This window comes from Symphalangus syndactylus, chromosome 18 (assembly GCF_028878055.3).
Source record: "Symphalangus syndactylus isolate Jambi chromosome 18, NHGRI_mSymSyn1-v2.1_pri, whole genome shotgun sequence".
Taxonomy (NCBI): domain Eukaryota; kingdom Metazoa; phylum Chordata; class Mammalia; order Primates; family Hylobatidae; genus Symphalangus; species Symphalangus syndactylus.
In genome coordinates, this window is record NC_072440.2 from 47,099,809 (window position 1) to 47,388,166 (window position 288,358).

The 288,358-nt window shown below is 36.6% G+C and overlaps 1 protein-coding gene and 1 long non-coding RNA gene across 2 annotated transcripts; both read left to right on the forward strand.

Annotated features, from left to right (window-relative positions):
• Positions 1-11,795: 11,795 nt before the first annotated feature.
• On the forward strand, positions 11,796-140,759 carry LOC129467462 (uncharacterized). Its single transcript, XM_063622352.1, has 6 exons — positions 11,796-12,048; positions 12,189-12,371; positions 13,030-13,120; positions 76,033-76,130; positions 130,198-130,256; positions 140,733-140,759. Exons 1-6 carry the CDS (start codon positions 11,796-11,798, stop codon positions 140,757-140,759), a joined length of 711 nt encoding a protein of 236 aa, XP_063478422.1.
• LOC129467768 (uncharacterized) lies at positions 59,928-62,980 on the forward strand. The gene is made up of 3 exons (XR_008652464.2): positions 59,928-60,121; positions 60,627-60,724; positions 62,729-62,980. It is a non-coding gene; the product is annotated as an uncharacterized lncRNA (long non-coding RNA).
• Positions 140,760-288,358: the final 147,599 nt, after the last annotated feature.

Genomic DNA, 288,358 nt, shown 5'->3' on the forward strand with positions numbered 1-288,358 from the left:
GGATTATTTATCAAGCAATTGAAAGCAAACAAACAAACAAACAAAAAAGCAGGGGTTGCAATCCTAGTCTCTGACAAAACAGACTTTAAACCAACAAAGATAAAAAAAGACAAAGAAGGGCATTACATAATGATAAAGGGAACAATTAAACAAGAAGAGCTAAGTATTCTAAATATATATGTACCCAATACAGGAGCACCCAGATTCATAAAACAAGTTTTTGGAGACCTACAAAGAAACTTAGATTCCCACACAATAATAGTGGGAGACTTTAACACCCCACTGTCAGTATTAGACAGATCAGTGAGACAGAAAATTAACAGAGATATTCAGGACTTGAACTCAGCTCTGGATCAAGTGGACCTAGTAGAGGTCTACAGAACCCTCCACCCCAAATCAACAGAATGTACATTATTCTCAGTGCCTCATGGGACTTATTCTAAAATTCACCACATAATTGGAAGTAAAACACTCCTCAGCAAATGCAAAAGAATGGAAATCATAACAATCTCTCAGACAACAGTGCAATCGAATGAGAACTCAGGATTAAGAAACTCAGTCAAAACCACAGGATTTCATGGCAATTGAACAACCTGCTCCTGAATGACTCCTGTATAAATAATAAAATTAAGGCAGAAATCAAGAAGTTCTTCAAAACCAATGAGAACAAAGAGATAATGTACCATATTCTCTGGGACATGGCTAAAGTAGTGTTAAGAGGGAAATTTATAGCACTAAATGCCCATGTCATAAAGCTACAAAGATCTCAAATCAACACCCTAACATCACAATTAAAAGAACTAGAGAGGCAAGAGCAAAATAAGCCACAAGCTAGCAGAAGACAAGAAATAATTAAGATCAGAGAAGAATTGAAGGAGATAGAGACACGAAAAACCCTCCAAAACATCAATGAATACAAGAGCTGTTTTTTTGAAAAAACTAACAAAATAGATAGACCGCTAGCTAGACTAATAAAGAAGAGAGACAAGAATCAAATAGACAAAATAAAAAATCATGTCAGTGTATATCATCACTGACCCCACAGAAATACAAACTACCATCAGAGAATACTATAAACGCCACTACGCAAATAAACTAGAAAAATCTAAGAGAAATAGATAAATCCCCGGACGCATACACCCTACCAAGACTAAACCAGGAAGAAGTTGAATCTCTGAATAGACCAATAACAAACTCTGAAGTTGAGGCAGTAATTAATAGCCTACTAACCAAAAAAAACCAATGACCAGACAGATTCACAGGTGAATTCTATCAAAAATACAAAGAGGAGCTAGTAACATTCCTTCTGAAAGTATTCCAAAGAATTGAAAAGTAGGGATTCCTCCCTAACTGATTTTATGAAGCCAGCATCATCCTGATACCAAAAGTGGGAAGAAACACAACAACAAAAAAGAAAATTTCAGGCCAATATCCCTGATGAACATTGAAGCAAAAATCCTCAATAAAATACTGGCAAACTGAATCCAGCAGCACGTCAAAAAGCCTATCCACCAAGATTAAGTCAGCTTCATCCCTGACATGCAAGGCAGGTTCAACATACACAAATCAATAAACGTAATACATCACATAAACAGAACCAAAGACAAAAACCACATGATTATCTCAATAGATTCAGAGAAGGCCTTTGATAAAATTCAACATTGCTTCATGTTGAAAACTCTCATTAAACTAGGTATTGATGGAACATATCCCAAAATAATAAGAGCTATTTATGACAAACCCAAAGCCAACATCATACTGAATGGGCAAAAGCTGGAAGCATTCCCTTTGAAAACTGGTACAAGAAAAGGATGCCCTCTCTCACCACTCCTATTTAACATAGTATTATAAGTTTTGGCCAGGGCAATCAGGCAAGAGAAAGAAATAAAGGGTATTCAAATAGGAAGAGAGGAAGTCAAGTTGTCTCTGTTTGCAAACAACATGATTTTATATTTAGAAAATGCCATCATCTCAGCCACAAAACTTCTTGAACTGAAAAGCAACTTCAGTAAAGTCTCAGAATACAAAATCAATGTGCAAATATCACCAGCATTCCTTTATACCAACAATAGGCAAGCAGGGAGTCGAATCATGAATCAATAGGCAAGCAGAGAGTCAAATCATCCCATTCACAATGCTACAAAGAGAATAAAATACCTAGGAATACAGCTAACAAGGGATATGAAGGACCTCTTCAAGGAGAACTACAAACCACTGCTCAAGGACATAAGAGAGGACACAAAACAAAAATGGAAAAAAATTCCATATTCATGGATAGGAAGAATCAATATCATGAAAATGGCCATACTTCCCAAAGTAATTTATAGATTCAATGTTATTACCATCAAACTACCATTGACTTTCTTAGCAGAATTAGAAAAAACTACTTTAAATTTCATATGGAATCAAAGAAGATCTCATATAGGCAAGACAATCCTAAGCAAAAAGAACAAAGCTGGAGGCAGCATGCTACCTGATTTCAAACTATACTACGAGGCTACAATAACCAAAACAGCATAGTACTGGTACCAAAACAGACATATAGACCAATGGAGCAGAACAGAAACCTCGGACGTAACACCACACACCTACAATAATCTGATCTTCAACAAACCTGACAAAAAAAGCAATGGGGAGAGGATCTTTTATTCAGTCAATGGTGGTGGGAAAACTGGCTAGCCATATGCAGAAAACAGAAGCTGGACCCCTTCCTTATACCTTATACAAAAATTAATTCAAGATGGATAAAGACTTAAACATAAAGCCCAAAACCGTAAACACCCTAGAAGAAAACCTAGGCAATACCATTCAGGACATAGGCATGGGCAAAGACTTCATGACAAAAATGCCAAAAGTGATTGCAACAAAAGCCAAAATTGACAAATGGGATCTAATTAAACTAAAGAGCTTCTGCACAGCAAAAGAAACTATCATCAGAGTGGACGGGCAACCTACTGAATGTGAGAAAATTTTGCTATCTACCCATCTGACAAAGGTCTAATATCTAGAATTTATAAGGAAGTTAAACAAATTTACAAGAAAAAAACAACCCCATCAAAAAGTGAGCAAAGGATATGAACAGGCATGTCTCAAAAGAAAACATTTACATGGCCAACAAACATAAGAAAAAAAGCTCAACATCACTGATCGTCAGAGAAGTGCAAATCAAAACTCCAATGAGATACCATCTCACGCAGTCAGAATGGTGATTATTAAAAAGTAAGGAAATAATAGATGCTGGCAAGGCTATGGAGAAACAGGAATGCTTTTACGCTGTTGGTGGGAGTGTAAATTAGTTCAACCATTGTGGAAGACAGTATGGTGATTCCTCAAGAATCTAGAACCAGAAATACCATTTGACCCAGCAATCCCATCCATTGCTGGGTATATACCCGAAGGATTATAAATCATTCTACTGTGTCTATAAAGATACATGCACACATATGTTTACTGCAGCACTATTTACAATAGCAAAGACATGGAACCAACCCAAATGCCCATCAATGATAGACTGGATAAAGAAAACATGGTACATATACACCATAGAATACTATGCAGCCATAAAAAAGAATGAGATTATGTCCTTTGCAGGAACATGGATGAAGCTGGAAATCATCATCCTCAGCAAACTAACACAGGAACACAAAACAGAAAACCAAACACCACATGTTCTCGCTCATAAGTGGGAGTTGAAGATTGAGAACACATGGATACAGACAGAGGAACAACACATGCCAGGGCCTGTTGGTGGGTGGGGGTTGAGGGGAGAGAACTTAAGAGGATGGGTCAATAGGTGCAGCAAACCACCATGGCACACGTATACCTATGTAACAAACCTGCACGTTCTGCACATGTATCCCATTTTTGTTTTTTGTTTTGAAGAAATGAAAAAGCCCCTATAATCAATCTCTCTTGCTATCTTTCTCTCTATATATCTATTACCTTCTTTCATTGCCCTAAATCTTTCCCTCAATATTTTCCCCATATTGACCAACATCTGGATTTTGTTTCTATCTGTCCTGCCTTTTTCATATTAACAAATTTCCAAGTTCCTATCCTCTCTCATATTCTGCAGTTTACATGATTCCTTCATAAGACTCTTACCAGCTCCTAATTTATCTGTGTAGCTCCAGGCAGGAGCTTATTCTGTTCATATCTCCCTCTATTTATAGTACTGCAGACAATCTAGCTGAACTTTGACTTTTGTGCTTACTCACATACCCACACCCAGTAGCAGATTCTCTGATTTCTGTCATTTTCGTAAGGGTCCCTTCACCCGTGGCAGAAATTTCTTTGATATAAAATTGTGTTAAAAATAATAGAAGATATCTAAGTGGATCACATGAATCTACACGTGATAAAATTGCATTGAACTAAATACACACACAAATGAGTGCATGTAAAACTAAGGTGTATTGATTGTATCAGTGTAAAATTCCTGGTTGGAAATTTTACAGTGTTGGGGAGCCTGGGTAAATGTTCAGTGGAATTTCTGACTGTTTTTTCTTATAATTGTATATGAGTCTGCAATTATTTCAAAATAATTTTTTTTAAAAAGACGTGGTGGAAACACAATTGAGTGTTTTGGGCTTCACTTTGTGTCTTTTACTGAGTTAGCAATCTCAGACAAGATCACAAATAATCATCTAGCACTTTCCCCCGACCATCCCCTACCCCAACCAGTTTTCTAGGACAGCAAATTAAATGTTATAGGCATCAGGATCCTTCAATTAAGTCCATTTCTAAATCTAAATTATTTTTCTGTCAACAGTCATTCACTGCTAGTCAATAAATAGTTGTCGAGCACCTATTGTGAATTAGGCACTCTTATAGGCACTGGAGTTACGAACAATATATTTGTTCCTGGCTTTAATGAAGGTATTTTCTGAATAAAAAGCATTTGTGGTATGCTAAGATCAACTGGACTTATAATTTCAATTTGCTAATATTTGCAGGCTGCTTCATCGATACTTTCTTATTTTATGCTATGATGCATCAAAGTGAACTCTGATCCCTTCAAACAGAATCATTGCTTTCAGATAAAGAAACCTTAGATTAAATATAAGCATCAAAATCTACAAAGATTTGGCCGGGCGTGGGGGCTCATGCCTGTAATCCCAGCACTTTGGGAGGCCGAGGTGGGCGGATCATGAGGTCAGGAGATCGAGACCATTCTGGCTAACACGGTGAAACCCCATCTCCACTAAAAATACAAAAAATTCTCTGGGCGTGGTGGCGGGCTCCTGTAGTCCCAGCTACTCCAGAGGCTAAGGCAGGAGAATGGCGTGAGCCCGGGAGGCAGAGCTTGCGGTGAGCGGAGATTGCGCCACTGCACTCCAGCCTGGGAGACAGAGCGAGACTCCGTCTCAAAAAAAAAAAAAAAAAAAAATCTACGAAGATTTTAGAAGGTGAAGAAACATGGAAAGATCTCTGGTGATAGAGCCAGCATTGATGAACCAAGAAAAGTCTTACACGTGAAGAAGCCTGTGATAAACAAGGTGACTCACCTCATCAAATGGAGTGGGGATCTTCTGACAAAGCTGCCTGGGTAAACCGCAACTCACAAGGGATGGAATTTCACTAAATTCTTAAGAGGTTACAGACTCTATTTCTATCCTTAAATACACTCATTATTTTATCCCTGGATATACCCAATTATAGTTTAAACTTAAATTGAATAAAAGATGATGGGAATAATTCTATTTTTATTTCAGGACTGTGCCCAGGGGAATAACAAGGAAGAAAAATGTCAGAAGAATTAGTTTCCCTCTAATTGAACAAATTATTTATATTTCCTTGTTGATAGGCATAGATTCTCAATGAGAAACTGAAACTTAGGAAGTTACATTTAAGTCTCCAGTTGTGACAACGATGACCAATGCTCTTTGGTATTAAATTTTCCAACTCAATACAGGAAATGAGTTGGAATTTGTTTTGCAGTTTTTTTTTCAGCCTGTTTTGTAGAGTATTTTTTCCTGTGATCTGTAGAAACACAATGATAACATTACTAACTTTGCCAGTCATTAGCACATCAAAAATGTTTGTATGCTTGAATGGGCAAGAAATTACATCTGATGGAGTCCCATGTGCCTCATTAACTAAATTTTTCTTTTTGGTTACTATTAAAGGACTGTAGGTGGCCAGGCACGATGGCTCATGCCTGTAATCCCAGCACTTCAGGAGGCCAAGGTGGGCAGCTCATGAGGTCAGGAGATCGAGACCATCCTGGCCAACATGGTGAAATCCCGTCTCTACTAAAAATACAAAAATTAGCCGGGTGTGGTGGTGTGTGCCTGTAATCCCAGCTACTAGGAGGCTGAGGCAGGAGAATGGCTTGAACCAGGGATTCGGAGGTTGCAGTGAGCCGAGATTGCGCCACTACCCTCCAGCCAGGCAATAGAGCGAGACTCTGTCTCCAAAAAAAAAAAAAGACTGTAGGTATGAGATTAGAGGTGACTTTTAACTTTCATGTTCTTCATCTTCCATTCTTGCCACAGAAAGACTGCAGGTTCCTTCTTCACATTCAATGTGTCTCATGGGTCAGAGAATCTGTGTGGTTACATTCTTAACTAGCACAGCCACTGTTCTTCGACTACTTAAATGCTCTTATCCTTCCACTCAGTCATCCATTTGACCCCATTTCCTTTATATTCTATGCAGAATTACATGTGCAATTAGGGTTTGTTTTCATTATTACTGTTGTTATTATAATCACTATTTGCCAATTCTGTTGATTACCCTTTCCATTTGTTTTTCAACAAAACTCTCTCTATACACCAACAACACTGCCTCAATCTTTTAATCTACCAGAAAAAAAATTCAACTCCATAAGCAATTGGATGAATAATAGTAGGAATTCACAATTTTCAGTCTCAGTGGTTTCTTTCAACATTAAACTCCTTTTTATTTTGATTGTCCCTTACTTCATAACTTTGAAATCCTCTTTCAATTTCTCTAATGTAATTTGACCAAGATTGTGGCTCGCAAGACTGAACTTTTTTGAAATATGGACATGGGGAGTCCCCACATTTTGCTAGACTACATCTTGGAGGGTGCTTGGAAAGCAGAAATGGTGGGAAATAGTTTTATTTTCTGTTTGCAAAAGCCACTTGTGGTTATCCTATTCTATCACCAAGCTCCTGCCTGTATTTACAGTGGGCTTTGAAGAACCAGCTGCTGAAAGTGATAAATCAGCAGCTGAAAATGATGAATGCGAGACTGATTGGAACTCAAAGTGAAATATAGGTGCTTGTCAACAATGTTAGATTGGTAACTTGAGGTGGCAAAGAGTGGTGACTGCTGGCAAAATGTATGAATATATGTATTATAGTAGCAATTACACTTGCTTATTTGAATGTTTTTGAAGTCTTCTTATTTATAGAACATTCTGGTTTTTTATTTTGAGGAGCACTGCTAACAATAAATCAGAACCAACATTTATTGAGTGTCAATTATTATATCCCAAGTCCAGTACTAGACTGTGAAGCATTACCTATGAAATGCCTAGTTGTGATTTCTAAGCACCACTTATGGCAAATTATGATCTGCTTTTTATATTAGTGCACTATCTCTAGATGTAACAGGTATTCTGAATTTTAAAACCTATTTATAATGTTTGTTTCTAATGTGGTTTATGCTTACTCAGATGGAATATTTTTCAGCTTCTTCCTTTCCAAGTGGTACTTACACACCTGTTGTTCATGGATCTTTCCATTTTGATTTTGATATATTCAAGTTGCCAGTGTTCCCTGGTTACTAGTCCATGTAATGGTCTGTTCATTTGAACATAAACATTTATACAAGATGGAAAAGTTGAAGTAATTTAAATTTAGTCCATTATTTTATTCCAATGTGAATTGTGTGTCACTACACGATTTCAACGCAAGGTTATTCATTGGTTTACCTTCTGCCTTTTTATGGCTTCCAGGCATGTTTAATATCTGTGATTAACTGAATTTTTCAGGTTAACATCTGCATTTAATCACAAGTTATTACCCATTTCCTAGACTGGTCAGTGTAACATTTCAATCACCCCTTCCTTCTTTCTCCACCCATGTAGTAAAAGATTCAAAGTCAGTTATACTTTCTCTCTTTCACAGCCATCGAGCTGCACTTAAATAATATTCAAGAAAGTTATATTTCTTTTGAAGTGGTCACAGGAAGCATATGCTTAGTGTATATAAACAGAAAGAGAGTTGATGCACTGATTTGGTTGATTTACAGAGCTCTTGTATCTACATATAAACATTTTGCCTCAGAGAGAAATGAAAGGCTCTATTGGACTCCAAAAGCCACATAGCTCCTGTGAAACAGCACTGAGATTCAAAGAGCAAGGCTTCTTTGAATTTCACATTTCCCTGTTTTTTTTTTTAGTCTAGCTCAACAAACTTCTGAGAGGTCCCTGTTTTAGTTTAAATACTCCTGTCTCATTTTCCAAACTCTTTAATTTTTCAAAGTCATTTGATCATGGAGAATAAAACCTTAAGGATTAGCCTTACTCCTGTCTTTTTCCTACTGAACAGAATCATTGAAACCAATTCTTCAATTTTCTCTGAGTTCTCCATGAACCTATCATAAATGACTCCATTTAAGAAAGAAAAATAATATGAAAGCAGAACAGCTAAATGTGTGGTAATGTCTCGCCACCATATTTTTGTCGATACTTGACCTAATTCAGGTCGAAATTAGCATTTCTTCCCAAATTGAATATTTTGTTGGAGAGGGTGGGAAGGGGGTAGGAATAAGCAGCTATGCTGGGCTTTTAATTGATTGGGAACTACGATGTGAGCAATATTCTCTGTGTTTTCTTCAAGTATGGGGGATACCGGACTATGACTAAAAATTATGAAGAGAATCTAATACATTAAAGTGAATTAGATATTCTAATCAAATATATCTTATGACTAAGTTGTTTTGACACGTTTAGTGATCACTGATTATTGTTCTAGGAAGTTTTTAGGCACGATATACGTAAATGATCACATAATTATTGCAATTAATTTCCCCATATGTGTAGTCAAAACTCTCATTATTTTCCTTAAATCATTTAAAAGCAACAGAAATCATTGTGTGCCCACTAGATGCAAGGCCCTAATTGCCCTGAAGTCAGAAGTGGCATCTCGTTCATAATTTTATCACCAATGTCAAATGCATTGATTGATGATTAGTAGGTACTTAAAGTTCATACAAAAATGAATAATATATGGAGACTGCAATAAAGAATATTTAAAATTTCCTTTTCTAGGTTCTGAATTTCTAAAATCATGTTTAATGAGGCATTTCTTTATATCAGTTCAATGTTCATCATTTTCATTCCCATATGGAAATGCAAGAAAACAAAAAAGGGTCTAGACTAAATCCTTTGTATCACTACTCTGTTTTCACCCCAGCCTCCATCTTCCATGACTTAGGTGTTCTTAACTTGTTCAATGAACTATTCTCTGTCTTTCAAGGTTCAAGTGGCTATGAATGCTCTTTGGAAAGAATATCAGCATTGAGGCCATCTGAAGTCTTGAAGCAGAGGAAGGATGGGGAATTGGGGCTGGGAATTTACTATGATTTGGTGAAGGAATAGGATATGACCTGTGGGTTACATGGGTGTGAGACACCAGAGCACAGTTCTCCAGAGGCAGAATCTAAGTCCTTGAAGTCTGTGTGTCCCAGAAGCAAGAAACCTTCAGGGCAGAAAAAGCCAAGGATGGTTCTTTCTGGCTGTGATCATTTGGTCACTTGAAACCAGTTAAACCAGGTTCATATGCACTATTGACCTTAGGGCAAGATTTCTATGTCCATGAAATTGTTCTTTATTCATGTACTACTTCCCAATGAGTCCAAATACAGCCTCAGAATGATTGTTAACATAGGATTTCAGGAGGTGGCAAATACCCACAAAGTCAGGTTAAGGTTTTAGAAATAAAACCAATTATTGCCCTTGTCATAATGCAATTTCAGGGGGAATGGGGAACACTTCTTGCCCTACTTTGACTTCCTCCTTGCCCTTCCCCAGGAAAAATTCCCGTATCCAATCTCCCCACTGATGTGTGATACTATCTTTGTCAGACAACACAACCATCCCTTCAACAATCAGAAGACATAGATTGATGCTTACACATCCTTTCCAGCTTTCTTCCTATTTGTTCCCTCTTCCTGTACTTTCTCTGTTATCCCCTCATGCCCATACTTCCTCTAGGACAGTTACCAGAAAAGAACTCCTCCCTAGACTGTTACCCGCACAATCTGCCTTCCTAGCTTTCTGGATCTATTAAAGTGTGGTCTAGGCCTGCAGCATCCACATATTAACCTCCAACTTTCTTCTTAATCAATAGCAATAGGGCTTCTAACCCTTCTCTATTCCACTGCTGCAGCTGCTCTTTCGTTTTATTGAGGACTAACAGTGGTCCAGGAATAACAATAAAATACATACACATTACTATTTAATCACTTAAAAAACAACTCCAGGAGGTAAATGCTAATAATTTGGTCTAAAGAGATTAAGTAATTTGTGGAAGGACACACTTAGGGTAAGTGAAAGAGTGAAGAATTAATTCTGATCTAATCTTAACTCCTTAACTGCCTTGAGAGACCACCTTCATGTTGACTTTTATTTCAGTCTTTATATTCCTCAATCCAATATTATCTAAAAGAACTTTCTGCCAAAATAAATTTGTTCTATAGCTGCACTATTTTTATACACAACCCACTTGCCTCTTGTGGGTATTAAGCACTTACAGTGTGGCTAATGCAACTGAGGAAATACATTTTAAATTTAGTCTGATTTAAATTTAAACAGGCACTCATAGCTATTGGCTACTGTATTGGACGGCACAGCTTCAATACCTCAGCGTCCTTACATCTTGTCAACAGCACCTTCATGCTGACACTTTGCTTTTCCTTGGTTGAATGATCACAATCTCATGATTGTTTTCCTGTTTTCTCCTCCTTTTTTGGGGTTCCTTTCTTCCTCCAGTTGCTTACATGTAAGTTGTTCCCAGACTCCTTTTGTACATTTCCTACATTTTATTCCTGGGCATTGACACTCATTCCGATGTCTTTAAATATCTTTGTATGAATGGCCAAAATCTTTTCCTGACAAAAAACAGAGGTAATGTTCTTTCCAAAACTCTTCTTCATGTTTTCCATGTCTCTTCTCTTAATGGCATGGCGACTTTTTCAGTTCCTCAGATTCACAACTTCTAATTCGTCTTGGGTGCATATGCCTTTTGTTTGGATCTGTGAAATCTTTTGCCAAGTTTCAAGGATCCTGTCCTCCAAATGTCTCACGTGTGTTCCTATCTCTTTGCTTTCCCAGCTGCAACCCCATTTCTTTGTGTTTTCCCCCTGAGACAAACCAATTTGATGATTCTATTCTCAGCATTTCACAGCATGCAGGACTCAAATGTATACAACAGAAGAAAAAAACCCACAATTTTTTGAAGAGCCTTTGTCCAGTAATTAATATTTTGATATCTATTGACAATCCTTTAGAACTTTAAATCTCAACAACAAAAAAGTATTGCGGATTTCCATAATTTATACAGAATTATTTGAATTCTATAAACTTTTCTGAACAGAGCGATTAAATGTCAAGAATCCATGAAGCCTAGAAGATGCCTTAACAGTTTTGAGGTTTTATTAAAGCCACTTTTTTATTATATTAACCAAATGCTCTCTGAGAATCAAAGACTTTTGTTTGTTTGTTTGTTTTTTGTTTTGAGATGGAGTCTTGCTCTGTCGCCCAGCCTGGCAGCCTCTGCCTCCCTTTTGCAGATTCGGAAGCAGAGCCTGGAGAAGGTCACATGACTTGCCCGTCGCTTGATCAGCTTGGGGCCAGCTGGGGCCATACGGGGTCTCCAGGCTGCAAGTCCTTTCCAGGCCTGTCCCTGCTGCCCTCTGTGACAATTTCTGCCGATTCAGCATCAATGGTTTGTCCCGCAGCTGCCGTGCAGACAAACTTCAGCCATCAGATGTTCCCTGAAGCACAGAGTCCCGTTCTCAGAAGCCAACCAAGCTGCGCTTCTGGGCAGTGCTCTCTCACTTCGTGGCCAGGACGTCGGCTGTGACTCTCCTCTTTCCTGGGGAGCATCTTCAGCTGATCTACGTCCTGCATGGTGCTGCAGGCGGGGCAGCAAGATACGCTTGTGACGTAAGAGTCTTGGCACATGTGAGGTAGGTAGGGTCAACACGGTGAGGTCCACAACTCGACACCAGCCCTCCAAGCCTGGGAGGCACCCCTCCTCGACTAGGCAGACAAGTATTTGGGCTGTCTCACCAGTCCTGTGGGAGCAATCCGCTTCCGTCAGAGGATCTGTGGATTCTCTCGGCTTTCCTGGTATATTCCTGCAGTAGTTCTGGAGCAAAAGTTCATAATGCGAGTGAGTCTCTAATCTAGTCTTGCCTCCTATCCACCATTTTCCCCTCGAGAACTCTCCAACCCCGTTTCTGAGATTCAAATATCAAGTCCTTTAGAATAGTTTGAATAATTATAATCATCAAATAATTAAATATACAATAATTATTAACAATTAATAATAATGATTAATTATAATAATTATTTAAATGGCCTCTGTTCCCTGCCTTCACTGATTCTGTTTATCCTAACTACTGCTCTCAAATTAACCATGTTGAAGCTTAGCTCTGAACATTTATTCTCATGCTGTGAAACTTTGAGGGCTCATGATTAATTCCAGGTAATGCCCATGTACTTCAGTCCGGATTTGGGCTTCATAATTCTCAATTCCCATCTCTACCCTAATTCCTCTTTCTCCATGAAAACTTTCTGGACCTTTTGATTGAAAACAAAACAAAAACAAAACAGAACAAACAAAAAAACCCTCTCTCTAATTTCCCACAGCAGAGTCACTTTCTATTTTGTTACATATTTTTATTCATAAACATGTGCTATTAGCTCATGAAGAGTAGAACACTTTTTCATTTATATTCCACACAGTACTTAGAATAATGACATACAAATTGTAAAACTCATATAATCTTATTCAGTTCTTAACTATTTTTTAATTTAAATGGTTTTAGTGTTTCTTATATACCACCCATCTCTAAGTATTGGGAATACACAAGGGAAACAAAGACATTTCTCTGTTATACGGATTTCAAGGCCTATCAGGTAAGACATTCTGGAAATTATTTTAAAATACAATGTGTGCTTGGATATTAAATTGTGTTCTAGGTACAGTCTGGCATAAAGGAAAGAGTAATAAAATCTGAGTGGATGACTTAAGGACAATTTTGTAGAGTAAGAAATCCTGGGAAATCTGGATCTTAAAGTACTCGAAGGAAGTTTATCCAGGAGTATAAAAACGATGAAATCCTAAAAAGCCTGAAGAATTTGAGCAGAGGCCTCGAGGTGTGAAACAGCATGACACATGGAAAGCTACATGTAATTCTGAGTGTCTAGAACACAAGGTGAATAATGCGTAAAGAAGGAAGGGCAGTGGTAAGAGAATGGATTAGACCTGAAGCCTTAAATGTAAGCATGTGTGGAGGACTTTGTATACCATCTTAAGAAGTTTTGGTTTTCTCCTATACGGAAGCCATTAAAAGTTTTAAGTAGGAAGAGTAACTGTTCTAGATGTGCTTTTCTGAAAGTCCTCTTTGGTAGGAGAATGGAAGGATTCAAAATGGGAAGCAGCAGAGGTAACTTAAAATTTTGATGGAATGCAATTGGCAAAGATATATCATCTTAATGCAGGAGCAGAGAGGAAGAGGAGAAAGAACCCAAGGAATGAATGACTGGTAAGTGGGTGGAAATGGAGTTAATCAAGAAAACATACAATAAAGATAAAATGCTTTGGCAGGAAAATATGTACTCATTGATTCCTTAAAGCTTTGGACTGGCTGAACTTGTGGAGCCTCCAGCCCTTCCAGGTATCCACGAGGCAGCTAAACATGGAAATATGATTGCAGGAGAGCAGTCTGAGCTGGAGGTATAATTTGGGGTTCATCAGATTTTAGATTAAAATACAAACATGGCTGTGGGAAAAGGATGCAAGGAGAAGCTGGCCTAAAGTCTTTCTGTGACGTGATTTGTCATTGTGTGTGTGTGTGTGTGTTGAAAAGAAAAATATTTGTGCTTGAAGGAAACTAATTTCATCTCGTTTGCTCTAGGTAATATAGAAAAAAATTGTCTTCCTTCAAAACTCTTCCTTTTTTATATAGCTTAGAGCAAGAAAGATGAAATTAGTTTCCTTCAAGTATGAATACTGTTCTTTTCAGCACACACACACACACACACACACACACAGCATTTTAGAGAGACCATAATATCTGTTCTTATTTTCTAATTGCTAGTTGAAATGAAAGATAATTTGTGTTAGTGTCTGAAGAATAATGTATTTAAAATACAATGAGAGGAGACATTTTTGATAAAAGTAGAACACAATCTTTTGATTCCTTACTTCCATTTGTGATTCTGTAAAATAGGTCATAGCCTCAAACTTTTTTATTATATATTGTTTAGGAGATCAAGTCTTTCCGGAGACAGAAATAAAAGTAAAGATGGTTATAGTCTTTCCAGGACTTATTTACTGAGTATTTTTTTTTCTAATGTAGAGAAAAAAAAATATTGACTCATCCTTGCAAATGTTTTCGAAAATCCTTAAGCTGAGAAAATATTTTGCATAATATCCCATCATATTGTATACTTCATATACTTAAGCCCCCATCTGTGGTACTGACTATTCATTCTTACAAAGTTTAGTACCTTCACTTTTGTTGATATCAATCAAGCCTAATTTGCTTCATTTTATTCTTATTTTACTTCAGTTCATAATTGCAACATAATCTTATGAGGTATTTGGCTTCTCCTGAGAGTGACCGTATTACCTAAGTGTGTGTGCACTCTCCCAGCTTTGTCTATCTTTTCCTTTTATTATTTTATACTAAATCTGGGGGAACATTTAGTGATTTGTTGAGATACAGGATAACCAGCTCGATAAATTCGAGTTTCACTTTGAGTTCTGGGAAAAAGGAAGCAGAATATTTTGTTCAGAAGGGCCATTGGCCCTGGAATTCTTCCTCTTGATTAGTTGCCAGAGGCTGGGCTGCTGATCTCAGAGTCACAGAGGAAGACCCATCTGTTTTCTCAGGCTTCTCTTCTTAGGGAGAGATGTGAAGGAAGCTCTGTGAAATCTCCAGGGACTGGCTGAAATTCTTGAGACAAGTTTATAGTTTAGCTCTGTGAAGAATCATCCATGACTATTAAGATGAGACATTTTATTCTGCTCAAATATTCTTAGAGAACATTTTATCACTTCGAGTTAATTAAAAAAAAATACAATATTCTCTTCTTTTTAATGTCAGTTCTATAATTCAGCTACAAATTTTACAGCAACACTTATTCCCAATAATAAAGGCTAGAAATTATTAACAAACACATATTTACATATATTATTTTTATCTCTGACAACTTAAAAGGGATTTTTATATTAATGGCTATCATTGTATTAGTAATGTACTCACTTTGCTATGTAATTTATAAATTTCTATATATTAATATTTCTTTATCATTGACTATTAATAAAATAATACATTCAGGCATTATATTTTTAAAAACATTTTTTAAACAATGAAGTTTATCTAATTGTATTTCATCCTGTACCACATCCTAATCATGTTTCTATAATTTGCTCTCATCAGTTTTTTTTTTTTTTTAAGATGGAGTTTCACTCTTGTTGCCCAGGCTGGAGTGCAAATGGCACTATCTCAGCTCACTGCAACCTCCGCCTCCTGGGTTCAAGTGATTCTCCTGCCTCAGCCCCCCGAGTAGCTGGAATTACAGGCATGTGCCACCACGCCCGGCTAATTTTTGTATTTTTAGTAGAGATGGGGTTTTGCCATGTTGGCCAGGTGCTGGTCATGAACTCCTGACCTTAGGAGATCTATCTGCCAGGGCCTCCCATCTTATCAGGTTTTAGAATCCATTACCTCACCAGTTGAAACTCAAATTAAGTTATCCTGCTATCTTGTGGTTGCAACTGGAAATAGCAAATGTTGTATTTAGGAGTTAGAATTCAAGCTTAGCTGTTGAGATAGAACAACAACAAAAAAATCAGATCCCTGAGAGAGAGCTAAAGTACACTGAGAGAACACTTGCTCTTAATCAAGATTTCAATAGTGAGTGATCAAATCGCTTTCCTTCAGTGCCCATGGAGACACTGGGAAGAAGTCAGCCACACTGAAAGGCCACTGGAGATAGATTTGGAGCCAGAGAGCAGCTCAGCAGTAATGATTAAAATTATCCCTTAGTGGTCCTAAAGACTTAAAGCTCCTACTAATTTTTTTTCAAGAAAGCCAGACTCTGAGAAATTGGGCCAAATGATTTTCTAATAGAAAATTAATTCACTGCAGATTTACTACGTTTCCTTTTCTTTTTCTGACTCAATCCAGGGTTGGAGTCAAACTCTCAAGGAACTAGCCTCACAAGGATGACACAACTCCAGTCTGGGGTCTATTTTCCAATGCAGCTTTTTTATTTTGGGTTCCAGCAGTGATTCCTGTTAGAAAGAGAGAAATGTGCAAATTTCAGTGTTTCCAGAGGTCTGCACTTTTGCTGGTTCCCTTGTCCTCATTCCCAAGCACAGTGAGACCATTCTTGGGGTAGCTTCCATATTCAGTCTGAGAAGACGAAGAGGACTTATCTCCACACCTCTGCTCTCTTTCCCCAGTGACAGCGCCTTGTAAGAGCCTATGGGGCCACATCATGTTGCTAATATACATTCTTAAAGCAGTGAACTTCCCATTTTGTGGAGGAAAGATTGGCTCCTATTTATAGTCTTCATTTTCACCCTAAACCCCTAAATCCAAAAACTATGTATAGGAAATCTCATTTTCTAGAAACTCTGAAGAATGTCTCAGTAGTTAATAAATAACTTTTAATTACACAGTGTTAACTGCAGAGTGGGTACTAGAACAAAGTCTTTCTGAGTTAAACTGAACGTCGTTAATTTCTTAGATACCTTGTGTTTGATCTATGTCGTTTATGCCTCAGCTTTAATAATTAAACCTTTATTCACTAAATCCCACTATAATGTAATCAACGAATAGATGCACATCTGCTCAGTTCTACCACCACCGTTTAAAAACATTTTTTCCTTTACAAAGCCCTGTATTTCCTCTGGCTGATGCTGAAAGTATTAATGGTGGCCAAGAGGCTTCTGTCACTTAACGAGTAGCAGGTGTGGTCAGAATAACTTATTATTTATCACTTCCTCACCCAGGATATTGTTCTAGGCTTGTAAGACATTTATGCACTTCTCCATCAATGGCCTCTTTATTTCTAACCGAGTGTTTTCGTGTCTGAAATGAACATTACACTTCACACTAAACTGACGTTCGCTACCTCAGAGACTACCTTCACCTACTGGGGACAGTGATGGAGGTCAGCTGGAGCAACTCTACTAATGTTTCCCAGATTCGGTGATTATTTGAGGTCATGGGGTAAGGTAGTTGGTGGAAAGGACGGGGTATGGAGGAAGGAGATCACTGTATTTTGATATAGATTTTATTTATGGTCTTCACTGTGTGATTGGAAATCCTTCCCACAGTCTGACCACTCCAGATGGATTGGAGCTGATCCATTTGAATTGCTTTGTTTGATGTTCTGTTGTGAGATTAATTTAAAAAACACCTTTTTTTGGATGCATGATAGTTTTTCATCTTAAGGCTGAATCCAAATTACGGCCATCTTAAAGATTCATTACACTGGTGGAACATGAATTCTTTGAGAGTAGAGACATTTTAGATTTTGCTGTTCACCTTCCTGGAATTAATCTCACACAATCCTCAGAGCTTCTTGGATTCGTGTTTGATTGAGTTCTTTTCATTTCTTCAGATTTTCTCAGGCCTCTGTTCTTCTGTCAGGATTGATAGAAATATTTGCAACTGCCACAGACACAAATTTCCTGATTTAATTGTTAAAAGGATCTTGATATCAGTCTGAAGGAGGGAAATTTTACTGTATGAAGGAATGCTAAGTATTGTGGCAAGCATTTTCCTTAGTCTTGGTGGACTTATTGGTCCTTAACAGCGTCTAGATTCATTTGGTTTTCCTTTGCTATGCCACTTGTCCATGGATAGACAATCAGACCTACCTAGACATGTGTTGGATCTTAGGTTTTCTTTTCAGAAACTGTGTATAAGTTGCCAGATACTTAAAAAAATGAGTTAACTGAAGGATGGGAGATTAAAAGTTTAATATATTTTTAAAATAAAATTGTTATCAATCTTTATCGGGAACTATTATAGTATAATGCTATATGTATTTATAATTTTAATTTAAATATTTGTATGAATCTATACACATTTTTAACAACTAAAATCATTTTAGACTTTAAAAAGTCTCATTTGCATACTCTCTGGGTTTGAAGAATCCTTGAGAATGAAGTTCAGAGTTTACTCACTATGTATTCCTGGGATTGGTCCAGTAAACATCCTTTTCTGGAAGTAAGCTAAGTTTTTATAGCCAAGATGGTGTTATGTGAAGGAAGTGGGAATTCAGCTGCAGTTTTGATTTTGTGAACACCTCAAGAGAGCTTTCAAATATGTAAGAGTTGATTGGACTAATATCTCCTGTATTTTGTTCTGACCATTTAAATTCAACTTTCTAATTATTACATACATATCTAACTTATATTTAAGAAGGAAGATGTCTGTAGAAACCATTTGATGTCTAGGTAGTCATAAGTCCACTTAAGCCTTCTTTTCCTGAAAGCAGGAAGACACCATTTGCCAAATGTAAACAAAACTGAGCACCACAGACCTGTTGCTTCAGTAACTAGGAACCCACAACTTCAAACGTTGCAAATTTAGCATTACATAGCTAGGGTGAAAAGAATTTGATAAACACTTTACATTATTTGAAGAAACATGTATCAACTAAATCTAATATTCAGTATTTGTTACCTATCTTCTGGTTACCTTTCAGCAAGAATCTACAAAGCATTTTAAGCTTTGAAGTTTCTAGCATTTTTTCCCAAATTTGAACAGACAATAAATCTCCTATTAAAAAGTTTCAGAAATGTAACACATTGTACACTAATATTTGTGGTCTTCTTTCTTTAAGAATATAATCCAGGATTATCTGCAACCAAATGGGACAGCAATAAACTGATCCAGTCTGTTAGAAATAGAGTAGAAATCATTTAATCCAAGTAGAAGAGAGATAAATCCTACCCATATTTTGGGGGTTCTGACATTTTTTTCTTACTTGGATCAGATGAAAAAAGTTGAAATGTCAAAAATCTAATTGAAGAGTTTTATGAGGAGAGAAACTTGTTCAATGACTCCCTTCTTCACAAAGGGAACAGTAAGATAGCAAATATAATGTGTGTAGAGATGCTAATATCTTAAAGAAGTTTATACTCCAAGCAGATGAGAACAATCTCTCGTCCTTTAAGTATTTAATTCACCAATAGTTGTTCTCAAGTTAGGGCCCTAAGAGAGAATGATGGACCCTAGATAGGATGGCTAGATCACCTTCTTGAAATTGGCTCAGAAAATATCACGTTTTTTTCTAGGGGGTAAAATGTTAAGAATAGTGGAACTGGTTTGCCCCTGGAAGCGGGGACAAACCTACATGAGTTTGAGCTTTGTAGAGAGGAAGTCTGCAGCAATGTCTTAGCGTCTCCTTTTATAATAATCTTTCCCAGTTTGCAACCTTTCTGTTAATGATCTCTTCCCACAGTTATAGAACACAGAGAAGTTAGTCAGAATCCAGCCAAGTAGGCTATGTCCTATTAACCCAGACAATGAAGGTTTACCGATTAATGAAACTACAAATATTAAGAAATATTTCATAATAAAATGGAGGTGAAAAGCTTTACAGTAGGAATGAAAAGACTCACTAACTTCTTGCTTGCTTTTTGATGTGCTTCCCTTTTATAATGAATTATCTCAATGCTGTGATGCTCCTGAAAACCAGACTAGTAGAAATCTCCATGATAGATATCAGAATGCAGTTTATCCAAATGCAGAACATGTCCTGTTCCTGTCAATTAGGGAGAAGATAAGATATTTCCTAAAGCCTTTACATTTATTTTGAGAGGCACAAATCATAGTTTTGTAATCCCTGAGAAGTCACCGGTAACAGATATTTTGAATAAAAGCAGAGTATCAGCCCCAGCAAAAACTAGATGCTAGACAAATTGAATTTTTATAAAACTTAGGCTTTCTCCATTTGTTCTCAGTCTGCTGTTAGGTAATCCAGACACTATCTTCTCCTTCAAATTCTCTTCAGCAGAGGTCCAACTAATCTTCACTTATGTGTTAACTGTAGAGGGGTTTTACCTTGCACAAAAATAATCTGCTTTTCAATAAGGACCTCCTGACAGTCAAAGCATTCCAGCTTTGAAGTGAAATGAATGAATCTAGAATGCCAGCAATTCAGGGCCTTCAAAGAGAAAGAGTGATATTTCTGAGGACACTTTTGTGTTCCTTGAATGAGGATCCTGTGAATGGCCCCATATTCCATTGAGGCCATTCCGGTCCTATGTGTGCGGTGAAGTAACTTCCTGCCTTGCCTCCAATCTGCCCCAAGCACTGTCAGCATTACAGGGCTGGGCATATAGATTTTATATTTCTACTTGGAAGGGCCTTGAAAGATCCCTTAAGAGAGCTATTACAGTCTTTTGTACATCTCATTCTTCTTCCAGAGTCTAGAGGGAATTAGGAATTGGGGAGCATTCTGTTTCTCCCCTAAGGGTGATTAAGAATCCTTAAGTTTCTTGAGGATATAAAGCTATAACCTTCTTAATGGATAGAAACTTCATAAATCTAATCCTGACTGCTGTCGTGTATTACTTCCAAAGTTTTTTTGTTTTGTTTTGTTTTTGAGATGGAGTCTCACTCTGTTGCCCAGGCTGGAGTGTAGTGGTGCCATCTCGGCTCATTGCAACCTCCGCCTCCTGGGTTCAAGCAATTCTCCTGCCTCAGCCTCCTAAGTAGCTGGGATTACAGGCATGTGCCACAATGCTTGGCTTTTTAAAATTTTTTTTTTATTTTTATTTTTATTTTTAGTAGAATCGGGGTTTCCCCATGTTGGCCAAGCTAGTCTTGAACTCCTGACCTCAAGTGATCCACCAGCCTCAGCCTCCCACACTGCTGGGATTACAGGCATAAACCACTGTGCCAGGCCTATTTCCAAAGTTTTCTATGGGTATCCCATTATTTTAGAGAACTTGAATCCACATGGGACTTTTGGATTTGATTCCGTTTGCTTATCTGTTTTATTCAATTGCTATTGTTAGTGGAAGGAGTTAATAACATAATTCGTGAGGAAGAAAGCCTGGTGGAATTTTAACAATAGCAAGAAACAGTGGTGTGCTAATTTGGTCATTGTACATATCCCAGCTTGTTATCTCAATTTTAACAGTAGCTCCTGTGCTAAGTCATGCATACAGATGTTGAAGATACGACCTCAGGAGATCTTTCAGGCTGCCAAGACTATTATATCTAGTGTAGTTTGTTACTGAGATGCTCAACCCCTCTAGGAAGCAGCTAATTTGTGCAGCACACATGATCTTTTGCTTGTTGTCCAAGAGTAGTAGAATACACATGATTTCTAAGGCAAGCTTTCAACTCGCAGTGCTAGTCTCTAGATATAACTTAAGATATTTAAGAAGTCATAAGGCCGGGCGCGGTGGCTCACGCTTGTAATCCCAGCACTTTGGGAGGCCGAGGCGGGCGGATCACGAGGTCAGCAGATCGAGACCACGGTGAAACCCCGTCTCTACTAAAAATACAAAAAAATTAGCCGGGCGTGGTGGCGGGCGCCTGTAGTCCCAGCTACTCGGAGAGGCTGAGGCAGGAGAATGGCGTGAACCCGGGAGGCGGAGCTTGCAGTGAGCCGAGATCGCGCCACTGCACTCCAGCCTGGGCGACAGAGCGAGACTCTGTCTCAAAAAAAAAAGAAGTCATAAAATGACTTTTTTTTGCTATAAGATGAAAAATTTTTATCTCATATATAGTATGAAGAGTTGGACATTCAGTTATGCATTTGAAATATGCAAGAATGAAGGCCACTTTAATAAATTTGGTCTATTTTTAAAATATGAAAACAAACTAATAATCTGTCTTAGTATGGTATATAGTATTGCATACATCTGAAAATGGTATCATATTTTGCTGAGCTGGAAATTGCCCTGGTGTTCAAAGTGTTTTTCATATAAAAAGATTAAGCAATATTTACATTCATTTTTAAAAATAATTTTAAAACTCTCATTAGAGTATACTTTTCTAACACTAGATTGACTTAAAAACCAAATCTTAGCTTGTGACAATTAGGGTGTGACCGTATAATTCTTGCTCTTTTTCTTTCAGTAAGAACATACAGTCCTATTGATTCCTTTATTAACTTAAATATTTATTTTATGTTATTCAAACTAATTTAAATGTGAAAAGCATGGATTCCTAATAATGATACGAAAATAGGTCAGAAAGCTCCATCCTTCCTGCTTATATCAGCTTATAGAAGAATGTTCTCTTCAGTTTCTGTAGATCTGTTGTGTGTTAAGGCGGGGGCAAGGGCTAAGGTAGCAATTGTTTCCTACTCCTTGCACAAAATAGGATCTGCACATTGTCAACAGGCTGGAAATAACCAAATAGCAATGATTATGATGAATGGCTTTATCTGACCAATCTTATCTTTTCCAAGCTTAAGCAAGCTTTAAAAAATGGAAATCCTTATTCAGGCTTTGCTACTTGTCATGATCTAAGGCAGAGGCCTCCAAAACAGTAACCTATAATTGGGATCTATGAAATGGAGGACTTCCCACAGTAAAGTAATATCTTATTCTGCTTCCTGCATCTGCTGGGAAGTCTTTAGAGTAAATCTAACAAATGTTCACAAGGAACAGTTCCAGAAAATGTTACTTTCTCTTTAAAGGAGATGTGACTGTAATGAGTCTGTCTCTCTCTCTCTCTCTCTCATCTCTTACTGATTTGCTAGAATTAGATGATACAGTAAAATGAGCTCCATGGCATGGAGTTTGGATTACTTATTTTTATAAAATTAGCTTATTAACAATGTATATTTCTAGTCATGGAATTTCCTACTATGTTCTTTTTGGAACTTTTGTCATTAGTCCGAAGACCTGCTGTACCTGTTCTTTCTTCTGGATATTTTTCAGTGACCTTTGACTAATCAACAGTAGCATTTTGGCCTGTTCTAGCATTAGGTAATAAAAATGAAACCCTTCTCCCCCCAGTAAAATAGCAATTGTAACTCTATATCCAATTGCCAAAAATAAATAATACTATTTATTTCTATAGAAAGAACTTGAAAATAATAACATCTATAGTTTTAAATTCGAGGTCTACATATAACAGAGTAGTATAACACAAAATGGCATGGAATATTTTAGCACAATAGTAGAAACCAAGAGATCTGAGCTCTATGAGAGTAAATGACTAGTCAATGACTATAAGCCCTTCAACAACGAGGACTTCAGTTATTCTTATCTGTGAAGTTAAAAAATGGGATTGTAGATGTACTAAATTATTTTTATATTATAAAATTACATAATTTACTGTGAGGTTTAAGTGGCACATCCCTTTTTGTCCTGTTTTGGGTATTAAATAAGGTAGTATATGGCGAGTCCTAATGTGGTGCCTGGGACTCAGGAAAGAATCGATAAATGGCAGTGATGTTCCTTATGATTTTGTGAATTACGTTTGTCAGTTAAAACATGTTACTTTAAGAATAACCACAAGATGGCAGTATTCACCTTCATAGTTAAGTTTTTTTCTATGATTATGCTGCTGCGGAAGGAATTGGGTGTATTGTTTTAGCGACTTCCAAGTAGAACAAATGAAATAGTTTTCTCACTTGAAAGGAGAGCAGTTTTAAGATTTTATATATATATATATACGCACACACATCAGTTTCCAAGCTGCTAAGGATTACCTATCTTGATACATTTTTCACCTAACCACGTGTCTTCTGAAAAACTCTGAATACATTTTGGTCCCCTTCTATGTGGACTGATGCTCCTTGGATAGCGGATTCTCTTTCAGCTTCTTCATGTCTATCTATGAGGATAAAACAGAGAAATAAATTATAGTTCAAATTTTGCACTTTGGTTGGTGAATCCTGGGCATAATTTGAGTAGTATGTGACACAACCTCAAAAGTAAGGTTATTTTTTAAATAACAATTTTATTTTTTAATGAAATGAAGGCTAGCTAGCTAGAAAACATAATCTTAGTTTAAAGAGTCATGAAAGAGGAAATCTGTTTAAAAGATTAAAGCCATTTGAAATCTATAAACGAGTGTTGAGTAGGGGAAAATGTGTTTTCCTGTGATGGTATACATTGCACATACTTTATTCCAGTACTATTAGCATGGGAGTGTCAGTTCTTACTAAGAAGAGTTGGAACTCACACATTCATCATCACCGTGTTATTTAAATTGATTTTTTTTTCTATGGTAGATTTCTTTGTGTTTGAAGGGTCCAATTTGGCTCAGAAGGAAACATTCAACAATGAAATATGTAGGAGCCGCTTGGCTAGCACATGACATCAGTTAAGTTATACAGAAACTCAAAATTAAAATTGTAACTCTTTCAAATAAAAAATGATCTCAATTTTTGTTTCCTGTGAAAGGTTTTTTGTATAAATTGACCTGTGTAGCACCAAAATAGTAAGATGTCTTACAATTAAGTTTGCTCATAGAAAACATTAAAGAAAATGATTTTTATTAAAATAAAGATATACATTTATGCACATTTTTAAAAAGCACTGTAAAAAAATGAAGATCTGTAAATGAAGGGACTCTGGAGTGACACTTGCCTGTATTGAGAACATAGAAACACCATTGATACATTTCTTCATATTTATAAAATAACACAAAAGTTACATATGGCGAATGGAGAATAAAACCATACCTTTATTGTAGTATTCCAAGAGTATATAGGAGTACAGTGTATATTTTATCTATAGCTCCTGACTGCCTTTTTTTAATGAAGGTAAATGATAGACATTAATTATTCTAAGTTGGAAGATGAATTAACTTAGAAAAATAAAAATTGCTTCATAACTCTGTTAAATTGTTTTGATGCAACCAACTTACTCCCTTTCTTCCTCCCTCCCTCCTTTCCCTCCCTCCCTCCCTCCCTCCCTCCCTTCCTTCCTTCCTTCCTTCTTTCCTTTTCTCTCTCTCTTTCCGTTTCTTCCTTCTTTGTTTCTTTTCTTTCTTTCTTTCTTTCTTTCTTTCTTTCTTTCTTTCTTTCTTTCTTTCTTTCTTCTTTCTTTCTTTCTTTCTTTCTTTCTTTCTTTCTTCTTTCTTTCTTTCTTTCTTTCTTCTTTCTTTCTTTCTTTCTTTTTTTCTTTCTTTCTCTCTCTCTTTCTTTCTTTCTTCCTTCCTTCCTCTTCTTTCTTCCTTCCTTCCTTCCTTCCTTCCTTCCTTCCTTCCTCTTCTTTCTCTTTCTTTCTTTCTTTCTTTCTTTCTTTCTTTCTTTCTTTCTTCTTTCTTTCTTTCTCTCTTTCTTTCTTTCTCTTTCTTTCTTTCTCTCTTCCTTCCTTCCTCTTCTTTCTTTCTTTCTTTTTTCTTCCTTCCTTCCTTCCTTTCTTTCTTTTTCTTTCTCTTTCTTTTTAACTCATTTTTCCTTCCTTCCTTCCTTCCTTCCTTCCTTCCTTCCTTCCTTCCTTCTTTCCTTCTAAATCATCCAGCATCATAAGAATTCTGAGAGCTTTCAAAATCTTCAGCTTAGCTCTAATACTAACTCAACTATAATTATTGTAATTAAAAACAAAAAAAGAAAAAAAGAAAAAGGCAAAGCCACAGATTGAACTGTTGGTAAAAACAACAGCTTGGATGGGAACAGTTTAGATGGGAAGAGAGTGGTAGTGGTCACCATCCAAGTAGGTCAAGAAATCTTAACTGATTCTCTGGTACTATAAAAATGTAATTGGTGATATGCTTCAGTAATGCCTTATTTGATATGATAAAGTATTTTAATTTAATTTGATTAAAGTCACTTTAACTCAGCACCCACTATGTAGAGGGTTATTCCCTCCAAAAATATATTTTTTTCTTTTTGTACTTGGCTGAAGTATAGTGAATAGATTCCTGGATAAAGAGCCTGGCATTTTGAGTTACTGTTCTGGCATTTACAAAGCCACTCAAATTTTTTGCTAATGTCTTCAGCTTTTCATCTGTACAATAAACATCTTTTACTGGATAATCTCTGATGTCATGGTCAGGGCTCATGTTCTGGATCACGTAGACCAGTTTATTTTCAAGACTTAGTTCTATATAATTTTAAGATTTTCTCAGAAACCATATAGGGACTGCCTTTGCAGAAATGCGTGAATATACTCCTGGCCAAGTTTCAGCCAGAGCAACCTCACCTTTACCTTCACTCATGTTATACACTAGGATAAGAAGTAAGCTTTTATTTGAAGAAATTCTCTATCTTAAAATGGTTGAGAGCCACTGATCTGGTCTGGATTTTCCTCTCCCCTCATTTTATAGAGGAAAGACAAAGATCCAAAGAGGTTAAGTGGTAGGTTTAGGTCACATTATGTAAGTAAAACTCCATCCAGAACCCAGGTCCTGACCTCCAGGTTACAGCCCTGCACCTCCACTACCCTTCCCTGCACTTTGTTTCTGGTGGAGTTAGGCTGGTACCTCTGTGCATTTCAAGCATGAATCTCACACTTCTTCAAGGGATTGTTCAGCCTATTGAAGAATAATATCTTCTTTTCTCTCTTGGCACCAGTATTATGGAAAACAGAAACTTATTCATTCTTCTCCACTCTGTTTTAATGTACGTAGTAACAAATGGCTTCAACAAATTCTGTTAGGTAATTGTTGTTATAGAGAATGGTTCAAAATAATCTGTTTCAAAACCAAATTGCTATTTTCAGCAGATGTCACCCAAGATTTAATAGCTTGAGACCATCCAACCCCATTCAGCAGATCCAACATTATACATAGAGTGCATTTTTGCAAACTAGAATAGAGCACAGTGGGAAGTTACATGGCTCAAAGTTAAGACTTGAATGGATGCTTTATTATGACCATGCTCTAAAGCATAGAACTCCTAGGTCTTGATTGCATATTTGTCAGTGTGTTGGAGCAGACCCAATGATGAGGTCTGAGGAAATTCTTTGCCCTGCCAATATGGGTTTATTGACCCACCTCTGTGTGGAGGTGTGCTGACCATCTATTCAGCAACAAGCCTTGATTAGGCAATTTAGTTACTACAAGAAACCTACTCAGCTGATTGTCAAAGAATATGCATTTGCCCTTAATCAGCAGCTCAGAATATTTGCACTGCAAGTTCTAGCCAGAGAACACAGTTTGAATTCTTTGCTGTTCAATTCCTATCAAAATCTTGCTTTTGAGAAATTATAATGAAGGAGGATTGACTGAGGCTATAAAAGCCATTGAATGTATTTTATAATCTTTGTATTACAGCATCAGAATGTTGCATACTTACACTATGTAGCCTCTTCTAAAATTGATTTAAATCAATTGTATTGCACATGTGACATTAACCTGTATGGAATAAACAAAGCAACCCTACTTAAAGTTCTTAAAGGAGTATCACTAAGGAAGTGGGTTGTTACATCTCATAGTATGATTTTAATGAAAATGTATAGAAGAAGTTCTTTTCAGATCTCTAGTATCAAGAAAACTATCTGTACTTAAGTTTAAAAAGAATTCTTATGAATACCATGAATGTTTTCACTGGTTTTATTTCATTATTTGCTTTTATTGCTAGGAAGCACTGAGATGAATCTGCAGCCCACCTCTGTCATATATATTAATAGGTGCATTTATAAAATGCATTTTTTAAAAATGTGCTAAATATTTTTTCTTTTTCAGTGTTTCCCCTTCATATGTTTTACCTTATTATTTGTATTTTGAGAAGTCATAGATTTATTTCTTTTCCAGAATAATAAATACATATGAACATAAGTAATCAAATATTGAGGTTTAGGATAATAAGTATAGGCACCTGAGTATTAATCTGGGTGTCTGTCTGTGCTATCTCTTGTCCTAGTCATTGCCAAGACATACTACCTCTAAATCTCCATTTGTTTCTCTTTCTCCATATTTCTAGTTCTACTTCTACTGGCACTAGAGCTGCAATTAAAGAGAGAATTGACTGTGTTCTCTTGTGGTCGGTGAGAATAGATGTTAGCTGATCCCAAGAATCATGTCAAAGGTATATATGACAAAGAGAAAAATTGTTAAATCGATGCCTGGAAAGAAGGGAAAGGAAGAGGATAGGACCTGGAAAACTGTAACACTGGATACTTCCTAGGGGAGGAGGTAGGAAGGAAGCTTTGGAACTATTTCCCTTAAGAGGTAGATATGCAATTTAAAGGGCAAATTAGTTATCTGGGTGATGAGCGTTGCACACCTCTGCTCTGTTTCCACTTGTAGTCACTAATAAATAATCTCAATGTTAATTATAGGAGTGCATTTTTTTGTGTGGAATTTGAGGGGATGGGTTTCCTGTCTGGGGCCGTAGGGGCAGCACAGAGGGAGAATGCAAGGTCGTGGGAGCTCAGATGACGAGGTTAGTTTCTGATACTGAGAATTCATATCATTCTCAGGGAGTGGATTAAGCTTCCAAAAGTCAACAAATTGTGTAGGAAGGAAGAAGATTCTAGTCAAATTCACTTAAATCTCTGAGTGACAAAAGACCATACAGATATTTGTTAGAATAGCGTAATCAGACAATTTATTATCCATATCAGGATACTTTTGAGGGTGTAGAGGGTGTTATTAATAAATATGCTGTAACAACAGGTGTATATCTTCATTGTCTCAGGCAAAATGGGACAAATGGCTGCCCCACGTAGAACACTTAATAGTTTTTCATTATATTGCACAATGGCTTGAAATGCACTTTTAGGAAATACCTATTTGCAATGAGTATTTACAAATAATCTTGAATATACACACTTAAATATTCAACCTAAGCTCAAGCTCACCCATGGTGTATTTTCCAGTTTCCCCCTACTCTTTGCTCTCCATCTTTTTGACCATAGACCAAGCCATTCTAGATTGAATTCTCTTTCTCTGTGATCCCATGGACCCATTCCATGTCTGAATTCTCAATTACAGGTCTAGGCTATATCACACAGTAGTTTTGTCAGTATTCTTCACTAAACCTTATTACTCATGGTTTATATTCCTATAACATATCATAATACCTGGCACATAAAATATATTTAGTAATTGTTTATTAATTGAATGAATGAGTTGAAATATCCTTTGTAGTCAATGCCACACATCTTTTTAACTCATCATCTCTTACGCCAATATGCTCTGAGGCAGCAGACTTAGTTTTATACACTTGTACCACGACGAAACATACAGGTGCTTGGGTTAGACTGCCAGTTTGAAGGTAGGAGAGGAGCTGAGAGGTGTGATGGATAAGAATTGCTGTCAGTCAATTCCTGGGAGCATTGGAGACTGCGTGTTGATCTTCATGATGCCAACTTTCTCTCAATACCTGCAGTGAATGCATTTCAACTTTCAGAGAATGACTGACTTTTGTTGGATTTTCTGATCTTATTAAATATGTTTTCTTCTAATGCACTGCCAACAAACCACAGATTTCTAAACATTTTGAGGTCTATGATTTTTCATATTTTGAAAGGGTATGCACTGACAAAGCTGTGTTGTGGGAGGTGTGAGAGTTGACATAATAGACTGTAACAGCTCTCAGAAAGGAGCATTAAAATCTGTCTCGTACAATAAATTCGTATTCCATTTAGAGTGGGTCTGATTTTTTTTCCCCTGTGATACTAAAGATCGAGAATGTCTACATAATTTATTATTATCTGCTTTTTAGGAGGTGTGCTGCTAAATTAATGTATATTTGAAATGTGTTCTGTTTCTTCCAACTTTTGAAAGTTAATACTTGCTCTTTCAAAATTGATTAACATCAGCAATGGTGAGGAAAATGATATTAAATATTTATCAGGTAGATGCAACCCAGAAAAGTGAAAAGATACTTTTCCCGAGGTTATGTTTGCTGACATGCAAGGTAGTATGACTTAATTCTTTCTTGGTCCTGTTCCATTTTACAGACCTTAAATGACTTCTGGATTTGATGTGCTGCCATGTTATCATTACCTTTCATCTCTTCAACATCTTCCTTCTTCAAAACATTATATACAAGAACTATAAAAGGCATCTGTTGTTGCTCTTATTGCCTGGCATCTAATTCCTCTCTTATCCAAAATTGTTGTCCAATTTTGTTTTGGGGTACCAAATCTCTCCTGATGGCAGCTATGTGTTCTGAATAGTCTCTACCCTACTTTTAGTTACAGCCTTGAGTCATCATCAACTAAACGCAGTCAACAATCCTATTCTTCTAGCTATTCCAAACTTTAATCAGAGTCAATGAGACACAAGATGTTTACTGATGTTTCTAGAACATGCATGTTTTCTCTCTTCTCATGGTTGATATGGTGTGAACATGCAATATTTGGAACTGTAGTAACCATTGGTTATTACCAGGCCTATTACCAGCCCAGAGCTGTTGATAGGCCCCTTTGGAGAGCCTGAGGACACAGTAAATACCACTGATAGAAAAGCAAAGGGACAGAGAAGAATGGAGTTTTTGTGACCACTTTCAAGCCACTGGATCAAGCCTCTCCTGGATTCAGAGCTGCCTCTGGATTTGCAGTAACATGAGCCAAGTATGTATTTCCTTTAGAAGTTTCAAGCTAATTTGAGTGGAGATTTCTATTCCTTGCAACTGAAAAATTAACAAAAAACACTTGATATGTAGGGATTTCTGAATGAATCAGAAATGTTTTGATTCATCACAATTTTCAGATTAGAAAAGTGATGGTTAGGAAAGAGTGGAAATTGGGATAGGAAATTAGAATTGACTTGTAGCAGGTGGGACATTTGATAACAGAAGGAGAATGGACTGCATCACCATTTTGGGGAATGGGTAGGAGTTACCACTTCTAAACAGACACTCTTTCCTACCAAAGATCCTTAGAACTGAGTAAAGGTATCTTTCATGACTATAGTGGGTGGTGGAAACATTGGTTGTAAAATGTCTGTAAGATCTAATATTGATTATGACTTGTTGAAAGGATGTAATATACAGTTTATATTGAGTGAACTGCTTTATAATTTCCAACCCAAATGAAATTTTTTTTGAAATATTTTCTGAAAAACATAGGTAACATATAGTATTTGCTACATTAAATGTTAACTGTTGCAATTTTTTTGGCATTATCTCAATCATGTACAGTATCTACCTCTTTAATGTACCTCACTATTCATTCTTTTTTTCCATTTATTTTATATTCTTATACTACATTTTTCATTTTATTTTATTTTAATTTATTACACAATAGTGTCCTTTATTAGACAATAGGATTGCAACCTAGTATTACTACTAGTACCAATCATTAAGAAATTTCACTGTCTATATAGCTCACAATCTTTTTGCTTTCAAAGAAACATGTTTTCACTAGGTTCTATAGTTTATAGACCCTAGATATGAAAACGTAAACCACCAAAAACATAAATGGCCTCAGACTTATCTTTCAGAAATGATCCAAAGAGATTTAGAAACTATGGAGATCATTCACATTGGTATAAATTAGTTCTACTTTAAAAACTAAACTGATAATAAATAGGATCTCTAGAACACAGTTTTTCTAGGGAATCAACTCAAATGTAACAAGGAGTTACCAAGGAAGTATAAAATGAGAATAGCTAATCTTCTAACCACATAATACAGGGTTTTTTTTTTCATCCAATAGACACAAAGTAGTCATTTCATCATTTTCAGACAAATTCCTACGAAATAAAAATTAAGTGATAGTTCTGCTATATTTGACTCTTTTCCTAGCATAGAGTTTCACCTTAAATTTTCGTTTAATATCTGGACCACTTTTACTTATATAATAACATTTTCTTTTGAAAATAATTTCAACATTTTGACTTTATCTTCCTAATGCTTTTTGTAGGTAGTAAGGTAATTGAGGGAGAGAGGGTAATGTGTGAAACAAGTTCGTGTTATTTCTTCTTTTTCTCTATTTCATATACTTCCTCTATTTAACAAGCTACTTTGCCTTCCTGTGGCTCAGGGTCCCTATATATAAACTGTTCTTTATAATATTATCTACCTTATTGGTTTGTTGTGAGGATGAAATGAGTATGTATATTTGCAGCACTTAAAAATGCTTAGAATAGTATTCATGGTTTTTGTGTTTCTATACATTCTACAAGCAGAGTCACCGACTGCCTTTTCTTTAGACTCTCTTTTCACAAATATTTGGGTGGAGAATAGCCTTAAAATATAGAGACAGTGTCTCCCTCTGGAAGAGATGGCAGGTTTACATACCATCCAGTATAATGAAAATAATATGTTATTCAGAGCAAAAGTCAGACTGGTTTATTAACTTCCCATGATAAAAGATCATTATAAAAAATCATTCCCATATAAAAGGCTTTTGTTCTCCTGTAATACAACCCACTCTGTGTTCAGGCTGACTTGTCCCTCTTTGTGTCACCCTGTGGGAACTGAGGTTCAGGGAACTGGTGAAAATGCTGATGTTCTGGGTACTGTCGTTGCTGTGGGTAAGAAATACTTTTGTCTCTGATCCATGAAACTTGTGTTTTCTGCAGTTTTCTTGATACTGTAATAACAGGGTAACTTCTTAGCTTGAAGTAGAGTAAAAGCTCAAACTCTTCACAGTTCTTAACAAAGTGTCTGGCACATAGCAAGTGCTAAATATTTTTTTTGTTATTATCATCATCATTCTTTTTCACAAAATTGAATTATTTGACTAAGAGAGAACTATTAAAATATATTGCGAGTACTTCTGTTTATAATGGAGACTAGGCACCAATTCCAACTGCAAATCCAACTGCACACAGAAATACAAAGCTTACAATAACGCACATTGCTAACCAATTAGCAAAATCTATTATTTATACATTCAAAATCAATGTAAAAAATAAAAGCAAAAATCGGATTCCTCAGAAACAAGAAACAGTAGCAAGACAGACTATATGCATTACAGTTACAAGCATAAATTTTAACTAACTTATTAAAAGACAACCCAGATAGAGTTCAAAACAAAAAAATTTATAATGTGTACAGGAACATGTCCAAAAGAGAATAGCAAAACAAAAATAATGAGTATAAATTATAAAACAAAAAGAAAAATAATGTAGGGCAATCAGACAAATTTTAAACAATGTAGAAATCAATGTATAAACATTACATATTAAAATAGGCATATGTTTTATGAACACTGTTATGAATTGAATGTTTATGTCTCCCCTAAATGTATATGCTGGAGCTTTGATTCACAGTGGGAATAGCATTTGGAGGTGAGATCTTTGGGAGGTGATTAAGTCATGGGGGTAGAGCATTCATGAAGCAATTAGCGCCTATATAAGAAAAGTGAGAGAAATGACTTCTCCCTCTCTATCACTTAAAGGGATAGCAAGAAGGTGCCTACCGGTAAACCAGGAAGAAGGCCCTTACCAGACACCAAATATGCTGGCATCTTGATTTTGAATTTCACAGCATCCAGAACTGTGAGGAAAAAAATTGTTGTTTAAATCACCCAGGCTATAGTATTTTGTTATAGTATCCTGAGCAGACTCAGACAAACCCATTGTATAATAAAAAATATTTATTAATTTAGTCACTTACTCAACAAATAAAGAATATGGGGAAATCAGTTGAGAGGCCATTGCTCTCAGTCAGTTGGCAGATGTTGGCAGGTTAGTGATGCCAATTGAGAATGATGAATAGATTTGGCATATATTTATTTAACAAAGTGAAATCAATGTGTAAGTTGGTAGAAGGTTTATGGATGAGGGCCAAAAATGATTTCAAGGTTTTATAGTCAATTCATTGATACTGATGTCATTCCTTGAGTTAGGAAACACTGAGAGAATACGCCAGGTTAGAAAAATAACAAATTTTACAATAACAAAATATGTAATACAAAAATAAAAAAATACAAAATCAGAGACTAATTGACTGAAATGTGTCACTGGAGACTTTATAGCAGTCATCCATTTATCAAGATATTAACTGAATGTTTAAATAATTATAAATAAAATAATCATTATTTGTGATTAATACATAAACATGTAAGTATGTATGGTATATACACATAAATACCACAAAGAGATGATGAGTTATTTGTGTACGTTCATAGGGACATTTTCAAAATCTCATATTATTATTTCCAGTTATTGCCAGATGCAGTAATAACTAAATAAGGAGTTAGAGTAACATAATTTATAATATTGTGTGTTTGTGCATGTATAAACTGTGAAACAAGGACTGTATTATCTTTACATGTCATTAAAACATTTCCAAAAATTGTTATCATAATTGGCCACAATGAAATCTCAATAAATTTAAAAAGACAAAATTGTAGAAATCACACAAGGTAACAAAACTAAAAACTAGTGACAAATTTGAACAACAAATCAAAACCAAATAAAACTTTTAAAATAGAGTCTCACAGTTAACTATTGAGCTAAGAAAAATCTAAAAATACTATTTCAAAATATTTATATAGCAAATTCTGAACATTTCATGTCAAAACTTAGAGGAATCATTAAAGATATACTCAAGACAAATTTTAAAAAGGGGTAAAGAAATATATTGAAAAGAAGAATGGGAAAAAGAAAGAAAATGAATAAAGGAAAAAAGAAAGAAAGGAAGATAAATGGGAGGGATGGAACAAAGGGAGAAGAGAGAAAGAAGGAGAAAGGCAAAAAGAAGGGAGGATAAGACAAAAAAGGAAGGGAGGAAGGCAAACGACTCAACTCAAAACCAAATAATTAATTGGAGACAGCTTAAGCAGACAAGTAGTAAACATAAAAGCAGAACGTTATGTATTAGTGGCAGGAAGCACACACACACAAACACACACACACACACAAACACACACACACACACAGAACTGTAAGTACACCCAAGGTCTATTTTTTTAAATAAAACCACAAAACCACGTTTAATTTCTTGTTTTTCAAATCCAACTGGGAGGGGTATAAATCACAAAATTAAGAATGAGATAATGGAGATAACATGTGGAAGTCATAGAAACATTTTAAGAAAATAATATTTACAAACTTTTGCTAATAAATTTGAAAATGCCAATGAAGAAGTAATGTTTTTCTGACAAATATAAACTCTGAATCTTTATTCACAAAGAAAAGCCTGAAAATTAATTGTATCGGTCTGTTTTCACATAGCTATAAAGATACTATGTGAGACTGGGTAATTTATAAAGGAAGAAGTTTAACTGACTCAGTTCCACACAGCTGAGGAGACCTCAGGAAACTTACAATCATGGGGGAAAGTGAAGGGGAAACAAGGCACGTCTTACATGGAGGCAGGAGAAAGAAAGGGAGAAGGGGGATGTGCCAGACACTTATCAAACAGCCAGATCTTGTGCAAACTCACTCACTGTCATGATAACAGCATGGGGGAAACTGCTTCCATGATCCAATAATCTCCCACCAGGTCCCCCCCTTGACATGTGGGGACCACAATTTGAGATGAGATTTGGTTGGGGACACAGAGCCAAATTAATACCATTCTGCTCCAACCCCTCTCAAATCTCATGTCCCTTTCACATTTCAAAATGAATCGTGCCTTCCCAACAGTCCCCCAAAGTCTTAACTCTTTCCAGCATTAACCCCAAAGTCCGAGTCCAAAGGTCCATCTGAGACAAGTCAAGTTCCTTCTGCCTATCAGCCTGTAAAATCAAAAGCAAATTACTTACTTCCAACATACAATGGGGATACAGGCATTGGATAAATGTCTCCATTCCAAATGAGAGAAATTGGCCAAAATAAAGGGGTCACAGGCCCCATGCAAGTCTGAAACCTGGCCAGGCAATCATTAAATCTTAAAGCTCCAAAATCTCATTTGACTCCATGTCTCACATCCAGGGCACACTGATACAAGGGGTGGGCTCCCAGGGCCTTGGGCAGTTTTGCCCCTGTGGCTCTGCAGGGTATGGTCTCTCTGGCTTTCATGAGCTGGCATTGAGTTCCTGAGGTGCAAGCTGTTGGTGGATCTACCATTCTGGGGTCTGGAGGATGGTGGCCCTCTTCTCACAGCTCCACTAGCCAGTGCCTCAATGGGGACTCTGTGTGGGGGCTCCAACCCCGTATTTTCTTTCCACACTGCCCTAGCAGAGATTCTCCATGAGGGCTCTGTCCCTGTGCAGACTTCTGCTTGGACATCCAGGCTTTTTCATACATCCTCTAAAATCTAGGTGGAGGTTCCCAAAGTTCAACTCTTATCTTCCCCATAACTGCAGGCCCAACACCACATGGAAGCCACCAAGACTTGGGGCTTTCACCCTCTGAAGCAATGGCCCCAGCTGTACTTTGGCCCCCTTTAGCCGTGGCTGGAGCTGGAGTGGCTGGGAAGCAGGGTGCCATGTTGCAGAGCTGCACAGAGCAGCGGAGACCTGGGCCTGGCCTACGAAACCATTTTTTACCTCCTAGGCCTCCAGGCCTGTGAGGGGAGTGGCTACTGTGAAGATCTCTGACATGCCCTGTAGACTTTTTTCCCCATTATCTTTGCTATTAACATTTGGCTCCTCATTACTTATGCAAATTTCTGCAGCTGGTTTGAATTTCTTCTCAGAAAATGGACTTTTCTTTTCCATCACATGGTCAGGCTGCAAAATTTCCAAACCTTTATGCTCTGTTTCCTTTTTAAATGTAAGTTCTAATTTTAAACCATCTCTTTGTGAATGCATTTAACTGAGGACTTTCAGAATAAGCCTACCCCAAAATATCTCTGTCAAGTTCAAAGTCCCTAGATCTCTAGGGCAGGGCAAAATGCCACCAGTCTCTTTGTTAAAGCATAGCAAGAATGACCTCTGCTCCAATTCCCAACAATTTCCTCATCTCCATCTGAGACCACCTCAGCCTGGACTTTATTGTCCATATCACTATCAGCATTTTGGTCAAAACCATTCAACAAGTCTCTAGGAAGTTCTAAACTTTCCCACATTTTCCTGTCTTCTGAGTCTTCCAAACTGTTCCAACCTCTACCTGTTACCCAGTTCCAAAGTTGCTTCCACATTTTCAGATTATCTTTCTAGCAGTACTCCACTCTTGTTACCAATTCTATGTATCAGTCCATTTTCACACTGCTATAACGATACTGAGTCTGGTTAATTTATAAAGGAAAGAAGTTTAATTAACTCACAGTTCTGCATGGCTGGGGAGGCCTCAGGAAACTTACAGTCATGGCAGAAGGTGAAGGGGAAGCAAGGCACCTTCTTCACAAGGCGACAGAAAGGAGAAGTGCTGAATGAAAGGGAAAGGCCTCCTTATAAAACCATCAGATCTCATGAGAACTCACTCACTATCATGAGAATAACATGGGGGAAACTGCCCCCACGATCCAGACACCTCCCACCAGGTTCCTCCCATTGACATAAGAGGATTACAATTTGAGATGAGATTTGGGTGGGACACAGAGCCAAACTATGTTGTTAATTATAATAATACTAATGTGAAAACAAAGTTAAACTTTATATCATAACTCAAAAGAAATTCAATATTAATTAAAAAGTTAAGTACAATAATTAAAATCATCAATCAGAACAAACTTTTAAAAGGTGGATTGCAATACATATATATTTAGGATAGTTAGTTCTTCTTGTTGAATTGATCCCTTTACCATTATGTAATGGCCTTTGTCTCTTTTGATCTTTGTTGGTTTAAAGTCTGTTTTATCAAGAGACTAGGATTACAACCCCTGCCTTTTTTTTGTTTTCCATTTGCTTGGTAGATCTTCCTCCATCCCTTTATTTTGAGCCTATGTGTGTCTCTGCACGTGAGATGGGTTTCCTGAATACAGCACACTGATGGGTCTTGACTCTTTATCCAATTTGCCAGTCTGTGTATTTTAATTGGAACATTTAGCCTATTTACATTTAAGGTTAGTATTGTTATGTGTGAATTTGATCCTGTCATTATGATGTTAGCTGGTTGTTTTGCTCCTTAGTTGACGCAGTTTCTTCCTAGCCTTGATGGTCTTTATAATTTGGCATGTTTTTGCAGTGGGTGGTACTGGTTGTTCCTTTCCATGTTTAGTGCTTCCTTCAGGAGCTCTTTTAGGGCAGGCCTGGTGGTAACAAAATCTCTCAGCATTTGCTTGTCTGTGAAGTATTTTATTTCTCCTTCACTTATGAAGCTTAGTTTGGCTGGATATGAAATTCTGGGTTGAAAATTCTTTTCTTTAAGAATGTTGAATATTGGCACACACTCTCTTCTGGCTTGTAGAGTTTCCGCCAAGACATCAGCTGTTAGTCTGATGGGCTTCACTTTGTGGGTAACCCGACCTTTCTCTCTGGCTACTGTTAACATTTTTTCCTTCATTTGAACTTTGGTGAATCTGACAATTATGTGTCTTGGAGTTGCTCTTCTCAAGGAGTATCTTTGTGGCATTCTCTGTATTTCCTGAATCTGAATGTTTGCCTGCCTTGCTAGATTGGGGAAGTTCTCCTGGATAATATTTTGCAGAGTGTTTTCCAACTTGGTTCCATTCTCCCTGTCACTTTCAGGTACACCAGTCAGACGTAGATTTTGTCTTTTCACATAGTCCCATATTTCTTGGAGGCTTTGTTCATTTCTTTTTCTTTTTTCTCTAAACTTCTCTTCATGCTTCATTTCATTCATTTCGTCTTCCATCACTGATACCCTTTCTTCCAGTTGATCACATCGGTTACTGAGGCTTGTGCATTCGTCACGTAGTTCTTGTGCCATGGTTTTCAGCTCCGTCAGGTCCTTTAAGGACTTCTCTGCATTGGTTATTCTAGTTATCCATTTGTCTAATTTTTTTTCAAAGTTTTTAACTTCTTTGCTATTGGTTCGAACTTCCTTCTTTAGCTTGGAGTAGTTTGATCTTCTGAAGCCTTCCTCTCTCAACTCATGAAAGTCATTCTCCATCCAGCTTTGTTCCATTGCTAGTGAGGAGCTGCGTTCCTTTGAAGGAGGAGAGGCACTCTGATTTTTAGAGTTTCCAGTTTTTCTGCTCTGTTTTTTCCCCATCTTTGTGGTTTTATCTATCTTTGGTCTTTGATGATGGTGACGTACAGATGGGTTTTTGGTGTGGATGTCCTTTCTGTTTGTTAGTTTTCCTTCTAACAGTCAGGACCCTCAGCTGCAGGTCTGTTGGAGTTTGCTGGAGGTCCATTCCAGACACTGTTTGCCTGGGTATCAGCAGCAGTGGCTGCAGAACAGCGGATATTGGTGAACCGCAAATGCTGCTGCCTGATCGTTCCTCTGGAAGTTTTGTCTCTGAGGAGTCCCCAGGCATGTGGGGTGTCAGTCCTCCCCTACTGGGGGGTGCCTCCCAGTTAGGCTACTCAGGGGTCAGGGACCCACTTGAGGAGGCAGTCTGCCCGTTCTCAGATCTCAAGCTGCGTGCTGGGAGAACCACTACTCTCTTCAAAGCTGTCAGACAGGGACATTTCAGTCTGCAGAGGTTATTGCTGTCTTTTTGTTTGTCTGTGCCCTGTCCCCAGGAGTGGAGCATACAGAGGCATGCAGGCCTCCTTGAGCTGTGGTGGGCTCCACCAAGTTTGAGCTTCCAAAAAAAAACCTCTTTATGTTAAAAATAAAAACCACTAAACAACCCTTTATAAACTCTTGGGCACTATATTTGTGCTACTACTTGTGAGACTTACAACAATTCATAGAATTTGTATTATTATTACCATCATTTTACAGAGAGAAACTGATGATGAAATAAATAGCCCAAGTAACATCATGGTGGATTTGATGCAAAAAAAAGAAAAATTGAAAAAAATTATCGTAGCATTACTTCAAAACCATAGATGACAGAATCAGACTTTTGCTAACTTCTTGTAAACTCTGAAAAACTTAAAATCCATGTGCTAGGTAAGCCAAACATGTATGTAAAAAGAAAGGAAGACTTTACACTTCAACTTCTTTTCTTTTCTTGCTTTTTTTTTGAGAGAGTCTTGCTTTGTTGCTCAGGTTAGGGTGCAGTGATGTGATCTCGCCTCACCGAAACCTCCACCTCTTGGGTTTAAGGGATTCTTGTGACACAGCCTCCTGAGTAGTAGTTGGAATTACAGGGGTATGCCACCATGCCCACCTAACTTTTGTACTTTTAGTAGAGGTGGAGTTTCCTTATGTTGGACAGGCTGGTCTCAACCTCCTGGCCTTAAGAGATCCACCTGCCTCAGCCTCCCAAAGTGCTGGGATTACAGGCGTGAGCCAATATGCCTGGCCTATACTTCAATTGTTGAAGTTAGCAAATTCTGATAACAAAATCTAAAAATTAAAGCCCAGAAAACATAGCATTATATCAAATTGATATTAATGTGAAAATTCTAGAAAAATAATATCAACAATACAATTTAACAATTACAACAACAAAAAACACAGGCTCGCAAAATATATGGTAAAGTCCACAAGCCATTTATGTGGTTTATTAATACAGACCAGGAATAGAAAAATAGTCTTTAATACATGAGAGACAAAAATGTCAACCTTAAATTCAACTTAAAGTAATGCAATATAATCAGGAGAAAAAATAACAGTTTTTTTTTACCACTTTACAAAGTGATTTAAGAAAATAACTTAAGAATTGTTCAAAGATTTATTTACTATAATATTCATTTGTCCATTGTTTATAAGTGAAAATTTCAAAATGATGTAAGTGGCCAAGACAAAGGAATGGATAAACAAATTTTGTTATGTAAGTATGATGCAGTATGTGACCTTTAAAAGTCACGTTTTTAATAAATAATGGATTGGACAATGTTATGATATAATGTTAAGTGTAATGCAAAGCAGAATACATAATCAAAATATGGCATTTCACCAGATATATAAATGTAATATTTTATATCCTTAGAAAAAGGATTAAAAATAACAAAAAATATTCAAAATAAGTAAATATTTCAAGATAGTACAGAAATTATCTTTTTAAGGTGAGATTTCTGTCTTAACCAGTTTGGACTGCTATAATAACAATATTGTAGACTGGGTAGCTTAAATAACAGTAATTCGTCTTTCCCAGTCTAGAGCCTGGAAAGTCAGGATCAAAGTGTTTGTAGATTGGATTCCTGCTGAAGGCTCTATTCTGGTATGCAGATCTTCTTGCTGTAACCTCACATAGTGGGGACAGAGAGTGGGGACAGAAAAATAGCTCTAGCCTATTTTTTCTTGTAAGGCCACTAATCACATCATGGTAGCTCCAACCTCATGACCTCATTGAAACCTAATTATCTCCCAAAGGCCTTACCTCTGAACATCATTCTATTGGAGATTAGAGTTTCGACATATAAATTTCTTCATGGAGGGCACAAACATGCAGTCCATAACTGTTGCCTTTTTTTGGTATTTTTATACACATTTTGCACCTTTTTTTTCTGTAAGCTCCAGCTACCTTTTAAATATGGAAAAGGTAGTAGTATTTCTAATAGCAACAGAATTAGAAAGAGCCTAAATTTCCTTCATCCAATGGGAAATAGGTAATTAATAGTATGGAACAGCCATACTAGAGAATATCACTCAGTTGTTAAGAAGATAAAAAGATGCCCAAGACATGCTTGTTTAAAAATCAACAGGTATCATGTTACCTCTGAGGGAGGCCCATCCAGAAGGCTTGCTCTTAATGCTGAAATTGTGGACTCGTTCACTTAAAGTTACTCTGATAAGTGTATGAATCCACAATTACTAACCAAGCCACAACTAAGCAGCAGAGAGAATGCACCAGAGATTGAGCATATTAGTGAATGAGTCAGCTTTCAATTTCTTAATAAAGAAAAAGGTGATAAGGATGAAGGATAGGAGCCAGGGTCCCAGAGACTCCACAAGCAACCCTTGCTGATGGAAGTGTTATATACTTCCATCCTCTTTCTTATGTTGTTGTGGGATGTAACCTAGTTTCAGTGCACCAAGTCCAGCAACAATTTATACAATCTTATTTATCTGGGAACAAAGTTGTATATAAATATGAAGCAAAAATACATACTCAACTATTCACAGTCATTGTCTCTAGAAGGAAAATACACAATTGAGGGAATGTATGGGGAATTTAATCTTTTTCTTTGCATACTTTTATAATTGTAACTTTTTTCAAAACTCATCCCTCAATTGGGTAATAAAAAAAAGGTGATACTTGTTACTATCTCTAGACAATGATTATATAGGTCTTCTTTGCTTTAGTAAACAAGTGAATAAAATTATAGCTTGGTTAATAACTCAAATATAAAACAGAATAATAGTGAGTCAAAGAAACTTTGCCAAATGAGTTTGTCAGCTTGGCCTCCAACAGCTTCAAAAGGGCAACTATTCAATACCACAGCCAATTTAGGAAGTTTTATTGGCCACGTGGCCAAGGTACATTGGCCAGCTCCTTAACAGCTCTTTACTAGCTCCTTAATCTGTTTTTTTTTCTATGAGTGAGTCTTTGTTCATGACCCTCAAGAAAGGATATTTTAGCCAGAAGGGTCAGTGGAGTGTGTCAGGCATCAGAAATTCAGAGATATATAATAAGCAGCCTCTGCCCTTAGGGATCTTACTACCCAGCAGGGAAGGCATGTCATTATAGGCACTATCAGTACAGGATCCAGGGCTAGTCTCTGGAGTCAGACCTGGGTTAGTGCTACTGTGTGATCTAGGGAAAAAGACCCAACATTACCTCTGCTCAGCTCCTCACCTATAATGGAGGGCAATCATGGCATCTACTTCTTTAGATTACTGTATGGACCAAGAGAGCTAACATATGTAAGGTTTAACTTATCCCTATTACTATTTAAATACATTATTTTGATACATAGTGACAAAGGCTCTAATAGAGGTCAGCAAAAACGATGTTTACAGTAACCACATTAGGTAGCCCATTGGGACTTCTCATGTATAATAGATAACTTTTGTATCCTTGGTTCTTAGTATGGGCACAGGAACCCATTAGCGGGATTTCTGCCTCTCAGGAGAGGTCTGACCAACTGTCCTGGGTATTCAAAATTGTCCCTTTACTATAAGTCTCAATCTCCTGTGTTCATAGAAAAACAGACTCACAAGCAATGAAGAGATCCCAGTCTGGGTTCTGATGTTGACTGGATGGGTGGGGTGGGGAGATACGTATTCCTTTCTGCTGTAGACTTTTTTTTTTTTGATCAGCTGTAGACTTTTATGAAAGTGGCATGGTGCCCACCAAACAGAAGGCTAGATCCGGTTTGTAATGTGTCTAAAGTGCAGACCAGCGCACTGCACGAAGCTGTCCCCTCTGATTTTGCTCTTGCTCTGTGTTCAATGTTGCTTGTTTCAGAATGGCTGCCAGGTGTCTTCTCTCTTCTGCTGGACTGAGAGTTCCCAGCGAGTCAGGCTACTCCACACTGTAGGTGGAGACTGTCACAAAGGATGCTGGAGGTGGCCCAGCAAACTCGATTTCCCCATCATATAAGCAGGGGAAAAATACACTGAGGTGTCTCAAAACAATAAAGGTGGTCCTCTTGTTCCCTGCAGGCCCTTTAAGTGGTGGTAAAATTGTTTTTCTGATGTTAATTGTTATGACTCTAGCAGTTTTTAAAAACATCATTTGCTTTTAATGATGCAAGAAAGCACTAAATGATTTAAGGGTAGAGCTTATGCAAAACCACTTGTTCTGCTCAACTAACTCATGGGTTCTAAATGGCTCATGAGTATCCTTTTAAATCCCTATTATGATAAATGAGACCAAATGGCATGTTTTGCCGTACTGTCTAAATTGGTCACATTTTTCTACATATTGCCTGACTCTTCTAATATTATAAAATCAGCTAGGAGATAAATTATATAAACCAGCACTCGTGCTCTGGAGTTTAGTCTCCTGTGGTGGATGACATTTCTTATAGGAAATGCAGGAAGCAAACAGATTTGGGACAAACCCTTCTGTCTTCACTGTAATGACTCATTTTCCTTCTTTGTGTTGTTTGATCTTTATTCTCATCATAGACAGGGATCCTCTGGGTCCCAAAATACTTCAGAGCCACAAGTAAAGTGGGCATAGGAGAGGTCTGTACCTGTCATAGGCCCATATTGCTAAACTCACATGATCTTGTACCACAAGTGTTAAAAATAGATTCTCCACAATGTCATCAGAGCTGAAAGGATAGCTCCACATACTAACAGAGAAAATGTGAAAAAAAATAGTCTGTATGTTGTTTCTGTGATTCCTCACTCTACACTGTGGGTTTTCACAGGATGGAAGCAAGGCAATTAAATTCCATAGCCTCATTTTCCTCCGTGGTAATGCACATGAATGCGCCTTGCAGGTTAGAAACCCTCACACAGATGCAAGTCTTTTATCATTGAATGTATTTCATAGCATTTTGCCTTTTGGGTTTCTCTTTTTAACTCTTTTCCCCTCATTTTTTTATCTTCCATGTTAAAGGAATGGCAATTACAGCTTGGAGCTTTTACCTTCTTTCAAGAAAACTTTGGAGATTAAAAAATAGAACAGTGCCACAATAAACATACATGTGCGTGTGTCTTTATAGTAGAATGATTTATAATCCTTTGGGTATATACCAAGTAATGGGATGGCTGGGTCAAATGGTATTTTTGGTTCTAGATCCTTGAAGAATCGCCACACTGTCTTCCACATGGTTGAACTAATTTACACTCCCACCAACAGTGTAAGAGCATTCCTGTTTCTCCACATCCTCTCCAGCATCTGTTGTTTCCTAACTTTTTAGTGTTTGCCATTCTAAATGACATGAGATTGTATCTCATTGTGGTTTTGATTTGCATTTCTCTAATGACTAGTGATGATGAGCTTTTTTTTTATATGTTTGTTGGCTGCATAAATGTCTTCTTTTGAAAAGTGTCTGTTCATATCCTTCACCTACTTTTTGATGGGGTTGTTTTATTCTTGTAAATTTGTTAAAGTTCTTTGTACTTTCTGGATATTAGCCCTTTGTCAGATGGATAGATTGCAAAAATTTTCTCCCCTTTGTAGGTTGCCTGTTCATTCTTGTAACCAACCCAAATGCCCATCAATGATAGACTGGATAAAGAAAATGTGGCACATATGCACCATGGAATACTGTGCAGCCATTAAAAAGGATGAGCTCATGTCCTTTGTGGGAACATGGATGAAGCTAGAAACCATCATTCTCAGCAAACTAACACAAGAACAGAAGACCAAACACTGCATGTTCTCATTCATAAGTGGGAGTTGAACAATGAGGACACGTGGATATCACACACTGGGGCCTGCTGGGGGGTGGGGGGCTAGGAAAGGGATAGCATTAGGAGAAATCCCTAATGTAGATGACAGGTTGATAGGTGCAGCAAACCACCATGGTAGGCATATACCTATGTAACAAACCTGCGTGTTCTGCACACATATCCCAGAACTTGAAGTATAATTAAAAAAAGAAAGAAAATTGTCCTTTATAGATATAAGCTATCTCAAAGTGCCTTTGCTCATTCTCATTGAGATAGACAGAGCCTTAGGCCAGCAAAATTTGGAAGTAGCAAATTTTAAATTTTTACCTTAGGTAGGTACATCTATTAACTTACCTAAGAAAGAAGAATGAAAGGGTAGGGTAAGTTATGCTAAGCAAGAAAATAGCTAAAGGCTGAATATCCCTTATCTGAAATGCTTGGAGTCAGAAGTGTTTCAGATTTTGGATTCTCTTAAAATTTAGGGATATTTACCTATACATAATGAGTTATCTTAGGGATGAAAACTTAAGAAAAAAAAAGAGGGAACATTGGAGCTGGAAGGGTTCTTTAAAAGCAACTCTCTAAGTCTCATATTCTACAGTTGAGAACATTTGAATATGCTACAGATCAAGGGACTCAGGTAAATTTCTACAGCCAGCTTGCAAAAGCTGGAACTCAGATCTGGTCTCCTGAATTCCTGTCTGCTGCCCATTCCCTTACATCTGCCTCTTGATCTTTGGCATAAAACATGACTTCTTTCTTAAAATATGACCCGAGGAACTTGGAACTCTCTTTAGGAAGAGTCCTGGGACTTGTCCTACTTGATTTCCACATCTCTTTTCCTCCCTGCGCTAGTGGCTGCTTATACATACTTGTGGAATTGGTTAGGTCAGCAGCAGGAAAAGCATTTGTGAGTACAGTAGGTGGGGGAAGTGTGTCTGAGGTTAGACTGGGCAGCAGAATCTCGTAGACTCCAAGGTGCACTTGGGTTGCCAAAACTATTCATCCCAAAAGCCCAATCAGAATGCAATTAGTTGCCTTCCCTTTCTGCTCAATTTTTGCTCTAAAAACTCCTTTGTTACTTTTAATGTTGACATTGTTGCATGAAATCACTGCTACATTTACTGACCCCCTATTATGCGCCAGGCGCTGTTCTGGGTACTTTATGTGCTCAATCTCATTTCTCTCTCACTGCTGCACTCCATGGTAAATATAATAATGTCCTGTTATGGGTTAAATCGTGTCCCTTGAAAATTCATATGCTGAGGTCCTAATCCTTAGTACCTCAGAATTTGACCTTATTTTGAAATAGGATCATTGTAGATATTATTGGTTAGGATGAGGTCATTAGACATCCCTAATCCAATGTGATATGAATGGTGTCCTCATAAAATGGGAAAATTTAGAGACAGAATCATGCACACAGGGAGAAAGCCACGTGAAGACAAAGACAGGGATCTACATGCCAAGGAATGCCAAAGAGTCCCAGCAAGTCATCAGAAGCCAGGAGAAAAGCATGGAATCAACTTTCTTCTCATGGTTTTAGTTCTAAAGTAACCAAACTTCGGATATCTTGATTTTGGACTTCTGGCCTCCAGAACTGTGAGACAATAAAATTCTGCTGTTTAAGCCAGATAAATTTCTCTTTAAACTTGTAATACTCTGTTATGGAAGCCCTAGAAAACTGATACATCCCTTTTTGCAGATAACAAAACTGAGTCTCACCAACAGTGTAAAAGTGTTCCTGTTTCTCCACATCCTCTCCAGCACCTGTTGTTTCCTGACTTTTTAATTATCACCATTCCAACTGGTGTGAGATGGTATCTCATTGTGGTTTTCATTTGCATATCTCTGATGGCCAGTGATGATGAGCATTTTTTCATGTGTCCTTTGGCTGCATAAATGTCTTCTTTTGAGAAGTGTCTGTTCATATCCTTCACTCACTTGTTGATGGGGTTGTTTGTTTTTTTCTTGTAAATTTGTTTATTTGTAGATTCTGGATATTAGCCCTTTGTCAGATGAGTAGATTGCAAAAATTTTCTCCCATTCTGTAGGACACCTGTTCACTCTGATGGTAGTTTCTTTTGCTGTGCAGAAGCTCTTTAGTTTAATTAGATCCCATTTGTCAATTTTGGCTTTTGTTGCCATTGCTTTTGGTGTTTTAGACATGAAGTCCTTGCCCATTACGCTGTTGGTGGGACTGTAAACTAGTTTGACTGTTGTGGAAGTCAGTGTGGTGATTCCTCAGGGATCTAGAGCTAGAAATACCATTTGACCCAGCCATCCCATTACTGGGTATATACCCAAAGGATTATAAATCATGCTGCTATAAAGACACATGCACACGTATGTTTATTGAGGCACTATTCACAATAGCAAGGACTTAGAACCAACACATATGTCCAATAATGATAGACTGGATTAAGAAAATGTGGCACATATACACCATGGAATACTATGCAGCCTTAAAAATGATGAGTTAATGTCCTTTGTAGGGACATGGATGAAGCTGGAAACCATCATTCTCAGCAAACTATTGCAAGGACAAAAAACCAAACACTGCATGTTCTCACTCATAGGTGGGAATTGAACAATGAGAACACATGGACACAGGAAGGGGAACATCACACACTGGGGGCTGTTGTGGGGTGGGGGAGGAGGGAGGGATAGCATTAGGAGATATACCTAATGTAAACGACAAGTTAATGGGTGCAGCACACCAACATGGCACATGTATGCATATGTAACAAACCTGCGCGTTGTGCACATGTACCCTAAAACTTAAAGTATAATAAAAAATGAATAAAAACTTACAAATATATAAAAAAAACTGAGTCTCAGATTAAATAACCAGTCCTCCTAATGATAATTAATAAGAAGTAGGTCTAGCTTTAAAATCTTGGTCTGTTTAAATGTCACATTTTCACCTAGTGCCCTCATAAAAGACCTTCTTGCTTCTTAAGAGGGGTTAAGAGCATAAACTCAGGAGCCACAATGCCTAGTTTTGAATCCTAACTCTCAGCATTCATTGGCAGGTTTGACTTAAACTGTCTGTGATTCAGTTTCCTTTGTAAAATGAGCATGTTAATGTTATACATTTCATAGGCTTGTTGATAAGGTTAGATGTGTTAACATGCATACCATGCTTAAAGCTGGTTCTAGTATATAATGACTGCGTTTTAATTTCTGGCAATTATTACCTCATCACCTCATGTAGGTATAATGGAGATGCTATTTTTGCAAGTAAGCCTAAACTTTAACATTTTCTTTATATAACTGTTCTTCTGGAGTCTTCCATGTGAATAGACTTATCTTGCAAGGCAGAAGAGTGTTGCAAGACAAGTTTATTGTTTTTGCTTTAAATAACACATTTCTTGAGTTATAATTTATATACCACAAAATTCAGACATTAAAAGTATACAAATTAATTGGCTTTTAGTGTTTCCAAAATTTGTGCAGCCATCACCAAACTAAGACAAGTTTTGCTGAAGAGAGATTTTATAATTTTTTTTTTACTTCCGTGCACATCAATAGTAGGCTTAATTTATTAGATCAAAGTATTTTACCTAAGTGAAGTCCATACAGGATGAGGAAAGTTATTACTACCTCTGTAGTAGGCAGAATGCCTCCTTCTTTCAAATGCAAATATGTTATAGGCCTTAAAATAGAGAGATTGTCCTGGATTATGGAGGTGGGCCCATTGTATCACAGGAATCCTTAAAAGTAGAGAACTACTTCCAGCTAGAGGCAGAAGAGGAAGGCAGAGAAATACGGCAGAAGGGGAAGGGATTCAAAGTGTGAGAGGGACTCACATTCTGTTGTTGCTGGAGGGAGGCCTTATGGAAGGCCTGAGAAGGATTGCATGCAGTTTACATAAGCAAATACTCATTCCTGAATGACAGCCAGCAAGGAAACGGGGACCTTGGCTCCACCATGTCAAGAAATTGCATTTGTCCAGTGACCTGAAAGAGCTTGCAGGTAATTTTTCCCTACAGCCTCTGGAAAGAATGCAGTGTAGTGATATCTTGATTTAGGCCTTGTAAGACTAAGCAGATGGCCCAATTGCTTCAGACTTCTGACCTAGGGAATGGTGAGATGGGTGATGTTTTAAGCTGCTCTATTTGTGGTAATTGTTATAACAGCAATAGAAAACGAATATGCCCTGATTTCTGAAAGGAAAAAAATTGACAGTGGAAATAAAGCATGTGGCTCCAATATTTGCTCCTCTCACCCTTTCAAATCTTCAGAGGTTGAATATTGCAGAAAGGGCCATGTATTGGAAAATTGAGGGAACCACTGGGCAAAGGGAAGGTTTGTGGAAGGAGGTATTGCACAGATTATTCTTAAACTACCCGGGTGTCAGTGCATCACCTTTTGGTAAAGGCAACATTACAGAGCTGCTTGCTCAGGCAATAAGAGTCCTTGAAGTTGAGATTTCCTGGCCAAAGTTGGTTCCCATGTGGCACAGGTGAGATCAGTAGTCACAGTAGGCCCTGCAGCTAGGTTGAAGGAACTGCTGAAAACTAAGGTAGGGCACACAGGCATAGGGAAACCTTTGGAACTCTGATCAAGTACAGCAGAGATTATGAACTATCACACTTGTGGATGATATGGTTTGGATCTGTGTCCCCACCCAAATCTCATGTCAAATTGTAATCCTTGATGTTGGAGGTGGGCCCTGGTGGGAGGTGATTGGATCATGGGGGTTGATATGCTTTAGCTGTGTCCCCACCCAAATCTCATCGTGAATTGTAATAATCCCCATGTGTCAAGGGCAGAGCCAGGTGGAGATAATTGAATCATGGGGGCAGTTTCCCCCATACTGTTCTCATGTTAGTGAAGAAGTCTCATGAGATATGATGGTTTTGTAAATAAGAGTTCCCCTGCACAAGCTCTCTTGCCTGCCTTTATGTAAGACGTGACTTTGCTCCTCCTTTTTCTTCTGCCATGATTGTGAGCCCTCCCCAGCCATGTAGAACTGTGGGTCAATTAGGCCTCTTTCCTTTATAAATTACCCGGCCTCCAGTATGTGTTTATTAGCAATGTGAGAACAGACTAATACGGGGATGGCACTTCATGAATCATTTAGTAGCATCCCCTCAGTGCTTTTCTCATGATAGTGAGTGAGTTATTGTGAAATCTGGTTGTTTAAAAGTGTGTAGCATCTCCCTTCTCGCCTTCTTCCTCTTAAGCTGGCCATATGAAGTGCCTAACTTCCCCTTTGCCTTCCGCCATGATTGTAAGTTTTCTGAGGTCTTCCCAGAAGCAGAAGCTGCTGTGCTTGCTATACAGCCTGCAGAACCATGAGCAAATTAAACCTCGTTTCTTTCTAAATTATCCAGTCTCAGGTATTCATTCATTCACAGAAGAATGCCTGAATACTGTGGAATTCAGATGTAAATGTAAATAAGGTAGAAGAAGGGCATCATCTTGGCTATCAGAGGGTCAACGGACAGCACCTTAGATAGAGACTAGCTCATTCTCTGCACTGTGAGATTGTGGAAAACACATACCTCTTGCCCTGTGCTACAAATATTCAGATGATATTTTGGAGAGGAGCTAGGGAGATGGAGAGAAGTCTGAGAAGAAACATTATTTTTCTAAGAAAAATCATGATCATCCTAAAGGAACCATTGAAATGATCAAAGCACAATAAAGTTTAAAACATGATGAAGGATGTGGATCCAAGGTGGTGGTTGACTAGATGCATCCAGGAAGAGCTTCTGCCACTGAGAGACCAGACCATCAAGAAGACCAGCACACTATGAGCAGATCTTCGGAAGGAAGGTGTTGAGAATGGACAAGGAGATGACACAGACCTTAGGCTGAAGGAGGAGGAAGCTGGGAACCCTGCACGGGGTTACCAAACACCAGGACTCATTTCTGGCCCCAAACAGCTCCTAGTGAAGGGGCAAGTTAGATAAGCATGAACTGGTTCACTCTTATCACAAACCTCTGGAATCCTAGCTACAGGAGACCCTACAACCCCATGGATATTTGAGCTGGCAGAGAGTGCTGCTTGGAGAGTTGCCAGAGACAGGGCTCCAGCTTGTGTGGAGCTCAGAGGTTTTCACATGGCATTGGCTGCAAAGGAGCACAAGCAGGGATACCCAAGGCTCACCATACTCCTATAGGTGACTTTGGCTTTCGTTCATTCTCTAACCTGGACAGAACAGGGCTATCTTGCCCGTGGAATGGTGACAGTCTGTTCTGTGTGTCCCCTGTCTGGCAGCTTCTCCCAAGGTCCATGTCTGGCTGCATCTGGTTGCAGTACAGCCTTGGATGTCAAAATAGGGAGCATCCTAGTGGCTGTGGCTATAGCTCTTTCACTGACAGACCCCAGCTAACTGTCAGAGAGTTTTTGCAGATGGGTCCCTGCCAGCACACACTCACCTACAGCCTCCCCCAACCACTGTGCCAGTGCACACTTGCCCATAGCCGCATCCCACCGCTTTGCCAGTGTGTATACATGCATGGACCTCACCATGGCTCCACCCCAACCAGTGCACGTTTGCCCAGAGCCTTACCCCATCACTTTGCCAGTGTGTGTACATGCATGGACCTCACCATTGCCCTCTCCTCAAACATGGCATGCATACACATGTACCCTGCTACCAGCCATTGCTGACATGCAGGCATGGACTTAGCTGTACTATTGCTCCACTTTCCCTAGTGTGCACACGTAAGCATGAAACACACTACCATTACCCCCACAGAAAACTTTTGCTGGCACCCTGCATCAGAGTGTTGTTGCCAGTGGTCTGGGAATACCTTGGCCCCTACAGTGCAGCAGATGCTTGACATCAAGGGACCAGAGAAGAAAGCCATGGACCTGTTCCCAGCCCTCAGGGTAAGAGCACACAGCGTAGGAGTGATGAACTGAGTCTTAGCCACCTGAGATCATCCAGAAATGAAGCCAGTCAACCAAACCCAACTTATATCATGGTCAAATCCTCAAGGGCATCAGATAATTAAAAAACAAAAAGCTCCTTCCAGAGAACAGCAACTTAAAGATTAAAGAAACATCAGCCCACACAGATGAGAAAGAATATGTGCAATAACTGCAACTCTAAAAGTCAGAGTGTCTTTTTACCTCCAAAAGACCATACTAGGTCTCCAAAAATGGTCCTTTACTGATAAAATGGCTGAAATGAGGGACATAGAATTAAGAATCAGGATGGCAGTGAAGATCATCAAGATTTAGGAGAACACTGAAACCCAATCTGGGGAACCTTCACAATCCAGTAAAAGGATTCATGACCTGAAAGATGAAATAGCAATTTTCAGAAACAACTAAACTGATATGGTAGAGCCAAAAAGCTCACTACAAAATTTCATGTCAGGTGCAGTGGCTCACAGCTATAATCCTAGCACTTTGGGAAGCTGAGGTGGGAGGATGGGAAGATCGTGTGAGCCCAGGAGTTCAAAACCAGCCTGGAAAACATGGTGAAAATGAATCTCTATAAAATGTACAAAAATTAGCAGAGCATGGTGGCATGCACCTGTAGTCCAAGCTACTCAGGAGGCTGAGATGGGAAGATCACTTGAGCCTGGAAGGTCAAGGTTGCAATGAGCCGTGATGGCACCATGGTACTCCAGCCTGGGTGACAGGGCAAAACCCTGTCTCAAGGAAAAAAAAGAACCTTGTAATATAATCTGAAGTATTGACAACAGAATAGACCAAGCTGAGAAAAGAATCTCAGAGCTCTAAGAGACAAGTTCTTTGAACTAACTCAGTCAGAAAAAAAAAGAAAAAATACTTTTAAAAAATAAATGAAATCTCTGAACAACATGAGATTATGTAAAGAGACCAAACCTATGACTCATTGGATTCACTGGCATCCCTGAAGAAAAGGGAGAGAGAGAGGGCAGGCAACTTGGAAAACATATTTGAGGGTATTCTTCATAAAAATGTCCCCAACCTTGCTAGATAAGTCAACATGCAAATTCAGGAAACTCAGAGAATCCCTGTGAGATACAATACAAGGCAATCATCCCAAAAGCACATACTTATCAGATTCTCCACGGTCAACACACACAAAAAATATTAAAGGCAGCTAGGGAGAAGGAGCAGGTAACCTACAAAGGGAACCCCATCATGCTAATAGCAGACATTTCAGCACAAACACTACAGGCCAGGACAGACTGAGGACCTATATTCTGCACCAAAAAAAAGAGAAAGAAATTCCAATCAAGAATTTCACATCTAGCTAAACTAAGCTTCATAAGCAAAGGAGAAATAAAATTTTTTTTCAGAAAAGCAAATGCTAAGGGAATTTTTTTTACCACAAGATCTACCTTATACATGGTCCTTAAGGTTGTACTAAACATGGGAACAAAAGACCAGTACCAGCCACCACAAAAACACACTTAAGAACATAGACTATTGACACTATAAGACAACTATATAATTAAATCTACATAGCAACCAGCTAACACCACAATGACAGGATCAGATTCACACATATAAATATTAATCTTGAATGTACATGGGCTAAATGCCCCACTTTAAAAGGCATAGTGTTGCAAGTTGGATAAAGAAGCAAGACCAAAATGTATGGTATCTTTACGAGACCTATCTCATGTGCAGTGACACCAACAGGCTCAAAGTAAAGTGACGGAGAAAGACCTATTAAAAAAAAAAAAAGAAAACAAAAAATAAAGCAGGGGTTGCTATTCTTATTTCAGACAAAACAGACTTTAACCCTTTTCCTGTTTGCCCGGAGAACACATGCTGGTGGCACTTGCGGCTACAGTGTTCACCCTGAGACACTTTTGCCATGAAATAACTTAACTTGTATTATTATTTCACATCACTCTAGTATATCAACTTTGGAAACAAAAGACATCATTCTATTTATAGCATTCTGTTTTTAGCAGCGATATTTCCCATTTATAAAATATAGTAATTCTTGATCACTGAAAATGTCAAATCTTAGAAAATGTAGCATTTCTACGTGTGATATAAATATTGTTCTTGAACAGTGGTTGGCCCAAGATTCATTGCATGAATCTGACTTTTTTGAAAAAGACGATTCTGATGTTAGTTCTGTTTAGAAATAACTCCAATAACAGTTTTATATTTTATTTTCACATTGAAAATCAGTCAGATTTGCTTCAGCCTCAAAGAGCATGTTTACGTAAAATTAAATAAGCGCTGGCAGCCAGCTGCACCTTTTTTTTCTATAAACAACAATAAAAAAGGACGAGGGCATTATATCATATGTTCAATTCAATAAGAAGACTTAACTATTCTAAACATATTTGCATCCAATACTGTGGCACCCAGATTCATAAAACAAGCTCTTAGAGACCTATAAAGTGATTTAAATAACCATAAAATAATAGTGACAGACTTCAACACCCCGCTGATAGTATTAGATAGATTATCCAAGCAGAAAACTAACGAAGATATTTGGGACCTTAACTTGACACTTGACCAAAGGGACCTAACAGACATGTATGGGACACTCCACCCAACAATATCAGAATATACATTCTTCTCATGTGCATATGACACATACTCTAAAATCAACCACATGCTTGGCCATAAGGCAATTCTCAACAAATTGGAAAAAAAAACACCAAAATTATATCAACCACAGTCTCAGGTAACAGAACAATAAAAATAGAAATCAATACCAAGAAGATCTCTCAAAACCAACCATACAATTACATGGATATTAAACTATCTAGTCCTGAATGGCTTTGGGTAAACATTGAAATTAAGGAAGAAATCAAGAAACTTTTTGAGGCTAAGATATAAAATAACAACGTCTGGCACACAGCTAAAGCAATGTTATTAATAAAAGGAAAGATTATAGTGCTAAAGGTCCACATCAAAAAGTTAGAAAGATCTCAAAGTAACATCACACCTAGAGGAGCTAGAAAAACAAGAGCAAAGCAGCCCAAAGCTAGCAGAAGACAACAAATAACCAAAATCAGAGCTGAACAGAATGAAATAGAGATGTCAAAAACCATACAAAAGAGCGGCCAGGTGCGGTGGCTCACGCCTGTCATCCCAGAACTTTGGGAGGCCAAGGCAGGCGAATCACCTGAGGTCAGGAGTTCGAGACCAGTCTGACTAACATGGAGAAACCCTGTCTGTACTAAAAATACAAAAATTAGCCGGGCATCGTGGCACATGCCTGTAATCCCAGCTACTCAAGAGGCTGAGGCAGGATAATCGTTTGAACTCAGGAGGCAGAGGTTGTGTTGAGCTGAGATTATGCCATTGCACTCCGGCCCAGGCAAAAAGAGTGAAACTCCATCTCAAAAAAAAAAATATATATATATACAAAAGAGCAATGAAATAAAAGGTTAGATTTTTGAAAGGATTCATAGACCACTACTAGACTAATAAAAAAGAGAGAAGATCCAAATAAACACAGTGAGAAATGACACAGAGAATATTACCACCGACCTCAAAGAAATTAAAATAAAAGCAACCTTGTGAGATTATTACAGACACCGCTGTGCATGCAAACTAGATAACCTAGGAGAAATGGACAAATCCCTGGAAATGTACACCCTCTCAAGATTGAATCAAGAAGAAATAGAAACCTTGGTTCTAAAATTAATGAGTTCTGAAATTTAATCAGTAATAAAAAGCTTAGCAACCAGAAAAAGCCCTGGACCAGAAAGATTCACAGCTGAATTCTACCAGATATAAAGAACTGGTACCAATCCTTCTGAAACTATTCCAAAAAATTGAAGAGGGAGGACTCCTTCCTAATTTATTCTATGAAGCCAGCATCATTCTAATAACATAACTTGGCAGAGACACGACAAACAAAAAAACTCGAGGCCAATATACCTGATTAACATAGATGCAAAAATCCTCAAGAAAATACTAGCGAAACAAATCCGGCAGCACATCAAAATGCTAATCCATCATGATAACGTAGGCTTTATTTCTGGGATGCAAGGTTCGTTCAACATATGCAAATCAATAAATGTGATTCATTACGTAAACAGAACTAAGAACAAAAATTACATGATCATATAAACAGATGCAAAAAAGGCTTTCAATAAACTTCAACATCCTTTCATGTTGAAAATCCTCAGCAAACTGGGTATCAAAGGATCATATCTCCAAATAATAAGAGCTAGCTCTGACAAACCCACAGCCAGCATTATACTGAATGGACAAAAGCTGAAAGAACTCCCCTTGAGAACAAGAAAAAGATAAGGATACCCACTCTCAACCTTCCTATCCAACATAGTTCTAGAAGTCCTAGCCAGAGAAATCATGCAGGAAAGAGAAATAAAATACCAGGTACTCAAATGGGAAGACAGGAAAAGAGGAAGTCAAATGATCTCTGTTTGCAGATTATATGATCCTATACCTAGGAAGTCCTATAGTCCCTGCCCCAATGCTCTTAGATCTGATAACTATCTTAAGCAAAATTTCAGGATACAAAATCACTGTACAAAAATCAGTAACATTTTTATACACCAACAACATCTAAGCTGAGAGGCAAATCAAGAATACAATCCCATTCTCAATAGCCACAAAAAATAAAATAAAATAAAATAAGATAAAACACCCAGGAATACAGCTAACCAGGGAGGTGAAGAATATCTGCAATGGAAATCACAAAACACTGTTGAAAGAATCAGAGACTACACAAACAAATGGAAAAACATTCCATGTTCATGGATAGGAAGAAGGATAGTTTTCAAAATGGCCATACTGCCCAAAGTGATTTACAGATTCAATGCTATTTCTATCAAACTACCCATGACATTCTTCACAGAATTAGAAAAAACTATTCCACAATTCATATGGAACCAATAAAGAGCCTGAATAACTAAAGAATTCCTAAGCAAAAAGAACAAAGCTGGAGGCATTACACTACTCAACTTCAAAGTATACTACAAGGCTATAGGGACCAAAACAGTGTAGTACTGGTAAAAAACCAGACACATAGATGGAAGGAACAGGTTATGGAACCCAGACATAAAGCTGCACTCCTACAACCATCTGATCTGTGACAAAGTTGAAAATGACAAGCAATGGGGAAATGTGTCTTTATTTAATATATTGTGCTGTGATAACTGATTAGCAATATGCAGAAGATTAAAACTAGAGCCCTTCCTTTTACCATTTACAAAAATCAACTCAAGATGGGTTAAAGACTTAAATGTAAAATCTAAAACTATAAAAAACTCCAGAAGAAAATCTAAGAGATACCATTCTAGAAATAGGCCCTGGCAAAGATTTCCTGATGAACACTCCAAAAGCAATTGCAACAAAAACAAAAATTTATAAGTGAGACCTAATTAAACCCAAGAGCTTCTGCACATCAAAAGGAACTACCAACAGTATAAATAGACCACTTACAGAATGGGAAAAAATATTCACAAGCTGAGCATCAAAGGTCTAATATCCAGAATCTGTAAGGAATTTATACAAATGAACAAGCAAAAAACAAGCCACCCCATTAAAAAATGAGCAAAGGACGTGAACAAATACTTCTTAAAGACATACATTCCGCCAAGAAGCATATGAACAAGTGCTCAACATCACTAATCATTAGAGAAATGCAAATCAAAATCACAATGAGATACCATCTCATACCAGTAAGAATGGCTATTAAAAAAATAACAGAGGCTGGCAGGGTTTCTGAGAAAAGAGAATGCTTATAAATTGACTAGAATGTAAACTAGTTCATTAGTTCATTGTGGAAAGCCATTTGGAGATTTCTCAAAGAACTAAAAACAACTACCATCTGGCCCAGCAATCTCGTTATGGGGTATATACCTAAAGGAACAGAAATCATTCTACCAGAAAGACACATGCATGCGTATGTTCATCATGGCACTTCTCACAATAGCAAAGACAAGGAATCAACCTAGATGCCCACCAATAGTGGATCTGATAAAGAAAATATGGCACATGTACACCATGGGATACTATGCAGCCATTAAAAAGAACAAAACCATGTCCTTTGCAGCAGCATGGATGGAGGTGGATGCCATTTTCCTAAGCAAATTAACACAAGATCAGAAAATCAAATGTCACAGGTTGTCATTTACAAGTGGGAGCTAAACCTGGAGAACACATGGACACAAAGAAGGGAACAATAGACACCAGAGTCTACTTGAAGGTGGAGGGTGGAAGAGGGTGAGGATAAGAAAAAAACCTATATACTGAGTACTATGTTTAATACCTGGGTGATGAAATAATTTGTGAGCCCAAACCAGTGACATACAATTTACCCATGCAGCAAACCTGCACATGGACCCCCTGAACCTAAAATAGAAGTTGGAAGAAAAAAATTAAAAAGAAACAATTTGATGAAAAGTTAATTGTTTTACTTCTGCTGTGCAATTAATAAAGAAGTAATTAAAGTTAATTTTATTTTCTCAAGTTTTATGAATTACATTTTTTATCGTTTTTCAATGTAAATCTTTATATTTCACAAAAGAGGCAGTTTTTAGAGGTCAGGGCTCTTACCTCATAACTGTATTTCTTATGTCTTGAAAAGTTCCTAGATTTCAGAGTAAATAGCAAAGATGTTTCAATAGAGATAACTAGCGTATCTCTGCTAATTGTTTACTGAAAAGCTGAAAGAATTGTACAATGAAAATCCTTTTATCCACAACTTAGATTCTGCAATTAAGGTTTTGCTATATTTTCATATATATGTATGTGTGTGTATATATATGTGTATATATATATATACACATATATATACACACACACACATCATCCCTCTGGCCATCCATCAATCCATCTTATTTTTTGATGTTTTTAAAAATCGCAGATTTCATCTCCAAGGAGTTCCACACACTAGAGTTTGATCTATGTTTACTTGAAAAGAATACTAATGCTGAATATATATTTTGTATTTGGAGTTTGACACATGAAGTAACTAGAATTAGTATAGTAATTACTTGACTAATGGATGGCTATTGTAAACAGCTGATACTTGATTCAGGAATTTGCAGACCGAGATGAAATTTTTGATTAGCATGACAAATAGTGGTCATCTTTATAATCTCTCTCATCAGCAAAGTTTATTTAGAATTAATAGGAGAGAAAGTCAGATACTTTCTAGAAGTCTCAAGGCAAAGGCTGACTCTAATGGAAACTCTCTAGATTGTGATGAATCATATAGCTTTCCCAGCAAAGGTTAAAGGGATATTTATAAAGTCAGAGACCATTTCAGTGGTTTAAAAGCTCTCAATTTTTTGACCTAAGTTGCTATCAGGTTATAAAACTAATATTCTCTCCATCAGTTGAAGAACACACTACCCAATCAGTAAAGTAATATATTTAGACATCATACAAGTTGTCTTACTTCATCATACCAGTTGCCTGTGCAAGCAAATTTTCCAATTCTAACCATTGTTGCTGTCTGGAAAGCTACATAACATATACAATGTTTACACCATATTAAATATCTATTAATATTCACATAAGAGGAGAGGAAATATATTGCTTTGATGATATCTTGATAAGTTCTTAAAAACTGATTATAATAGCATCCAGTTATCCCAACATGTTGCATATTTATTGTTTCTCCCTCCTTCCCCTCCTTTATTTTTCTCATGTGGGAAAAGGGAATGAGCTTCATTTTGAGTTATGATTATAGGTTTGGTTTCATTTTTCTTCTGTCCTGGAATGGAAAAATCTCAAAAGCAGCTAAGGGAGTTGAAGAAGTATGAAAAGCCTGCTATTAGCAATATTTAGCTATGGAACAGATGAAAATTGATTTAATTTGCTTTTCTTCTATGAGATTTTATCCTTGGTCAGCTTGAGGTAGTGCATTGCAAAGAAATCAATCAATCCTGCCTGATCTTTCAAGTCTGCAAAAACCTAAATGGGCTTTTACATAGAAGATGCCCAAAAGACATGATCTTCATCTTCTGCAACATGGAAGAAGATAGCTAATCTCAAATTCATACAATGGTAAGTATATATCCCAAAATTTATTTCCAAAGCGGTTTAGAGATCTTTCAACAATTGTGACAGTCTTGCACAAAAAATGGGAGAAGCTCAGCTTAGAGAGGAAGCACTGTAAGAAAGGAGTGAGATTGAGGGGAAAAAAGGGCTTCTATGTTTATTTTGTAATTGTTTTATAAGCTTCTGTGTTATTAAAATGTGTTACAGCCTGCAGGTATTAAGTATCTAAATCCAACAAAGGTTTATAAATGTAAAAAAAAGGAAAAAGAAAGCAAGAGAAACTGAATGCTTACTATTCCCCACACCTGCATTGTCCTTTCAGAGCACTATTGAGGTCTTCATGGGTAGAATTTTTGTGTTACAAAAATTACGCAGTTCCCAGCACCTAGTAAATCCACAATTCAATAGCTACTGGATAGAGCAGAGGCTCACAATCAAGGTCTTTTCTGCCTCTAGAAGTCTATGTTCTGAAAGAACTGTTTTTTTTTTCTTTTTTTTTTTTTTTCCACAGAAAATGCCTGCCAACCAATACAAACATACTTTCGTTTAGAGGAAGTCTAAGGATATGTTGCACCATAAGTTGCAAATTACAATTCTTCTAGAGGACAGGTTTGTGTTGTAAATGGCTGAAACGGGCCTGGTATAGGAAAAACAGCACAGGCATAACCACTGATTTGCAACCTCAGCTCAGGGAAATAAGGGGGAATGGTGGGGACTGTGCAAAATGGAAACCCCATGCCCTATCTAAAGTGGGCACCAGCAACTTAACACCAGTTGTTTGATGCCTTGTGGGCACACGTGATTAGTGCTGGAGAGTTTCTGATTTTTCAAGAGAAGCTGGAAATTTAGATTTGATATGAAATTATTAATTTTAAAAGTCTGACAGACTATCAGCATTTGTGATCTCTGCTTTCACAGAGGCCCTTTTTTCAATTTGGTGACACAGTGTGTGTTACAGCATTAGGTATCAACATGCAGTCTCTAATGTCTGCTACTTTTTAGAGCTAGCAGATTTCCATTGCAATTCTATTTTCTTTTTGTAATATTAGGCTCTCTTTAACCATTATAACTGTACTTTTTTACAGTTCAGATGAATTTAAGACCTGTGCTGGTTTATTTGGATGGAGGAAGCTAAGTTCCCCATAGTTTGAGTTCACAAAGCCGGTTAGTGGCTTTCTTGGGATAGAAAGCCAGGTCTCTCTCTGGTTCAGTGTAATATCTGGAAAAACATGGTGCCTATAAAAAGAAAAACTATTTCTCACAAAACTCCAAGAACTGTATGTTAGAGCAAGCTTTTATTGTCCTAAAAGTTCTAGAGGGTCAGCAATATTATCTATATTAAACTTAAAATAATGCTAACTGCATTTTGGGGAAAATGTGATATTATCCCATGGCAATGTTCATGGGGAAAAAGCAGTAAAATTACTAGTGAGGATTACTGGACAGAAGGCAGGACAGTTCTAGGAAAACATTAGAAAAATTCAGATCCAGCCAGGTGTGGTGGCTTACACCTGTAATTCCAGCACTTTGGGAGGCCAAGGCAGGGAGATCATGAGGTCAGGAGTTCAAGACCAGCCTGGCAAACATGGTGAAACCCTGTTTCTACTAAAAATACAAACATTAGCTCGGTGTAGTGGCTGGCTATTGTAATCCCAGCTACTCAGGAGGCTGAGGCAGGAGAATCGCTTGAACCTGGGAGGTGGAGGCTGCAGTGAGCCGAGATTGCACCACTGCACTCCAGCCTGGGTGACAGAGCGAGACTCCATCTCAAAAAACAAACAAACAAAAAGCAAAGCAAAGCAAAGAAAAAGGAAAGAAAAGAAAAGAAAAGAAAAGGTCGGATCCTTTTCTGGAGCGCCCTGGTTGGCTCCCAGGTTTATGGGGTCCCCAGTTCCTCACGGCATGCCATAAGGGCTTCCTGGGCAGGATGTTGCTTTCTGGACAGATGAATATACAAGACAGGATGGTTTCCCCTGACAACGCAGGGCAAACAGGCTTTATATACTTGCTATGAAATGTGTGGTCCATGGTGAACCACAGGCTGAGGTGGTAGACAGAGTAGAAAGCCATAGGTGAGCGAAGCTCAGTGTCCAATCCTCTGCCATGATTTAGACAGGACAGTAAAGGAGGTGGTAGAATACCCAGAGTGAATAGGACCTGTTTAGCTGCAGGCAGAAAGCATCACTTGGGGGCTGAGAAGGCAGGGGGTCATTTTTCCAGATGACCACGTAACAGGAGTTCACAGACAGGAATTCAATTGAAAAGCAAGAGCCAAACAAGATTATTCTGGGATTGAAGTGCCCCTGAACCTGTATGTGGAGGGGTCAGAGCACTCCATTCGGAGACCAGTATGGGGAAATAAGGTGAACTCAAACTAAATGTGTAGTTCTGGAAAGTATTGGTATTGGCTTCCATTGGCCAGTACCTGAAAGTTACTGTCATAGGTTGAACTGTGTTTCTCAAAGAGATATGTCGTATTCCTAAGCCTGGTTTCAGTGAATATGACCTTATTTGGAAATAGTCTTTGTAGGTGTAATTAAGTTACGGATTTTGAGATAAGATCATTCTGGATTTAGAGTGGACACTAAATCTAACGACTGGTGTCTCTATAAGAGAGAAGGAAGAAGATTTGAGACACAGAGACGCAGAGGCACAGAGAAGAGGCCATATGAAGAAAGAGGCAGAGATTGAAATCACACATGAGGCTCCAAGCTGGGTAACACCAAGAGCTGTAGGCAGCCACCAGAAGCTAGGAGAGAAGCATGCAACATATTCTCCCTCAAATTTCCAGAGGAACTACCCTGCTGACACCTTGATTTTGAATTTCTAGCCTCCAGAACTATGACAGAATACCCTTCTCTAGTTGTGGGCCATGTAGTCTGTGGTACTTTGTTATGGTGGCCTGAGGAAATAAATACGGTTACCCATGCCACCTGATCTCTGACATGACCATTCTCTAGCTTTTACTTTTCAGCTAATGTGAAATGAGTATTTGTTTTAATCACTTTTAATTGTCTTTACTATTTTATTCATAGTAAGATCTCTCTTTTTTGCTCTGGGAATGAATTACAAATGAAAAAGTGTTATGATTATAATACTTTAAAAAAATCAGTCTCTGGAGTTGGTCATTAACTAGGAAGCACAAAAAGTTAAATGAACCTTGTGGGCATTACGCTAACTGATGTAAGCCAGGCACAGAAAGACAAACGGCACATGAGCTTACTCATCTGTGGATTCTAGAAGAGTTGATTTCACAGTTTACCAGAGGCTGGGGAGGTAGGGAGTAGGAGGGATGGAGAAAGTTTGTCATTGAGTACAAAGTTACTGTTAGACGGGAAGAATAAGTTCTGGTATTCTATTTCACAGTAGGGTAACTATAGCTAATACCAGTGCAGTGTATATTTCAAAATAGCTAAAAGAGAAGATTTTGACTGTTATCATCTGTGTTAGTTCATTCTCACACTGCAATAAAAACTACCCAAGACTGGGTAATTTGTGAAGAAAAGAGGTTTAATTGACTCACAGTTCTGCAGGCTGCACAAGAAGCATGTCTTGGAGGCCTCAGGAAACTTATGGTCATGGCCGAAGAGGAAGTAAGAACATTTTCGCCTGTCGGAACAGGACAAAGAGAGAGAAGGGGGAAATGCTTTCAAATCTCACGAGTGAGATCTTGTGAGAACTCACTCACTATCACAACAGCAAAGGGGAAATCCACCACTATGATCCAGTCACCTCCCACCAGGTCCCTCCCCCAACTCTGGGGTTAAAATTCAACATGAGATCTGGGTGGGGACATAGATCCAAACCACATCATACCCTGATATGATCATTATACAATGTATACATGCATTGAAACAGCACACTATCCCATAAACATGTACAATTATGTGTCAATTATAAATAAATTGAATTATTTATTAATTATAAATAAAATTAATAAAAAGCATATATCAATTATGCTTTAAAAATTAAATCTCCATTCTAGAATTGATTCCAGTATGCATTCAAACATTTGTTTCTATTAATTTATTCATTAATCCTTCAATCTCTTTTAATCCATCATATATTTACCAAATGCTTACCCTGTGCTAGACATTATTCTTCTAAATACTTACAAATATATGATGAATAGGAAAGACAAGATGTCTGCCCTCTTCACATATATATTTTGGTGATGCAGACAGGGAATAAAAATTAATCAAATAAATGCATAATTATGGAGTATAATAAATGTTATTGTTGACAACTCAATTTATTTTCCTGTAGTTCCTGGTGTTAGTACATTTAATTCTTAATTATAATGGTCACTACTTGCTATATAGAATGAAGGGAGAGTTCATGTTGAATACTCAGCTATTTAAACTAAATCCTGTTATTGGCAGGACCTCTGTTGGACTCCATCTTTATCATGTCTGTTTATATCCGTATTCAAGCCTTGAATTCACACTTAACAGAGAATCAAAGCTACTTAATTCACAGCACAGCATTGTTGCTGTCACTTGATACATAATTGAAAATAAATAACCTCAGTGGCAGCCCCAAAGCTTAGATGTCAGTAAGCTCAATATCTTTTAACCTCTAATGCTAGGGAAATAGCTGAAAAATTCTTGTTAAAGCTAGAGTATCACAAAAGCTCGGGAGTGAAAATGCGTGTTTGTATCTACACACACACACACACACACACAAAATCAGAGTTTATTATTTTCCTTGATTGTTTATCTATTTATTTATTGTTGCTTGCCATGTATGGAGTAGCTAAATGATTACCGTAACTCACAATGGAGACAAACTTCACTTTCAGTGGAGGTTGCAGTGTGACAGATACCATGATACCAAAGCGTTCTGAGACAAGACCTCCTTCCCACCCGATGTTCAAATATGCAGTTTGTAAAAGAGGATGGAGAGGAATCTGTTCCATAACTCTTGTACTCTTAGTGAAATCAAGGATTGTTTAAAAGGGGGACTAAACAGAGGATTTTGTGAGAAAGGATATTGGTAAATTATTTTCTAGAGATGCATTTTATTTGCAACTCCCCATCATTCTTATTTAACATACTTGTTACACTTCATTACTAAAATAATTCTTGTAGATAAAGTTCTTAGACTTAAATCATTGTTAATTAATTTTCATTAGTTTTTTTTGTTACCTTCAATTAGAAGAAAGTTCTCTGAGAAATATCGTAATCTCAAATGCAGTAAACCCATCCCAAACATAACTTTCAATAAAGCATTTTAATATTCTGGCAATATAAATTTCTTAATGAGTCACAAAATATATGCCAATGTGTAGAACATTTACAATCAATCTGTTTCTTTTTTCCCCAAATTTATGTATTTATTTTTTAAAATTTTACTTTAAGTTCTGGGTTACGTGTGAAAAACATACAGGTTTATTACATAGGTATACGTGTGCCACGGTGGTTTGCTGCACCCATCAACCCATCATCTAGGTTTTAAGCTCCGCATGCATTAGTTATTTGTCCTAATGCTCTCCCTTTCCTTGACCCCGACCTCCCCCAGGCCCCAGTGTGTGTTGTTCCCGTCGCTGTGTCCATGTGCTATCACCTATCACCGCTCAACTCCCATGTATGAGAACACGTGGTGTTTGATTTTCTGTTCCTGTGTTAGTTTGCTGAGGATGATGGCATCCACCTTCATCTATGTCCCTGCAAAGGACATAATCTCATTCCTTTTTATGGCTGCATAGTATTCCAAGGTGTATATGTACCACATTTTCTTTATCCAGTCTGTTTCTTTTGTAATGCTATTACAAACCCCTGTGAAAGAGAAATTTCCAGTTGATGAAGTAGTGTCTGTTATTTTGCCTACTTGGGGGCTATATTCCTTTTGTACATACCAGCCACATCAGTTTAAGAGGTGGTTCTCTTATTTAGGGCATGCCAGTTATTTTCATTTGCTGACACATTTGTAAATCTTTAATTTTTACTCATGTGAATTTTGCTCCTTGTGGGAGTCTACAGGAGTTGTCTTAACATGTTCTGTAAAAAGTGAATTATCCTTAAAACATTTTTCCTCTTTGTTTTAGTAAAGTAAATTCATGGCAAAATTCAGATCATGAAATGAGAATGGTGTATTTGGCTTCAAGTATTTTAACTGGTGGACTTCTCCATGTACATGAAACTGAAAATGTCCTCTCCCCATTTGAGCAGTGTTGGAGACCCCCCCAACCACAGCCTCTCTCACTAGGATTGTGATCATCACGATAAAGGAATTATATGATTGCACTTTAAAGTTAGTGTAAAACATGGGCCTGATAATACTCCCTAGAATAGTTTGTTTCTGTTTCTAGATTTTCTAATGTATTGTTGGTAGAATCGGTTACAAGAGTATAATATTAAATATGAGTCATCCAGAAAGGAAATAAATATGTAGAAACAAAAGCATGCAATCCTCATTTTAAAAAAAAATAATATTGTATATTCATGACTTTAATTCATCATTAAACTTCAATGATGGGGAGTGGAGTGCTGCAATTTAGGTGCTTTCCTATAGAAAAATGCCAATTCCTATAGGAAATGCCAATTAAAGAAGCTTTTCAACTTAGGTCCAGAGAACACATTTATGTTATGTCATATTTACCTAATTAATGTAACTTAATGTGATAATTCAAAGATAACTAGTTTAAAATGAACTATCGTAATAAACTGAGAGACACATTTAATAAAAGCAGTTAAAAAGTTCGTTAACCCTGCTTTTATAGGGAATTATTCTTATTTTTTAGAGAAAATGATTCATGTGTAAAGGCTTCTTGAAGCTTTTGCACAATTGGTAAAGAAAGGCTGACAAGAATAACACAGAGCTATTTGTTTTTATTGTAGTTGAAGGGAAAATTTGGGGCATGCTTATGGAATAATTTTGCAGATTTGGCTTGCTTCAAATTCAGGAGTTCAGCATATACATTTTGAAAGGTAGAATTCATTATTGTGCTATCACTGATCTGGCAAGCTTTCAAAAATAAAATATACTAAAAATACTTTAAAATTCTTCTCTCTGGCTCTAAGTAGGTTATGATATCTGCCTGAAGATTCTTGGTGCCCTAAAATAAATACTGACTATTTTTTCTTATATTTGTGTGTCTTACATTGTATCTTTAGATTTTTAAAATTTAAAATATTTTCTTTTTGAATCTTTTTGTGATTTGAAAATTTGCTATTAAACAATTATTTTAGAAGATTTTGGTGAACATTTTACATACACCTCATGTTGAAAATAGTATAGTGAAAATGGCATGGTTTTATTTTTCTTGCTACATGATAATAACCAAATCAAACAGTGTTAAAACTGTAGATTTGTCTTAATTAAACCATGATTAATGATTTACTTAATTAAACTTACTTAAATGTGAGCTATATGCTGTAAATCATTTTTCTTTATTTACATTATAGATCAATATTCACTGGCTTCATTTTCCTTTCTCCATTCTGTTATTAATACACTTCAAGTTGTTCAAATTTACAATTATACTTTGTCTAACTGTACTCTCATTTTCATAGCAGGCACGTTGTTCTTAGCACTATCTTGAATTTGGTAGGGCCGCATCTATAGCTATTTATTTTTGCTTCTTCTACTGCATTTAGTGCCAAGTTTTATATATAGTTGGCAATACAATTCGGTGAGAGGAAGTTAAATGCTTGCTTAATTTCATACCTTTGGGAATTGAGCTAGGAGTATTATTCAGATCTTCGCCATTGGCTTGATTAGTAACTATTTTAACTGTGGTCTAGCATATAAAATTCTTTCTTTAATCTATTCAAAGGAAAAGATTTAGCGGACACTTCTTATGAGTCAGGAACTATATTAGGTGCTAAGGATAGAGTAGGAAGCAAAAATATATGATAATTGCTCTGAAGAAGCTGGAAATCTTACAGTAAAATATAGATACAGTGAGTTCTAATAGTAGGAGAAGATAATTTTTTAAAAAACTTATGTGCCTGGCACTCTACTAAGCACTCTTCATACATTATTTTATTTTACCCTTAAACTTGTTAGTTACATTCATGTATTCAGAAAATAATTTTTGATAGTCCATTTTGTGCTAGAAACTGTTTTCTATAGTGTTATCAAAAAATGAAACATGAAAAAGTCTAGGGAGTGTTTGTAGGGTAAGTTTGTCTTTATTCCTAATAGAAGGATTGAGGAAGGTGTTCCTGAGGAGGTCATATACCAGCAGAAGTGAGGGAGTGACCCTTGGGTAGATTTGGAGGTGGAGTATTGAAAAAAAAGGAGCAGCAAGTGCTACAAAACTAAACTGAAAGTGAGTTTAGCTTGCTCAAGAGAAGGCACGTGAAGCTCCAGAGCATCACCGTGGGACAGGATTTGGGTTACCGGAAGAAAGGGTATGAGACTGGAGATACTGGCAAGGACCAGATAATGTAGGACTTTGTTGATCATCAACAAGCAGCTAGGATTATTTTATTAGTCTGTTCTCATGCTGCTAATAAAGACATACTGGAGACTGGGTAATTTATAAAGAAAGGAGGTTTAATTGACTCACAGTTCCACGTGGCTGGGGAGGCCCCACAATCATGGCAGAAGGCAAAGGAAGAGCAAAGTTACATCTTACATAGCGGCAGGCAAGAGAGCATGTGTAGGGGAACTCCCCTTTATAAAACCATCAGATCGGGTGAGACTTATTCACTACCAGGAGAACTGTATGGGGGAAACTGATTCCATGATTCAATTATCTCCACCTGGCCCCACCATTGACACTTGAGAATGATTATAATTCAAGGTGAGATTTGAGTGGCGACACAGCCAGTTATGTCCTAAATAGGACATAGGATAGCAAGTCCTTGAAGAAGTTTGCATTGGCTCGTCTTGTGATCTCATTTATGTTTTCAAATGCCCCTTGTGGCTCCTCTGAGGTGACGCCCCTTTTGATGACACTACACATGCCTTAGCTTGTTCAGATCTATGTTTTTTCACCTCATTATTTATTTCTTTTCTTACCCTTATTTCCCTTAAAATGCAGAGGTGTATGAATATAACCATAAATTGAAAATGATTCTTCGATTTTATGTGGTATCCATTTAACTATCTTAGAAGAAGGAATTCTGTTTTGTTTTGAAAGGTCTCTAGATAAGAAATAAAACAATTATCTGCCAGTCTCATGCCAAAGACAGATTTTTGTTTTCATATATCAAGACACTTCTGTATATCAAGGATCTCTGATTCCAAATGGTATTTACATCATTCATGACAATCAATTGGAAACTGACTCTTTGCTTGTCTATGGAAACCAGACTCTTCTCCTTTAAGTCACCATGACTTTTGAGATTTACTCCTGCCTAGTGGCAGGAATAATCTGCCAGAGCAGAATCTGAAAGCCCAACATTGGTCCAGAAATTCTCAGAGAAGAAGCTAGTGTATTCTCATTGAGAATAATTGAAGAGAAGGTAGAAAAACAAGAACAACAAAAAACAATAACAAAAATTTAAGAGACAGTGAAATAAGGGGTCTCTCTGAGTGCAGCCAGAAGAGGGAAGACAGCAGAGCCCAAAAGGAGAGCAAAATGTGAGAGGAAGCCAGCTAAATGCGACAGCAAGAACTGGAAAGAAATGTATAGTTTAAGGAGGACTTCTCTCCTAAAAAGATGAAAGTCAGAATCATGGAACATTTCATACTTGATAATGGGTCACACTAAGGTCATGAACAGAAAGAAAATTTTTCTGACACAAGATATCATTATAAATTGCAAGGAACTAGGTATTCAATAAATAAATGTACAAAGAAATCATAATAAAACTGGTCAGAATATTTGCAAATGTAAAACTGAGATTTCAAGCATGTTTTATTCATTAATGGAGATAGTTATCACTAATTATACTTCAATTTTGATACTTTACCTATTTTAAGCATTCATGTTTTACCCTGTATCCTTGAAAGGTGGATTTTATATCCTCTTTTGCAATATAAAATATCTTCATTTGTTTAATGTGTTCTTATCTCTTTGAATCATATAAGCTCCGATTCAATTAGGTAGATGGTGACTCCTGGGTTTCCTTCAGATTTATGGAGACCTATTTATCATTTTTAAAACAAATCAGATAAGGAAAAGTCTGCTCAATGAAACATAGTAATTTATCATTTTCTGGAGAGAGAAATTTGTTTGCTATTTTGTTACTGCTGTGAATCCAAATTATCTTACAGGTGTTTTAAAGATCTGTCTAGATCTGATAAGTCCTTTCTATTTGGAGTAAATTGGTTCTATCCTCCCAGAGAGAATAACTGCACCATATGCTGTGACTCCTCGGAGAGATCAGTCAGCCCTGGGCATATGAACATGAAATACAATGGGCTGTTGAATTGAGAGGAAGTAGGAGTGTCTTCAGAAGCAGACGGTTTTCTAATAAGCAGCTGATTATTGGTTATTATTTTCGACCTTTGGGCTAATCATAAAGGAGGCTATTAGCAGGTAATGGATTAAATAAGGTGACTCGTATTCATATAATTTCTTTAATATGCAGGAGGAAAAATAGTCTGTGGTAGATCAACTGTTGTCAAATCTTTATATAGCACATGAAATGCTCTTGAAAGGGTTTGAGGGCCGTAAACTTTCTTTTGATTAACGGTGAGAGACTCGCAATTGCTTTTCTCTTAATTGGAAGCATACTCTTAGATTTGAAAATGAAAATTCAGAGATGAAAAGAGATGGCTGCTGAAGAAACTAACACTCTTGAAGGATAAATGAATGTCTGAAGTCGTACAACTAGTTAGTGTGACTCTGGCATGAAAACCTGGGTCTTCTGAAATGCATTCTGTGATTCTACTGATGGATGGTTGATCTTTTTTTTTTTCCTTTCATTCTTGCCTTAGCATACGTATCATCATTTGTATGCTTGCTGTGCCACTAGGAAAGTTAGCTCTCAGCGTTATATGAAAAGAATAATAGCAAGTGCCAGAGGAAAGATGGATAAGGATATCAAAGAGGTCTTCAGATGCTATTACATACCTTAACAGAATGAAAAAGTGTGGTAGATACATAGTAGTAAAAAAAATTATGTTTATCCTTATGCCTTTCAGACAGAAAAGTATCTCTTTCCTCTTCCAATATTTAAAATAAACAGTATATAGAAACAATTGATAGGTAATTGTTGGCAAGTGCTCAGGACACTTAAAAATCTTCTCTGTGTTCATTTTTTCAGGATTCTAAATGGTCACGCATAGGAATTGATTCTCCTAAACCAATTCTGTCCCTTATTTATTTTAACATTTATTTCCAGATATTGGTATTACAGCTGTCTACCTGTTTCCTGACTATAACTATGTCATTGGAGACCCCCTTCGGAAAGCTAAGCTAAGCTGTCATGGAACATCTGGGGAGGGTATGAATGAGGACAATACTACAACACCCCAAAGTTACTTAAAGAAGCCAGGATAGTAGAAGCTTGAGGGATTTTGCCCAGAACATAGCGTGTGCTCTGTGTTTAGCCGCAGAGCTCTTTATTGGATGGACATCCCCTTACTGTAAGCAATTTTTGTTTCTTGAGGCCTGCTGATACTGGCTTTGGTTCTGTCATTGATTTGAGCATAATCTGTGTGTTGCATCTTTATTGGATTGCCATGATTCATTTAAAAGGAAATGTTTTTGATCCTTGCTGACTGGCTTTCAAGATGGAATGGGGTAGGTAGGGGGTTGGTGAGCAGCCTGAAAAAGAAAGCACTTTCAGTATTGCTCTCGAGTTTATGGCTGGAAGGGAGAACAGCTAAAACGCATTAGTCCTTTTGCTATTCAGAGGTTTGACTGCCTTAGCTAGGGGGCCTGGGTACATGATCCATTTTCTGTTTCCTGTCCAGCATCTATTTGATGCAATACGCTCCATGTCTCTTTTCGTTAACCGAGACCTATATGATGTCAATTGAGAAAAACAGTAGCTGATGTTATGAAATACTTGCAGTGGCATAACAAAGATCTGTTATAAAGGCCTTTTACTTTGTTTCATTGTATATTTTACTATTGTGTTTTATGCCTGCGGCTTGGCTGTACTGAAAGAAAATATTTCAGCTGGGCCCTGCTGGTTTTTTTTTAAACTTGCTTTTGAAATGCTAGATAACAGTGAGCTCAATCTATGGCAAACTAGTGACATTAACAAATGTGGGACAAATAACCTCACTGAGGCACATGACAGTGATGCAAACATTTTACTTGAAACCAAACCTACGAACAGAGACGTAATCTGCTCTAAGAGTAAGTGAGGTATGCTTTAACTTTAGTGTCACAGATAAAGCACCTTTGATGACTGGAAATTATATCCTGCAACATAATGCGAGGTACCATCGTATCAGAGGACCCGCCTAGCAGGTTTGATTCCAAAATGGGAGAGGTGACACCATGTGCTTAAGCAAAGAGAAGAAATGTGATGCTTTACTGTTACTCATGTTAAAATGTATATGGAGTTCAGAGTCAAAAAACTCCTACTCTTCCACCTTTCTAGTGTATCTCAAGACCAGATGACATGTAATTCCACAATCCCTCGAAGAAGTTGAGATGAAGTTTAGTTCTCTACTGCTAGCTCATATTATTGTGAGAGAGAATGTGAAAATCTAATAATGTAGCAATAATCTCCGCAATGTGAAACAATGCCAACAAAACAAAATTGGAAGCTGCAAAATGGTTTAAAGAAAGTTATAATGCTGAAAAAAAAAATTCCAGCTCTAATGAGATATGTTAATTGAAAGAACTCTGACTTGCATTTTCTTTGTAATTATATTTTAATTATGAAATTAATTAGTATGTATTATAAATGGAATGTGAATGCCTTATCCATGTACAACCATGGCGAACATGAAGAAAACAAGTAATAAAAGAGTTCTGCACACTAAATTTATGTTAGAAATTCAGGGAGTTTTAAAACAACATAATAAGCAATTACTTATACAATTGGCATCACCACTTGATAATATGAATATGTTTTAAAGCCATGTAATTAGCAATATTAATTTAGCCTTACTAGTGTTTCTATTTTCTCACTTTTTGGAGCAGTGCAGAAAGTCTTTCTAAAAGACAATTTTTTTTTTCAAGAAAAATCTGAACTTTCCTTAACATTGAGAAGAACAATAAGCTCCTGATGAACTGTAGTCAGGATACTAACAACTCAGGTTTTGTGACTGCTCAACAGCTGCTTCCAAATGATACAATTCATTTGACATCCCTTAAGGGGAGGGTGGATTAATCCCCTCTTAGTGTCTGAACTATAGATCATGGTGTTTAAATATGTAAATCTATTATTAGCAAAACCTATGCATGAAACTTTAAACATCATTTGAAGGGGTTAAATTTATTGGCACCTGCTTCAAGGATTAGGTCATTGGTACAGTCATTCCAAAGTCTACATTGCTTGTAAAACTGGCCCATGAATGAAGATTTTAGTTATCTTGTTTCTGTGGAAACCAGCAGTAATTGACACTGATTACTGAACTCAGGGAAAGTAGAATCTGAAAGTACATTATAAAGAAGGCACCTCTATAAACTATAAAGGTAAATTAGCTGCCAGAAATAACCATTTTATGTTTGGTTTATTATCCGTGTAAAGTAACTTTCTATACATAAAGCCCAGTTTATGTGCAACAAGGTACTAAAAGGCTACTTTCACTTTTCCCAGATAATGTATCTATTAAGGTGTGAGTCTGGGTGTCTGTTTTTATGAGTAAAAATGGTGCCAAACTGATACTTTTAAAAAATGTCAGATACCAATAATGGTCTACAATTTCAGAGTCCAGGCATACAGCATCAGCCTGACTACTCTTCTATGTACACGTTTGAAACTTATTACTTGAGGCTAAACATTAAACAGGATACTCTCCTGAGTTCATCTACTGGCAGCAGTATGAGCGAATGTAAACTGTCTTCACTAAGGCCTCTTGTCTACGAGTATGGTAGAGGGAAAAACTGAAATCACCAGAAAATGAGCATTCAACCAGCGCATTTAAGGTTAAGCACATTTAAATTTAAACAATCTTAATAAGTAATTTATTTTAGTTTTCTAAATACGGAAGAAATGAAAAGGGACAGGACTAGAGTGACCAATATGTAAAACATACAGTTACAGCAATTTTTAAAGAATGGTCCATGAAACTCTGGGAGTCTTTAAGACCTTTCTAGGGAGTCCAGATTTGAAAACTATCCATATAACAACACTAAGACATTGTTTGCCTTTTAATTAATGGTGGGTTAAACTGATGGCCCATTAGCACACATCAAAGCAGTGGCATGAAATTATACTACAGTCAGTGTATTTCCATTGCCATGCACTAACAGCTTTAAAAACTTCCATTTCAACATACAAGATAAAGTATAACATTATTAATTTTATTGTACCTTGATCATTTAGTAGGTATGTTTTTAGTATTCTGCATGGTAAAGTGTGAAGTATGCATAAAATACTTGTGCTACATATTACGAAGTGGAACAAGCCAAACTGAAAAGGCTACCGCATATTGTATGATTTTGATTATATGACATTCTGGAAGAGGCAAACTATAGAAACAACAAAAAGATCACTTGTCAGAGGTTAGGAGGGAGGGAGAGCTTATATACACAGCTCAGAGGAATTTTAAGATACTGAAACTATTCTGTATGATATTATAATTTTAGATACATGCCATTATACAATTGTCCAAATCCATAGAATACACAACACCAAGAGTATGCCAGAATGCAAACTATGGACTTGATGATAATGATACATGAAAATAGATTCATCAATCATAGCAAATGTACCACTCTGATGTGAAATTTTGATAGCTGGGGAAACCGTGTGTGTGGGGACAGGCAGCACATGGGAACTATGTATTATACTTTCATCTCAATTTTGTTGTGAACCTAAAACTGCTCTAAAAATAAAGTCTATTTAAAAAATCACCTATAGGTGAAATTATCACACAAAATTCAAGATGGAACAAATAATCTTTATGTAACAGAGTACAAAAAGTTCATTGATACAGCTGTAGATTTTGCATTGTGACTACTCCTTAGAAAACTACCACTTAGTTTTCTAAAAACTAAGTAGTTTTGCTGAACTACTACAACGAATATCCACATTTTCTGAAAAATACATTAAAATACTTCTTTCTTTTCCAACTACAAATCTGTTTGAGGTCTGACTTTCTTCATTTATTTCCATCAAAACGACATATTGCAATGGATTAAATGTAGATGCAGGTATAAGAATACAGCTATTTTCAATTAAGACATGTTAAGGGAATTTGAAAAATAAAAAATGAAAAAATGAACAACAGTGCCATTCTTCTCATTGTTTTTAAAAAGTTTTATTTTTCTTAAAAGAGTTATTTGGGTTACCTGTAAAGTGTTATCGTCATTTCAAAATGAAATAATGTATAAATATTTTTAAATGTCACAGTTTTAATTTTGAATGTCTCAGTTTTAATTTTAAATAAAAACTATATAAACCAAAGATATTCAGAGTTCTCAAAAATTTTATTAAGAGTGTTAAAGTGTCCCCAGACTGAACACATTGAACACATTTGGGAACCCTGGAACTGCAGTAAAGTAATGCTTCTTATTGTTTAATCAAAGTTTGTACCTTATTAATTCAACTTCATACATTTATTTATGCTCATTCTCTTAATTGCTCATTCTCTTCAATGACTTGGCATTCTACAAATTTAGTAATTAATATAAGTTAGCTCAGTTTGGTAAAACTAACCAGTCTTTTACATACTTGTTTTAATTGCTCATTCTCTTCAATGACTTGGCATTCTACAAATTTAGTAATTAATATAAGTTAGCTCAGTTTGGTAAAACTAACCAGTCTTTTACATACTTGTTTTAATTGCTCATTCTCTTCAATGACTTGGCATTCTACGAATTTAGTAATTAATATAAGTTAGCTCAGTTTGGTAAAACTAACCAGTCTTCCACATACTTGTTTTCCAAGCTGCCTGGAACAAGATCTGCTCACTTGCACAGCTGTTTATTTGGCTAACTTGTTCTACCAAGAGGATATGTGTTACTCTTCAGATTATGAGATTCAAGGTTAGTGCTTTTGGAAAAGTAAACATCATTTTTACTTTTCCAGGTGAATATAGTACCTTCTCAATAGCATACGGTGACTCTAAGCATATTATGAAAATAAGTAAGTATTAATATAAATTAAATTGACTAGTTTATATTGTGGAACAAAATACATAAGGAGACAAAATTATTCAGTTTATACAAAATGAAAACAAAATCCAAACATGTGACTAAAATGTCAGTCAATAGCCAGTATTAATATGTACGCCTCAGTCAAACCTAAGAACCATTTTTAGACAAAAGACATCATACATGCTACAAAATCATAACGAAAGATGTTATATATTTTTCTAGCCTCCTTGATTTAATTTAATCACTTCATATTTAAGGGGAAATTAACACTAATGTGAAAATAATTTCTTTAAGGTATTTATTGTCTGAAGTCTGCCATTGTTAATGAAACACAAAAGGAACAAAAAGCCAAGCCGAAAGTCTGTGTTCACCTTCCTTCCTCGAAGATCCTAAGTGATTTATAGCTTTCTGCTTTTCCTTCCACCCTCCCTCCCTCTTTTCCCTTTACTCCTTTCCTCCCTCTGTACCTTCCTTCTTTTCTTCTTTTTTTCTTGCTTTGCTTTTTCGCTATAATTTTGACATTACATGAATTGTGCCTATCAAATTCTTAATAAAACCAAATTTCAGTTCAAAAAGGGTTAAACACTATTTAGTAATCAATTGAATCATTTTACATGGTCATGTAAAGTTGGTGTAGAGTATCTTTCCATTTTCATGCCTTTTCTGATTTCATTTTAGCTTGGAGGACAAGCTACTTTAGCGTATTATTTTTATTTTTGTGAGGTTCTCTAGTCACACATTCTGAAATAAATTATTTATAAATATTGAATCAAGCTTAATAAATTGTAAGTAATAAAATGGAACTAAAATTTATCCCAGGCCAACACCCATATTTTACAGATAAGGAAACTGATGGCATGTGACTTACCCAGGACCACAGAGCTAATAAATATAAGCAGAATGTTTAGAACTCAGGCTGAAATATGTTTATCATTATTATTATAGATAGTAATAGAGTGGTTGTAGAAAATATTCAGCATATATTGAAAAATATTGTTAGTAAAGGTAAATTTTAATTTAATTATTAAAGAAGTCATAGACATAAACCAAGCCTATCAAACTATGGGAGAGCTACAGTGCGTGACTTTTCTTCAAATCTGGAGAGATAAGACATTCTGGGTACTGCAAATGGTGGATCAAAGTGGTACTGAGCAATTGTGAGAAGCATTTTTAAGTAAGACTCCAAGCAGAAATAGCTGCTTCCCACTGAAAGAGCTTTAACTTCCTTAGGCTCACCATTTACCACCATGGCAAGTTTAGGAAGTAGATTCTCCAGCCCTAAAACAGCTTCTAGGAGCAGAGATGTAGATAGAGTGCACTGCATTGTGGTACAGTACTGCATGGGCAGAATCACCATCTTAACATATTGGAAGGCGGCAGCATCTTCCTAAAAGGCAGTTTAAAAACCCTTAATACTTAGTTACTGTGCCTTTAGTCAATGCATAAGCAATAATTAAAACTTAAAAATAAGACTCTGAAGAAAGAAGTGGGCATCTTTATTATGTAGCAGAACTTGTGGGACAATAACAGTATTGGAATCACAGAAGAGGATCTGAGAGGCATCACTCCAGAGGCCATTTCTGGGGCCAATCTTTAACTATTTCATCACCAATCCCTTAATGAAGAAGAAATGAAAAATCGTAGTAAGAATCAACTGTATTTTTCATATTTGCTATACATAAATATATTAAAATGTAAAATATCTTTGTAAAAATGAGTTTAGAAATTATCAGTAGATCTTTATACTGTTTTCAGAACAAATTCTTCCAGTCATTTAGGTACATATTCAGGTATTGGGATCAGTGGATTTTGCCTGAATATTTGAATCATGATTCTGGTACTCAGAATGGGCAAGGATTGATACCATCTGCTCCTTTCCCATTCTGAATCATTGGCTCAAGTTCTCTTTACCTCTACCCTTCCATAAAGAATGCCACTTGTTCCGTGTTGCCTCTGTGAAGCTCTGCTCTTTAAGTGTTAATTATCCCAGGACTCATTGTTTTGATAATTTCACTCTTCATCAAAATATCATATATCACGAGCATGCAGAAAACAGCTTTTCAGATGGCAAAAAAAAGGCCTCGATGAGATCTTAGCAGAAGCTATTCGCAACAGTCCCAGAACTTCCTTGTACATAACAAAGCATTATTTTCAAGATTTGATTTTGTCATTGCTTTTGTTTTCTTTAAAGACTGCTTGATACAAAAGGTCAAGGTATCAGCAAAACATAGACAGATTTTTGCTGAATGACATAAACCTGTCAGAATGCTGAGCTTTGATGTTCCATTAAGTGATCGATGTAGATTACTGACTTTTGGCTAAATGCTACTCAACCAGATAAGGTCAATACCTGTTAGTTCATTGATGGAATAATTAATCAATCAATACAGGATGCTTGAAGTCAGGGAGAATTATTGCCAGGCTTGTATCTCCGGCTTTGGTCACAGAAATCATTTAAAAACATCCTTGCAACTTTAACCCACTCTGTGCAAGGTTTATTGTAGCATTACAAGCACAGAAGGAAAGAAAAAAATTCCAGTGAGCAGCACTTCTTGTAACCTTGAGCTCCCCAGAAGGAAAAGCTTCTAACAAGCTGAGTGCATCATCATTAGTTCTTCCTTTCACATCATCGCACTCTGCTTGTAAAATAATTACATGCAATTTTTCTATTTTACAGTTGGACCACGTGACTCCCTGTTCTTTTGCACAGCAATTCACCCCTCCCCCAGACTGCCTGGTTGGAGGCTGGAACTGCTCACCTTTAAACATCTCAGCCGGAGGCTTTTATGGTAGCTGGTTACAATATTTCCTAAGAGTTGCAAAATAATCCATCTGGTTCACAGAAAAATTCTCTCTCCTCACTATTTCCTATTTCCAATGCAACCAAAATTTTTCTTCTTAGAAATGCAGAAGGCAAGGATTCTTTGTATTTTCAAAGTTGCATATGTTGTCATTTATTTGAACTCTTGAGTTTAGGACGATTTATAACACTTCTTGCTAGAGGTTACCACTGGTTCTCATTACTTATTGGTTCTAATTCTGTGGGATAAAAGCATTTTTCTGTATAATTTTATAAATCACTATTACTTTTTTGCAAAACTAATGACAATACTTTTATTCATTTTAATAAATAATTATCACGTGTAATATGACTCAGGCATAGTAATGATCTTTGCTCTCAAGGAGTTTAGACACACAACCAACACTTTGGTGCATTCCTGGTTTCACACCACTTGTATATCTCTCACTCCATTTAATCATTCCACATCCATGTGAAGTAGGTAGCAGAAGGATTATCATTGCAATGTATCCATTAGGAGAAACTATATCTAATAAGATTTACTTCTTGCTGAAGTCAATTATTTAGCAAATAGCCTGGGTCCTTAGGAAACTAGTGTGGAAGTGTTGGTAATTACTACTTAGATGATATGAACAATACCCCCAATACGACATAGCATGAGGGTCTCTACCAGCAATAGAATTCCTTTGTGTAAATGGGATTTTTCATGTAAAAACACAATAAATAGAGATAAAATTAGAGAAAAATTAAGTTAAAATATGACTGCACATCCTAAACAACCACACTCAGCTGAGCTTTGCCTAGACAAGCCTTGCACACATGTGCCTGAACTTGTATCCACTTCCACACATCCCAGATTGTCCTCATCAATACACCAGTGGAAACAAATGCCCTCCCTGCAAATGAGATGACGGTGTCAGCTTCTGAGTTGAGATAGGATTGGGAATTGGGTTTCTTAGAGCCACCAGTAGCCTAGTAGAAAAGTGACCTCAGGACATGCCTTGCACCTGGTTGGGACATGTAAGGACATGAGTGTGCATGTTGTTCTCAGGACAGTTGGTGTGATATATGGAAGTGGATCTTCCGCACTCGGCATCACTTTTCTGGGAGGTCTGGAATTCCATCTCCATGCCTGCCCACATGTGTTGAAATGTGCTGGTGTGTGACTGTTATGTGCATGGTGAACTCTGAGATGTGATGCTTCATTGCAATGCATAATCTGAACATTCATGTTTTGGGTTGAGTTGTCTTCAAAGTCAATCTTGACTCTTTGCTACTTCTCTCTTAGGTAGGGTCTGTCTTCCCTCCTCATGAATCAGGGTATTTTCTGTGTTGATGCTGCAATGTAAATATGTGTAGTTTTCTGGACCCAGACCTTAAAATAAGGGCAACTTCCCTGGAAGACCTTGAAGCAGTCCCTCTGACAGCCCTAGAACAACAGATAAAAAGTCTGACTACTCTGAGACCATCATACTGGAGAGGACAAAAGTAGGCTTTTTAGTTGACAGTGCCAGCCTTCCAGCCATCCCTGCCAAGTCATCAGGCATGCAAGTAAAACCATATTGGAACCTATAGACCAGCCAATTCACCAGCTGACTACACTACCAACTGACCTCAGTCAACACAGAACAGAAGAGTCACCCAGTGGGGTCCTGCTTGAATTCTGCATCCACAAAATTGTGAACAAAATAAAATGATTATTGTTTTAAGCCACTATGTTTTGGAGTAATTCGTTACAAAGTGATAGGTAACTTGAATAGGAGGTGAACACAGAAAGCACTAGTAAGGAAGTGGAGAAATGTGACAGAAAAGAGAAGGAAGTCAATATAAATCATTCATTAATAGGCCAGGCACTGTGGCTCATGTCTGTAATTCCAGCACTTTGGGAGGCTGAGGCGGGTGGATCACTTGAGGTCAGGAGTTCAAGACCAACCTGGCCAACATGATGAAATCCTGTCTTTATTAATACAAAAATTAGCTCGGCATGGTGGTAGGTGCCTGTAATCTCAGCTACTCAGGAGACTGAGGCAGGAGAATCGCTTGAACTTGGGAGGCAGAGATTGCAGTCAGCCGAGATTGCGCCACTGCACTCCAGATTGGGGGCGACAGAGTGAGACTCTTGTCAAAAAAAAAATTCATTAACAAACAGGTTATCACTGTGGATAACCGAGCCTCAATCCCCCAGAGACCTCTGAGGCCATGTGGAATGCAGCTCAGGGTGGAAGGCTGTTTTTGGTACTAAGACTGGACACTTGCAGCTTGCTCTGCCTGCAGGCCTAATATGTCCTGAGGCTCCAGACCGAGTCCAATGTGTGCAATAAGAAGCTGAGAGTGTGCACATAAAGGTGAGTGCCACGGGAAGTGGGCGAGACTGACAAATGTCTGATACATGTATTGGCCCCATGTAGGGTTTTCGCAAGCAGTTTTGGGGCAGGTATACTATTGTCACTCCTTGGCCCAGCCTTGTCTGCCAAACATATTAGTGACTGCAAACCTGTATTGATATAGTTTACATATTTATCCCCACCCAAATCTCAGGTTGAATTGTAATTCCCAGTGTAGGAGGTGGGGCCTGGTGGGAGGTGTTTGGATCATGAGGGCAGGTCCTTCATGAATGGCTTGGGCCATCCCCTTGGTGATAAGTGAGCTCTCACTCTGAGTTCACATGAGATCTGGTGGTTTAAAAGTGTGTGGCACGTTCTCCACCACTCTCCCTTGCTTCTGCTTTCACCATGTGATGGGCCTGCTCCTCCTTCACCTTCTGCCACTATTGTAAGCTTCCTGAGGCCTCCCTAGAAGCTGAGCAGATGCCGGCACCATGCTTCCTCTGGAGCCTGAAGAACCATAAACCAAATAAACCTCTTTTCTTTATAAATTACCGTGTATCAAGTGTTTTTCATAGCAACGCAAGAACAGCCCGATACGTGTGTGTTCTGCTTTTATTTCCCACACCCAGTGACTTAATTACTCAAAGCTCAACTCAAACAGCACATATCCCTAGGTGCCTTCATTGATCCACTCTAAGCAAAAGTCATCCCTCCTGGATGGGTACATTCCATGACAGTTTAAGATCTGGATCTATAGCACTGAATGTCTTATCATATTTTGGTAGAGTTTAGTGTGAGTCTTTTAATCTCCTGACCTCTTCCACTCCATTTGAACTCCAGGAGTGAAATGGACTGGCTGATCAAGTCTTGTAGATCTTTCTTATTCGCCATACTGGCACCTAATCCACTGCTTGATAGGTGACACACGGATGATGCTGAAGACTTGTTTATTGTATTACAATGGATTGAAATAAATGTTTCAGTTACCATATGCCTTTTCAAAAGGGCTTAGATGTTATTAAAAATAAGGCAGTAAATTTTCTACATAATCTAACTTAAACACGTTTCCAATAAAAATCCACTGCATTGAGTGGGCTATATTTATTTGACAGATATATTCTAATGAACTAGATGCACAATTAACAACAATAAAAACAAATATTCTCTAAGGTTCTTGGTGTACTGCCAACTCTAATAAGGTCTTCAGTAAAATAATAATGACTGAAACATTGACGGGCAGCTTAGGGCCAGGAAAATGTGCTCAAGGTCTCTGCTTGGGGTGTTACTTTTATTGATTTATTTTTTTGAGATGAAGTTTCACTCTTGTTGCCCAGGCTGGAGTGCAATGGGGTGATCTTGGCTCACCACAACCTCCACCTCCTGGATTCAAGTGATTCTCCTGCCTCAGCCTCCCCAGTAGCTGAGATTACAGGCATGCACCACCACACCTGGCTAATTTTGTATATATATATATTTTTTTAGTAGAGATGGGGTTTATCCATATTGATCAGGCTGGTCTCGAACTCCTGACCTCATGTGATCCTCCTGCCTTTTCCTCCCAAAGTGCTGGGATTACAGGCTTGAGCCATAGCACCCAGACTTTGGGGTGTTATTTTTAGCTCATACCTAAATAATTTTGAATTATTACTCCAGGTAATATATGCAGCATGAAACTGCTATTTGAAAGGCCATATATAAAAATATTCCATTGTACCCCATGAACAGACAAAATTATTATTTGTCAATTAAGTATAAAGAAAACAGAAAGACTATTAGTGTACTCAAGAGTTTATAAATTCCTACGAAAAAGAAAAAAGAATCCTACAACACAAACATACCTATAGAAATTTCTTACCTTTTAATATGTTAATAAGGCTGTTGTTATTGGGTAATTCCTGAAACCTGGAAGACAAAGTCAGCAAAGCCAAGATGGAGTCTTGTGGCCATGGTGTTGAAAGTATCTTCAGTTGAAAGACCTTCAGGTCTTCAGTACCCACCAGCTGGACAGTACAAAACCAACATGGGGCCATCTGAAGGCAAATCCATTTATTAATTTTTATTAATATATTTACTTTAAAATGGAATAAATTAAAAGAAAAAAATAAGTTTTCTTTATCCCTCTGTTCACCTAATAGCCTGAGATGCAAAGTTCCAGGAGGCAGCAATGCATCCCCAGTCCTGGTGATCTGTCTCTGTTCATTCTGCAGCCTCCTTCTCCAAGCTTCTTACCTCATCTTTTTTTTACCCTTATGCCATTGCTCGTACTGCCTCCTTGTCTAGATTCCTTTTATCATTTTACCTGCTGATTCTCATTCCTTTGTAAAGATTCCTGTCAGGCACCATCTTGTGCAGAAATCCGACAATGTTAGATGATGTGTCTCAATGCTTTCATAATATAGTGTGTATGACTTTGTGTTTATTACATTTTTACAGCTTTTTTATGGCATAATTTACATTCTGTGAAATTCACTCATTGTTAGTGTACAATTCAGTGATTTTTTAGTAAATTGCAGAGTTGTACAAATATCACCAGAATCCAGTTTAGAACACTTCCATCACTCCAAACAGTTCCTTTGCCCCATTTTCTGTCAATTTTTGATCCCATTTCTAGCCCAAGAATTATCTGCTTCTGGCTCTACAGATCTAACTTCTTGCTGCATTTCATGTATGAGGAATCATACGATATGAAGTCTTTCCATCTGTCTTCTTTCACTTAGCATTTTTTGATGTTTATTTATACTGTAGCATGTATCAATAGTTTGTTCCTTTTGTTGCTATACAGTATTCCCTTGTAGGAATCTATCACATTTTGTTGATCTCTTCACAAATTGATGAACATCTATTTCCACTTTGGGGCTATTAAGAATAATGCTATGGTGAACATTCACATCAAATCTTTGGGAGAATGTATGCTTTATTTCTCTTGGGTGGATATCTCAGAGTGGAATTTCCAGGTTGTATGGTAAGTTTGTGTTTAACTTTTTGAGAAACTCTTTTGTAAAGAGGCAGTAACATTTTATATTCTCACCAGCAATGCAAGAAAGTTCTAGTTTCTTTGCACCTTTGACAATATTTGTTATTGTCTGTCTTTTTATTATAACGATCCTAGTGGATATGAAGAGGTATCTCATTGTGGTTTAAATACACATTTCCCTAATGACTAATGTTGAGCATTATTTTTGCTTTTTTTTTAAATTTTATTATTGTTATACTTTAAGTTCTAGGGTACATGTGCACAATGTGCAGGTTTGTTACATATGTATACATGCGCCATGTTGGTTTGCTGCACCCATTAACTCGTCATTTAGCATTAGGTATATCGCCTAATGCTATCCCTCCGCCGTACCCCCACCCCACAACAGTCCCCAGTGTGTGATGTTCCTCTTCCTGTGTCCATGTGTCCTCATTGTTCAATTCCCACTGATGAGTGAGAACGTGCGGTGTTTGGTTTTTTGTCCTTGCGATAGTTTACTGAGAATGATGGTTTCCAGCTTCATCCATGTCCCTACAAAGGACATGAACTCATCATTTTTTATGGCTGCATAGTATTCCATGGTGTATATGTGCCACATTTTCTTAATCCAGTCTATCGTTGTTGGACATTTGGGTTGGTTCCAAGTCTTTGCTATTGTGAATAGTGCCACAATAAACATATGTGTGTATGTGTCTTTATAGCAGCATGATTTTTAATCTTTTGGGTATATACCCAGTAATGGGATGGCTGGGTCAAATGGTATTTCTAGTTCTAGATCCCTGAGGAATCGCCACACCAACTTCCACAATGGTTGAACTAGTTTACAGTCCCACCAACAGTGTAAAAGTGTTCCTATTTCTCCACATCCTCTCCAGCACCTGTTGTTTCCTGACTTTTTAATGATGGCCATTCTAACTGGTGTGAGATGGTATCTCATTGTGGTTTTGATTTGCATTTCTCTGATGGCCAGTGATGATGAGCATTTTTTCATGTGTTTTTTGGCTGCATAAATGTCTTCTTTTGAGAAGTGTCTGTTCGTATCCTTCACCCAGTTATTGATGGGTTTTTTTTTTTTTCTTGTAAATTTGTTTGAGTTCATTGTAGATTCTGGATATTAGCCCTTTGTCAGATGAGTAGGTTGCAAAAATTTTCTCTCATTCTGTAGGTTGCCTGTTCACTCTGATGATAGTTTCTTTTAATGTGCAGAAGCTCTGTAGTTTAATTAGATCCCATTTGTCAATTTTGGCTTTTGTTGCCATTGCTTTTAGTGTTTTAGACATGAAGTCCTTGCCCACGCCTATGTCCTGAGTGGTATTGCCCAGGTTTTCTTCTAAGATTTTTATGGCTTTAGGTCTAACATGTAAGTCTTTACTCCATCTTGAATTAATTTTTGTATAAGGTGTAAGGAAGGGATCCAGTTTCAGCTTTCTACATATGGCTAGCCAGTTTTCCCAGCACCATTTATTAAATAGGGAATCCTTTCCCCATTTCTTGTTTTTGTCAGGTTTGTCAAAGATCAGATAGTTGTAGATATGTGACATTATTTCTGAGGGCTCTGTTCTGTTCCATCGGTCTGTATCTCTGTTGTGGTACCAGTACCATGCTGTTTTGGTTACTGTAGCCTTGTAGTATAGTTTGAAGTCAGGTAGCATGATGCCTCCAGCTTTGTTCTTTTGGCTTAGGATTGACTTGGTGATGCAGGCTCTTTTTTGGTTCCATATGAACTTTAAAGTAGTTTTTTCCAATTCTGTGAAGAAAGTCATTGGTAGCTTGATGGGGATGGCATTGAATGTATAAATTACCTTGGGCAGTATGGCCATTTTCACGATATTGATTCTTCCAACCCATGAGCATGGAATTTTCTTCCATTGTTTATATCCTCTTTTATTTCATTGAGCAGTGGTTTGTAGTTCTCCTTGAAGAGGTCCTTCACGTCCCTTGTAAGTTAGATTCCTAGGTATTTTATTCTCTTTGAAGCAATTGTGAATGGGATTTCACTCATGATTTGCCTCTCTGTTTGTCTGTTATTGGTGTATAAGAATGCTTGTGATTTTTAAACATTGATTTTGTATCCTGAGACTTTGCTGAATTTGCTTATCAGCTTAAGCAGATTTTGGGCTGAGATGATGGGGTTTTCTAGATACACATTCATGTCATCTGCAAACAGGGACAATTTGACTTCCTCTTTTCCTAATTGAATACGCTTTATTTCCTTCTCCTGCCTGATTGCCCTGGCCAGAACTTCCAACACTATGTTGAATAGGAGTGGTGAGAGAGGGCATCCCTGTCTTGTGACAGATTTCAAAGGGAATGCTTCCAGTTTTTGTCCATTCAGTATGAAATAGGCTGTGGGTTTGTCATAGATAGCTCTTATTATTTTGAGGTATGTGTCATCAATACCTAATTTATTGAGAGTTTTTAGCATGAAGCATTGTTGAATTCTGTCAAAGGCCTTTTCTGCATCTATTGAGATAATCATGTGGTTTTTGTCATTGGTTCTGTTTATATGTTGGATTACATTTATTGATTTGCATATATTGAACCAACCTTGCATCCCAGGGATGAAGCCCACTTGATCATGGTGGATAAGCTTTTTGATGAGCTGCTGGATTCAGTTTGCTAGTATTTTATTGAGGATATTTGCATCAATGTTCATCAAGGGTATTGGTCTAAAATTCTCCTTTTTTGTTGTGTCTCTGCCAGGCTTTGGCATCAGGATGATGCTGGCCTCATAAAATGAGTTAGGGAGGATTCCCTCTTTTTCTGTTGATTGGAATAATTTCAGAAGGAATGATACCATCTCCTACTTGTACCTCTGGTAGAATTCGGCTGTGAATTCATCGGGTCCTGGACTTTTGTTGGTTGGTAAGCTATTAATTATTGCCTCAATTTCAGAGCCATTATTGGTCTACTCAGAGATTCAACTTCTTCCTGGTTTAGTCTTGGGAGGGTGTATGTGTCCAGGAATTTATCCATTTCTTCTAGATTTTCTAGTTTGTTTGTGTAGAGGTATTTATAGTATTCTCTGATGTTAGTTTGTATTTCTGTGGGATCAGTGGTGATATCCCCTTTGTCATTTTTTATTGCGTCTATTTGATTCTCTCTCTTTTCTTCTTTATTAGTCTTGCTAGTGGTCTATCAATTTTGTTGATCTTTTCAAAAAACCAGCTCCTGAATTCATTGATTCTTTGAAGTGTTTTTTGTGTCTTAATTTCCTTCTATTCTGCTCTGATCTTAGTTATTTCTTGCCTTCTGCTAGCTTTTGAATGTGTTTGCTCTTGCTTCTCTAGTTCTTTTAATTGTGATGTTAGGCTTTCAATTTTAGATCTTTCCTGCTTTCTCTTGTGGGCATTTAGTGCTATAAATTTCCCTCTACACACTGCTTTGAATGTGTCCTGGAGATTCTGGTATGTTGAGTCTTTGTTCTCGTTGGTTTGAAAGAACATCTTTATCTCTGCCTTCATTTCGTTATGTACCCAGTAGTCATTCAGGAGCAGGTTGTTCAGTTTCCATGTAGTTGAGCAGTTTTGAGTGAGTTTCTTAATCCTGAGTTCTAGTTTGATTGCACTGTGGTCTGAGAGACAGTTTGTTATAATTTCTGTTCTTTTCCATTTTCTGAGGAGAGCTTTACTTCCAACTATGTGGTCGATTTTGGAATAGGTGTGGTGTGGTGCTGAGAAGAAGGTATATTCTGTTGTTTTGTGGTGAGAGTTCTCTAGATGTCTATTAGGTCTGCTTGGTACAGAGCTGAGTTCAATTCCTGGATATCCTCGTTAACTTTCTGTCTCGTTAAACTGTCTAATGTTGACAATGGGGTGTTAACATCTCCCATTATTATTGTGTGGGAGTCTATGTCTCTTTGTAGGTCCCTAAGGACTTGCTTTATGAATCTGGCTGCTCCTGTATTGGGTGCATATATATTTAGGATAGTTAGCTCTTCTTGTTGAATTGATCCCTTTACCATTATGTAATGGCCTTCTTTGTCTCTTTTGATCTTTGTTGGTTTAAAGTCTGTTTTATCAAGAGACTAGGATTGCAACCCCTGCCTTTTTTTGTTTCCTATTTGCTTTGTAGATCTTCCTCCATCCCTTTATTTTGAGCCTATGTGTGTCTCTGCCCGTGAGATGGGTTTCCTGAATACAGCACACTGATGGGTCTTGACTCTTTATCCAGTTTGCCAGTCTGTGCCTTTTAATTGGAGGATTTAGTCCATTTACATTTAAGGTTAGTATTGTTATGTGTGAATTTGATCCTGCCATTATGATGTTAGCTGGTTATTTTGCTCATTAGTTGATGCAGTTTCTTTCTAGCCTTGATGGTCTTTACAATTTGGCATGTTTTTGCAGTGGCTGGTACTGGTTGTTCCTTTCCATGTTTAGTGCTTCCTTCAGGAGCTCTTTTAGGGCAGGCCTGGTGGTGACAAAATCTCTCAGCATTTGCTTGTCTGTAAAGTATTTTATTTCTCCTTCACTTATGAAGTTTAGTTTGGCTGGACATGGAATTCTGCGTTGAAAATTCTTTTCTTAAGAGTGTTGAATATTGTCCCCCACTCTCTTCTGGCTTGTAGAGTTTCTGCCAAGAGATCAGCTGTTAGTCTGATGGGCTTCTCTTTGTGGGTAACCCGACCTTTCTCTCTGGCTGCCCTTAACTTTTTTTCCTTCATTTCAACTTTGGAGAATCTGACAATTATGTGTCTTGGAGTTGCTCTTCTTGAGGAGCATCTTTGTAGCATTCTCTGTATTTCCTGAATTTGAATGTTGGCCTGCCTTGCTAGATTGAGGAATTTCTCCTGGATAATATCCTACAGAGTGTTTTCCAACTTGGTTCCAATCTCCCCATCACTTTCAGGTACACCAATTGGACGTAGATTTGGTCTCTTCACATAGTCCCATATTTCTTGGAGGCTTTGTTCATTTGTTTTTATTTTTTTTTCCCCTAAACTTCCCTTCTCATTTCATTTCATTCATTTGATCTCCCATCACTGATACCCTTTCTTCCAGTTGATCGAATCGGCTACTGAGGCTTGTACATTCACCATGTAGTTCTTGTGCTGTGGTTTTCAGCTCCATCAGGTCCTTTAATGACTTCTCTGCATTGGTTATTCTAGTTAGCCATTCGTCTAATGTTTTTTTTCAAAGTTTTTAACTTCTTTGCATTGGTTCGGACTTCCTCCTTTAGCTTGGAGTAGTTTGATCTTCTGAAGCCTTCATCTCTCAGCTCGTCAAAGTCATTCTCTGTCCAGCTTTGTTCCATTGCTGGTGAGGAGCTGCATTCCTTTGGAGGAGGAGAGGTGCTCTGATTTTTAGCGTTTCCTGTTTTTCTGCTCTGTTTTTTCCTCATCTTTGTGGTTTTATCTACCTTTGGTCTTTGATGATGGTGATGTACAGATGGGTTTTTGGTGTGGATGTCCTTTCTGTTTGTTAGTTTTCCTTCTAACAGTCAGGACCCTGAACTGCAGGTCTGTTGGAGTTTGCTGGAGGTCCACTCCAGACCCTGTTTGTCTGGGTATGAGCAACGGTGGCTGCAGATCAGCGGATATTGATGCTGTTCCTCAAATGCTGCTGCCTGATCATTCCTCTGGAAGTTTTGTCTCAGAGGAGTACCCAACCGTGTGAGGTGTCAGTCCACCCCTACTGGGGGGTGCCTCCCATTTAGGCTACTAGGGGGTCAGGGACCCACTTGAGGAGGCAGTCTGCTGGTTCTCAGATCTCAAGCTGCATGCTGGGAGAACCACTACTCTCTTCAAAGCTGTCAGACAGGGACATTTAAGTTTGCAGAGGTTATTGCTGTCTTTTGTTTGTCTGTGCCCTGCCCCCAGAGGTGGAGCCTACAGAGGCATGCAGGCCTCCTTGAGCTGTGGCGGGCTCCACCCTGTTCGAGCTTCTGGGCCACTTTGTTTACCTACTCAAGCCTCGGCAATGGCGGGTGCCCCTCCCCCAGCCTTGCTGCTGCCTTGCAGTTTGATCTCTGACTGCTGTGCTAGCAATGAGTGAGGCTCCATGGTTGTAGGACCCTCCAGGCCAGGTGCGGGATATAATCTCCTGATGTGCTGTTTGTTAAGCCCATTGGAAAAGTGCAGTATTAGGGTGGGAGTGACCCAATTTTCCAGGTGCCATCTATCAACCCTTTCTTTGACTAGAAAAGGGAATTCCCTGACCCCTTGTGCTTCCTGGGTGAGGCGATGCCTTGCCCTGCTTTGGCTTAGGCATGGTGTGCTGCACCCACTCTCATGCACCCACTGTCTGGCACTCCCCAGTGAGATGAACCTGTTACCTCAGTTGGAAATGCAGAAATCACCCGTCTTCTGCGTCGCTCACGCTGGGAGCTGTAGACTGGAGCTGTTCCTATTCGGCGATCTTGGCTCCACCCCTATCAATTTTTGCACTTTTTGTCAGCCACGTCTTGCTTCCTTTATGTTCTGCTTTTGAGTTTTCTGATTTAATAACCATAATCTTGTTATGAATTTTCTCAAATATGTGTACTTTTTTCAAACACCCTTATGAAATCTGCAGGGAGACAGTCCTTCAGGTAGCCTGGTTTAAATAGATTGGAGCCTTAGAAAAGTTTATGAAATAAAAACTTTGAAACTCTAAAACCAGGTTCCTATTCCATAGAATTGCCAATGTGTTACCTAAATGAAATACTAACACTTAGTATAAGTACGTTTTTAAGTAAAAGCGGCCATTCAGCTCTAAATATAGAGTAACTTGTATTTGAAGTGATAAAATTCTGTGAAAGCAAATGCAAATATTTTACTCAGTCAATTCATAAAGGCATTCTTATATTAAATATTTTAATGAAAATTCAAAATGGATAACTCAATTAAAAATTATAGCATATGTAAGATTTCACAATATTTACTGGTTTGTTATTTTCATATTTAGACTTTCATCATTCACCAATTTTTTAAAGCAGTGTTAAGACATTTCAGAAATGCAACTCTATTCAATTCGCTTTTATTTAAAACACAAAGAAACAAAGAAAATAAGCCTATCACTGTGAAGGGGTGAGGAAAAGACTATTTATAAACATTGAAAATCAAATGTCAATGCTGGAATGCTGGTAAGTGTGGGAACAGCTAATGTCAAGTTGCCACACTGGGAATTATACCCCACAAGTCCCAGAAATTCATGAGAGTAGACAGCACTAAACAGCTCAAGTGCTATTATAATATTATAGTGGAAAATTGACTATCTTTTTTGCTGTCTGAGGCTGTTGTAAGTGTGTAAACCTTTGAACATAGTGACAGTTTTAAGCCCCTTAAGGAAATCAGAATTGATGGTAAAATAGCTAATGGCCAGAAATGACTTCCCACACCCTTGGCCTCTGCCTTTCACCTTCCTATTAGGCTAACCCTTGGAGCATTCTCAGAAAGAGGTAGAGCATATTCCGCACAGTCTGGGATGAAGCAGCAGGCATTTGGAAACCCCATGAAGAAAGTGATAGGCTTGTGTTCTGCTTTCACCCTGCCATTGACCACAAAAAGACTCCTCATCCAAACTTGGAACTTGCCCAGATAAGGGACGCATAATGCTTTTCTGTATGACAAATATCACTCTCCATTCTGCACTCTCTTTTTCATAAAGGAAAGGCTTTCTCTCTCTTATAAAAGATGTGGTACAAAATTTACTATCCTGATCATTTGCTTGACTGTTAAATTTTGGTATAAAAATAGCATTAAATGATTTGATTGACACATTGCAGAGAATAAACAGGTATCTTTGAAACTTTCTAAAATCTTGTTTTTGAATTAAAGTTATGTTTTACAATTTATATAGATTCAATGGATTCATATTTTAATATTGGTGTAGCCTGGTCAAATAAATTTCACAGACACCTGGAAATGACCTTGATGAACTTCACCCATTCCTGAGTGGAATGTATTTATTTAAAAGTCTGATTTGTAGACTGTTTTGCACACAGTTGTATCTGAAGAGACAAAATTGTGGTGCAAGTCCCCAAATCGAAATTGCTTAACATAGCAGTTTATTTCTTATTCGTACAAAGTCTGGTACCAGTCCATGACTTTTCAGAGCAATTATGTACTCATGCTTAATATTCCTCCCACTCTCTGCCCAAGCCGCTGACCTGTCACAAGTGTCATGGACCACATTGCCTCCATAGCTGATGCTTCACAAGAGTCACCTGGATGGTCTTGCCTCTGCCCTTCTATGCTTTGGCCAGGAATTCACATCACTTCCTCACACATCCCATTGCCCAGACCTAGTCTTGTGACTTTGTTTAACTGCAAGTGGTTGAAAATTGCCTGTGAAGGGAGGAGAACTGTGTTTTGATGAAAACATGTAATATTTATTACCACAAGTTTAAATCCTAGTCTTTCTTTAGCCATGGCAGAGAGCTGGAACAAACTCTGTGCTGGAATGAAAGATAAGCATGGACTGGTACCAGACTTTGTACGAATAAGAAATAAGCTGCTATGTTAAGCAATTTCGATTTGGGGACTTGCACCACAATTTTGTCTCTTCAGATACAACTGTGTGCAAAACAGTCTACAAATCAGACTTTTAAATAAATACATTCCACTCAGGAATGGGTGAAGTTCATCAAGGTCATTTCCAGGTGTCTGTGAAATTTATTTGACCAGGCTACACCAATATTAAAATATGAATCCATTGAATTTATTTAAAATCATTCATCTTTTGGCGGAAATACTAATTTTCAGAAGGAAGTGTTATTAACTGTCAGTTACCACAGTGGGGTCATTTATTTCAAGCTGCAGGGCTGGTGGCTATAGTTGTGTTCAAAAGTGTCGATCCCAAGAGCGCTGCAAATAAACCAGCAGCATGTTTATTTCCACTACAGAGAGTGCTTCTTAAGGAAATCAGACACCAATGGTTCATTCTCAGTGTGTCTCAATCTGTCTGAGTTCCACTGGACTGAACGGATGAGAAGTGATGCTTAAAAAAAGAAAAGAATCAATGACGTACTACTTTTTTAATTTTTTTGTATTTTTAGTTGTATTGTATATTGTGGAAATGCATGGGATACTTTGATACATGCATACAGCATGTAATGATCAAGTCAGGGTAATTGGGACATCCATCAACTCAGACATTTACCTATTCTTTGTGTTGAGAACATTGCCATCTTCTAGTTATTTTGAAATATACCATAAATTATTGTTAGTTATAATTTCCCTACTGTACTATCAAATACTAGAACTTACTCATAGTTACTTTGTGATTTTCTTGTTAAAAATAGTAGGGTTCGGCAGGGTGCGGTGGTTCACACTTGTAATCTGAGCACTTTGGGAGGCCAAGGTGGGTGGATCATGAGGTCAGGAGATGGAGACCACCCTGGCCAACATGGTGATACCCCATCTCTACTAAAAATACAGAAAAATTAGCTGGGCGTGGTGGCGGGCGCCTCTAGTAGCAGCTACTCAGGAGGCTGAGGCAGGAGAATCGCTTGAACCCGGGAGGTGGAGATTGCAGTGAGCCAGGATCGCACCATTGCACTCCAGGCTGACAACAGAATAAGATGCCGTCTCAAAAATAATAATAACATTAAAAAGAAGTAGGGCTCATGAGAGTCATCTAATTTTCTAAAATTACTTTCTAGAGCAATTTTATAACAGAGCATTTTGTGAGCATACTGATTTGACCAGGAAAAGTTGGATAATCCAACAAATATCAGGAAGATGTATTTAAAAGTTTGGCATTTGCCTATATGCATTATTTTCTGAGTAGCAACATAAAGGTTAAAAAACAGGATCTGGATTTTGTCTCCCATAAAATGTCAGTTCTTCATTGTCTAGAAAACATATTTGGTTTATGACAGCTTGGCATTTGGATTTTTTTTTTAATTTACCTGTTGCTGTCTCTTCTAAATTTATATATACCCTAGATAAAAGTTTCTATTTTATGTGAAATTATCACTTTTTTCTAATCTATTGCTTCTCTGCTCCTTTTAATTTTAAAGATATTTGGGCAAGATAATAATGTTATTCAGATAAATAGGTCATGTCCACAAATAGGTCATGTCTACAAACAGACAATTTTATAATGAAATATTGTGTTAATATTGACATGAGAGAAAAAATGTCATACCTAACTGTTTTGTGGATTTAGCTGTAAGTCCACAAGGTGCCTTGGTATATAAACTTCCTGGGGACCTACACAAAGTTTTGAAACCTGTAAAAAACTATTATCTGTAAAAGGTAAAAAGTCAAATCACAATGTAAATAAATAAACGTTTAATAACATGCCTATGAACACTATGGAAAATGACCTAACTTTAGTATTCAAAGACACTTTATTAACCTTGGAACTTGTATAGGTTGGATTTAAAATTTTATTTTTGTAAGAATTTCTTACTCTGTAGGACAATGGCTAAAAATTATAGTCAAAAGTAAGTTAAATGAGCTATTTAAGCCAAATAATTTCAAACTAAAGTTTCTGTCAAATACTTGTGCAATAAAAAATTATATGCATCATAGGGTGTGATATGTTTTGACACATAGTAAGTAATCTGAACTTCCATCCTGAGAAAATAGGCAAAGAAGAGCAAATTAAACTCAGCAAAGGAAGAAAGAAGGAAATATAAAAGTTCAGAGTGGAAATCAGTAAAACAGATGGTAGGTAAATCGTAGAAAAAAACCTGAAACCAGCATCATAACAAAAAAATTGTACCCTATGGTCAAGAAGGTTTCATCCCAGGAATTCAAAGTTGATTTAAAATCCAAAAATCAATTTATATAATGCATTGTATTAATAGAATACAGAACAAAACCTATGTGATTATCTCAATAACTGCGGGAAAATTCCACATCCAACAAACTCCAAAACCCGTTAATGAAAATTGTCTCACACTGGTTTCTTATGGGAGCTTCCTAAACCTGATGAAAGGCAGCAAATATCATATTTAATGGTAAAATTGGGAAGATAACAAAGACATCCACTATCACAATATGTATTTAAAATTGTAATGAATTTTATTGGAAGTGCATTTCAAAACTACAGTGGGATACCAACTTATATCCATTAGGATGGCTGTCATTTAATAATAAAAAAAGAAGAAATAACAAGCATTAGCAAGGATGTGAATAAGTTGGAACACTTGCGCACTCTTGGTGAAAATGTAAAATAGTATAGCTGCTGTAGGAAACAGGATGATTTCTCAAAAATTAAACAAAATTATCATATTATTAATCAGTTCCACTCTTGAGCATATAGCTAAAATAATGGAAAATAGAGCCTTGAAGAGATATGTACATACCTATATGCATGCCATTATTCATAATTGCTAAAAAGTGGAAGCCACTCAAGTGTCCACAGATACATGAATGGGTAAGCAAAATAAAGTATATACATGCAATGGAATATTATTCAGTCTTAAAAAGGAAGAAAATTCTAACATATGCTACAACATAGATCAACCTTGAGGACATTATGTTAAATGAGACAGTCACAAAAATACACATATTGTATAATTCTATTTATATGAGGTACTTAGGGTAGTCAAAATCATAGAGCAGGACAGTAGAATGGTGGTTGCAGGGGCTGAAGGGAGGGGGAACTGGAAAGTTATTGTTTAATGGCATAGAGTTTCAGTATTATAAGATGAAGAGTTAGGGAGATGGATGGTATTGATGATTGTACAACATTATGAATGTATTTAATGCCACTGGACTGTACACTTAAAATAGTTAAAATAATAAATTTTATGTTATGTGTATTTTAACAATAAAAAATAGGTGGGAAACTGTATTGAATTTTATAGTCAATTCAGTCCAGCAAAAAAATTACTTTCATAATCTAATTTTTCAGATTGTTCATTGCCAGCACATAGATTTACAACTCATTTTTGTATATGAATCCTGTATCTTGAAAACTTACTGAATTTATTTGTTAGTTCTCATAGGTTTGTGTAGATTCCTTAGAATTTTTCTATACATAAGATCATGTCATCTGTAAATACAGATAGTTTTAGTTTTTATTTTCTAATCTGGATGTTTTATATTTTATCTTCTCACCCCATTACTTTAGTAGTTTAGAATTTCCAGTACAATACTGGAGACGTGGTTGAGAGCAGACATTCTTATCTTATTCCTGAACTCAGGGGAAAGACATTGATTGTATTTCACCATTAAGTAGGATAGTAGCTATAGGTTTTTTCTAAATGTCAGTTTTTCAGTTTCAGGGATTTTCTTTCTTTTACTTGTTTGTCAAAGACTTTTATAATGAAGAAGTGTTGAATGTGTCAAATACTTTTTCTGTATCTATTTACTTCACTGTATGATTTTGTCCTGAATTCTATTAATATGGTGTATTATATTCATTGATGTTCAGATGTTAAATCAACTTTACAATTTTGGGATAAATCTCACTTGGTCATATTATCTGATACGTTTTGTTTGCTGCTGAATTCACTTTGATAATTTATGTTAAAGATGTTTACATCTATATTTATAAAATTTTTTAGTCTGTAGAATTTTTTTGTTCTTATGTCTTGCCTGGTTTAATATCTCTGCCTTGAGGTCAGGGTAATACTGGTCTTACAGGATGGGTTGGGAAGCATTCCTTTTTTTTTCCTATGTTTTTTTGGAAGAGTTTGTGACAAACTGATGCTATGCCTTCTTTAAATATTTGATGGAATTCACCAGTTAAGCCATAGTCTTTTCTTTATGGGAAGTTTTTTGATTACTAATCAATCTCCTTACTTGTAATAGGTCTATTCTTATTTTCTGTTTCTTCTTGAGTGAGTTTAGGTACTACGTATCTTTCTAGGAATTTGTCTATTTTATCTAGGTTATCTAATTTGTTGCCATGTAGTTGTTCATAGCATTACCTTATAATCCTTTTTATTTCTATAAGACCAGTAATGATGTCCATTATTTATTATTTCCTAATTTTATCAATGTGAGTATTCTCCCATTTTTTTCTTGATTGGTCTCACTAAAGGCCTGTCAAATTTATTGGTCCTTTTAAAGGCTAATCTTTGGTTTCATTGATTTTCTTTACTGTTTTTCTAGTCTCTATTTCATTACTTTCATTCCAACTTTTATTATTCTCTTATATCTACTTTGTTTTTAACATATTCTTCTTTTTCTAGTTTCTTAAGTTGAAAGTTTAGGTTTTATATCTATTAATTTGAGATTTTTCTTGTTTTGTGATCTAGGTGTTTACGGCCACAAGAACTCTCTACCCACTGATTTACCTGCAACCCAATAGTTTTGGTGTGTTGTGTTTATATTTTCATTTATCTCAAATTATTTTACTTCTTCTGTGATTTATTCTTTGACCCATTAGTTACTTAGAAGTGTGTTTTAAAATTTTCATATTATTTGTGAATTTCTCCAGTTTCTGCTATTGTTAATTTTTAATTTCATTCATGGTGGTTGAAGATGATACTTTGTATAATTTCAGTTCTTTAAAATGTACTGAAACTTGTCTTATGGCCTAGCAAACAAACTATCCTGGAGAATGTTTCATGTGTATTTGAGAAGAACGTGCCTTCTGCTTTTTTCAGGTGAAGTTTTTCTATCAATATCTGTTACTAGTTAGTTTATGTTTTTCTTCAACTCTTCTATTTCTTTGTAATCTTCTGCCTAGTGATTCCATATATTATAGAAAGCAGTGTATGAAAATCTTCCTATCATTGAATTTTATATGTCTCCCTTCAATTATGTTATTTTTTGCTTTTTGTATTTTGGGGCTATTTGTTACATACATACACGTTTATAATTATTGTGTTTTCCTGAAATATTGACCCTCTTATCACCATAATGTATCATTCTTTGGCTTTAGTCATATTTTTTTGGCTAGGTATATTTTGTATGATATTTTTAGAGCCATTCTGGCTCTCTTGGCATTTTATAGTGAATCTCTTTCCACTTTTTATATTCACACTATTTGTGTTTTTAAATTTAAAAGGAGGGTTTTTTTGTGGCATATAGTTGGGTCACCTTTTAAAATCCATTTTGCCAATCTGCCTTTTTATTTGAGTGCATAATCTATTTACACTTAATCTAATTACTGATAAAGTCAGATTTACATTTCTTTTTTTATTAAAGAAGCATTTTCTATTGTATCATTTTAGTTCCCTTATTTTTTAGTATATTTTGAGATATTTTCTCGGTGGTGCCTTGAAGATTACAATTAACATATTGATTTAAAACAAGTTATTTTGTTTTAATAGAACATTAATGCCAATATTATACCAAAAACTTGCTCCAATATAGCTTTGTTTTTCTCCTTTTACTTTCTGCTATTGTTAAATTATATTTTTATATAAGTATAAAATATCATTTTATAATTATTTCTTTGTATAGCTTATTTTTAATCAAACAGGAGAAGAAAAGAGTTACAAACAAAAATACATTGATGTGTCTTGTGTTTACTTACATAGTTGCTTTACTGCTGCTCTTCATTTCTTCATGTAAATATGAGTTCTACCTATTGACCTTTCATGTCAGCCTAAAGGATAGCTTACAATGCTTTTTATATTAGTGAGAGGTGACAGCCTGCTGGCAGTCCTCAGCCCTCGCTCCCTCTCAGCGTCTGCTCTGCCTGGGCTCCCACTTTGGTGGCACTTGAGGAGCCCTTCGGCCCCCCGCTGCACTGCGGGAGCCCCTTTGTGGGCTGGCCAAGGCGGGAGCCGGCTCCCTCAGCATGCAGGGAGTGCGGAGGGAGAGGGCGAGCGGGAACCCGGGCTGTGCGCGGCACTTGCGGGCCGGCTGGAGTTCCGGGTGGGCGTGGGCTTGGGCTTGGCGGGCCCCTCACTCAGAGCAGCCGGCAGGCCCTGCCAGCCCTGGGCAGTGAAGGGGCTTAGCACCCGGGCCAGCGGCTGCAGAGGGTGTACTGGGTCCCCCAGCAGTGCCAGCCCACGAGGGCTGGGCTCGATTTCTCATCGGACCTCAGCTGCCTTCCCCCGGGGCAGGGCTCGGGACCTGCAGCCCGCCATGCCTGAGCCTCCCACCCCCTCCATGGGCTCCTGTGCGGCGGGAGCCTCCCCGACGAGCGCCACCCCCTGCTCCACCGCACCCAGTCCCATCTACCACCCAAGGGCTGAGGAGTGCGAGCGCACGGCGCGGGACTGGCAGGCAGCTCCACCTGCAGCCCCAGTACGGGATCCACGGGGTGAAGCCAGCTGGGCTCCTGAGTCTGGTGGAGATGTGGAAAACCTTTATGTCTAGCTCAGGGATTGTAAACACACCAATCAGCACCCTGTGTCTAGCTCAGGGTCTGTGAATGCACCAATCCACACTCTGTATCTAGGTGCTCTGGTAGGGCCTTGGAGAACCTTTGTGTCCATACTCTGTATCTAACTGATCTGATGGGGACGTGGAGAACTTTTATGTCTAGCTCAGGGATGGTAAACGCACCAATCAGCGCCCTGTCAGAACAGACCACTGGGCTCTACCAATCAGCAGGATGTGGGTGGAGGCCAGATAAGAGAATAAAAGCAGGCTGCCCGAGCCAGCAGTGGCAACCAGCTCGGGTTCTCTTCCACACTGTGGAAGCTTTGTTGTTTCGCTCTTTGCAATAAATCTTGCTACAGCTCACTCTTTGGGTCCACACTGCTTTTATGAGCTGTAACACTCGCTGCGAGGGTCTGCAGCTTCACTCCTGAAGCCAGCGAGGCCAAGAGCCCCCCAGGAGGAATGAACAACTCCAGACGTGCCGCCTTAAGAGCTGTAACACTCACTGTGAAGGTCTGCAGCTTCACTCCTGAGCCAGTGAGACCACGAACCCACCAGAAGGAAGAAACTCGGAACACATCTGAACATCAGAAGGAACAAACTCCGGACACGCCGTCTTTTGAACTGTAACACTCACCGCGAGGGTCCGCGGCTTCATTCTTGAAGTCATGAGACCAAGAACCCACCAATTCCGGACACATTAGGGCAAGTCTATTAGCAAATAATTCCTTTCTTTTTATTATTATCATTATTTTTAATCTGGGGATGTTTTAATTTATCCTTTATTTTTAAGGAATATTTTTTCTGGATATTTAATTCTTGGTTGATATTCTTTTTCTTTCAGCACTTTTAATATGCCCCATTGCTTTCTGGCCTCCATGGTCCCTGATAAGTCAGCTGTTAATCTTATTGAGGATCATTTGCATGTGATGAGTTGCTGATCTTTTGCTGATTTCAAGATTCTTTGTCTCTGGCTTTCAACAGTTACTATGGTACATTTTGACGTAGTCTTTTTTAGTTTATTCAAGTTGAAGTTTGTTGAGTGAGCTTCTCTGATGTAGTTATTAATGGTTTTCATCATATATTAAAAGTTTTAAAAGGATATTTTAAGCTAATATATAATATATTAAGCTAATATATATTATATATAAGCTAATATAATAAGCTAATATATAATATAATAAAAATGTATATATATTATATGTTTTTACAATTATTACAATTAATGTATATGTTATATATTATATAATATACATATTATATATTATGTATGTTATATATTATATAATATACATATTATATATTATGTATGTTATATATTATATAATATACACATTATATTATATATTATGTATATTATATATTATGTATATATAATATATGTATATTATATATTATGTTATATATAATATATAACATAATATACTATAATTTCATTCATATATAATATTATATAATATAATTGCTCTTTTTAAAGGCTAATCTTTGGTTTCATTGATTTTCTTTACTGTGTTTCTAGTCTCTATTTCATTACTTTATCTACTGTTTTTCTAGTCATATATTATATATTATATATATAATATATATATATCCGTTTTTTCCTCTCCTTTCTTTTGGAACTCATTTTATGTCTATACTGGTATGCTTAATTGTGTCCCACAGGCCTTATTTTCTATTTTTCCCCCTGTTTTTCAGACTTGGTAATATCATTTCCAAACATATATTATATATGTTTTTACAATTATTACAATTAATGTATGATATGTTATATATTATATAATATACATATTATATTATATATTATATAATATGTATATTATATATTATGTATATATAATATAATATGTATATTATATATTATATGTTATATATAATATATAACAATATACTATAATTTCATTCATATATAATATTATATAATATAATTGCTCTTTTTAAAGGCTAATCTTTGGTTTCATTGATTTTCTTTACTGTGTTTCTAGTCTCTATTTCATTACTTTATCTACTGTTTTTCTAGTCATATATTATATATTATATATATAGAATATATATATCCGTTTTTTCCTCTCCTTTCTTTTGGAACTCATTTTATGTCTATACTGGTATGCTTAATTGTGTCCCACAGGCCTTATTTTCTATTTTTCCCCCTGTTTTTCAGACTTGGTAGTATCATTTCATTCATCTTCAAGTTTGGTGATTTTTATTTTCTTCTGCCATCTCAAATCTACAAATGGGAACCTTTAGTGAATTCTTCATTTTCTTTCAAATCCAGGATTCCTATTTAAAAAACAAATCTTATTTGTCTCTATATTAACATTCCGTGCTTTAGCTTTCACTTTTTGCTTGAACAAATACTTACAATCACCAGAGGTAAGAGATTAGGGCTTGATCAGGTTTTTCTTGAGCAGCCCTGAACATAAGCATGGCCTTCCAGGTCCTCAGGAATTTGTTAGAGCTTATCAAAACTCCCTATGGGCTTCTTATTCTCCAGATTCTCTTTTTAAGGTTTTTGGCTAGTCTGCTGTTTGCTTTAACTGGTATTACTGCCCTAGGCAGAAGAGATATTAAACAATTGCCACTGATCATTTTGACCAAATTCCCTTGCCATAAGCTTTTTTATTAAATGCACTCTGAGTCAGGGAAAATAAAAACATTTCAAGAAAATGGGACTCTCCAAGTGGCTACCAGACAGGTCAAATAAGGACAATTTTCTGGGTATGGGGTTTCTAGGGGACCTCTAAATTCATTCTATCCTCTTCAGTGGCTGCTAGATGGCTCATTTTCCAGGCTACTATGGAGCTGGTGAGTAGAAAATGATAATGCAGCAAGTTAAAATGCCACAAACTTATAGTTTATACTGAAATGCAGTTGTTTTTCCTGAAAAATACTCCTAAGATTGTTACAAACTGTTGACGAATTTCCAATTTACAAAAGGTTGATTTTGGCAAGTTTTCATTGCTTTCATTGGAGTGGGATTTCTGAGGTCCTTACTTCACCATTTTGGAAGTACTTATTATATTTTTAAGTGCTCTGGATTCATAATTATTCCATTTATTAATGGATTTCATTCCTTCTTGAATAAATTCTTCATGGAGTCCTCTGACTTAGCTTTCAACGTTTGTTTCACAGCACCATTATTTCATACTGGTATTACTTTTCTTTGCATTCCCATTGTTGTTCTTTAATGATTTCCTCTTCTAGATTACTTTTTGTGTGTCTTGGTGTTTCCTTTCTTCAAAATATACCTGGAGATAATGTTCCTGAGTTCTTACCTGCTCAAACATGCCTTTATATTTTTATTAAACTTGGCTAGTAACTTATCTCTTAAAGTATAAAATTTTTGGTTCAAATTCCTTGGGTGAAAATTATCATTTGAGATAATACAATGAGTTTACTCTGAAAGTAAACATACACACACCTTTCCAAACATAGAAGTGATATGCATGTGTATGTGTGTGTATATATATAGTAGTGTGTACAATAAAAAAAATCCAAACAAAGATGGACATTTCAATAGTTAGGACAGAAACTCAGAAAAGGTGGTGACAGCCAGAGGTGGTAAATTCAGCATTCGAAAATGAAGGACATGTAAATACCCTAGAGAAGATATTGAACATGAGCTATTTTCATTGCTTGAAGCCTTTGACTGAATTGGAGCTGTCACTCCTATGAGAAAAGGCTTAAAGAATAAGCTTGAGCATTTATAGGGCTTCAGTTAATATGGTTGCTTAGTTGCTGCCTGGACTGCCAGGAGGAGACAGAGAGAGCCTCTCAACAAGAAGCTAGAGTAAGCCAACTGCAGTATGATTTGAGAAACTCAGTATTCCCCCAGGAACAGTAGTCATGACCATATAAGACACTTTTCTGATGGGGGCCCTTGGGAATTGTGTGGAAACCATAAAACCCTGCTATTCTCTCTCTCTCGAGAAAAAATCATAATGTTGAAGAAAAGCTTTAAGACGAAACTATCACAGTAAATGAGAAAATGATATGCAAGCCAACAAACTCAGTCACTAAAATAATAGTTGCTTAGAAAAAGCAAGTCATGGGGCGAGTTAAAAAATTAATAAAAGATTTCAAGTAGTTGGAACTGGAGCTCTGCAGGGCCAGATCCCCAGCTGCAGGGCCTAGAGGCAGTGGTGATAGTGGCAATGGTGGTGGTGGTCTCCTGATGGATCAGCCAGGCCCACATCATGCTGTGCTGGTTCACCACTGTGATCCTGTTGGCTGCCTTCCCAGGGCTGGGAATGAGTGTTGCTTTACTGGGACCCACATTTCAGTATTTTGCCACAAATTTGAACCAAAATATTAGTCAATTAGTCGTCTTCCTTTACTTTTTATGGGCCCTACCTTTGAGTGGCTCTGTGATTGCTGGAGTTCTTTTTGACATCATGATTTTTTGTTTGTTTGCTTACTTTTGAAAGTGTCAATGTTGGCTACCACAGTGGGTCTTTATCTTATTTTTTCAGGACAGCTCTATTACTGATTGTCATGATGTCTATCTTTGGTACTTCAATTTGCATTCTGGATACAGGTGATGATGTCCCTATCTTGGCTCTTTGAAGAACATAGAATCTCCACATATGTATGCATATTACACTTCTGTTTTGCCTTGGGTGCCTTTTTGGCTCCACTGCTAGCTACACTGGCACTGGGTAGGAGAGTATCTGTGAAAACCACGCAGTCTGACTTTCACCATCCTGCACTGACACTGACTCAGAATCTCTGTTTGGAGGACCTGATGATATGAGTTTACTGTGGTCTTATGCTCTGAACAGTACTTATATTTTTGTAGGTCTTATCTTTGTTTTTGCTCTGTTTTTAAAGATAAGCTCAAGGTGAGGAAAAGCAAAAGCATCTGCTCAGACATCTCGAAGATCTAAATATCACAATGCCCTTTTTTGTCCCCTTTTTCTGTTCTTCATTTCTTATGTTGGAGCTGAGGTAACATATAGCTCTTACATTTTCTCATGTGCAGCCATTCATGCTGTTGTGAAATAAAGTGAGGCTACTGGGTTGAACTCCATCTTCTGGGGGAACTTTATGTCCTTCAGGGGACTGGTAATGTTTTTTGCTACATTTTTACAGCCTGGAACCATGATTGCTTGGCAGCCTGGCTTCATCTTTGTATCTTGTGCTTTTTGGCAAGAGCCTGGTTTGTCTTTGTATAGCAATTCCAGTGTATGGGGCCCTGATGGAAACTACGTGTTCCAGTGGTGCTTCTTGGATTGCACAGTACATAATCACACACGAGAAATTTGCAGCATTTTTTGTAGTCAGTGCTGTCCTAGAAGAAATGGCTACTTCTGTAGAAATTGGATTTTTTTCCAAAGAAAATACCCTGATTTGCCTGTAGATCTGTATACATCGGTTTAGGTGTATTGATAGCCACTGGGATGCATGAATTAGCCACTTCACCTCTTAATCACCAGAGAAAATTAAACAGAGTGAGGTCCAGATACTTTTGCTCTCCAGCTCTGGGCTAAATGACTATGGGGAAGAGAAATGAAGAGGAAGATGCAGAAAAATGGAATGAAATCCATTTTGAAGTGACTGAAATGAATGATAAAATGAAGCATTCTATAATAGATACATCTAGAGATATTTTGATAGAGTCCACAGCTGAAGTCTCTAAGCAATCCCTCTCAAACGTTCTGGTGTTTGAGTCCTCTACGGTTAATACGGGCAACTCCCCTGTGAGGCACTTGTCAGAAACCAGGATAACAGGGACTAACACTTAGAGAAGATGGATTACTCATTGACATCCTTGAATAATCACCACGTCTAATGAGGCCATTCATAGGAGAGCATTAGCAGCTTTTCACTATGCTTTGGGGATCAAAATTTCTAGATCCAATGATAGCAAAAGCTAAAAAATTGTAAAATGTTCTGTAATTCCCAGAGTCTTCCATAAATAACTAAATGGTGTCATACAGGTACAATAGGATCTTGTTATTAGGCTAGTGTTTGGCATGTGGCTGATTAGGAAATATTTTATGGTCTTCATCTCTCAGAACATGCAAAAAAGGCATTTGTTTTTGAGAAGCTGGGTATTGTTTTCATAAGTCACTTATTGAGGGGTAATTCTTGTGTAAGATAAAGGAGAGAGTAAGCAATAGTAATCAGCGCAAACCTTCAGATACAGGTCTATGAAAGAGGAGGGGGCAGGAAGAAGAACTGGATAGAGAGTGTCTTAAACTGAGGTATAGCTGGTATTATGTCTCAGCAAACCTAATAGGAAATTCTAGTGTAAAATTGCCTGTAGAGGAGTCCTGTTATGATCAGAAATGGTTATGCAATAGACGCCCCAGGTTGTCTATCCATCGGTTATGAGCTTTCCAGGAAGAACACCAAATCCTAAAGATACCTGCAGGCAGAGAGGGTCAGCTCACTGCACATCCTGCAACAAATTCCCTCTTAAAGTCGGAGCAGATTATGTACAGAAAATATGAAAACAAACAAGTAGAAATTAAATAAGTTTATATGCATTTGAAATTAATCAATATGTAATCCTAAATATAAAAAATATAGCATTTTAAATAATAAAAACAAGTGAAAGAGACTCTCTAGATTGGATGTACGTGAATAAAGAATGTGTAACTAGAAAAGGTAATGCATAATTAACCACATAAAGCATCGGGAGAAAAATACATTTTTGAAATACTAAAAATGTATAAAAATACATTAGAAAATAAGAAAAAACTTACTAAGTTTCCACCTAGAGATGATAAAAAGAAGAGCCAGTGGAACCAAAGAAGTTGAACATAATAAAGATAATAATAGAAATCAATGAATTTTAAAACAGGAAAATAACAAAGAAAATCAATAAAATAAAAAGCTGGTTAGTCACTAAAATTAATAAGCTACTAGCAAGTCTGAAAGAAAAAGAGATCAAATACAAATAATCAATATTAGGAATGAGACAAAAGATATCACTACAGATTCGTTTCCATAAGGAAAAATGGGAATATTAGCAACAACTTTATCCTCACAAATTCAAACTTAGAAGAAATGGACCAATTTCTTGAAAATAAAAACCATCTAATACTTATTCCAATATATCTCAGTGTTAAACACAAAAATTCTCAACACTTTATTAGAAAATTGAATTTCACAATGTATAAATATGATTATACCCAATGACCAAATGAGATTTATTCCAGCTAGGTAAGCTAATTTAATACTCATAAATCAACCAATACTTTCTATCATGTCAACATGCTAAATATGATCATGTCAATTGACAGAGAAAAAGTAATGACAAAATCTAACACCTGCTCATGGTAAAACCTCTTAGAGAGTTCACAACAGAAAGAACTACTCTAACCTGATAAAAGAACATCTACAAAAATATCTAAATTTAACATCATACATTTATTTTTCTTTTTTTCAGAGATGGGGTTATCATTTTGTCATCCAGGCCTAAGCACAGTGACACAATAGCTCACATCAGCCTTGAATTCCTGGGCTCAAGCAATCTTCCTGCCTCCACCTCCCAAGTAGGTGGAATTACAGGCACAAGCCACCACACTCAGCTTAACGTCGTACTTAATAGGCTGAATGCTTTCCCTGTAAGATCAGGAACAGGCAAGGGTACCCACTCTCACCACTCTTAGGCAACATAGGACTAGAAGTTCTAGATATTGTAATTAGGAAAGAAAAATGAAAAACATACAGATTGCAACAGAAGAAATAAAATTGTATTTGCATATTTCATGATATTCTACAAGAAAATCCCAAGAAAGCTAAAAACCAAAACTTCTAGATCTCATATATTCAGCAAGGCCACAGAAAATAAGATCAACATATACAAATCAATCACATTAATATATACTTTAATGAATATGTTGGAACCAAAATAAACACAGTACTATCTATAATCACTTCAAGGAAAATAAATATACTCATGTATAAGCTCAATAAAACACGTATAGGATCTCTGGGTTGAAAATCACAAGTTGACTCTGAAAGAAATGAAAGAAGATTTAAATAAATTGGGAGACACACTATTTTATGGATAGGAAGACTTAAAACAATAGAGATGTCAATTCTCCACAAGTTCATCTATAGGGTTAATGCAATTCCTATAAAAATTCTAAGAATATTTTGTGTAGATAGACACATTCTAAAATTTATATGGAAAGATGCAGGTCCCATAATAGCTGGACAAAGAAAAAATTGGGAGGAATCACTCTACCCTACTTTAAACCTTAGCATTAAATAACAATTAATTATTAATTAATTAAATAATCCTACATTAAATGATATAGTATGGTGTTAGCTTTGGCAGATGGTTAGACACATAGATCAATGGAAAAAAAAGAGAGAACCCAAACTCATACATATATGCCCAACTGATTTTTGACAAAGGTAAAATGAAAAAAAAAAAAAAAAGTTGAGAAAAAAAGCTTTTTCTACAATTGGTGCTGGAACATTTGGATATCCGTAGACCAAAATAATAAACCTTACCCTAAATTTCCCACTTTACAAACAAATTAACTCAAAATAGAGCATGGACTTATATGTGGAACAAAAAACTACAAAATTTTTTAAGGAAAAGAAGGGGAAAATGTTCAGGATCTAGATCTTGGGGCTACTTGATAAAAGCACAGTCTATAAAATAAAAAGTTGATAGTTTACATATATCTCATTAAAATTAGAGAATTTTTCTTTATGAAAGACTTATGAGGATGACAAGAAGAAAATATTTGCAAATCATTAGCACCAAAAATACATTAAAAATTCTCAAACTTCAACAGTAAAACAAACAATGCATTAGAATATGAATAAAATACATATATAGACACTTTACCAAAGAGAATATATAGATGGCAAATAAGCAAATGAAAAGATCTATTCACCATCATAAGACACTAGGAAACTGAAAATTAAAACCACATGAGATATCACTGACACCTATCAAACTGAATAAAACCAAAAATAGTGATAATCAAATGATTGTGTGGATGAAGAGAAAGTGGATCATTTCCATTTCTTATGAAAGTGAGTAGTGTTACAGCCACTCTGCAGAACTATTTTTCAATTTCTTAGAAAGCTGAACACGCAACATACATTTGGCTCAGCAACTGCACTTTTAAGGGTTTATTCCAGATACATGTCAACTTTATTGTCACAGAAACCTGTACACAACTTTATTCACAGTCAAAAGCTGGAAAACGTTAAGCTGCCTTGAATTGGTAAACAGTTAAACAAATGATGATGCATCCATACCACGGAATACTACTCAGCATAAAAGGGAATGAGCTGTTATACACCCAACAACTCGGGAATTCTGCTGAGTGAAAAGAGACAGTCTCAATACATTACATGTTGTGCAAATCCAGTTTTTAAACATTCTTGAAATGACAGAATGATAGAAATGAAGAATAGATGAATGGTTACAAGGGGTTAAGGAGAGGAGTGGTTTAAGGTAGGGGGAAGGGAGGTCATCGTGGCTATACAAAGGCAACAGGAAGGGTCTTTTTGATGATAGAGCAGTTTTATATCTGGACTCTATCAATGTCAGTATCCTGGTTATGTTATTGTACTATAGTTTTGCATGATATTACCATTGGAATTACTTGGTAGATATTCCATGGTTCCTGTCTGTATTATTCTGTTATAGTAGCATGCAAATCTATAATTTATCAAAAGGAAAAGTTAAAAAAAAGGCAACAGGGAGAATTGAGTAGATAACCAGAATTACCAGAAGAGATTTTAGAAAATGGTAAAGAAACATTATTAGAAACAGAATAGTGGCTTAGAATTTTCCAGATCTGAAAATAGAAATGAGTCTTTTGACTGAAGAAATCTAGTTATTTGCAATATGGGTAAAGACTAATGAATACAAATCTAAAACTTCACAATTTCAAGGATACAGTAAAATTTCACATTTCAAACATAGACAGAATCTTATTTCCTGAGAGCAAAGGCAGATGAGGTAGAACTGAATATCCCTTATGCTGAAGGTTGCCTTCTCAACACCAGCGTTTGACTGGCAGACATATGCAACTGGATGCCTTTGTTTTGGGGCTAAGGGAGGAAGATGGTTTAGTATGTAGACTTTCATTTAAGTGTTTTGTTTTCAGTAAAGCACCAGAGCCTTCAGCTCTGCCTGGTGCCCCTGAACCACAAGTCCTGAGTTCCTGTGCTTGACTCTGGAATGTAAACTTCCAAAGTTTGTATTGCAGAAGGAGTAGAAAAGAGGGAGGTAGGGACAGTCTAAACTGCATGGAGTTAAAAATCTGAGATTATTTACTGGCCATCTTAGTCTTTGCATTGCTATGAAGGAATACCTGAGACTTGGTACTTTATAAAGAAAAGAAGTTTATTTGGCTCTTAGTTCTGCAGGCTGTGCAAGCATGGTGTCAATATCTGCCTCTGGAGAGCCTCAGGCTGCTTCTGCTAATGGTGGAAGGAGAAGGGGAGCCATTGTGTAGAGATCACATGACAAGAGTGTGTGTGTGTGTGTGCGTGCGCATGCGTCAGAGAGAGAAAGAGATAGAGAGAGAGAGAGAGAGGAAGGAGGTGCCAGGCTGTTTCTAACAGCCAATTCTCATGGTAACCAACAGAGAGAACTTACTCTTTTCCGTGAGCATAGCACTAAGCCATTCATGAAAGATGTGCCCCTATGACCCAAAACAGCTCCCTTTAGGCCCCAACTCCAACATTGAGAATCCAATTTTAACCTCAGTTTTGGAGGGTCCAGTATCCAAATTATGACACTTGCTTTTAAAATATATTTACACCCAATGTTCATTTTTTAGTCTAACCTTCAACCTGACATTGCTGCCAGTTCCTGAGCCTTGGGAGTTCTGGAATACAGAAAGACTGCTTCTGTCCCCTCCTATTGCTTGCTTAGGTATTGGATCTTTTAAATCTGTCACAGCCCATGCATGGCGTTTTCCAACTTCTAAATTGATTTTTTGTTGTTGTCTTCTTTTATTGTCTTTGAGAGTTCATGTCTAAAAAAGTCCCATCACTATCATTTTAGTGGCATTTGACAAGAATTAGATTTACTTTCTGAGCAATTCTCCAATCATGCTCAACCTATAATTCACTTAAACAATTATGGTGATCACTTAAAAAAGTCTAGAAACTCTTCCCTTTCTCTGGTTGCTTCCTTTCCCACAGCAGCCTGTTCTTTTTTGGGTAAACTATCCTTACCTATCTCTTTGAGGATATCAGTTTAAAACATTTCTAAAGTTATGACCATTTTTTTGTATTTTATCTATTTCCTCTGCTGTCAGTGGTTTATCTCTTTCACTTACTGGTTTGTCCTCAGATGCAATTGTAAGTTTATTGTCCTTTTTCCTTTCTTATTTTGTACTTTCCTTTTGATTTGTTTTTTTCTTTATAAGTTTTAAAAAATAAGGTAAGAAGGCTTTGCTAGTTCGCACAAGTAGCAGGTGGAAGATCTGTTTACTTAGAATGCCATTGTCCCAAAGAGGAAGGCTATCTATGGATATCTATGAAGTGGATGGTTACTGTTGATATAAAGAACAGACAGACTTGCTCAAAACACAGAGAGCTCTCCTCTGGGTTAGAGGACCTAGGAGTTACCATAGGTATACTCTGCATCTCTCATTAGGCGCAACACCCACAATGTTTCAGTAAGAATAAATGCGATAATTTTCCTGCTAGCAAAAGAGGAAGAGCACCTAACCTAGTCCTTCTTGAAACAATTCTTTAATCAACTATCATCACTGATGCCCAATAAACAATTTTGGCTCCATATTTGCCAACTTAAAATATGGATATTTTCAAGGTCAGTCCAGGGTAGAACCTATTTATGGAGAAGTCTTCTGCCAAGTGTGTTCCCTAATGTTTCCTTTATTTTTATGTTACTTCTAAGTAGAAGTGGAATAACTTTATCCATTATTCAGAAATATGTAAAAAGTTCTGGTTTGCTAATTAAAAAGATAATTTTATTTTTCATTTTGATAAGATTGGGGGTGGAGCGTGAAGCAAGCTCATATCCTCAAACCTCCATCATGAATCAGAAATTATTACCTTTTTTTTTTAAATTTTGCAAATCCTACTCATCCTTGAGGATACAGCTCAGATGACATCTCTATGAAGTGTTCCCTGATCTTCCCACACTGAATTAGGGTTGCTATTGCTGTTGCTGCACAACTTGGTTACATTCTGTTACTTGCCACTTGGTCTAGTAACTTGTCTCTATGTATCTTTCTTGCTTCCTCACTTGAGAGATTTGGAAGGTATAAACTGTACTGTATTCATTCCTAAATACTCAATGTTTAACATCATTCCTATTGTAAGATTTAGGAAATGAATCCATGACAAAAGAATAGCCAAAATCTTGTGTCTTAAACTTCTGCCTTACCTAGGCAAGGCACATATAAATCATTTATTTGTTTTCTAGGGATTCTGTGTACCTTTTGAAAGATATTTAGCTTATGAATATCTGCAAAGCTACTTATTTCATTTCTAGCAGAGTGTACTGTGTGCATATGTATGTGTGCGTGTGGTTTTATCTGTAAAACATCTATAACATGAAAAGCTAAACTTCTATTTGGACAGAGTATCTGTGATATCATTACTGATTCACAATAACCAATCAGCTTTTTAAAGAACATTTCAGCAAAGTTACAGTACAACATTAAAATACATGATTTTGTGATTTGGCAAATCACTCTGAGAAACATTTCCTTATTTATGAACACCTTTTATAGACAAATCTATTTCATGCATGTTTATTAATTTTTTATCATCAAACACAATTAAAATTCTAAATATGATTCAATGTGCAATAAATTTAAAATAGTTCTATCCCTTTGATCAAAAATGTTAATCTCAACTCTAAATGTTATTGTTGCACTTGGTGCATGTGCACCTATTACCTAAACCATGATTTATCCAGCTAAAAAACTTCTCGTAGATAATTTAGCTTGGAAAATTTTTTGTTTTCTTAGTGATCACACAAAGTCTTTATAACATGCTTGTTCCAATTTTTAATTATATGGTATATGAAATCACTATCCTCAATCTATAATTCAATAGTATATTTAAAGTAAGTGAGTTTAGATCAATGGATCATCTAACTTATGACTAGGTTAGTGAACAAAATTAAAACTTCTATTCACAAACACTATAATACATTCTGCAAATAATGTAGGTATTTCAAACAACTTCAGCTTCCAAACTTATGCATACATTTGAACTTTCCCTTCTAAAGGGCTTAATAGACCTTCTAAGGCTTTCTAAATTATATAGCATTTGATGTGAATTTGAGTGACCCTTCAATCCAAGAGTTGTAGACAATAAAAATGTCTATTGATTGGCAGATGATATAATGATTCTTTGACTACCAACTCCTAGAAGCTGTCTTGGAGAAGGGTTATGATGAAAATCGTGGCCTGGGCATATGATCTGAGAGGATAGTTAATGCTTCAGTCAGAGTCCAAATCAAAATCTAATGACTCTTTTTTACAGGACCTATATAGGAAGGCTGGTTAATATTGTAAGTCATGACCTGGTAATGATTATTGTATATTTTCCAGTAGAGGTTTTTGAGTTTGTTTTCTTTTTAAATTGTCATGCTTCTCCTGATTTTCATCCCATCTACAAATAATCTGAAATCTCAGATTTGGTGCCTTTGCAGTCTCACATGCGTTTGCTATACTCTTTTCTAATCTGTAGAAATAAACCATAACTATCCAGGGTTTTTATCTTTCATATTCATTGATCACTTCCTTCATTTCTAAACAAACCAAGGAAAGTATGAAAGTAGATAAAATTTTGTGTTCTCCTAGTCACTAAGTAGCTACTATTTCACCCATACTTTTCTGGATTGGTTCAGTTTTAGGTAGTTTGTGAATCTGAATGTCTAACGGCTATTGATTTAAGGAAGAGTGGAGAAGAATTCAGAGGGAATTTTTTCTCTTTCATATTCGTGGGATGTACATTTGGCACATAATCACTTGGATTCTGGTCCTCAGTTTGAGTAACATTACAGGAGGCCTTCAGGGCCCAATCTGTTAGGAAATGTTATTTGAAAATGGATGGAAGTTCACTCTGCCTCCTCAGCTGCTTCAAAAGCACAATTGTGCATTTTTTCCCCATCCTCCACCTATCAAAATGCTACTCATTCTTCAAGCCCCGGCTCAGATATTATCTCTGTGTCACCTTCATGGAAATAAAGATAGTTAGTTAGTCCCTGTACTCTACTGTTATTAAATTTAAAGAAAATCTCTGCTTCATAAAAAGTCAAGAACAGCTGAGAAAATCTTGAAGAAGAATAACAAAGCTTCTGTTCCTATACCTTACACCACTAGACAACATGATCTTTTGTAAAGTTATAGTGATTAAGACAGTATGGTATTGATGTAAGATCAGACAAATAGACAAATGGAATAAATTAGGAATTGAGAAACACACATTCACAAAACTGGGTACCTGATTTATAATAAAGGCGACATTGCAGGGAAAGGATAGTATTTTCAAAAAATGTTATTTGTTCAATTGAATATTTACATTAAATAAATCAATCTTGATCTTAAACTATGTTAAAAAATCTATTCCTAACTAAATATAAAAGTTTTTTAAACTAAGCTTTTAAAAGAAAGGTAAAATATCTTTATGACCTTTGGGTTAGACAAATGTTTATTAAATAAGACTTAAAGAGTGCTAACCATAAAGGAAATATTTGATAAATTGGACAAAATAAAACTAATAATTTCTTAGTTAATAATTAATTCATTAAAAGACATCATTAAGAGAGTGAAAGAGCAAGTTACCCTGTTGAAAGATTTATCTAAAGTATATATTTGACAGAGGACTCATATTCAATACACGATATAAACAACTTCTGAAAATCAACAGGAATAAGGCCAGAGAAGAACATAGAAAACACCATGGGCAAAAGAGCTCAACATGTCCTCATAAAAGAGGCTAACTAAATGACCAATTAACATATTTAAAATTGTTCAACATCATTAATCATCTGGAAAATGCAAATTAAAATGTCGATTAACACGCTACTATATACCAGAATGCTTAAAATGAAAATCATCAGTGAAAACAAGTGTCATTGATAATGTGAAGTTATTGGAACTCCGATAAACTGCTGATGGAATTGTAAATTGATATAAACTCTTTAAAAAATATTTGGCAACATCTATTACAGATAAACATATGTGGACTTGTTGCAAATCCCTTTTTACATATATATCCAACAAAAATACATAGGATGTTCACTAAAAGATACGAACAAGAATTCTTATAGTATTATAACCATAATGGCCCCAAACTTGAAACAACTGAATTTCCATCTATAGTAAAATGCATAAATAAACTATGGTGTATTCATTTAATGAAATACTATACAGCCTTGTAGTAATTCAGAGACTGACTGAATTGCAGCTACTTACAATGATGAACCTTAAAAGTAGATGAATCTTAAAAGCTGAATGTTAGAAGTTAGACACATAGACTATATGATTTCATATATAAGGAGGGCTGATTATATGATAATGTTCACTTTTTGAAGACTCATTAAGCTGTACCTGTAAGTTTTGCATTTAACTATATGTAATTTAGACTTTTTAAAAAATAATGCTTAAAAATACATGCCATTAAGCATTACACACCTGTCTCTACCCATAGACTGCAAGGTCCTTAAAACTAGGCTCCAAGATTTGTTGTTACTTGTCCAACATTTGGTATCATGTTGGGTATGTACAAGGTTCTCAATAAATATGTATTCCATTTAAAATAAAAGCATTGTTGGGGATTCCCAGGCGAGATGGCCAAATAGGAACAGCTCTGGTCTGGAGCTCCCAGTGAGACCAATGCAGAAGGTAGGGGATTTCTGCATTTCCAACTGAGGTACCCAGCTCATCTCATTGAGACTGGCTAGACAGTGGGTGCAGCCCACAGAGGGCAAGCAGAAGTAGGGTGGGGCGTTGCCTCACCTGGGAAGCACAAGTGGTTGGTGAACTCCTTCCTCTAGCCAAGGGAAGCCATGAGAGACCATGCTGTCAGGGATGGTGCTATCCGGCCCAGATATTATGCTTTTCCCACAGTCTTTGCACCCCCAGACCAGGAGATTCCCTTGGGTGCCTACACCACAAGGGCCCTGGGTTTCAAGCACAAACTGGGTAGCCATTTGGACAGACACCGAGCTAGCTGCAGGAGTTTATTTTTGTACCCCAGTGGCACCTGGAATGCCAGCGAGACTGAACTGTTCACTTCGCTGGAAAGGGGGCTGAAGCCAGGGAGCCAGGTGGTCTTGCTCAGCAGATCCCACCCCCACAGGGCCCAGCAAACTAAGACCCACTGGCTTGAAATTCTCACTGCCAGCACAGCAGTGTGAAGTCGACCTGGGACACTCAAGCTTGGTGGGGGGAGGGGCGTCTGCCATTACTGAGGCTTGAGTAGGTGGTTTTCCTCTCACAGTGTAAACAAAGCCACTAGGAAGATTGGGCTAGGCAGAGCCCACCACAGCTCAGCAAAGCCACTGTAGCCAGGCTGCCTCTCTAGATTCCTCCTTTTTGGGCAGGGCATCTCTGAATGAAAGGCAGCAGCCCCATTCAAGGGATTATAGATAAAACTCCTGTCTCCCTGGGACAGAGCATCTGGGGGAAAGGGCAGCTGTGGGTGCAGCTTCAGCAGACTTAAACATTTCTGCTTGACAGCTCTGAAGAAAGCAGTGGATCTCCCAGCACAGTGCTTGAGCTCTGCTAAGGGACAGACTGCCTCCTCAAGTGGGTTCCTGACCCCTGAGCCTCCTGACAGGGAGACACCTCCCAGCAGGGGTCGACAGATGCCTCATACAGGAGAGGTGCCCCTCTGGGATGAAGCAATCTTTGCTCTTCTCCACTGGTGATACCAGGCAAACAGGGTCTGGAATGGATCCCCAGCAAACTCCAGCAGACCTGCAGAAGAGGAGCCTGAATGTTAGAAGGAAAACTAAAAAACAGCAATAGCATCAACATTAAAAAAAAAAGGATGACCAAGCAAAAACCCCATCTGAAGGTCACCAACAGCAAAGACGAAAGGCAGATAAATCCACAAAGATGAGGAAAAATCAGTGCACAAAGGCTGAAAATGCCAAAAATCAGAACGCCTCTTCTCCTCCAAAGGATCACAACTCCTTGCCAACAAGGAAACAAAACTGGACAGAGAATGAGTTTGACAAATTGACAGAAGTAGGCTTCAGAAGGTGGGCAATAACAAACTCCTCTGAGATAAAGAAGTATGTTCTAACCCAAAGCAAGGAAGCTTAGAACTTTGATAAAAGGTTAGGTGAATTGCTAACTAGAATAACCAGTTTAGGGAAGAACACAAATGAACTGATGGAGCTGAGAAACACAGCAAAAGAACTCCGTGAAGCATACACAAATATCAATAGCCAAATCAATCAAGCAGAAGAAAGGATATCAGAGATTGAAGATCAACTCATGAAATAAAGCATGAAGACAAGATTAGAGAAAAAAGAATAAAAGTGAATGAACAAACCCTCCAAGAAATATGGGACTATGTGAAAAGACCAAACATACGTTTGATTGGTGTACCTGAAAGTGACGGGGAGAATGGAACCAAGTTGGAAAGGACTCTGCAGGATATTATCCAGGAGAAATTCCCCAATCTAGCAAGGCAGGCCAACATTCAAATTCAGGAAATACAGAGAATACCACAAAGATATTCCTCAAGGACAGCTACCCCAAGACACATAATCATCAGATTCTCCAAGGGTGAAATGAAGGGAAAAATGTTAAGGGAAGCCAGAGAGAAAGGTCGGGCTACCCACAAAGGCAAGCCCATCAAACTAACAGGGGATCTGTCTGCAGAAACCCTACAAGACAGAAGAGAGTGGGGACCAATATTCAAAATTCTTAAGAATTTTCAATGCGGAATTTCATACCCATCCAAACTAAGCTTCATAAGTGAAGGAGAAATAAAATATTTTCAGACAAACAAATGCTGAGGGATTTTGTCACCACCAGGCCTGCCTTACAAGAGCTCATGAAGGAAGCACTAAATATGGAAAGGAAAAACTGGTACCAGCCACTGGAAAAACCTACCAAATTGTAAAGACCACTGATACTGTGAAGAAACTGCCTCAACTAATGGGCAAAATAATCAGCTAGCATCATATTGACAGGATCAAATTCACATGTAACAAGATTAACCTTAAATGTAAAGGGGCTAAGTGCCTCATTTAAAAGACACAGACTGGCAAATTGGATAAAGAGTCAAGACCCATCGGTGTGCTGTATTTAGGAGACCCATCTCACGTGCAGAGACATACATAGGCTCAAAATAAAGGTATGGAGGAGTATTTACCAAACAAATGGAAAGCCAAAAAATAAAAAGCAGGAGTTGCAATCCTAGTCTCTGATAAAACAGACTTCAAACCGAAATGATCAAAAAAGACAAAGAAGGGCATTACATAATGGTAAAGGGATCAATGCAACAAGAAGAGCTAACTATCCTAAATATATATATGCAACCAATACAGGAGCACCCAGATTCATAAAGCAAGTTCTCAGAGACCTACAAAGAGACTTAGACTCCCACACAATAATAGTGGGAGACTTTAACACCCTACTGTGAATATTAGACAGATCAATGAGACAGAAAATTACAAGGATATTCAGGACTTGAACTCGGCTCTGGACCCAAGTAGAACTAACAGACTTCTACAGAACTCTCCACCCCAAAGCAACAGAATATACATTCTTCTCAACACCACATAGCACTTATTCTAAAACTGACTACATAATTGGAAGTAAAACACTCCTCAGCAAATGCAAAAGAATGGAAATTATAACAAACAGTCTCTCAGACCACAGTGCAATCAAATTAGAACTCAGGATTAAGAAACTCACTCAAAACCGTACAACTACCTGGAAACTGAACAACCTGCTCCTGAATGACTACTGGGTAAATAACAAAATTAAGGCAAAAATAAATAAGTTCTTTGAAACCAATGAGAACAAAGACACCAACATACCAGAATCTCTGGGACACAGCTAAAGCAGCGTTTACAGGGAAATTTATAGCACTAAATGCCCACAGGAGAAAGTGAGAAAGATCTAAAATCAACCTCCTAACACCACAATTAAAAGAAGTAGAGAAGGAAGAGCAAACAAATTCAAAAGCTAGCAGAAGACAAGAAATAACTAACATTATAACAGAACTGAAGGAGATAGAGACACGAAAATATCCTTCAAAAGATCATTGAATTCAGGAGCTGATATTTTGAAAAGATTAAAAAAATATACAGACCTCTAGCCAGACCAGTAAAGAAGAAAAGAGAGAAGAACCAAATAGAAACAATAAAAAATGATAAAGAGGAGATCACCACTGATCCCACAGAAGTACAAACTACCATCAGAGAATACTATGAACACCTCTATGCAAATAAACTACAATATCTAGAAGAAGTGGATAAATTCTTGGACACATACACCCTCCTAAAACTGAACCAGAAAGAAGTCATATTCCTGAATAGACCAATAACAAGTTCAGTAATTAATAGCCTACCAACCAAAAAAAGCCCAGGACAAGATGGATTCACAGCTGAATTCTACAAAAGGTACAAAGACGAACTGGTACCATTTCTTCTGCAACTATTTGAAACGATAGAAAAAGAGGGACTCCTCCCTAACACATTTTATGAGGTCAGCATCATCCTGATACCAAAACCTGGCAGAGACATAACAAAAAAAGAAAATTTCAGGCCAATATTCCTAATGAAAATTGATGCAAAAATCCTCAATAAAATACTGGCAAACAAAATCCAGTAGCCCATTAAAAAGCTTTTCCACCATGATCAAGTTAGCTTCATCCCTGGGATGCAAGACTGGTTCAACATACACAAATCGATATAAGTAATCCATCACATAAACAGAACCAATGACAAAAACAACATGATTATCTCAATAGATGCAGAAAAAGCCTTTGATAAAATTCAACACCCCTTCACGCTAAAAACACTCAATAAACTAGGTATTGATGGAACATATCTCAAAATAATAAGAGCTATTTATGACAAACCCACAGCCAACATCATACTGAATGGGCAAAAGCTGGAAGCATTCCCTTTGAAAACTGGCACAAGATAAGGATGCCCTCTCTCACCACTCCTATTCAAGGTAGTATTGGAAATTCTGGCCAGGGCAATCAGGCAAGAAAAAGAAATAAAGTGTAATCAAATAGTAAGAGAGGAAGTTGAATTGTCCCTCTTTGCAGATGACATGATTGTATATTTAGAAAACCCCATCGTCTCAGTCCAAAATCCCCTTAAGCTGAGATGCAATTTCAGCAAAGTCTCAGGATACAAAATCAATGTGCAAAACCCATAGGCATACCTATACACCAATAATAGACAGACAGAAAGCCAAATCACCAGTGAACTCCCATTCACAATTGCTACCAAAAGAATAAAATACCTAGGAATACAACTTACAAGGAATGTAAAGGACCTCTTCAGGGAGAACTACAAACCACTGCACGAGGAAATAAGAGAGGACACAAACAAATGGAAGAATATTCCATGCTCATGGATAGGAAGAATCAATATAGTGAAAATGGCCATACTGCCCAAAGTAATTTATAGACTTAATGCTATTCCTATCAAGCAAGCTGCAATTGACTTTCCTCACAGAATTGGAAAAAACTACTTTAAATTTTACATGGAACCAAAAAAGAGCCCATATACCCAAGATAATCCTAAGCAAGAAGAACAAAGCTGGAGGCATCACACTATCTGACTTCAAACTATACTACAAGGCTACAGTAACCAAAAGAGCATGGTACTAGTTCCAAAAAAAAAAAAAATATAGATGAAAAGAACAGAACAGAGACCTCAGAAATAATACCACACATCTACAACCAACTGATCTTTGACAAATCTGACAAAAACAAACAATGGAGAAAGGATTCCCTATTTAATAAATGATGTTGGGAAATCTGGCTAGCCATATGCAGAAAACTGAAACTGGAGCCCCTTCCTTACACCTTCTACAAAAATTAACCCAAGATGAACTAAAGACTTAAATGTAATACCTAAAACCATAAAAACCCTAGAAGAAAACCTAGGCAATACCATTCAGGACATAGGCATGGGCAAATACTTAATGACTAAAACACGAAAAGCAATGGCAACAAAAGCCAAAATCGACAAATGGGATCTAATTAAACTAAAGAGCTTCTGCACAGCAAAAGAAACTGAGCAGAGTGAACAGGCAACCTACAGAATGGGAGAAAATTTTTGCAATCTATCCGTCTGACAAAGGGCTAATATCCAGAATCTGCAAGGAACTTAAACAAATTTTTTTTACAAGAAAAAAACAAACTACCCCATCAAAAAGTAGGCAAAGGATATGAACGGACACTTTTCAAAAGAAGACATTTATGTATCCAACAAACATGAAAAAAAGCTCATCATCACTGGTCATTAGAGAAATGCAAATCAAAACCACAATTAGATACCATCTCATGCCAGTTAGAACGGCTATCATTAAAAAGTCAGGAAACAATGGATGCTGGAGAGGATGTGAAGAAATAAGAAAGCTTTTACACCGTTGCTGGGAGCATAAATTAGTTCAACCATTGTGGAAGACAGTGTGGCAATTCCTCAAGGATCCAGAACTAGAAACACCATTTGTCTCAGCAATCGCATTACTGGGCATATATCCAAAGGATTATAAATCACTCTACTATAAAGACACATGCACACGTATGCTTATTCCAGTACTATTCACAGTAGCAAAGGCTTGGAGCCAACCCAAATGTCCATCAATGTTAGACTGGATAAAGAAAATGTGGCACATATACACCATGGAATACTATGCAGACATAAAAAAGAATGAGCTCATGTACTTTACAGGGACATGGATGAAGCTGGAAACCATCATTCTCAGCAAACACACAGGAACAGAAAACCAACATCGTAAGTTCTCACTCATAAGTGGGAGTTGAACAATAAGAACATTTGGGCACAGCGAGGGGAACATCACCTAGAGGGGCCTGTCGGGGGGTGGGGGTTAAGGGGAGGGATAGCATTAGGAGAAATACCTAATGTAGGCGATGGGTTGATGGGTACAGCAAACCACCATGGCACATGTATACCTCTGAAAGAAACCTGCACGTTCTGCACATATTTCCCAGAACTTAAAGTATAGTAAATAAAAGCATTGTTGACTACTCAATTGGCATCACTACATAAATTCAAGTTAGTGAAAAGAGAATAATTCTTCACCTTGTGATGAATAAGTCAGTCAGGCCATATCACAACTTTACGGAGTTGAAAATTCCTATCAAATTCCCCATTCTCAGCATTTATGAATGTAAAGGTTCTTCAATCAGTCTTTAGATAGATAAATTGACCAAAATCTAGCACTAAACTAACAGATAAGTTCAAGGCACAAACAGCTCACATTCAATTACAAGTGGCTGATTGATTATTATTTGATGACTAGAACAATTTTCCCTCAAAAAAATGTTTCATGAAAACATACTATGCCATAAGGAAGCAATTTATGCTATGAGGAAATCATAGGCCACATGATTGTTCTAGGATTTATTATCAGCAATTATGTTACATGTATTTGACATTAAATAGATAAAAATTATTATTTATTGGTGTTTTTCTTCCCAATAGTTAATAGTAGTCTGTTTATCACCATTAATAAATGGTTGATTTTTTATTGACTAAAATTAATAAATGATTAAGAACTAGTAATTAATAGTATTTAATTGTTATTTGGTGATAGGTAAGTTTTTTCAGACAAAAATGAATGCTTTATGAAGATATGCCACATGAAAAAAATTGATATATCTCAAATCTCAAAGATTATACAAATTTCTGGTAAAAATTGATTAGCAATTATATTAAATGCATTTCACATTAAGAAGCTAAGTAGTATGACTACTTGTCTTTTCATATGCCAATTATTTTCCCATGAGAAGTGTCACTTGGTTAGTCGTAGAAGAGAGCTATTTTAAAAAAGATAACTTCGATAAGTAGACTGAAGACACATGGTACATAATAGGGTCATATAGACCCCTTTGAAGCCGGCTTTTCAGGCCAGAGTTGTCGTTAACCCTAGTTAAACCATCTAAATTACCAAGAAACCAGGGGACAGATCTGGGTTCATGAAACCTTATAATCTTCCTCCTAGTGCTTGGGCCGTGAACAGGAGTGTGGAATGGGGAGGTATTTTCTATCTCTAAGTAACTGAGGCTGGTAGACTTTACTCCTAAGTGGTGTTCTAATTTCAAGAATCTTCATGGACAAAGTCGTGTTCAATGGTTTGGCAAGTCAATATCTACCACTGTGGCAGTGGGCACTACTCACCTTCCACCACTCTTGAAGATCATGTCATCCTAGGAACAACCTGCATGTAGGTAGAAAACAGAAGAGTACATAAAGAAAATGGTGCTGTCCAATATTCAGTCATCTGTAACCCATACCTCCCTTTGGGTCTTCACACAGTTCTAGGTGAAAACACCTGACCTGTTTCCTCCAAGAAGCACCGTACATCTCCACCAAGACCGCTGCTCCATTTTTTACTCCCCTCTGCCTTACTATTTTCCCCTGTTCAGTTCCATTTCCTAGAATACATGACTTCCCAGAGTAGATTTTCTAACAAAGAAGAAGAGGAGTTGCTTTGAAATCTTAAGGGTGCCATAGTAACTGATTTGTACTCAAGAGCCTTAGATTTCTCCAGTGGGATCACTCACTGTTTGAAACCCCAAACGAGGCCATTTTCAATGAACACATACACACGAAAACATAGCAAAGCTTCTTTAGTTCTTTACTTCCCGAGCAGACTTTCTCATGTACTACACATAAAAAGAAAAATAGATTCTTCACATCTGCCAACGCGACTGGGATATTTAGGGATATTTACTTGTAATCTTTTGTTATTGTATTTCCCTTTTTGCTTTGCCCTTAGTCAAGCAGGCTCTTGCATCCCATGTGAGTAGTATAGGGGTGATTAATGTGTGAGTGTGTTGGGGAGGACACCATAGCTAGTCTTCAAGCCTCCTTCCTCACTGTCCCTCCCTCTTTAACTTGGGCTTTCAAAGCCAAATGCCTTAGGAAAACTGAGAGGGTTTGTGTAGGAGGTGAAAGAAAGGAGGTGAATAGGTATAGATAGTATTTTGGAGAAGCTTTCCAAGAAATGGAGGAGATGAAAGCTTTAACTCACACTAGACTGAGATTCTCCTGGGCTATGAGCTGTGACAGACCACTGGAGAGGATATAGATTGTAAATCCTGAAAGTGTATGAGAATCAGCTTTGTCTCTTGGCAACTTAGTGAGTAGGCAGCAGAACTTCAGGAAAATGACTGTCTTGGCAAGGATGTCTGTGTTCTCACTGTGGCATGAAAGTATTAAAACCTGTTGACTTTAATGTGGCCATGATAATGGAGACAGAGGGTGTTTCAGCAGACGGAGGATGAGCTAATATGCAAAGGATCCTCTTGCACATAGATGCCTTAACACTGAAGAAGATTCTAGAACCCAGACAGGACTCGGAGGAGGAGTGATGATGAATAAGTCTTTGGAAGCCAGAAATCAATTAAGTTATAGAAAATAATTTGCTGTTTCTTACTCAAGAATTAGCTTGGTTTCTACATGATAGACACCTGGACCCTCTACCAGCCCTCACAGATCTTCTTCTGGATCAGCTGCAGAGTTTGCGAGTGTTCTTGAAACTGGCCATTTGGGCAGCTATATAACCTCCCTTAAAATATGAATGTGTGGAATGGGAAACATCAGTCAGGTACTCTACGAATATAGCAGTTTCTAGACCCAAAGAAAATCACACTCAATTATCTCAACTAATTGCTGAGATTTCCTGTAACAGCCTTGCTCTTTGCCTAACCAGGATACTCCCATTCACAACAATAGTTTCTACTACTTTACCTAAACCTCCAGCACCACTGTTATGTAACTGCGAGGACTGAATTTTGCTTCAGGTAATAGAATACTCTAACAACAAGAGCTTAGACCATACAAACATTTAATTATTGTAAATAACAAGAGGTGTGATATTAGAGGATGGTTGTATCAGCTTTTCTGTCTTTTCACTTTTTCTTACTCAGTGGATCAGCAACGTCCCCACTCATGGCCACAGTGGTAGCCAGAATTCTAAGCCTTATCTTATCTAAACCTCCCACAGCAGCATTTTAGGTAGAAAACAGGACAGGAAGGCAAAAACAGAAAAAGGAACATTTTCTTTATCGCTGCTATTCTGTCCGCCAGCCAACTTTTTTTTCAGCTTAATGACACACAATTGGGTTATGTAAACACCCTTTGCACAAATCCTTGAGCAAAATGGAATATTCATGACTACTAAATAGGATTTATTCCTTGGGGCCGATTACATCATCACACAAATGACAGTGGGGCTCTCCTAGCAAGAAAGAAGGGAATAATGCTTTTTGAGTAGTGACAAAGAGTTCCTACCAGATGCTGTGTCCAGCAATTGCTTGGGCAAAATATATTCTGTATAACAGGGCTGCCAGGTTATCTTGCTTTGCATTGAACAGCATAAAGAATGCTGCAAATAGAGCTGGCATATATGACTCTTTCCCTGACCTATGTACACCATTCGGCCGTGCTAGGACCAGGAGGGCTGCTGCTTTAATGGCTTCAGATGGTGGACTCCACGATCTGCTTTTACTTCTTTACTTCTTTTCTACAGCTACTGTACTCCATGTATTATAACCTCTCTTTTAAAACATTAATTCTTCCCATCAAAACCCTGCCTTCCACCATGAACCCCTATAACCAATCCGATGTCCCAAGATGGGAAACCCAAGTTCTCATAGAAAAGGAGCTAAATTTTGGCAGCTTCTTGTATATATTGAGTGAGGGATTTGGGGTTTATAATATTAAATCCTGTTTCTGCCCTTTACATAGTTCCCTTTGCATCCTGATATTTTCTCTGGCACCATGCACAAGAAATGGTAAGTGACATCCTTGTCTCACCGCATCCCTAGCCTGCCTCTGGTGCTCTGTGCCTGTCTGCATTTTTCCTTCCACACCAGTAGTCTAGCAAAGAATAGGAACTGCCAGTCACTCTGTGCCAAGTCACAATTGTGTTTTTATGCCAAGCCTTGAGAGAGAAGGGTGTTGTGGGTTTCACTTGCCAATGGCAATAGAAATTGATTGCAGGCAGCAGCCAATAACTGGTGAAAAAAAAAAAAACACTCCACTAAGTAGCTATAGCATTGAGGAATGCTAAAATGTTGATCGCCTGTGGACTTTTCAGCTCTGCTGGAAGTAGCAGAATCAGCAGGATTTTTTTTTTTTAATTAAGGGATCTTCTATATACTTATGTCTCTTCTGCTGTATTTCATGTTTTGTCTTTAGTTTACAAAGTATGAAGCAGTAAAAATTGCTTTACTGTCACTCTAAGAATCTGGAATTACTTCATAGAAATTATACATGCTAACATATACAACTTGTAAAATCACAACACATTTACTTAAACCAGTGTATCTTTTTCAGAGCTCTAATAGCCACAGTAATCATTGTTTCTTCCTTAAATTTTTCACCATAGCCATTTGCCCATTGATGCGTTTATTTGTATTTTAAAGTACTCCAATCACTGTCCCCACTCAGATTGAGTTTTCAGGATGTGATCTTTCTGTTGCTACATGAATCAGAACATGCTGGTTATATGCAAAGTTAATATGAATGGTACAAATATAAAGTTTAGTTTTGCTGTCAGCCTAGCTCCTCTGGAATTGCTAATTTCTCTTGACAATTATGTTATTGACACTTTCTACCCATCAAGGAGGAGTTTCAATCCTAACTCTAAAGTGTCATTCATATCTTACTGTATATCTTTCTTTATTTAGATATTCCACGCCCCCAACACAGCAAAGTATAATCAAATGGACAGTAGAAATAACTAGATTAAATTTAGAACAAAGCAACGCACAACACACACGCAATCATATTAGAAATAGGTAATAAAAACAAATTCGGATTTTCCTTATGTTCTCATTTTTGCCATTATTTGTTTAAACATTGTACAATATATCCTGAAATCAGCAAATGTAGTCTGGAGAATCCTACAAACACTGCATCATTATTTATTATAGCAATAAATTTAAATAGAAATCAACAACAAAAAAGAAATAAGAGTGTTGTGAATTCTGTACAATTTGTTAATTCACTTCACAGGACTTTTCTACTGTTTTTAATGCAGAGTGAAATTTACTACTGCCACAGTGGAATTGCTAGAGCCTTATAGAAAATAACATATATGCACAGCTAAAGACTTTTATCTAATAAAGTAATTTAAAATTTTCATTAGATTCTGGTTTCTGTGGCAGCAAGTGTATGCAGTGAGGTCATTCTGTCTAGACAAAGTCTATTTAATTTCTTACCTCAAATCAAACAAATTAGTTATCTATAGATCTAGGCTTATTCTACAGCATCCAATATGGTTCCTTGCACCTGGGTATTTTGACTCCTACAACGAGATCACACAGCTTTATTTATACCTCATTGCCCTGATGGCCTTCCAGCCCAACTTTTAGTTTATCCAGAAATTTTATTTACTTTTAGTAATATAACCTTTGCCAATCAGTTGATAATTTTTGTTTGACAGCTGCATTGAAGTATTACGTTACTTTTGAAAAATAACAATAACTGAATTGAAATATATTTATGAGTTTTTAAATAGATGAAGGTTTTAATGGTGGCAAATATTTATAATTATTAATATTTATTTGGTTAACTAGTGTTTTGATGTAGGCATCTAAGTGTAGCAGAATAATAGTAAGTTGGCTTGCAAAATATCACCTAAAGGGGAATAAAGATTACTGATCATAAGATTTAATAAATTATATAAATCTTTTATTGATTTAATTTACTCACATAAAGTTATATATAAAAATATACTAGTCTCTGCTAGCGTATGGAATTTTTGGTCCTAGCTCTTAGCATGTTTTATTGAGAGCAAGATTTTTGGAATTTTCTGTTTATATGGAAAAGTTACAGCAAGGCTTTTGTTCATACACAAAACTGCAGTCAGTAATTTGTCCCCTACTGTGGAAGAGTTTAATTCTGTGGATAAGATTTTCTTAAACTCCATTTCTTAATATGCTCAAAAACTAAGTTTTTCTCAATCAAAAAATAGTTATTTTCTAATTATGAGGATTTTGGCCACATGTTTGTCTTGCCTGAAGTCCACTTAACTGCTTTGTTTGTTGCTGCTTTGAGTTCTCATTGTTGTTGGTATTTCCTAGTATTCTGAAACCCTGGGCTATTTCTGACTAAAATTACAACGTGTAGTTATTAATTTCATCGGATTTTCAAGGTACATCCTTCTAAAAGGGCTTGTACTGTTGAGAAATATAATCAGGTTTCAACATTCTTATGATTTTTAATATACACTGTATTTGGTTGCTTTTTGTCCATCTCAGCAAAAGCATATACATATATTTAATTTTATTGATCTTATTTTGTTCTGTTTGGCGCCAGATATAATTTATAGTTGTTATGACTGAAGTTTAATATGTTAGGTCATGCATTTTTGTTGGTGTTAGTTTTTCCGGTCAGGGAAGGAAAGGGTGATCAACGGTAGGATCAATTAAGCTTTGTTTGAATTTATCTACTCTTTAAAGACTCTATAGCCTCATTCAGTATTAGAGTACTACATCTGGATGATAGTAATGCCATTAGCAAGTTTCAACATTATTATTAAAATGGGTATAAATATAATACAAATTAAAATACACTCAGAAATTTCCAAAAATCTTGCCTTCAATAAAACACATTAAGAGCTGGGACCAAAATTTCATATGTTAGCAGAGATTAGTATATTTTCATCTATAATTTTATGTAAATAGATTAAATCAATAAAAGAGCTGTATAATTTATGAAATCTTATAATCAGCAATCTTCATTCCTTTTTAGGTATTACTTTTACAATCCAACTGACTGTTATTCTATGATATTTAGATGCCTATATCAAAACACTTGCTAACCATATGAATGTTAAAAATTATAACTATTTGCCATCATTAAAACATTCATCTACTTAAACTCATATTCTTCTTAATTATGGTAGGTTAAAAGCTTTCCTAATTTTTTTTTGTAATTAAATCGATCATCATTTGTATACTTCAAATTTGTACTTATGTAATTATGACAATTTATAAGGCTACCTAAAACCTAAAATATTGATTATAAGATTACTGTTTTAGTTTGTGGGGTTATCATCTAAGCTGGATTTGTATATTCAACTGAATTATACTTTCATTTAGTATGCTGTTAAATAATAATTTGCTAAATAACATTTTAATTTTTGCATCCATTACATTAGAATAAATATCCTTTTTTTTTTGGTAACAGGACATTTGATAACTGAGTGCTAGCCCTTTGTTTTCTAAGCAACGTGGTAGTGGTAAGATACAGACAATAGTAGAATGCATGGAATCAGAAGTGGTATTGCTCACTTATTTATTCCAAAAGAGGGCAGCAAAAGTCTATTTTATATAATCTTCTGCCATGTGCAGATGCCTTCTGGTCAGTGGTTATTTTTGCATGACTTATTCCTGTCTTAAAATCAAATATCCCTTTCCTCTACTCAAAATACGAATTGAAAATAAATAACAAAACAAATTTATTGTGAAAAATATTTAGAAGAACATAAAAATAAAACATAATCTTACCTGAAGCAGGTAGTTTATCAAAAGAAGAAAATTCTGCTAATTGTCATAGTTTTCTTTGTCTCACTCTTATCAAATTCAATTAAAACTGGAATCAAATTGTTTTAGCCTTCATTTATTCTATGTTCTTATCATTACATAGTCACTGAAAAAATGTTTATCTAATCGTACATAAAGCATCAACACTATATTTCTGTTATAAAATTATTGCTGATTTTTAAAGAATAATTGTAATTTTAAACAAAATTTTGGCATCAAAAAATGAGGAAACCTTTTGACTGAGAAATCAAATGTGATTTCAGTCAAACTTTAGGTGCATAAATGAGTGGTCTAATGATGGGTAACTTGAAATATGTTTCTGTTTATCTTTATTTTGTTGAGTTTCTCCTTAAAGAAGCATTGAACCCTGAACTCACATTAAAAGAAGCATCAGAAGATTGGGCTTCAAAAATTTCTTCGTTTCTTACATACAGTTTATTAGGCTTCAACTTTTTATGCTTTAGCTATGTGAAAAGTTGTCCTTTCATTTTTTAAATAAAATGGCTAATCTTAAAAATATTGAGCATGCAATTAGATAGCTTTCAAATCTTGGAATTGAAACTAATGAGAAGTAGGAGAATGAAGGCTGCAAAATGTCTGAAAATGTCAATTATCACTAAGTTTCTGAAAAACGACATGAATTTATAATCATTGGCTATACTTTCAAGAGGAATGAAGGAAAATAAATAGGGAAAAGAGAGCATATTTTGCTGAAGTAGACTGTCTTCATGACAACGTCATCCTTTGTAGCTGTCCATGATAATTGATATGGTTTGGCTGTGTCCCTACCCAAATCTCAACTTGAATTGTATCTCCCAGAATTCCCACATGTTGTGGGAGGGACCCAGCAGGAGGTAATGGAATCATGGGGGCTGGTCTTTCCTGTGCTATTCTCGTGATAGTGAATAAGTCTCACAAGATCTGATGGGTTTATCGGGGGTTTCTGCTTTTGCTTCTTCCTCATTTTCTCTTGCCGCTGCCAGGTCAGAAGTGCCTTTCACCTCCTGCCATGATTCTGAAGCCTCCCCAGCCATGTGGAACTGTAAGTCCAATTAAACTTCTTTTTCTTCCTGGTCTCAGGTATGTCTTTATCAGCAGTGTGAAAACAAACTAATACAATAATAGTAACGAAATGCCAAATTTCTCACACATTAACTTTCTCTATTTTGATTTAATTTTTTATTTGGTACATTTACAACTTTTAGAACCATCTTATCTTTCATAAGTAACTACATCCTAAGCTTTTTACTTGATAATGGAAAAAGCAATTCATAGACAACTTCATGCACTGAGTATTGCATGTAAAATGATAGCATGGTATGTAGCACACTGTAAACACTCTTTATTATTATTATTATTTTATAACTACCATCTTTTCTTATCTGAACACAGAAACTCACTTTCATAAGTCATCCTGAAGAATGTTTCTTGACAAGTATGTGTTACGTCAATGGGAGACAATGGGATAGGATTACCATGAGCTAGCATGTGTGTTTGCATAGCCCAGTGAATACATATTTATAGACAACATTTATTGAGCATGTATTATGTGACAGGCACAATGCTAAGTATGCTATGTGTATTATATCACTTAATCCACTCAGGAGGAAACTGAGGTTTAATAGTAGAGTGATTTCTTATTGTGAGGGAAAACTGTTGATCTGCATAACTTTTAGGTGAAAAGGAACTAGTTCAATGCAAATAGTGGAGTTGAGAGTTCCCCAGCCTTATCTTTCTATTCTGGCCTGGGTTTTTACTCCACTTGAAGTGCTCAATGCCTTCTCATTTTTTTCTTACAGCTTTCAACCTATGTTCTCAGGAAAAGATCAAAGTGTAGCCCTATACTCTTTAATGTAATTTTAAGTTACTATGTTACTTTTCCAATACTCTGCATTTTAAGACATCTAGTATTGTGGATTGGAAGTTTTGTCATCAGTTAAGGGGCATTCTGATATAAATCAATAGATGGGGGAAATATTGGGTGGTTTGGGGAGGGTTGTGGTGGCAGCAAGCTGCTCTTTCAGTATTTTCCAGTCACAACATATGTACAAGTACCCTTAAGACAATAGATAATTGCAGTCCACACAATCAGGCCTAGTAGCCTAGGCTATAGTACATGCTTAATAAATTGTTGAATGGGTAAAAAAATACATACCAAACATTTTACACATATTGACTAATTTAATCCACACGATAATCCTGTGAAGTAGATATTGTTCTTATTTTCATTTTGCAGCTTGGAAACCTAAAGCCAAGAGGAGTTAGGAGGCTGCCTCACAATGGTAGAGGGAATATTACAAACCTTGGCATTCTGGCTCTGTATTCTAATGCTCTTCACCTTTGTTTTCTGTTTCTCACTTTCTGTATCTTTCTCTTTTCCAGAGTTTCATCCATCCTTGGTACTCTTCACATCTTAGTCTCTACTTTCTATGTAAAGGATATCATATTATTCCTTGGTCACGACTACTAATTGAAGTGCATAAATTTAAATTTCTGTATCAACTTGCTATTGTATTTTCAAGCATCTACCAACATCACATGGGTCTCCCAAAACTTCTCAACCCCAGCAAGTCCCAAGCTGAATTTATTATCTTCCCTGCCAAACTATATTCTTCTTTTTTTCATCATCCACTAACCTATTAAATATTTTAAAAACTTAGGGTTGTATGTGGCTCTTAATTCTCCCTAACAGCCTACGTCTGTTGAATTGCCAAATCTATCCTTTTAAGGTCTTTAAACCTGTCTTTTTTCCTCTCTTTCTCTACTGCTAAAATCATTATTCAAACCTTCATCTTATATCACCTTGATTATCACATAACTCTTTTAATTGCTGTCACTGACACTGTCTTTTCCCACTAATCCTTTCCCATAGTCTGTCACCACTGTTATCTGAAAAATTATTCTCTCATAACTTTACCTGCTTTAAAACAAGCCATCAGCATCATGCCATTACCTACAAGATAAACTTCCTTTTGTGGCATCTAAGACCTTCCACAGAAGTGAGGGGTTCCTTTGTCAGCATCTTCTTCTGCCTCTTCTGCACGTCCTCTCCTCCAGCCCGACACGGTTTCACGCTTCTCTTGGTGTGCTCCTCTTTCACATCCCTGGACCCTTGTTCACTCTGTTTCTTGCCTTTCCTGCCTCTGGTTTGCTCTTGTACTCCTGGAAAATTAATTTATCTTTCTAGCCCTGCTAAAATTCCGTGGATTCTTTTCCTAATACCTTCAGGAATAATTACTGACATTCCATGGCATTTGAAGTTTTAATTATTGAATTTTTATTTTGAGATGTTTGATGAAAACAAAAATAGGTAACATATAAGAAATGAAGAAGAATTATAATTGAATTGTGATTCCATCAAACACCTGATGAATTAGATTATGAAAATTCTGTTGAAGCTACCTGGATGCACTTCCTCACTGCCACCATCTGCCTCCCATCAAATTTAATCACTATGTTGAATTTAGTGTTTATATTTCTTTTGCTCTTTAAAATAGTATAACTAGGAATGTACGTGTCTTTAAAAATATAATGCATACATTTTTTAGTTTCATTTAAATCCTATCACATTGTATATTGTCTACCGCAGTTTCTTTTGCTTACTCAATGCTATATTTCTAAGATTCTTTGTGATACTGCCTATGGGCTGAGGGTAATTCATTTTCACAGTTGTATTATATTTCATTTTAAACTATGTCACATGTATTTGTATTTTTTTCTGTCTTTTTTTTTTTTTTTTTTTTTTTGAGATGGAGTCTTGCTCTGTCACCCAGGCTGGAGTGCAATGGTGCAATGGCAACCTCCACCTCCTGGGTTCAAACGACTCTTCTGCCTCAACCTCCCGAGCAGCTGGGACTACAGGCGCCCGCCCCCACACCCTGCTAACTTTTGTGTTTTTAGTAGAGAGGAGGTTTCACCAGATTGGGCAGTCTGGTCTCGAACTCCTGACCTTGTGATGCACCTGCCTCGGCCTCCCAAAGTGCTGGGATTACAGGAGTGAGCCACCACACTGGTCCTATTTGTATGTTTTCTTAAAGGTAAATGCTTGAGTTCCTTTCAATTTTTAAATATTATGTTATGAGCATCGTTGAGCATTCCAGAAATGAACACGTGCAATAATTAGTTTAGGGCATATATCTAGGGGTGGAATTGCTATATATAAGACTACATGCCTATTCAACTTTAGAAGAAAAGGACAATTTTTTTTCCAAAATGGATCTGTCAGTCTCCACTCTCACCAGCAGTGTGTATTTCCTCTTTGTGGGAAATTTACATGCTGGCATCCTCCAGTAAGTAGTGATCCCTCAAAGTGAGGGACTATATCTCATTTTCCCAATCATCAGCTCAAATACCTAGACCAGAGCTTGGTGCCTAGCAGGTGCACAGCAAATGTTAAATGATTACATATACAATAGTTTAAGCACCATTAAAAAATATCAAGGAAATAGAGATGAAAGCGAAGGACAAGTGAGGAATTTGTTTATTACTCAATTTGGACATGATTTTAATTTAGCCCGAGATGTTTTACTTTTTCTTCCTTCATGAAATGTTACTAAAACCAGTGAGCCAGGACTAAAAATTAAATTTGTCTTTTCAGGAGAACTGCTATTTAATATTTGCTATTTTACATGGAAAAATTTATTCGTGTTGTGAATATTTTATAATATTTGTCAGTATACTATTTTGGCTCTAGAAACATTTTGTATTCATATTACTTGTGTTTCACATACACACACACACAAATCCTGTTAGGTTTTATGGAAACTTTTTATGTAAAAATGTGCTTTAAAAAATGTTCTTTTATTCTGTTTCTTAGTCTTTTTAGTAAAGAATATAACATAGGTTAAAAAGAGGAAGTCCTCAGCATTTATAAAGCCTTGCTTTCCACAGTGTGCTTATATAATAATATTAGAATAATACTTGCCCTACACTCCCTGTGAATTGAGAGACTTGATGAGATTGCTCTTTCGACCCATTTGGCTGATGAGAAAATGGAGTCATGAGTCAATAATCAGCTTTGTTCATGATGTGGCTCTTCTGGATTTGGTCTGGTACTCTATTAATATCAGTCACCGAAAAAGAAGATTTTTTATTTCTTTTTCTAGATTAATATTTTACTGAGTAGCCCACAATCACCGCTTTATTGAACATCTCATCTGTACACAATTACATGATGTTTTAAGATGTTGGTTTTCAGCTTATTTTGTTTATCTAAAAGAGTTCTTGTGGCTTTTCCTTATATATAGGTTACAGTTACTTTTTAAAGATATTTTGAATTCTTAAACAGTAATAGATATTTTATTTTCTGCCTATGTATCTTACTATTTATTGCCTAACACTATTTACAGTATGCATACCCTCCAAAACATGGTTTAGTGACAAACAGAAGTTGGGAATTTTTCATAAATTGGGAAGAGACTTTAAATATAGGTTTCTGTAGGACTAAACCACTGGCCATTTTATGGCAACGGTGCTCCAGGAAAATCCCCAGATAGTTCTAAGTGTAAAAGAAGAGAGATCAGCTTATCTAGCTAAATTGCACTATGTCTTGTCGGATTTTATTTTTTAAGACACTCAATGCTTTTCATTTTCATTTAAAATTGTTTCTGATTAATATTTAAATAAATGTAAACACTAGTTTTTACTAAGGCTAATTGTGAAATTGAATACTCCTCACATAGGGAGTTTTTAATGTTTGCAGAGGCATTTCGTCAGCAATTTTTGTGCTATTTAAAAGATCAGTGTCTAATGGGATTAAATTGGATAATCAAATAACAAACTGAGATCTGGGTACATGGTTTGATGCCTGTGGAGTACTTCTTTGATGAATATAAATGATAAGTGTCTCGTGGTTTGGAGTAGAAGTCACCATGCCACTCTGCATGGTGTTTCTGCTAAGTCAGCACCTTGGCATGAAATTGAGACTCAGATGGAGAAGTGGACTAATATGAGAAGAAGAAACCTGGCAAGGTTTCACTTTAGTGGAGTGGAAAATGCTATGTGATATTGTGAGCAATGTTGGATTTGGAAACTTTGAAGAAAACATCTAATGCAGATATTCATGGCTTAAATCAGTTTTTAGTTCCTTAACAGTCTGTATCCTGAACTAATTCTTTGATCAATAATTTGCATAGCCCGTTGCTTTAGTTTCCTTCTACATCTGGCCTATTTGTCCTTTCAATAGGATAGAAATATACTATGTTTATGGTGTCATGTTCTATTTTGCCCTAAGAGTTCTTTTTTAGTGTTTATTTTTTCCAAAAATAGTTATTTGCCTACTCACTGTTTCTTCTTTTTAATGATAAACATAATGTAGCTTTAAAATAATTTAAATTATGGGAAGAAAAATGTTCATCTATGATCACATCATATCATTATTATATATGCTTATATACTATAGATGTGTATGTAGAATAGATATAATAGTTGTATACAGAATGTATTTATTAATATGTTTTTCACTGAACTTTTGATTAAGCTTATTTCCCCATGACTTAATTTTTAATAAAATCCTAAATATCCCACTGAGTGAAATGTTTAATAGTTTAATCATTATTTCTGGCCATTTGGTTTTATCCTTCCCTGATACTTTGTGTTCTTTAACTTCATAGCATCCAAAGATGTGGTTATTTATTAGAATTATCTCGCAAGCTTGCCTTAGGAAATATGGTGACAAAAACAAAGGTTTTCTTAGAAGTATTCCACCTCTTTGTAAAATACTCTCATTTCTATCCAGCTCTCTCTCTTCTAATCATCGCCTACACAATTACTAACGTTTACGTATGTGGTGTTCCTTGGGAAAAAAAGGCATCTGGCAAATCATTAGTTTTCAGAAGTATTAATTTAAAATGCAAACTTTACAGAAAAGTGGAAGAGATGGTTTTCTAATGAATTCTGTAAATTGTGTAATCATGGCAGCTAAATTGTTTAAGGTCAGATAACTTTCTATTACCCAGAAAATAAGCTTATGCAAGCAACCTTACTCTCTGTTTTCAAGTCTAGTCAGAGCCCTAGTTCTTGTCTCCCATTCATAGGATGTATAAAACTTCACCTTCAAAATGGGCTGAAGCTAATTTATGATACTTTGACTCTTCTTGCGAGTTCTTCATATTCTTACCACACACTTTTTTTGCATGTCACACTAGATTCTAGCTTATGCAATATGGTATGGAAAGTTATGTTTGTAGGAAAAGAAAATTATGTATAAGAAATACAACTTAAAATGACTATTTTATTTTCCTCCTGGGCATTCACAATTGGTACAATTTTATGGAGAACCAATTTATAATGTTTCATTAAGCATTTCAATAGTTTAGATAATTATTAATTCAACATAAAAATTCTTCCAGAAATATGAGTTGGCTTGACCAGTTCATATACACTTTTACTAACCACAATGTTAACATGATAAATTTTTCATACATTTTGTGTTTTGAAATAGATTTTTCTTAAGTGGAAAGAAAACAAATTGAATTTCTATTGTGTATAACATCATGCTTCAATCTCTGTCTAATTTATCTGGTTTATGTCTGCTTTCAAAGCAAGTAATTGGGCACAAATTATTTCTTAATCAAAGCACAGTATTATGAATTAATTTCCAAATAGTCATAATTTTTGTTGGTCATTTTTGCTGATTTTATTCTTTGAAATTGACTATTTTTTTTTTTTTTGAGATGAAGTCCTGCTCTGTCGCTCATGCAAGAGTGCAGTGGTGTGCTCTTGGCTCACTGCAACCTCTGCCTCTGGGTTGAAGTGATCCTCCCACCTCAGCCTCCCAGGTAGCTGGGACTACAGGTGTGCACTACCACGCCCAGCTGATTTTTGTATTTTTAGTAGATACGGGGTGTCACTATGTTGGCCAGGCTGGTCTCCATCCCCTGACCTCAAGTGATCTGCCCACCTCCACCTACCAAAGTGCTGGGATTAAAAGCATGAGCCACCATGCCTGGCCAGAATTGCCTATTTTGATTTTATTTTAGAGATATAAATATTTTTGGTGCTTTTATTTGAAGGGGAAATTTTGCCAAATAAGTAGGTTTGATTAAATATATCTGAGTTAGTTAAAGTAATGTAGAGCTAAAGAGATTGTGCAGAATTAATCATATTTAATTAAGGCTTCTACTATTTTCTCCTTTATCTCTCTCTCTCTTAATTCCTCTCTTTCTTTTCTCCCTGTATTCTTATATCAGCCTACTCTTTCATTTGCTTGCTGTTAGACTGGTATAGTCAGATATTTCACAAACTGAGTATCAGGATTGTGAGAAGCTTAGAAGAAAGCAGGTGTGGCAAATTTACGTTGTGACTCAGAGCTGTATTTTGAGATATATATTCATTATTAATATTAAGGGCGATAATGTAAGCTAGGGCTACATTTCACAGATAAACCCTTTCATCCAGGATATAGCCATGGAGAACATATACAAATATACATATATTTTCTTATATTATTTTACCCACACATAATTCTATCATTATGCTAATAGATGCCAGAAGAATAGAACAAAGAAAGAAGGTATATGATGGTTTTGAGAAATTAAGGATCCTGGCAAATTCTTTGTCACTACTTCCACTGTTAGGTGAGTTTTAAATATCTACCCACTTGAATCTGGGCTGGGCCTGTGACTGCTACTTTGTGAATAAAATATGTTAGGAATGACATTGCACATGCTCTGAATATATAATTTAAAAAGACAAGCAGCTTCAATTTTCTGCTTCTTGAAACCTAGCTGCCATACTGTGAGAAAGCCCAATCAGCAATGAGGAGGGGCTCATCTAGAGGATAACTGAGAGTCCTTGCCCACAGCTCTTGCTAAGCTCCCAACCTACAGACAAAATAACTTTCTAGACATACGAGTGAATAATCTAGGAAATTCACCCTCCAGCCTCAGTTGAGTGGCGCCAGCAGATGCCATACACAGCAGAGATGAGCTGTCCCTTCCAAGTCCTCCTCACATTGCAAAATTATGAGCTAATAAATGATCATGTTATTTCAGCCACTATGGTTTTGGATGCCTCATTATGCAAGAAGAAATACATGAATCCATGGGAGCTGATACTGTGGAGGTCAGATAATTCAGCCTTTTAAAAAAGCCGTGTTAGGAATCTTTGTTTTGATTCAAAGTACAAAGGGAAACCTTGGCAGTGCCAGAGGATCTTATTTGCATTTTAAAAAGATTGTTGTGACTGTTCTGTGATAAGTGGATTGGAAATGTCATGGTGAAAGAGTAAGAGTGGATCTATGGAGATCAGTTATGAAGCTACTATAGTTGTCTGGTGAGAGTTGATACAGGTTTGAGTGCAGAAAGTGGATACAGTAAAAAATAGAACAAAGTGGATGGGTTTGGCAGATATATCTGTATTAAAAGTGAAGGGATTGATGGCAATGCCACTTTGATAATGTTGATAATGCAAAGATATCTTGCTCCTCTCTTAGTCATTGTATAATCTTTCATTTAATCTGATTTGCCCAGTTATTTATTTGAGAATAAACAATGACTGAGCAGCTGGGTGGATCAGAGAAGATTCCTATATTCTCTGACAAAATTTGTACCAATACAGAGTCCATTGCATCTCAGTCTAAATCTGCCTTTCCTGTGAAGTATGAGAGGAGAAGGAAGGAGGAGAAAATGTGTGCTATTCTGACAGAGGGAAGCCATAACCCAGTTTGGTCCATGACACATATTGGTTGGTTTAGTGAATGCTGCTTGTAATCACAGCTCATATAATATATAGGGTGTGTATTTTGGAGATTAGATAAGAAGATTTTCCAGCAATCCAAATATGAGTTTGTGCATGAAAGAGTGAAATTTCAGGTTAAAGAGATGAAGCAAATTCTGAATAAACCCAGAGACAGTACACAATTGCCAACTGTTATTCCAGATGTTTCTTGGAATTATTTGGTCATTTACTTGAGAAATCTATATACCTATTCAAACACTTACTGTGTATTCTATTTGCAAGGAATTGTGTTTCTCATTGTGTGTGTGTGTGTGTGTGTGTGTGTGTTTGTGTGTGTAGCCTTGACTACAATGGTTCTTCATGATGTTCATATATTTACAATCTGGTGAAAGAGATACAATATTTGAATTTAACAATTTGAATAACAGTATAGTACAAACAAGATGTGTTCAAAAAAACAGTTCAAAAAATTCTAACACTTAGATTCATTTCTAGCCTGAATTTTCTCTTCAAAAGAAGCTTTAAACATTATTGTTAGTGAGCACTTAATATTTTTAAATTTCTACCAGATCACCATCTTTGATATTTTGAAACAAATCCTGAAAAATGCTATTTGCTCTGAATCTAGTTAATCTCTTGCTTAGTGAAAAGAGCCATGGGCCAAAACACCTGAGTTTTAGATCACTTGCTATGTCACTGACTGATTTTGAGACATTTAGGCAAGTCATAATCTCCCTATGCCTCTGTTTTTTGTTTGTTGGTTTCCTTAATCCTATAACTACCTGGCTTAGTTATCAATCAAGATTACAGAGTAGATTAAAAGAGATGGCAGTAAATGTGAAGTACATTCAAAGGCAAAAGCTCCAAATAATTATGGTTAAAATAAATCACTTGTATTTATTTTTAAAAAGGATATCATATATAAAGTATCTTATATATAATGTATGTATATGTATTTGTTCAGGTAACAGTGAGTAGAACCAGATGTGAGTGTTTTTTACTTCTATGTATGAGACAGTGCTTTACTAAACAACCCCCCTTTTCATTTGGGTTAAAGCTTAGAACAGAAGAAACAAACAATCACGATTGGAAGACATAGCGTAGGTAGAGATGGACAAGACTAGAAAAGCTTTCTGCCTGTGTGCCTTCTTACTAATGCTCTTGATGAGAACAAAAACTTACAAATGTGAGGAAAATTTCTGGTTATTCAATTAGCTTGGTAGAGTAATTGAAGAAATTAAGAGTCTTGCTGCCTAGCCTAAGAAATTGCAAGCCAATAGCAAGGCATCAAAGAATCTGCAGTTTGGGCCTGGGTAAGGTAGAGCAACTGCTGCTAGAGACTTAGAAACTTTCTTTTTTCAAACTCCTCTCTGAAGGTTTCTGGCTAAGCCACACAGTGGATTAGCTAAGGGAGATGTTACCTTTCCTCTTTTCAACATACAGGAGAAGGGTTTTCAGCATGGTATGATTGCTACATCTTTGGTCATATTTGGGAATTTCTAGATAACCTGTCGGGGTGTTTATACTCATGTGAGCTTTGATTGAACCATGGGATAATGGTTTTCAAACTATTTCATTTTACTTTACTACTAATAACTAGCCTTGATGCCAATTTCATTAGGTACAAGGGATCTCATAATTTCAAAGTGAGCACTTGTTGTTTTCCATATGTATTTTACTCCAAGTTTTAAAGTAAAAACTAACAAAGCATACAAAGTTTCAGTTACGTAAGATGAATAAGTTCTGTATTAAAAGGGATTCCCATCCCTAGTTTACAGCATGATGACTATTGTTACCAATACCATACTGAAGCAGGAAATTTTCCCTGACGCCTTTGCAGGTGGGAACTGGAGTACACGGACACTAGAACTAGCCAGTGCTTCTGAGCTGGCAGGGGTGGACTCCACTCTCTGGGTCCCACTGTGTTCCACCTGTCTCGGGAGGAGGAGTGCAGGTGAGTAGGTCCAGGAGCTGGGGTGAGTGCTTTTGGGCACCACAGGAGGAAAACTCTGTGTGGGCCCTGTGGCAGCATCTAGCAGGGGAGTACCCATGACACCTGAAGCCCCAGAGGGCATGTGTTACAATACTCTTTTAGCTTTGCCATCCATGGCTTAAGTGGTAAATAGCTCAGTGAGCCATCTGCCTTTTTGCATGAGGCAGTTGCTCTCCACCAGCGAGGGCAGAGGGTCAGTGTGACAGCCTTTAGCATCTGCACCTGTGGCACCCGAGTTCTTGTTTGGCGTCCAGAAAAACCAGGTTGCACGAATGAATTGAAGAGTGGTGAATGAAGATGATTTTATTGCTGATGAAAGTGGCTCTTGGCAGGATGGGGAGCTGGAAAGGGGATGGAGCAGGAAGGTGATCTTCTCATGAAGTTTGGCCATCCCCAGCAGGACTCCTCTCTGAATCTGTGTCTCTGAAGTCAAGCTGCTTCTCTCCAGTGTCAAACTGTAGTCTCCAAAATCCAGCTGCTTCTTTTCTTCTCCTCTTTGCAAGTAGTTCCTGGGGTTTTTATGGGCACAGGATGGGGGATGGGGTGGGCCATGGGTGCTTTTGGAAAAGGCAGCGTTCGAGCAGGAAAACAGAAATGCACGTTCTCACTTTGGGCCATGGCTCCAGGTTTGATGGTGGGGCCCTCACTGGGACCCACCCTCTTCTACCCAGAATTTCCCTGCCTCCTGACCCTATCAATATTATATACTTGGAATTTACTAAGAAAGTAGGTGTTAGTTATTCTCAACACATACACATGCACACACACACACACACACACACCCCTACATAGTAACTATGTGAGGTGATGACACATTAGTTTACTTAATTGTGGTAATAATTTTACAGCATATACATGTATCAAAACATCACATTGTACACTGCAAATATATACAATTTTTGTCAAGTGCACCTCAATAAAGCTGAAAGAAAAGAAAAAAGCTTAAAAAGACTTTCACTTAGTCACATTATGATGGGAAACATGTTATTTTACATGTTACACTTTGTTTTGCATCTAATACATTTTTGCATGAGCAGCATACCATTTTTACTTCACTCAATGCCCAGTAGGCCCACCTGGGCTTTCCCACATCTGATAGGAACAACATGAGTTTCACTTTATATGATACATCTGTAATAACTAAATATACCATTAAGTAATGGGAACCATTCCCTTTTCTTCTCCCGACATACTTTTTAAAGAGTTCTATGGTTTGCTAATGTTCTTAGCAAGGGGGGTCAGCAGCTCTTGCTACCTAATTGGGCTACAGTTTTCATGTGACACATAGAAGACGTTATTTTTCAGGTAAAAATGACACCACAGCTAAATAACAGGAATTTAACCATCAAGACTGGGGACATGAAATTATGTGTTTTCCTACAACAGTTGATGACACCATTAGTACTCGAAGTAGAAAAAAGAAATAATACTCTTTGCAGACCTTAAGTTGGTAGAGAAAGAGCTTGATGATTTTCTGAAAAACATTACTTTTCCTTCTGCTAATCAGGAGTAAAAGTCTCATGTTTGTAGCTCACCAATTCTGCTGAAACAGCTGGACAATATCTATCTGATGACAGAACAACAATCAGCTGGAAATATTTGCAGGCTATTTAGGCATTCTAATAAGTTTAAACCAAATATTTATCTCAGCTGCAAGGATGGAAACAAATGGTTATCGTCTGGAAATGTTCTCTATCAAAATATTCTTTTTTTCAACTATAAGAACACAAATATTAGGTTTTTCTGAAAAATATTTTATTTGAAAAGTACTTGTCATTTTAGACTCTTTTTATTGAGTAATCTTTTTATGAAGATATTGCAGTGGCTCCACCATAGGGGTATATCTTTTTTTTGCAACTGTTCCTATTATCCTAAATAGTACAAATTTGAGAAAATTTTACTATTGAGAAATGGCTACTCAAAGTTGTAAATTTAACCTGTGACTTCAGAACTTTAATTCTAAATTCATTGGCCAATATAACTAAATGGGTAGACTTGTTCTAATCAACTGATCAACCTAAACTATTGTAGACAATACTAATATCAGGTTTTGTTTGTTTAAAGTCAACATTTCAAATGTAAAATCAGGTCACAGGCAACAAAGTGACTTGCCTCATAAATCATGGAGTGAAACTTAAAATTCTTGTCCCTGATTCACTGTAATAGAATTGCAGCATCTTCTTAATTTCTTGTTTTAAAATTTGCTTGTATTTTTACATTCCTTTTACTGAACAGATTCACAGTATATCATTGTTAACCTCTTATTAACAATATTTTATTCCCATATGGTGTCTAGATCTGATGTGTTATAGACTTTGAATAGAGATTGTTCAGAGAATAAACAAGCTCTTCTCAATCTGGTTTTTAAAAGTACCTCATTAGGAATACCTACCTATGCATTTTTTTCTCTAAGATATTAATTATTTTGACTAGTATAAGACTCTCATTATATAGTCAACTGGCATGAATCACTGAGAAATAAGTATATTAGAACATTTAGCCATTATTGACCAGAAGAAATTTTAAAATAGCATGTAAGAGGTTGTTGCCATCATATCCTATTATAAATTCCAAATATTCATTTCTCTTTATATATGTCCTTGGATTTCAATTTAGAGAAAGAATTTACTGATGATAATTTGTCCCCCTTCCTCATCTGATTAAAAAATCAATTCCGATGCAGTTTCATGCATGTGTGTGTGTATGTGTGTGTGTGTGTATATATATATATATATACATATACATATATATACATACATGCATATATGTAAGTTACAGTTAATGCTGTGCACAACAAATGGAATGGAAGCATTGTCTCCATTAGTTATTATTGTCACTCAAGTAATTTGCTAAAATGTAAGTTTTCTATTAAAAGAGAGTTAAAATTTCTCATCTGCTAACCAGGCTAAAAGAAGACTCAATTCTTTGCAGATATGTTTTCAGTTTAGTAATATTAAAAGACAAATTATTAGTCAGTTAGTAATCAAAAGACTCATTTCACCTATGGCTGTGTTTTTCTAAGTTAAATTTATTTTTTTCCACAAGAATACAATAATTCAAGGGAAGATAACAGTATAGATATTACATTTATCTGGAGAATTGTGCAAAAATACCCATGCTTGCACCCCACCCCAGAACAAGGGATTCAAAATCTCTGGGGATAAGTTCCAGAAAAGGATAGTTTTCCGTCGCTCCCTAGGCTATTCTAATCATCAGCCAAGTCTGAAAAAGATTTCGTTAGGCAGCCTCTTTGAGTTTTCCCTTGCTTAATTTCAATCGTTTTTCTTCTTGTCTTAGCAGATATATATCTCCTCTGGCATAGGCTATATTGCCTTTTTCTTGTCTAAATAATTGCAGATGATGTACACCAGAGAAATAAAAAAGAAAAAAATTGCAGAAAGACCCACCGCCTTCATTAAGCCAGACTCTTCTCAAACTTTAACTCAGAAAATCTTATGCAACTAAGAATATAAATATTTGATTTTGGTATAAATTTATTTGCCTTCAGACCATAGAGTTCTTGAATCCACCCATTCTTAAAACAAGAACAACAAAACAAACAAAAAGAAAGATGAAAACTTAACCAATAAGTAAGACCTTATAAAATGTTTACTACCTGATTAATTTCTGCCACTTGAAATTACTCCTCTTTATGGAAATTGTTTTTTATATTTCACGGTTAGCAACTATCCTAGTGTGCTGAGGACCGAGGAGTTTCCTAGAATGTAGACTTTCAGTTCTAAAATGAGCAAAGTCTCAAGCCCACTGTTACAGTTGTTCACTCCACTTCCATTGCTTTAATTTAAATTTCCTGACCCCAGCTCCTTGAACAAAGAAAAGCCTAGTTGCGAGGCTTCCTCTTAATCCATGTAAATTTCAGAAATTCTAAAAGTGAAAAAACTATTCTTCCAACTGAAAAAAAGAGCATTTTAAGATTTGATGCTTAGGAAAAGTAAAACGAGAAGGTTGAGCTGGGTGTCTAAACTTTCTGCCAGCTGATATATTGTGTTCTTGAAAAGAAAAAGAAAAACACTACTTTATGCATCACCTGAGACTTTATAGCACGACTTAGAGTTTGATAACAATCTAGCCAGACCATGATTATATATCCTAATTAATTAATTAATTTAATTAATTCAATAAACACTGGGCACCACTGGAGATACAGAAGTCATTCAGGCATAGTTCTTGCCCTCAGAAGTTCACAGTTTGGTAGATAAAGACCATCCACATTAGCCAGGGACTCTTGGTAGGAGGCAAGGGACATGCTCTTAGCAGGTATACATTATTAAAAATGGTTGCTATACTGGTCTTTGTGTCCCCCACATCCCCCATTCTTCAAACAAACAATTTTTTATCTGTTTCTGTGTTTAATTTTTAAGGAGTCTAGACAGGTTACTTTGGCAACCGTTTGAAATAATTTTGCCGACAAGGACTTTGCTGTTCCTGTAACAAGAAAACATTGCCAGGAGACCTGTTGTTATCTTTTGCTGATATTTGTTACTTGATCGTATCAGGAGTTTAAGAGACCGGTGCAAACAAAAAAAAAAAAAAAAGGAAAAAAAAGAAGAAAATTTCTTCAAGGCATATTTTGGTAAAATAGCTGAGAAAGAAATGAAAAAGAGGTGCAAGCTTTCCATTTTGGATTGTAAACTGTTCAAAATTTTCAGATGACAGGAGTTTCAAATATAAATCCTCTCCTTACCAGGTATGACAAATTCAGTATGCTATTGAACTTCCCTAAGCCTGTTTCTCATTTGTGAAATAGCTGCGGTCATTCTACCCCTTTTATAGAGTTGGAAAGATTAAACGCAATAATTCATGTAAAGGATTTAGCATGATTCCTAGCGCATAATTAAATCACGACAAATACGTGCATGCACTAGTATAATTGTGAATCCTCTGTGCGTTCCTTTAGTGTGTCCTAAGGATTACCAAGCCTTTTTGTGCTTAACAGATATCAAATAATTAGACATGATCTACAATTTTCTATATTTCCACAGTCTTTTGTAATTTATGTGCATACAAAAATTTATATGTGTACATATATTTAAGTACTTGAAATTTAAGTTTCTTTTTTAATACCATTATATATAAGCTTGGCAGTAGTAAGGCATACATGTAAATGCAATGGAAGGCAACTTGGTCTTTTTGTAAAGACAGAGAAACCCAGGTGGCACCAGAGCAAAGGAAGGTTCCTGGTTCCCAAAAACAGACACGGACTGGCTGCTGCCCAAGAAACAGGAATCAGGGATGCTGAAGGGATGAATGGCAGCTAGTGAGGCAATGCTGGTGTTCTGAGTCTGGGATTCTGCTGCCATAATCTCCATAATTATACCATCTTCTGCCTTTTTCATAGAACATGGTACCTATAGCCCCATTCCTTGGATTAACAGGAGTTGGAATTAACAATGCTTCAGTTGTCTTATTTTTAAGATGCCCTCCATAAAAACCAGCACAAACATTACCTTTTAGTTTCCTAGCTATCAAGTTTTAGCAGGGTGTTATTTTTGGTAGCAAAAGACCTCTGACATTTCTTAAGAATTGCCTTCTTTTGTTGCATCAGTCTCAGGTCACTGGAGAAGAATAGAGGCTTTGATGCTGACAAAGATGAAGAGGTGATTTGTGGGCCAGTGCATCAAAAAACGGAACAGGTGTATGTGAGAGAAGTATCCTTCAGCCTGATACTCTGCACAGATACTTCTTTCAAGGAGCGCAGAATGTTCATGAAGCATAAAAAGCTTTCAATCTGTTCCTGGCATAGAAAAAATAGCTCATCCTAAAACAAGTTTCCCCTAACAGCCCAGTTTCTCCATCTAGAGTGAAGTGGATGGATAATTGAATTTAAATGAACATAGAAGTTGGAAAGGATGAAAAATAACTTTGTTGTGCTATTTGAAACTCCAAAGCAGGTAGCTTGTTGTTTTGGGATTTTGTTTGTTTGTTTTGTTGTTATAAAATGAAAATATGGTTGGTTTACTCTTTTAAATACATCCTGATGAGAACTTTGTGTTTTGAGAGCTGAACAGAATCAGTTTTAGAAAATCCTTGGCTTACTAAAACTCGGGGATGCACACTAGTTTATGTTATTAAATGAATGTCTGCAGCCTCAAATAAAGCAAAAGAGCAGATGGATTATCTGAGAATAGAGACAATTCCTTTTACTTTTATGAACTAATATTGATAAGTGCTCCACCATAGGAACTGATTCTCTGTTAAAATGTTCTGATTTTCTCTACGGTCAGTTTCACTTTTGTACAATACAAGAAACTACTTATAAACATTCATTAATAGAGAATTTCTTACTCAGTGTGTCCTGTTTGGCTTTTACCCAGCTGTGTGGTTTCTGTTTATTTTTCTATCTCCAAAGACTCTTACCTAATTGTGACATTTGTCTTCATATAATTTTATCCTCAATTTGGCTGATTTGTCACTAGAGATCTTCAACAGAACTAAATGACTGTGTCTTCTCCCCGTCTTTCAGGAGAATATGTTAAAATGCTCTCATCTTGAGCTGCCTAGGTAAAAAAAAAATCTTACCTTGGCTTCTGGTTACATATTTTTCTCTTTCATTAGAATATAATATGATGCTGCAGTATGTCAAGCTTCTCTATAATATAAATATGTATTTTTAACTCTGTACTCCTAGGTTTCAGGATCTTGAGTTTCATGGTGGACAAGAACAATTGTACTAAATCCCCCTTCAAGGCTCGATGAAGCATCTGTAAACAGTGATTTATTAAGCCTCTAAGAGAATTAAGAACAAATCAGAAGCTGAGGTGTGGAGATGTCAGAGAAAAAAAACTACAGTATTATTTGGAAAGACTAAAGGGCATCTAGAAATCTATCATTCAATACCAACTCAGCCTCTTTAAATTGTGTTTGCAAGTCAAAGTTTATATTTTCACAGCATATGCATTTGTAAGAGTTTCAGATAGGAAAATTGGGTGAATCATTTTCTTTGAGCAAAACCTATACCTCATCAAGGAAATGAGTTTTATGCCACCAAGTTTATTCTTTTTATTCTTTCTAAGTATAAAACCAGTTTTCAATGATGTGCTCAGGTTATGCAGCTTTTAAGAATGATTTTTTTTTTTTCCAAGGGGTCATCTCATTTGGGGCATGACTGCAGACTTTACTTAGGTGTAATTTCATTCCTTCTTGTTTTACAAAGCCACAGGTTAAATTCAACATGACAGTGTGAGTGATATGCTTGCTAAATTTGCACTAACATATGCAAATTTAGGGAGGAATTATTTATCAGGGAGTAATAAGTTTAAATTTTTTAATAAAAGAAAGTCTAATAAGCATAAAGAAGAGCTGTGTATGAAGTGGGTGACAGATTGGAACATTTGCTGAAGGAAATCACCTCATGTAGAAATTCTAGTGCCACAGAAAATACTATATGCATGTAGAACTTACCTTCTTGATTCTGATCGTAGGAACACAGTACAGCGAAGACTTCTTTGTCCTTCCAGTCAAGTTTCTGTATTGTGATTAAAGAGGAGGAGGCATCAAACCCAAATGGGTAGGATTGTTGCCCTTTTACTCTGCCTCCCTGATTCAAATTGAACATGTCTGTCATTGGCAAAAGTCAGAAAGACTTTCCCGTGGGACCAATGGGCTCTGTGTTTGATCTAAGCTGGTTGCCCCTGTCTGTAAGGAAGGTTTACCAAGTTAATGCTTATCTATTGCTCAAACGTCTTTTTGTATTTCCTTTTCTGAAGATTCAGATCCACTGTTTTACATCTTTCTTGGTCCCTGAATAGGAAGACAATTGTCTAAGAGGGCTAAGTCACTCCAGCAAAACCATTTTGTTTGAAACTGATGATTATAAGCTTATGCTTCCTAGCACCTTATAGTTTGTAAAGAGCTTCTACATATATCAGTTTGCATTGGAGAGTAAAAAACAGTTCTCTGTCTCTCTCTTTCTCTCTCCATATATATATGATCATATACATTATATATGTTATATATTCATATACATAATATATGATATATAATATGTATTCATATACATAATATATGATATATATTATATATATTCTTCCCTTCAGACCATTGTGTCTGTTCATTTTTATTGTGAATAAAGATTGAAGTGTTTCCTTTTTATTTATTTTTTAATTTGTAATTTTATAATTTTAATAGGTTTTTGAAGAACAGGTGGTGTTTGGTTACATGAGTAAGTTCTTTAGTGGTGATTTCTAAGATTGTGGTGCCCCCAGCACCTGAGCAGTGTACACTGTATCCAATGTGTAGTCTTTTATCCCTCACTCCCCTTTCTCCCAAGTCCCCTAAGTTCAATGTCTCATTCTTAGGCCTTTGTGTCCTCATAGCTTAGCTCCCACTTATGAGTGAGAGCATACAATGGTTCGTTTTCTACTCCTGAGTTATGAAGTGTTTCCTTTCTTTTGATGATGTTTAGTCATGATTTTGTCTGGTTTGTTTTTATTCTGGTTTCTCTATTTACTTCACATGCCAGTAGACAGGTCTTCAGTTTTAAGGTAAAAAAGGGGGAGAACATGGGCCAGTTTATTTCTATATATATAATTGTGTGCTTTCTATGTATTGTTGTATTGTTTGTGCTGAATTATCTCTTCGTGTATCATCTGTCCGAGCCTGTGGAGGTCACTGATTTCCTCTGGATAGTTCTGTCACCTGAGGCTTGAGCTAGGCAAAATGACGTCGATTCTTTTTCCTGTTTTTCTTTTTCTTTTTTTGATGTATTGATGAATTAATGCAAATTCAAATTGTTGATTTTCTAATGTGAACTTTCCATTACGTTTTTTTTAAATTTTTATTATTATTATACTTTAAGTTTTAGGGTACATGTGCACAACGTGCAGGTTTGTTACATATGTATACATGTGCCATGTTGGTGTGCTGCACCCATTAACTTGTCATTTAACATTAGATATATCTCCTAATGCTGTCCCTCCCCCCTACCCCACCCCACAACAGGCCCCAGTGTGTGATGTTCCCCCTTACTGTGTCCATGTGTTCTCATTGTTCAATTCCCACCTGTGAGTGAGAACATGCAGTGTTTGGTTTTCTGTCTTTGCGATAGTTTGCTGAGAATGTTGGTTTCCAGCTTCATCCATGTCCCTACAAAGGACAGGAACGCATCATTTTTTATGGCTGCATAGTATTCCATGGTGTATATGTGCCACATTTTCTTAATCCAGTCTATCATTGTTGGACATTTGGGTTGGTTCCAAGTCTTTGCTATTGTGAATAGTGCCGCAATAAACATACGTGTGCATGTGTCTTTATAGCAGCATGATTTATAATCCTTTGGGTATATACCAAGTAATGGGATGACTGGGTCAAATGGTATGTCTAGTTCTAGATAACTGAGGAATCACCACACTGACTTCCACAATGATTGAACTAGTTTACAGTCCCACCAACAGTGTAAAAGTGTTCCTATTTCTCCACATCCTCTCCAGCACCTGGTGTTTCCTGACTTTTTAATAGTCACCATTCTAACTGTTGTGAGATGGTATCTCACTGTGGTTTTGATTTGCATTTCTCTGATGTCCAGCGATGATTAGCATTTTTTCATGTGTCTGTTGGCTGCATAAATGTCTTGTTTTGAGAAGTGTCTGTTCATATCCTTTGCCCACTTGTTGATGGGGCTGTTTGTTTTTTCTTGTAAATTTGCTTGAGTGCTTTGGAGATTCTGGATGTTAGCCCTTTGTCAGATAAGTAGATTGCAAAAATTTTCTCCCATTCTGTAGGTTGCCTGTTCACTCTGATGGTGGTTTCTTTTGCTGTGCAGAAGCTCCTGAGTTTAATTAGATCACATTTTTCAATTTTGGCTTTTGTTGCCATTGCTTTTGGTGTTTTAGATATGAAGTCCTTGCACATGCCTATGTCCTGAATGGTATTGCCTAGGTTTTCCTCTAGGGATTTATGGTTTTAGGACTAACATTTATGTCTTTACTCTATCTTGAATTAATTTTTGTATAAGATGTAGGGAAGGGATCCAGTTTCAGCTTTCTACATATGGCTAGCCAGTTTTCCCAGCACCATTTATTAAATAGGGAATCGTTTCCCCATTGCTTATTTTTGTCAGGTTTATCAAAGATCAGATAGTTGTAGATATGTGGTATTATTTCTGAGGGCTCTGTTCATTCCATTGGTCTATGTCTCTGTGGTGGTACCAGTACCATGCTGTTTTGGTTACTGTAGCCTTGTAGTAGAGTTTGAAGTCAGGTAGCGTGATGCCTCCAGCTTTGTTCTTTTGGCTTAGGATTGACTTGGCGATGTGAGCTCGTTTTTGGTTCCATATGAACTTTAAAGTAGTTTTTTCCAGTTCTGTGAAGAAAGTCATTGGTAGCTTGATGGGGATGGCATTGAATCTATAAATTACCTTGGGCAGTATGGCCATTTTCACGATATTGACTCTTCCAACCCATGAGCATGGAATGTTCTTCCATTTGTTTATATCCTCTTTTATTTCATTGAGCGGTGGTTTGTAGTTCTCCTTGAAGAGGTCCTTCACGTCCCTTGTAAGTTGGATTCCTAGGTATTTTATTCTCTTTGAAGCAATTGTGAATGGGATTTCACTCATGATTTGGCTCTCTGTTTGTCTGTTATTGGTGTATAAGAATGCTTGTGATTTTTACACATTGATTTTGTATCCTGAGACTTTGCTGAATTTGCCTATCAGCTTAAGGAGATTTTGAGCTGAGACGATGGGGTTTTCTAGATATACAATCATGTCATTGGCAAACAGGGACAATTTGACTTCCTCTTTTCCTAATTGAATACCCTTTATTTCCTTCTTCTGACTGATTGCCCTGGCCAGAACTTCCAACACTATACTATGTTGAATAGGAGTGGTGAGAAAGGGCATCCCTGTCTTGTGACAGATTTCAAAGGGAATGCTTCCAGTTTTTGTCCATTCAGTATGATATAGGCTGTGGGTTTATCATAGATAGCTCTTATTATTTTGAGATATGTCCCATCAATACCTAATTTATTGAGAGTTTTTAGCATGAAGCATTGTTGAATTCTGTCAAAGGCCTTTTCTGCATCTATTGAGATAATCATGTGGTTTTTGTCATTGGTTCTGTTTATATGCTGGATTATTTTTATTGATTTGCATATATTGAACCAGACTTCCATCCCAGGGATGAAGCCCACTTGATCATGGTGGATAAGCTTTCTGATGTGCTGCTGGATTCAGTTTGCCAGTATTTTATTGAGGATTTTTGCATCAATGTTCATCAAGGCTATTGGTCTAAAATTCTCTTTTTTGGTTGTGTCTCTGCCAGGCTTTGGTATCAGGATGATGCTGGCCTCATAAAATGAGTAGGGAGGATTCCCTCTTTTTCTATTGATTGGAATAGTTTCAGAAGGAATGGTACCAGCTCCTCCTTTTACCTCTGGTAGAATTCGGCTGTGAATACATCTGGTACTGGACTTTTTTTGGTTGGTAAGTTATTAATTATTGCCTCAATTTCAGAGTCTGTTATTGGTCTATTCAGGGATTCAACTTCTTCCTGGTTTAGTCTTGGGAGGGTGTATGTGTCCAGGAATTTATCCATTTCTTCTAGATTTTCAAGTTTATTTGCATAGAGGTGTTTATAGTATTCTCTGATGGTAGTTTGTATTTCTGTGGGATCAGTGGTGATATCCCCTTTATCATTTTTTATTGCGTCTACTTGATTCTTCTCTCTTTTCTTCTTTATTAGTCTTGCTAGCAGTCTATCAATTTTGTTGATCTTTTCAAAAAACCAGCTCCTGGATTCATTGATTTTTTGTAGGTTTTTTTTGTGTCTCTATCTCCTTCTATTCTGTACTGATCTCAGTTATTTCTTGCCTTCTGCTAGCTTTTGAATGTGTTTGCTCTTGCTTCTCTAGTTCTTTTAATTGTGATGTTAGGGTGTCAGTTTTACATCTTTCCTGCTTTCTCTTGTGGGCATTTACTGCTATCAATTTCCCTCTACACACTGCTTTAAATGTGTCCCAGAGATTCTAGTATATTGTGTCGTTGTTCTCGTTGGTTTCAAAGAACGTCTTTATCTCTGCCTTCATTTCGTTGTGTACCCCGTGGTCATTCAGGAGCAGGTTACTCAGTTTCCATGTAGTTGAGTGATTTTGAGTGAGTTTCTTAATCCTGAGTTCTAGTTTGATTGCACTGTGGTCTGAGAGACAATTTGTTATAATTTCTGTTCTTTTCCATTTTCTGAGGAGAGCTTTACTTCCAACTATGTGGTCAATTTGGGAATAGGTGTGGTGTGGTGCTGAGAAGAATGTATATTCTGTTGATATGGGGTGGAGAGATCTGTAGATGTCTATTAGGTCCACTTGATACAGAGCTGAGTTCAATTCCTGGGTATCCTTGTTAACTTTCTGTCTCATTGATCTGTCTAATGTTGACAGTGGGGTGTTAAAGTCTCCCATTATCATTGTGTGGAAGTCTAAGTCTCTTTGTAGATCTCTAAGGACTTTCTTTATGAATCTGGGTGCTCCTGTATTGGGTGCATATATATTTAGGGTAGTTAGCTCTTCTTGTTGAATTGATCCCTTTACCATTATGTAATGGCCTTCTTTGTCTCTTTTGATCTTTGTTGGTTTAAAGTCTGTTTTATCATGAGACTAGGATTGCAACCCCTGCCTTTTTTTGTTTTCCATTTGCTTGGTAGATCTTCCTCCATCCCTTTATTTTGAGCCTATGTGTGTCTCTGCATGTGAGATGGGTTTCCTGAATACAGCACACTGATGGGGCTTGACTCTTTATCCAATTTGCCAGTCTGTGTCTTCTAATTAGAGCATTTGGCCCATTTACACTTAAGGTTAGTATTGTTATGTGTGAATTTGATCCTGTCATTATGATGTTAGCTGGTTATTTTGCTCATTAGTTGCGATTTCTTCCTAGTCTTGATGGTCTTTACAATTTGGTATGTTTTTTCAGTGGCTGGTACCGGTTGTTCCTTTCCATGTTTAGTGCTTCCTTCAGGAGCTCTTTTAGAGCAGGCCTGGTGGTGACAAAATCTCTCAGCATTTGCTTGTCTGTGAAGTATTTTATTTCACCTTCACTTGTGAAGCTTCGTTTGGCTGGATATGAAATTCTGGGTTGAAAATTCTTTTCTTTAAGAATGTTGAATATTGGCCCCCACTCTCTTCTGGCTTGTAGAGTTTCTGCCGAGAGATTAGCTGTTAGTCTGATGGGCTTCCCTTTGTGGGTAACCCGACCTTTCTCTCTGGCTGCCCTTAACATTTTTTCCTTCATTTCAACTTTGGTGAATCTGACAGTTATGTGTCTTGGAGTTGCTCTTCTCAAGGATTATCTTTGTGGTGCTCTCTGTATTTCCTGAATCTGAATGTTGGCCTGCCTTGCTAGATTGGGGAAGTTCTCCTGGATAATATCTTACAGAGTGTTTTCCAACTTGCTTCCATTCTCCCCGTCACTTTCAGGTACACCAATCAGATGTAGATTTGGTCTTTTCACATAATCCCATATTTCTTGGAGGCTTTGTTCATTTCTTTTTATTCTTTTTTTCTCTAAACTTCTCTTCTCACTTCATTTCATTCATCTGATTTTCCATCGCTGATACCCTTTCTTCTAGTTGATCGAATCGGCTACTGAGGCTTGTGCATTTGTCACGTAGTTCTCGTGCCATGGTTTTCAGCTCCATCAGGTCCTTTAAGGACTTCTCTGCATTGGTTATTCTAGTTAGCCATTCGTCTAATCTTTTTTGAAGGTTTTTAACTTCTTTGACATGGGTTCGAACTTCCTCCTTTAGCTTGGAGAAGTTTGATCATCTGAAGCCTTCTTCTTTCAAGTCGTCAACGTCATTCTCTGTCCAGCTTTGTTCTGTTGCTGGTGAGGAGCTGCGTTCCTTTGGAGGGGGAGAGGTGCTCTGGTTTTTAGAGTTTCCAGTTTTTCTGCTCTGTTTTTTCCCCACCTTTGTGGTTTTATCTACCTTTGGTCTTTGATGATGGTGACATACAGATGGGGTTTTGGTGTGGATGTCCTTTCTGTTTGTTAGTTTTCCTTCATAACAGTCAGGACCCTCAGCTGCAGGTCTGTTGGAGTTTGCTGGAGGTCCACTCCAGACCGTTTGCCTGAGTATCATCATCAGAGGCTGCAGAACAGCGAATATTGGTGAAGAGCAAATGTTTGCTGCCTGATCGTTCTTCTGGAAGTTTTGTCTCAGAGGAGTACCTGGCCGTGTGAGGTGTCAGTCTGCCCCTATTGGGCAGTGCCTCCCAGTTAGGCTACTCATGGTTCAGGGACCCACTTGAGGAGGCAGTCTGTCAGTTCTCAGATCTCAAGCTGCATGCTGGGAGAACCACTACTTTCTTCAAAGCTCAGTTGGAAATGCAGGAATCATTCGTCTTCTGCATCGTTCATGGTGGTAGCTGTAGACTGGAGCTGTTCCTAATTGGCCATCTTGGCTAGACCTCCATTATGGTTTTGAATTTGCATTAGAAAGCCACAAAATCAACATTTCTAAACAGGCTTCCAATAATGGTGATTTTCATAATGAAAGTTTCATTTGAGTTCGATGTTGTTTGACTAATTTGATACTTGCTCAGAATTCTTGCCTATTTATTCTGTATTCTGTAATTTTTATAAGAACCAGTTACATAATTTCATCTTAAAAATACAATTGCTTTTTAGGGACCAACATCTTTGTTTAATAAAATAAAGACGTTGTGGCAGATTTTTCCTCTAGCTCAAATATTAATATTAATTCAGCTAAACCAGAAAACCTACAATGTATTTCATTCATGAAATAAAATGTGTTGCTTTTATAGTGCTCTCACAAGATTTTTAAATGTCAGTAACTCAAAAATAAGGGTAGTTTGCTCTGTCTGATACTATTACTATAGTATAAGCACAGTGTTTCAGCACCTGTAATACTCTGATAGAATATTTTGAGGGAAACTCCTTTTTTTTTTTTTTTTTTTTTTTTTTTTTTTTTTTTTTTGGTTACAGAGTATTGCTTTGTCACCCAGGCTGGAGTGCAGTGGCATGATCTTGGCTGACTGCAATGTCTGCCTCCTGGGTCCACACCATTCTCCTGCCTCAGCCTCCTGCGTTGCTGGGACTACAATCACCTGCCACCATGCCTGGCTAATTTTTTTTTTGTCTTTTTAGTAGACACGGAGTTTCACCATGTTAGCCATGATGGTCTCGATCTCTTGACCTTGTGATCTGCCCACCTCGCCCTCCCTCCCAAAGTGCTGGGATTACAGGCATGAGCCACCAAGCCCAGCCAGGAAACTCTTTTTAAATGCAGCTATCTCTTCTACTAAGTCTGTGAGCTTCATGAGGGTAAAGATGTTGTCTTATTCACTTGTTATTCCTTAGAGTCCTTTATTAGTAACAATTGTGGTCTAGGAACAGCAAAGATTATAAGGAATAAGAAGTAAGTAAGCTTAATTTGGAAAAAAATAATAAGCAAATTTTTCTTTTTGAAACCACTCCACTGTAAGATTATTTGGATAACTTTTTCTCTACATGTGTTTTGTGACATTTTATTCTTCCTTTCTCCAGGTACAAGATAGTGGATTTGAACACAAGTAAATAAAATAATGGGATGCTACAATTCTAACTTAAAGTGCTTAGGTTCTGGTCGGTCTTCTGAGTAGTTCATTATCCACAGAAGGTGACTAATATGGTTTGGCTGTGTCCCCACCTGAATCTCATCTTGAATTGTAGCTCCCATAATTCCCACACATTGTAGGAGGGACTCCATGGGAGACAATTGAATCAGGAGGGTGGTTCCCCCTTACCGTTCTTGTGAATAAGTCTCACGAGATCTGATGATTTTATAAGGGGAAACCCCTTTCACTTGGCTCTCATTCTCTGCTTGTCTGCCACCATGTAAGATGTGCCTTTTGCTTTTCACCATGATTGTGAGGCCCCCCACAACCACATGGAACTGTGAGTCCATTAAACCTCTTTTCTTTATAAATTACCCAGTCTCAGGTATGTCTTTATCAGCAGCATGAAAACCAACTAATACAGTAAATTGATACTGGGAGAGTGGGGAGCTTCTATAAAGATACCCAGACATGTGGAAACGACTTTTGAACTGGGTAACAGGTAGAGGTTCAACAGTTTGGAGGGCTCAGAAGAAGACAGGAAAATATGGGAAAGTTTGGAACTTCCTAGAGACTTATTGAATGGCTTTGACCAAAATGTTGATAATGATATGGACAATGAAATCAAGGCTGAAGTTGTCTCAGATGGAGATGAAGAAATTTTGGGAACTGGAGCAAAGGTGGCTCACGCCATGTTTTAGCAAAGAGACTGGCAGAACTTTGCTCCTGCCCTAGAGATCTGTGGAACTATGAACTTGAGGGAGATGAGTTAGGGCATCTGGAGAAAGAAATTTCCAAGCAGCAAAGCATTCAAGAGGTGACTTTGGTGCTGCCAAAAACATTCGGTTTTAAAAGGGATATAGCATAAAAGTTCAGAAAACTTGCAGCCTGATGATGTCATAGAAAAGAAGAACCCATTTTCTGAGGAGAAATTTAAGACAGCTGCAGAAATTTGCATAAGTAACAAGGAGCCAAGTGTTAATCACCAAGACAATGGGGGAAATGTCTCCAGGGCATGTCAGAGACCTTTGTGGCAGCTTCTCCCATCACAGACCCAGAGGCCTCAGAAGAAAAAGTGGTTTTGTGGCTGAGGCCCAGGGCCCTCCTGCTGTGTGCGGCCTACCAGCCATTTCAGTCATGGCTAAAAAGGGCCAATAGAGCCCAGACTGTCGCATCAGAGAGTGCAAACCCCAAGCCTTGGCAGCTTCCACGTGGTGTTGAGATTTCAGATGAACAGAAGTCAAGAACTGAAGTTTGGGAACCCCTGCCTAGATTTCAGAGGACGTATGGAAACCCCTGGATGTCCAGGCAGAAGTTTCCTGCAGAGATGCAGCCCTCATGGAGAACCTCTACTAGGGCAGTCCAGAAGAGAAATGTGGGGCTGAAGCCCCCACACAGAGTCTCCACTGGGGCACTGCCTAGTGGAGCCAGAAGTGAGTCACTATCCTCCAGGCCCCAGAATGGTAGATACGCTGACTGCTTGCACCGTGTATCTGGAAAAGCCTCAGACACTCGACGCCAACCCATAAAAGCAGCTGGGAGGGAGGCTATACCCTGCAAATCCACAGAAGCAAAGCTGCCCAAGATCATGGGAACCCACCTCTTGTATCAGTATCGGGGGAACCTGCCCCAATATTTCAATGTAGGTTCTTTCTATTTTCCATAAGTGTCGGCTGGATAAGCCCACGCCTCTAATCCACTTGTTTCTTTGTTCTGGCATAATAAGCGTTGCATGGAAGTTTCAAGAACAGGCACATGAGATGGAGTCAGCATAGAAGTGACAGGAAAAGTATGTTTAAATAAGGGAAACTGAGGTTGAGGAGGCAGGACTGGTATGAGAGCATGAGAAAGGGGCATTGGGGGAGGGCCTGTAGAATTACAGGTAAATTGTAGTTTGGTCCCGGAGCCATTAGATGGCTCCAGAGGCAAAGGCTGCAAAGGTTTGAAGAGGGAAGAGTTACCATAGATGTGGTCCCGGGCTGTCTGAGTCAGGGCTGCGGGAGTTACAAGTACCGGCTCTTCGTGAAAAGAAATAAGCTCATCGGGGGTGATGTTAAGCCAAAGTCACTGGAGTTAGATATTGAATCCTCAATATCGTCAGGTGGGGAAGGAGTAGGTGAAGGGAGAGGCTGAGCAGATAACGAAGACCGAGCGGGAGAGGAAAGCTGAGGAAGAGGTAGAGGGTCACCAGATTCAGAAAACTATGGTAGCTGCAGGGGGTCACAGGATTGGTATGTCATTAGGATGGCACATACCAAGGCCCAATCACCCTAAACAGTGATGGGAACATAACTTCCTGTCAGGAACAGTTCCTGGAATTTTGCACCAACAGAATCCCATAGTTCCACATCTAATGTTCCCTTTTCAGGAAACCAAGGACAGTATTCTTCCACCGCCCTGAAAAGGGTGACCGTATTTTTCATGGGTACCCGATCTTTCCTGTTTAATATAGCAGATATAAGCATAATGTTTAGACTCTACATGACCCATAGTTATGCTGGACAAGACACAGACAACTCACCAATCGTCAGGGAGCTGAACAAGCATTTCTGTGAATAGGACTGATGAACATTTCTACACACCTACCAAGGGGAATTGGGTTCCCACATGCACTTAGAAAAAAGAAAACCATGTTGGTGAACCAGATATTGGGGAAACCTGCCCCCAGTATTTCAATGTATGTTCTTTCTATTTTCCATAAATGTTGGCCAGCTGAGAAATAAAGAGAGACAGTACAAAGAGAGGAATTTTACAGCTGGGCAGCCATGGGTGACATCACATATTAGTAGGACCATGATGCCCACCTGAGTCTCAGACCAGTAAGTTTTTATTAAGGGTTTCAAAAGGGGAGGGGTTATAAGAACAGGGAGTAGGTACAAAGATCACATGCTTCAAAGGGCAAAAAGTAGAGCTACTAATAAGGGTCTAACAAAAATCACATGCTTCTGAGGGAACAGGACAAAGGGAAAAAGCAGAACCACCAATAAGGGTCTATGTTCAGCAGTGCACATATTGTCTTGATAAACATCTTAAACATAGAAAACAGGGTTCGAGAGCAGAGAACCAGTCTGACCACAAATTTATGAGGGCGGAGTTTTTCTCTACCCTAGTAAGCCTGAGGGTACTGCAGGAGACCAGGGTGTATCTCAGTCCTTATCTCAACTGCATAAGACAGACATTCCCAGAGCAGCCATTTATGGACCTCCCCCCAGCGATGCATTCCTTCCCCAGCGTATTAATATTAATATTCCTTGCTAGGAAAAGAATTTAGTGATATCTGTCCTACTTGCACGTCCATTTATAGGCTTTCTGCAAGAAGAAAAATATGGCTCTTTTTGCCCAACCCTACAGGCAGTCAGACCTTATGGTTGTCTTCCCTTGTTCCCTAAAAATTGCTTTTATTCTGTTCTTTTTCAAGGTGCACTGATTTCATATTGTTCGAACACATATGTTTTACAATCAATTTGTACAGTTAACACAATTATCACAGTGGTCCTGAGGTGACATACATCCTCAGCTTATGAAGATAACAGGATTAAGGGATTAAAGTAAAGACAAGCATAAAAAATTATAAAAGTACTATTTAGGAACTGACAAATGTCCATGAAATCTTCACAATTTATGTTCCTCTGCCACAGCTCCAGCCGATCTCTCCATTTGGGGTCCCTGATTTCCCACAACATATCAGTGTGAACTGTATATGAGACATGGAGTAAAAGGAGATTATTTTGGAGCTTTAAGATTTGACTGCTCTGCTGGATTTCAGACTTGCATGAGGCCTTTAGCCTCTTTGTTTTGGCCCACTTCTCCCATTTGGAGCAGTGTATTTATTCAATGTACTTCTGCTGTATCTAGGAAGTAACTAACTTGCTTTTGATTTTACAGGTTCATAGGCAGAAGGGCCTTGCCATGTCTCAGATATAACTTTGGACTGTGGACTTTGGATTAATGCTGAAATGAGTTAAGACTTTGGGGGACTGTTGGGAAGGAATGATTGGTTTTGAAATGTGAGGACTTGAGTTTGGGGATGAGCCTGAGGTGGAATGATATGGTTTGGCTGTGTCACCACCCAAATCTCTTCTTGAATTGTAGCTTCCATAATTCCCTTGTGTTGTAGGAGGGACTGGGTGAAAGATAATTGAATCATGGAGGTGGTTTTCCCCATACTGTTCTCATGGTGGTGAATAAGTCTCATGAGATCTGATGGTTTTATAATGGGAAACCCCTTTCGCTTGGCTCTTATTCTCTGCCTGCCTGCCACCATGTGAGATGTGTCTTTCGCCTTCTGCCATGATTATGAGCACTCCCTGGGCATGTGAAACTGAGTCCATTACACCTCTTTTTCTTTATAAATTACCCAGTCTCAGGTATGTCTTCATTGGCAGCATGAAAATGGACTAATACAGTGACACTTCCTATAATTCTGATTTTGTAAATTACATAGGCAGCATTGGAACATTTATTACCTCTCCGTGTTTTTTCCTTTATAATTTGACTTATAACCATTACTTTACATATACTCGGCTGGAGGTGCAGGCAGGGCAGAGGAAAGAGAACATGTTCTTAATTCAGTTATAAGTCAGTTTTGGAAGTAAAGTGAAATGACCTCCAGATTTAGATGAGTTTTAGAACACAAAATTGAGTCATGAATATTTGTTTGTCAAAGAGCATTGACTTTTTGTAAGATGTAGTTCAGGGTGTAATTCAACCAGAGAGTATTTGGGCTGCATATTTGTAACCTTAAGTGAATTCTTCAGTTAGTATATAATCTTTCAAGGAAAATTTGGAAGATCTCCTACATTTAGTCACCAACAATGGGATTGAACTACACCCAATCAAACCCCATTATTACACCTGATCAAAAAATATTTCAAAGTGAAGTGAGAATGCTGTTGAGAAAAGATAAGACAAGTAGGGTTTGCATGTTTAATATCTACTAATCTACATTTCACATAGTCAACTAAGACACACAAGGTTATGTAGAATTTTAAAGTTTAAAAAACACATCCAGGATATATTTATTGCCATCCTTCTGTCTGAAGGAAATAATACTTTTTTATTATAAAGAAGGCAGAACATAATTCTTCAGAATACCTTATGATAATCCAAGACAGTATGAAACACTCTGATCTTTAAGGGGGGCACTTGTGTAATCAGAGTATATGTATTTATTTTGGTTTGTATGAAAAACGTAGATATTTTGAGGTCTTTTTACATAGTTACTTTTGTTCTGTAAGTGGCACCCTGAAATATGGTGGAGAATTTCCAAATATTAGTTTTCTTTTCAAAAGTGACACTGCGTTTATACAATAGTCAGAGTACCATACAAAGCAAAGAGCAAATTACTTCTATTTTTGAATAACTGATATTAAAAAACCTCAGGAAAGCTTTATAAAATAAATGAATTTTACTTCATCAATCAAAAGATATTTTAGCTTTTCTGGTTTAGCTGATAAGATTAACATTTGAAATAGTGGAAAAACCTACCTCAATGCCTTTATATTATTAAACAAGAGTTGACAACACAGAATCTATCCTACAGTTAGAAGAGACTGCCTTTGTTTTCAGTGATATAATATTGGATTTCAGTGTCATTATTTTCCCAGCTTTTATGTACTAGTTAAGCCAAGCAAAATTGCTACTGGAAATTAGGCTTATTTTGACAGTGAACATGCACTAGATTGAAACAAAGCCCTTATCTTTCAATCCTAAATCAGGGATCAGGCAAGCAATAGGGGTTGTTGTATTTCTTATATAATGATACGTTCAGTGCATAAAAATTTAGTATTTCATTTACTAATATTACCCATTGGCACTCATTTACTTTAAAAATGACCCACAGTATACTTTTGGAAGAAAATTTTCAAATCTATCTGTTGTATCTAGACATAAGTAGCTGACTGAAATAATTATTCTTGACCTTTTTGAGTAGCTATGACTTTAGTAAGCTTATGGATTCAGTTCATTATTTATCATTATTTTTAGTAAAGTTCAACACAACCTAAAAGACAGACAGTGAATGTGGGTATCCTGTTTAGCCAAGGGCTGGGCTGACAGTGGGTATATGAGAGAAAGCTGTGCTGGGAATGGTTTGTACTCCCAGAGTTTGTTGTAGCAAAGGAAACATGAGATTTTCTGTGGACCATAATTAGGTTATGAGAAAAAAGACAGGTACTTGAGCCCTGGAAGAGTTATAGGTCCCAAACAGGGAGTGGCTTGTGGGCTAGACCTTTAAAATCAGGGGCTGAGGGGAGAAACTAAATAGCTTTCTAAAGAAGAAATCTCCAGTTAAGAGTTCTTTGTTAATGAGTGGGCTCCTGAAAAATGAGTAATATCCTCTATGCACAGAAGATCCAGTGCTGGATGCCCAGGCAGCCACAGTGCTAGAACCCAGTGGCACTGTTAACTAACACTTTTCTTGTTCTTACCTCTCCTTCCCCAGTGACAATTCCTTTGGTACAAAGTGGTGGTCTGGGTAGAGGGAAAATGGTACCTAGATACAGGACAAGGTAGAATAGACAAGAATCTAATCACACTCCCTTTTTCATGACAGGATTTGAATCAGGAGCCATGATTTCATGTTATAGAAAACTGTATTCTTCAATTAATGAAAATGAAGAGCTTATTGACTAAATATTATTGAAGAAACTCATTATCTGTGAGAACATGAAAAATTTGGGACCTATCCCAAATTTCAAGCAAGCAGTAGAGGAGAACTAACTTGACAGCATGCTGAAATATGCATTGGAGAAAAAGTGTAAGGTCGTTGGAGGCTGCACTCTATTAAATGCTATTTTTTGGTGGAGCAATTACATTTACAGAGCATTTTGCAATGTACGGAACTTTACATGAAAATTTACAATTTGTATTCTTTTGTGTTTCTTATAGTCACTAGAAAGGTAAATAGGTCAGGGTTTGCCCAATGTCCCATCAACTCTAAATAGTAAAGGGAAGAGGAGTTCAGATGTCTGGCTCCTAGGCAATCTCTCTTAATTTCAGTTAGCTGCTGCTTCTGACTACCTGTCTTAATTTTCTCCATGCTGTTATTCTTTCACCATATGCTTACCACATTTGATCTAACACTTAGCATGGTGTGTGGTACATAACAGGAGCTCAATGAATACGTGTTGAATGAATAACTAGATGAATGAATAAATAAATGAGTAGACAAGTGAGTGTGTTGATTCGTGTTCAAGACACTGGAGTCTGAGTTGGTGGTCACATTTAGCACCTTTAGCAGAGTTGCTCTAACATAACTGATACATATTTTCTTTCAGAATATGGTGATTTGGATCATTTTGCCTCTTTTATTTTATTATTTGACAAGCATTGAGTTTTTTGAGTACTATTTTTTGCTTTGTTTGAGGATGTTTATTTCATTTTGAGAAGCTAATATCTTGTAATGTTGGGTACATTGGGAATTACAAAGTGATCTGCAGTTTTATTTTCCTTATATTTGAGTTTAAGAAATCACCTAAATAGGAAAATTGAAAGAAACTCTTATAGTTTTATATGATACATGAACCAGACCCCTCTATTTCATAAGCTACTCTTATACATGCTACCTTCATAATTAGTTTCTTTATTATCAGACATTAAGAAAAGTTTGAAAGGCTCAAAAATCTTCCCTGATATTTTTCATTTTGTACAACAGTAGGCCCACAGTGATCCAGGTGATGACATTTATGAATCCTGTATGTAGTTTTCAACTTCCATAAGAGATATTTGCATTTTTTCCAACTTAGTTTATTCACTTGTCCTGCTCAATGTGTTGGTATAAATATTGATTTAATTCTCATTATATTTTCACTTTGGACTTGTCATTCTGTGCTGAATTGGAATTTTCAATCTTAATGCCATACATGAATATTTACGCAGATTGTTGGATTGCAGAAAGGAGCTGGAAAGAAACTATCATCAGAGTGAATCGACAACCTATAATGGGAGAAAATTTTTGCAACCTATCCAATTAACAAACGTCTAATATAGAGAGTTTATGTCTACAAGGAAGTTAAACAAACTATAGGAGAAACAACCCCATTAAAAAGTGGGCAAAGGACATGAATAGACACTTCTCAAGAGAAGACATTTATGCGACCAACAAACATGAAAAAAAGCTTAACATCACTGATCATTAGGGAAATGCAAATCAAAACCACAATGAGATACTACCTCACACCGGTCAGAATGGCCATTATTAAAATGTCAAGAAACAACAGATGCTGGCAGGTTGTGGAGAAATAGAAACACTTTTACACTGTTAGTGGACATGCAAATTAGTTCAACCATTGTGGAAGACAGTGTGGTGATTCCTAAAAGACCTAGAACCAGAAATACCTTTTGACCGAGTAATCCCATTACTGGGTATATACCCAAAGGGCTATAAATCACTCTATTATTATTATTATTTGAGATGTAGTCTCACTCTGTCTCCAGGCCGGAGTGCAGTGGCGTGATATCAGCTCACTGCAACCTCTGCCTCCCAGGATTAAGCAATTATCTTGCCTCAGCTTCCTGAGTAGCTGGGACTACAGGCACATGCCACCATGCCCAGCTAATTTTTTTCTTTTTTTTTGTATTTTTAGTAGAGACGGGGTTTCACCATGTTGGCCAGGATGGTCTCGATCTCTTTACCTTCATGGTCTGCCCACCTCAGCTCTCCAAAGTGCTAGGATTACAGATGTGAGCCACTGCCCTTGGCCATAAATCATTCTATTATAAAGATACATGTACACGTATGTTACTTGCAGCACTCATCACAATAGCAATGACATGGAATCAATCCAAATGCCCATCAATGAAAGACTGGATAAAGAAAATGTGGTACGTATATACCATAGAATAGTATGCAGACATAAAAAGGAATAAGGTAATGACCTTGGCAGGGACAGATCGAACTGGAAGCCATTATCCTCAGCAAACTAACACAGGAACAGAAAACCAAATACTGTGTGTTCTCACGTCTAAGTGGGAGCTGAACAATGAGAACACATGGACACAGGGAAGGGAACAAAACACACTGAGACCTGTCAGTAGTGGGGAGTAGAGAGGGAGAGGATCAGGAAAAATAGCTAATTCACGCTGGGCTTAATACTTAGGTGATGGGTTGATAGGCGAACCACCATGGCATACGTTTACCTATGTAACAAAGCTGCACATCCTGCACACGTATCCTGGAACTTAAAATAAAATAAAAATAAAAGAATAAAGGACCTTGGTTTTTGGATTAAAACAGTTGTTGGATTCAAAAGAAGACAGGCAGGACTGTATGCACATGGTAAATGCTGCTAGGGAAACAATTCCTTAGTAAACATTTTTAATGGTGGTTGAATATGAATCAAGGTAGTTTTCACAAAGAAATAGTACCACTAGAATGAATGTATGGTATTTTTAATATAAATGCAGAATGATACCATGTGGACTATGCACTTCAACAATAACTTTTAGCAATGCAATCATATCAAGTCTGCAGTTAAAGGGATTGCTTATGTGTCCATTTTCATATATACTAAAAGGGTGCATGCACTCAGTGACTTTTCCCACAGTAACTAGATGACCCTTATCTTATACCTATTATTTAAATAATTAACGAGTTTATATACTTAACAATTAAGCATTGATTCATTATGGTATAGGAGAAAAAGAATATAGACAGATTTAGTTTTAATTCTTATTAAACTACAAAATTTGGAGTGAATTACTATCAGTAAGCATCAGTCTCCTAATGATGATAATATTTATGTTGTATGTGTAAAATATTAGGTTAAAAATGATTATAACAGGTAATTCAAATTTACTATGTCCATAACAGAACTGATTATCTCTGATGGGTGCTTGAAAAAATCAGAGGTGATTTTTTAAACAATAAGGTAGAAATTTTAGGATACAAAGACATCTAGAGACCAGCGAAAAATATTTATTCTACTCCTATTTTTTTATTATGTGCTCAAAACAATATTATACAATACCGAGGTGTTAACTCACTGGTTTTATCCTTCTTGTTATACATTCTTAAGGATAGTAATTCTTTCAGAAATTTAAAGAGACTTCTCATTTTTGAGTATGGGCATATTATAGAGTTTTCCCCATCACCAGTTCATTTTGAAGAGCCTGCAGAGGACTTTTTACCAGTTGACCACTTCCCATAGGGCAGAAGTGACTGACTTTCAGGCCAGTTTAATGGGCTAGTCTTTCACTGTTTTGAAGTTGTTTTTGAAAAGTATTTTCTTACAGGTAATTTCATTTGGTAGCAAGGTGAATTTCAAGGAAGAGACACAGAGATTTGGGTTGAGAAGAATTTACAACCATAATTTGGTATTTCTACAGTTTTAATTCCCCAAGAACAGGAAACATTATTAAAATATGATGAGAATTAAGGAGCATTTCACAGTACAGGGAGTCAGCCAGGTTATCATCTTTCCCTCAAATATTTTTATGCTCAAAGTTTTTTGGTGTAATCATTGTTTTATAGTCCCTCAGACTGAAAACTTCAGGGCTATCCTTAACTTTTTGAGACCCTACATCTACATCTAATTGGTTGCCAACTTATGCTACTTTAAATCCGTGTACTACCATTTATTGGCTATATGAAAGATAAAAATCACTACCTTCAGGTCATGCATGTAATAAAATGTGACAGTAGACTCATCCTCAGAAAGTGGTATAAATGGCATTGGTCTATAATCTTATACATGTGCAAAGATTTTAGAAATCTTACTTCAGCCACATGAACACTGTTTTAAAAATATTCTACACAGGTATCATCCTGTGGTCTCCACAGAAAAATGGGGGACAAAGCTTGTGTTCAATGCTTTATAGAGAATAAAGGGAAGTGAAGTAGAATAGGCGAAAAAGCAAATAAAAGATGGTGCTTGCAAACTGGCTAGCATCCTGACATTAGAAAGACTTTTTCCTAGGTCACAGGGTATGTCTTTCATAGTCTTTGCGGGATCCTTGAAACCTTGAATAGTTCATCTTCTTGTATGTTGCCGCTCATTGAGCAATGTTAACTCTCCTGTATCTATAGATTATGTTGACCAGCCCTCTCAACCACTCCCAGGCAGCTGCAATGAAGCTTAGAACAGGACTTGCCAGGCACTGGAATTGCTACAGTTCCCACTAAGGTGGGTGAGAAGGAGGCTGTGACAAAGTACGGCTCTTGACCACAGCTAATAGTATTAGGATATGAAGCAATACAGGGAAAGACCAGGGTTCCTCAGTGCCAAGGGAATTAGGAGGGGCGTGAACTGTGTTTGCTGCAACACTGATTCAGGATTATATTATTTTTGACATGTTTGTGATCCAGTAAACTGAATTTTGCCAACACAACAGTCTGTATCATCATTGCTCATTAAATACCAGAGAAGCAGGAAGAGAAACAATTAGGGATGTTGATTTCTAAGTATAACAAATGAAATAATGATGTTGGAGGAGGACAAAGGAAATGGAAATCAGGTGAGTAGTTCACTATTTGCTGCGCAGTATGGAAACACTTTCTGAATGCTAGTTACCGGTTTTCACAGGAGAATGCATTTAAGCAGAAGATAAACATTAACATGATACTTCACCACATTTAAAGACATCATTGTTGGGCTGGGTGCAGTGTCTCATGCCTGTAATTACAGCACTTTGGGAGGCCAAGGTGGAGCAGACTGCTTGAACTCAGCAGTTCAAAACTTGGGCAACATGGTGAAACCGTGTCTTTACTAAAAATACAAAAATTAGCTCTGCCTGGTGGCATGTGCCTGTAGTACCAGCTACTCAGGAGGCTGAGGTGGGAGGATTGCTTGAACCAGGGAGGCAGAGGTTGCAGTGAGCCAAGATCATGACACTGGACTCCAGCCTGGGAAAGAGAGTGAGATCTTGTCTCAAAAAAAAAAAAAAAAAAAAAAAAGACATCATTGTTAGGACAATGAAAATGTTTAAATATTAATAAAATTTTCTACAAAAATATTGTCAAAAGCTTCATAAGGAAGGTAATCTGGAAGCTCAATAAAGAGAACTTCAGTGATTCAATGCTTTTCTCCATTTTGATCAACCCAGTGAAAATCAGGATGTATTATTTTATGTTTTTAATGCTGTTCTATGCCATTTAATAGCAGAAACTTAAGTTTGGAACCACCTGCTGGATGTTTGAAACTAATGTTTTTCACTACAATTAATAAAAAAATATTCAGGGGACTTAGTAACTCAGCTCATAAAATAACAAAAAAGAATCAATTTTAGAATAAGTATAAAATGAAACCATTGTTTTCTGGGATTGACTACTGTGCAGAATCATTGTGAATTTGGTTCATAAATAGTAATTGGTCTGTCACTGTATACATATGTATACATACATCATTTCCTCATTTGCATGTATATATGCAAAGACAAGGTGAATTAATACAGAGTAGCTGCTTAGCTTTTAAAATATTGTACAAATGGAAAACTAAAAACCATTCAAACTAGATCAATTGCATGCAAGATATAAAATAATCTACATTTATTTGAAAGCTACTATGTATAAAATAATGAAGTAGGCTTCAAACCCAAAAATGAAAGTCATAAATTAGTATGGCTTTCATCAAAATACTTAAGGGAATTTTTAAAAACATGAAGTAGACTTGTCTAAATTGGAAAAAGGATTCTAATATCTAACATATAAATGTGTTGAATGCCACTAAATTTAAGAACATTTTTGGAAAGGATGTGGCATATTTTATATAAAATAATATGGCATATTTTTATATAAAGAGAAAGAGTACTCATTTTAGTATTTAAAGCTACATTTATAAACACATTATTCACCTATTGCTAGCAATAGTCACAGGGATATATTTCTGGTATCGTGTTTAGTAGTACACCAGTAAAATTTTCCACATGTTTCGTGGTGTAGGTCTTCCTTTGTGAACTATACTTGTTGAGAATGTCATTGGAGAGTGCAAACAAACCTTCCAAAATCACAAATACATGGGACAAGGTCAACATACATTTTTGTTGAGATTATATCAATTCACATTCATGAATAGGAAAAAGACTGAAATGATGAAATGAAGTTACAGTTAGAGGAGCTAGGCAGAACTTGTTTGTCTTCCCGGTCAACCTTGGTTACTAAATAAATTTCCTCATATTTCTGAAAATTTCTCACCTCACATCATTGTCTATTCTGAAATTCCACTTGTTTTTTGCTCATTCAAACTGTATTTACTGAATGCCTAACATATGTCAGGCACTCTACTAAGAGCTACAAAAGATAATAAAATAACTACCACGTGCACCTCTGACCTTCCTCACTGGGGAGGAAGGTACATGTAATTCTTGGGCAACGTTTCAGGACAATTCCTCATTTATATAGTAGTATAAATTAGTTTCATACTTGCTTTCCTCATAGCTCAAAATCCTGCTATTGTTTGTGATTAATATTATGGCCCACTTTTCCATCTAAATTATAAATGTTTCCAGCTAAGGGACTAAATCAGAGATGTCAATTCATGGTTCCAACCCGCAGCCCTTTCTAAAAGCAGACTGGGTAGATTCTGTCTTACCTAGAGTCCCAGTCTCTAAGGCAGAGCCTTTTATATACCTCTGCATACAAATGTGTGCATTGCTTCCTGCCAAAATAGTTTCTGTATTGTCAAAGGAAAACAAGGAAATACATATTTCATTACTAGTGTAATGTGCAAGAATTCTTCCATGTTGTATTTGCACCATTTGGTGAATATCTGTTCTAATTTCATTAGTGCAGTCCGGAGTATCTCACTTGTTCTCAAGAAACTGGTTCTGAAATCTATGAAGGTTGTAATTCAAATTGCAAGAAAATTTACGGCAGTGACAGAATTATTTGTGACAAGCAAACTAATCAAAGTGCCAATTTCTTTTCCTTCTTTTCTATTCTGATCTTATGTCCATTCACTGAGGAAATATCTGAAAAACAGAATATCAGCAGTTTATTTGTTAATAATAAACAGAAACCTTTAGTACTCGATCGACCAAGACTTGATGAGGAAATTCATACACTAACTGGAGACCCATGTTAATGAGTTATAGAGGTTGACTTGATATGTCAAGTATGTCATCTGACTTGTTTTTAGTAATAGCTGAAGCTGATCAACTAGTAAACACTACATAGATATTTGCATATGTGGCAATTACTATACAAATTTAAAATTTTCAATTGTTTATTTTAAATACTTCATGTTGATGGATTACTGTTTTATAATAGATTAACATTAAAATGGCATTAATGACAACTAATATTTTTTTAGAAAGTATATCACTATTGTCCAGGCTGGTCTCAAACTCCTGAGCTCAAGCTATGCACCAGTTTCAGCATTTTGACTAGTCAGTGCTATAGGTGTGCACCACCGAGTCCAGTTTCAGCTAGTATTTTTGAGATTGTTAATTCCCAATACAATGAAAGACTTATTGATAGTGTCTCATTTACTACTCACGACACTGAAAGGACAGTACAATATTACTTTTACTTCATAGATTAGAAATCTGAGGTTTAAATAATTTAAATAAATTCCTGAATATCACGTCCTAAGTGACAAAACCAAGAAGTAGACTCAAGATATCAGTATTTAGAACATGAATTTAACTTTGTAGTTTGGAAAAAATAAATAAAACTCACAGAAAAGTTATAAAGGTAATGCAACTATCTCCTATAGATATTTCACCTAAATTCTCTAAGCATTAAAATTTTGTCACACTTATTATATCATTATCTCTTTTTTCACACATGTGCACACACACACACACACAGACAATAGTGGTATTTAATTTAATTGTTGAACCGTTTCATAGCAAGTCACAGAAATTATGTCCCTTTACTCCTAAATATTTTACTAGGTATTTTCTGAGAAAGACATTTTCTTTTCTCAAGTTCCAAAATCAAATTTGTATTTATTTTTAAAATTTGTGGCAAAAATATACAACATAAAATTTATCCTCAAAACAACCTTTTAAGTGCACAGCATGGCATAGTAAACTGTAAATAAAATGACAAACAATCTTTAAACTCTTCCATCTTGCATGACTGAAACTGTATACCCAGCACCTCTCCTCTTCCCAGCACCCAGAAACCACCATTCTACTTTCTGTTTCTATGAGTTCAACTATTTTAGATGCCCCATGTAAATGGAATCATATAGTATTTATCCATCTGTCGACGACTTATTTCACTTAGCACAGTGTCCTAAGGGTTGTTCTATGTTGTAGTATGTAAAATAATTTCCTTCTTTTTAATAGATGAGTAATATTCATTTGTGTTTATATACCACATTTTCTTTATCCATTCTAAAATGTTTTGTGTAGAGTCTACATATAAGGTCATGCCATCTGTGAACTGAGATAATTTTGCTTTTTTCTTTCCAATTTGGATGTTTTTTTCTCGCCCAATTACCCTGATTAGTACTTTGAGAACTATGTTTAATAAAAGCAGAAAAGTGGGCTTACTTGGTTTGTTCCTGATCTTAGAGGAATCTTTCAGCTTTTCACCATTGAATGTGATGTTAGCTTTGAACTTTTATATGTGGCCTTTGTTATGTTGAAATTATTTCCTTCTATTACTAATTTGTTGACTATTTTTATGAGAAGAGGATGTTGGATTTTGTCCAGTAATTTTATAAAGCCATAGAGATGGTCATATGATTAAAATTTTGTGTGTGTGTGTGTGTACAAAGTAGGTATATATATTAATGGGGTACATGGGATACCTTAATACAGGCATGCAATGTGTAATAATCCATCATGGAAAATGGGGTATTCATCTCCTGAAGCATTTATCCTTTTTGTTACAAACAACTCAATTATCCTTTTAGTTATTGTTAAATGTACAATTATTATTGACTACAGTCACTGTCATGCTATCAAATACTAGGTCTCATTTGTTTTAACAATTTTTATTTTACACTGATTAACCATTCTCACTTACTCCTAGTCCCCTCATCAACTACCCTTCCCAGCCTCTGGTAACCATCCTTCTACTCTCTGTCTACATGGGTTTAACTGTTTTGATGTTTAGATCTCATAAATAAATAACAACATGTAAAGTTTGTCCTTCTGTGCCTGGCTTATTTCCCTAACATAATGACCATACCACTGCAAATGACAGGATCTCATTCTTTTTTATGGTTGCGTATCACTCCATTGTGTATATGTACCACATTTTCTTTATCCAATCATCTGTTGATGAACACTTCAGTTACTTCCAAATCTTGGCAATTGCGAACAGTGCTTCAACAAACATAAGAGTTTAGATATTTCTTTGATATACTGATTTCCTTTCTTTTGGGTATATAGCCAGCAGTAGTATTGGTGAATCATATGGTAGCTTAATTTCAGTTTTTTGAGGAACCTCCAAACTATTTTCCATAGTGGTTGTACTAATTTACATTCCCACCAACAGTGTACAAAAGTTCCCTTTTCTCCACATCCTTTCCAGCATTTGTTATTGCCTCACTTTTGGATATAAGCCATTTTAACTGGGGTGAGAGAATATCTCATTGTAGTTTGATTTGAATTTCTCTGACGATCAATGATGTTGAGTTCTTTTTCATATACCTGTTTGGCATTTGTATGTGTTTTTTTTGAAAATCTCTACTCAAATCTTACGCCCATTTTTTAAATCAGGTTATTACATTGTTTCCTATTGAGTTGTTTGAGTGCCTTATATATTCTGGTTATTAATCCCTTGTCAGATGGATAGTTTACAAATGTTTTCTCCTATTCTGTAGGTTGTCTCTTCACTTTGTTGATTGCTTTCTTTGCTGTGCAGAAGCTTTTTAATTTGCTGTGATCCCATTTGTCCATTTTTGCTTTGGTCACCTGTGACTATGGGGTATGAAAGAAATTTTCACCTAGACCAATGTCCTGGAGAATTTCTCCTATGTTTTTTTGTAGTAGTTTTATAGTTTGAGGTCTTAGATTTAAATCTTTAATTCATTTTTATTTGACTTTCGTATATGGTGAGAGATAGGAGCCAAGTTTAGTTCTTCTGCATATGGATGGATATCCAGTTTTCCTAGTAACATTTATTGAAGAGACTATTCTTTCCCTAATGTATGTTATTGGTATCTTTGTCAATAATGAATGAATTCAGTGTAGGTATATGGTTTTGTTTCTGGGATCTCTATTCTGTTCCATTGGTCTATATGTCTGTTTTATGATTTTTCCTGTTTTTTGTTTGTTTGTTTTTTGGCATAGGATAGCTTTGGCTATTCTGGTTTTTTTTTTTTTTTTGGCTTCATGTAAATTTTAGGATTGTTTATTCTATTTGGGTGAAGACTATCATTGGTATTTTGATAGGGATTGCATTGTACCTGTAGATTGCTTTGGGGAGTATGGACATTTTAACAATATTCATTATTCCAATCCACGAACATGGAATATCTTTCCATTTTTTGGTGCCCTCTTCAATTTCTTTCATCAGTGTTTTACGGTTTTCATTACAGAGATTTTTTACTTCTTTAGTTAATTCCGAGGTATTTAATTTTATTTTTGGCTATTGTAAATGGTATTAGTTTTTAAATTTCTTTTTCAGATTGTTCACTGTTACATGTTACTGATTTTTGTTTGTTGATTTTGGTTATCTGATTTTTATCCTTCTTTCTGTTAATATAACAAAAAGTTTCACAGTTACTAATATTTCATATTTTGAACCATTATTCTGGACTCTCTCGTATAAATCTCACTTGTTCATGGAGTATGTTTCTTTTAATGAACCATTGAATTTGTTTTGTTGGTATTTTGTTGAATATTTTTATTCATCAAGGATATTGTCCTGTAGTTTTCATTTCTTGTAATATCTTTTTTCCAGTTTTGGTATCAGGGTCGTGTTAGCCTCATAAAATTGATTTAAATGTTTCTTTCTATTTACTTTTTTGGAAAAGTTTGAGAGACATTAGTGTTAATTCTTTAAATGCTTGGTAGAACCAGGGAAGTCATTTGATGTTTGGCTTTTTTGTTATTGTTGTTGGAAGGTTTTTATTATGAATTCAATCTCCTTACTAGTTATAGGTATGTTCAGATTTTCTATTTCTTCATGATTAATCTGGTATATTTATTTTTTCAGGAATTTGTCATTTTCTTCTACCATTATCTAATTTGTTAGTGTAAAATTCATAATATTCTCTTATATTTTTAATTTCTGTTGCATCAATTGTAATGTCTCTAGTTTTATTTTTATTTTATTTATTTGAGCCTTTTCTTATTTTTCTTAATCCATTGAACAGTTTATAAATTTTGTTGATATTTAAAAGAACAACTTAGTTTCAATGATTTTTAAAATTGCTTTTCTATGCTCTATTTTTTTTATTTCTGTTCTAACATGTACTTTTTTCCCCTTTTGCCCACACTGAGCTTAGCTTGTTTTTCTTTTTCTAGTTCTTTGAAGTGTAAAGTTAAGTTGTTTATTGAAATATTTCTTTTTTAATGCAGGCATTCGTCACCCTGAATTTCCCTTTTGGTACTGCTTTTGCTGCCTCCCATTAGTTTTTGTATGTTGTGTTTTCATTTTTACTCTTCTTAAGATATTTTCTAATTTGCCTTTTTATTCCTTTTTTGACCCAGCTGTTGTTCAAGGGTATCTTCTTTCATTTCTACATATTTGTGAATTTTCCCATTTTCCTTCTGCTATTTATTTAGTTTAATTCAATTTTTTGGTCAGAAATTATACTTGGTTTGATTTCAGTCTTCCTAAATTTTTTAATACTTGTTTTGTGAACTAACGTGATCTATCGTGGATAATGTTCCATGTGTGCTTGAGAAGAATATGTATTCTCCTGCTGTTGGATGGACTGGTCTGTGTATGTCTGTTAGTACATTTGGTATATAGTGCTGTTCAAGTCCTTTGTATTCTCATTAATTTTCTGCCTAGATAGACTGTCTATTACTGAAAGTAGGCATTGAAATTACCTACTATCATTGTGTTTCTGTTTATTTTTTCTTTAATGTTGTTAAAGTTTGCTTCATATAGATAGATTTTCTGATATTTGCTACACATACACACATACATATATAAATACACACACACATGTATTTGTTATATCTTCCTAGTGACTTGATCTTTTTATCATTATATAATATCCTTTGTGACCTTTGACAGTTTTCAACTTAAGTCTCTTTTGTCTGACATAAGCATGGCCATCCATGCTCTTTTGGGTATCAGTGTATGGAATATCTTTTTCCAACTTTTACTTGTAGCAAACAGTCCATCAGGCAGACCACTGAAGAGCCAGAATGCTGGATGTATACCCTACTTTTCTCCCTCCCTGTGGAGGCCTCGGATTGTCTGCTTTCCCCATTCATGCTGAGTTATACTGGTGACAGCAATCCACTTGCAAATTTCCTATGTTCTCAGCAGTATCGAGGTATCCAAACTATCAAACTATGTTGCTTCCCTCAGAGCTTTGTGTGAGGCAATACAGAAAGGACTACTTCAAGCTGCTCTCCAAAACTTGGAATATTGGAGGCATATTTCACTTTAACTTTCCCTTGAGAAACAAACCATATGCCAGGGCATTCTCTCTTGGTGCTGAGCTGGACTGGCTCAGGCAGGTAGCTGATGCAAGAAGAGCAAAGTGAATTGCTCCTTACCCTTTTCAATGGGTAAAGCTTTGGCTTTGGCCTCACCTCCGGTACTGCGATATTTTTGAATTTTCATAGAGGTACTTTGGTCCACATATTGTTCTTGAAACAGTGTTTCTGTGGGGGGTGAGGGCTGGGACTTCTCATTCCTCTATTTTGCAGACATCACTCTTCAAGAGGGACATTTTATGTGATCCACTGTACAATTATCAATTCAGTAATTTTAACATTGATATAATATTATTATCTAATACATAGTCTAAATTCAAATTTTGACAATTGTCCATGAAAATTCCTTTATAGCCTTCAGACTAATTCTTTATTCTGCCAGACTATTTTGGCCTTTCTGTTTCTTTTGTGACACTGACATTGTAGAGTACACAGACCAGTCATTTTTTTTTTAACAATATTCCTCAATTTGAGTTTAACTGATTGCTTTCTCATGATGCAATACAAGTTTTATGGTTTTTTCAGGAGTACTGAATGCTTACTAATTGTATCTTTCTTAGTGCCTCACATTAGGAGGCACATAAATGTCAGTTTGTACCATTACTGATGATGTCAATGTTGATCTTGGTTGAGTTGTTCGTCTGATTTCTCAATTGTAAAGTTAACATTTTTTTCTTTGAAACTAATAAGTAATACATGGGACATATCCTGAGATCATGTAAATATATCATCCCTTCTCAAACTTTATCCAGTGCATGCATTAGTAATTCTTCCTTGAATCAGTTTATTACTGTGATGGCTGTATAATTCTTTTTGAAAACCTACTGTATTAGTTTGTACAGGGTACCATAACAAAATACAACATACTGGATAGTTTAAACCACACAAGTTTATTTTTTCACAATTCTGGAGGCTAGTTCATTTTTTTCCGAGGCCTTGCCCATTGGCTTAAAGATGACTGCCCTCTCAGTGTCTTTACCTCACTTGGTCATTCCTCTATGTTGTTTGTGTCCTTATTTTCTCCTTTTATAAGGACACTGATTATTTTGGATTAAGGCCTACCCTCATTTTAACTTTGAAGTATCTCACTGAAGATCTTGTCTCTAAATACAGTCACATTCTGGGACCCTGGGTGTTATGGATTCAACATATGAGTTTTGGGGGAGACAATTCAACTGGTAACATCTGTCACTTCATATATATATATAGTAATATACTGTAAGAAAGCTCTTTTCCTTTCCCCTCATTTATATATCATACATGTATATATTTTCAGTATAGACTCATGGATTTTTTTAAATCAGTGGTTTTTGAAATCCATTACTGTAATTATTCACTTTTATGCTCAAATTGCTCCAAATTTGGCCTGTAGGAACCATTTCAAGCTGACTCTTGGATCTTTTTTTACATGACCCCCTAATTTGTCTCACCCTTCCTTATTTTCTAGAATAAAAATATATTATAGAATCATCTCATACTTTCTCTGCCCTAGTCCTAGAATTAGCCAGTTCTCCAAGGAATCTTGGTTCATTTTAGTGGATAATGGCATTTACAAACCAAGGTATGAACTAAGTCATATATTCTTAAGCACTATATGAAAACATTGTGAAAGCATACAAAATATGAATAAGCAAATATAATTAAATATTGATTAGATAAGTACATATCATAATAAGACAAAATTCATTAAAATGTGGAATTCAAGAGGGAAAATGATAGAAGATATCTGTCATATGAAAAAAGACTAAGAAAAAACTATATAAAATAACTTGGTGGTACTGATAAATATATTGTTTTAAATGTAAATATTAATATTTGCAGAATAACTCAAAATATTCACCCCATGTATCTAGGATACAGAACTAAACAGTAATCTCTTTCTAATTGCTACCCTATAAAGTCTTCAAAAAGATTCCTAATCTGCTTTCTCGGTAAATCAAGTTATAAAAGACCTTTGAGTAATGTTCAACATTGAGGACTGAAATGAGAGAACAAATTCAAATACCACTAGACGAGTAGGGAATATTGCTGACATAAGTTGTAAATAATGAAAATATTGACTAGCAAAGAAACTCACCCATCTAAGATCTGTCTGAAAGCGTATTGATTCTTGAGTACATTAATCCCTTATAGAGAAGAATTAATGTCAAAGAGTGAGTCATGGGCCAAAATATAAGGTACTTTTAAATGCGTTTTCAGAGCTTACAGTGTGCTCCTCTGCAGCAACTCCTGGTTGTTAATTCAAATGCTCTCTATAATCTGACCCCATGTTGCATCAAGGAGAAGAAAATACTTTTTAAAAACTCTTTATTACACTTCACCATTTCAAGACAGAAAAGTACAGATTAGTGCTCTGAGGAGTAATTTTAAAAGAGAAACATATATTTTAAAATTATAATAGCTCTAATTTATTGTATCAGGTACTGTTTATTTGTATTGTTGCACTGAATTTGTACAACCACCATATTAGGAAGCTATTATTATTTCTATTTTATAGTTGTGGAAAATTAGTTCTAGAAATGTTAACTAACTTTATGAATATTATATACCTCTTAAAATCCAGATCAGGATTCAAAGTAAAAGATGCTTAACTCAAAGGTCTCTGTATTTCACTATTATCCACCACTGTCCTTCATAACATCTAGTTATTTATCAATGGTATAAAATCATTAAAACAAACAATGATTCTGGAAAATTCAATTTGGTTGATCACCACTTTGATATGGTTTTAAAGTACTAGGTACTAAAATATTATCAGTGACTTCTGCTTCCAGGAAGATGGAGTAGATGTACTTTTACCTATTCCTCCCACAAAGAACAGCTAAAAAGCCTGGATGTTATGTAAAACAGAAACAAGAAGTCTCTGAAAGTTTAAAATAAGTATATAGGCTGCTTAGGAATCTTGAAACCTGTGCGACAACACAGAGGTGAGTTCAGTGGCTTTTCTTTTTCCTTTATATATCCTAGTTCGGGTGCCAGAAGAGCTGGAAACCCAGAAATGCCAACAGGAGTGGGAGGAGGGCGGGAAAGTCAGGAAAAGCCTGCTTTCCTTAAGAAAAGAGCAAGGAAAGGGCCAGCCCAAAAAGACAGGAAATTTTTAGATGGTAACTGCTCTACTCTAGCTAAACCACAGTAAATACATCAGTTCCATCCCTGCCGCGACCAGCAAAGGCCAAGTGGGGAAGCTAGACTTACACCTTTGCCAGGCTTTAACAAAATGCCCCCAACCCTCCATAGAATATTGTTAGAGACCTCTAAGTGGGGAGCTAGACTTTCATCCCAGCTAGCAGGTAATGAGGGCCTGTACTCCATGGTTTTAGTAAAGATCAAATGAGTAGTCTGGACTTCCATGACATCCAGTGATAATTAGGTATCCCGCACACTTCCTGCAGGGTGCTGTCAGAAAGGCCTAGCAGAAAGTCAGGACTTTTGCCACAACCCCCAGCAATAATGAGATTATCTTACCTTGGTGTCAGTAGACGCCATGCAAGATGCAGTGATGAAACCTTCCTACCCCTTCCAGACAGGTATATTAACGGATGACTAGTGAGGAACTTGAATGTCAACCCAAAAGCAGAAATGAGAAGCCTCTCTACCCCTGCATGTCAATGAAAGCCATGTGCGGAACCTGAACTTCCATCCCACCAGTCAGTAACAAGGCAGTACACCACTTCTTCTATAGTGACACTGTTAGAGGACACCTGCTCTAATGGAAGATTCAAATGAGATCCAGAGTTTCATACACCGAAATATCTACGTTTCAGTGAAAAATTACTTCTCATACCAAGTATCAGGAAAATCTCAGCTTGGATGATAAAATACAATGAACAAATGCTAATACCAAAATGACATAGATATTATAGTTATGTGACAAGGAGTTTAAAACAGCAATCCTAATAATGCTTCAATGACCATTTACAAACGTGTTTGAAACAAATGATAATAGAAAGTCTTGGCAAATAAATAAAAGACATAAAGACAAAAACAAACGGGAATTTTAGACCTGAAAAATGCAATAATCATAATCTATTTTTTTTTTTGAGGTGGAGTCTTGCTCTGTTGCCCAGGTTGGAGTGCAGTGGTGCCATCTCAGCTCACTGCAGCCTCCACCTCCCAGGTTCAAGCAATTCTTCTGCCTCAGCCTCCCAAGTGGCTGGGATTACAGGCACACAACACAACACCTAGCTGTTTTTTGTGTTTTTAGTAGAAATGGGGTTTCACCATTTTGGCCAGGCTGGCCTTGAACTCTTGACCTCAAGTGATCCACCCACCTTGGCCTCCCAAAGTGCTGGGATTAGAGGAGTGAGCTAGCAAGCCCAGCCAATAATCATAATCCTTTAAAAAATTAATGCATTGGCTCCACCATAGAAAGGAGAGGACAGAGAAAAGAAATCATGCAACCTTAAGCTAGAACAATAGAACTTACTATATATGAGCAACAGAAGTCAAATAGACAGAAAAAAAAATGAATAGAGCCTAAAGAACCTGGTGGGCTACAAGAAAAAAGTCTTAACATTCAGGTTATTGGAGTCATGAAAGAAGAAGAATACAGAGATGATGAAAAAGTACTAAAAAATGAAATAATGGCTCACAACTTCTCAAATTTAGCAAATGACACATAAACTTATAGATTCAAGAAGCTGATTAAACCCCAAACAAGATAAAACCAAATAAATTCATCCCAAGACATACCATAGTTAAACTTCTGAAAACTAAAAACAAAACAAAAATAATCTTAAAAGCAGCAGAAGAGAAATGACACCTTACCTGTAGAAGGAATAGAGTTTACATGACCATGAATTTCCCCTCAAGAACCAGGAAGGTCGGAAGCAAGCAACACAACATTTTCCAAATACTGAAATAAAAGAACTGTCAAACCAGAAATCTGTACCAGCAAAAACATTCTTTAGCAATAAAAGTGAAATTAGGCATTCTTAGATGAAAGAAAACTAACAGAATTTGTGGCCAGGAAAACTATTCTAAAAAGCAAAAAGAGCTAAAAGAAGTTATTTAAACAGAAATAAAAGAACAAAAGAAGAAATCTTGAAAAATCAGAAAGGAAAAACAATAGAAAGAGCAAAACTATGGGTAAATACAACAGAATTTCTTTTACCTCTTGAATTTTTGTAGATGATGTTTGATGGTTGAAGCAAAAATTGTAACACTGATAAGTTTCTCTATGAATAAATATTTAAGACAATTATAAGACAGGGAGGGTTTTAGAAATAAAAAGGAGTTAAAGTTTCTACACTTCATTTGAAACCATAAAATATTGATACTAGTAGACTGTAGTAAGTTATGTGTTTATAATGTACTACCTAGAGCAACTTCTATAAAAGGTATATGAAGAAATAAACTCAAAAACACTATAGATATATGAAAATGAAGTACTAAAGAATGTTCGAGTAGCCCACAGAAAGGCAGGAAAAACAAAACAGAGAAATAAAAGAGAACAAACAGAAAAAAAATATCATGGCAGACTTTACTTTAGCCTTAACAAATCAATAATTACATTAACTCTAAATGGTCTAAACACACCAATTAAAACCCAGAGATTGGCAGAGTGTATTAAAAACCAAACGAAACAAAAACAGGACCCAATTATATGCTCTTTCTAAGAAATTCATCTCAAACACAGGTTGAAAATCCCATGGACTCTTCTTTATAGGAATACGTAATTACTGCTAATGTATATAGAATGGAGAATTTTTTTTTTTTGGCAAGGAAATTAAATTGTCTCTTAAAACAATGCTCCATCTCATACTGAAAGAAACATTCACAAGGCTTTTCATTTGTTAGACTCATTTAGTTTCCAGAAATAAAGACTTGAAGCCAAAAAAATAATGTTAGCATTTAAAGCCCGCAATATTAGGTAAAATGTGAATACGGATGTTTACAGTGGGGAAAATGATATTTAAAACATTCTGAGTACCTAAGAATAAACTGCTGCTTCTATTTGCCAATTCAGGGCATTTGACATTACTCCTCAGAATGACTTTGCTATTGGAAAATTTCATTCTCACTTGCTGACAGGCAGGTATAATCTCATCCTAACAACTCCCTAGCATGTAGCTGTGTTCTAATATTTATGAAAGACAAATTTTATCCACATATAAATCAGTTATATAACAATATGTACTATCTTTAGGATGTTTAAAAGATTTACAAAATCAGCCTATTTCACTGTGTCAAATGGAGAAAGCAATACATCCCTATGATAAATAACTAGATATTCAAAGGCCTCCTGGAATAACTAAAAGCAGAGCTTTTAATAATTTTTTTACAAAAAATGCCTGAGATCTCAACATCTTTGAAATATAAAACAAAAATATATGAAATAATTAGAGTTCCTCTCACCTGTTTTTTTAAGTGTATATCACTGTGCTAACAAAAAGTACATTTTAATAATATAGATTCACATTCATATATGTAATTCAAGTAAGGCTATTATTTCTTTAGATAGAAATACAAAGAATTAAGTACTTTTTACCATAAATGTGTTGCTTGCTGTTCTTTTTCCATATTAGAAGATATAAATACAAGTTGCAAACGAAATAAGTACTTTGTAGCATATGTGTTGTGAGAGTATTTTATTTCCCATTGCTCTGAGATTTCTCTCCCTTGTTTTTATAGTGAGATTTTTTCATCTTGTACAAATTATACCTTTTTAATACTTCATTTTCTTTTTACATTATATGTATTAGTTTAAAGCTTTAATTTTTTTCTCAATTTAGATTTTTATTTTCGTGCTTTTGATTTTTTTTCTTATTTCTTTTTTTTTCTTTTCAAGAGTTAAAACCTGGCTGTAGTTTTTAATAGTAGATCTCTATGCTTCTATAAATGTAAAATAATTAAGTTTATCATGTGGAAGGCTAACTGGATGTCTCAGAAAATAACCTATTTCTGGCTACTCCTAGCTGCTAAAAGAGTCATTGCTGATACCTAGCTTAATGATTTTTTGTTGGTGCAAACTTACTAAATTGTTAGGATTTGGTGTCTGAAAGTGGCAATCTCTTGTAAGAACAAGTGTGTTATCCTGAAGCTTGGCAAAGACTGTCTAACTTGGTTGAAGTTAAGGCCTCACTAAATGCACTGTCATTTTTGTTTTTCTATAGGCAAAAGGACTTTTGAAAAATTCCTTGCAGCTCCATGAAATTGTTGTCAGAACAAATGCTTCTAAGAATAGGATAATTTTTCCAACTTTCTTAAATTTGCCGTTTGCCACATATGTGATTGAGAATGTAATGCTTTGCTACATTTTTTTTTTCCAACAAGTGTATTTGTTGGAGATAAGGTCCATACTTTGCAATTGGTTGGTACAGCTTTTAAGTTTCTTCTGTGCTACAGGTGTTCTATTTCCTTCCTTCTTTCGCTTCCTCATACTCCTTCACTCCCATCCCCCAGCAATTTAATTATTGTCTGTCATATGGAGTGGCCTATACCATCAGGATGTTGCTAACGCCATACAATTGTGCTGTTTAAGATGTTCTGTTTTCCCAAATCTTTCCTGTGAAATGCTTAGTCAAATTCAGGTTTGAGATTTATTTATTTATTGATTTTATTTTTGTTTTAAAAAGACGAAAAGTTTCATTTGTGGTAATGTGGGTTTTATCAGGAAGCCCACAGTTTTTGGCTGTTTCTCATTTTGTGAGGCTAGCAGCTACTGCAGATCATCAAATGAATCCTTTATTTTCATTAGGGGTTGCAAAATGGAGATTTCTAATTATAAAATTCCTTCTCTGTTTATTAGCTGGAATATTTCTATAAAAAGAAGCTTCACCTGGTCACCTGTGGGCAGAGTTTTTAATGGAAAAAGAAGGATAAATGCAAGATTCTGTCTCATATTTACCAAAAATCAAAGTTTACCTAATGGACATACCAGTGGACTCTCCTTAAATTGAGAAAAGAAAATATTGAATATGACTTTTCATCCAAATAAAAAATTAAAGTTTTCACCAAAATTCTAAAAACAGACCTCACAAAGTAAAACCAAGTGGATTTTAGACTTTTCTAAAAGAAAAAAATTGTTTTCATTCTCAATTATACCGTTGTTATTGATGATTCTGCTTTCTGAATGTGAGTCAGCCTTTTGTCTGGAGATAAAAGAGTGCTACAGTGCCTTCCACCAAATGCTTATCAAACTTTACATCAAGAACTGTAAGAAAACTAATATTTCTTTTTCTAAACCTTCTCATGTTCCAGTTTTTAAAATTTAGTTACAAATAATTTGTTCAGTTTAAAAATAGTTTGTTAGTATCCTCAGGCTTTTTGGTTAGATAGCAGTGTTGTTTATGCCTTAGATAAATGACAGTAGTTCTTTACTTGGGATAAGCCATAAATCTTAAATTGTTGATGCTACGTGAATATAATTGATCATTTGTAATTACTGTAATTTTGAGAAGACATATCAGCCCAAGTGCAGTGATAACAAATTTACAAACGCTTGCAAGTCTATCTTTGCTCTGTTCTGAAAATGTTTTAGAGAAGCAAAATTACACATTAAGAAATAGAAAGCTATCTGCTCAAGTTTTGCAGTAATTATGCGAAGAAGATTTTTCAACTTTCCACCTCAAAATACTTTGTATAATCTAAAATGTAGTGGTATTTTCTTTTTATATAATCTATGACCATCAATACTATTTAAAAAACCTGTTTGTATTCAGAACCTCAGTAGTCTGAAAATGGTGTATAGTTATTCGTCTTTTTTATTTACAAAGATTGGAACTAATCGGTATGTCAAGTTGGGGTATAGTGTACAAAGTCTCAGAGAGGTTTTCTATTTAAGCTTTATAATAAATTGTTACATCACTAGCAGCTATCACTTCAGAAAAATGCTTAGTATTCAAAAGTAGGCACTGCAATTTGAATATAAAAACTAGTTATTTTTATTCGTGTGTGTGTGTGTGTGTGTGTGTGCAAACACACAAAAGCCGTTGTAAAAATCAGAAGGCTTACACACCAACTGTACCCTTTAGCAGCAGGTCAAAAGAACTTTTAGCTCGGTCTCTGAGGATTTCTTTCTATTACAAATATGAAAGTAGAATGTTAAAAAAAGGTCTGAAATTTAATAATAAAAAAAAAGCTAACCAAGACGGTGTTCTGCTTGATGGCTCCAGAGAGTAGAAAGAGATTATGTTAAAGCATAAATGGAGCTTTAACATTTTTAAATCCAGAAGGTCTAATCTAATCTAATCCTTTTCAATCCAATTTTTTAAAATGCAGCCTAGACATCAGATTAAAGCATGTGCTTTGCTTTCTAGGCCATTTTAAACAGACTCAGCATCTGTGCTTCTGACCCTCCATGCAGCAGTTTCAAAAAAGGGATTTAAAAGAAACAAAAATAGAATCAATCATATGTATATGTGTGTGTGTGAATACGTGTGTATATATGTGTGTATATATATATGATTTTGTTAAAACTAATTAAAGAATTATCACTATATATATCTATATGAACAAAAATGGCCAATTAGATTAGAAGGGAGTTTGTAAAGATAATATTATTCTGCAGTGTGATTTAATAGCTCCTGCTTCACCGCCATGCCTAATGCCAGTTGCCGCTTCAATTCATCTCATGTCCACTTTCAACTGCAGCATTAGAGGCCTACACATAGTTTAGCAGAGCTGGCTCCTCTTTCAGCTATTTCTAGTTTGCTTGAATTACCCTTTATGTGAAAACTACTGCTGAGTTAATTACCTTTAATTGATTTTCTTGCAATTCCCCAGACAACACAGGCCCAGAGACCTGAGAGGCTCAGTCACCCGGCCTCCTTCTATGCTGCAGCCTGATCTTTAAAAACATAGCATATTGCTGTCTCCTTGCATCTTTCCTTGTTCATTACTGAGAAAAAAAAAAATAGAATTTTCACCATGGGTCAATTCTTAGGATTGTCCTAAAAACCTTTTTTCTCAACTTGGAATTAAGATCTATTTACTTGAGTAAAAATGCAGAACTTTTCTATCATCCTTTCTTGTGTTGTGCTTTATTACTAAATTTAAGCCCATTGTTTTTCATGACTTAGCACTAAAATAATTTACTTTATCAAAGTTTGCATTAAATGTTGTTACCTCCTCTTGCAGCAGACTGTGAGACTGCTCTTTTAAAAGGATATATTTACTCAAACTCAGACTTTTAAAGAGAACAGGGTGACTCTCTTGCTAAATATTTGAAACACTTTCTGAAAATAATTGAACAGCCTGTCAACAGCCATTCACTGGTTACAGAATAAGTGCAAATCTCCCATTTCAAAGTCCGAGTCTAGACCTATGAAATATAATCTGTAATTAGGGGCTTTCATAGTGCTTTGTTCATTCTGCTAATACTGACTTCATGTGGTATTGTGTTCAGTTAGATACACGTAGAGTTTCTCTAAAACTTTGCTATTCAAACTGTGACCTGCATATCAAGAGCTATGGCATCACCTAGGATCATAAGAGTGAAGCAGAATTTCAGACCCTGCCTTGGACTACTGAATAAGGAATCAACATCTTAATGAGATACCTAGGCAAATAATTTGCACAAGGTTTAAAAAACAGTGTTCTAAAATACTGTCAACTCTTTGAAGACAGCTAAACGTATACCCTCCATACATATGCATTGAACTGGATCTTAGTATCCAACCAAAGAGTTTCTGAAAAGTCATAACCCAGTTCCAATTTCTGGGTTAAAAATGAAATATTTGCTAATTATATATATATATGCATATATACGTATGTATGTATTATAAATGTATGTGTAATTTATAGATAATTTTAAATATAATTCATGGGAAATAATTCAGCAAAATGCTCAATATAAAAAATGTCAATAATATTTATATAAAATATAATAATACAGCAAATAAAATATAATAAAGATAACTGCAATGTTTCAACCGATTTCCTCCTTTACTTATTTCTGTGCAATTATGGAACATACTTCTTAGTCTGTACATGAGAATAGCATAGAAGGAGAATAATCGATGTGACAAAATTGTTAACAAAGAAACTCTAGACAGAGGGTTTGTCAAACTACCATCCTGATTCTTTCCAGACAGGTAATTGTTTCCCGAACAGATGTAATCTCAATCCTCCAACACATTGTCTGCTCTATTTGAAATTTAGATTCCCAAATTTGTCATTTTTTGTATTAAAATCGTTTCAACGTTTCCTTTTGCAAAGCATTTATTCTTAATGCACTGTCAGCACTTCATAGTACATCAGCATAGGCACATGAGTGCCACAGCTGCCTCCGCCTAAATTCACTGCAGATGCTCCATGTCTGAATCAAAGCTCTTCAGATCTCCCCTCTGTTGCACTTCCTATCTCCCTGAAAGGCACCACTGCTTTCCAGTGCTGCCCTCCCAGCCTCCATTCTCACATCTGGAGGTCAATTTAGAGTCATTACTCTCCCTTTTCCTTACTCCAACTATAAATTACTATCTATATTCTGCTATTCTCTGACTAATTTTTGCTGACAGAGTCATTGTTCAAGAGAGTGCCTCTAATCTTAATACTCCATGGCTTACCATGTTCCCTGGCTCTTCCTAGCTTGTGGATAGAATTCAATTTTCTGACCACGGCTATGGGACTTCTGAACTACCCTGGTCCTCTATGCTCATTCTCTTGGCTCCATTCCCTCACATATCCGAGTTTTACACTCATTTCAAATTACTTGGAATTCCCCCAGTACTCTCTGCTTTTCCTCTTCTCTGTGCTTTACTCATACTGACTCCTATGTAGAATTAAAAATAGTAGAGAGGTGCTTGAAAAAACCATCAGCCAGGCCTGGGTTCCCTCCAGCTGAACGCTGCCACTGACTAGTTTTATGGCTCAGGTCAGTTTATTCATTTCCATTATAAAATGAGAATAATAAATGTATCTCAGAGAGTGTGTAAAGATAGCATGTGAAGATATATATATTTTTATAATATATATACACAAATAAATATAATCTGTGTATTTATACACATTTCTTTGTATAATAAGCATTCAGTGTATTTTGGAAGCATTGTTATTATTATTATAGTCTAAAATTCATGTTTCACATCATATTTTTTGGGAACTTTTCTTTCCTCTTAATCTAAATTAGAATTCCCATAGCTTCCAGAACACATCTTTATCGTAATATTTATTACCATGCATTTTTATAACCTGCACTCTTTTATGTCTCCTTTTAAATAAACTAAACTATTTGAGAGGAATGTGCCTTTCACTTTTCAAGGTAAAAACTTAGTATAGTACTACCTGCAATAGAAATTCAATAAATATTGGTTACTCTACATTGTAATTTAGGTGTATAAGCTGTTGTATTATTCTATTCTCTCACTGCTATAAACAAATACCTGAGACTGGGTAATTTATAACAAAAGAGATTTAATTGGCACACAGTTCCACAGGTTGTATGGGAAGCATGGCTGGGGAGGCCTTAGGAAACTTACAATCATGGTGGAAGGCAAGGGGAAGCAGCATGTCTTCACATGGCCAGAGAAGGGGGAAGAGAGAGAGTGGCGAGGTGCTACACACTGCTAAATAACTAGTTCTCGAGATAACTCACTCTCACCACAACACCAAGGGGGATGGTGTAAATCGTGAGAAACCACCCCCACGATCCAATTACCTCCCATCGGGCCTTACTTCCAATATTGGGGAATAAAATTCAATGTGAGATTTGGGTAGGGACACAGACCCAAACTATATTAGCTGGACATCTCAAAAAATACTGTGAAGCCTCAAACATATGTTATGTAATGATTTAGTGAGTCACTGAATGAATTCTAAAACATAAAATACATAATTTCATTTGGAGATACATAAATATTTTCCCTAAAAATGTTTTATTTAAATTTCATAATGTTAGATACTCCTTTAGTACATGGAGTGAAAAATAAGAATATCAATAATAATCATAACATTATTTTATTTTTTAGTTTTAGTCATCTCTGTCTTGGAAAAAAAGAACATTAATTTAAACATTTGGAATAGTCAAATGCTTACATGATGCCAACCCATCATCTATACATAAAGTATTATTGAGAGACAATAGGGACTATTCTCTCTTAGTGTTTAATAGAGGAACTGTTGCAGTTCTAATGTAGATTTTACATCTCTGATAGAGGTACTGAAGAACACAGCCTTTTGTTTACTATGAATAGGCTCCCTATTGCCACTGTAGACAAATATCAAAATTAACTATGTGTATAAAAACACTTTACAGATTGTTGTCAAAATGGTTAATTTCTTCCAAAATGTTTTAATTTATTCACCAAGAGCAAGAAACCCTGGGAACCTTTGGTTCTGTCTATTAAATTTAACTAGCTATCTTCCTTTAGCTATCATCTATCTGTCTATCTATCCCACCTGAGGTAATTTGAAGGGGGATAAATAAGAACTAATGGGGAAATCATATCTAATAATACCTAATGGGAAAATCGTGTTGAAAGCCTAAGGAGGTAGGGGAGGGAGAAGGACTTCAAAGAGAAACAAAAAATCTGGACCACATAGGAAACTGTATTTCCTGGCTCAAAATGGTGACTGAAAGTAAGTAAGCAGATAAAGGATGTCCATTTCTCTCTTAAAAGATCTGTGGAATAATAGGAAAGTCTTTGAAGGAGTATATAATAAACTCTATTCCAACAAGTTCTCTCACATAAAAAAGTTGATAAGAAGACATTGAGAAATGTGAAAATGCCAGTCATCCATGACTAGAAATAACATCTGATTAACTTTAATACATTTCCCTAGGTATAGATGCCCAGATAAAAAAAAAAGTCAAAGTAATGTGAGAAATACAAATATTTTGACCCTTGCAGAACATCTTCGCATACTTGTATCCAAAGCACCTACATCCCCACTGGCAGTTTGACAGCACTCCAAACTACCATCTATTAATTAACTCAGCTGTCAAATTTCCCGTCCATTTGCCACCTTCACTGCCTGCTGCCAGGCAGATGACAATAAAATGTAAACTTAAACTCCTGAAGAAGATTTTAAAATGTTGCTGAACAGAGGAAAACACTATTATGTTGTTCAACTACAAAACACTCCTGGGTATCCTGAGGTAACTAACTGCACAGTTCACTTAAGGCAATCAAAGCCAAAGGCTGAAATCACTGTGGTTCCCTTGATTTTAGGATCACTTTTACCATATGAAAAGAAACAGGGACTTCTGATGAAAAAACATGGAAAAACAAAAGATCACATTCCGTTAGGTATAGTTTAGATATGATGCCTGAAGAAAAAAGTGCATAAACACACGCTGACACTTGTATGGTGTTTTACTGGACTTGTAATGTAGAAATGATGAATTGTTGAACATTCAGGACAGGAAGAAAAATTAAGTCTGCACTGTGACTGAACTTCCCTTAAAAACTCTCCAGGTAAATGTATAATCTTTTTCTCTGCAAGCAGATCTCATCAAACAACTAATCTTAGAGTGAAAACAATTCAAAGTGACTCTTATTTCCTTGGTCATATTTAAAGATGTTTACTTTTCACAATCAGGCACAAAGAAGGAAGATTTGGCCAAGCCTCAAAAATCACCTTAGCTTTCCTGAATCTAAAGGCTTAGATTGAGAAGAGAGGGCTTGAGAAATCAAAGAGTAAATAGAGATTACTCCTGCATCATGTGGTCAAGTTCTTAATTCTCTCCATCTAATGAGCAATGCAACCAACCACACCTGCAAGGCTTTGGCGGTGGAGAGGCGTTTGGCTCTGCAGTCAAGTGGAGAATGTGGTTTAAAAATAAGCCTTGGAAATTCGGGGACTTTCATGAGAAACGTAATGTAATTTATTGTTCTTTTGAATAGTTTCTTAATGAGTTTTGGAACCATTTGGTGAATGCTGTGGGCAGAAGATGTGTACAGATGGTTCCACATTGAGATTAAGCATGAGGTGGGAACCCATGAATGCCAGATAACAGAAGAGTTGCTACCATCACTGATTAAGCTAGCAGCTTTGGGGATAGGAAAGTTTGGGGAGGGAATATGCATGGAGCTGGTTTCAATCTGAAGAAGGATATTAAAGAATCATGGCCAGGACAAAGTCTTATTCCAGGAGGAATTATAGCTACACCCATTATGTCTGGGAGAGGAAAATAACAAGAGTGAAAGGTAAACCAAAATTTGAAGCACAATCTGTTACACTTTAGGTAGAGGCAAGCAGAAAGAAATTATTTCTCTAAGAAATGAAGTTTTGACAGAAATATGGATAAAATGGGATTTTTAACATCAAACAATAATGGCTATTTTGTTATATATATATATAAAATCCCATTTTATATAGGTATTGAGTGCTTGCTACATGCCAAATGCTAAACATTCTGCTAATTATTTTATTTTATTTATTTATTTTTAAAGGAGCAAGAGGGAAGCACTTTAAATTTTCTTTCATTGAGAATAACTGTTTTATGTAAGAATCTGTATTTATAACACCAGATATTAAGATAGGCTTCCTTTTTTTATTATTATACTTTAAGTTTTAGGGTGCAATTATTCACAGTAGCAAAGACTCAGAACCAACCCAAATGTCCAACAATGATAGACTGGATTAAGAAAATGTGGCACATATACACCATGGAATACTATGCAGCCATAAAAAATGATGAGTTCATGTCCTTTGTAGGGATATGGATGAAGCTAGAAACCATCATTCTCAGCAAACTATCACAAGAACAAAAAACCAAACACCGCATGTTCTCACTCATAGGTGGGAATTGAACAATGAGAACACTTGGACACAGGAAGGGGAACATCACACACCGGGGCCTGTTGTGGGGTGGGGGGAGGGGGGAGGGACAGCATTAGGAGATATACCTAATGTTAAATGAAGAGTTAATGGGTGCTGCTAATAATTTTAGATGCAGCAATTCAGTTAATCTTTCCAATAGCCTTTGAGGTAGTCATAATTTTGCCCATTTCAGAGATAAGAAAACTGAGGCTCAGAGAAACTTGTTAACTGCACTGGTATCACAACTCATTTGGTATAGCAGAGTCAGACCTGAAATATAAGTGGAATGAGGCCAGGTTTTTAACTACTATATTGTATTCCTACTCCAAAGCATGCTCCTCTTGTTTTACCAAAAATTATTTCTGTTTTTACTTTACTTGGTTTACCGTATGTTTAAAATATGAAAGATTTTAAATGATTACTCCATAAAGGGAAACAGTCATAAATCATCAATGAGAATATACTCCTAAGTGGGTGAAGCAGGCTCAGAAAAGATTTTGATAGGTCAGCCTATGGGTTAAGAGTCTGAACGGTGGAATTCCAACTTCTACATATAACTTATGAGCAATATTACTTTACTTTGATGATCCACTGTTTTCCCATTTTGAAATGTGAGTGATAGTGTTATAAATCCCATTGGATCTTGGTGCAAGTAATTATATTTATGCACATAAAGCACTTAGTTCAGTGTTTGTGAGCAGTGATTATAAGGGCCCAACAAATGAAAGTCATGAATGAACTCCAGATATGTTGGTCACCAGAGCTCTGCAAAATAGCTACGGGTTTGAGAAAATTATCTGAGGGCAGTGCCCTCAAACAGTGTTAAAAAACTGGAAATTTCCTGAGCAGAAAAATATTGGGATATGCTTTTTAAAACACAAAGAAGCAGACAATCTGTTTCTGGATATCGAAAGTTGGTCATGTGGTACAGAAGGTGTCTAGCATATTAAGAGTTCTGTCATTGCCTTTGCATAGGCACAGACACATAGAGAAGAGCCCACCTAGAACAAAAAGAAAAGATGGCAATGATAAGGTCTGCCCTGATATGAGATGTCTTTGATTGAGTTCCTTAGAAGCAGAGACTGAGACAGGGTTTTTGGTGCACATAATTTTTGGAGGGAGGGCTCTTTGGAGAAAATAACTGAAGCAAATAGGGAAGTAGAAAGACTCTAGGAAGGATGTGGCTTCAGGTAAAGTCTACTCTTTGGCTGATGTATAAATTGCACAGCAGACTTGTCCTGTCTTCAGACAGCGAGTTGGGATTTGGGACCTTTTGAAACCCTATATGCACCAGTCCTCGCATACTAGGGAAAGGAGTGGTTTATCCTCCCAGGTATCCTTGGGTGAGATGGTTCCTGTCAGGTGAGGGCAATGCTTCAGGGAAGGTATAGTGTAAGCATTCTAGTGGTGGGGGGGATGAGTAAACTGAGAAAGGAGATGTGGGGCAGGCCAAAAACAGCCTCTATCAGGGAGAGCTACTGAAATTTACTCAAGAAATTGCAATAGTAAATAGAGATCCCATGGGCAGAGAAAATGGCAGGAGTCTATGGATAGAGGTGATTACAATGTCATGGAAGGATCTCTTTAAATCTAAGGGAATTATCTTAGGAAAGCTGATATATCAATGGCCTCACCCAGATGATCCAGGACTCTGCAGATGTATAGGGCCAATAGTTGCTGAAGAAAGAGATGGAAAGTATGGTAGCCTGGTTTATATCTGGTATACGGAGGGCCGGGCAGGGTGATGGTGGATTGTGAAGTTCAGCAAGAAAGGCATAGCCAGAAAGAAAACAGGAACATCTTATAAATCACAGTTTGGGAGAATTTAAATTCCCAATTACCAGAATTTTGCCAAGTAAAATGATTTTTTTCAGAACCAAGATATTTGAACAGCAGCATATATTTAGAGCCTCGGGATTATAAGGTAGAGGAACTGGATAGACGATACCCCAAAATCTGTCACAGCCAAGGTAACTAATCTTTGGCTGGACATCAAGGCTGGAATCTCAACTATGCCCTTTTCAGTCTCCTTAATTCCTGAGTGCTGTGAATTTTACCACTATTACTTTTAGATTCTCTTCAGATTTTCTTTCTGAAAATCTCATCTTATTAGACTTTTCCATACTCTTTCCAAGCCTACATAGGTATATAGTGCCTGTTTGGGGGCATATAAATATGGTGGAGTTTATCTGATTAATTCTAGGACTTGGAAAAGTTAGTGGAGGAGTATCAGTCAGAATGTGGACATTGAGAGTAAAGAGAGTTGGGACATTTGAACATACAATATCCTTTTTTGCTTGGCTCTTTCCTTCACTGATTTTCTCTTCTTGTTCCAACTCAATACCAATATGAAAGATCCAGCAGGGCATTGCAAAATAGCCATTCCTATTTTTTTGGACTCTAGTAAATGTTACATACTATAAAGACTAGGTCACTTTAATTACTGTAATCGTTTCCTAACTCTCTGCTTTTGGTCTTGCCATCCCACTCATCTGAAATGTGCTTTCTGGAGCACACATTTGATTATGTCCTGTTTAAAGCATTTCAGTGGCTCCTCATGCCCTGGGTTCCCCTCTGACCTTATCTCTTGCTGTACTGGGTCTCATTCACACTCACTGTTAGCTACATTGAGTTCTCAGCTCTCCAGGCCATTGCACGTACTGTTCTCTCTGCCTGGGCTGCTCATATCCACTTCTTCACTTGGCTAACACTCAGTTTTTTTGGGTGACTTGGGTGTTCTGCCTTCTGGAAAGCCTTTTATCAATCCCTACCCCAAAGCAGAGAGGGAAGATTTAACCCCCTGGACTTCCCTGCCTTCTCACTTATAGCCTTGTCTTACAATTGCCTCCTTACCTGCCTGTCTCCCTAACTCTAATCAAAAATCCTTGAGTATATATTTCAGTAACACTTCAGTTCCAAGATTATAATACATGGTAGGCCTCAAATAAATGTTTGAATGAAGGACTGTATCATCACAATTGTATTCATAGAGCAACCTGCATAAATCAAACACATTTCTTAGGGTGTATTGTGGACAAGTTACATTAAACGATTTCATTTTTATTAATTAGTTTTCTGCTATGTGGGGCTTAACAATTGGAGAAACTCTCTTCTTAGCTGAAAGAATCCTTGTATTAAAGTCTCTTGTGAGAATACATAGCACTTGAAGAGAACAAGTACAAGTATATGGCTACTTATTTTCATCTTTACTAATGTAGTTATAGAAGGAAAAAGAATTCATTAGAAATATTAAGTGGAATTAAAATCTACCTTAGAATCTATGAGCTCCTTGCCACTTATTTAGTAAGTAATCCTGACAATATATCACTATCTAAATAAAAACATCATATTTACACTCTTCAAAGAGAGCTGTGATTTTTCTTGAAATATTTTTGATGACTCAGTTGAGTTGACTTGTTTCATGGTATGAATGAGGTCAACGATACAGTAGACAAATTAGCTTGATTCAGAATGGTTTTCCCCTTAGACTTATTTACTGTTTCTATAAATTAGCAGACACATATCATCAAATATCAGAAGTACAACAACTTAGAGTGCAGTCAGGAGGGGAAGGGAAGAAATTCTGAGAGGAGTACTGGCATGTAGTTATTCATGCAATTATTTATAAGTCATATTGTTCCAAAAAAAGTATTCACAGTAGAATCAGTGGGGTAAGCATAGAACAAGATAAATTTAAGTAAGAAAAATGATCAAAGAGAAAAGTGCAGAGCAAGACGAAGCTAAGAATGAGATTCTTATGTAAGAAGCATTGATAAAGTCCAATAGCACACGTTGTACTCTTTTGCTTATATCAAGTATGAATTTTTTTTGAGTACAGGGTTATCAGAGCAAAAAGGATAAAACGGCTACACTTTCCTTAGTCTTTGTGTCTCCTTAAAGCTTATCAAAGAGGAGCCAGCCAGTGTGTTCAACTCTTCCCAAGCCTCATTCTATAAACCCTTCAAAGTTCTTTCATGCTAAATGGAGAGGTCAGCTCAGTAAAACAACAACACAGCTTGTTGAATTGCAGTCGTCAGAGTCACTTTGGGAGGATAACATGGCAGCCAAGTCCTGTTAGTGAAAAAGGAATGCAAGGTTTTAATGACAGTGTTTTTTACTACCTGAATTCCACACACTTTGAGGTCCACCTGAACTCCACTTTTAGACTCTGCCTGGCTACCATTCTTGGAATCACTATGGCTGTTTGCAGAAGGTCCAATACTTGTTTGTCTCCTCAAAACCTCTCCTTTCTCCATGTTTGCCTTTGCTAATGTGTGGTAAATGTGGCATAACAAAAGTACACACTGCCTGTAAAATCTATTTCCTTCTTGCCCTGCAAATTTATGCTTAAGAGGATTTAGACTTATCACCTCCTTACTGGAACCACACACATCATTGGCTGTCATTTCTTTTCTTGCTCTTAACAACTATCTGAAAAATATCACTCTCCCAGAATCCAAAATTTGTAGTTAATATAGTCCAGTCCTTAACAACCTTACCGGAAGTTAAGGGATGCACTAAATTGCTCAAATTAATCATGGTGCCCACACCTAGGGAAAAGTGTAGTTGAAACACTTGAGCCATAAAACCAGATGGTACACTATGTTGATAGAAGCTGTTTGCCTAGAAACTGAAGCAGATTTGTAAACACTAAATCAATATTTGAGAGTTAGGTGCCAGCTGTTTTTCAGGATGCCATTAAGTGACTGGAGCTCATCAGCAGGTCTCAAATAAGAGGCATCTTTCAGCCTGGCCACTGCACTTACATTCCTCTGTTTCACGGCAGCCAGGTGAACATTTCAGCCATTTCCATAGGACTCGACAAACCTAACACAGATTGTCACCACACTGCCATGAGTTTTTTCTTAAGAGTTTTATTCATTTAGTGCTGGCAATAACTAACTAATGGACTGACTGTTTATTTGCTTGGCATCCCTGCCTAAATGCTCATTGACGAGTGATTCACTTGACTTGCATGTGGTTTTGGTTTAATTTGTCATTTTACTGTTGCCAGGGACCCTGGTGGTTTACACTTGCCATGCACCAATAAACTTTTTTATAATTGGAGAGATCTGTTTTGCTCCTTGATGCCACATGGCAGAGGGACCTTAAAGGCAAATTAATAATAACAGCAGTTAAATGAGCATTTTATCAAATTATTTGTTTGGGAATAGCTGAAATCAATATGTTAGATTTAATTCCAACAAGCAATAAAAAGGTTGTTTCTATGATGCCTAACCTGTGAAGCCAAACATTTCAGCAAAAGCTGGTGTGGTTTTCAAGTTTTTATGTTTACTTCTGTTAAATTTGAATGCAGTTCCACCCAGATCTCATTGTATATATTTCCTGTCCTATTAAATGGAAACTCTATGGATAAAACAGGAAGTTAATGTTTATAGGAGAGTTTTGTTTGAAGTAGGGAGACAGACTTAGTAACTTTATATCTTTTTAGCACACTACATTCTATGGAAATGAAATTTGAAGTCAGAATTACTATGGGTTTTATTTTTGCCATTTAAAAAACATTGTTCATTATATCAGCAAGTCACTTAACCCCTCAGAGTACATCTCTCCATCTAAAATAGGGAAAAAAACTCCTATGGATTTAATGAAGAGTGATTAAAATAGCATATGCAAAAACACAGTAAACTATGGTGACTTACGCATAAATTATTATTACTATTACACATTCTATAATTGAAATATTTTAAATATGTAGTTTTTTAAAAAGTGCTAAGATCCTAACTTCAATAATATATACTAGATTTATGTTTGAAAAGCTGACTATATTTAGGAAGTCAGTTCATCTTAAAATAATTTAAAAATAAAGGGAAGTAAATGTATTAACTTTGGGTGTCTTCAGATTTAGCAATGTTTTGATTAAAATACCAGTTCTTTAGTGGATGGTTTGAGGGAAAGGCTGGGGTGATAATGTAGCTGTAAATTGATATGACTGTCTAAATTAGTAATACCGTTCCATATAAATTTGAAAATCAAGGCATTTTATGATAATATAAAAATATACTATAAACCTAAAATATTTAAAATAGTGTAGAACTGGCATTCGAATTAGCAGATACATCAGAAGAAAATAGAATAGCCTTGAACTAACAAACATGACCATCAAGTATGTAGTTACTCGGAGTGGAAAAAATCGGCTATTTAATAAATGGTGCTGAAACAACCAGCTACATAAAAAAACCATGACAAAAACAGGCCTGTAGATTCTCACCTCATACCATCTGAATTCTAGGCAGATTAAGGAACTATATATAAAGTGGATACAAGAAACAAAATTGGAAGAAAATACAAGTTATTAGCTAATGGTGGTAAAGAAAACTACTTTCTAAGCATAAAATTAAAACAAAAAGATTCGTTGGCCATATATAAATACAAATTAATATGATAAAAAATTAAACCAAATTTACGGGAAAATAAAGAACTTGACAATATTTACAATTAAGTCAAGTTTGAACAGCTTTAATTTATGAAGAACCCCTATATGCCAGTAATAAAAAAGATAGTATTCCAAAAGAAACTGAGCCTAGGAGAAAAACAAACAATTCACAGAAGATAAATACAGGAAACTTACAAATTCATCCAACAATTAAAATATACATTTAAAAGAGGCATTATTTTAAAAAGCATCATTATAACATATTCCACCTCCTAAGTTACCATATAATTTAAAATGTAATTTAAATTTTTTAAAAAATAAACAAATTGAGACGTAGCTAGCCAAACAATTAAATAGAGCTGTTTGATAAAAAAAGAGACTTCAAACAATATGATTTTCTCAGTGTGCCTTTTTGTAGTTGTCCATTTCTTGTGCATTAATTTTCTGGAGTAATCAAGTAGTATTTCAGGAAGAAAGAATAAAGGAAGTATCTGAAATTAAATGTGAGTAAAGTAAGCACCTTCCCAAATGGATATATAATAGCTTGCTGTTTAGAAAAATATACCTTTTAAGCCAGTTACATTCTCAGTAACTCTTTTAGAAAATTAGAAAAAAAAAATAGAGTCTACCTAGTCATATGTTCTCCTTTGGTTTTTCAGAAAACCAAGCTATTTTGTTGTTGTTTCTTTTGTTTTAATTTAACTGTGATTAGTTTCTCCACACAGGCAATAATCAATTATTCTTCATAGCCCAACTGATTAGAAGTGTGGTTTCCAAATACTTTGATATCAAGATCCCTTTATATACTTAAGAAATGTTGAAGACCCAAAGGACCTTTTGGTTGCTTGGGTTACATTGATTGATACATATTGAATTAGAAATTAAAGCTCAGAAGAATTATTTATTAATTCACTAAAGCGACAAAAATAATTACATGGTTACATAACCTAATTTTTATGAAGCATTACTACATTTTCAAAAAAAGAAAAATGATGTTTAAAAGCTGTTTAAAAATCTCTGTAATGTCTAACTTAATGGAAGAGTGCTGCATATTTGTATGTGCTTCAATTTGTTGGAAAAACTCCACTGTATTCTTGTGAAAGAATAAGAGTAAAAAATAAAAATAACATCTTAGCAGTATTATGAACTTTAATTTTGATATCATTGAACTGACTAAAGCATATCAAGGACCAGATAATACTTGGAGACTATTGGCTTAGAATTTGTTCAGTAACAGATGTAACTATGCTGAAAGAAAGAAAGAAACTGCATGTTTGCCAGCTAAGTTATATGATCCATTTGGAGAAATGTAGTCCACTGTGATACAGTGATTCTAAAAGAAAGATGAACTGAGATCCATATAAGTTAGACAGTGGGAAAGACATAACTGACATTACTTGAATATTTCTTCCAGGATCAATGTTACAGTTAATTTGAATAGTTTCTGCGTCTCCCTTTATTTCCAAGATTCCAGAAGGGATCATCCAGTGAGTAAAGTTAACTCACTTGCTGTGCCTTGACTTTCTGAAAGTTTTGGTCCCTTTGCTCTCCACAGTCAGAAGCAGTACCTTTCCTAAAATTAAAAAGGGATTTTGGATATGAGAGGAGGAGAACTGAGAGAACTGGGCACTGCTATTCCTGTTGGGGATTTCCCACTTATATTCTCTATTGTTCTAGACTAAAGGTAGCAAGGTACTAGTTCCTAATTGTAGTCTGTGTGTTGACCTTGAATCTAATTCACACATAGAGATGATCCTCAGCTACTAAGTTTATTGACAACTGTAGGGCAGGAGCTACTTTACAGAATAAAGACAAAAACTTAAGATTTGAGCAATGAACAAATCCTTTGACGTTATCCATATAACACTTTATAAATGGCTACCTTGCAAATCCTTTGGTAGTGTGCTGAATCTGAAGATATCATTAAACACCATTATGGGAAAATTAAAGTTAATTGTTGTGAGCCTGACCTCCAAGTCAACCTCCATACGAAGGAACCACTTTCCATTCTAAACATTTGTCAACTGTTTTGTTCTCTATTATCAGCCATCTTCTAATATAAATGTTATTTGATAGAAAGAAACCTGAAGTAAAAGATTCTTTGCTTGTATATCACTGTTCCAATTTGAAAGTTTAGAAATTTTCAACATATTTTTTGAGTGGCGTATTTGTTGGAATGTGGCAATCCTCTACTTTGCAAACTCTTTTTTAATGGTAAATCTCTGACAAGAAGGCATGCTTAATCGAAAAGAAGGTCATAGCCCCTTTCACTTGCACCAGAGAGGTCGTTCTAACACCAGCAATTTTGAAGAGAACCATAGAAGTAATTAAGCTGCCAATAATTATAGAAGAATCTTGCGGAATAAATTGCCCTTGCCCCCTATTTATTTTGGTCAAGAAACATCTTCCAGGATTTTATTTTTATCTGTGCCTGGTACTGCAAGTTACTCTTTTATTCTGGGCTAAATTAAAGTCAGGGCAGAAAAATGATATACTGAAAAAAGAACAATGAATAAAAAGAACAATCTGTAATATGTATTGAATTTTAAAATGTAGATCCACAAATAAACAGCCAAGAAATGTCAGTATTAGTTTGTCATATGACCTCTATACTCTTGGGGACCTGTTTCAGGTCACCCCTCCATGGACATTGGACAATGGTAATCATTAACATACTTATCTACTTGTGAAAGCTATGATTTTAAATCCCTGCTTTTATCCCCATTGGCTTTGTTCGGAGTTCTTAGAAGTCAGAATTTAAATATTTTAATTATTTTACAAAGAAGTTATTTAAAATAAATATTTAGACTAGTAATTCCGGGCCAGGCGTGGTGGCTCATGCCTGTAATCCCAGCACTTTGGGAGGCCAAGGCAGGCAGATCTTAAGGTCAGGAGTTTGAGACCAGCCTGGCCAACATAGTGAAACCCCATCTCTACTAAAAATACAAAAAATTAGCTGAGCGTGGTGGTTGTGCCTGTAATCCCAGCTACTCGGGAGGCTGAGGCAGGAGAATCGCTTGAACCCAGGAGGCAGAGGTTGCAGTGAGCTGAGACGGTGCCACTGCACCCCAGCCTGGGTGACAGTGTGAGACTCTGTCTCAAAAAAAAAAAAAAAAAAGAACAGTAATTCTGGACTGCAAGTAGGATTAGAGGGGAATGCTAATCAGGATAAATATAGAAATGAGGTGGGGGTCATTTGGGAAGGAGAATTATATATAATTTGGAACAGCATATATAATAATATAATCTTATTATAATTGTATATTAATTGTACATATGATTATAATATAATTATATATTAATTCAAACTTATTGAAATAGGTGAAAGTTTTTCAGTTAGGTGTTAAGGCAAATATAAGTTGATTTTATTTTATTTTTCCAAAATGGGCATGGGTTAAACATGGTTAAGAACTTTTAATTTACAGAATTACAGTTTTGTTTATCCAAAATGATGTCCTGGTCATCAAAAGGCTCTGTAATAAGGGCTTATTGTAATTAAGGTTCTTTCAGGCTCCAAAATTCTAGGGTGTCTAGCCAAATGTTAATAATCATTGGAGCTGGGTCACGAGTACATGAAAATTCATACAATTCACTCTTTGTTTTGAATTCTTTGCAATTTCTATAAGAAAAAGTTAGACAAATTTATGGTTATAAATGGCCTAGTAGCTTGAAACTGTCAATGATGAAAAAATTATGTCAGATGTATAAAATATTTTGGGGAGAGAGAGTAAAGTCACACATATGTTGCTTCTTTTTAAAAATTTTTAAAGAGTAATAACAAAACATTCTGTCACCAGTTTTGTGATTAAGGATGAGAGATATACACTGTCAATACCTACGATAGGATGGGCAAAACTTAATGGGGGCACATAGAGATACAGGAAGACTGGGTGTGAATATTAGCTCTGGAACAGGAAAGAGTATGTTTGAAGAGAGGGAAAGAAAGCAAAAGAAAATGGAAGCACGCAAGCATCGAACAGACCAGAGAGAAAATAAAGAATTGAGTTAACTTCACAGGAGGAGAAATCCTCCAACTCTAAGTAGATTTTAACTACCAATTACACACACACAAAAAAAACAACTGTTTTGAGACCTAGCACTGCTTATCCTCCAAGTGATCAAAATTTCCTCTTGCTAAATCCATGTCCTTGATCACTGGAAATCCTTTCTTCTCTGTAACTATTTACTTCTTCCATCTTCAGTATCATTTTCTGGAGACATTGGCAATTTCTGGATTATGAGAAAGCTAAAGCTGAATAACTTTACTGAAATGTGGACGGCCTTGCTTACAAATACAATTATGTATTTTTATGAGGGGATAGGAAATCCTCAGTTAGGGTAGGCAAGTTACAGAGATGTAAACATTTGAGAAAATTTTTCTTTAGATTGCATGAAGTTAAACATGCAGCTCTGTGTTTGGAGTAGGTTTTTGGTAGGTCATTGGACGAATTGAGGCTGTCATAGATGATGGGATGAAAAATAGACTTCTATAGCACTGAAAGGCTGGTCAGTGATTTGTTTTTGAGTTTTCAATGGAATTTTTTTAACAAAAATTTATTCTTTTGCAAATTTATTTACATAATTTAAAAAGTCTATTTTGTGAGTAATTACCACCAATCAATCTTTGAAGTAGTGGGTTACAAAGCAATTGTGCAACATGTTCTATTGATAAGCTTCTTTTTGACAAGAAACATATTCGATCATATGTCCTGCTTAGAGTTTCTCATGCTCTGGTAGTATGAACTTGGTTAAAAGTTTTGAGTTCTAATTATGATGCTCTTTTTTAGCAGAAATAAGTTGTGCCTGTATTTTCAATGATCTTTCCCCTTACCATTCTTGTGTTTTGCTACCTTTCTTTTCTGACTCAAGAGTTAATATACATTATTTAATAAAGATCTGCCCAAAATAAAGACAATTCTGCTCCTATTTTCCATTTTTTTAAAACAAGAATCCTATTCTTAATCTCTATTAAGTTGAACTATTCTCTCTGAGGAAGGCAAGACTAAATAAGATAGCAGAAGGATTCCATATTAACATCATTTGTGATAAAAGATGAAGAATGCCTGGTGTAAAGATGCCCCATGACAGGTTACTCTTTCTTCCTTCCCTTTCTTTGCCCCTCCCTTCCTTTCTCCCCTCCTTATTCTCTTTCTTCTTTTTCCTCTTTCCTTCCTTTCTCTCTCTGGATTCCCCCCTTTCTCCTTCCTTCTGGTCTCTCTTCCAGTTCTGTTTTTCTACTGCTGCATAGCAAGGTTCTCCAGAATTAGTGGTATAAAACAATGACCATTTTAATATGCTCATGGATTCTGTAGTTCAGAAATGCAAGAGGGCTATAATAGGGATGGCTTGTCTTGTGTTTGAAATCTTTAGGGGATCATCTGGAAAAATTCAAATGGCTGGAAGTGTGAATGGAAAATAAATTCTTGGGACCACAAACTCACCATGACAAAGGAAAAAGAGTTAAGCTTGGAAACTGAATTACTCAAACCTCTTCCCATTTTGTTCCTAAATAGATAGATGCAAAGATAGAAGGCTACATTCCTCCCCAGGGGGGTCTCCCTCACAATTTGCTCACAAGGAAATTTCATGTGGGCCCCTATATCTTTACTCTAAAACAGAATTCTGCTGAATTTCACCATGAAAGTGTAAATAAATCAACAGCTTGTCTCACAGGTACTGGACAAAGTCATCCCTCTGCTCATCTGAGCCAAATGCATATTTGACTGCTTCCTTTGTAATATGAATACTTTATTTTAAATAAAAATGCAGATTCACTGAGTGAGATGAGTGCATCATCAACTATTCCTCTATCCCCTCTTTTTCACATGTAAAATAGGAATTCAGTGGAGCTGATCAAAGCTTTTATCTACCCTCTTCCACCACATTTTCCCCTTTCCCCTACTGCCCACTCTTTTCTCTTTAAATATGGAAGACCCCAAACACTCTTTGGAAAAAGTACAGACCATAGATCTTACTGTGGCTTGTGTCTCTTTTTCCTGGGGACGTCGTCAACCTTGGCAAAGTAAACCTCTAAGTTGATTGAGACATGCCTCTGTTGTTTTTCTTTGGTTTTGTAGAAGCTAGAATGATCTGAAGACTTTATCACTCACTTTTTTGTTATCTGTCTGAGTATGATACAGAAGTTGGCCACAGGTGGACATGAACACCTACAATGTGGCTTCTCCATCTGGGTTGGGTTCACTCCCAACATTGAAACCTCAGAATGGTCAGACCTCTTAAATGATGGATCAGAATTGCAAGATTGAACATTCCTGCAATCCTGATAGAAGCTGCATGTTTTATTATCTTGCTGCAGAAGTCACAGAACATCAGATCTGCCATAATGTATTGGATGAGGCAGCCATATGCCCATCCAGATTCATGGAGAGAGGATAAAGACTCCACTTCTCCATGAGAGGAGTATCAGAAATCACACCCGGGTTTTATAACTGCTACACTTCCTTTCTTTAAAGGGATCTTGAAACTTCCTGTTTTTCTCTGCCTGTGCATATAACTGGCCTTGAAATACTTTCAATGAGGTTTGTATTGTATACCTGCAATAAAGAACTTTACCTCGTTTATCTTTGTGAAGTGAAAGGTCTCATTCAAGTGAAAGGTTAATAAACCTGTTGGTCTCAGAAGTACAGTAAAGTTTTATTTTTTTTCTTTTAAGTGCTCTGGAACAATAAGAGTGGAACAGGGTAGCACGAAAGAAGGGTGGCATTAATAAACCCTGCTCTGAACCTATGATATCTGTATCCTGGCTTCTCTGAAATAGTTTTGTTAATGGATCTCATGTCCCATAATCTGGGTTGGAAGGTGTACTGCCTTCAAGGAAGCTCATACACGACAATGGATCTCATGTCCCATAATCTGGGTTGGAAGGTGCACTGCCTTCAAGGAAGCTCATACCCGACAATGGATCTCATGTCCCATAATCTGGGTTGGAAGGTGCACTGCCTTCAAGGAAGCTCATACATGACAACGGAGCTCATGCAGTTGAGCCACTGTTCCTTTCTCTTCAATAATCATCAAGGAATAAACTGTAAGTTCATGAATTATATCTCATAACTAAAAAAATCCAGTATATGGACTAAATCAAAGACAGCATTACTAAAGAACTTAGTTTCTCTTCCTTTTTTCAACTGGGAATGACATGACTGGTATATTTCAGAGGATAGCCGCATGTGCTGTATCACTGAATAGAGACATAACAGCAAAAGTCCCAACATCATTTAGACACTGTAGATTTCTCTCAGTTCAGTGATTTTGATGTTGATAGAGACAGACTTCCCTTAAAATTAAGATTATCTACATGCCTTTTGATCAGGCTTGGTTCAGACAAATATTATTTTACATGAAACTATCAAGACTCAGTTTCTTGATTTTTATGGACTAATTTCACACATGTGGACTTTCAGAAGATTTAATGTGGGTCTTATTAATGAACTACAACTGCTTATTGGTACAGTGTCTGCCTGATGGATTATTGGGATGTATATATCCACAAGGGGAAGGTTTGTTTTCTGTAGCATTTCAAACAACTCTACTAGGTACTTAGGTGACATGTCTGTCCCTTCAAACGTATTAGTGGTGAAATTGTAGCACTTCACAATTGAAGTGTATTACACACTCGAGATACAGCAAACTACTGCATTTGAATTGAATCACACAATCATAGATATTAGAGCCAGAAAAGACCTATTAGGTTGTCATGTCCATCCATTGCCATTTGGCATTGTTATTTACAATACATTATTGCATCTAGAGTTAAATGCCTCAAACAATAGAACTTCTACTACTGTACCAAGATAATTTTCTTTTTATTGTATTGTCTAAAGCACTTGCTTATTGAAACAATTTTTTTCTGATATTCACCTGAAACTTATGTTTTGCTGAATTTCACTCCAATGTTGTAATACCCCAATTCTCATCCCTTAATCTTTTTTTTTCTCTTTTATCTCTTCTTATAGTAGCACTGTTTGGAAGACTGAGCCATTTAAAGGCCATATTTTAAGCTTCAAAATTGTGATTTCCTTTCTGCCCCAATTCTGTGAAACTTTTTTTAGGTTGGTTTCCCCTAGAAGTGGACATGAGACAATCATAAGGATTTTTTTGAAGATGATCCCAGGATATGCTGGGATGTGACTAAGAAAGAGAGATATGGAAGAAAAGAAAGCCAATATGGAGTGAGCGATCAAATCAGTTGCTATTGTAGGTAAATATATCTTAATCCTACTGCAAGTGTTGATGATTCACATAGAACACGTGTCTCAGAATTATTCCTCTGAGGGACAAGGAAGCAAGGGTTCTTACTCACCAACTCTTGTCAGCCATTGTTTGCAGTCTGTTCCCAGAAGGTCAGCAGCCTGTCCTCCACATGGCAGAATGCATTGTGGCCCATAGAGAAAGCCCTGAGACCATTGAGGTCTGAGCTTTGATGCAGTACAGTTGTAAGGCCTGAGAGGATCTGGGTAGAACACAGAGTCTACTAATGATTATGTCCAATTATCATTTGAAGTCTGTTTACTTTTATTTTGTTGTATAATGTTTATAATTTATTTCCAAGTAACTGTTTTCTGTGTATCAAAGGTATTTTATTAAATAATACTAAAAGTACATGAAAGATTTTTTTCTTTCTAGTGAAAGGCAATGTTTAATTCAGGAAGACATGTGATATAATTCCAGCTATGCTTGTTCACAAGTACAGCGACACTCTTTGGGCATTTATCTTTAAAAATATAGTCACTGAAAGTACACAGAAATACATTTTTAAACAGTAAAATGTAACTTTTGTAGAAAAAGCATGTTAATATGAACATGTATGTTGATCTGTCAATACAATGACTGAGTACATTTAACTAGTACACTAATCATCACAGTTTCTTTTTTCATTCATAAAGTCAATCATTTAAATAACCAGATTCTGTTTTGTTAACTTATTTCCAAAAGTCTTACATTTCATATATTGATGAAAAAAGCCAAACTCTGTAAAGCATTTAAAGAGGTTTACTCTGAGGCAAATATGAGTGACTATGGCCTGGATATAGTATCAAAAGGTCTTGAGAACATGTGTCTGAGATGGTCGGGTTACAGCCTGGTTTTACACATTTTAGGGAGATGGAAATTACAGGCAAAGACATAAATCAATACATGTAAGGTATACATTGGTTCAGATAGGTGGGACATCTCGAAGGAGAGGTGGGGGGCTTACAGTTCATAGGTGGATTCAAAGATTTTCTGATTGGCAATTGGTTGAAAGAGTTAAGCTTTGCCTAAAGAGTTGAAGTTAGTAGAAGGAAATGCTTGAGTTAAGGTAAGGGGAATAGTGGAAGCCAAGGTTCTTGTTATGTAGATGAAGCCTCTAAGTTACAGGCTTCAGAGGAATTTGATGATAAGTGTCCCTTCTGGGACCTTAAAATATGTCATACTTTTAGTTAAATCTCTTCTGGATTCTGGAAAATACCTAGGAAGGGAAAGAGATTCTCTACAGAATGCAAATTAACCCCCACACAAGATGGTTTTGCAGGGCCATTGCAAAATTTGTCAAAGAAATATATTTTGGGGTAAAATCCTTTGATTTCCTTGGGGCCTACTGTCTGTTTTGTGATGCTATACTGAGTTAAGTTAGAATTTGATGTCTTACTGCTGCAAAGAATCTGTGTTGTTAGTTTCATTATTTCTATTTTAATGTCAGTATTGGTCAGTTGTGCCTAAATTCCAATGGGCAGAGATATAACAGTGCATGTTCAGCTTCTCTTCCCGTCATGGCCTGAACTAGTTGTTCAGGTTTCTTTGGGATCCCCTTGGCTAAGAAGTGGGGTTTGTTCAGTTGGTTGTGGGGATTAGAATTTCATTTTTGGCTTACACATACAAGGAATGATACTGAATTGTTAGATTCATTCAATAACATGCTTTTCACAAAATAAGGCCTAACCAACATAACTTAGTCTCTTTAAGTATGATACTTAGAAACATAGTTTAAAGTTTACAACTTTGAAACTGCCTTTGCAAAAATTAGAACAGTAAAACAATCTATTATAGGAAAATTATGACAGCAAAAGAGATCTGATCTAACTGATTTCATGTTGCCTTCAACTTCCAAGCTGCCTTTGTTTATGCCTGGGTATAGGCCAAGCAAACTTTGGGAGAAATTTAGTTTATAGTTTAATTTTGTAGCAAAACTAATAACAGTCCCTTCCTGAACAAACCCACTCCTTGCTTAGGGACACAAGCTGCCTTTGTAGAAATAGCAAATTAGACTGAAGATTAGAAATTATGGCTCAGGACTTACGTGAGTCATAAGATTCCTAACCTCTCCAACTGTTCCTACAGATAGCATCATTACTGTAAAATCCAAGATTGGCTTTTGAGATATTTTTTAGATGGAATTCTGCTGGCAGCTGGTGCCACCCAGACAGGTAAACTGGCTCATCTAGTTTTGCAATCCCACACAGGAAATGAAGACAGAAAGAAGACAGCTTTTATCCCCTAGGATTTCATTTCTCATCTACCCAATCAGAATTCCCTTTCCCTAGCCTTATGCCCAAGAAATTGTCCTTAAAAAACCCTAATCTCCAAATTTTCAGAGAGAATGATTTGAGTAACACAATTTAATTATACACTTACTTGCCTCTGCATTTATTAAACTGTTTATTGCAATACCACTGTCTTAGTAAATTGGTTGTTTCTGTGCAGTGGGCAAGATAAACCAGTCAGACAATTACAACTTCTTTTCTGCTGTTGTAGTCATGAAATGTAACAAAATTGAACATATATATCCAATTATTTGTGGATCCAGCTGTAGTACCATATTTTCAAAATATTTGACAACTTTGGATAAAACTTTTCAGAATGGACTATTTATTAGGATAAAATGGTTAAAGGTTTTAAATCTTTGATAACATTTGAACATTTAAATAAATACATAACTATGTCTTCAGTTATATAATTGAGGATTCACTTTCTTTTTAAAAAATTAATTGCATAAAATTGAAAATTTCTGGAAAATCTAGATTGTAACACTTTTTAACCTCACCTCTTCAGTTTTACCTGGTCTTTATAAAATTTAATCCAATATACAAAACATTGTCTCAGAGTGACCTAACAGAAGCCTAAGAAACAAGTAAAATATTATTTAAAGTAGCTCATGTTGATAGTTAATGGCATATTTATTAAAGTTCATGAACTCCATTCTTACAAGAAACTTCTAGTTTTCACTCAGAGCCTTTGTGATCTTATATGGAAGATAGTTACAACTAGAGTAGACATATGATTTCCAATCTCAAATACATTATATCTCATAGTACATTATAAGCAGCAAAGAACAAAGTGCAGAGGTTCTATTACAAACAGACAACACTCACAGAGAATTGAATATATTCGATAGACCAGTGGTCCTGAGAATCTCCAGAAATATCAGAAACTCAAGACATCATCCCCAGGGTATCTGATTCAGCAAGGCTAAATTGCTTTCTGAGAATCTGTATTTTTTACAAGTTTCCATATGAATCTGGTGCTGTGTCCAGGGCCACAGTTTGAAAACCACTGGGACAGACAATAAATAAGAAGGAGAAATACAGAAACTATTGGAAGTTTTACTCATGTAGAAGTGCACAGAGGAAAGAAAATCCAATATAAATCACTAGGATGGGACAAATAATTGTAGGGAAAAATCAAACTCTCCACAACAATTGATTCTGTAATCATCACTATATTTTACAAAGTAAAATAATAGCTAAAGGAATAATTCCGACTTATCAAGAAGGATAAGTGCATGAAAATCATGAAATAGCTACTTGTGTTTCAAAAATACAGCAATTCAATATAATTTGGCTAATAAGAAATAAGTATAAAATTAGCTATCTAGGAAATATACCTATCCAAAATGATCCATTGCCCAAGTGTTCAGTGTGGAAGGCTGAATAATGGCCACCCCAAAGATGCCCATGTCCTATTCCCTGGAGACTGTGAATGTTATCATTTGTGGGTAAAAAGATCTTTGCAGATATGATTACATTTAGAATCTTAAAATTGGTAGATTATCCTGGAATATCTGGGTGGACCTTAGGATGGGCATTCACTGCAATTCAAGTAAATCATCCATACCTTTATGCTAAAACAAATATAGACATAGGCAAATACATAGACATGAATATGCCACCAACATGACAATTCACTACTGATTAGAGACTAAGTTTGTGTTGTTGAGTTCACTGGGTTATTTCGGATTTTACAAGTCACAGTTTATTACATGCCTTCTATGTGCATTTATACTCATTTCTCATGTAATCAAACAAACATTTTATCTGGATTAAAGAAGTTATTTTTTAAGGATTTAAAAGTCATTTATATTATTATTCAAAAGTTGGTAAATTGGTAAAAAAAATCACTATGGGGAAGTTGAAGTTTGTAGGGAGGGGATGAAAAGTACCTTTTTATAAGAAGCAAATTGAAATGGTTTGAACTAGGAAGAAATTTATCATTTTTCAAAAAAATTAATCTGGAGATAAGACATTACAGGGTTTTAAAATTCAGTGTCAAAACTATGTCACTAAGTGACCACATTATTTAACTCTTTCCTCTCTGCTATTCTCAGTTGGCTTTGATCTCAAGTTTGATCCTATGACCACAAGGTGACTATCATAGTTACAGATATCACTATTTCACATGGACCTATAATAATCAGAAGAAGGCAGTTTCTCATGTCTTACTCTGTTTTGCTTTTTAATTGAGAGGAAAACCTTTCCCATGTTTCCTAAAAACACAAATTTGTTTTTAAACTTAAAAGTATATCAGTAATTTAATATAATGGTGAATATTTGGTAGATCTTTACCATGTACACTGCATAAACACATTTTGTCTATGCGTTTACATTTGATCATAAGGCAACACTAGTCTACTGGAAGTAACTAGCAGCAGAGGAGAGGAGAAGATGGTAGAAGAACAAGGCAATAACCCTAGGAATACAGAGGGAACAGAAAAAAATTTGTACTGTCTTGTGAAAAGTTTTCTCTGTCCTGGCCTTCAAACTACATTCTATGCCTAAAATATTCCTTATATTTTAATTTGCTAAAATTTAAATTGGCTATTACCCAATAAAGCACTTTAGAATCCCATTTCCCACAAAAGATAATCGTATTCCAAAAGAAAAGTAAGAATTAATTTCTAATAAATCTTTGCCTAAATAGTCTCTTCTGCCTTCCTCTTTGCAAATCATCTACAAAATGCATTCAAATTTTGGTTTATAATGAAAAAGAAAATTTTTAAAAACTTAATTTATTTGGTTTGAGCTTTCTGTTTGGTGTCTGGCACAGAGACTACTACAATAGTTTTCTACCTACTTTTATTATTTCCATTATTACAATACCCAATTCACCCTGCATATATGTACTTAATTTATCTTTGTAAAAGATCATTATTTTTGTGCTGCTACTACTCAGATAGCTCCTAACTCTTAGTCTTTCTCCTGAAATCTGATTCTTCTTTCAATATTATGTATCTCAAGAAATGGAACTCAAATTAATACCTTGTCAGAAATCTGAGTCCTTTTCAAACCCCTCCATAAAACCTACCCAGTGTCCCTCCATGCCCAAGTCCTGATAACTTTATCTCCTAAGTATCTCTTCAATGTCACTTCACTTTGAATTCACTGTTCCTACGCTAATCCATCCTGCCATTTTCCCTGCTTCAGATTCTGTGACATCAGCTGACTGTCCCACCTCATCTACTCGTACTCTTAAATCTGCTCTTTTCACACAGCCAGAAGAATGTTTTCAAAAGTACCCATTTAATCGTATGCTATTTTCTTCATCACTCCTCATACTCCATGTATTAGTCCATTCCCATGCTGCTATGAAAAAATACCCGAGACTGGGTAATTTATAAAGAAAAGATGTTTAATTGATTCTGAGTTCCGCATGGCTGGGGAGCTTCAGGAAACTTACAATCGTGACAGAAGGCACCTCTTCACAGGGTGGCAGGAGAGAGAATGAGTGCAAGCAGGGGAAATGCCATATGCTTATAAAACCATCAGATATCATATCATGAGACTGACTCATTATCACAAGAACAGCATGGGATAAACTGTCCCCATGATTCAATTACCTCTACCTGGTCCCATCCTTGACACGTGGGAATTATTATGATTCAAGGTTATATTTGGATAGGGACACAGAGGCAAAACGTATCACTCCATCTGCTTCCCCCATTGCTTAAAGCTCTTCAAATGTTTCTGATAACTCGGGATAAACACCAAATTCCTGAACTTGCCTACCAGGCACTAGCTGTAAGACCTATACCATCTTTTTCCAAACTCAACTTGATTCATTTCTCACTCTCATCTATCTTCTTAAACCACATTGACCTTCTTTTGGGACCTTAGTCCCTAAACAGAGCAAGTCTCCTTAGTTCTTTTAGATAAATGTTGATTATCCTTCAGATACCAGGTCAAAGTGTCAATTCTTTAAGAATGCTTTTTTTAAAACCTTCTTATATAAGTCAAATTTCTATTATGGGCTCTCACATTACTATGTACCCCTCTTCTTCATTTGTCATAGTCACAATTTTAAATTTTAAATTTATTTATGTGATTTCTTTATCCAGATTGTAAGTTTCATGAAGGGAGTAATTACATCTCCTTTCGTGGTCTATATTAGATACACATTTTGGAATGAATGAGGAGAATTACATCTTTGTTCTAGATTGAATAAATTTTAATCATGTTAGCCAAACTTTTAGGGTCACCCACAATTTACTGCTCTTACCTTTATAATCCTAATTCTCATAACGTATAAAGTAACATTTGAGAGAGAGAGGAAGTTCAGCAGAGGAGTTTTTGTTTGCCCCTGAAGTTTCAAAATATAGCTCTTCCAGGCTGAAGAGAATGTATGAATACAAGCATATAAAAAGACAAGGTTGGAAAACTTATAATTCTGAGATTACCCTATGTTTTTCAGTAGTTTACAAATAATTTTGGAAGAAAAGGAGCACAGAATCAGAGTTTGCAATGCACAACAACTAAAATAATATTATGGACCCCAAAGTGCCCTGAGTGATATTAAAATGAAAATGTTCTTTGATCATCCTCAATAAAATTTCATTGGGTTTTTTTGGAAAATAATATGTTTCAGTTGGAAATATCAAGTATTAATATTTCTGCAACCAATTAAAATACTTATAAATTTTTGCATCCACATATGCTTAGATTTATCATATTGAGATTGTCTTCACGCTAAGTTGGGGAGGGTTGGGGGTAGACAAGATCCCTGTTATTCCATGAGACACAGCATGCAATAGAGACAGTCTGAGGAAAGACAGAAGACAAATACAGTATTTTGTACCTCACATTACGAAACTTCAAATCATTTAAGGCATCTGATACTGGGAAAGTCAGAGCTAGAACAAATTTCAGGAAGCATTAATATCAGAATGAAAATGTAAGTAAGAGAAAATTTTAGACTGAGAGACATCATTGGGTGTTCTTCCTAATTTCATATGAAAGCAATGCAATGTGACTATGTAAGAGATCAAGTGATAAATTTATATTTTGTATTATCATGGCCCCAGGTTAGCTCAACTAATTGACCACACTCTTTTAACTTGGAGAACACTGTGCTAAGTGAAATAAGCCCAGAACAGAAAGTTAAACACTGCATGTTCTCATTTATTTGTGGGAGCTTAGAAAAAGTAGATTTTATCAAAGTAAATAGTAGAACAGAGGATATTAGAGGGTAGGAAGGGAAGCGGAAAAAGGTAGGATGGGAGGAGATTTGTTAAAATTTACAGCAAGATAGGAGGAGTAAGTTATAGTGTTCTTTAGAACTGTAGGATGACTGTCATTAACAATAATATACTATATAGTTTCAGATAGCTAGAAGAAAGATATTGAATATTCTCAACACAAAGAAGTAATAAAGATTTGAGATGATAGATATCCTAATTACCCTGATCTGATCACTATACATTATATGTACTGCAACATCACTATGTATCCCATAAATACGCATAGTTATTGTGTGTCAATTAACACATTTTATTTAAAAAATTGCTAAAGTAGCATCACATTGCTCCTACTGGGCTAAAGATCTGACATGTATTTTCATTCTGGAGTTTGTTTTCTGGTCATCTTAGGAATACGCTATCCTTAAAGTCAGAAAGAATAAAAGGCGGCTCACACCTCAAAGTTGAGCAGTTATTTCTTTGGGAACGTTCTTTCTTCTCAAAGCAAAAGTTTGGATCATGATGAGTTTAAAACACAGGATTGTTTGTAGAAACCAGGCATGCTCAATAAAATAAGGAACAAATTGAGAGGGCTAAACTTTTTATACAATTATAGATTACAACTCTATATCTAACATTACAGCAACATGGCAATATATATGGTATATTGCTACCTGTTCTTAAGCTGAGATGTTCAAAATGGCTACATTGTTGTTATCTATTTATAAAATGGTGGGACACTGTCGAAAGAAAGCTTACATTTGGAGGAGCAGATCTCAGGAGAGAGTACCTGGAATATTCTGCTGATTGGTAGATAGGATCAATGTGGGTCCTATCATCACAGACAGTGAAAATCACATGTGAAAGAGTTTAGCCACTCTGTTCTTGTGAGAGGTACTGCCTATGTTTCCCTTGCTTGTCTTTAGTACAAAACTAGTAGAGGAGCCCAAATTAAATTCTAGTTAGCGTATGATTAGAGGTGACAAGAGGAAGTGTTGCTTTTAGCACTGCAAGCTACTATCTGATACAAATTTTACTCTTATTCCCTCTTGATGGTGGAAAGATTCCTAGCAAAGAGGAACCTAAGTATTAGGCCACATTCAACCATTTTAGGTAGGTTAAAATGATCAAGATAAGTAACATGTTTGTACTCTTAGCTTTAAAATTTTGATGTAGCCTTGAATTCCTTTTTATTTAATTTTGAAAGGGCATATAATAGGTACTTTGAAACTAGGGCTAAGCATAGTGTTCTCAAACAGAAGCAATATGTGCAAAATTCTATAAGGGATCTATCCAAAAATGCAAATGAAACTGGCAAGTTTAAGGAACTACATTTGCTTTGAAAAATAAAACACTAGAGAAATTGACTATAAAAGATGCTAGCATGTAGTTAAAATATGGCACAAATGATGTTCTCTACTGGAAAATCACGCAATTTAGTAGCATATGCATTATACCACACATAGCAAAACTGTGGAAAGTTGTTGCACTTTCTCCAGAAATTGCAGCATGTTTTACAAAGATTTCTCTATAGAAATGCAGTTTATATCAATTTCCTTATTCAAAAACCATTTTACCACGTGTCTACTATGTACGTGGCCCTGTGCAATGGTTGGTTGGAGATTTATTTAAAGAGGAATGAAGAGAAGGTGCTGAGAGCCTAGTGAAACAGACGGCCCAGTAAATAAATAAGCTCAAGAGGTCTTCTTAAGTGCCATAAGAAAGGCCTGAGGAGAGATCTGAAGAAGCACAAGGAGAGGGCCTTCCTGTAGCTTTGGAGGAAAGGCTTGACCCAGGAAAGGAATGGAGCTGGATATTGGGTGGCAGGTGAAAATTTACTAAAGAGACAAGAGACTTACATATCCAGTGAGGGTGGAGCCTAATAAATCTTCAATACTTCAGAAATGTGAAAATGTATAAAATGTTGACTAGCACAGAGGCAGTATTATTTAGTGTTATACGGGAGAATTAACTGTGAGGGCTGGATTCTCTCACAGAAAGTTTATGGGGGTGGGGAGTAAGGAGGGGGACGGGGATATAGGGGAGAATAGAAGAGACTGATCCCCCTAAGCCACGTATATGTAGAACACTTTAATGCAATGGATTTCCTTACAAATTCTTATTTGATCCTCATCACTGCCCTATGAGCTGAAAAAGGCAGGTGCAGGGTATTATTTCCCCCATTTCATGGTTGAGAAAACTGAGACACGAAGAGATTAGGTAACTCACCTAAGGTCAAACATTGCTTAGTGATAGACTGACACTAGTGCAACCCCTAATCTCAACCCCTTGGTGGAACTTAGCTCTGCTGGACCATACTCTCTGCAGGCTGGTACATACCCCTGGCCCTCCTTTTGTTTTGATATGAATTTTCATGAAAATCTTGAGGCAAATGATGTATCTTCTCTCTACAAAGAAACACGTGTACACACACACACACACATACACACACACACACACACACACACTTTGCCTGTAATGTATGTAACATCAGAGAATTCATAGAATCCATCCAAATTCTATAAAAGCCTGCCCTGGACAATTAAGTCCCACATTCCATAATTTCAGATGAAGATTCAAGGAGAGAGAAGATCTCTAGTTGTATAACTGGGCTATATGACTATGCAAAATCATTTTCTTATAAACCTATGCCTCCATGCCTCTGGTGCAAATCCCAGGGAAATTGTTTCCATGTTGCTGCTATTACAGTTCTGGCCCTGATATGGTTTAACTGTGTCCCCAACCAAATCTCTTCTTGAATTGCAGCTCCCATAATTCCCACGAGTTGTGGGATAGACCTGGTGGGAGATAATTGAATCGGGGGATGGTTTCCTCCATACAGTTCTCTTAGTAGTGAATAAGTCTCATGAGATCTGATGTTTTTATAAGGGGAAACCCCTTACCCTTGGCTCTCATTTTCTCTTGCCACCCACGATGTAAGACATGCCTTTTGCATTCTGCCATGTTTGTAAGGCCTTACCAGCCACATGGAACTGAGTCCATTAAAACTCTTTTTCTTTATAAATTACCCAATCTTAAGTATGTTTTCATCAGCAGCATGAAAATGGACTAATATAGGCCCTAACTGCCTATATGATGGCTCATTGCCTAGATCAATGGCCTATGCAGTATTCTTCATCTTGTTATAGTCTTAGTTTTGAAAATCAGGAATCTAGGTGTTATGATGTTACATAAATTGAATTATCTGTTGAAAATAATATTCTATAAATAAGATGATTTTGTCCTAAAAATTTAAAAATATATATTACCAGCTTGATAAAACCTCATTCTCATATTTATCAACTAAAGCAAACAGCAGTATCAGTCTTTAGATTCTAATTTATTAGGAGTCTTTTCCATATTTCTTTAATTATACTTCAAGTTCTGGGATACATGTGCAGAACGTGCAGGTTTGTTACATAGGTATACACATGTCATGGTGGTTTGCTGCACCCATCAACCCGTCATCTATATTAGGTATTTCTCCTAATGCTATCCTTCCCCTAGGGCCCGACCCCAGGCCCTGGTGTGTAATGTTCCCTTCCCTGTGTCCATGTGTTCTCATTGTTCAATTCCCACTTATGAGTGAGAACATGCAGTGTTTGGTTTTCTGTTCCTGTGTTAGTTTGCTGAGAATGATGGTTTCCATCTTCATCCATATTTTAAGTTTGGTCAAAAAATACTCCACAAAGTTTAAAAGGGTGAACTTTATTGATGTTTTCAGTTTTCAGTGTTTTAAAAGTATGAAAGTGAGGCTAACCAGCAATTTCTATTCCCTCGACTTTAGCTGTTTTACCAGTGCTAAAAAGTGGAAGCTGGCATACCTAGAAGTGTTTAAAACTTAATTTTGACTTGTGAAACCCAAAGCACCATCAACCGCATTTGAGAGAAAGAGGCTTTCTCAGAGGAGAGGAAGTTCCTCTCAGAGGAGAGTTTCTTCAAAAGAAGGAATTTGGAAATCTGAATCCTGGGTCCAAACCCAGCACTGAGACTCCCTGGGCTGGCAGTGTCCTGTGAGATTCACATTCAGTGTGTCCACTTCCCTACAACACCAGGAATTTCTCATTTTTCCCACTTTTAAAATAATTTTCACCCCTCCTTGAAAATTTAATGTAAGATAGAATGGAAAAATGCCTAAGCAGAGTTCTTTCTGAATTTTCTGTCCATCTAGAAACAGAAATTTTTCTTAGCATGTGAAAGGGGAAAATAATCTACATACTTTAATTTCATGGTATTACTTTCACTCATAGATTGTGAACCCTTGAACTTCTTAATATGTCATCAAATTGAACTTCTGAACTTTTTGTGAGAGCCTATAAACCTGAAAGTGAAAGCTGCATGAAATTGTTTTCCGAGGCCTCCCTCAGCGTCTGCATAGTAGTAGCAGGCTCTTGCTTACAGAACAACAGTGCAATGGCATGACAATACCATGTCAAATGTACAGTTCTAAAAGTGTTTCCTGGGGCTTTCAGTAAGATACTGATTATTATTAGTATTAGTTTTTTTTTTTTGGTTAGCATCATTTTTCTGTCTTTAAAAGTCAGAGTATAATCTATACTTTTGTAAGTTGGCAGAACACATTTGGGAATTGCACAAATCGATTCAGAATGAAATCCATAAAGGGCTTTGTGCTCCTCAGAGATCTCCATGTAAATGCAATTATCTCATGGTTTTGCTACAGGCACCCCACCATGTGTGTAGTGTCACCAATCTTATTGCATGCTATGGAGACTTGTATGGCATTTATAATGGCCTGTTGGAGTGAGTGTGCATTTGACATCCTTCAAATTCTTGCTTAAGTCCTGGCTCACAGAGACTCACAGGGTCATGAACAGTTTTATTCACACTTCTTTATATTTCCAGCTTCACAGTAAAGTGCTTCTTGCCCTGGGGTTGACCTTTAACTTCAAAGCTAAAATCATTATGTAACTCAAAACAGCTAAACTGATATTGCAATGAATAGAAATAAAACAGTCTTCAATTACCCTGGGAAGATTTAGAAACAACCTTACATAAAATACACACACACACACACATAAATATGAAATGAGTTACATATATACTAGTGACTATACAAAGAAAGGATTGTCAAGAAGCAAGAGTGTAGAGCATAGAGACAAGATATATAAATTGTTTTCTGTACTGGAGCTTATTAGCTAGTAAGTGACATTCTAAATAAAGGGAAACTAAAATAAGACTGTCTATATGCCTAGATGGTAAACTCATGAGCAGATGTTAATGTACTTCTTTGTATCCCTATAGTACTTATGAGAGATCTAGGCATAATTATTTCAATGGATTTCTTGCATTAAATGTAATATTGAATGACCATTTATGCGTCAGATTGTAACAAACTGTAACCAGTTTGTAACAGACTGTAACCAAATTGTAACTAGTCATACTGAGTCAGATAACTATTGAATTGGAAAGGGCAAAATAACCAGGTTGCTTAAAATTTACTAGTGACAATATAAATGTTTCACAATTGGATAGTCTAATTGGCCTTAAATCTAGCCACTATATTTACTAAACAATGAATGGTTATTGAGTGTTGACTCTCTGCAAGCACTCTTCTAGGGCGAGATATGCAGTGGTTTCGTAGAAGACCAAAGTTCCTGCCACCATAGGACTGGCTTTTTTTTTTTTCTATTCATGCTAATATGGGGGAATTAATGCATGGAAAAATGCATTGAAAGTTGTAAGTACTAAAAGATATCTCACACAGAGGTATTACTTATACTGAATTGTGAATATTATTTTTAATTTTACATCATAAAATGGAATCCACCAGGCTATTTCTCTATCATTTGATATCATCATGATGTAAAAATAATAATATAACCCATCTTACTCAACTTTAGCATGGTGAGTATGCAACATCAAAGTAATTTATAGCAGCATCGCTTCTTACGCACTCACTGAAGAAATAGATCAGAATACTCAAGAGAAGTAGTAGAGTGACTTAGTAGCATATTGTAGTGGCTTTCGTTGAACAGTGCTTGGTCAACTCAAGGTCAACAGGTAGTATTTCTTAGTGATTTTTACTTTCTTCATCTTGTGAAAATGTATCAATGCCTGCATTTGTATCCTGAAACTTCCCAAAATAAATAGAAATGAAGATAAGTATACTATCTAATGCTAGTCTTCTCTGAGTCTTTCTCTGCCAAATTTTAAATGATCCACTTACTTAGTTGACTGATTTGAATTCTGAGACTACAGGCCAGTTGAGAGGACAGAACATTACAGTAGACAGAAAGCTCATGTCTGCCCCCAAATATCAACTGTCACATTAACTGTGTATGTTGCTACTTGTCTACCACTCCTACTAGCTAGAAATTATCTCATTGTTATTATTTCATTGGGTTAAATGTTATGAGTAATTATATGTAATATTTGTATTGTATATAAAATATGTATATGTATACACACACACACATATTCTCCCCTAGGAGGAAAAAAGAAAAAATGCACAAATATTATTTTGGAGATCAGAAAAAATAGATCTTGGTCAGGACTAAAAAATTTAAAGGCCTATAGGAACCAGACAGGCACTATCAATGAGAGAGACGGATGTGAGTAATGAGATAAAGGGAATGAAATTCGGCTGTAGTGTCAAGGGCACTACAGAGAAGGGAAGATGTGCTGAACCTGCATCTCAACTCACACAGACAGCTTCTGATGTCTGTTGCCATGTGGGAAAGCATCTCAACTCACACAGACAGCTTCTGATGTCTGATGCCATGTGGGAAAGCTAGCCTAGTGCTGAAAGAATTTTGGAGTTTTCAAAAGCACCCAGAATTTATGAGGTTTGCATCTCGAATTTACGTGTTAAGCCAAACACAGTATATCTGTGGCTAAATGCAGGGCTACCGTACACCAACTTCTAGTCTAAAAGATCATTACTCCAAAGAGTTTTTCCTCTGGCCTCTCCTTTATCAAGTTAAGAGCTGGGAAATGATTCCGTTTGAAATCACTTGGGGTGATGGGCCTGGGAACTGGTACACATCAGAGAATAGGGATAGATAGCAGACATAGCCGGGAGGTGGGAGATGGGGAATAACAAAAGCACTTCTCTGAAGGAGAAGAGTCAATTTAACAAGGATTTAGGGAGCTATGGGACAGCAAAGGGTACCAAGTCCGGGAGGCCAGGTCCTGGCTGAAGAGTGCTCTGGAAAGGATCCAGAGAGAGAAAGAGAAAGAAGATGGTGCTGTGGGAAACGCAAGAAAAAAACAATCTTTTCTACTTCACAGTTTTGCTTAGGGCTGTCACCGAGCCTGTTAGTGTGAACGGAAGAACAGAAGTTAGATCTCCAAAAAGAATCCCTTTGGCCTAAAAACATAGAAGGATTACAGTAATGATATCCAATAATCCTACTTATGGCCACATTGAATTCCTCTAAGGATTGCAGATAATGGTTAAAGTTCTTTTCTTTTAATTCTAGGTTTTTCCTTTCTAAATAATAATTTAATAATACAATTTCTAGCCTAGGAATAATAAGACTTTAGTCATCGTTAGACAAAATCATGCTGAATATAAACACTGTCTATTTTCCTTCACATTTTTATATTTGTATGCAGCATTTGTCAGCATGGCAGCCATGGCCGATGATAAAGTGCATTTTTCTGCTCGGGTGGTTAGCCCTTTCATTTTTACAAGTGACAAAATAAAAATCTGCTGAAGAGTGAACATGCTGCTTTCACTGTGTCATCTCAGCCCTGCGGGTCATTTTATTATAAAAATGTAAAAATCCAGTCAATTTTATTTAATCAGCTGAAAAGGAAAAGTGTTTCCAGGTCATTAATCAAGTGCTCCTTCTCTGTGGGACTTGTCTCTTCAGAAACTGCCATATGAATCATTAATAAAGCTGAAAAGATTTTTTTTTATTTTGCCAGCAGGTTTTTGAGAAACCTAGATGTTATTAATATAACAGAAGTAAAGTAATTTTAGGTCAACAAAGCCTTCTGTAGCCATTGCCTACAGAACTGCACCTATCATATTAAAAGAAGCAAATTCTTTACTTTCTAAACATTTACTTGTTAGAAATGTTAGGAAATGTTCAGCCGTTTAGATTGTATATGATTATATATTCAATAATTACATGTTTTCTTTAATGTTACCTAACCTTATATTTACAGTAAACTTTTATTATGTGAATTGATCAACACATAATGAGACAGTAGGAAGAGATAATTACTACTGTATCTATAATAATAATAATGATAGTAATTAAACACAGCAAACTGCATTCACATAATGTCAAGCTTGTGCTTAAACCCATAAAAGCAAATAGTGAAATAGATCCTTGAAATTCCCTCCTGAAAGAATTTTGCCACTTACGTTGATATTAGTTCTTGGGCTTTCCTTTTTTTTTTTTTTTTTTTTTTTTTTTTTTGAGACGGAGTCTCGCTCTGTCGCCCAGGCTGGAGTACAGTGGCGCAATCTCGGCTCACTGCAAGCTCTGCCTCCCGGGTTCACGCCATTCTCCTGCCTCAGCCTCTCCAAGTAGCTGGGACTACAGGCGCCCGCCACTACGCCCGGCTAATTTTTTTTTTTTGTATTCTTAGTAGAGACAAGGTTTCACTGTAGTCTCGATCTCCTGACCTCGTGATCCGCCCGCCTCGGCCTCCCAAAGTGCTGGGATTACAAGCGTGAGCCACCGCGCCCGGCCGGGCTTTACTTTTAAAAGGTGGTATTGACTTAAGAACCTTGTAGTATTTGACCAATGGTTCCCACTGGCATCATAGATCAACTTCTGATTAAACCTAGTCTGTTTAGGAATCATACTTACAAGGAAGATAACTAAGTCAACAGATATGAGAGAAGGAAAAGGGAAGCCATATTCTGAAAGACTATGCATCACTGTTCCACAACCCTATAGGGAGTCAGGAATAGTGGACATCAAAAAATAGGCAATTGCACTAAACAGTCCCATACTCTTTCAGTTTGTAAATTACTTTTGTGGATTTAAAATCACAAGGACCACATTTCCACTTTTTTTTTTTCTCATTATCAGTGCAATACAAACATGCTAGAATTTATAGGAAATTTACTTCTGTGCTATGGATGTCCCTACCATTGGGTGATTGGGTGATACTTACTTTATATCAGTTTATAATACTAACTTTTGAGAGTTAAATTCAGTTATTTTTGCTCAAACTCCCAGAGATATCTCCTAAAAAGCAGTGAAGATGACTCGTTTATTCCATATCTAATATCTTCATTCAATATTTAATAAATGTACTCTTTACCCACATATAATCATGTATCAAACATATATGAGGCTGGGTGTGATGGCTCACACCTTTAATCCCAGCACTTTGGAAGGCCTAGGCCAGGAGTTTAAGATCAGCCTGGTCAACGTAGTGAGACCCTGTCTCTACAAAGAATTAAAACATTAGCCAAATATGGTGGCATATGCCTGTAGTCCCAGCTACTCAGGAGGCTGAAGCAGGAAGATTGCTTCAGCTCCAGAGTTTGAGGTTCAAGGCTGTGATGAGCTAAGTAGGTGCCACTGCACTCCAGCCTCATAAAAGAACAAAAAACATATATGAATACCCGTCTTTTACTCTCTTAAAATCAGGTTGGATGGGCTGTTTATGACACGTAGGAACTCTTTCAAAAAATTACAACACACACATATGTATACTTAAAACATACATAGACGCACACCTCCCTACATTTAAATATCCTTTATACAATCAAAGAAACTCTTGGCAATATTTTATAACAACACAAGCACATTAAGAAAAAACATACTGAAAGTTGTGTTTCTTTTTCTGTAAAATTTTGTTCTTGAATCTGAAAAGCAAAAATAATTTGTTTATTAAATATTTTTAGAAAATTGCACAATCTATTTGAAGGTCACCAAAACCAAATCATAACAATCTTCCTCAAATAAAATATAAAACAATGATTTAAAATGGAGATTTAAAAATCATACTTAGAATAGATTTATTAAGAACCTCTTCGGCCGGGCCCGGTGGCTTACGCCTGTAATCCCAGCACTTTGGGAAGCCGAGGCCGGCAGATCATGAGGTCAGGAGATCGAGATCATCCTGGCTAACACAGTGAAACCCCGTCTCTACTAAAAATACAAAATATTAGCCGGGCGTGGTGGCGGGCGCCTGTAGTCCCAGCTACTCGGGAGGCTGAGGCAGGAGAATGGCGTGAACCCGGGAGGCAGAGCTTGCAGTGAGCCGAGATTGAGCCACTGCACTCCAGCCTGGGCGGCAGTGCGAGACTCCATCTCAAAAAAAAAAAAAAAAAAAACCCTTTTCATGGACGGCACATGTCTGAATCCAACCCAAGCAAAGGGGGTAAAAAAACTTTATAAACATTTACTCCTGTCCTCACTTCTCTAATGAACTGACCAGTGCCACTGAGCAAGCACAATTTCAGTTTAGTTGAATGACTCAAGACCCTTTACCTCCATCAATTAAACCTGAACCACCAAATTTTATTAATGTCTAGTTTATGAGCCAGATATGGTGGTTTTATTGTTGATTTTATTTTATTATCTAGGCCGTCTATTAATATATAACATTATAAATATATTCTGAAATTAAGATGAGTAAATGAAAATAAATAAATGATTAGATGGATTGATGAATGGATGGACAGATAGATGGTTTGGATGGGGTTGAAGTTTTAATTTTGCTAAATCTTCTGGATTCAGGGACAGTCTCTAGACAGGCTGTCAGATTTACTACAGATCAAAAGGTAAAGTTTAAAATTCTTTAGCCGTGCCATCTCTTTATCGATGCCTGCCTCAGTTTATCTTCTAAACTCCTTGTTTTTCCTCTGTGTTGGCTGGCTCATTCCTCCAAAAAAAAATACTGAGTCCTTACCATTTGGCAGGTTTAAAGAAATTATCTTAATAGAATATTGAGACTGGTGTGTTTGAAGGGAAACTGAGAGATGATGTGCTTCTTTATTTGAAATAAGGCCTGCATGACTAGAAGAATCTTGTTAAGTGAATATTTGGAGGAAAAGCATTCCACACAGAGGCAATATCAAGTGTAAAGATGAGAAGTTTAAATATACCTGTCATTTGAGCAAAAGAAAGAAGGACAATGTTGCCATATCATAGTGAAAAGTAGTAAGAGTGGTGGGCAATATATTTGAAGAGGTAGGCAAGGGCTGGATCACAAAAAGCTTTATAGACTATGGCAAGGATTTTAAATGTTATGTTAAATGCCTTGGGAACACATTGGAGGATTACAAGCATAGAGTGATGTGATATGCCTATGTATTAAAAGAATCACTATAATCTCTGGGAATTGAATAGATGCTGTAAGAGTTAAAGTGGTCACAGTGAGACCAGCCAGTTAAAAGACTCTTGAAGTAATTTTTCCATGAGATAATAAGCTTTTTACTATAGTTTCAAGAGTGGAGTAGAAGAGAAGTTGTTGGGTTTGGAATATATTGTGGAGATAGAGATGTAAACATCATTGAAGGATGTTGAGTTTGAAGAAGGGAAATGTTAATGATATGACATCGGTTAGTTAATAGAACATAATAAGCACTCTTCTGCATAAAATAGTGAATAACAGTAACTACCCTGTTTCCCAAAACATGTTGGTATGTAATAAACTAGAAGCATTTGATCTTTGATTAATTATATCCTTTGCACAAAGTACGGTGCTAAATCCTGGGAACACATGAATTCTGCCTTTATGTATTTTAGTTTAGATATATTAACAAATAATCATATAAAACATGTTGCATTTGATTTATGTCATACCTGCATTTAGCAGGGGTACTGAAACCAATCTTGAAGAAGAGGGTTGTGGTCAGTCAGGCAATATATATATAACCTTATTGAATGAGGTTATAGTTGAACTGAGTCTTAAAAGACCAATAGGAGTTAACGAGCAGTTAACAGGGAGTTAACAAGAAGACCTGGTGTGAGAGTGGGAGAAGGCAACCCCATTTCAGACACAGGAAGCAGCACATTCCAAAGTCCGAATTATGAATAGCATGGCTATATGGCTATATCAGAGGGTTTAAGTGATTATAAAATAAAACAGTATATGAGGGAGCACTTGGTATATTCAGTGGTACACAACTAAAGGCTCAGCCATTATTATCCCTTTTTCAATTATCTGAACCCCTCAGTGACTCAATCAGGGTTAGAGAGAACATAAACTCCATGAGGCCAAGTATCTGTATTCCTCAATGTATCTCAAATACCTAAAACACTGTTTAGCATATATTATTGAGTACATGACACACAATTTTTTTGAATGAAGGAAGGAAAAATAAATAAATATAATTGGTGTATGGGAGTAAGAGAGATATATCTCGACCCATAAGCAGGGGCCAGATCACAAATGATAATGAACACCATGGTAATGGGTTTGGATTTAATTTTGAAAATAATGTTGAACAGTTTTAACATCTGAAAATACATTATTAGATTTTCATTTCAAAAAATCATCTTGGCAGTTCTGCAGGGAACGGAGGAAGGTTTGGTAACCGTAGTACATCGGGCTTGTAAATACAACCTATTATATAAGATGAACTTAGGTTTCCTTAAAAACCATGCAGTTCCCCAGCAACGTAGATAAAAGTAATGGAAGGAAAAACCAGGATCTAGGCAGATCCTGTTGCATTTCTTTGTATGCACTCTGCCTGTCTTTCCTCTTGGTGTCACAGACTTTTTTTTCTTTTTCTTTTTCAACTTCTAGGCTAATGGGATAGTGATATTATGTTTATAAATATATTTTTCCTTGCTTATAAATTTGACATTATGATAAATGAGAAATCATTTGAGGGAGCTTTCACTAAATATTTTCATAGTTGCTTATCTATTTGCAACTAATAATTGACTCAAGAAAAAAATTTCAATTACTGAACTGAACTAATTACCCCTAACAAGAGGTTGCATATATTATTAGTCATTTACTGAGCTATTTTGCCTTGGTTACCAATAAAATATACTTTCTATCATTTTTATTTTTTCCCATCTGTTTATGTAATGTACTTTTAATTACATTTAATTTTTATAATCATACAGAATATATATCATCATATACAAACATTTGAGCTCTTTTCCCCAATCTTATATACATCTTTCTAGAATACACAAATCCATAATTTACTATGACATTTGAACAATACCAGCTTATGTGTATATGTATTATTTGCATTAATTTTGTACTGGTTCTTACATAAATAGTATTCTCACCACTGGATTCAGTACGGTTTAAAAAGCCTAGAACCATGACTTCAATACTTGTGTAAATTTGAGAACTTTTTCTTCATTTTTCAATTGGAAAAGCTAGAACTCTACCAGCTCTAGTTTCTTCATTTGAAAAGTGGGGTTAACACCTGACAGACCTACCATTTTTGATGAAATTGGGTAATATGTGGCATAATACATAAGTAAGCAACTTGTAAGCTCAAAAGTATTCTTCAAAGGTCTGAAATTATTAACATATTAGTGTCTGAATCAATCATTACAAATAGCCAATCTGATGACCTGAATAAAACAACTTTTGGAAAGTTTGTTTCTTGGTGCTTAATGATAATAGATTAAATTCTGGGTCTTCTAGGGGGAAACGATGCCAGAAATGCTTTATCTACTTTAACCACTGTGTAAGTCTGTAGAAAATCATTCATAATGTTGACATTCTTATTTATTCTTACCAGATTCATCACGTAAATATCTGTTAGTTAATAGTATTAAGATATCAGTTTTTAAAGACTACTTTAAGTTGTGTAATCATTGTTTCACTTGTTAGAAACTACATTATTTAGTATTATGTACTACTAGTCTCCCTTTCTGCAGATGAACTGCTTGGAGAGAATATTAATTGTTTAATTCCTTCTATGGTAAAGGAAGAATTTGAACCCTGTTATTTTCATTCCCAAATCTGTATTCTTTCTGTTAGCCATCTTAATCCATGAGTTGAAAAGAAAGTTTAAACTCCTGGATTTTCTAGTAATAGTCTGAAACTGTAAAGGTGTGGCAGAAAGTCATTTGTCCTTTGATATTTATTCTCCTCTGCTTTATTGAAAACTAAACTCCCGGCTCCAGGCTGGGTAAGTGGCCTCCTGGAACGAAGATTACATTTGCAAGACTTCCTTCCCATTAGGTGTGGCTAAATTCTGGCCAATGGGATATGAATCCTGCAACCTTAAAAGTTGAGGGCAGGAGGACGCGTTACTTTTTCTTCTCTTTTTGTTTCCCGATGGCTGGATGTGGACTTTACCAGGATTCCAGTAGCCACCTTAGACCACAAAACTCAAGGTATAATTTGAAGATAGTAGAACAGCAATGGAGGATTCTGGGCCCATAATAACAACGAAGCTGTCTCATTTATTCTGAGTTGCTAGCTTCTGGACAGTGAGAAGAGAAACTTCTATCTTATCAAAAACATAAGCAAAGAGAAAAAACCCTTTAAGAACTATAATTTACTGCTTCTTCATGTCCTTCTAGCAAAGATTAACAGATTTGCTTTTTAAAATAATCATATTTCCAAGAAGACATTCAACACATATATTTAATATGGCAGCTATTTCTATTTGAGTTTAAATATTACGAATGAGTAATTCTACATGCAAATATATATTAATATTAAGATTGTTTCAAGAACAGCTTAATTATACCTAAACCAAAAGAAGAGTTCAATTTTAAAAGACCTTCTTTAATACCTGAATTTAACATATAGCAATTGGCACTGATGATAAAATAGCCAAACTCTGTTATCAAAATGACAAAATATAATGTGTGCTGTTGAGGATGTGGAGGAAAAAAAAACTTGTATACTGTTGATGGGAGTGCAAATTAGCACAGCCATTATAAAAAAACAGCATGCAAGTTTCTCAAATAACTAAAAACAGAACTACCATATGATTTAACAATTTTACTTTTGGTTATATATCCAAAGAAAATGAAATTAGTTTGTTGAAGAGGTGTCTACACTCCTATGTTCTTTACATCATTATTTGTAATAGCCTAAGTAAGGAATCAACCTAAGTGTCCATCAGTGGATGAATGGATAAGAAGAATATGGTATATATTCTCAATGAATTTCTATTCAGACTTAAAAAAGAAGGAAATTCTGTCATTTGTGACAACACAGATGAACTTGGAGGACATTATGCTAAGTGAAATAAGCCAGGTGCAGAAAGACAAATACTGTATGATCTAACTTACATATGGAATCTAAAGATGTCAAACTCATAGATGCAAGAGAGTAGACTGATGGTTACTAATGGCTAGGGATGGAGGGTAGGGGGAGGTTATTAGAAATGTTGGCCAAAGGGTACAAGATTTTAGTTAGATAGAAAGTTAAAGAGGTCTATTGTACAGCATGATTACTGCAGCTAATAATGTATTCTTGAAAATTGCTGAGAGTAGATTTTAAGTGTTCTCATCACACAAAAAAATAGTGAGGTAATATGTGTGTTAATTATCTTGACTGAGCCATTTCTCAGTGTATACATATTTCAAAACACTGCGAGGTACGCTATAAACATGTACAATTTTTATTTGTCAGTTAAAAAACTAGAATGTATAAAATAGTCAAATGTTTTGCTTTTTGCTTTTCAAGGGTATGGCTGTTTTGCTTAGTCAGGATGTTGATTTAAAAAATCTGTTGTTACCAATTAAATTGCCTTCTAATGTAAAAAGTACATTTTTTTTTGTTCTACCCCATTTAACTTTAGAGAATTACATTTACACATTTCTTGGGAATTACAGCTAGAAATCCTGAAGGTCTCACCACGCTCTATTCTATGAGGCACACTTTCTACTTGCAACCATATAGAGCAAGGCCCTAGAAATTCATTCAAGCAAGTAATTAAAAAGATAGTAGAATTAATAAATATAATTAGGTCTCCTGGCAAACTCTCTGCTTGTCATAAGCTACCCTAAGCATTATTCTAGTCTTTCGTATGCATTAGTACATGGTTAATGCATATGAGATCTGCCTCTCAAATAGATTCTGGAGTTTGAATAGAAATTCAGAGAGCATGAAATAAGAAAGTCTCTGCCTTTATAAAGTTAATATTACTGCATACATTCTTACAGTTTGTTAGGCAGGAATACAAAAATAAGCTATAAGAAGAGCAGAAAAACACTCTTAAATATTAACATTATAAATATAAATAAGAAAATAGTTTGAATCTTTGGGATAGGCTATGATGTGAGGGTTTGATTAGCCAAAAGAAGTATCATTATAACTGAGAAAGCTTTTGGTGGCTAATTAAAAAAAAATAAGGACAGGTGTCACTATGGTAATTAAGTACTGAATATGAAGAGCAAGAAGAAGTTGGGAAGTTAGCCTGCTTCCAGATCTGACTGTTGAACTGAGGAGAGCCCTATCTGCAGCAACAGGGAGTGTAGTAGCATGTTGGACAGTAACTGACTGCTGACTACAGCTGTGTGTAATCTAAAACTGTGCCAGACTTCTGCCTTCATAAATCTCTATGGCAAAACAAACATAAATGTATGTCTGCATAATCATAAAATTAATTTCATTATAAAAGCAATCTAATGTAGACAGATAGTAGGTATTTCACTAATTTCCTTAGAAGTAAAGTGATCATTTACAGTGTTTCAAATTGTTGAGAAAAACGGTATATTCTTTTCCTTCACTGAGATTTTTCATCCCTTAATTCTTATTAACCACTGGCCCTCTTACGACTCCCTTCTTTCTACTCAGTTTGCTCCATAGTCAACCACCCAATCATGTGTTTCTAGTCCTCATAACGTCTTGTTTTATTTTTTTTTCAAGTTTTAGAAGAAGAATTTTAATGAAGTGCAGTTCCCAGAACAGGAAAAGCTTTATGTTGAAACAATTCAGTCCGTGAGTCCTTGGCTAACAACAGATTGAACTACCTACCTGACTTGGAGCTTAAGTGTCCTGGAAGACATATTTTAAAAATTTTAACACTTTTCTCCCCTTGTAGAACACTTTAAATTTAAACTTAAAGTCTTGACTATACAGGTCAAATTAATGACTGTATGACCAAACTGTGGCAGATAGTGCAAAGGTGAAGAACTGAGGATTTACATACCAAAACAGAAACAGGACAGTCATTATTTAATTTTTAAAATTCTCATTTAAACTTGCAATGTTTTGGCCGGGCACAGTGGATGAAGCCTGTAATCCCAGCACTTTAGAAGGCCAAGGTGAGCCCATCTTTTGAGGTCAGGAGTTTGAGACCAGCCTGGCCAACATGGTGAAACCCTGTCTCTACTAAAAATACAAAAATTAGCCGGGTTTGGTGGTGCTCTCCTGTAATCCCAGCTACTCAGGAAGCTGAGGCAGGAGAATCGCTTGAACCCGGGAGGCGGAGGTTGCCGTGAGCCAAGATCACGCCACTGCACTTCAGCCTGGGCAATAGAGCGAGACTCCATCTCAAAAAGAAAAATAAATATATAAAACAAATTTGCAATGTTTTAAATGAATATCATGAATATCACTTACAGTAGTAGTAATCAACAGAAGTTAGGAGAACATAATATTCTTTCTCTTAGAAGGTGCAACAAAAATATAATTTTTTACAGCTTTACTCTCAAACTTTTCTCTATAGTAACGTGCCTTACTCACTTCTACAATAGGTCTGTTGTGAGAATCTTGTAACGTAAACCCTGGATGTTCTATGAAGCATTTTTAAACTTCTAGTTTATAGCCTACTGATCCTTATTCAAATGTTTTTTAAAAATATTTAAACAACTATTCTTTTTTTCTTGCCAATATTTTAATAATTTCCAAGAGGTTTGTAGTTATAGTGACAGCTTTCCATGTTGAGATTCTCATACCATCTTGTATCTTAAAGTTTCATGTGAGTTTTTACCGTTAGGACGATTAAGATTATATAGGACAAAATGTTAAGTCTTTACCCTCATTTGTTTTCTTTACTGGTAATAGTAGTAAATGCTTCTGAAATTAATGTTCTCTTAAGATCCTGTTTTTTATTTTGATCAATAAGCATAATTGCCTTGTTCCCCACACAGTCAGAGACATGCAATGCCATCCACTGAGTAGTGTTTTATAAGGCATTTAGCATGACTCATTGAAACATAAAAATGTAGTTTTGATTTCAACTAGATCTATTCTATTTTGCTAGATATTAAATTTACCTATAATTTCCTCCCAATCAATTATTGAAGGAAACTGCCTCAAATTCTTTTCTTATTTTTTCAAATAAAATAAACCAACTCACCTCACCCATTGTATTGCGCCATTCTTTATTGAAAAACCATTCAATATGGACTCTCTTAATTTCCAGTCTCTCCACTTGAAATTTTTCCTTGATTTGCTGTGATCCCGGTGTCTTCCATCTTTCTCCTAAGTGTCCAGAGTTTACGGCAGGGTATAAAGTATTTTCCCAGGTAATTTTCTTTCCAAATACAAGCTATGGGCAAGAAAAAATAGTACTTTATTAAACTAGTTGAGTAAATATTTGAAATTGAAGATGTGCTATGTGAAATTATACCATATGTGGTTGTGTATGTGTTCAAAATAATATGCATAAGTCTATGCATTGTGATCTGATAGCAAAGGCCTGAAAATAACCAAGTGTCCATAAAGAGAGCACTGGGTGACTATACTAAGGTAAATTCACAACATGAAACATATGTAACTGTAAAATGACCAAGGGATAGCTCTACATTCTCATAGGAAATGATCTTGAATGATCTCAAAGATGTGCTTTAGATAAAAATAAAAGTGAATACAGTTTTAAAAATTTGACCAAGCGAAGAAAGAATATTAATATGCACATGCTTTACTTATATTTTCAAATTGAAATAATGAAAGAATAAACTAAAATGTAGTACAAATTGTTAACTATAGTGGGGAGAGGGAGGGACACAGGGTGAAAGAGACAGAGATCGAATAAAGACCTTTGTGTATTCACCTTGCTGTGGTGTTTTTACTTTGGAATATTTTATGTTTTGCATAATTTTATATAGTTAAATCATCAAATAAAAATTTAAATACTGAAAATAAACAAATGTTGCATGTCAATTATCAAAAACACACAGTAAAAAATTATTTTAAACTATTTTAAATGCTTAGTATTTTAACTTAATAACCTGGTAAGATATAAGAACAAGCAGAACCAAAAAACCATCTTAAATTTCATTTAGGTAGGTAGACCTATTATTAATATGTTGATAAAACTGTCATAGGTAAAATGTAGGATAAAGTCAATATAAATTATGTTAATGTAGTTAGAAACCACTATTTTTGGTATAAAATAAAGAAGATACGGTAGTGAATCATTCCTTTTTCTCTGTCACAATTGATTATTATACGCTTTTGTCCAAATTAAACTCTAATATAAACTTTTAATTTTTATAAAATGGCTTGGATTTACTTAGAAATAAGAGAGTGTATGTGTGTGTATGTATATATCCCAAGATGTTAGAACACTTTAATCTTAAATTTGAATTTGGACTATCATTATCAACTTTTGATTTTTTTCCCATTTAAAAATGTGTATTTCTTATTTCTGTCCACTGAAAAAATATGGAAGTAACAAAAATTTAGTTGCAGTGAGCATTTTTTCATACTCAGATTGTGATATCAAAATATCATTTCTCACTCAAAGGAACAAGCTTGGCCGGGCGCGGTGGCTCACGCTTGTAATCCCAGCACTTTGGGAGGCCGAGGCGGGCGGATCACGAGGTCAGGAGATCGAGACCACGGTGAAACCCCGTCTCTACTAAAAATACAAAAAAATTAGCCGGGCGTGGTGGCGGGCGCCTGTAGTCCCAGCTACTCGGAGAGGCTGAGACAGGAGAATGGCGTGAACCCGGGAGGCGGAGCTTGCAGTGAGCCGAGACTGCGCCACTGCACTCCAGCCTGGGTGACAGAGCGAGACTCCGTCTCCAAAAAAAAAAAAAAAAAAAAAGGAACAAGCTTGTTGACTGATTCCAAATCTGGGGCAGACAATGAACAGAATTAGTTTGGAACATGTTGTTGAATGTTCCAATTTAGAAAACTAACAAGAACTAATAGACTAATGTTAAATGGACACAGGGTCACCTTGAATCTCTCAGTGGCCTAAAATAAGATAGTTTGAGCATCAAAAATAATGACTACAATGTATTTTACCATATATTTTTATTTATAATTATAAATCCGTAAGTTCACATGAGTTCATTATGATACTCAAAGGAAATAAAGCAACAAAACGTTTACCTCATTTTTCACCATTGGAGATTGCTAGGGCATCAATTCATTACTATAAGAATTTGAGAAAGAAAAAAATAAACATTTATCTGATCTTCCTATGATGTTGCATTTCAGGATAACCAAATAGTAGAGAAAGAAAGGTTTTTCTTTGTAGAAGAATAATAGCTAGTAAATAAAGGAAAAAATAATGTAATGAGGAAATCAATATTTACATCCCCTGATGAAACAAAGAATATTAGTAACAATAACCATATTAGGCTGATACTATCTGAATCCAGCTTAAAGACATAAAAGTCATTATGTACTTCCAATTGTAAAGTACAGAGTACCATCTATGAAGTATCACTGTTTTAAATAAAATGGAATCTAATTAAGTCCCTGGTTTATTTAAAAAAGAAGACCAAGAAGCAGCATCAACAATCTCATGAGGAAGAAATTAGTGAAATGTAGAGTTCAGAAGTCCTGTAAGACAAATGACCTAATTCTCCAAAATATAAAAGTGGTTATTATTATTTTTTAAGGAAGTGAAACTGATAAAATAGAGGAGATTGCAGGATATAAGAATCAAATGCAATGTTTGGTTTTGTTTGGATTATGATTTGGATAGGCTAGCTTTTGAGACAGTTAGGAAACTTTAACATTAACTAGAAATTAAATGATATTAAGGGATTATTATCTTCGTTAGAGGTGAAGATTGCATAATTGAGTGTTAAAATAGATATTATATAATTATATAGACATATAATTATATAGACATATATAATGTACATATTTTGTATATATTTCTTAACAATACATTTTTTTTTACTTCTGTCTTCCAAAAAGTCCTGAAAATGACAAGAAAGTAAAAAATCAAAGTAAATTAAAAAAAGACTTTAGTGAAATTATGTTTATACTGTTACTAATCTACATAATATTTCTCCTACTAAAAAATTTAGTCATATCTTCTTATAATCAAAATTAATGCCAAATGAACTTATTCCTGACTTTGCTGCATTTTGGAGGACCATTCCTGCTAAGAACTCTTTCACTGATTTCATGTCGCAGTTGGTATATTGCTGAAAGTCTCCTCCTAACACCCATGACCATTCTTATGTTGAGCGGTCCTTCTCTAATTCAATATGTAGATTTTATCGTGGTATCTTGTGTTAGAAAGTTGACCACAAAGAGATTTACATTTGGAGCTATGAGCTTATGTGTAGGATTTGAGATTAACTACAAGAGGAGCCTGGGCCAAAGCCTCCACTTGTTTATTATTCCTACACCTAAGAAAGGGCATTGCTTAGAATCTGTACCCAACAAATGGGAAATAAGGAGATATTGATTAACCACAAACATTTTTAATATAAATTTTATTACCAAGTTATGAGTTAGGCTTATCTTGTAATCATACCAAGTATATTAGTCAAGTACCAAAAGAAATTCTAAATCAGTGCAATTCTATATAAATATAATGCAAACCACAAGTACAAGCCACAGGTGTCATTTTAAATTTTTATGTAGCCACATTTCTTAAAAAAGTGGAAACAAAAAAGTAAAATTAATTTTAATAATACATTTGCTTTATATATACATTTTCACTATATCCAAAGTATTATTATTTCTACATGCATTCAGTATAAAAATATTAAGATTTTTACATTTTTTGCTTTATACTAAATCTCAAAACTCTATGTATTCTATGTTTATAGCACACTTCAATTCAGATTGGCTACAACTCATGTATTCAGTAGCCACATAAATTGTTGTGACTGTATTGGATGGCAGAAGTTTAAAGTGTAGATAAGATTGTGGTAAAACATAGTTCAACTCTGAGGTAACATTAATGAAACTCAAAAGTTTACACTGGTGGTGGAAAATAAACTTAGTAAAAGAGTATATTTTTAAATGATTATTTAGATTAGACAAATTATTGGGTAGAGTTATGAAAGCAACAATGAATCAAATTCTCTTGTCTCTATTTGTCCCTATTGATTATTACAAGCATTGGTCTGAATTAATGTGAAACAAGTAATAATGAATTTCCTTTAGTTCTTATAAAATTCCTTGCATTTATTTGGAGATACAAAGCCTATAAAATACTTCAAATGAAAATATTTCTATTACATCTATAGAAAAGAGAGAGAAAAACCTGAGCTGAATTGACTTAAAATAAGGCTTCTTAACCCTTAAGTGACTAGCTTAAATTCACATGCCGAGTCAAAGACATAGCAGGAGTTACCGTAACAACAGCTAGCATGTACTGAGTGAATGCCCACAGTATTCCGTAAATGAGTACTATTGCCATCTTTATTTTACCAAGGAGGACATTTATGGAGTAATTAAGTAATTTGCACAAGGTTATACAGTTAAAGCATTGCTTCTAAAGCTTGAATTCTAACCGCAATCACACTATACCACCTGAAAATTAGGTTGTAATGTAATTTGGGGTCTTTAACCCAAAATATATAAGAAACTCATACAACTTAGTTCCAAAAAAACAAACGAACAAAACCCCCTCAATTTAAAAGTGGGCGAAAGACCTGAATAAGCATTTTCCCAAAGAAGAAATAAAAATGGCCAACAGGTGTATGAGAAGGTTCTTAACATCATTAATTATTAGAGAAATGCAAATCAAAACCACATGAGATATCACCTCACACACGTTAGTATCGCTATAATTAAAAAGGTGGGAGGTTACAAGTATTGGTGAGGGTGTAGAGAAAAGGGAGCCTGTGTCTACTGCTGGTGGGGATGTAAATTGGTATAGCTATTATGGAATACAATACTAAAAACAGAGCTACCCTGGGAGCTAACAGACAAGCCTCTGGGTTTATATCCAAAGGAATTGAAATCAGTAAGCCAAAGAGATGTCTGCACTCCCATGTTCATTGCCATGTTATTCACAATAGCCAAGGTGGGGAAATGAAAGCAACCTAAGTATTTGTCAATGGATGAACTGATAAGGAAAATGTGGTATATGAATCTGGAGGACATTATGTAAAGTGAAATGAGGACAATTATTGTATAATCTGACTTGTACATGGAATCTAAAAGTCAAGCTTACAGAAGGAGAGAGTAAAACGGAGTAGGGGAAGGAGAAATGAGATGTTGATTAAAGGGAACAAACTTTCAGCTATACGATGAGTAAGTTCAGGAGATATACAGCATAGTGACTGTAATTAATAATACTGCATTGCATATTTGAAATTTGCTGAGAGGGTAGAACTTAAGTGTGCTCAACCACCAAGAAAAAAAGCAACTATGTGAGGTGATGGATATGTTAATTAGCTTGATTGTGATAGTCATTTTACATATATACATTTATTAAAACATCACATTATCTGCTTTGAATATATAATTTTCGTTGGTCAATGACACCTCAATAAAGCTGAAAAAAATCACTCTCTTGATATTTGTAACTTTGCCTTGCAACGAAGAAAGCAAATTGGATGTAACAATTGGCAACAGGACATTTCTTCCTAATTGAACTGCGGATCCTGATTATATTTCAGTTCACTTCAGTGGAGGTTTTTCTGTCTTTATCAGCCAAAATATCCTAATTGGTATGTTCATCTTTGTTTAATTGCTTTCTTGGTCAACAGTGCTGCACTTGTAAGGCCGTGAAGCCTTTGACTGGTAGCTGTCACCAGGGAAATCAAAGGGTAAGCCAGTTGAAGACATAGGGGAGCATCAGGAAAAAGCAGACTCCTGTGAGAATCATGGAATAGACATACAGAAATAACTAAGACCTAGGGATTATGTGGCTGCAGAGAGAAAAGGGGAGACATAAAGTAGCTGCCTGTGTTAACTCTTCAGATAGCATTTGTGTGTGTGTGTATGTGTGTGTATGCGTGTGTGGTATGTATGTATGTGTGAGTGTGGTGTATTTTAGGGGGAAGGTGGGGTAAAGTAGAATGAGGTTTACCTACGTAAATCATTCTTACTGTCCATTATTGTCTGTGTTTTCCAAAAAGTCATTTTCATGGATATGCATCAGAGAAATTAAACTAGAGTGTGTGATCTCAGGCAAGGCTTCAATCTCTAAAAGTGCATGTTTTCCCCAGTAACTGAGGTCAGGTTTTTTGTTTTGTTTTGTTTTTAAGAGGCAGGGTCAGGCTCTGTCACTCGGGCTGGATTGAAGTGGCATTATCATAACTCACTATTGCCTCAAACTCCTGGGCTCAAGTGATCCCCCTGCTTCACCTTCCCAAGTGGCTGGGACTTATAGTCATGCACCACGATGCCTGCCTAATTTTTAATTTTTTTGTAGAAGACAGTGTCTTGCTGCGTGGCACATGCTGACAGTCAGAACTTTGATGGTCTCCTCTCATCTAGTTTCTTGCAGTTTTTCCTAAAGTCCCAGAAATACCAGCAGGATAAAGAAGAATTTTCCCAGAACTTTCCATGTTTACCTCTTGGCCAGGAGCTGGAGTCTGAAAAGTCTCTGAGATCCTTCTACTGTGTGGACTCACACTGCAGGCCTTCAGTGGACCTCTTTCTTCTCCTGTGGTTGTATTACCTCCATGATCATTGGAGAATTCTTTCTCATCAGTGTCATAGAGTTGGACTGCTTTCCTCTTAGAGGGTGAGGAAAAGTTTGAAACCTTTTAAGGTTGCTGAGTTTTTTTCTCTGCATTTAACAGAAGAAGGAAATGACATCAACAGGCTTGTCCTTAAGTATGTCTGGTACAACCTGAAGCATATAAATTCTTTCTGAAACTCCCGTTATCTCACTGGAATACAAAGGAGTTTTTGTCACCAAGAGGTCCTTTATCCATCTGGAGCATAAGACTGGAAGCTGGCATTCCAGGAATTAATAACGTCCCGTTTTATGATTTCCTGCCTGTGTTATGGGACAATATGTAACCTGACCTCCATTTCCATTTTCAATCCACATAGCTTCCTACTCACCAAGGGAGTGGTGTATGGGATCGTTGGAGTCTGTCAGTCTGTACTTCTTTAGTGCTGTCTCATATTTCTAACGTCCTAAGAGAGCCTCTCTCCCAGTCACATGCAACACTGTGCACCACCTAACACATAAGAGCCATAGATGCTTAGATATTAACAAATTCCTATGATTTGTTATTATGAATGTGAGTGAAGAACAATGGTAGAGTAATATGTAATCTCATTAGCTTTTGGAAAATATACAGGAGAAAGATCACATTGAGGCTAGAATAATTGGGAAGGGTACACCTTGTACCTACAACCTTCTTTCCCAATACACACCTCAGCATGATAAATCCCAGCCAACTCTGAGAACTGCTGGGTAGATATCCCTGTTCTTTAGCATGCCAATGACTAATTCCATATCTCTGGTGTTTTCCAACTATCAAAAGAAGTGTTTTCACTCAACCATGGTATTTATTATTTAAGTAGTAAATGATACCTTTTCAAGTCTAATAAGTTTTGTAATTTATCCTGCTTGTCGTAATCTGTATTTACAGATTATTTAAACAACAGTCAACAATGAGTACTTCAGAGTATGAGCTTTTATTCTGCCTTTTAAAATAAATATATGTGTATGTACTCATTTGTGCAAATACCACTTGTTCCCCTCTGCTGCCATTTCTGTGACAGCAGTGTGCAGGACTGTTCTTTAAGTGATTATTTTCTGATGGGAAAACAGCCAAACAAAAACTGTCAGCTATTTCATATCCTTTCTGAAGCTATTTAGAAATATGAATTAACATCTAATGTGAAGATTTATAAATATGGGTGAGTAATGTGTTATAAATATGTGTTTTATTTCCTTAGCTTCCCTAAGCTGCTGACAAAACAGACTTGAACTTTCATGCTGTTTTTTTTTATTTTTTTATTTTTTTAGGTGGATGATGTGGTTTTATGGCATTGATAGGTGGATTGAGTCATAGTAGATTAAAATGTCCAGTATTTAAAATAAGCAAAGCAAAAGCTTAATGAAAGAAGCTAGATAACAGAGCCCCTGCGTTTTTATTCTCTGTTAGAAGAGTTACACTTTAATTAAGTTATTTCTTGGCTTATGAACTCAGAGATGATTTTCTCCTAAAAAGAAAACAGCCAGCTCACCACTCAGGGTCATGGAGGTGTCATAGCTTAGCTTCTGATGACCTTAATGTCAAAGGGAAAGTGTCTTGCCTTTGTTCTTTTTGGATGCGGAAGTGGCAAGTTTCTGACAGAGACAAGTTTCAATATTCTATTTATTTGTCATTTTAGCTTTTCAATGGGTGTAATTTATAAATAGCAAATCATTAATATGCTGAGTACTTTAAAGAGCTTTTAAAATCACTTGAGAATGGTATAAGGAAGCTGTTCTTGTTTTCTTGCTGTGACAAAAGAATGAAGAGAAAATATTAGTCACTTGCGTGTTGCAAGGGGCATTTTGCACTTTTTCACGTTCCCTTTGAATGAATGGGCTGTTCCATTGCAAAGAGGAATGAAAACTGTCATTCCTGGGTCGTGTAATAAAACACAGTTCTCTAGTTTCTAACAAACAATCCGTGAGTATTTTTCACAAAATTTAATGCTTTCAGAATAGCTGAAGTAACTAACATTTAATGAGTTTTATGATTTACAGGTGCTTTCACTTACATCTCTATCATCGTAGTAGTATATTCAGGTATATATTTCTACTAGAAAAAATCAATTATGTTTTGTTTTTGGCTCAATGTTAGATGATGAAACTGTGACTGAGTTAAATATGAGGAAGAAGCTGTTCTTTTCTACAGTGAAAATCACAGGTCTAACCTAGAGACACTATTAGAGATTACTTTCCCTCTCTCTCTGGGGAATAATTGTGTATTCTTGGGGACTCTGATTACTTTGTATAGTATGATTGTTGATCTATGTGACAATGAAAAATTTTTCAAGTTTCCTGGCTATCTGATTTTGAAATACAAGGAAACCCATAAAGCATATGAGAACACATATGAGCTCATGAAGTTACACTAAATTTTGTTAATTTTACCTCTCAGTTCCTTGGCATGTTTGTTTCCAGTGCTACTACTTTAGTTCAATATACCAATGTTTTACTTAACCAGTCTTCACACACTCACTCTCACGCCAATTTATACTCTAGTACATTAGCCAGAATGGGCTTACAGAATGCAAATCTGATCATGCTACCCTCCATTTCCCCATCCTCCACCCCTTTAAAACTTCGACTACTTTTATTGCGCTTGGGACAAATGCCAAAAACCCCACAAGTCCTGCCTGCCCTATGCCTGGTATGGCCCTGGTCTTCAGCTCTATGTATCACACACACTTCCTCTGCTTACACTTGCACTCCAGCCACACTGGGCTTCTGGTAGTTTTCCCTAGTGGAATTTGCATATCCAATTCTCTCTGTCTAGAACACTTTTCCTCCTACTCTTTGTTAACTACTGCTAATCATTCATCTCTTCACTGAAGTATCTCTTCTTCTTCTGTCAAGTGTTCCCTAATTCCAAGTTGAAGCCAGCTTCTCTCATTAAAATTGTCTTTCTTCAAAAGTATGTCCCTATTCGTTCAATCCTGCAACTATTTGATTCATGTCTATCTACCCAACTGAAATGCTGGAACATAAGCTCCATGGGAAAGAAACATGCTTGCACTCCATTTTACTCTTGAACTCAGCACTAAATCCTTTTCACAATAGTAGGACCTGAGTAAATGTTTATTGAATGAATGACTATGAATACGTAAGTGAACACCTGAACCCACAGGTCCACTTCTCAGAAGAAGGTGCCTCAACGAGTGACATGTTTTGGTATAATTTTGAAGTAAGTTGTGCCATGATACTCCGAGATTTCTGGGAAGTATTATGGCACACAGATGAAGAATTCAGCAGGTGTTGTATGAAGAGCTGTCCCAGCGTTAATGCTGAAAGAATGATACTAACTATTGCAGAGACCAAAAAAGGAAAAAGTGAAAAAAGAACACCAAAGGAATCTTTCAGCACCAATGTCTTTTATGAAAACCCTGAAAATTTGAAATGGATGGACAAAAATCTAGAGCCAAAACAATTTCTCTTGAAAAGAGAAACTGGAGTCAAATGTAGTGGGCTGAAAGTGACTGCCAGAATGGAGCGGTAGAAAATTTCAAGCAGAAGAATAAGGGGTGGTGCAGAGAATGTGTCTCTGAAATATCAAAAATTAGCATCTTTGTACAGTGGCAAGAGGAACTAAACAGGGAATCCTCATCCCTAATTGCTCTAGATGCATTAGACTAACCTCTCTTTGTCATTTGGGAAGTATAAGAAAAAAATGAAAGCTGTGGAGGATTATTTCTCCCCTTTGTTATTATAGCTAACTTTAATAATTAGTACAAATAGTAAGTTCTCACTAGGCACTGGATGGTGTTGGAAATCAGGATATTTGGAATTAGAATTAGAGTCTTTGCACTGCAAATAGGTCTTGGGTACATAACACTGGAAAAGAGAGTTAGGCAAGCAGAAAAGGTTATCTTATAAAGAAATAGCTATTTATAGGTCAGAAAATATGGTGCAGGTTATGGAGTGGTTAAGATCTATAATACATTTTTTCCCTCTGGGCCCCCTAAAGCATTATGCTGCAGAGCCAGTATGTTTGAAACCTTGATACTAAAGCCCACATTGAAGGGTTTCAGGACCTGAACACACCTCCTGTTTCAGTCTCCTTCAACTCGGCTATACCCTTATGTACTAACTGACTTGGTAAGACAAAAATGATACCAAGAATAAAACTGAGCAGTAGTCAGTTACGATTTTTGTTTGCTTTTTAGTTGTTTTGGTTTAAAATAATTTAAAATTTCAAGAACTATTTTGGTTAGTTACCTTACTTAATAGAGAAAATGGTTTGATTTGTGTTACCTAACAGTTTAATGTAGTTCATTAGAGAAAAATCCAAGTGTTTTTTTTTTTCTTCTATCCAGCTGTAGTACCTTAGAATGTTCCTCTCTCTGGAGAAAGTACAGTTGACTGGTACACCTTCAAATCTTCATGAAAGTGAGAAGCTATGTTAATAGTTATATTACTACGTTGCTGCACCAAAGAACACTCCAAATTGTGCATCCAAAAAGTAATTCCTCAGATTACTCAGAGAGAGAGAAAGGGGCCATTATATGCAAAGACCTGTCGTATTTTACCTAATTTAATTATTCAACAACTTCATGGTGGTGTTATAATCATCCCAATTTAAAAGATGAGTAAAATGATGCTTGGATATGTTAAATCACTTTTCTATTGATATACAGATTATAAATGATAGAATTGGAATTTGAACCTAATTTTGTCTCAGTCCATATTCACTATAGTGTATTCATTTTTTCTCGGTTTTCAAGCCAAGAATAGGGTCAGAGAATCAAGGATAGCAAAATAAAAATTCTAAATAGTAGAATCTTAAAATTCCCATACCTGATGAGATTTTCCTAACATTTTTTCCCATGATTAACCCTATATTAGCAGGAAGGTAGTCCTAGAATTAAGAATGATCCATCTATAGACATGAAGGCAGTGAAAGGACACAGTGTTGTGACCAGCATAGGGGTAAAGCCAAGTTAATAGTAGACATTTATCCCCAGAGGGAAAACGACGCATAAAAATGCCTACTCATGCCGAAAGAAGCCCCCGATACCCATGAAAAAATTAGAGCTTCATTGGGAACATTGGGATATAAGGAAGACTTCAAAGGAAGGGAAAGATAAATTTGTTGAGTGTGTAAAAGGAAAATCAGGAAAACATATTGTCACAGATATCAAAAGAGAGTGGTCATGAAGGTCAAAAGGCAGAGTGTGAGGAAATACGTTAAATGCAGCAGGAGTTCAGTAAGATGTAGACAGAGAAGGGTACCTGAATTTGTCAAAACCAATGTTAGTGATAATCTTGGAAAGTGCTGTTCTGGTTTACTGAAAAAAAAAAATAGCCACTAGAAATGAATAAGTATGATATCTTAGTCTGCTCTGGCTGCCATAACAAAATACCATAAACTGACTGGCTGAAACAGTAGAAATGGATTTCTTAGGTTTTGGAGGGTGTGAAATGCAAGACCAAAATTCCATCCAATTCATTTTCTGATGAAGTATCTCTTCCTAGTTCACACACACCTGCTTCCCCTTTGTATCCTCATATGGCCTTTCCTGGGTGCATGTATGTGGTGAGAGAGAAAAAAAGAGAGATCCTCATTGTGTAGGGTCTCTAATCCCATCAGGAAGGCCTAGACCCTAATTAATCTAATCCTAATTACCTTCATGATCTCATCTAACTCTAATTACCTTCCAAAGGACCTGTCTCTAAATACTAAAACATAGGGAGTTAGCACTTCAACATATGAGTTTGGCAGTGACCAAGAGTGGGAGTCAGGGCTGGAGGGGCAAGGGGTGCTAACATTTACTCCATAACAATGTACAACTCATTTGAGAAGTTTTACTATAGATGAAAACAGATAATTTAAATATTGAGTGGAGAGGAGATAGGAATCAAGACAGGTTTTTGTTTTGTCTAGTTTTGTTTGCGTGTGTGTGTTTTTAAGACAGAGAACAAGAGAATGATGACATGACAAAGGACTCAGCTCAGAAAAGGGATAGTAGTAGAAAATGCAGTAGAGATGGGGAATCTTTAAGAAAAATGGGATTTATCTCAGACAGTAGGAATTTTTACTCAAGAGTGTTATAGGATTTCTTGTAGTCCTGAATTTTCAGTTGAGATTCTAAATTGTCCCATTTGAGACACCAATTTAAAGTGAAACAAATCCGCAAGCCAGACTGCCTCAGTTTCACTGTCAGTTCTGCCACTTACTAGCCGACGGAACTGGAAAACTTACTTAATCTCAGTTTCCTCATCTCTAATATGGCAAGAATAATAATAAAAAATAGTAGCCTGCATCATACAAGCGTACTTCCTAGAGAGCATCCTAGTGCTTCTAATAATGAAGACTGAAGCTCATGTAATTGGGTGTCTATTCTTTCGACAATGCCCCCACTTGGCAATGGGCATCACTCTTGGCTAACTTGGTCTCCCTTATTTGTCACTCTCTAAACATCTGCCACATCCTCCATCCAGGGGCCTGGGCTAGTGATCTGCCCACAGCCTTTTCCCAGGTGTCAACTTGTTTTTCTGTGGTGGGCCTATCAGCCAGTCTCTCAACTCAGCATTCTTGTTCAATAAGAACTAACAGAGATTGTGCCATATTCCAGAGCAGGGCCTCCCTCTACCTGACAGTGCTGTATCTCTACCTCCATGCAGCAATGGTGAGGCAGGATAGATAGTCAAGAAAGTGACCTTGTCCACGGGACGCAGCAACTGTGGTGACCGTACAATCAACACAATAAGCTTCAGCATTTGCATTGTAATTGAGCTCATTCAAGCAAAGCTGTCTTCAGAGGGAAATTTTCCCTGTAGAGAACATGTGAACTTTGATTTTACCTGTCCTCAAACTGATTCTCTGCTCAATGTAATAGTAAAAAACACACCCCTGGGTGGACATTTAAGATGCTAATGAGACATGTGACATATGAACAAACATGTATAGCTACTGCACATGTGCACTCAGAAGACCACCCAGAACATGCTTGCTAGCAACACCTCTTTCCACCTTCTTATGAATAATGATGTAAGGCTCCCATAAAATAGTCTCCCTAGTGCCAGTCTTTGCTGTCTCATCCTTAGGAGCAGCACCCCCTGAATTCTTTCTCTCAGAGTATACTATTTTGCACCTAATTTAAAAAATATTACTTTCCTTTTGCAATGGATTATGCTACATCTCCTTTGCTGTGTGTCTCTTGTTTCAATTCTTCTAAACTAAGAAGACAAGAACTGAGGTCTCACATCAGCCATCAACAGCTGCTCTAATTGAAGCAGGGCTACTGGAGGCTGGACACTTCCTCAAGCCTCAAAGCAGTTAGCAGCACAGGAGACCCTTTCCTTCTGTATTTAGCTCAACTTACACAATATGTCTTTTCTTCTCAGCCAGAATTAATTCTTCACGTATTTTTCATACAATTTCTCTTGGTGTTGTAGCCCATTTAGGCTTCTATAACAAAATACCATCAACTGGGTGGCTTATAATTGGGAATTTATTTCTCCTGGTTCTGGAGGCTGGGAAGTCCAAGATCAAGGCACCGGTAGATCTATTGTCTGGTGAGGGCTCTTTTCCTCACAGAGGGTAATTTTTTGCTGTTTCCTCACATGGTGGAAGGGAAGAACTCTAGTCTCTTCAGCCCCTTATAAAGGCACTAATCCAGTCATGGGGGCTCCACCCTTATGACCTAATCACCTCCCAAAGGGTCCACTTCCTAATGCCATCACATTGGAGATTAGGTTTTAACATACAAATTTTGAGGAGGACACAAACGTTTAGACCATAGTACTTGGTAAAGATTCTCCACCCAACCTAGGGTGCTTTTATTTTGCTTTATTTCTCAACTCACCTGATAGCCTCCCTTTTCCTGACTATCCTAAGCTTTAATGGTAGGCTCTAGAGCTTGACCATGAGAGCCTGGTTATTGATATGATGGAGGAGGAGGGAACAGAATCAAAATGCCTATGCCAAAACAATAACCTAGATTGCAAAGTTATACTTGTACTGACTAATCTCCTTTTCAAGTGACAGTCCCTGAATATTTTCTCAGCTCTATCCCCAGTATCTTCTGTAACCTGGTCAAATCTCTATCTTGGCAAGTGGCTGCTTAAAGTAGACTCCAGTAAGGAGTTGGTGTGTACAGTATGTGGAAAAGTAAGAAAGGAAAACGCATTAAATTTTTTAACATCACTCTTGTTAATTCAACTAAAACTTATTTGTCACTCTATGTATTGAACAAAATGAAAGGTAATAGGGTATGAATATACATAAAATATTGTCCCTGCCCTGATGTAGTTTATATCCTAGAGGCAACGCAGGCACGTAAAGCCAGCAGAGCAGAGCTATGGTAGAGGAGTGCTCAGGGTGAATGCTGCTGGACCACTGCAGAAGGGGAATGTGCACATAGCAGAAAGAAAGGTTAGGCTATTGGGATACAGGTTCAAGCAATTTCTGGCTATAACCTAGATACTGGTAATTTAGGCCTGTCTATTTTCACCTAATTGGATATGTTTCTAATATCTGAATGTATATTTGAACAGAGATATCTAGATATATAAAATTTATCATGAATGTAGTATTCAGCAAAGTTGTATACATTTTCTAAGATCACAGTCATAAATAAATCAACCCAATTCTGGCCCATAACAAAGGTTTTTTTTTTTTTTTTTGAGATGGAGTCTTGCTCTGTGTCACCCAGGCTGGAGTGCAGTGATCTGGGCTCACTGTAACCTCTGCCTCCCGGGTGCAAGCAGTTCTCCTGCCTCAGCCTCCTGAGTGGCTGGGATTACAGGCGCCCGCCACCATGCCCAGCTAATTTTTGTATTTTTAGTAGAGATGGGGGTTTCACAATGTTGGTCAGGCTGGTCTCGAACCCCTGACCTCGTGAACCACCCGCCTCGGCCTTCCAAAGTGCTCGGATTGCAGGCGTGAGCCACTGTGCCTGGCCCAAAATTTCATAAAGTTTTTTTGTTTGTTTAAAGTGTTCTTATCGGAAGGATACATGTGTTCTTCTGATGTTTTTACTTTTGCTAACAATAGTCATATGCTGCATTATAATGTTTTGGTGAAAGATGGACCACATATATGATGGTGCTCTCATAAGATTATAATACCATATTTTTACTGTATCTTTTCTGTGTTTAGATATGCTTTGACACACAAATACCATTGTGTTACAACTTCCTACAGTATTTAATAGAGTGACATGCTGTACAGGTTTGTAGCCTAGCAGCAATAGGTTATACCATACAGCTATAGGTTATATCTATATAAACCTAGTAGGCTAAACCATGTAGGTTTGTGTAAGTACTTTCTATGATGTTTGTACCACAACAGCAAAATTGCCTAACAATGCATTTCTCAAAATGCATCCTCATCGTTAGTGACTGCATACGCTATTAGCCAAAGACCGGACGTTGTTTGTCAAATTTTAAACAGCTTATATTCACTACTAGTTGTAGCAAGCACATACACAAAGACATGGGCATACACATAATTACAGTATGCAAAGTGGACATGGGCCAAAATAGTTGTAAAATTAGACAATATCATTTACCAGCTGTGTTTTAAAAACTAATGTGATCTTAGTGTGTGTGTGTGTGTGTGTGTGCATCTGTCTGTGTATGTGTGTGTTTAACAAGCTAAGATTTTTTTAAAATTTTTGATTAACATTAGTCAGGATTTTAACATTAGCAGCTCTTAAGACTGATTATGCTTTGGACACCTTAGGATGTCAATCCTCTCCTCAGGCAGTCTGATGTATACCAGGGAGCCAAGAGGAAATACCTTGATTATAAACTTATCCAGGTTATTTTCAAATAATTGCAAGTAAACAGGAAGCAATGAACTGACATTCTCAAATATTAAAAAAATGTAGTCCTATTGTTTCTGTGATTTGCAAAGTTACTATAGCAATTACTGCTTGTTTATTCAAGGGCTGCTAATTTATACAAGCAAACTTTTCTTTCTGCTTGATGAGAGCTTTCTTCTACCTTTGGCCATATCAAGATATTTATAGTCAGGCTTTGCTATATACATGGATGTCATAAAATAGAGTGTATGCATATCATGTAGGGCTAGTCAATTCGCCGAATCCTGCACCTCTTGAAATAGGGTGCACCCGCTGTTAAGGTCAGATGGCTTAGATTTATAATGGAGGGAAAAAGCCTATGGAATGTAATCTAAGTGATGGCTCACCATCCCCCCTATGTTTAATGCCTATCTGTGAAATGATATTAACATTGCTGCCAGACGTGAAAGTTCCTATGACAGACAGATACAAAATACAAAACCACATTGAAATACTGTACGCAGTCTTGGCTATTTCATTACAAGAATAAAGTTTACAATAGTCAAAAATGCTTAGAAGATGAACGAGCATTATTAAGACCAAACTTGCAAGAATATACGTATTTAAGGTGTTTAATCACAAGATATAATAAACTGATCAAAACATCTTAAAAAGACAGGAGAAATAGAGATTCTAGTGCCCATCCTACACACACAGTATTTGACAAGCTGCTGTACTCTTTAAGAATGCCAAATTTCAGACTCATTCCTGCCCCATTCTAGAGCTAATATCAGTCACCCTAAACAAATTTTGGGATTTCCATTTATACTGGTGAGTAGTCATCTGGATTCATAAGACCTGTTGAGCCAGGGGGAGTTCAGAGCTTCTTCAGCCTGCTTCCCACTCTATTGTAAAATGGAGGTGATCATGATAATAATACTTATCATCTCATGTATTGTGAGACATAAATGCAATAAAACATGTGATTTGCATAATGTAGTGCTTGCCATATAGTAATTAATTAATACCTAATGACAATTATCCTGTATCTGTAATGACCTGACTAATATGACTCCCACTGAGGGCCTAACCCAGCCTCATCACAGCACTCAAAGGAAGGAGCTGTTGGGTAACTGGGAGGTGTGCATTATTCAAAGAGAGTGGAGTCATTTCAGATTGACAATGAGAGTTTCACAGCTTTTGTACTATCATTCTTCCAGGGCGTGATGCAAATACAAATAAATATCTTAGTTACCTTTGACAGTGGAATCTAGGTCTCTTTTATTTTATATTCCTCTTTTCATATTAATTCTGGAATAGCAGGAAACATAAAGATCACACTCTTTGTTGAGAACAAGATATAATGGTGTATGTACAGCTTAAATGTAAGTACTGATACTGTGGATCTACATGATTTAAACTTAGGATAATATTGCATTCAAAGAGCCACATTTCAACAGCCACTCTCTTCTGCCACTATCTCCAAATTACAAATTATTTCTTAATTACATATCTTGGGAATCCTAGTGGTAACCTATAATGATACTTTCCTACTTTCTGTTCTGTCCTCCCCAATTTTTTTTTTTTTTTGCACCTTTTCCAGACTCTCCAGAGCTCAATTTGCTAGAGTTCCCCAGGAATGCCTTGCCTTCACTCTTTCCTGCCTCTTGTTTTATCTCTCCTCTTCTTTACCTATATAACTCACTTTTGCTTAGTTATTTCTCTCATCTTCTGCTACCTGGGTTCTGCCTATCTCTGTCCATTCTTTACTCTTCAACCTCAAAGTCTAGTATCTGCTCTAAAAATGACAAAATCTCCCTGAAGTCACAGGGCAGGGTACGTGCAAGTAGGCATGACCAGGCTATTATCCTCAGTATTAATTAACCTACTCTAGGAGAGAATGAGGAACAGAGATTTTCGGGATGGGGGGAAATGGGAAGAAAAGGAGATGGGGAGGTGTGACATCCATGTCAATACCATGTTAATAATGCTTAGTCCTTCTATTGTCACAAAAATTGTTAAGTCTATAGGGTAGGTATTAATATTCTGTTTTTACAGATGAAGACACTATGGTGTAGAAAATTAACATTCTTAATCTATGCAAACACAGTATTTTACCAATTCAAGTCTGTCTAATTTTCTGTTTTGAGTCTTCTATGCTAGATAGAGATGTCCCTCTGAGTAAGTGTAAACAAGTTTTCCTTAAAAAAAAAGTATGGACAGAAACAAAATGAGAAGTCTTATACAATAGTGAAGGAAAGAAGAAGGACATTTATAAGGAGCCAGGTGTCCCTATGGTCTAAGTGAACAACTAATTTCAATTTGGGCTATTTTAGTTGCCTGGCTAAGTACATGAGGCTTTAATAGCTGGATTCTAATAAAAGTTTATTATGATAGTACCTTCTTGATCACTGAATATGAGAATGTCTTAAATTTAATTGTTTTCAATAACTTATCAATGGAATTCAATGATACAAAATGTTGAGAAAGATAGTTTATATTATTTTCAGGTGTTGTTATTGTCGAGACAGTGAAGAATCTAAAATCCTACACTACTTGAAATCATCTAGTTAGCCTGCCATAATTTTATGGATGGTGACAGAAGGCATGAGATCCCTGGGTCAGAGATAAAGAACTTTGCTTCTTAGAGTAATAGTGGTAACCAGAGTATCAGCATTTGTAAAGGTTTTCTGAGACTCAATCCCAAAGGGCAATGCAAGCAGGATATGTGACACCTGTTCATGCAATAGGCAGTGCTGTTGGGGAGGAATTCTGAGCATTATAAAAGAACCTAACTCTTTTATAATGGGCAGTAAGCTTACCTGACAGTAAGCCCCAGAGGAAGATACTACCTTCATTGTGCTTGGCAGAAACAAACTTGCCCTTTCCTCAGAGAGAAGTATTATATTTATCTTCCAAGTCTATTTTCTTTGCAAACATTCTTAGAGGATGATTTAGGGAAAAAAAGGCAATATTTATTTATTTATTTTTGAGACAGATTCTCACACTGTCACCTGGGCTGGAGTGCAGTAGCATGAGCTTAGCTCACTACAAACTCCACCTCCCGGATTCAAGCAATTCTCCTGCCTCAGCCTCCCGATTACAAGCGCCTGCCACCGTGTACATCTAATTATTTGTATTTTTAGTAGAGACTGGGTTTCACCATGTTGGCTAGGCTGGTCTCGAACTCCTGACCTTGTGATTCACCTGCCTCGGCCTCCCAAAGTGCTGGGATTACAGGCGTGAGCCACCAGGCCCTGCCAAAAAAGGTAATTTATGTCTCTGTTTACAAAACATGCAGTACCAGGAGAAACCTACATAGATTTGTCTCCCAACAGTTATAAGACTATCATTTTTGAAAGAATCAATATAATCCTCAGAAATGTGCAAACTCATATGAAAGAACGGACAGAAAACTTTAAATCATAAGAAATAAATTCATAGTAGTTTTTGCTTAATTAATTCTAAGATTTTCTTCCTAGTCACTGAAGGCTTTAGAAAAGGATATCATGAGGAAATCTATTATTCTGTGGTTAAATTTGATCAAATTAATCTTGAGAGAAGTTCATACGCCATTTACAAATCAACTATTTTTTCTCACTGATTTTTAACTCCTTCACAAGAAAAAAACTTTATGAGAGATAGGTAGCTTTACTGGTTTTTTCAAGTGTCATGGGAGTTTAAGCTATTACCAGGTTGCGCTTAATCTTTTAAAATTGGAGTTCATCTTAGTTTCTGATTCAGAAATCTGTTATAAATTAGTCAGAATTTATATAATGAAAAGACAATAATTTCTTTCATGATTATTTCACACAGAATTTATTAAATGTGTTCACAGTATTTAGAACATCCCAAGGGCTTGAGATATAGGCAGAGCAGGCATTCTGAGATTGACTTGAGGCTTGGGGAAGGAAGCAGAGTATTAAGTGGGCCACCTACCCATGACTAATTAGAGACCTAGATCCCAAGTCTGCTTACTTCCAGTCCAGTTCTCTTTCCTCTTTCTACTACTTTGCAGTGACTTTTTCTCAAAAACAGAACGGAAGCAGAAGCTAAATTATGCACAGGAACAAAGAGAATGTTCCTGTGGTCAGGGACTGAAATACATTTCTACAGCAGCATGTTGAAAACTTGGTTGAATTCATGGGCACTTTACTTGAAGAGGTTCAAGGATATACTCTCCTTCCCTAATAGAAAACCTACTGAGGAAGTCATTCTTTTTTTTTAACAATATAATCTATCTTGATTTATTTTCCTTCATTTTAGTATGAATTTCTACTTTTTTATTATTATTATTATACTTTAAGTTTTAGGGTACATGTGCACAATGTGCAGGTTTGTTACATACGTATCCATGTGCCATGTTGGTGTGCTGCATCCATTAACTCATCATTTAGCATTAGGTATATCTCCTAATGCTATCCCTCCTCCCTCCCCCCACCCCACAACAGTCCCTGGAGTGTGACGTTCCCCTTCCTGTGTCCATGTGTTCTCACTGTTCAATTCCCACCTATGAGTGAGAACATGCTGTGTTTGGTTTTTTGTCCTTGCGATAGTTTACTGAGAATGATGGTTTCCAGTTTCATCCATGTCCCTACAAAGGACATGAACTCATCATTTTTTATGGCTGCATAGTATTCCACGGTGTACAAAAGAAGACATTTATGCAGCCAAAAACCACATGAAAAATTGCTCATCATCACTGGCCATCAGAGAAATGCAAATCAAAACCACAATGAGATACCATCTCACACCAGTTAGAATGGCCATCATTAAAAAGAAATTTTTGAAAAATAAGTTAGAGATCAGAATTATTTTAGATAACATCTGAATGCCTGGGAGAGAAAATAAAAGCACAGTTATCTCTCTGCATTTGTCTCCATCTCTTGGTGTCCTGAAATATCCATCTCATTATAAAGAAAAGAATCAAATTAAGGAATAAACACAAGAAGAGTCATCATTTCTAATATTGCCAAGTCTTAAGACAGCAATATGCTCTACTAAATTATATATTTTAATTTAATTTCTTTAAAAATAAAATTTGCTATTTTGATGTCAAAATACAAAACAAATACAAAAATGTTTGTTACAAGGATGTCTCATTCAAGTTGTAAATAGAGGTGGACAAACTGTGTTTTTTCCTTTCAATCACATTGATTATTTTCTTCTACTTTATCTTTACTAAATTGAATGCCTTGATCTTGAGTGTTTCTTAAAATTCATCTTAAAAATGAAACAATTTTGTTTTTATTCCTTTGCACAGTCAGAAAGTTTTTAGAGGGAGAAAAAGTATAAAATCTGGCATTGAAGGGTAGCCTCCCTCAAAGACATGAATAATGTTGTATTTTAAACAGGATGATCTAGATGTGAAAAGGCCTTAAAGGGTAGAGGGATGCCCCAAATCAGAAGGCTTTTGGGGGGTCTCCCAAGAAGGTCAGAAGCATTGAGTGTGTAATAAGCGGGGGCCACTACAGCAACCATTATCTTCCCTCTGACAGAGCGGCTCACTGACCTGGCATGCTGGCAAATGGAGAGGAAAACTCTCCACCGAGATGTAAATTCCCCATACTGGTCCCTCATGAATATCTTGTCTCCAGGATTCAAGCCAGTGACCTGGAAAACAAGGTTCCTCCCCAATCAAAATGACAGGCAGAGCTGGTTTCTTGTTAGGAAGACTACGAGGTGTGTAAAAAAATTATGATTTCTGAGGGGAAAAAAATGAGATGTCACACAGAGCAAAATATTACTTTCAAATGGTCCTCTGCAGTTCTTTTGAATGGCAGCTGTTAAGAATTCAATTGTGTGTATGACACACTGGAATCCAGAATGGAGGTTCTGTTGGGGGGCAGGAATGAATAGAAATTTTCGCTTTAAATACTCATTTGAGATTATTTGAATATCTGTCATTCTTTTTAGCCTAAAGGTTAATTCTTGAAGAAATAATTTCCATTAGTAACACAAATTCTAACCTTGTCAAGTCCTCTTATGTAATGCATCAGTGCTGAAAGGCATACCCTTGCAAAACTGAACCTTCATATATGTAATCTTGGTTTGTAGACAATGTTTTCCTACAGAAGTTTCATTGATTTATCAGTTGTTTATAGAGAATTCATTAAGGTATGTTTACTTTTATTGCTAATGTAAAAAATCATGAATCAAGTATTAAAATGTAGAAACTATTGAAATTATAAAAAATACCCAGTATTATACATTTCAATAAACGAGATGTCTAAAAATTTAAAGCATTTTATTATACACTATGTATAGCAAAATAATGCCTTAGGTTTGGGTTATATTTTGGAAAGCATGTTTCTTTAAAACATTCTATTTATTTCTAGCAATTATTCTTCTTTCTTTGAAATAATAATTCACAAAACTGCAACTCAATTAAGACAAATGAATTATTCTGCCACACCATAACCAACTTGAAGCAATTAATCGTATATCAAATAAAGCATGCAACGTCTGTGCAGCAATCATAGCAGAACCTCTTCTGCCTGCCCAAGAGACGTATTTACACATATGCTCAGTAAGATAAAATTTAAAGAGGGGATTTGGGGATTTCAGTTCATACGGATAAACAAAACTTTTCTTAGAAAAATAGTATTTAAATATTCTTTATTTTAAGAAGTTTTTGTGAATGTGGTGATACATACATCATTTTTTTTTGGCAATCTACCTTTTCCTCCCTAAAATGTTTTTTAACTTATTCATTTATTTATTTTTAGATGGAGTTTCACTCTTGTTGCCCAGGCTGGAGTACAATGGTGCAATCTTGGCTCGCTGCAACCTCCGCCTCCCGGGTTCAAGTGATTCTCCTGCCTCAGCCTCCCATGTATCTGGGATTACAGGCATGCGCCACCATGCCTGGCTAATTAGTAGAGATGGGGTTTCTCCATGTTGGTCAAGCTGGTCTCGAACTCACGGCCTCAGGTGATCTGCCCGCCTCGGCCTCCCAAAGTGCTGGGATTACAGGCGTGAGTCATTGCACCTGGCTTATTTTTTAATTGAAAAAATAAAATTGTAAATATTTACAGTATAGCGTGTTTTTTTGATAAACATATACATTGTAGAATGGCTAACTCAAGCTATTTACAATATGCATTACGTCACAAACATCATGCTTTTGTAGTGAAAACACTCAAAGTTTATTCTCACCAATTTTCCAGTGTACATAAAAATCTACTTTAAAAGAATATGAATGATACATAATCATTGTACATATTTGTGGGATATAATGTGATGTTTCCCTACATATGTATAAATTGTGTAATGATCAAACAAGAGTAATTAGTATATCCATCAACCTTAAACATTTATTGGTTCTTTGTGATGAGGACATTTCAAAACCTATCTTGTAGTTGTTTTGAAACATACACTACCATGTTGTTAACTCTAGTCATACTACTATGCAATAGACCACCAGAACTTCTGTCTTCTAATTGTAGCTTGTACTCATCTTCCAATCTCTCATCGCCCCCTTCAGCCTCTGGTAATTATGATTCTACTCCCCACTTATACAAGAACAAATTTTTAGATTCCATATATGAGTGAGATCATGTGGTATTTGTCTTCCTGCGCCTGGCTTTAAAAATCTACTTTTGAAGTCACAGAATCACAATAGGAAAGACAAAACAAAAATGAAAACAAATATTTTGGAGATGTCACTAGAAATTTTGTACACACACATGCACTCACATAGACACACACATACTTTCCCCCTTGTTATTTCCATATGAAATTTTTGTTTTATATATTGCAGTTTTCTTTTTTTAATTTTGTATTAAGTATAATCTGAATGCAAATTATATTCATATTGTTATAATTTTTTGAGAGTTGGAAATTGTCTTCCAAAATATTTGCTCAACACGTGGAAGTCTTTGGGCTTCATCATCGATAGTAAGAATGAGTGGTTTTGATGTTTTGGAGTTATTATGAGCCATTTTTTGGAAAACTACTATTTAAATTTGCACACAGAGCTTATATAGAATGAATATGTTAATGAACTCCAGCCATGGATTGCACACTCATATTATCATCAATTGTGCATGAAATTTTTCCAGACTATTTGTTCAGAAAATAAGTACTAAATTATGCATTCAACTTAGATTCAGGCATAAAAATAGGTTTCCACAAATATTTTCAAGTTTTTGTGTGTGCAAATACTATACAACCTTTTTATATGGTATTTTCACTTTATTAGATTAAAATCAACATTGAAAAAACTAGTTCATGACGTGTCACAAAAGTATAGGTTTATTTTTCCCACTCTTAAGTCATACCCTAGAATATTACAATTTACTATTGTTTATAAAACTATCATAAGCCTAGCTTCTATTTGTTTCAGTGTCATGAAAAATCTACCTTCAGTCTAAGAAAACCATAGTTAAGCATTCATTCAGTAAGCATTATAGTACTAACCTAGAGTTTCCATGGATTTTATGTTTGAGTTTTCAAAGGATTTTAAAATGTCAGACTACATTCATCTTCTTGACATCCACATAAAAATAACCAATAGCGTCAGATCAAAGGATAATTTGTCATTATAATTTAGCGAAATTTAATATTGGAAGAATAAAAAGTCAAATAAATGTCCTCTTTTCCCTGGCTAGAACTAAAAATGTTCTGATCCAAGATTGTTAATTTCACTGATGAGTTCCTCGTTTCATCATAGCCAAATAATAAAAAGTCTAAGTTAGCTGATGGTCAGGTGATTCTTCATTCTTCACCACATGGGTCAGAGATAGAGAAAATGTTTTCATGAAGTGGGGTTCAGGATCCTAAGCCTAAGCCTGAAGGGATCCTTCCTCTTCCTCATTGTTGCTTCAATTGTGCATTTAATAAAAGATAATAAACTTCAAAGCAGATGTGGATGAACCAAGACCTCTGTTTTTACATGAAGAAAGGATGGGAGGCCTGTAGTAACGGTTGAACAGCGGGGTATTTTCTTAAGCCCAGAGCTTCAGATCCCACATACTCACTCTAAGGGTGTATGAATTGGCTTCCATTGCAGCTTAGACACCTGCTATCAGGAAATGTTTGAGCTGGAGCAGCAGTCCCCAACCTCTTTGGCACCAGCAACCAAGTTCGTGGAAGACAATTTTTCCACAGACGTGGATGTGGTGGGGGTGGGTGGTAGGGAGATACTAAATTCTCATAAGGAGCTCACAACCTAGATCCCTCGTATGCACAGTTCACAATAGGGTTCGCACTCCTATGAGAATCTAATGTTCTGATAGGAGGCGGAGCTCAGGCAGTAATGCGCGCTCGCCTGGCCTGCTGTAAGGCCCACTTCTTAACAGGCCACAGACTGGTACCAGTCTGTGGCCCAGGGGATGGGGAGCCCTAAGCTAGACAGAACCATAAGGAGCACAGTCTGATCTTACCATGCTTACTGATAGCTGTGGAAGCTCTGAGGTGGCTGTAGAGCGGTTCAGACTCACACATATGGCTTCAGTGGTGTCCCAATAAACTTGTTTATACTTCAGATCATACGTCAAAGTTTACTGTAGCTGAAATTGCAAAAATGCAACTATTCTTTTTTATAATAAAAACAAATAAGAAAATACAGTCTTTGAAGTGGTCTGATTCAGTTAAAATGTCTGCTAATTAATTTAGTGAATGGAAATACCCTAAACAGCCTTGGTGTTTACAGCTTTGGTGTAGAGATGGCCTTAAAAAGATATTTCACAGGCTCAGGGACAGTGTGTGTTAAAATTATGAAGTAGGTAAAATTTGTCATTGGTGTCATCACTTTCATAAGCTGCACTCTCCTCCCCCCACATTTTCTTTCCATGGGAATGAATCTTCCCTTTGACTTTCCCAATTCACTAAACTCCCTGCCAAATGTCTACTGCTTCCAAATCCTCCTAGTGACTCCATTATCTATGGTATGCACTCTCTGGGCTGACGTCTGATGCCAGCCTGTTCTGTGCTATCCCTATCCTTCTTTCAGATTAAAGTTTATCCCTAGGTGGCTGTCTTTGCCAAGGATTGTTTGATTGTAAGAAAGTAACTGAAACCCACTATAACTTATCTAAGCAAATGAGAATGGCCATCTGTCCAAAGCCAGGAGCAGACATTGTAGCCATGCCTTATGTGGAACTTGAAAAAAAAAAAAAAACCTGGGAAGCCATCTATTAAATATAATAAAAGCAATTATCCTCTCCATCTGCTTTTCTCTGAGGAAGCATGTGTATACATTTCTTCTCTCCAATACATCTTTTTTCCTTTATCTCAGACAGTATCTTCTTCTTATTTACAAAGGATGACTCACCTTAACTTGCTTTGCAAGTGACCTTGATATTTGGGGCACCTCACTTTACAGATCTGGTGCCTGAATTTGATTGACATGATCTCTAAGTAAACCAGTTGCAATTTTCTCAGAGAAAGAATCTGATGGGCCCAATGTAGCCCTTGGGATAAGTGTCCAGCTCTCTACGAGTCAGCTATGTCTAGAAAGAAAGAGGTATGTGGTACAATGTTGAGGAATAAAAAGGGAAGAAAGGTAGTTTCGCTATGAAAGGCACTCTAAGACTTTTTTTGTTCCTACGCATGTTTGTTGCCTTTTTTTTTATTTTTTGATTAAGAGATTGTTAGGCAAATTGATTAATCTGTGTTAATGTGTTCATATGGTGCTAGCAAGTTACGTTCTGGTAGAGTGTTTTTGCTTTTCTGTGGCTCTATGGAACTTAGACCATAAGCTCAAATGTTCCCAAGGGGCTGGATCGAAGTATATAAATGAAAGTGTCCAGGTATAAGACAATTTTCTGTGGAGGAGCTTTTGGCCAATTGTGGAAGGCATGCTCAATGTAAAGTCATTACAAATCATTAAAAAATTATGTGTAAAGTAATTGAAATTGCCTGGTGTTCAGAAGTAGCCTACAGCCTGCTATTTTTTGATTCTTGATCTGAAAGCTCTTCTGTAATTCAAAAGGATCACTCTAACGGTTGCTCTAATTGGCATCCTAAAAAGCAGGTGAAAAGATGGTACTGTCCTCTGGGTTTTCTACAGTCTAACAGGAAAAGTTCTGCTATTAGGAGTTAGAATAACTGAATTCTAATCCTAACTTTGACACTTTCTGATTTTAAGATTTCTTATAAGGATTTCCTTTTTGGGGCTCATGGGGAAAGGGGTGACTGCTGAATGGTTTACTGATGAGTTAGTAGCTTATCAGAATCTCATGGTGGTGGTGGGAAGGGGAGGTGAGTGACAAGCAAAGTTCAACAATCTTAAAGTATCTGGAAGGGGTTTCTAGGAAGGTGTATTTTTAAAACTCCCTGGATGCTTTTAATGCAATTGTGACTATGACTGCCCTTTAGGAAACTGACTTAGCTGATCTCTTAGTTCTGACAACCTAAGAGACAGAATTCTAAGACCGACCTTTTCTCATGGGCTATTCTGCTTGAAAAGAAATCTGGGATTGCCATATTGAGTAAAAACAGATTTCTCTTGGGACAAATGAACATATCTGCCATTATTTTCTCCAACAGAGGCTAATATTAGGGATTTCTGTTTTCCTGCATGTTAAAGCTTGCCTCAGCTAGGGATCAATCAGCTCTTCCTTTCAACCATTAATTCTTGATTCCTGGCTTATCATGCTGTTTTCATTTGACTATTTTATATCTTTACACTGTGTACTCTTCACAAAGTTAACTTCTTATTTGTTAGTCCAAAAAGACTTTATACAATGCAACCTTTCTCAGCTAGATGTCTCTAAAGGCTCAGTCTCACTCATACAATTATCTTGTAGGTTTTTATCAGATCTTACTTGTAGTTATACATATTTCCAATATTAAAATTAAGAACTTGATTTATTTTTCTGGGGTTTTTCTTTCCCAGTAAATTTTATTTTCATGGGGCAGAAACTGTACATTCTTTATTTCTCTACTACTGATACCTAACATATTGACTGAAAAAATATGCATTTCTGAGTAATAGGTGAATTAGTGACCTGAAAACTGCTGCTACCAATGCTAACACCATCGTCATCACCACCAGCACCACCACTGCCACTACCATCACTATATACATAAAGGAGTTTTTATATGTATATTTCACTTATTTTTCAAAAGAATACAGTAAGAGATAGTGGCCTATTTCTATATCCTTTTTTTCAAATGCGAAATTTGGGTACTGTATAGCATAAAATAAATGGACCAAGGTGAATATGTCAATAGCAGCAGAGTCAGAGTCTGAATCTAGTCTGACTTTGGAGCCCGAGGTCTTAACCACAAAGATATACTCCCTGCAACATTTATTACAGTTGCTCTGCAGTCTGGAGTAAAGATTTGTTAGGCTGCTTTAAGGTCAGGGTCAACAAATTATTCACAAAAAGAAGAGAAATAGAGACATTTGTTGCTTCCCAGTCACCATTCACACAACCCTAGATTCTATGTCCTTGTCTCCTTTTTTACTTCATGGCTGCAACTATGTGCAAGCTATGGTCAAGGCAAAGTCACAGTGATTCTGGCTTGTGTTGTGAAAGCCAGGAAGAAAATACACTATTCTGCCAATAATATATCAACAAACCTATTAAAACAGCAAAGCAAACAAACAAAATGCTCCAGTTGCACATAACCATCATAGTGAGCTAGATGATCAAGGAAAAAAATAATGTAGTTAATTCAAAATACTTAGCATTGTTGTATCACAAATGTATAAATTAACACATCCACTGCTAACTGAAATTTCTGATAAGTGTTGGTCAGCTTTCTTTAAAATAGTCTGAAATGCCCTTTATGACGGAGGCGGGTCTGTATGTCTGATCTCTCTATCATACCTCCCTCTCTCAGGTCTTTTCTATCTAGCTGAAGTCCCAGAACAGTAACAGCAACAGCAGCAGCAGTTGACATGTTTTGAAAATTTACTTTGTATCAGATACTTTACATGCATTGTTTTATTTCATCCCAAAATAACTCTGTCAATAACAAATTAATACTATTTTCTCTTCACAAACGAGGACCCTGTGGCCTAGAGAGATCAAGTAAATCTGCATTAATATGTAACTAGTACATGGAAGAAATGGCATTCAAATAAAAAGTCTGTCTGATTTCAAAGCCCATGATATTGACCATAGCTCTGTCCTCTCATCACTCTGCCAAGGGCTCCATATTTTCATGCCTTTGCATAGGCTGCTGCCATTGCCATGGTTGCCTTCCCCACTCGTCTATCTGGCTTTCTTCTGCTCATCCTTCAAAGATCATCCCAGGCATCACCCATCTGGAAAGCCTTCCTTGCCCACCCTTCCATCATCTCTTCTAATGTGTTAACTGACTTTTTTTTGTCTTCTTATTCAGCAACGCTCTATTGTTGCATTGTAAAATCATATTTAACTTGTCCTACAGTGCCCTGTGAACTCTTCAAAGACAAGAATGATGGGCCCTTATGCTCCCAATGCCAAGCAAAGTGACTGACTTACTGTGAACATATAGGGCACATTAAATGGATAAATTTTCACTGCTGTGCTGTTCTCAGAAAGGTAACCAGGAATATGGACGCTTTAGTTACTTTCTTCCAAATCCAAAAACCAGCTCAATTGCTGATTTTTAAAAATAATTTTCTTTTACTTCAACTTCAAACTAACAAAACAATTGCAAAAATAAGGTAAAGAATTACAATCTCCTCTTCACCTAAGTTAATCAAAGATTGACTAAATTTGCTTCACCATTCTGTCTGTCTCTTTCTGTCTTTGTCTCTCTATGTTTATATATATGCATTTTTCTTATATATCTCTCATACATATATAAGAAAGAATGGTATCTAAATCTATGTACACATTATATATATGAGAGAGAAAGAACAAGATGCAGATCTCATGTCCTTTTAACTCTTGAATACTTCAATGTATACTAAGAAAAAGGACATTCTCTTTATAACTACAACGCAATTATCAAAATAAAGAAAATTAACAAGGATTTTTATATGATGCATGGATAACCTAATTCACAGTCAGTATTTCAAATGTCATCACTTGTCTCAATACTGTCCTTTTCTAGCTATTTTCAGTCTAAGATCACTCATTGTCTTGAGTTGTCATCTCTCTTTTAGACTTGTTTAATCAGAAATAGTTCCTTGGTGTTCTTTTTCCCTCTCATTCTTATTACTTTAGCATATTTTAGAGTATATGCAACTTATATTGTAGCATAACTGATGACTTTGATATTTTGTCTGATGTTTTCTCATAATTAGATTCAATGTATGCATTTTTGGCAAAAATTCCACAGAAATCAAATATTGCATCCTTCATCACACCTGGGAGCACATCTTGTTTTATTTTGTTCTCATTGTTTGTTTGTTTGTTTTGTTTTTATCCATATTATCGGTGATCGTTAACTTTTGATCATTCCTTTAAGGCAGTATCTCCCATTTCTTCACTTTAAAGAAGTGGGTAATTTTCTCCAGGTAATTAATATGTTATATGTGAAAAGATATTTTGAATACACATAAATTTTTTTGTCTACAAATGTTTTATTCTTGCCCTAGTCAATTACTGTTTATTGCACAATGATGGTTTTCTAATTCATCATTCGTTGAACATTTACTAGTTGGGTTTCTATATTAAGGAATAGTTTTCCCTGGTCCCTCATTTATTTATTTGTTTAAATATGTACTCATGGATTTTTATTTTATTCAATGGTGTATAACTTATACAAGCATTTTTTAAAAGCAAAAATTGTCTTATGTTTAGTCAGTGGGATGCTCTTAGACTTGTGTTTTTTTGCACATCCTATTAACATTTTATACAAATTTCTTTTTGTTACTTCTCCTCATATGAGAATTTTAAGAGTTAACAAGAGTTTACTGTTAAGAGATAAGGAACTCTGGCATGGAGATGAATGATTTCCTGAACTTTAAGACCTATATGCAGTGGTGTGCTGCAGCTGGTTGAGACAATTGCTTGCATCTCTTCCTAGCTTCCTGACCTCGTTATGTCGGTACGTTGAAATTAGCCATACCAGAGAAATTGCCATGCCTTTTCTGGGAGGGATGGTTGTTAAACATTTTATTATTACCAGCACATTTCTGGCTATATCCAACCTCAAATCTGCTATCAGTTTCTTGTGATCAAGTCAGCATCCTGAGCAGAAGGTAGTAGCTTTCTTGAAACCCTGAGTGTCACAAATGTGCCTCCTGACTTAGAACAGAGTCCTTGGGAGCAGGATGTCAGAATGAATGAGAGAGTAACAGTAGCCGGGAGTGAATTACCCCACTGGTCATCCCTCCCAAACATGTAAAAGAGGAATCATAACCCTAGAGTCATCTGGTAAAAAGAGGTCATTCCAATTCTATGAGCTTGGCTCTGGGGTCTCAAAGGGCTATGTGCCTGGAGCTGAGGAGGTCCCTTCTGAATGGGCAAATACAATTACCCAGCTTCAATGGAGGTAGCTGCCATTTGAGGTTCACTGATTTCTCTTCCCTTCAACTTTGAAGGCCCCACACCATGTCTTTGTCTCACTGCAGTCCATCACAGAGAACTGCCCCAGATAACTACAAGTTAAAAATGCTTGGGTGAATTTGTTCTGGAAAGTGGGGTCTCTATCAAATTCTTATTTAAAACGTGTGTGCCCAACTGGAACATTTATTTATCTCAGATTGATAAGCAAGCCTAGGCTTGTTTTCATCAGCTCCAAATTTGCCTTGACACAGGAATGTTGACTCTACAACCTGGGCTCAAATTTGATCACGTGCTTTTATAGAAAGGATGGCCAGCAGTCTAGGATTTCTCTAATGTGACAGTACTTGAATGTACTATACAGCTGTAAATGTAATAACATTTGAAAGGTTTGCTGTAACACTAAGAGGGATTGTAACATCTTAAAACAGATGCAGTTTTAAGTGATGTGCTGTTCTCAGAAAGGTAACCAGGAATATGGAAGCTTTAGTTACTCTCTCACAAATTCACAAAAACCCACTCAATCTGCTGCTTTCAAAGGAATATAGAGAGTGTGAAGAGTTTATGGAAAACATTTTTCCTCTTTCCCTTTCGTCTTGTCATATAAGCTGTATTTGATTTATAACTTGTAAAACAATTTAAAATGGAAAAGTAAAATTTTATTCAATTTGTTTTATTATTTCTGTAGGATTGTTTTCTGACAAGCCTGATTGTAACAACTAGAGGAATATTAAAGGCTGACACCTGCTATTAAGTCAGAATTTTTGATGAGGTTCAAAGATGGATCTTCATGACCTGGAAAAATAAATCAAGGTCACCAATTGACTGAGGCAAAGTCTTTTCAGCCATTTATACTACGATGTAATTATAGCAAGCTGGTGTACAATCCTGGAAAAGCTGTAACCTAGTCACATTGATACATATGCATTGTATGATGAATAAATGAAAAGAGAAAAAACAATATGCAAAGGAAATTGCCCATATAATTCATTATGCAGAGATTCCAAATACTGCAGAGCCACCTTAAACATTAGTTTCTGGATCCCTGTCCTTCAGGGGTATTCAAATTATCTTGATTTACTTTAATTTTGCAAGTGTTCACACTTTATTATCAATATTTGCACATGAAATGCAGTTCTGTTATTTTACCATTCTTGGGTATAAGCGTTATTTCAGAATTGAAGCATTCTCTCTGATAATAATATTGAAAAAATCTAAATGTGTATTTGTACACATTGAAAAAATCACTGAATCTTCTGCAGAGTGTCTGTTGAGGTTTCCCATGCTGCAATGACTTTGGAAAATTGTGGAAGGAGAGAAATCTTATATTTCAAGAAGCTTCTTTCTCACTTATCTCAGGTTTAGACTCAGTCCGGTTAAATCAGCTTTTAGCTCCCTGGTCTATGAGGGGTAGTATAAACTGAGAAAGAAAAACACTATCTGGACTTATGTGAGCCAGGAATGCAATTTCTTGTTTGTAATATTTTCTTTTTTGGATGAAAATAAATGCGTTGATTAATAGGCAGTTCGCCTAAAATATGAAAAAGAATAAAGATTTTATTGGTTAAAAGAACATAACAGGGCAGCCAATTAATCTTTTCCTTGGTCCTAATCCAAAGCAATTCCTTCGCTGGAGGAAAGAAAACAAAAACCAAAACAAGCAAACAAGAAAAAGATTAACAGCATGACTATGGCTAAAGGGTATTGTGCCAACATTTTTACACCTAAGAAAATGAGAAATAGAGGATGCAGGTGGATGGGGGATTTTCTTCCTTCCTGATTCCAAGAGATTCCCGTATACTGTTACACTTCATTTATTCAATAGCTAAATTCAATTCTTAAACATTGTGTGCATATCTGAGTCTCAATAAATCAAATTTACTTTTATAGGCACCAGTAAAATATATGATCGAAAGATAAGTTTCAGTATTACTTAAAAGGTATTTTTCCTTTCAATACACGTGAATCTTTCAATCTCAGCATTTTCTACTATGCTCTTTGGGCTGTGCCCCCTCAAAGTGTTACATAGCAGTACCTTCATCCAAGATTGTGTCAAGCTTTCCTGTATTGAGATAGTATTATGAAAACTATTATATATGTGTGTGTATATATATATATGTTTTTACTACAATATAATGCTGGAAATGCCCTAGCATGCCCTCTTTCTTCTAGAATATATTACTTGTCATTGTAGGAAAATTCTTTTATATCTTCTCCAAAACTTCCATTGAGAATCTGTGAACTAAGATTATCTTCTTATGGCCTCCTTTGCAAAGTCATTTTAAAAAATTGTCATTTAATTTATGATGTAAATAAACATTTTCAAAGAGAAGTTGAGACTTTTAAGATCAGTGCTGGAAATTGCTATTACACAGAAATTAAACTTACTTTCTATGGTGCATAATACCCAATCTCAGAAGTTACAAAATGAGAAAAGTAATTTATCTTTTATTTGCTGCTGATTAAATTTTGACATCATGTCAACCTTAATTGCAGACTATAATCTGAAATCTGTATTTTTATCTCAAGAAGGCTGCTAGTGACTCTGTGTGTCAACAAGATGATCCAGCCATACTTGACTGGATAAAGGAAGCAACCTATTTATTTATTTATTTTCTCAAGAAAATTCATAATTCAGTGGACACCCACTGAATTATCCCAATGTATTATACATTGGGATAAAAGAAATGTATAAGGCAGTGAGATGAAATGAATTCTCTTTTCTATAAATATTTACATTTTCAAAATATATAATGTAGGGTGTTCTAAAGTTTGGCTTAAAGGAGCATCCCTCTCCAGGTAAGTGGGAGGAGGTATAGCAGCACATTTAAAAAGCTGAAGAGATTGCAAAACTAAATCACATCAAACGCTGAGGAGTAGCATAAATAGGATTGTATCTCTGTGCATTTTCAGTAGTTACTATGCAGATAGAGCACTTTTGTGGAATTAGTTTGGCTCATGTTCAGCTCCCAGCAATATCAATATTAAATCTCTAGTACAGTTGAATAAGTAGGGGATTAACATATTTCCAGATTCATTTTACTATGTACCGTGATGGTTTATTTCTCATATTAAAAAAAATAACTTCTGAAGTTACACCACAGATAAATGATTTCACTGTAACAACATGGGAAACTGTAGACATTTTAGGTATTAAAAAAATCTAGTAGCTTTAAGAAAACTTAAAAAGGAAACGATTCCTTTCTGCATATTTTAACATGTTGATATTTTTGTACAAATGACATTTTCTGAATATAGTGGATGAACATTACCCTTGGGCTAATTTACTAAAATATCACATTTAAAATGTTATCATTTTATCCTTCTTTCTTTATTCCTTTTCTTTTACGCAAGTAGGCATAACAAAAAGTGCATAGCTTCTGTCCAGAACATCGTCTTATAGCAAGTTCTATTTTGTTTGTCCTTCGTCTACAATTCTGCTTTTGAAGAATTGTACAATACACACAAAAAACAGAATATCTGCCACTAGTAGTACTTTAGATTCTGCCAGATAGAACCGTCAATATAAAAAAGAAGAAAAAACACACAACAAAAAACAAACACTGCCTTTCTTAGATTACCCTTCAGCCATCACAGTGACAAAATAATTGTAGGACCAGTAAGATTAGTCAGACCACATGGGTACAGGACACTGAGTCTGTGACTGAAGCAAACGTGCTATTAAGAAGGTAGCCAACTAAGGGCATGCTGTTCTGACACCTCTTGTGCTGCCTGGGAATACAGAATGCCCTCTTTGAGTGACTGTCAGGGCTCAATGATTACCATAATTAAAACATACATATATGGTGCATTTGTAACAGTTTAAAGTTCCAGCAAGTAAAGATTAGTCACAGGTGGAAACTGGCATGGTGACTGGCTTAAAGGTAATGCTGAGTTCAGGTATTAGAGGTAACAAACACTCTTCTAAGAAAAGCACAACTCTAAACTCAAGGGCTCTGTTTGCCTCAGAAAATGTGCTACCAGAATCTAGGTATTCGTGGTATGGTCTGGAATAAAAAAAAAACTCATTGGCTTTGATTCATTCTATTTTTCTTTCTTTTTCCTTTCTTTCTTTCTCTCTCTCTTTCTCTTTCTTTCTTTCTCTCTTTCTTTCTTTCTCTCTTTCTTTCTTTCTCTCTCTCTCTCTTTCTTTCTTTCCTCTCTTTCTGTTTTTTTTTTTTTGAGATGGGGTTTCACTCTTGTTGCTCAGGCTGGAGTGCAGTGGCACGATCTCAGCTCACCGCAAATTCCATCTCCCCAGTTAAAGCGATTCCCCTGCCTCAACCTCCCAAGTAGCTGGGATTACAGGTGCCCACCATCACACCCAGCTAATTTTTGTATTTTTAATACAGACTGGTTTTCACCACGTTGGCCAGGCTGCTCTCGAATTCCTGACCTCAGGTGATCCACCTGCCTAGGCCTCCCAAAGTGTTGGGATTACAGGCATGAGCCACTGCACCTGGCCTCGTTCTATTTTTCTAACCAGGCAACAGAAACTGAGAAGCTTTGGGTCTTACGTTTTATAGGGAAGCCAGAAAACGTTTCTCCCTCTGTAAGAGCCAAGTGATAAAACATTCTGGAAAGTCACATGAATTATTATCTACTGAGGATTGAATTGACAAGCATCATGTCGATTACTGCCTGGGCCTACTCTAACTTTTCAAATCCACCACCAGCCCGAATGGCTATACAAGGTTACGTGTACCCTGTAAATTACAGGGTTTTATATTATATGTTTCTAGCATCTGGTAGATTTATTTCTTTAAAAAAACCACTGTGTATCTCACTGCTAAGCCTCTAAAATTAGCTTTTTGGCACAAAGCAAAAATTGTGTTTGTGACTTTTAAAATTAGTAGCCTAATTTAATATGAAATGATGGTAGTATAATGTTTCGATTCATTTAATACACCAGGTAAAGATACAGATTTAGTTTCCAGGAATGATAATTGCTGAGGATTACTTCTAGTCTGTTTTTAAACAAATTAAATCTGAGGAAAAATTGTGGACTCTAAATTCAAGCAGTTACCTGCTTTGAGAAAATCTCCTTCAAACGATTGTTCATTGAAAATATAAAGTAACTTCAGTCCCTAAACTCGTACATCTTATACTATAATTGTAAAAGATTTAGGGGAGAAAAAATTCATATTTATACTAATTAGGTAACTTATTCCACAAATTATTTATTAAATGCATGTGCAAGTGGTTATCTGAGGAGGTGACAACTTAGGATGTATTTTAAAAATTTGTGGGCATCTTTCTTGAAGTCATAATGAATTGGAGATACCACTGGCGTTTAGTATCTAGGTCCATCCTGAGTTATTTTGCAACGCATATATTATCTTCCCCTTCCCAAAGTAGGCAGTTTCCCCCTCAAACGTCCCCATGTTTCTTCTGTCTGGCTGAGAGTTTTCTCCAGCTTCACAGGAGCTTACTCAGCCACAGCAGGGGCAACTCAGTGGTGAGAAGTAGTTAAAGCCTCCAGTGGGTCAAGGGAATCCACGGATAAATGCCGGAGCCTTTGCATCCTCAGGTAAGAGACTTCTGAGTTGCTCCACGTGGTTTGTCAGATGACGCCCAGCTGGCTGGGCCCCGTTTACCCACAGCGATAACCCACACATTAGCTCACCTTTTATTCCTTTCTTTCTTTTCTACACCCATGTCCTTGTGATATAAATTGATGTTGAATATAAATCAAAAAATGGAGGGAGAAGGTCTCTGAAGCCATCTTTGCTCCTTCTCTATGTAATACTTATTGTCAGCTGTTTTGAACCCACTAGTGTAAGCTGTTCCATTTTGAAGGCATAGATTAAGTTATTTTTGTTTTTGTTTTTGAAACAGGCTCTTGCTTTGTTGCCCAGGAAGGAGTGCTGTGGTGCAACTGCAGCTCACTGCAGCCTCAGCCTCCAGGGCCCACACAATCCACCCACCTCAGACTCTGAAGTAGCTAGGACCACAGGTGCACATCGCCATGCCTGGCTAATTTATAATTTTTTTTGTAGAGATGGGATCTCACTTTGCTGTCCAGGCTTGAAGGTTCTTAATGTCAACCAGAAATGGTAGTCAGCAAATTTGCCTGGCTTTACTATATTGATTTACTATATCTGCATAATAAATATGCATATAGAAACTACTCATCACCCCAAACTTAAGCCATTTTACAAAACAGGTAATGGCAACATAGAATAAAGGAGCAAACTGGAAATTATATGGGAGCAGAAGGAGGAGATTATTAGACAAAAGCATCCTGACCACAACTCTAAAGAAGACATTACAGATATTACAAAAAAAAAAAAAAAAAAAAAAAAAAAGTCACAGTAATTTAGGCAAAACATTAGGAGGGAACTATTTAACTATTTAGGGAAGAGAGACATATCTATGCGTAGGCTTCATTGGTTCCAAAAAAGCATTTATAAATTATAGGATAGTAAAATTAATGCAAAGATCAAATATTCCCTTTTTAAACAATATGTTAAACTATAAAGGCCTATAACCTAGGGACTTGACTTCTACAGAGGGCTCAGGGAAGAGTACACGAGGAAGTGACATTTGGGCTGAGATCTGAAAGTTGAAGTGCATTTAATACACTGCTTAAGAAGGTAAGGAAGTATGTAATATATATTAGGCAAAAAATATCTAAATTGTTAATTGGTTTTAATGCAGTACTCATAGGGGTAGCATCTGAAAAATGCTTGAATGTAGATTACGTTATTTCCTGATGATGTTCAACAAATGTAGTTTAACTGTAATTTTTTTAGCATACTTAGATTAAAAAAGTTTATGCCACTAAACTATTGAAAATTGAAGATAATTAGTAAACTAGCATCAATATGAGTCTTAGGTAAAGTTGAGAAAATACTCATTCATTTTGTCAACAAAGGCTTATTGAGTATCGACTGTCAGTCACCATGCTAGAGACGCAATGATGTGACAACAGATATAACCTTTGCTTTCATAGACATACACTCTAGTATGCAATAATGACACTGATAAAAAGATCATGAAAATACTTGTAAAATTACACTGGTTCATTAAACTATAAAGGCATATAACATGGAGACTTGAACTATTTAGAGGGCTTAGGGAAGAGTATGTGAAGAAGTAACATTTGGGCTATCTGAAAGATTAGTAGAGAAAGATTTTTAACTGAGAAAGCACAGATGAAAGAATTACTAATTGACCAAATTCATTTTTTTGAAGAGATGATTGTGGTTGCAATGTAGAGAACAGAAGGAAAAGGCCACAGTTAATGCTATAAAACAATTAGGAAATTTTAGCAATGACTATTCAAAGGAAAATAATGGTAGCTTGGACTAGAGAAATAGTCATGGATCTGAACATAAAGATGCAGTTTCAAGAGAGAGACAGGAGTTAGAACTAATGAATACAGGTTGAGAGAAACTGAAGCAGGTAGAGAATGACTGCTGGTTTTGTGGCTGGTGTAACTGGATAGATGGTGGTAGTAACATATACTGAGGCAGGGAAACCAGAGGATAACTATCATTTCAGGTGAATCTTAAGTTTGGTTTTAGGCACACTGAGTTTCCTTATTTTTATTTTTTATTTTTTGAGACAATCTTGCTCTGGAATCTTGCTCTGTTGCCCAGGCTGGAGTGCAATGGCTCAATCTCGGCTCACTACCACCTCCGCCTCCCAGGTTCAAGTGATTCTCCTGCCTCAGCCTCCCTAGTAGCTGGGATTACAGGTGTGTGCTACCACGCCCAGCTAATTTTGGTATTTTTAGTAGAGACTGGGTTTCACCATATTGGCCAGGCTGGTCTCGAACTCCTGACCTCAAGTTATTTACCCACCTCGACCTCCCAAAGTGCTGGGATTATAGGCGTGAGCCACCGCACACAGCCAAGAGCACACTGAGTTTCAATTGTGATTGAGATGCCCAAAGAGAAATGCCAGGTAAGCACCTGAATATTTATGAGCCTAGGTATTGAAGAATAGGTAGGGTTTAGAGATATAAATCTCATATATCATTGTGATGCAGATTGTAATTGATTTTGATGGCATAGCTGAGAATGTGCAGTAGGGTGAGACAGGAAGAGGCCTGAATGGGAGACAGTTTATTTTGAACATTATCCAAATCTTAAACTGTAATGGAGAAGCTGGCGAGGTAGGAGGAAACAAGAAAAGATGTAATCACAACAGCCAAGGGAACAGAGTGCCTCAAAAAAATGTAATGTCAAATTCTGCTAAAGGAGCAAGAGAAGTAAAAATCATGTACTAGCTTTGAATGCAAATCTTGGCTCTACGTTTGTATACTACACTGCAGCTGGGCAAGTTATTTAAAATCCCCCTACCCATATAGTCTAGAGAACATTACCGACTTCACAGGTCTAATTTAAATAAGACAGTGTTTGCCTAGTGCTTAGCATACACATGTTCAATTATGGACATTTCAGCAAGGGCAGAGGAGGACTCTGGTTGGGTTTACAATGTCTCTGTAACCTCCTTGACATTCACGGTAATCAAGAAAAAATGAGTTTCCGATTCCTAACTTAAAATGAAGGTGGCAAATCTAGGTAGCATAAAGTTATTCCTAAAGCAATTCAAGTAGCTAAAGACTCAGAGAGCTGTGGTTATTACCTAATCTAATTACCACCTTCATTGAGCATCATCAGGGAATGATGGGTCTACGTTAGGGCATTTTCCCACTATCATCTTCTATGTTCCTTAATTTATTGGGTCTGTTTCTTGAGTGTTTCCTCTCATCTTCTCTCCCTGGTAGCCCATGTTGATTGCAAGTTGCAGTCAGGATGTTTGTGACTAACAATTATTCCCTTCGGCCCCAAACAATGGCTAATTCGTTGTTTTAATCTGTTATGAGGCCACTGCCTTTTCTTTTTCTTATGATACGGCTTAAGTTTGGGATTACAGGTAGCTTCTTTACGCAAACTTTTAATACAGCTATATATTAAATATATTTAGTGGAAGCCAGGCAAATCTGCTAATTGCCACTTCTGGTTGATGTTAAGAATATTCACCTGTACCTTCAAAATAATAGCTTACATTAGCCAGTCTGTGCACCTTTAGTGTGCGTAAGAATCATTTGGGGAGCTTAATAAGCACTGTAATCTCAGCCTTTGCTGTCAGTTTCTGATTCCGTATGTCTTGTTTGGCACTCAGTTATCTTAATTATTAAGAAGCCACCAACATAATTCTAACAATATGGAACACTTAGTGTAGGAGGTGTAGTGACTTAAAATTATGAAGTAACTGGGTATACAGGATCTGAATCCTAGCTTTGTCACTTTTTAGCTGTGAAACCTTAGGAAATGTACTTAATCTTAAGTTTCCATATGTATAAAATAAGACTCAAAATAGTGGCTACATCTTAGTTTTATTGTGAGGGCAAATGTGTTAATCATATAAAGTACTTAGAACAGTATCTGGCACATGCTAAGTACTTGTCTTAGGTTGAGTTACTTAGAAGGTAAAGCCTAGGAATCTGGCTGTATTTGCTTATTTGAGAGATGATCTTAGAAAACCAAAGAAAAGAATGAAGAAGGAGAGAGGGAAGGGAGAAAAGCCAGTAGAGAGTGAATTAATAAAATGTTTGCTACTATGAGCAACTGATAATACCAGGTGGCCTTCTAAGAGGTACTTCAGAATTGTCCCACCAGCGCAGGGGTCCCCCACCTCCAGGCCGTGGACTGATACTTGTCCAAGTCTTGTTAGGAACCGGGCTGGGCTTCACAGCAGGAGGTGAGCAGCCGCCAGGCCAGTGAAGCTTCATCTGGATTTACAGTCGCTCTCCATCACTCCCATTGCTACCTGAGCTCCACCTCCTGTCAGATCAGCGGCGTCATTAGATTCTATAGGAGCTCGAACTCTATTATTAACTGCACATGCCAGGGACCTCAGTTGTGAGCTCCTTATGAGAATCTAATGCCCGATGATCTGTCACTATTTCCCATCACCCCCAGATGGGACTGTCTAGTTGCAGGAAACAAACTCAGGGCTCCCACTGATTCTACATTATGGTGAGTTGTAGAATTATTTCATTGTATGTTATAATGTAGTAACGATAGAAGTAAAGTACATAATAAATGTAATGCACTTGAATCATCCCAAAACCATCTCCCGCTGACCTCGTCCATGGAAAAAATTGCCTTCCACAAAACCAGTCTTTGGTGCCAAAATGGTTGGGGACCACTGCACCAGAGAAAGTGGAGGCTGGAGATTTCATCCAGTAAGTTATGTTTCTCATTGGTTGAAAGTTTTCCCAGGGAGGTAACTTTCCCTCACATCTGGGCTCTGCCTCTAAATGGCTGATCTGTCTTCCTGGGCTCTAGGGAAAGCCTCGTGGTGCAAAGCAAAAACATCATGGCAACTTGATAGGGGTCCTGGCAGTGTGTATGGAACTGTCAGTTGAAAGCTGAGCTAAAATCAAGGGGCCATCCTAGGCATCTGCTACAATTGGTAAATCCAAATGACACAGTATGTGCTCAATAAACATTAGTCATTAATACCAGGTTTTAGGCATTGCTCCAGGTTCTTTACATGCTTATTTCATTAACTTTCATAAAAACCCTTTGAAGTATTACTATGCCCATTTTACAGAAATTGATAACTGAAGAGATTAATTAAAATTAAGATGCACAGTATCACACCAAGAGGCAGTCTTATTTTAAAACTAAGTGTTCTTTTGCTATAGCTATCTTTACCTCAATGGAGATAAATCTGAATGGTGGTAAGAAAGAAGATATATATCCCCAGAGTTTAAGTTTTTGAGTTTAAATACTTTATAGGAACAGTGGCAGGTTTGTATACTTTCAAATACTAAGAATTAAAAATTTCCATATTTATTTATTAAAAATTGTAAGAAATGCCAATTTAGACTTCTACTCTTTAGAGTCAACCCAGTTATTTGTGGATTAGGCTATGTGTAGCTGACCTAAGCCTTTTTAAAAAATATCCTTTCTATTGCCATATCACCATCAAATAGTTCCTCTATCTGAGATTGGTGGTGAAATTCATGTCTAGGTGAGTTTTTTAACTTATGAATAGCTACTATCTCATTTTGATGGGAAAAATACTTGAAGATTATATGGGATGAGTTATTTAATTAAATAATCTTTGAATCATAACATTTCAGAATAAATATTGCCTTAAACATCATCTAATTGGCTTAGTTCCTAATGGGTAAGTTGTTTATTGTCAAAATGTTTAAGAACACAGCTAAAGTGAACAATAAAATTATTTTTGAAGCTAATAAAAGCCAGAAGAGTAGATAAATAAGCAGTCATTAGCATCTAATGATTTTGGGGGGGTAAATTTTGGTAAAAAAATTATTATGTTCATTTTGCAAAGAAGAAAATTGATACAATAAAAGAAATCCTATTATAAGCTTGAACTTACTGACTAATCATCTTGAATTAAAAACAGTTAGTTGAAAATTTCAGCTTGTTGTTTAATTCATATTGTGAAATGAGATAAGTCGTTATATTTCTTATAAGACCCTTCCATATTCCAGCACAGAGTTGAAACAATACCTTAAAAGGAACACTTTTCTTAAAAGACTATTTTGCTAAGCTTGAAATGTGAAATCGCTGATATGCTGAGGAGTGATTTTGAAGTGGGACCCGGTGCTGTGTCTGCACTTGGGCTGAGCAGACCAGCTGTGCTAGTTGTTCTGTTGGAAGGAATACCTGCTGAGAGTGTAGCTGGCATGCATTCCTTAATTTCCTGAATTATCATATCTTTATAATCAGTTTCTGAGCCGTGACACCATTATAAAGACTGAAATACCAGGTTCCAGGAGAGTTTCTAGGAGATATACTTTGAAGTGGAATATTTAATTTAGCCTTTATCATTCAATGTGTGGTGTTCACATATATGTGTGTGTGTGTATGAATTTATACATATATGTACATACACACAGATTTTTATGTTTGCCTTACCTAAGCCATGAGCCACTTATGTTAATTTATCATAATGAGTTTTCAGACCCCCAGAAGGTCTTCAAGTAGTTAAGTAAGAAATATTATCTCACTTAAGAAGGCTGAATCAGACAAAATATATTTGGATCGTGCACACACTCAGAGAAAAATAAAATTACATCTTACAGACACTGCAGGGTCCAAAATAATGGATACACTTTTAATTGAAAATGACAATGATATTATTTTCATAGCTTAATGATTAACAACTCTTTGCATGGGAGTGGATAGATGAAGTCAATTGGCTCATGTTTTATAATCATGCTTTTATGAGGCTCCAGTATTCCTTGTTTATACATTCAATATTCTTTAGCCATTAGCTGTCATTTTGTCCCATGCAGTTTAACATTTCATAGAGTCATTATGGACTTTCGCAATCAGTGAAAACTGGTGAAATTTTGAATTCAGAGAACAACAGTATTATTAGAAATGCTCTTTCATATTTTATAGAACATTTTGATAGGGCTAAACAAAATAATCTGCCATCCTTGCTCCATACTTTTTAATTGCAATTATTGATTAGACTAAGCTTTATTGTCCAAAACTCAAAGGCTTCAAGTATGGGTGAGACAGAGGATAGCATGATAATATAAACAGAGATAAGGCATCCAGAAGAGGACCCTGTGTTTAGGAAAAATTATACACTTAGATGAGGAGCATGTTGGGTCTGAAGTGGTGAAGAGACATTCACATAAAAGAATCAGCAGGTCAGTTTTACATGCTTTTCTGAGTCAAATGCTAAGATTCCCTTAAGAAAATTAACAATGGTTACTTCCTTCTTAGGAATTCATAAAAAAGCTTGCATTAATTTGGTGATAAGAATCCAATTGAGCAAGGGTAAGTAGCAAAACAAAAGGTCTCAAATATTTGTGCATCTAGTTTGGAGTGGACATAAGACATAGCTTGGACTAAGCATGAAGGTGGCAGGATTAAGTTTTCTGGCCGAAAATTGCCATCTATATTCTGGTGACTCACATACCTATGTTTCCAGACCAGATTTCTATCTAAAGCCTAGTGGACAAGTTTACTTAAATGCTCGTAGAGCATTTATGCTAAGTAATTGTATTTATGAAAATACATGTTTTTCATGTATCCAAAATCTGCTCCTTTTTTATTCTCTGTCAGTGAAAATCACCTCAAGCCTATAAAATTAACATCCTACAGAGGGTATATTTTAAATTTACAGAATGTTCTTTTTAAAAATAGGATATGAATGGCATATGCCTTTATCTCTCTCCTTTTGGCTTAAGTTGAAAGTAGTCCCCAAACACGACTACAGTTTATAATTTGTCTTTTTTTTCTTAACCACTCGTGGTTATTATGACCGTGTTCTTAGATTTAGAAACAGATCAGCAAAGCATCTTATGTTTCGCTTTCATTCTAAACTATCTTGCAAGCAAACAAATCAAAACATAATAGAAAACTGGATTAAGTTGCTCTCAACTGGTCAGTGGTTCAGGGTAAAATATATGATAACCATATATTTTTCCAGATAGATTCCATCACTTTGCCTTCACCATATTCAATGAATGAAATATTTCATTTCGTACATGATGATATTGGCCATGTGATTTTCTGTGAAAGAGACAGAAAAAAATCCTCCCAAATCTTGTTTGGCTTGTTTACTTATTTAATTTTGGGTTCTACTCCCATTATTCCCTCTGAGTGTGTTCAAGTGTCTTGGTAAATTATGTGCCAGGTTACTACAGACCCAAGTCAACTTCTGAAGGCTGCCATAACAAAATGACAAATGACAATAGGTCTGTTACTTTCCACCATTCCGCTAGAATTTTGCTACCACATCTTTTTAGCCCTTTGAAGTTTGAGTTTAGGCCTTTAAAATTTGAGGCATTTTTTTTTTTTTTTTTTTTTTTTTTTTTTTGCAGTTGTCTCTCTTTCAACCTTCTACCTCATCTGGGCTCTAGGTCTTCTCTAATCCCCCTACATGGCATTTAAAATGCAAGATCCTAGATTCTCAAAATTTACAGGGGCACTTACAGCACCTTCAGTTGCTATTTTTGTTGTCTTGCTCTGTCTTCATTTTCAGCCCCTGAGAATATCTTTCAATACGTTTTGCTTTCAGCTATGCATCCAAAAATCTTTGTAACAATTTATACAGCACCTCTTAACATGTTTTAGAGCTGGAAGATTTTACAGATTGTGTAGCCCGCCATAGTGGTGGGAATGAGATCTCCCATCACAAGTTCATCTCAGGCTTTCCCCCATCCCTGGATTTGGGGTTCTTGTTTTTGTTTAGATTTACTGTTTCATATAACTTTTGTCATGTTATTTTGTACCTTCATCTTTTTTTTTCTTTTTTCTAATAGAATGTTCTTTAAGATTTCAAGATACTGACTCATTTCCTTTAAGTCTCACTTAAAGAAATTGAAATTAGTATTATGTTGATTGGGAGTAACAAAAGTGTAAAATAACAGTACTTTAAATGAGATAATGTTTCTCACTTCTGTTAAGGTGTAAAGTGGTTAGTCTAGGCTTGCAGCGTATAATATGTCTCTTCCAAGAGCCTTTGTTTCTGGCAGTTCATCACTTCTGGCATATGATAGTAGCTACTGCTTCAGCTACCAATTCCAGTTTTAGGTTATAGGACAGAATAAGGGACAAATAACTTTTATAATGTAGAAAGGACATTGTATTAGTCCGTACTCATGCTGCTAATAAAGATACACCCGAGACGGGGTAATTTATAAAGGAAAGAGGTTAAATTGACTCACAGTTCCACATGGCTGGGGAGGCCTCAGGAAACTTACAATCATGGAGGAAGGTGAAGAAAACATGTCCTTTTTCACATGGCATCAGGGAGAAGAAGAATGAGTGCCCAGTGAAGGGGTAAGCCCCTTATAAAACCATCAGGTGTGACAACTAACTCACTATCATGAGAACAGGATGGGGTAAACAGTCCCCATGTCTCAATTATCTCCACCTGATCTCTCCCATGATTAATGGGGATTATGGGAACTACAACTGAAGATGAGATTTGGGTGGGGACACAGCCAAACCATTTCAGGCATACACCAGTAATTTTATAAGAGAAGTTCACAAAAGTGGCCAGATAACACTTTGATCTATGTATTATTGACTAGAATTTGTTCGTACTTGCTGCAGAAAAGACAAATGCTCTTGATTCATTCTCTAGGTAAATATTGGAGTCCTATTACCAGAGCAAAAGTAAAAAACAGGCTTTAAAATAAACAGCTTTCTATGTCACATTATTTTTATAAGAATGAATGTCGTCCAAGAGAAAGAGTAAAGGACTACCCATCATCCCAACCCTTGCCATTCAGAAAAATTACTTTCTAAGAAGACATAATTAATGTCTTCAAACTACAGGCCCAGTTTTTATGATCTAGGTGGCATTTGTTAAGATGACCCAAACAAGGTGTACAGGACTGCGATAATCAGTGAACAATTCCACAAGAGGTTTTTCTAAATCCACCAATGGTGTTTGAGTTATATGAGCAATATCTCCAAAATTTAGTGGGAACTCGATAGTACTTCTTCCTCCCTGCCCTCTAGCCCCTATAGTTCTTGCCCTGGTATTACTGCGTTCCAAAATGACTGACTATATTTAGAGGAGCTTCTAAAAACAGGTCCAGGACAGTTAAGGAACAACTCTTTCATACTTTGTTGCCTCACTGAGTCAAGAAAATAGCCTTCCCTAAGAACTATAGATTTACTTCAATTCAGAATGGAGAAAAATATAAGCACATATAAGCCACAAATGGAGATTCTCAACTTACAGCTGCACATCTTGTTAGTGAGAAATTCTCTATAGTACAGTCGAAACTCTTTTCCCATGTTTTAGGGAGGTGAAGCTTTGATGTACTTTATTGGATGTGTACCAGGAAGTAAGAAGAGACTAGTGGTTAAGTCAGACACCATGTAATAAAGAGGTCCTCAATTATTTATTATTTTTTAAAATAGCAAATCTGTTAATGCCTCTTGGAGGCACTAGTGTGTCCGGAATTGGTTCCTTCTGGTGGGTTCTTGGTCTCACGGACTTCAAGAATGAAGCCGCAGACCCTCGCAGTGAGTGTTACAGTTCTTAAAGGTGGTGTGTCCGGAGTTTATTCCTTCAGATGTCCAGATGTGTGCAGAGTTTCATCCTTCCAGTGGGTTCGTGGTCTTGCTGACTTCAGGAGTGAAGCCGCAGACCTTCGCGGTGAGTGGTATAGCTCATAAAGGTAGTGTGGACCCAAAGAGTGAGCAGCAGCAAGATTTATTGTGAAGAGCGAAAGAACAAAGCTTCCACAGCATAGAAGGAGACCCAAGCAGGTTGCTGCTGCTGGCTCGGGTGGCCAGCTTCTATTCCCTTATTTGGCCCTGCTGACATCCTGCTGATTGGTCCATTTTACAGAGCACTGATTGGTGCGTTTTTACAGAGTGCTGATTGGTGTGTTTACAATCCTTTAGCCAGACACAGAGCACTGATTGGTGTGTTTACAATCCTTTAGCCAGACACAGAGCACTGATTGGTGCATTTACGATCCTTTAGCTAGAAACAAAAGTTCTCCAAGTCCCCACCCGACCCAGAAGTCCAGCTGGCTTCACCTCTCAATCCCTGCTCTAAACAGGACACCCCAGCTGCTGTTGGGAATTAGGCAATGACTGCTCTAGCTACTTCCTGATGGATAGGGGTGAAGAAGGGTCCTGCAGTGGTAGTGTCCTCCAGAGGGGAACACTTAGGGCAGTGAAAGGGCCAGCAGGTAGGTCTAGGGGTCCTCAATAGAAGTTGATAGTTGAGCTTATTTGGGGTTCCATTTGTAAGGCCATCTGTAGCTTGATGGCCTCGATCCTAGAAGAAACAAATTTGACAAGGAGGTTAAAATACAGGGCCCAAAGGCGAGTAATAGCAAGATGGCTGCCATGGGACCTAGAAAGGGAAGAAGCCATGTTGCCCAACTCCAGAGGTTGGTATAAGAATTTGAAAGGTGTTGTCTGATTTCAGAAGCCTTTTCCTGTAAATGCTGGGCAACATCTCGTACTATCCCCGCCTGGTTAGTGTAAAGACAACACTCTTTCCCTAAGAAGGTGCAGAGTCCTCCTTTCTCGGCAATGAGGAGGTCTAGGCCTCAGTGGTTTTTGAGAGTCACTGCTGCCAAAGAGTCTTTTTGGGATTGTAGAGTAAGGATAGATATCATTATTTCTTGCAAACTGTCTGAGAAATCCTTTGAGAGTGTGTGGTAGTAGGATAATCCATGTTACGCTGTTAACTTTTAGCAACTTTTACTTTTGTTGAAAACTTCGTAAGTTTGAGATTTTAATTTTTCTTTGCTATTAATAAAACCTCTTTCAGTCCATATTCACTTAGAATTGGTATAGATGGCTCCTTTCTGATTCTGCAAGTACTTCAAGGTTTGGCTGAGTGCAAACAACCCTTGAGCAAACCAATTATTAGGCAATTTTCCTAACTTTGCTTCTACAAGAGTTCCCTTGCCACTTACTGAATACTCATTGTGTCTTTTTCCCTTAATCACCTGGGAGGAAGCATCTATCTTCCTGTCCTGAAGGGAATTCCTCCTAGGTCTGGTCAGACCATTGTATGGTAATTAATTAAGATTTAGATCCCCTGTTAGGAAACCTGCTGGGTTAAGGATTTTTGATAGGAAGGCTATAGGTTGTTAGTGGCCTCAGTGCTTTTGGGCTATGCCCTTGTTTACACTGACAACAAGGTGGTATTGGAGTGTTATAGGGTTACAGAGAAGACCTTCAATTATCAATTATAGGTTTTAAATTTACCCTGGCTTTTAAAGGAAAAGGGTACACTGTTTTTCCTTTACTACTTCCATCTCTCTTTCTTTCTTTTTGACTTCTTCTTTGTCTCTCTGTTTCTGACTCCCTCCTTTTCTCTTTCTCTTCCTCTCTCTCTCTTTGACTTTCTGTTTCTCTATTTGACTCCTTCTTTGTCTCTTCCTCTCTCTCTTTGATGTTCTCTCTCTCTCTCTCTCTGACTCCCTCTTTGTCTCTGTCTCTTCCTCTCTCTCTCTCCCTGACTTTCTGTCTCTTTCTCTCTTTCCTTTCTGCTGGTCTTTCCTTGCCTCTGCTAGCCACTTATGCTGCTGTTCTCCCCTCTTCTTCCCTTTTTTGATGGCTTCGGCAGTGTAAGACTTCCACCTCCTTGAGTTTTTGCACTGTGTGCAATAACTCCATGATTTACTTGTGGTATTTAACGGGGGTTCCCCCAGAGGTTAGGAACTCCCTTTCTTTCCATATTGCAGCATGGGCATGTAGGATTAGATAAGCATACTTGCTATCTGTATACACATTTATTCTTTTTCCCTTTCCCAGTTCTAAGGCTCGGGTAAGTGCCACTAGTTCTGCTAACTGGGTGCTAGTCCCTAGGGGAAGAGGCTTGCTTTCAAGTATGGTTACATCACTAAATATGGCATAACCTGCCCTTCATATCCCATTCTCCACAAATGAACTTCCATCTGTATATAGGTTAAGGTCAGGATTAGCTAAGGGGACTTCCAAGAGATCATCGTGGGTGGCATAAGTCTGGACTATAATTTGTTGGCAGTCATGCTCGATTGGTTTCCCATTCTCTGGGAGAAAAGTGGCAGGGTTGAAAGCCATGCATGCATGTATTTGAAGCACTGGCCCCTCAAGGAGTAGCGCCTGGTAGCTAAGTAGGTGGTTGTCTGATAGCCATAAGCTTCCTTTGGCACCTAGTATGCCATTTACATCATGAGTAGTCCAGACAGTGAGATCCTTTACTTGTATTTTTTTATTTTATTATTATTATACTTTTTGATAGCCTCTGACACTAAGATGGCCACTGCCACAACTATTTGTAAAAGTGAGGCCAGCCTTTTGCTACTACATCAATTTCCTTACTTAGATATGCCACTGGTTGTGGGGTTGTCCCACGAGTCTGAATAAGGACTCCAAGAGCTATTCCTGCGCTCTCTGTGATAAAGAGAAGTTTTGTCCTTTGGGAAGGGTTAAGGGTAGAGCTTGAGTTTCTTCCTTCCAACATCCAGACTTCAGGGTTGATTCCCTCCTCAAGCAGGGGACAACAAATGGGTAATTTGTTCCCCATATTCATGTAGATAAAGGCTCCAGCTTTGGCTAATATGTCCCTCCCTAACAAGGGTATGGGGCTTTCAGGCATAACAAGAAAGGCATGTGAAAAGAGCAAAGTCTCCCAATTACAGCTGAGGAGATGGGAGAAATACCTGGTAACAGGCTGTACCAGGATTTCTCGGATGGTAATGGACCTTGAGGACAGCTGCCTGGGACAGGAGATTAACACCGAGAAGCCCACCCCAGTGTCCAGGAGGAAGTCAATTTCCTGGCCCTCAATGGTTAAATGTACCCTAGGCTCAGTGAGGGTGATGGCATGAGCTGGCGCTTGCCCCAGGCACCCTCAGTCCTGTTGTTGTATCATCTGGTTGGGGGCTTCTGGCCCAGAGAACCTTTGTCCTCTGGGGCAGTGCACCTTCCAGTGATTGCCTCAGCATAGTGGACATGGGTGAGGGTGCAGCTTGTTTCTCATTGGACAATCTTTTTTAAGGTGTCCTTGTAAACCACATAGGTAACAAACCCTACTGGGTGATTGGCCTGCTCCATTTTCTGTCCTCTCTGAACCACCAAGGTTTGTTTGTCTGAGGGCCATGTCTAAGGCTGTGGCCTTTCTCTGATCTCACTCTTCCTTTTTGGCCTGTTCCTCTTGGTCCCTATTATAGAACACTGAAGTTACCAGGTTTAATAACGCCTCGAGATTTTGTTCAGGGCCCAGGGCTCACTTTTGGAGCTTTCTTCTGATATCTGCAGCTGATTGGGTAATAAACTCATCTTTTAGGATCAATTGACCCTCTAGTGAGTTGGGTGACAGGGAAGTATACATTCTTAAGGCCTCCCATAGCTGCTTGAGGAAGGCAGAAGGATTTTCTTCCTTTCCCTGTTATAGTGGACATCATTGAATAATTCATGGGTTTTTTCCTAAATCTCCTTAGTCCTTCTAGAACACAGGTTAACATATATTTATGACTCCAGTCCCCATGATCTGAGTCGAGTTCCCAGTGGAGATCCATAATGGGGATGGCTTGCTGACCAGTAGAGAATTTGTCCCTTTCTTCAGCTGTCATTCTATCACTTACTTGACTAAGACACCAGGTATCTCCACTCTTAGGCTGCAGCTAAAGCTGCATTCTTTTCATTAAAGGCCAGGGTTTGATCTAACAATAGCATGACATCTCTCCAAGTGAGATAGAAGGTTTGCCCTAGACCCTGTAGGACATCTATATACCTATCAGGATCATCTGAAAACTTCCCCAGATCTACCTTGATCTGCTTTAAATCAGAGAGGGAGAAGGGGACATGTACCTGGGTTGGGCCAAATTCCCCTCCCCCTACAGCTTAAGTGGACATAACTGATAGCACAGGGGTTTTTGTGGTCCTTTGGAGATTTCTTTGCTTGTTTCCTTCTGGGTTGGGGAGATTAGAGGGGGCTTATCATTAACAGGGAGGGGAGCTATAGGGAGACTAGAATATGGGGGTAAACTGAGAGGTCCTCCTGTGGGATGTAAATTGCAAGCTTTGCATGATTGTGGATTCACCTGCAATGAAAAGAAAGCTTGGACATAAGGTACTTCACTCCATTTGCCTTCCCTCTTACAGAAAAGGTCAAGCTGCAGGATAGTATTGTAATTTATACTTCCCTCAGCTGGCTATTTTTCCCCATTATAGAGAGAACAGTGGGGCCAGGCCATAGTGCAGAAAAAAATGAGCCATCTCTTTTTCAGAGTTTGTGGGTCAAATTGGTCCCAATGGCTTAGGATGCATTTCAAGGGTGAGCCTGTTGATGCCTGAATGTTTCCCATCTGAATGACAAAACCACCCATTGTTTTGGTTTGTTTGTTTCTCCCCCTGCCCAAGAACCCACAACAGTCCCTGGACCCTGCTGATCAGAATAGTTGCGCTCACCAACGCAGCAGCAGAAACACTAGTTTCTCTCCACAAAGAGGACCGAGGAATGTCAGATTTAGTGGCCTTTACCGACACATTCTTGAAAACCTGCACTCCTGTCTGTCCTCCTAGACCACAAAGGGGACCAAGAAAAATCAGATTTAGTGGCCCTTACTGATGCATTCTTGAAAACCTGCACTCTTGCCTGTCCTAGACCACAAAGGGGACTGAGAAAAATCGGATTTAGTGGCCCTTACTGACGCATTCTCGATAACCTGTTAGAGTCCTAAGTGTTCTCTTGTTAGTATTGTGACCTTACCACTGTCCTATAAAGATGTTATGCCCCAAAAATGAAGTGGAGGGCCATACCCTGAGGGAGGGAAGGGATCTCCAGGGTTGGAAGTATGATGCCTTTTGTCCTCACTTGAATAGGAAGGATATCATTTCTGAAGCTCCCCATATCCTACCTTCAGGAATAGCTTTTGTTAGGCCTGCTAGTCTTAGGAGGGATCCTAAAATTCCAGATAATCACCCCTCAATGGGGCTTTGGGCAAATATTATGTCTTTCTAATTGGTGAGCCCAGGTGCCTAAATAAGGGAATAGAGTCCTGGAGTTTATACTAGAAATCATTCTTATAGGAGAAGCTAGAAAAGCACCAGAGACACAGAGTGGTTTTTAGAAGCGGGAGTAGCCTTGGAGAAGAGAGGCAAGAAGAAGTTTGTCTGACAGGCATTAGGACCCGGAAGGCAAGGGTCAGGTTAGATAGGTTAGACGGGTGAGTCTAGCTTGGGCGGCATGACTTTGAGAGTTCCACTCATGGCTGCAGGGTCAACGAACTTGTTGTCGGGACCCCGGAGCTGAATGGCTTTCCTCTCTGTCAACCCTTGGCTCATTCTAGAAGTACAGGAAAAGTGGAAGCTGGTTCCAGGCAAATCAACGCTTCCAACTCCAAAGAGTCAGGGGCTGTTAGAAGCCCTTCTGGTGGGTTCTTGGTCTCACTGACTTCAAGAATGAAGCTGCGCACCCTCGCAGTGAGTGTTACAGTTCTTAACAATGGTATGTCTGGAGTTTGTTCCTTCAGATATTCAGATGTGTCTGGAGATTCTTCCTTCTGGTGGGTTCATGGTCTCTCTGACTTCAGGAGTGAAGCCACAGACCTTCACAGTTGAGTGTTACAGCTCTTAAAGGTGGCATGTCTGGAGTTGTTTGTGCTCCTGGTGGGTTTGTGGTCTTGCTGACTTCAGGAGTGAAGCTTTAGACCCTGGCGGTGAGTGTTACAGCTCGTAAAGGTAGTGTGGACCCAAAGAGTGAGCAGCAGCAAGATTTATTGTTAAGAGCAAAATAACAAGGTTTCCACAGCAGGAAGGGGACCTGAGCGGGTTGCTGCCACTGGCTCAGGTGGCCAGCTTTTTTTTCCTTATTTGGCCCTGCCCACGTCCTGCTAATGGGTCCATTTTACAGAGTGCTGCTTGGTCCATTTTACAGAGTGCTGATTGGTGCGTTTGTATAGAGTGCTGATCGGTGCATTTACAATCTTTTATCTAGACCCAGAAGCCCAGCTGGCTTCACCTCTCACTAGGATAAGTGCTTTATGTAGATGATTCTTTGTAAGCCTTACACAATCTTCTGTGGTATCATCCTAATATCATCCTCATGTTCCAGATGAAGAAACTAAGATCTAGAGAGATTATCTTGCTGAAAATAACAGAGCTAATAAAGGACCCAACTGGCACTTGTTCTAAGCCTTACTCTAGAGCTCAGGCTTTAAAATTCACATGATCCTCCCTCCTTTTGTTGAACATGACTATTCCAAGATCTACAAAATAATAAATATAGTTCTTCATACATTTGTCCATACTGGGTTTCAGAACTCTGAAGATAAATATGTCATCATTTTCTTCTTTTCTTTTTTATTTTTCAGAATTCTCAAGATTAAAAATGTCATTATTTTCTTTTTTTTTCTTTTTTTTTTTTTTTGAGACAGGGTCTCACTCTGTTACCCAGGCTGCAGTGCAGGGGCATGATTTTGGCTCACTGCAGCCTCAGCTTCCTGGGTCAAGCTATTCACCCTCCTCAGCCTCCAAGCAGCTAGGATTACAGGCACACACCATCATGTGCCACTAATTTTTAAAATGTTTCTGTAGAAACAGAGTTTCACTATTGCCCAGGCTTTTCTCAAACTCCTGACTTCAAGTGATCACTTTGACCTCTCAAAGTGTTAGGATTACAACACTTCCAAAGTGAGCCACTGTGCCCAGCCCATGTCATTATTTTCTAACTTTATATAATAATATGTGAGAAACCTGATGTTTACTCAGCTTCCTGACTCTAAGCAAAAAACAAAACAACAACAAAACAACAATAAATGACTTTCAGTTTTGATTAGTCAACTAGAGGCAGCTTAAAGAGAACATCTACTCAGGGGGCATTTTTAAATGTACCATCTTCAGATGATTTAATATGCTATCCATGATTACCTTTGACATTTTGAATAACTAACAAAGATGTTTATAATTTTTGAAAAGGCTGGGATACTCTCTTTCCTAGACGATGAGAAAATTTGAAAGGCTTGAAATCATGACCATCATCTGACTGGTTAATATCCATTAAATCACCATTTGATAGGAGGAAAAAAAATTCACCAAAGTATTTCTTCACATATTTGATTGACAAAGATTATGCAAAACTTTTTTACTTATAAGGTGAACATATTTAGAAATGTTATTAATCCCTTAAAATAACCAAGATGTTGCTTATCAATAGGTATTAACTATATTATATACAATATATGAATATTTTATTATATAAAACATATTTATATAAATATAATTTATATAATATATAAAATAAGCTTTGGTAGTGAATAATAATGGTTAGCTTAATCAATATAGTAATGATAATTTTTTGCTCTCCTGTGCAAATGACAATAGGATGTTCTTATAACTTTTATGTGCTCATCTATAATTTCGTCTGTCTTTATAGAATCAGGAAACTTACTATCTTGTTCTCCATTCTACTTTTTGCACTTAGTCTCCGTCATGTAGTAAGAATTCAGTAATCACTGTTAATTATTTTAGTTATAAAACCAAAGACTTGCAAGAAATACATATTTATGCTTATTCCATATTTGTAGAATTTACATGGATTGTTTTTTGAAAAGATAATATTTTCATATGGTTATAATTTATAACGGAATATCATGAAGTATCTCTATTTCCAACTCCCAACTTCCATTCCTGGTCTCAATCAATGTTATCAATTCTTATGTGTCCTTCCAGAGATATTTTATGCATGCACAAAAACTATCTTTACAGGTACCTTTTAAAATACATTTTTAAAACAAAAATAGTAGCATGTTCTATATGTCAGCAAGATGAGCTATAGATCATGGAATTTAGCTAGGCAATTTAAGGAAAAATGTACTTATTAAAAGATATAAATAGCTTGCAGAAACATTAGCATATCTAAAGAAGCAGACTTGAGGCTGAAATTCCAGAGATACCCTTTAAGTCACACCTCACTTAGACTTGGAACTGCCAGGGAAAGCTCTATTAGTTGCAATTATGAAGTTACATCCATAGTCACTGAGACCACAGCGCAGCACCTCTGCCTGGATTCACACCACATAATGGATGCATCCTATCTCTCCCAGTCTCTAGGTAATTTTGAGCTATATTCATGTTTCACAAGATTATTTCTTTCACCATGTAGATAGCTTCTGACTGGGGTGCTGGGGAATACACCTCATTAGTAGGACCCCAATCATATTTAGATCTCTAGCCCTCACATATCAAGAAAAGATATTTTTCTTAGGTTTATAAATTATGTTCCTTGTTTTTGTTTTTTT

Coding starts and splice junctions, on each gene's coding strand:
- LOC129467462 (XM_063622352.1), top strand. CDS start 11,796: ATGACTTGCCCGTCGCTTGATCAGCTTGGGGCCAGCTGGGGCCATACG. Junction 12,372..13,029: donor AGCAAAAGTTCATAATGCGA/GTGAGTCTCTAA, acceptor AAATGGTTTTAG/TGTTTCTTATATACCACCCA. Junction 13,121..76,032: donor CGGATTTCAAGGCCTATCAG/GTAAGACATTCT, acceptor TTGTTTTCCAAG/CTGCCTGGAACAAGATCTGC.